The sequence below is a fragment of the Dermochelys coriacea genome, chromosome 1 (genome assembly GCF_009764565.3).
Source record: "Dermochelys coriacea isolate rDerCor1 chromosome 1, rDerCor1.pri.v4, whole genome shotgun sequence".
NCBI classification, from domain to species: domain Eukaryota; kingdom Metazoa; phylum Chordata; order Testudines; family Dermochelyidae; genus Dermochelys; species Dermochelys coriacea.
The window spans coordinates 44,406,547-44,694,904 of NC_050068.2; the positions used below are offsets into that span (position 1 = coordinate 44,406,547).

Sequence of the window (288,358 nt, forward strand, 5' to 3'; positions counted from 1 at the left end):
AGCATAAGCTTTCGTGAGCTATAGCTCATTTCATCTGCTTATGCTCAAATAAATTCGTTAGTCTCTAAGGTGCCACAAGTACTCCTTTTCTTTTTGTGAATACAGACTAACTCGGCTGCTACTCTGAAACCTGTCCTTATAACATCTGTGTATGACTGAAAGAGTCCAGCCACTGGCAAAAGTTTTGCCCTTTTCCACCCTATCAAATATTGTGCTTCACATTTTCTTTCTCCATGAAATGAACATAATGAGTCAATGCCCCAACTTTGTGAACATGTTGGGTTTTCTACTAGTCAAAACTAGTATATGGGAGTTAGGTGCCTATCTACATCTTTAGGCACTTAAATACCTTAAAAAATCTGGCCCTTCTAGCACAAGTACAGTTTTATCTGTATCAACTATTGGTATTATTGCTGTTCAAGAGGCCAGCATTTGACCTCTGTTGGCTGTTTCGCCATTGGATAAGAATTAGTTTCAATATCTTACTCTCTACCTGGCAGGTTTATTATTAGTTATTAATTATTATTATTCTTTATTTTATTGTTGTTTATTTATTGCATATTCGTATAATAATGATTATAATACTTTGCAGAGCTATAGTGCCTTTCATCCAAAGAATGCAGAGGACTTCATAAATAGGAATTATGCACACATTATTAATATGTTATACATTATATATATTTGGTGGGCAGTTATGTTGACTGAATGTATTATGCTCTTTCCACAATTCTGTTCACCCACATCAGGTATCCCACAGCACTTTGCAAAGCTGAAGTCAGCTTTGGCATTAGAAAACAGGAAACTTGTCAAAAACAAGATATGTGAAAGGAGTGGCCTAGCACAGGTCGGGATATATCTATACGCCCAACTGGTTTGGAATGTAGTATCCAAAAAGAGAGATAAGGAGAGGTACACCATGGCAGCAGAAAAACATGTTAAAAGGCTGACTGGTAAATTTTGGTCTTGGGTGATGTTCAGAGTGATTTCAGGTTTCAGAGTAGCAGCCGTGTTAGTCTGTATTTGCAAAAATGAAACGGAGTACTTGTGGCACCTTAGAGACTAACAAATTTATTAGAGCATAAGCTTTCGTGAGCTACAGCTCACTTCATCGGATGCATTTGGTGGAAAAAACAGAGGAGAGATTTATATACACACACACAGAGAACATGAAACAATGGTTTATCATACACACTGTAAGGAGAGTGATCACTTAAGATAAGCCATCACCAACAGCAGGGGGGGGGGGAGGAGGAAAACCTTTCATGGTGACAAGCAGGTAGGCTAATTCCAGCAGTTAACAAGAATATCAGAGGAACAGTGGGGGGTGGGGTGGGAGGGAGAAATACCATGGGGAAATAGTTTTACGTTGTGTAATGACTCATCCATTCCCAGTCTCTATTCAAGCCTAAGTTAATTGTATCCAGTTTGCAAATTAATTCCAATCAGCAGTCTCTCGTTGGAGTCTGTTTTTGAAGCTTTTTTGTTGAAGTATAGCCACTCTTAGGTCTGTGATCGAGTGACCAGAGAGATTGAAGTGTTCTCCAACTGGTTTTTGAATGTTATAATTCTTGACGTCTGATTTGTGTCCATTCATTCTTTTACGTAGAGACTGTCCAGTTTGGCCAATGTACATGGCAGAGGGGCATTGCTGGCACATGATGGCATATATCACATTGGTAGATGTGCAGGTGAACGAGCCTCTGATAGTGTGGCTGATGTGATTAGGCCCTATGATGGTATCCCCTGAATAGATATGTGGACAGAGTTGGCAACGGGCTTTGTTGCAGGATAGGTTCCTGGGTTAGTGGTTCTGTTGTGTGGTGTGTGGTTGCTGGTGAGTATTGCTTCAGATTGGGGGGCTGTCTGTAAGCAAGGACTGGTCTGTCTCCCAAGATCTGAGAGAGCGATGGCTCGTCCTTCAGGATAGGTTCTAGATCCTTGATGATGCGTTGGAGGGTTTTAGTTGGGGGCTGAAGGTGATGGCTAGTGGCGTTCTGTTGTTTCTTTGTTGGGCCTGTCCTGTAGTAGGTGACTTCTGGGTACTCTTCGGGCTCTGTCAATCTGTTTCTTCACTTCAGCAGGTGGGTACTGTAGTTGTAGGAATGCATGATAGAGATCTTGTAGGTGTTTGTCTCTGTCTGAGGGGTTGGAGCAAATGCGGTTATATCGTAGCGCTTGGCTGTAGACAATGGATCGAGTGGTATGATCTGGATGAAAGCTAGAGGCATGTAGGTAGGAATAGCAGTCAGTAGGTTTCCGATATAGGGTGGTGTTTATGTGACATCGCTTATTCGCACCGTAGTGTCCAGGAAGTGGATCTCTTGTGTGGACTGGTCCAGGCTGAGGTTGATGGTGGGATGGAAATTGTTGAAATCATGGTGGAATTCCTCAAGAGCTTCTTTTCCATGGGTCCAGATGATGAAGATGTCATCAATGTAGCGCAAGTAGAGTAGGGGCATTAGGGAACGAGAGCTGAGGAAGCGTTGTTCTAAGTCAGCCATAACAATGTTGGCATACTGTGGGGCCATGCGGGTACCCATCGCAGTGCCGCTGATTTGAAGGTATACATTGTCACCAAATGTGAAATAGTTATGGGTCAGGACAAAGTCACAAAGTTCTGCCACCAGGTTAGCCGTGACAGTATCGGGGATACTGTTCCTGACGGCTTGTAGTCCATCTTTGTGTGGAATGTTGGTGTAGAGGGCTTCTACATCCATAGTGGCTAGGATGGTGTTGTTAGGAAGATCACCAATGGACTGTAGTTTCCTCAGGAAATCGGTGGTGTCTCGAAGATAGCTGGGAGTGCTGGTAACGAAGGGCCTGAGGAGGGAGTCTACATAGCCAGACAATCCGCTAACGGGTGCCAATGCCTGAGATGATGGGGCGTCCAGGATTTCCAGGTTTATGGATCTTGGGTAGCAGATAGAATACCCCAGGTCCTGGCTCCAGGGGTGTGTCTGTGCGGATTTGTTCTTGTGCTTTTTCAGGGAGTTTCTTGAGCAAATGCTGTAGTTCTTTTGGTAACTCTCAGTGGGATCAGAGGGTAATGGCTTGTAGAAAGTGGTGTTGGAGAGCTGCCTAGTAGCCTCTTGTTCATACTCTGACCTATTCATGATGACGACAGCACCTCCTTTGTCAGCCTTTTTGATTATGATGTCAGAGTTGTTTCTGAGGCTGTGGATGGCACTGTGTTCTGCATGGCTGAAGCAAATACTCACCAGCAACCACACACCACACAACAGAACCACTAACCCAGGAACCTATCCTTGCAACAAAGCCCGTTGCCAACTCTGTCCACATATCTATTCAGGGGATACCATCATAGGGCCTAATCACATCAGCCACACTATCAGAGGCTCGTTCACCTGCACATCTACCAATGTGATATATGCCATCATGTGCCAGCAATGCCCCTCTGCCATGTACATTGGCCAAACTGGACAGTCTCTACGTTAAAGAATGAATGGACACAAATCAGACGTCAAGAATTATAACATTCAAAAACCAGTTGGAGAACACTTCAATCTCTCTGGTCACTCGATCACAGACCTAAGAGTGGCTATACTTCAACAAAAAAGCTTCAAAAACAGACTCCAACGAGAGACTGCTGAATTGGAATTAATTTGCAAACTGGATACAATTAACTTAGGCTTGAATAGAGACTGGGAATGGATGAGTCATTACACAAAGTAAAACTATTTCCCCATGGTATTTCTCCCTCCCACCCCACCCCCCACTGTTCCTCTGATATTCTTGTTAACTGCTGGAATTAGCCTACCTGCTTGTCACCATGAAAGGTTTTCCTCCTCCCCCCCCCCTGCTGTTGGTGATGGCTTATCTTAAGTGATCACTCTCCTTACAGTGTGTATGATAAACCCATTGTTTCATGTTCTCTGTGTGTGTGTATATAAATCTCTCCTCTGTTTTTTCCACCAAATGCATCCGATGAAGTGAGCTGTAGCTCACGAAAGCTTATGCTCTAATAAATTTGTTAGTCTCTAAGGTGCCACAAGTACTCCTTTTCTTAGAGTGATTTCAGCTATCGTATAAATGTAGATAGATGTGAGGGTGTATTTCAATGCACACCTTCTCTGTAAAGTGAACATGCTGCAAGATTAATTTCTCCCTAAAGGAAGGGTATGTAGGTCTCCTTTTCATATTATCCTGCTTTGTCTTTAGGCAATAAATTTTGCTAAGCTTGGTTATTTTTAATAATGAACTATAAATGTAGTCAATTTGGCTATATATTGTTAGCAATAATAAAAAAAATTATTAAAGGGAGAGGGAACACAGCATTTATTAGGACACATCAACAATGACTCAAAAGTATGCAGCTAATAAGGAAACCACCCATCCCAAAGTATCGTGAACAGTTTCCCACTTTGCCTCAGTTTCCCACATTGCAGTGTGAAAGTCCAATAGCCAAACATCCCTTCAGTATGCCACTCCCCGTTTCTCTTTTCTGCACCTCATTCAAGGTTTGTTGTCTGAGCCAGGGGTGCATTCAAGTGGGTTCACCTCCAGCCCCTCAGGATAGCGGGAGGAGTAATACCTCCACCACCAACCCACCTCTGCTCTTCTGTATCCTTGGTCCAGTCCTACAATGCCATGACCACTGAGCCCCACTATTAATAATCACAGCTCTAGGATTTGCTGGGTAGGGGGCACCTCTGCTGCTGTCTCATTATGCTGCCTTTAGCCATGATGTCATGTTCTGAAGAATCACGTAGATTAGTTCCTAGTGATTTCAGCTGGAGAGATGTCACTGAATAGTAGGAACTTCACTGTCACTGCTTTCTCATTCACCACTGCATTGTCTTCACTCTGAGTCTAGACCAGTTAATCAGTGATTTCAGCTCTAGTAAAAAGAACGAGGAGGACTTGTGGCACCTTAGAGACTAACAAATTTATTTGAGCATAAGCTTTCGTGAGCTCCAGCTCACTTCATCGGATGCGTGCTGTGGAAAATACAGTAGGGGGATTTTATATATACAGAGAACATGAAACAATGGGTGTTACCATACACACTGTAACGAGAGTGATCAGGTAAGGTGAGCTATTACCAGCAGGTTTTTTTTTCTTTTGTTACAGTGTGTATGGTAACACCCATTGTTTCATGTTCTCTGTATATATAAAATCCCCCTACTGTATTTTCCACTGCACGCATCCGCTGAAGTGAGCTGGAGCTCACGAAAGCTTATGCTCAAATAAATTTGTTAGTCTCTAAGGTGCCACAAGTACTCCTCATTATTTTTGCAGATACAGACTAACATGGCTGTTACTCTGAAACCTGTCATTCAGCTCCAGTGATTACTGAAAAGAGATAAGGCTTCTCTGTTGAGTCTAATCAGTGCTATTTTTAAATATTAGAAGGGAAGGCTATATACCACCTAAGACCCTTAAACAGCATTCTCACCACCAGATAGAAACATCCATCCTATCCTCTGTATTTCATAGCCTTGTATTTTTGTTTACAGTGAACTTAGTGATGTTGTATTTCACCACTGTGGATTCGGCTCTCGTGGTTACAGTCTCAAGCTCAACAGTTACCTCTGCCACTAGTTTCAGATCTAGAACACTTGAAGACCAAGGAAAGTAACACATACAATCACAAGAACAATGTCTAATATCTTTTATCAATTTTATTATAGTTACCAGTAAAGGTATGAATATCCAAGTGTATATAAATCCTAAATATATCCATGCACAAATTTATAGCTACAGTCATACTCACATCCTCCTAAATATGTTAGGGTGGGTCTCTCATGGATTGCTCATCAGTAGAGGGATGGTTCCTGCTGGAGCTGTCCTGTAGGAAGCTCAATTTTGCCAATCTGGACACCTTCTTTTATAATGTGAGTCTGACTGTACCTCATATCCTGCGCATATGCATGAATGTGTCAATCCTCTTTTTCCTTATTTGTATTGTTCCCCAAGAATATTGGTGTATCCCATTTTCTATAGGTTGTGTATAGTTCCTTTTATTCTCATTACCATTCATGCACAATCTGTATCCTGTGGTTAAAACATATGTTAGAAAAAATGTGCTTTAGAGCATTTTTGTAATCAAATTAAAATTAATCGTACAGCTAATATTTCTCAATGCTATCTCTTAGCACATCTTTTCCTGTAATCTTATGGCATCAGGTTATTCTTGATCATTTACTTATGTCAGATATTTCTTAACTCTAAAGCCTAAACTAAAATTTTACAGGCCTTAGCCTAGAGGCCTTGTCTTTCAGCCCTACTTACTTAGATACCTGATACATATTTATCCCTTCCAACTACTGATCAATCTTGTATGTCTATAATCCTAACCTTGCACAATAAATGAATGACAAAATAAAATCATTGGTTACAGCTGTCTAACTTTCACTTGGGTTTCGATCACAACCCCAAGCTTAGCGAGTGAGTTTCATGTTATGGTGACTCCTCAATTTGACACAGTTCTGCTGCCCTCTCAGTACACAATAAGGATGATAGCAACATTTCATTACACCTGCATTGAATATTTAAATGAATTTTAACCAAAAACATCCACAATTGACCACCTTGGCAAAGCAGGTGAATCTATGCAAATAAGATGGGCTCATGAGGTCTTTTCCTCCAGTTGCTCAATAGATGGCAGCAGAGAGTCCATTCAGGCCACTGGCTTATAAGTAAGGCTACGTTTTAGTCAAGGGTATTTTTAGTAAAAGTCATGGACAGGTCACAGGTCATGAATTTTTGTTTGCAGCCCATGACCTATCCATGACTTGTATTATATATTCCTGCCTAAATCTTGTGGGTGGGAAGGCTGCCTGGGGTGCCATGGGTGCTCAGAGGATAGCTTTGGGGAGCACCACGGGTGCTGGGCTTGCAGCCCTGGGACCCCCACTGGTGCTGAGGCGACATATGGCAGTGTGCGGCCTGGGACCCCTGCTGGTGCTGAGGGGGAGGTGGGGCAGGCAGGCTCCCTGCCTGGCTCTGCGCCTCCCCAGAAGTGGTGCCATGTCTCTCCCTCAGCTCCTAGGCAGAGGTGCAACCAAGCAGCTCTGTGCACTGCCTCCACCCCAAGCACTGGCTCCACAGCTCCCATTGGCCAGGAACCACAGCCAATGGGAGCTGCAAGGGCGGTACCTGCAGGTGGAGGCAGCACTCAGAGCTGGGTGGCCATGCCTCCACCTAGGAGCTAAGGGAGGGGGATACCATGGCTTCCAGGGAGCCCCCTGAAGTAAGTGCTGCTCAGATCCCTCACCCCCAAAAGAAGTGGCTTATGGCCACCACACCCAAGAGGAGGAGACATAAGGTGGTAGTGATCAGGGACTCCCTCCTATGGGAGATAGAGGCATCCATCTGTTGACCTGACCTGATGTGCTAGGAGGTGTGGTACCTGCCCAGATCTGAGACACTGTGGAAAGGTTTCCAAGTCTCATCCATCCCCTTGACCACTACCCCCAAACTATTCATCCACATGGGCACTAATGATACTGCCAGGTCTGACCCTGAGCAAATCAGCAGTGACTACAGGACTCTGGGACTGAGGGTGAAGGAGTCAGGAGCACATGTTGTGTTCATGTCCATCCACCCAGTTGAGGGTAAGGGCTCAGGGCAGGGACATATGAATCCTAGAGATAAACGCATGGCAGCACAGATGGTGTTGATGTGAGGCCTTTGGCTTCCGTGACTATGAGATGCTGTTCTGGGAAGGAGGAGTACTGGGAAGAGATGCGAGTCCACCTGACCAAGGAAGGAAAAAGCATCTTTGGACACCAACTTGCCAAACTAGAGAGGAGGGCTTTAAACTAGATTCAAAGGGAGCTGGTGACAAAAAACCACAGGGAGATATAAAAAAAAAAGTGACCTTAGCAGAGGACTAGATATTGAGGTCTGGGGTGAATGGAAAATTACAATAGGGTCACTGAAGCAACAAGAGGGAAAACAGTGAGAGAATCTGGTCAACATTTTAGATGTCTGTACACAAATGCAAGGAGTATGGGAAATAACAGGAAGAACTGGAAGTACATTGACTGACTTGGCGTTACTGAGACTTGGTGGGATACATTTCATTCCTGGAATATTGGGCCAAAGGGGTCTAACTTGCTCAGAAAGGACAGGTGCGGGGTGGGGGGGAAGGGAGGAGATGTTGCATTATAGCACAAACATGAAGGGACAAAATTAAAAAGGCTAGGAACATAACAATAAGAAGAGGTTCTTTAAATACATTAGGAGCAAGAGAAATCTGAAGGAAAATGCAGATCCCCTACTTAGCAAGGAAGAAGAGCTAATAACGGATGACAGTAAAAAGACTGAGGTGTTTAATACATACTTTGCTATGTCTTCTCTAAAAAAGTTAATTGTGACCAGATACATCACACAATTAACATGAACAACAAGGGGGAAGGAATATAAGCCTAGGTTATAGGTTGAAGAATATTTAGATTAGATGTATGCAAGTTGGCAGTATCAGGTGAAATTCATCCTACAGTACTTGAGACTCTAACTGAAGCAATCTGAGAACCATCGGCAATTATTTTCAAGAACCCAGAGAGGACGGGTGAGGTCCTAGAGGACCGGAAAAGTGAAAACATAGTACATATCTTTAAAAGGAGGAACAAAGAGGACCTGAGGAATTATAGCCCTGTCAGACTGACTTTGATACCAAGATAAATACCACAACACATTATTAAACGATCAGTTTGTAAGCATTTAGAAGACAGATGGGGAAGTAATAAGTAATAGCCAGCACTGATATGTCAAGAACAAATCATGCCAAACCAATCTAATTTCCTTCTTTGACAGGTTTTACTACCCTAGTGGCTAGGAGGAGAAGCAGTAGACTTGAGATATTTTGATTTTAGAAAGACTTGATACAGTCCCACAGACATTCTCATAAGCAAACTAGGGAAATGTGTTCTAGATGAAATTACTACAAGGTTGATGAATAACTGGTTGAAAGACTGTACTCAAAGAGTAGTTATCTGGTTTGCTGTCAAACTGGGAGGATGTATCTAGAGGAGTTCCTCAGGGTCTGTACTATTCAATAATTTCATTAATGACTTGAATAATGTAGTGGACTGTATGTTTACAAAATTTGCAATGAAATCAAGCTGGAGTGGGGAGGGCAAACACTTTGGAGGCCACAATTAGAATTCAAAACAACCTTGACAAATTGAGAATTGGCCTGAATTCAACCAGATGAAATTCTATACAGATCAGTGCAAAGGAAGGAAGAAAGGATCAAATGTACTAATGCAAAATGGGGAATAACTAGTTAGATAGTAGTTGTGCTGAAAAAGATCTGGGGGGTTAGAGTAGAATTGAATACGAGTCAGCAATGTGAAGATTGCAAAAAAGGCTAATATAATTCTGGGGTTTATTAACAGGAGTGTCATATGTAGGGCCCTACCAAATTCACGGTCTTTTTTGATCAATTTCACATTCATGGAATTTTTAAAATAATAAATGTAATGATTTCAGATATGTGAAATTTCAGATTTAAAGTGTTGTAACTGTGGGGGTCCTGACCCAAAAGGAGGTTTTGGAGGGGGGGTCAAAAGGTTATTGTAGGGAGGTTGTGATATTGCCACTCTTACATCTGCGCTGCTGCTGGCGGTGGCACCGCCTTCAGAGTTGGGCAGCTGGAAAGCGACAGCTGCTGACCGGGAGCCCAGCTCTGAGGGCAGCGCCACCACCAGCAGCAGTGCCACTTCTGGCAGCAGCACAGAAACAAGGTATTGCCATCCTTACTTCTGCGCTGCTGCCTTCAGAGCTGGGCCCTTGCTGCTTTCTAGCCGCCCAGCTCTGAAAGCAGCAATGCAGAAGGGTGGCATTCTATGGTATTGACAACCTTACTTCTGCACTGCTGCTGCTTGGGTTCTGCCTTCAGAGCTGGATGTCCGTCCACCAGCCACCATTCTCTAGCCACCCAAATCTGAAGGCAGTGCAGAAGTAAGGGTGACAGTACCACAACCCCCCTACAATAACCTTGCAACCCCACTGCAACTCTTTTGGGACCCCAGTTTAAGAAACACTGGTCTCCCCTGTGAAATCTGTATAGTATAGGATAAAAATACACAAAAGATCAGATTTCACAGTCGGTCAATTTGGTATGGCCCTAGTCATATATAAGACAAGGGAGGTAATTACCATGCCCTGCTTGGCACTTGTGAGTTCCCAGGTGGAGTACTGTGTCCAATTCTGGGCACCACACTTTAGGAAAGATATGGTCAGGTGGACAAATTGTAGAGTCCAGAGAAGAGCAAAAAAATGATAAAAGGTTTAGAAAACGTGAAGAAAAGTTAACAAAAACTTTGTATGTTTAGTCTTGATAAAGGAAGACTGAGGGGGGGAACCTGATAATAGTCTTCAAATATGATCATAGAATCATAGAAGATTAGGGTTGGAAGAGACCTCAGGAAGTCATCTAGTCCAACCCCCTGCTCAAAGCAGGACCAGCCCAACTAAATCATCCCAGCCAGGGCTTTGTCTAGCGAGGCCTTAAAAACCTCTAAGGATGGAGATTCTACCGCCTCCCTAGTGCTTCACCATCCTCCTAGTAAAATAGCTTTTCCTAATACCCAACCTAGACCTCCCACACTGCAACTTGAAACCATTGATCCTTGTTCTGTCATCTGCCACCACTGAGAACAGCTGAACTCCATCCTCTTTGGAACCCCCCCCCCCCCTTCAGGTAGTTGACGGCTGCTATCAAATGCCCCCTCACTCTTCTTCTCCTCATAAGTCATGTGCCCAGCCCCCTAATCATTTTTGTTGCCTCTGCTGGACTCTCTCCAATTTTTCCACATCCTTTCTGTAGTGGGGAGGAGGTGGGGGGGTGAGGGAAACTGAATGCAACACAGCAGATATGGCCTCACCAGTGCTGAACAGAAGGGAATAATCACTTCCCTCGATCTGCTGGCAATGCTCCTACTAATGCAGCCCAATATGCCGTTAGTCTTCTTGGCAACAAGGGCACACTGTTGACTCATATCCAGCTTCTCATTCATTGTAATGCCCAGGTCCTTTTCTGCAGATCTGCCGCTTAGCCAGTCAGTCCCCAGCCTGTAGCAGTGCATGGGATTCTTCCATCCTAAGTGCAGGACTCTGCACTTGTCCTTGTTGAATCTCATCAGATTTCTTTTGGCCCAATCTTCCAACTTGTCTAGGTCACTGTGGACCCTATCCCTACCCTCCAGCATATCTACCTCTCCCCCCCAGTTTAGTGTCATCCGCAAACTTGCTGAGGGTGCAATCCATCCCGTCATCTAGATCATTAATGAAGATGTTGAACAAAACCGGCCCTAGGACTGACCCCTAGGGCACTCCACTTGATACCGGCTGCCAACTAGACATTGAGCCATTGATCACTACCTGTTGAGCCAAATGATGTAGCCGGCTTTCTATCCATCTTATAGTCCATTCATCCAATCCATACTTCTTTAACTTGCTGGCAAGAATACTGTAAGAGACCATACCAAAAACTTTGCTAAAGTAAAGGTATATCATGTCCACCCCTTTCCCCATACCCACAGTACCAGTTATCTCATCATAGAAGGCAATCAGGGTGGTCATGCATGGCTTGCCTGTGGTGAATCCATGTTGACTGTTCCGGATCACCTTCCTCTCCTCCAAGTGCTTCAAAATGGATTCCTTGAGGACCTGCTCCATGATTTTTCCAGGGACTGAAGTGAGGCTGACTGGTCTATATTTTCCCAGATTCTCCTTCTTCCCTTTTTTAAAGATGGGCACTATATGTGCCTTTTTCCAGTTGTCCGGGACCTCCCCAGATCGCCACAAGTTTTCAAAGATAATGGCCAATGGCTCTGCAATCACATCAGCCAACTCCCTCAGCACCTTCAGATGCATTGCATCCAGCCCCATGGACTTGTGCATGTTCATCTTTTCTAAACAATCCTTAACCTGTTCTTTCATCACTAAGTGCTGCTCACCTCCTCCCCACACTGTGCTGCCCACTGCAGCAGTCTGGGAGCTGACCTAGTCTGTGGAGACTGAGGCAAAAAAAGCATTAAGTACTTCAGCTTTTTCCACATCTGTAACTAGGTTGCCTTCCCCATTCAGTAAGGATCCTACACTTTCCCTGACCTTCTTGTTGCTAACATACTGTAGAATCCCTTCTTGTTACCCTTCACATCCCTCTGTAGCTGCAACTCCAATTGTGCTTTGGCCTTCCTAATTACACCCCCTACATGCTCAAGCAATATTTTTATACTCCTCCCTAGTCATCTGTCCAAGTTTTCACTTCTTGTAAGCTTCCTTTTTGTGTTTAAGCTCACCAAAGATTTCTCTGTTAAGCCAGGCTGGTCGCCTGCCATATGTGCTATTCTTTCTGCACATCGGGATAGTTTGTTCCTGCGCCCTCAATAAGGCTTCTTTAAAATACAGCCAGCTCTCCTGGACTCTTTTCCCCCTCATATTAGCCTCCCAGGGGATCTTTCCCATCAGTTCCCTGAGGGAGTCAAAGTCTGCTTTTCTGAAGTCCAGGGTCCATATTCTGCTGCTCTCCTTTCTTTCTTTTGTCAGGATCCTGAACTCGACATCTCATGGTCACTGCTGCCCAGGTTGCCACCCACTTCTACTTTCCCTACCAATTCTTCCCTGTTTGTGAGCAGCAGATCAAGAGGAGCACACCCTCTGTTTGGGTCCTCCAGCACTTGGACCAGAGAGTTGTCCCGAAAACTCTCCAAAACTTCCTGGATTGTCTGTGCACTGCTGTATTGTTCTCCCAGCAGATGTCAGGGTGATTTAAGTCCCCCAGAGCCTATAATCTGGAACCAGGGCCTATAATCTGGAAACTTCTGTTAGTTGTCTGAAAAAGCCTCATCTATCTCATCCTCCTGGTCTGGTGGTCTGTAGCAGACACCCACCACGACATCACCCTTGTTGCTCGTGCCTTTAAACTTAACCCAAAGACTCTCAACAGGCTTTTCTCCAGTTTCAAACTGGAGCTCTGAGCAATCATATTGCTCTCTTACTTACAGTGCAACTCCTCCACCTGTTCTCCCCTGCCTGTCCTTCCTGAACAGTTTATACCCATCCATGACAGTGCTCCAGTCATGTGAGTTACCCCACCAAGTCTTCGTTATTCTAGTCACATCATAGTTCCTTCACTGCCAGGACTTCCAGTTCTTCTTGCTTGATTCCCAGGCTTCTTGCATTTTGTATTATATGTTATATTCAAAGAAGAGAGGAAAAAATAACTTCACTGACACACATCATCAGATACTTTGATGATAATAAAGGATCACTAATTGCTTCTAATGTTTACAGTTTAGATTTAACTACTAGCCTTCTCCCTCCCCCACTCAGCCAATGGCAGTGAGCCTACGAATTGTTTGCCGTTTGGTTTGTATTAGTCAGACGTTCACGTGAAAGCTGATGTAAACACAGGGTTACCAAACATGCTGCTGTAGATCATCTCTAGAGGCATCCTCAAAACATGACAAGAAGGAATTTACAACGGGAAATCCCAGCAACTGCCTACCTCAATGAAGCAGACAGTTTGCGAAACTGTGGGTGATAAATATGCAATACCATATGGGAAGGCAGTCATGGGAAGGCAGTCATGGACTCAGTCACAGCATTCTTTCCATTTCTTCATCATCAGCTCATAAAATTAAGTGAGAGCATATTGAACTTTTATACTTGACTGTAGCTGTAATATTTTGTGGGCATTGTGTATATATGCATTTATCTTCAAACCAGGAAATGTGATCTTATATGCTAGATGACTGTCTAACAAACTCCCATCTTAAAATATAGCCACATCTTCAACTGCAGAGAGCTCTGTTCAGCACAACTGAAAAGTGCCTTTAAGCCACCTGCACTCCTTTGCTTCCTAGGGCTGTGAGAGGTTGGTTCAGCCCCCAAATAATAATTTAAGGCAGCCTACAACAGCCCCTATAGACCTGATGCACCAGGTGGGGATAATCAGCCTGGCATGTGCTCCGGCCATGCCTTCTGCACCAGATGGTGAAGAGGGGTTGGCATAGACTCCCCTACACCAGCTTTAAATTACCTGAGGATCACGCTGTGCCGAGGGGATCCCCAGTGGCTTACTTAGGGCAGTTTAAAGACCATTTTGTGCCATCAAGACAGTGCAGAGCAGCCTCATCAGATTGAGGATTTGGTCCATGGTTATCACCTTCACACATATATAGAACATCTCACTAATATTATTGGTGCCTCCTTCTTTTATAACAGTGCACCCCTTTACCCCTGTCTGTTGCAGGGGTCTGTGTCCCGATTTGAGGCCAGGAGCAGGGCCATAGCTCTGGGGAGGGGGGAAATGAGGACAGGGGTAAGGACACTGAGGCTGGTGCCATGGCTGGGGGTGGGAGTGGTGCCTTGGCCGGGGGGCTGAGGCTGGAAGTGGACCTGGGTGGCGCTCCCTCCCCGTCCCCTATGAGGGCTGGACCAGGCCCCAGCCTTCCACCCCCCAACCGTTCCTCTGCACCCCACAAAATGAGGACCACTGGAATAAGACTTTTGGTGCCTTTTAAAAATAGTCTTAAGGCCTCAAAAGCTGGCTGAAGGAAGGACCATAAATAAAAGGTAAAGATAAATGGTGATGTATGAAGTTAGTCCATTGAATTCAGTAGGCGGCTGAAATTACTGATGTTACCAATGGGTCTGGTCCTATTTAATAGCGTCATAAAATGATCTGGAAGATACGGGTAAATACATGATAATGCCACCCACTGATCCAATCTAGTTGGGAGGCACTGGGCACCCCACTGGAGACAAGCAGTTTAAATGTGGGCAGGGAATAAAAGAGGATTCAGCATTTACAAAGTGAGCCCTTGTGTCCAGAGAAAATAGATACTTAATAGAAGGGCCAGCCTTGATGAGCAGTGAGTCTAAGGGCGCGAATGGCAAATTTGGAAATGTTTTGTGATATGAAGCAAAAGACAGTTAAAGTAATTTGGGGCAGTGTACAGCAGGCATTATTGTAGCTGGGCAGGGAGATAGTAACTTATCGATATGACTCCTGGTGAGATTAAGCTAAGATTCTTTTTTTCACTTGTGTTCATATACCAGAAAGATGTAAACTAATTGGCAGAACTTGAGAAGAGCAATAAAAACAATCAAGAGGGTGGAAAGGCTGACTGTATCTTGGTTAATGATTGACAAAAGAGCAACCATAATTGTCCACAAGGCTATGTGAGATGGAAACACCCCGGAGGAAATTTAGAAGCAGAAAACTAGGAGAAACAGGATATGATTAAGAAAAAGGTGTGTTTTCAAAGCTTTTTCAAGGCAAGAGCTAATAGATCATGCGATTATTTTTGCAGAGAGGATACACTATTTGAAGCTTTTAATATCACCCTGGCCAAAGCACTACAAAATACATTACAAGGAATAATCTGTTATTGCTGGGACCAGGACAAATCAGTATTTATCAACCTGTGGGTCACAACCCCTAAAGGGGTCATGAAAGACAACGGGGAGTTGCAAGGCATTGAAAATATTACAATCTAAAGCAAAGGAAAGCTTGCTTGTACACCCTTATCCCTTGAGGTCATGTGTTCTCTGTCACCATCGCTCTCTGTTTATTCTTACTTTTATAGTAAACATAAGATGTTTGCCTTCAAATAAGGGGTCCTCAACCTGAAAAGATTCAGACACCCTGGACTAGATGACTCTGTGGGCCTTTCCCAAGAACATTTATGCCAGTCATCAGTGTGTCCATCATTTATGGGAGTCCCTCCTTCTGTGGTCCTGGTTAGAGAGGAGACTTTTTAGGACCCAGAGGCCAAATCCTCAACTGGTGTGTAATCCCCAGCATAGTTTCATTCAGTTATTTCAGTGGAGTTATAGCATTTATCACAGCTCAAGATCTGATCCAAAATCTCTTTGGGCTGTTCAACTCAGTAGTCTGTTTTGGTTTTTGTTTTGTTTAATTAATGGATTGCAAAGAATATTAGGAAACGCTGCAAGGAAGGCATTATGTAAATGAAGCCTATATTGCCTTATTTCTTTAAATATGCCCTTACGTAAATCTGCTCAATGTGTGGCAATGTCTCATCTGACTTCAATTAAGAGTCATGTAACCAGGACATGAAGCATTACACACATGGAAATGCAAAGAAGCTTTTTTTCTTTCTAGACTCAAAAACCCAATAACATCCTCATACTACCTGCAAGTCAGAAAGCATGCTGTGCTGGTCTCTGTTTAAATTAATACCAGGTAATTAGCACATCCCTACAGTAGTTCTGTACAGGCACCAGCTGGAACGATAAATTACAGCTCATGAGTTGATTTCCCAACCAACCCAGCCGCGTGCAGAATAGGACTGGAATACATCCAACAAGGAAACATGCTTGTGTCATCTACTGTGGGGAAATAATGAGTGTCATTTTTCAGGTTTCAGAGTAGCAGCTGTGTTAGTCTGTATTCGCAAAAAGAAAAGGAGGACTTGTGGCACCTTAGAGATTAACAAATTTATTTGAGCATAAGCTTTCGTGAGCTACAGCTCACTTCATCAGATGCATCATGAAAGCTTACGCTCAAATAAATTTGTTAGTCTCTAAGGTGCCACAAGTACTCCTTTTCTTTTTGTCATTTTTCAGTAACTGTTTGCAAAAACAAAACAAACAACAAAAAAGCCAACAAGAAAAATTTGCTATCAGAGTGAAAGCAGTCTGTCCTGATTTCACCAGAGACTGTGCTTAGCTTTACAATAGGTTAAAACAAATGGACTTTGATGTAATTTTTAATTACAAACTACTGTCATTTTATTTATTTATCAGGGGAAGCTTATCACATTTTGAATGATTCCTTAATTGGAAGTTGCAGGCAAATGCATTAAGATTTTTAGTGCTTAATTAGCAGTGTGCTGTAATTGCTTCTGTTCTCATTACATGTTATTACTACCTCATCTTATTTTGTAGAAAATTAAAACCATGTTTATAAAAAACCTTCTGGACTTTCCCGAGAGTTTGATGCCGAGGGTTTTGCGTTGGTTTCCTTCTCTTCATCACCCACAATTCACCTTCCCAACTCTGGGCTGAGAGCTGACAATTTGTTCCCATGAGGAGTGGGGGTGCAGCTGTCTCCACAGTTAGTGTTCTCTAAGAAGCATTAGTTGCAGTGGGCTAGAGAGGCAGCTGGCTTGTTAGCTGGCAACTATACATCCCTTACTTAAGGCTCAGCTAGGCCTTTCCATCATGCAAACAATCTCCTATCAGGCAGTGATTAGGAAGAATTCCATCGCTCTTCATTAGCAAAACCAACATGTAAAACTGGGTCATTGTCTGGATCTTAACAATTCACTAGCCACAGTAACACAAAAGTGTTGGCTTTCCGGGATCCAGCCTTGAGCAGTTTCATTATTTGCAGTCAGACAAATAGAAATTCCTTGGGTTTGTCATATTCTTTTTATTATGCAAGAGGTGGCACATTAATAAGCACTCTGTATTGTTGGGAAAGGGGCAAGAAGAACAGACAGGCTAGCTTGCTATTAAACCCAGGAACAATACGACATCGATAAATGTCAAGGATATTGTAACTAACGATGTTTGTGTTCTCTCTCCTTTTTCACGTTGACTTGTCTTGCATCTGGCATATTTTACCAGTGGCACTATGAAATAGGAGATGTGAATGTCTCTGCAAGCTGCTCTCATAAACCCTCCTGAATAAAGTAACAGGCTCCTGCTATATGGAACACCTGGAACTTGTCAATTTTTTAAAGCCTGGAAAGGTAACCAGAGGGACCGGTTCAGTGAGCATGGAGGGGTTTGTTTATGAATGCTTTGGGAGTCCCAAGGCTTCTACCAGCATTGCGTAATTACACAAACCAGGAAAACCAGCTTTTAGGTAACAAAGACAAAAAATAAAATGGCAATTGCTTACTCAGCCCTGGTCTACACTACAAGTTTAGGTCGAATTTAGCAGCATTAGATCAATTTAACCCTGCACCTGTCCACACGACGAAGCCATTTTTGTAGACTTAAAGGGCTCTTAAAATTGATTTCCCCAATGAGGGGCTTAGTGCTGAAATCAACATCACTGGGTCAAATTTGGGATAGTGTGGATGCAATTTGACGGTATTGGCCTCTGAGAGCTATCCCAGAGTGCTCCATAAGGTGCCACAAGTACTCCTTTTCTTTTTGCGAATACAGACTAACACAGCTGCTACTCTGAAACACTCTCACCTCAGATGCACTAGTCCGGTAGACAGGAAAAGCCCCAGGAACTTTTGAATTTCATTTCCTGTTTGGCCAGCGTGGCAAGCTCAGGTGACAATGCAGTCCCAGAATTGCAAAAGAGCTCCAGCATGAACCAAACGGGAGGTACTGGATCTGATCGCTGTATGGGGAGACGAATCTGTGCTATAAGAACTCTGTTCCAAAAGACTAAATGCCAATATATTTGCCAAAATCTCCAAGGTCATGATGGACAGAGGCTACATAGGGACCCACAGCAGTGCTGCATGAAAATTAAGGAGCTGAGGCAAGCCTACCAAAAAACCAAAGAGGCAAACGGCCGCTCCGGGTCAGAGCCCCAGATATGCCGCTTCTGTGATGAGCTGCATGCAAGAATTAACTCAGGAGTAGTACCGAATGATTGGAGAATTGCTAATATAGTTCCTATTTTTAAGAAAGGAAAAAAAAGTGATCCGGGTAACTACAGGCCAGTTAGTTTGACATCTGTAGTATGCAAGGTCCTGGAAAGAATTTTGAAGGAAAAATTAGTTAAGGACATTGAAGTCAATGATAAATGGGACAAAATACAACATGGTTTTACAAAAAGTAGATCGTGCCAAACCAACCTAATCTCCTTTTTTGAAAAAGTAACAGATTTTTTAGATAAAGGAAATGCAGTGGATCTAATTTACCTAGATTTCAGAAAGGCATTTGATACCGTGCCACATGGGGAATTATTAGTTAAATTGGAGAAGATGGGGATCAATATGAACATCAAAAAGTGGATAAGGAATTGGTTAAAGGGGAGACTGCAGTGGGTCCTACTGAAAGGCAAACTGTCAGGTTGGAGGGAGGTTACCAGTGGAGTTCCTCAGGGATCGGTTTTGGGACCAATCTTATTTAATCTTTTTATTACTGACCTTGGCACAAAAAGTGGGAGTGTGCTAATAAAGTTTGCAGATGATACAAAGCTGGGAGTTATTGCCAATTCAGAGAAGGATTGGGATATTATACAGGAGGATCTGGATGACCTTGTAAACTGGAGTAATAGTAATAGGATGAAATTTAATAGTGAGAAGTGTAAGGTTATGCATTTAGGGATTAATAACAAGAATTTTAGTTATAAGCTGGGGATGCATCAATTAGAAGTAACGGAAGAGGAGAAGGACCTTGGAGTATTGGTTGATCATAGGATGACTATGAGCTGCCATTGTGATATGGCTGTGAAAAAAGCTAATGCGGTTTTGGGATGCATCAGGAGAGGCATTTCCAGTAGGGATAAGGAGGTTTTAGTACCATTATACAAGGCACTGGTGAGACCTCACCTAGAATACTGTGTCCAGTTCTGGTCTCCCATGTTTAAAAAGGATGAATTCAAACTGGAGCAGGTACAGAGAAGGGCTACTAGGTGGATCTGAGGAATGGAAAACTTGTCTTATGAAAGGAGACTTAAGGAGCTTAGCTTGTTTAGCCTAACTAAAAGAAGGTTGAGGGGAGACATGATTGCTCTCTATAAATATATCAGAGGGATAAATACAGGAGAGGGAGAGGAATTATTTCAGCTCAGCACCAATGTGGACACAAGAAGAAATGGGTATAAACTGGCCACCAGGAAGTTTAGACTTGAAATTAGATGAAGGTTTCTAACCATCAGAGGAGTGAAGTTTTGGAATAGCCTTCCAAGGGAAGCAGTGGGGGCAAAAGATCTATCTGGTTTTAAGATTCTACTCGATAAGTTTATGGAGGAGATGGTATGATGGGATAATGTGATTTTGGTAAGTAATTGATCTTTAAATATTCAGGGTACTTAGGATTAATCCCCTGAGATAGGATATTAGATGGATGGGATCTGAGTTACCCAGGAAAGAATTTTCTGTAGTATCTGGCTGGTGAATCTTGCCCATACGCTCAGGGTTTAGCTGATTGCCATATTTGGGGTCGGGAAGGAATTTTCCTCCAGGGCAGATTGGAGAGGCCCTGGAGGTTTTTCGCCTTCTTCTGTAGCATGGGGCATGGGTGACTTGAGGGAGGCTTCTCTGCTCCTTGAAGTCTTTAAACCATGATTTGAGGACTTCAATAGCTCAGACGTAGGTGAGGTATTTCGTAGGAGTGGGTGGGTGAGATTCTGTGGCCTGCGTTGTGCAGGAGGTCGGACTAGATGATCAGAATGGTCCCTTCTGACCTTAGTATCTATGAATCTATGAATCTAAGTCTAGGGAGCGCCCCTACTACTACCCCACCCCTTTCTGTGGACACCTGCAAGGGGGGGAGTCTCACGCAACAGGCATGAGGATTCTGGGGACGAGGAAGATGAGGAGGAGGAGGAGGATAACACACAGCAGGCAAGCGGAGAAAGCATTCTCCCTGACAGCCAGGAACTGTATATCATCCTGGAGCCAATACCCTCCCAACCCTTCCAAGGGGTCTCCTGGACCATGAAGCTGGAGAAGGCACCTCTGGTAAGTGTACTTGTAAATATAATACATGGTTTAAAAGCAAGCATGTTTAATGATTAATTTGCCCTGAAGACTTAGGATTCATTCGCAGCCAGTACAGCCCCTCCTTTTAAATGGCCAACCCAACAGGTGCTTGGTATGGGAAATGAGGGGGCTGCTGTTTGAAACCATTCCCACATGTTATGAAGGTTGAAGAAGCCGAAAGACTGTGGCTTACCATGGTTGCCTGCAAGTCAAATTCTGTTGCCCAGCCCTATGTGTGTGATCTCTCACACCAAATCAGCAGCCCTCAATATAAGAGGCAAAATGTGACCTTGTACCGAAAGCACACGTGCTATGTAATGTTTACAGCTTGGTTCACCATGAAAGAGTCTACCCATTGTTCTCTAAAAATGTGTCTTTTTAAATACTATTCTCCCTTTTTTTTCCTCCCGCAGCTGCAAATGTTTCAACGCTCCCCCATCATCTCCGTCCCAGAGGCTAGCGCAGATAAGAAGGCGCAAAAAATGCATTCGCGATGAAATGTTCTCTGAGCTCATGCAGTCTTCCCGCACTGAAAGAGCTCAGCAGAATGTGTGGAGGCAAACAATGGCAGAGTCCAGGAAAGCAGAAAATGAACGCGAGGACAGAAGGGACGAGCAAGAGGAGAGGTGGTGGCACCGTGATGAGAGGAGGCAGGATGCAATGGTGAGGTTACTGGAGGATCAAGCTAATATGCTCCGGCGTCTGGTGGAGCTGCAAGAAAGGCAGCAGGAGCACAGATCACCACTGCAGCCCCTGTATAACTTCCTACCCTCCTCCCCAAGTTCCATAGCTTCCTTACCCAGACACCCAAGAATGCAGGAGGAGGGGGTAGGGGAGGAGGGCCCTCTGGGCACCCAACCACTCCACCCCAGAGGACTGCCCAAGCAACAGAAGGCTGGCATTCAATAAGTTTTGAAGTGCAGTGTGGCCTTGTCCTTCCTTCCTCCCCTCATCCACTACCCCACCTGGTGCTTCCCTCCTCCCCCACCCCTCCCAGGCTACCTTGGCAGTTATCCCCCTATTTGTGGGATGAATTAATAAAGAATGCATGAATTTGAAACAACAATGACTTTATTGCCTCTTTTAGAGTAGCAGCCGTGTTAGTCTGTATTCGCAAAAAGAAAAGGAGTACTTGTGGCACCTTAGAGACTAACAAATTTATTAGAGCATAAGCTTTCGTGAGCTACAGCTCACTTCATCGGATGCATTTGGTGGAAAAAACAGAGGAGAGATTTATATACACACACACAGAGAACATGAAACAATGGGTTTATCATACACACTGTAAGGAGAGTGATCACTTAAGATAAGCCATCACCAGCAGCAGGGGGGGAAAGGAGGAAAACCTTTCATGGTGACAAGCAAGGTAGGCTAATTCCAACAGTTAACAAGAATATCAGAGGAACAGTGGGGGGTGGGGTGGGAGGGAGAAATACCATGGGGAAATAGTTTTACTTTGTGTAATGACTCATCCACTCCCAGTCTCTATTCAAGCCTAAATTAATTGTATCCAGTTTGCAAATTAATTCCAATTCAGCAGTCTCTCGTTGGAGTCTGTTTCTGAAGCTTTTTTGTTGAAGTATAGCCACTCTTAGGTCTGTGATCGAGTGACCAGAGAGATTGAAGTGTTCTCCAACTGGTTTTTGAATGTTATAATTCTTGACGTCTGATTTGTGTCCATTCATTCTTTTACGTAGAGACTGTCCAATTTGGCCAATGTACATGGCAGAGGGGCATTGCTGGCACATGATGACATATATCACATTGGTAGATGTGCAGGTGAAAGAGCCTCTGATAGTGTGGCTGATGTGATTAGGCCCTATGATGGTATCCCCTGAATAGATATGTGGACAGAGTTGGCAACGGGCTTTGTTGCAAGGATAGGTTCCTGGGTTAGTGGTTCTGTTGTGTGGTGTGTGGTTGCTGGTGAGTATTTGCTTCAGATTGGGGGGCTGTCTGTAAGCAAGGACTGGTCTGTCTCCCAAGATCTGTGAGAGTGATGGGTCATCCTTCAGGATAGGTTGTAGATCCTTGATGATGCGTTGGAGAGGTTTTAGTTGGGGGCTGAAGGTGATGGCTTGTAGTCCATCTTTGTAGTCCATCAACATTCCACACAAAGATGGACTACAAGCCATCAGGAACAGTATCCCCGATACTGTCACAGCTAACCTGGTGGCTGAACTTTGTGACTTTGTCCTGACCCATAACTATTTCACATTTGGCGACAATGTATACCTTCAAATCAGCGGCACTGCGATGGGTACCCGCATGGCCCCACAGTATGCCAACATTTTTATGGCTGACTTAGAACAACGCTTCCTCAGCTCTCGTCCCCTAATGCCCCTACTCTACTTGTGCTACATTGATGACATCTTCATCATCTGGACCCATGGAAAAGAAGCTCTTGAGCAATTCCACCATGATTTCAACAATTTCCATCCCACCATCAACCTCAGCCTGGACCAGTCCACACAAGAGATCCACTTCCTGGACACTATGGTGCTAATAAGCGATGGTCACATAAACACCACCCTATATCGGAAACCTACTCACCGCTATTCCTACCTACATGCCTCTAGCTTTCATCCAGATCATACCACTCGATCCATTGTCTACAGCCAAGCGCTATGATATAACCGCATTTGCTCCAACCCCTCAGACAGAGACAAACACCTACAAGATCTCTATCATGCATTCCTACAACTACAATACCCACCTGCTGAAGTGAAGAAACAGATTGACAGAGCCAGAAGAGTACCCAGAAGTCACCTACTACAGGACAGGCCCAACAAAGAAAACAACAGAACGCCACTAGCCATTACCTTCAGCCCCCAACTAAAACCTCTCCAACGCATCATCAAGGATCTACAACCTATCCTGAAGGACGACCCATCACTCTCACAGATCTTGGGAGACAGACCAGTCCTTGCTTACAGACAGCCCCCCAATCTGAAGCAAATACTCACCAGCAACCACACACCACACAACAGAACCACTAACCCAGGAACCTATCCTTGCAACAAAGCCCGTTGCCAACTCTGTCCACATATCTATTCAGGGGATACCATCATAGGGCCTAATCACATCAGCCACACTATCAGAGGCTCGTTCACCTGCGCATCTACCAATGTGATATATGTCATCATGTGCCAGCAATGCCCCTCTGCCATGTACATTGGCCAAACTGGACAGTCTCTACGTAAAAGAATGAATGGACACAAATCAGACGTCAAGAATTATAACATTCAAAAACCAGTTGGAGAACACTTCAATCTCTCTGGTCACTCGATCACAGACCTAAGAGTGGCTATACTTCAACAAAAAAGCTTCAGAAACAGACTCCAACGAGAGACTGCTGAATTGGAATTAATTTGCAAACTGGATACAATTAACTTAGGCTTGATAAGAGACTGGAAATGGATGAGTCATTACACAAAGTAAAACTATTTCCCCATGGTATTTCTCCCTCCCACCCCACCCCCCACTGTTCCTCTGATATTCTTGTTAACTGCTGGAATTAGCCTACCTTGCTTGTCACCATGAAAGGTTTTCCTCCTTTCCCCCCCCCTGCTGCTGGTGATGGCTTATCTTAAGTGATCACTCTCCTTACAGTGTGTATGATAAACCCATTGTTTCATGTTCTCTGTGTGTGTGTATATAAATCTCTCCTCTGTTTTTTCCACCAAATGCATCCGATGAAGTGAGCTGTAGCTCACGAAAGCTTATGCTCTAATAAATTTGTTAGTCTCTAAGGTGCCACAAGTACTCCTTTTCTTTTATTGCCTCTGCAAGTGGTGATTGAAGGGGAGGGGGTGGTTGGCTTACAGGGAAGTAGACTGAACCAAGGGGGCGGGTTTTCATCAAGGAGAAACAAACAGAACTGTCACACCATAGCCTGGCCAGTCATGAAACTGGTTTTCAAAACTTCTCTGATGCGCAGTGCGCCTTGCTGTGCTCTTCTAATCGCCCTGGTGTCTGGCTCAAAATTGAACGCCAGGGGATTTGCCTTAACCTCCCACCCCACCATAAATGTCTCCCCCTTATTCTCACAGATATTGTGGAGCATACAGCAAGCAGTAATAACAATGGGAATATTGGTTTTGCTGAGGTCTAATGGAGTCAGTAATCTGTGCAAGGGCACTTTTAAACATCCAAATGCACATTCTATCACCATTCTGTACTTGCTCAGCCTGTCGTTGAACAGCTCCCAACTACTGTCCAGGCTGCCTGTGTACGGCTTCATGAGCCATGGCATTAAGAGGTAGGCTGGGTCCCCAAGGATAACTATAGGTATTTCAAACAGCTATTTTCTGGTCTGGGAAGTAAGTTCCTTCCTGCAGCTGTTCAAACAGACCAGAGTTCCTGAAGATGCGAGCGTCATGTACCTTTCCTGGCCATCCCATGTTAATGTTGGTGAAACGTATCTTGTGATCCACCAGTGCTTGCAGAACCATTGAAAAGTACCTCTTTTGGTTTATGTATTGGCTGCCAAGGTGGTCCTGTCCCAAGATAGGGATATACGATCCGTCTGTCGCCCCACCACAGTTAGGGAATCCCATTGCAGCAAAGTCATCCACTGTGACCTGCACATTTTCCAGAGTCACTACCCTTGATCGCAGCAGCTCAGTGATTGTGTTGGCTATTTGGATCACAGCAGCCCCCACCATAGATTTGCCCACTCCAAACTGATTCCCGACTGACCTGTAGCTGTCTGGCGTTGCAAGCTTCCAGAGGGCTATTGCCACTTGCTTTTGAACTGTGAGGGCTGCTCTCATCTCAGTATTCTTGCACTTCAGGGCAGGGGAAAGCAAGTCACAAAATTCCATGAAAGTGCCCTTACACATGTGAATGTTTTGCAGCCACTGGGAATCATCCCAGACCTGCAACACTATGTGGTCCCACCAGTCTGTGCTTGTTTCCCGGGCCCGGAATCAGCATTCCATTCCATGAGCCTTCCCCATTGCCACCAGGATGTCCAACTTGCCGGGGCCAATACTTTGAGAGAAGTCTGTGTCCATGTCCTCATCACTCTCATCACCACACTGCCGTTGCCTCCTCTCCTGCTTTTGCAGGTTCTGGTTCTGCACATACTGCAGGATAATGCATGAGGTGTTTACAATGCTCATAACTGCCATGGTGATCTGAGCAGTCTCCATGCTTGCCGTGGTATGGTGGCTGCAGGAGAGCAGAGTTGCAGCAGAAGCAGTAGAGGACGATGGTAAGCACCACGCACATTTCCCGAAGACAAACACATGTACCTGGGAGCCCATGACAGACAACATGGAGAAATTCATTATTGATACAATAGCAGCAGAGCAGAGCTTCAATGGAAGCGGTGGATGACGATGGTTAGCAGACCTACTGCACCGTCTGCTGCCAGCAGCACCCAGGACACAACAGTGGCGGTGTTGGTGAGCTGAGCTGAGCAGGCTGCATGCATGCCATGGTATGGCGTCTGCGCAAAAAAAAGGCACAAAACAATTGTCTGCCATTGCTTTCATGGAGGGAGGGGCCACTGACGACATGTACCCAAAACCAGCTGCAACAATGTTTTTGCCCCATCAGGCATTGGGAGCTTAAGCCAAAATTCCAATGGACAGAGGAGACTGCGGGAACTGTGGGATAGCTACCCACAGTGCACCGCCCTTTAAGTCGATGCTAGCCACAGTAGTGAGGACGCACTCCGCTGACTTATGTGCTTATCGTAGACATATGCAATCGACTGTATAAAATTGATTTCTAAAAAGTGACGTCTATAATATTGACCTAATTTCGTAGTGTAGACATACCCATAAAGTCAGGCAATGGGAACCCCAGAGAATAGATAAGACAACCCAACAGCAGAAGGAGGAGAGGAATAAGAGAATATAAAACTAAGTAGAATTAAAAAAAAGGAAAAATTACTATCCCCATCACTCGCAAAAGGATGCACCTTGGAGTCTGGCAACAATTATGAAACCCTGTCACGGCGGCCCCTGTGTGTTGAGTGAGGCCACCCTCATTGTCCCAGTGCGGGGTTGGTACACCCCATCACGCTATCGTCCGGACACCCTGTTGGATCAGGCAATTGTAATAACAAGGGCTCTCAGTCCGTAGCCCCTGGGTGGGACAGGGCAAAGCAAACAGTCTATGGTCCCTCCTGGCTGGGGCAGGCAATATTAATAGGAGGGGGGGTTCTGACCTCTGGGTGGAGCAGAGCAAACACGCAGTCCACAGCACATGGGCAGGGTGGGGCAGGGCAAAGCACACAGTCTATGGCCCTGAGCCTCCTGGCAAAGGACAAGCAAAAGCCATTGGGGGCGTGATGGGTTCGCCCTGGGGCGCCACCTGGAACCCTCTGACCCACCAGCCTGGGCTTCCTCTCACACTGTGCTGCTATGACCAGTTGCAAAGCCCTCCAAACTTGCACTTTCACCAGCATTTACACAGGTAGAGACACACCCAGCTGCAGTCACATGCAGGCTCTCTAACCACCAGCCTCCCAGCCTAGGACCCCAGAGCAGTACCATGCTGCCCTGGTCAAATCTGGCCAGTATATTGGTTTAACACGTGGTCCGCCTCTTCCTTAATGTGAAGAGGACCATGCACACTTGTGGTAACCAAGTTGAGATTTTCCCCAGACACCTTAGTCAAACACACACTGGTTTGGATTAAAACATAAAATAAGTTTATTAATTACAAAAGAATAGATTTTAAGTACTTATAAGTGATAGCGATCAAAGCAGATTATCTAGAAAATACACAAAACCACAATCTAAGTGTAACATACTAGATAGGTAGGATATGAATTAGTAAATTCTCACCCTGAGTGATAAACAAGCTGGCAGATTCTTACGGCACAAGCTGCCTTGGCTTTGCAGCTTGGGTTTCCCAGGTTTTCATACACAGGCTAGAAATCCCATTAGCCTCAGACATTCAAATTCCTCCCACCCCCTCCGTTCAGTCTTTATGCCTCAGGTGTTTCCAGGGGTGTTATTGTTGGGAGAGTGAGATCCCCCTATGATGTCATTTTCTCCCTTTTATAGCTTCTTCCTACTCACTGGAAAGCTTTTGCTGTGACCTGGGTCAAACGGTCCCCATTGTGTAGTGCTATCTCTGAGAGGTTTCTATGGTACATAGTTCCTGGGGTAATCCTTGTGCTTGTGTGCATTTCCTCAATGAGCCATTAAAATTGTTTGGCCTTTTTCCTGTTGTACCTGAAAGGCTGCTTGTGGGTGTTTTCAACGTCACAACATGTTTCAGTAAAAGCATACGTAGCCACACTTCTTCATACACAACAATAACACATACAACCCAATATTAGTGTCTAGCAATCAAGACTTTTAGAATGATACCTCACAAGGCAGACTTTGTACAAAACATACCCTAATTACATGACAGTGGTGAATATTGGGGTGCCAGGGTGTCACAGAGGGCTTCAACTCTCTGGACAGGGAAGAGCAAACAGTCGGTCCTCAGCCCCTGGGCAGGGCAGAGCCAAGAAAACTGTCTATGGGATAAGGATAATTACCAATGGGGGATACAATGAACAAATGTGAGTATACAGGAGAGCAAAAATCAATGTAATAAGCAGCAATCACAGCACACCTGTTTCCTAGATACCGTCAAATGTTTTATGGGCACCACAGCAGAGGTGAGGTTTATGGGGGGATTTGAAAAAGGACAATGAGATCATTTTGCAGACTATTCATTCATTCATTTGAAACAGGGAGCTCCTTCCATACATAAGGGGAGGCATGGAAGAACGATCCATAGCTTTTTGGGTTTTTTTGGGAAAAAATAATGAAGCTGGCATTGTTGTCAGAACAGAAGCAGGGGCTGAAGGTCTGATTGCCCATAAGAGATTAAAGGCAGAGTGCAGCAAGGCCAGGACGTGTCTTAAAAATGAAGACAAGTAGTCTGCATTTGATGCAATGGTGCTATTGTATAGGAGACAGGGGTTTCCAGGGATGAAAATTAGACCAAACTTTAAAATAAGAAATTAGGGCAAGAGACAAGGCCTGATGGAAAGTCTCCTGTGATTTCATTGGACTTTAGATTAGGCCTTTGATTCAGGACAACTCCCCAGCAAGGGCTATACCACAATGTGCAAGTAAGAGAAAAAATAGAGAATGAGCCTGTGAAACTACCGCAGTCTAGCAATGGATGCTAGGGATTTGGGTACTGGAAAAGTTAACACCAGATTAGACACAGTAGTTTTACTCTTCCAAAAGATCTCTCGGTAAATCCTAACACCACATTGCAATCCTCCCATAGCAAAACTGTAGATTCTGTTACAGGTGGGGTCGGCAGCACTGCCTATTATGCTTCCCATTATAAGACCCTGTTGTCCATTGCTTATAGCTTTTTCGAACTTTAGGGAGGGGGCATGGCTGCTGCATGTACCTTTTGCCATCCCTGTGAAAATCTGCCCATTGAGCCCTTGAAAAAAAATCTCAGTTTGCACATGCTCAGTAGAGATGCAGATTTTTAACAGTTAAATTTCCCAAAGATTCTGTCTTGACTTCGTGTGCTCCTGCCCAGAGCAGAGGAAGAGTTTCCCAGCAACTGCAGTTCTGGGTTTCAGTGGGCCACACCAGTCCAGGCACTGACTTGAGAGCTGGGAGACTGTCTTTCCTCAATGACCCTCCTGCTGGGCCCATGCAATATGGAGGAGAAAGCTGACGTATACGAAAGCAGAGAGGACAAAAGTTGGACAAGTGAATGTCAGGGAGTGTAGGTTGGGACAAGGGCTTGGGTCAGGGAGAGATGGAGAGGGGCAGAAACTGGATCTGGAGACTGGGAGTGGAAGAGAATTTGGGACTAGGAGTTTCCGTGGGGATAGAGACTGGGAGTTGAGGGGGGCCTGACTGGGACTGTGAACCAATTGAGTGGTTGAAGAGGGAGAAAAGGAAAGAAGACATGGGGGAGAGATCTGACAAGGTGCCAGGGGAGATATGGGACTGGCTGGGCAAAGAGGCCTAGGTGGGTGGGAGACACTCAAAATGGAGGAGCAGCCTGGGGAGGGAGCTTGGTCCGAAGGGAGAGAGAGAGACAGGTTGGGTGAGGAGATGGGAGTGAAGAGCTGTGACTGGCTGGGTGGAGGCTGGGAGTGGAGGATAAACTAGAACTAGTAGTCCAGGAAAGTAAGACTAGTACTCAGTGGGCAAGGAGATTGGGATTTGGATAAAAAGTGTGAGACGTGAAGAGACAGGGAGGGAAGAAGTCTGGGGCAAAAAGTTGGGGATGGGGACAGACTGAGATTGGATGGGGAACCTGGGGAAGGAGACTGGGAGCCAGTGGGTAGTGGATGGGCAAGGAGAGACAGATTGCATGAGGAGCTGGATGGAGGGCACTAGGTAGACAAGGAGGCTGGGACTGGATGTGGAAATGAGAGGTGACTGGGAAGGGGAGGGAGATTGGGGCTCAGGCAGTTAGCTTGGAGGGGAAGATTAGGACTAGCTGGTCAAGAAGACTGGGGCTGGGATTAAGAGACAGGAGTGGAATGGGGACAAGGCAGAAGAGCCTGCCCATCAGAGCACACTCCCCTCCAGCACTGGAAAGGGAATCTAAGATTCCTGAGTCCCACTATTCCTCTGCTGTCAGCAAATAGCTGTGAAACCCACTAGCAAAGTGTATCTCATCCTCCCCTAATGCTGGTCCACAAGGAGGATGACAACCTACTACTGCTATCAGTTACTCCACTAGGTCCAGTGGGAGGGGCGGGTGTGGTGAATCCAAAGGTTCCAACTCTGCTGATGGCCCATGTAGGCATAGGCACTGGCTCTGTGGGTGGTCTGGGGCTGGAGCACCCACAGGAAAAAAAATGGTCGGTGCTCAACACCCACCAGCAGCCCGGCCGATCAGCTCCTCCCCTACCCCACAGTGCCTCCCACCTGCTGGCAGACCTGCCAATCAATGCCGCCCCCTCCCTCTCCCTCACAGCACCTCCCGCCCTCTGTGTATCAGCTGTTTAGCAGTGTGTGGGAGGCGCTGGGGGAAGGGGGAAAAGCAAGGGTGGGGTACGCTGGGGAGGTAGAATAGGGTGGCAAGAGGTGGGGTGGGGGCTTGGAGGAAGGGGTGGAGTGGGGGCAGGGCCTGGGGCAGAGCAGGGGTCAAGCACCCACCGGGAAAGGACAAAGACAGCGCCTGTGCCAATAGGTGTCAATATGATGCCACATCATGAAATTTCTGCTTTTTTAAAGTTTGTTTTTCTTAATACCTATGCAACTCCATGCAAAAAACTACATTAAAAGAACATTAAGGTTACAAAGTCAAGCACTCAGAAGTCAGGAAATGCCAGAATGTGCAAACTTAATTCAGTACCATTGTCCATGTGCATTATGATACAGACTCATGACTCAATCATGTTACACATCAATCTTCCAGACAGAAGCTGTTGTTTTTTTCTAACTTCTCCATGTGTGTTGTATGTATTAACTCCATGTGAAAGCAGCCCTGTTCCTGGTCTGCAGGGGCCCACACATTTGTGGTGCCTGTGGGGTTGAACAAGTGCTCAACAACTACCTTTTGTTCAACACTTTCACCAGTATCTGGAAATAAATATAAAAGCACCACTGATAAAATTTACAGCTGACGCAAGAATGAGTGGAGTGGTAAATCATAGTGAGGACAGGGCAGTCATACAGAGTGAGCTAGAGCCATTGGTAAGCTGGGCTCATGCTAATAAAATGGGTTTTGCTACAGTTAAATGCAAAATGAGGCATTTAGGAACAAGGCATGCAGGCTGTATCTACAGCAAATGGGACTGTGTCCTAGGAAACCGTGAATCCAAATGAGATTTAGGGGGGTCATAGTGGACAAGTAATTCAACATGAGCTCCCAGTGTGATGCTGCGGCAAAAAAGGTCTAATGAGATCCTTGGGTGAAATGTAATGGCCTATGTTATATGGGAGGCTGGATTAGATGAGCTAATGGTCCCTTCTGGTTTTGGAATCTATGACTATGAAAATGTGGCATGGCGAGCAGCCTCTGTAGCCTGTTTGATCCCCAGAGTCAACAGCAAGTGAGCAAGGTGATAGAGGAAGAGCTGCTCAAACCTCCGAAGGGGCTGGCCAGGACATCAGTCCTCCAGGGGAGAGGTGGGTGTGGCAGTGACTTCACAGAGGTCGTTGGCAAAGACCTCAGCCTATTGGGCAAAGGTGGTGTGGAGGCAGTGACCTCACAGACCTTCTGACATCAGCCATGCAGGGCAGGGGATCCCTGTGGCCTGGTTGCAGCAAGTCTTTATCTCAAGATATCTCTTAGGAGGACTTAAGAGAGGATGTTGTTCACTCACCTGAGCACTAGGGCAGAGCCTCGTTGGAGTTTTTCACCTTTCCTGCTATTGATTTTAGTAGAAAACAGACCTTCCCTGCTTACAGGGTAAGAGCATCACTGAGGTTTGGAACCTGTTCAGTCTGAGCTATCTGTCACTGGCTTCACTCTAGGCACTGAAAACATGAGGTTAAGATGTCAGAAATATTTCCCAGCTGGGACCCCTGTCCTTTAGACTCAGTGGGGCTGTTTGAGGCAGGCAAGCTCAACCTGCCCAGTGGGACAAGTCCCAGGAGCTGCCTTGCAACCCTTTGAATCAGTCTGGCACCCCAAATTTGTGTCCCAACCCATGGATTGAGAAACCCTGATCTAGCAAATAGAGACCTAGCATGAGAGTCAGGAGATCTTGCTTCAGTTCCTAGTAGTATCACTTCCCTGCTGTGTGACCTTGGGCAAGTCCTTTCATTTCTCTTTTTCTGTTTTCCATCCTTGTAGCTGTTTAGAATGGAAGCTCTTCAGTTTGGGGCCTGTCTCGCACAATGGGGCCCTGATCTCAGCTGGGGCCTAGAGGTACCATGTAATATGAATAAGAGATGTAGGCCCTCTTAGCAAAGCAGTGTCCCCTGTTCCAGGCACAAAGGGACAGACCTTGAGTGCATTCTGTTATGGGCTTTGAAGTTCAAGATCAGTTCCTTGGACTCATTCCAATATTTTACAGGAAGCCAGCGTAGAGAGCAATGGGGTAATATGTTTGCAACGACTAGTATTGTTCAGCATGCGGCGGGCCACCTACTAAGCCAGCTGGAACTTCTTCAAAGCTGCTTCTTGCAGTGCTAATGTTTGCCCACGCAAATTGATGGATTTAATTTTTGACACAGAATGACAATGTTTCAAGCAGAATTAGATTTCCTCCTCCCCCAGAGCAGCTTGTATCATCCTATTTTCAAAGCTTAGATCTCTTGCATGAACTTAATTACTTTTCCCCTTTATTGCACTTGCTTCCTCAAACAAAAACAAAATGTCCCTGAAGTAGAAATAACCATTAGTGAGATTTTGACTACTGATCAGATATCTAGTAAGAAATTATATGCAACTCTAAATCACCTCATCTTTCACATCCCAGTCTTCGGAGGACTGGTTTAAATCCTATTTGAATAGTGTGTAATGTAACATATCCAGTCATATATACATATGCAGAAGTCACAAAGACATCCTAAAACTGCAGTTTAGATTGTTTAGTTTTCATTACTTGAAAGTTTTATAATTTGCTCATGGTTTACCTCCTACAGTAAATGGTGCTGTGCCTTTTCATGTAATCATCATTTTAGATTCGTCTGTTTTGTCTCATAAGGGCTTGATTTGCCTCACTTGTTGTGTTATATAGAATGACAACATTCATCATTGTTTCACAGTTTATATAACGGTGAGTACATGCACTGTGGCCAGTGGCAAGCATTTGTCTTCAATTTCCAGTTCTAATCCTGTAACAAATCACTAGGACTGGTCTTTATTCTTGCAGCCGTCTCTGAAAATGAGCAGAGGATCTACAGATTGGAAAAGGAAAATATTTACATACTATACCCAAAGTGTGTGTTACTGTAGAAGTTACTTAACCATTTTATGGCTCAAAACTATACTTTACCAGTCATCACAGTAAATGATTAATATGTTTGATTTTCTCTCTCTCTCTCTCTCTCTCTCTCTCTCACACACACACACACACACACACAGAGTTTCTGAAATTTTTTTTTTTATTTAGGTAAAATGTTGTCATTTACATATAATGGAAAGTGGGACCTTTGTATCTCAGGTACCATATATTTACCAAGGAAAACATAATAAATAATAATAAATAAAGAATAAATAAATAATATCAAAACAGGCACATTTCTCCTAACATTCTTAATTCACTCCTAAAAATATATTCCCAGGAATTTTAAATTATATATCTCACACACACACTTTCTTATATACTATGAGTGTGATTATAATGGATGCACTGGTCACTACTCCACAGTTAAGATTGATTTGACAAAAGCAACCAAAGTTGAAACTTGTTCCCTTGAATTTATAAGGAAAATTAATTTTCCTCAAGACTCCAGAACTCCCAGTCTAATGTAAGTTTTCATGGCAGTTTTATATGATTCCATTGAATGTTAAAAGTTATCAGCATTTTAAACAACTCACTAAGAGAGACATTGAACATCTCTCCCACCTTTTGTATGGTGTTGTTCTTGATCTTCATGTTAGGGTTTTGGATTAATGGAATTAATCATTTTTAGTGCCACACTAATGCAGGTTTGTGTTTGAATAGATGTTATCCTGTTTGGTCAGCTTTCGAACTTTTCTGAATTATGGACATTGCTGGGTTTAGACTGAAAATGACCTGGGTGGTTTTGGAGAGTCTATACAAAGTTAGAAGAGCTCAGAAATTAATTCTCCAAAGCAGCTATTCACAATAATGTAGAAATGTTTACTCTGTTTAAAGCTCCACCTATAGGGTACTGGACTGGAAATCAGGAGCATCACATGGAACTAAATCCTTCCATCCACCACTTCGGTCAGGTTATGACTACACTGCAGCTGGGAGCGAGCCTTTCATCCCAGAGAGATCGATGCACAAGCAGGGCTCAAGCTTGCTTAAAATAAAAATAGGAGGATGGACATTGCAACTCAGGCCTTCTTGAATGCCTTCAGAGCTCCACATAGGCTTTTCTCTTTCAATAATACCCTGATTTAACAACCACCTGCTCTAATCAAAATAAAGTCCTTGGAGTCCAAATTTCATCCTTCCCAGCCCTACCTGGCTGGACTTTTTTTCTTCACTGGAGTCTGCTCTAGCCCTGAGCTCTCCTCCTTGGAGCTGGAGTTGTAATTTAGGCCAGCTAGAGTTGCCAATTTACTAACTGCACAAAACTGAACACACCTGCCCTGCCCCCTGCTCCGCCCCTTCCCTGAGGCCCCACCACTACCCCACCCCTTCTGAGGCCCCACCCCCCACTCACTCCATCCTCCGTTGCTTGCTCTCCCCCACCCTCGCTCACTTTCACCAGACTAGGGCAGAGGTGGGGGAGGGCTCCGGCTGTGGGGTATGAGCTCTGGGGTAGGGCCAGCGGGTTGGGGTGCGGGGGGGGGGGGGGTGGGCTCTGGGTAGGGCCAGAAATGAGGGTTCAGGGCTGGGGCAGGGGTGTGAGGGGAGGGGGTCAGGACTCCAGCTGGGGGTGCAGGCTCTGGGGTGGGACTGGGGATGAGGGGCTCAGGGCTGGGGTTGTGGTGGCGTGGGCTCCAGGAAGGAGTTTGAGTGCGGGAAGGGACTCTGGGCTGGGGCAGGGATTGGGGTGTAGGAGGGAGTTCAGGGTGCAGGGTCCCGGCACCACTTCCCATGGCTCCCAGGAAGCAGCTGCCAGGTACCTGCAGACACATGGGCTGTAAGGGAGGCTCCGCATGCTGCCCTCACACCTGCAGCTCCCATTGGTCGTGGTTCCCAGCCCATGGGAGCTGTGGAGCCAGCACTAGGGGCAGTGGCAGGGGAAGCACGCAGAACCTTCCTGGCCCCCACGGACTTAGGGGCTGCAAGGACCTGGTGGCTGCTTCCCGCTGAGCTCTGGGTTCCCACTGCGCTGCCGACCAGACTTTTAGCAGCCCAGTCGGCGGTGCCAACCAGAGCCACCAGGGTCCCTTTTTGACCAGGTGTTCCAGTCAAAAAAGGGATGCCTGGCAACCCTAAGGCCAGCTCTAAGACAGCTAGCTTTTTCAGCTGGCTCTTTGCCCCAGTTAGCTATTTCACCCTCAGGCTAGGAGCTTCAGCAGACAGACCATCTCCTGCTGCTGTCCCCTTTGTTCTGATGGAAGACACAGAGTTTGTCCCAATTTTCTGAGAGGGGAGCCCTACCCCACCCACTCTACAAGGCTCCTGGGTCCAGGCCCTTAAAGAAACAGGAATCTGGGGTTTCCCCAAGCCTTTAACAGTCCCCTTAGAGCCACCTTCCTCTCTCCCACCACCTAGCTCTGCCTTTCCTAGGTCTTCATCCACTCTTAAGGTTCCCAGGACTCAAAAAGGACATACCACAGAACAGGTGTTGACTAACCCCTGGCCTGTACTAATTTTAAGGGGACAGACTCTCTTACATGTATATATTGCTAGCATTTGATACTTTAAATATGCTTAATGGAGATTGTTCAACCAGGGGCATGGGAAGTGGAGAAGGTTCAGAAGACAGATGAAAAACACAAGTGGAGTTACACCCAGGATAAATTTGGCCTAATGTCTTTAGCCATACACTAATAATGTCCCACATGGGACCCAACTGTTGACACAATTTGCTGCCCTTCCATAGAGATTCAAGAGCTCTGTCCCCCAACCACCACCTGGAGGGGAAAGATGCTGATTCGTGCTTCAGTTCCTTTATTGGGGTTTTAGGCAGAGAGCAGGGATAGGTTCCCAAGCATTCACTTTAGAACACACTTGCCAAAATGGTACTTGCTGTGATTAAAGAGCACTATGTTCCTATTACTTGCTTTTTAGTGCTGAAACTGGCAAGTAAACTTTGGGCACTCATATATTTTTGCCCATTTATTATGAACTGAACATTGGGATGCTAAACAAAATACTTATGTTTTATGTATCAAGCATTTGAATGTTAAAAAAATTAAATTAATTTTCAACACCTCCCCCTCCCCACCCCCAATACCTATATTCTCTAATAGATTTAGGGTGAAATCCCAGCCCATTGGCAGTAGCAAAACTCCCATGGATGTCAGTTGGACCAGGATTTTACCCTGGATCCAAGGGTCCAATCCTGCAAGATGCTGAATGCCATCATCTCCCAAGGAAATGGGGGGGTGAGAATGCTCAGCACTTCACTGGAGGAGGGGCTAAGCACTTTGTAGGATTGAGCACTACGCAGCATTTGTACCATTTTCTTTTATTTTTAGCATAATCCATTAGATAGGGACTGTTTAAACTCCTGCATGTAGAGAACTGCACCGCTCCTGCCATCCACCAGTCTTGAGTGACTGTCTAAACCCTTACTATAGCATACTGAACACTGCCTACGGGTATAAGCTGTTTTCATTCATCAGAGAACAACAAAGTCAACTTCTCCTGGTAGGGCTCCGATGACTCATCCTATATTTGGTGGTATAGCAAGCATAGGTATTGTTCTGTGCCCAACACTGTTGGTGATGATCATATAATTAATTTCGGTGACATGAGAAATTCATTAATAAGAGATTTTTTGACTAAAAGCTTTGGATGACAGCAGTTTTGACATTATAATGCATTTCACAGCAGTATAATGAGAATATGCTATAATTTCCACAGAATGAGCAATTTACTAGAATGTAAAGTTTGTTTTAAAAAAATTTGGCCAAAACTTTCAAATGTGCGTGTCTAAAAAGTTAAGCTTCTAAATCCATGTTGAGGCACCTAAAGTAAAGTGACTGGGTTTCCACAGTTGTTGAAAACCTTTAACTTCCACTGATTTTAGTGGCATCTATGTTTCTCAGCACTTCTGAAAAAACAATCAGGCAACTTTTATCTAAGTGCCTCAATATGGATTTAAAACCTAACTTTAGGTACACAACTTTGAAAATTTTTTACTCTATGTTTTTAAATTGAAAAACATGCTACATGTTTAAACATAACAGTTATGGGTAGGAATACTTCCATTTTTAGAGATATTGAGACTTTGCAAACTGTTTGCGCATCTCCATTCAACATATCTTGCTAGATAATGTCAAAATGGTTTTGTTTTTCTTACCCACATCTTAGAAACACCCAAGACATTTTAGAGCTGTAGAAATTGTACTACAACTACATAGCCTCAAGTTAACTATTATCAGTCAGTGATTTAACCTGTAATCTTCTAGTCATCCACAGTCGACCAATTTGCTAAATAAAACTGTATGCTATTGTCACAGCTGACTTCTAATCTCCAGATCTTCCCCTTACTATAAATACACTTTAAAAATAACAGCAATATCATGGGATCAAGATCAACATAATCAGACTTAGAACTTTAATTCAATTTAGATCTTCATATTCCCCTCTGATCATTTTTTCAGTAATCCATTAAAATAAACAATTCTTGACTTTTCTGAAAAGTAAATATATCCTCTTAAACTGTCACTAAAAAGCCATGTTTTCTGTTTATCTTTGTTGAAAACGCCAGTATGAACCCAATGGATATTGAACCTATCATGTCTTTCTCCTCACTTCCATTTCCTCCCTATACCTTCTGAAGAATTGTCAGGTGTATAACAGAATCTCACTTTTCCAAACCATTCTGGTTCTTCAGCTGGAGTAGTTTTGTTTTGGAATGAAGGGCAGTCACTGCCTCAGCAATTTTATTAACTTTTTTACAGAATGGGGAAAATATTCTATTTGCCACATTACTCTTTATTGATTTGAAGGGTGAAGAGCATATATATTGTAAAAATAACAGAGTAAGCCAGCTGTTCACATGCACTGAATCACCATCCCCAGGATGATGTTCAAGAGGTGCTGTTTCTTAAGGATCCAGTGGGAGCACTTTAAAATATCGTTTGTTCATTCACAAATCAGAACTTGAGGAAATTGTATACTTTCAGTGCTCCCTGGGCCTAAATGAAAGAATTCCAATTTTTGTGAACTATAGATGGCTCTAAGTGTTAGCTCCAGTCAGCCCCTGAAAATCATCATCTGTCCTATGCAGGTCAGCTGGAATGTCACTGGGTTACTAAAAGCAACACGTTGTGCAGGGCAAAGCCATATATGCCCATTTTTTCCTACATCCAAGCTGCCAAAGGAACTTTGTAAAGTGGCACATATCAAAGCTACATTATTGTGCACTGAGATTAGAGAGTTTTCCATAACTTTGTGTTTAAAACCAAAACTTTTTCTATCTGTGAAACAAACAATACAGCAATAGATTATCTATGATATCATCATGTAGGGAGGGAATTTCTTAGACTTTCAAGTTTCAGAGTAGCAGCTGTGTTAGTCTGTATCCGCAAAAAAAACAGGAGTACTTGTGGCACCTTACAGACTAACAAATTTATGAGAGCATAAGCTTTCGTGGGCTACAGCCCACTTCATCGGATGCACTGAATGGAACATATAGTAAGAAGAAATATATATACATATAGATAAGTTGGAAGCTGCCATACAAACTGTGAGAGGCTAATTAGTTACGATGAGCTATTATCAGCAGGAGAAAAAAAACTAATAAAAGTAATAATTAAAAAAATAGCTCATCTTAACTAATTAGCCAATCTCTACAAAAGTTTTTTTCTCCTTATGCTTATGCTCTAATAAATTAGTTAGTCTCTAAGGCGCCACAAGTACTCCTGATTTTTTTTAGACTTTCAAGGGACCAGTGTGGATGAGTGTTTGGTTTTTTGTTTTTGTTTTTTAAATTAGACAAATACTGTTTTTATTGCTAATTATGTCTTGACTAGGCTGTGGAATTAAGGCTGTCTCTCTGTTATGTATCTGGACTTGATACCGTGATGAGAGCCCCAAGAGACATCTCTACCCACCCTAGTGCTTCCACAGCATAGTGCAGCCATTGACTTTAACAGCCTGTGAGCAATTTTCATTACAGTGTTGTTGCTGTAGCAGGGTAGTGTAGAAATGCTATACAAGAATTACTATACTTTTGCACTGTCCTCATTTTTAGGTGGTATATTTGGATCCAGCAGTGAAGGAGATACAACTATGTTTAAATCAGCTCCCCCTTATCTGTGGTGCCTTTGTTCCTGTTTGTTGCCAGAATAACCAACAGAAGTGAGGCTGTGCACTGAACACAGTGTGCTCAACCACTTAGAGGGACAGGACACTACATTAGGGATCTAATGTTGATCCTGGGAGCCCTGCCCAAACCCTGAGAGAACTCATTGGGCAAAGCAGAGGTGTTGTCAGTATTAATATTTATATAAATATTGACTGCATACCAGAAGGTGCTCGCCACCTGTGCCTTGGCATGATATTAGCTCAACCTCTGTGCACCCTGTCCATGAGGTGGAACATAGGTCTGATGTTCATAGATACTAAGGTCAGAAGGGACCATTATGATCATCTAGTCTGACCTCCTGCACAACGCAGGCCCCAGAATCTCACCCACCCACTCCTACGGAAAACCTCACCTATGTCTGAGCTATTGAAGTCCTCAAATCATGGTTTAAAGACTTTAAGGAGCAGAGAATCCTCCCTCAAGTGACCGGTGCCCCATGCTACAGAGGAAGGCGAAAAACCTCCAGGGCCTCTCCAATCTGCCCTGGAGGAAAATTCCTTCCCAACCCCAAATATGGCAATCAGCTAAACCCTGAGCATATGGGCAAGATTCACCAGCCAGATACTACAGAAAATTCTTTCCCGGGTAACTCAGCTCCCACCCATCTAATATCCCATCTCAGGGGATTAGGCCTATTTACCGTGAATATTTAAAGATCAATTAATTACCAAAATCACATTATCCCATCATACCATCTCCTCCATAAACTTATCGAGTAGAATCTTGAAGCCAGATAGATCTTTTGCCCCCATTGCTTCCCCTGGAAGGCTATTCCAAAACTTCACTCCTCTGATGGTTAGAAACCTTCGTCTAATTTCAAGTATAAACTTCCTGGTGGCCAGTTTATACCCATTTCTTCTTGTGTCCACATTGGTGCTGAGCTGAAATAATTCCTTTCCCTCTCCGGGATTTATCCCTCTGATATATTTATAGAGAGCAATCATATCTCTCCTCAACCTTCTTTTAGTTAGGCTAAAGAAGCCAAGATCCTTGAGTCTCCTTTCATAAGACAAGTTTTCCATTCCTCGGATCATCCTAGTAGCCCTTCTCTGTACCTGTTCCGGTTTGAATTCATCCTTTTTAAACATGGGAGACCAGAACTGCACGCAGTATTCCAGGTGAGGTCTGACCAGTGCCTTGTATAATGGTACTAAAACCTCATTATCCCTACTGGAAATACCTCTCCTGATGCATCCCAAAACCGCATTAGCTTTAGCTGCCATATCACATTGGCAGCTCACAGTCATCCTATGATCAACCAATACTCCAAGGTCCTTCTCCTCTTCTGTTACTTCTAATTGATGCATCCCCAGCTTATAACTAAAATTCTTGTTATTAATCCCTAAATGCATAACCTTACACTTCTCACTATTAAATTTCATCCTATTACTATTACTCCAGTTTACAAGGTCATCCAGATCCTCCTGTACAATATCCCGATCCTTCTCTGAATAGGCAATACCTCCCAGCTTTGTATCATCTGCAAACTTGAACACACTCCCACTTTTTGTGCAGAGGTCAGTAATAAAAAGATTAAATAAGATTGGTCCCCAAACTGATTCCTGAGGAACTCCCCTAGTAACCTCCCTCCAGCCTGACAGTTCGCGTTGTAGTCTCCCCTTTAACCAAATCCTTATCCACCTTTCGATGTTCATATTGATCCCCATCTTTTCCAATTTAACTAATAATTCCTCATGTGGCACGGTATCAAACGCCTTACTGAAATCTAGGTAAATTAGATCCACTGCGTTTCCTTTGTCTAAAAAATCTGTTACTTTCTCAAAAAAGGAGATCAGATTGGTTTGGCACGATCTACCTTTTGTAAAACCATGTTGTATTTTGTCCCATTTACCATTGACTTCAATGTCCTTAAATAATTTCTCCTTCAAAATTTTTTCCAGGACCTTGCATACTACAGATGTCAAACTAACTGGCCTATAGTTACCCGGATCACTTTTTTTTCCTTTCTTAAAAATAGGAACCATATTAGCAATTCTCCAATCATTCAGTACAACTCCTGAGTTTACAGATTCATTAAAAATTCTTGCTAATGGTCTTGCAATTTCAGGTGCCAATTCCTTTAATATTCTTGGATGAAGATTATCTGGGCCCCCCGATTTAGTTCCATTAAGCTGTTTCAGTTTCACTTCTACCTCAGATATGGTAATATCTACCTCCAACTCCTCATTCCCATTTGTCATTCTACCATTATCCCTAAGATCCTCTTTAGCCTTATTAAAGACTGAGGCAAAGTATTTGTTTAGATATTAGGCCATGCCTAGATTATTCTTAACCTCCACTTCATCCTCAGTGTTTAGCGGCCCCTCTTCTTCTTTCTTAGTTTTCTTCTTATTTATATGGCTATAGAACCTTTTACTATTGGTTTTAATTCCCTTTGCAAGGTCCAACTCTACTCGACTTTTAACCTGTCTCACTTTATCCCTACATCTTCTGACCTCAATAAGGTAGCTTTCCTCCCATCTTGCTGATCCCTCCCATCTTTCACTCCCTGTATGCTTTCTGCTTCTTCTTAATCACCTCTCTAAGATGCTTGCTTATCCAGCTTGGTCTACAACTCCTGCCTATGAATTTTATCCCCTTTCTTGGGATACAGGCTTCCGATAGCTTCTGCAGCTTTGATTTAAAGTAATCCCAAGCCTCCTCTACCTTTAGATCCGTAAGTGCTTCAGTCCAATCCACTTCCCTACCTAATTTCCTTAATTTTTTTGAAAGTCAGCCCTTTTGAAATCAAAAACCCTAGTTGCAGATTTATTTTTGTTAATCCTTCCATTCAGTTTGAACTGGATTAGCTCATGATCACTTGAACCAAGATTATCCCCTACAACCATTTCTTCTATGAGGTCCTCACTACTCACCAAAACCAAATCTAAAATGGCATCTCCTCTAGTCGGCTGAGCAACTACTTGATGAAGGAATCCACCAGCTATCGCATCTAGAAAAATCTGAGCCCTATTATTATTACTAGCACTGGTCCTCCAGTCTATATCTGGGAAGTTAAAGTCTCCCATGATCACGCAGTTTCCATTAGTATTTACTTTATTAAAAACATTAAAAAGGGCTCTATCCATATCCAAGTTAGATCCCGGTGGTATATAGCACACCCCAAGCACTATCGTTAGGGGAGGCTCTACTAGTTTTCTTCCCCAATGTAATTTGTGCCCAGACAGACTGTCTTATCCATTGCATCGCTTCTTATTTCTTTACATTCTACCTCATCATTGATATACAATGCTACTCCACCACCTTTGCCTTTATTTCTGTCTTTCCTAAACAGCACAGACCCTTCAATACCTGTAGTCCAGTCATGACTACTATTCCACCATGTTTCTGTTATCCCTATAATATCTGGTTTCACTTCCTGCACCAGTAGCTCTAGTTCCTCCATTTTGTTACCTAGGCTCCTCGCATTGGTGTACAAACATCTTAATTTTTGCTGTTTGGCCTCGCTCACATTCTGTACCTGATTAGGCATGGTCATTCTACAGCCAGTATGACGTATTAGACTGGTATCCACACCGCCCTTCCTCCTTATGTCCATTCTCCTACCCACGGCTGTATCCTTTCTTACTTCGTCTTCTTCCCTCTCAATGCTAAAATCCAGCGTAGAGATTACCTGGACATCTCCCAGTTTAAAGCTCTCTTAATCAGTTGTGCCAGCCTCCATCCAAGAAGTCTATTTCCTTCCCTACTCAGATGAAGTCCATTCTGAAAGAACTGTCCTCTGTCCATGAATGCATCCCAGTGGCCATACACATCCCAAAGCCCTCCTTATACCACCACAGCCTAAGCCACCTGATGATAGTCATAATCTTGTCACACCTTTGTTGCCCTTCTCTAGGAAGAGGCAGAATCCCACTAAAGATCACCTGAGCCTCGATTTCCTTAAGTGTCTTCCCCAGCCTAGCATAGTCTCCTTTAATACTTTCCAGCGAGAATCTAGCCGTATCATTTGTTCCCTCATGAAGGATAATTAGGGGATTCTTTCCCGCTCCCTTTAGGATCCTTTTCAACCTCAGGTCTACATCCTGTATCTTAGCACCTGGAAGACAGCATACCCTTTTATTTCTGGATCAGCTCTAGTTACAGGCCTGTCTATTCTTCTCAATAAAGAGTCCCCTATCACATAGACCTGCCTTTTCCTGGTGACGGTGCTATTCTCCAGTCTCTCCCTTGTTCCCTCTGGCTGCAAGTTCTTTCCATTCCTATTTTCCCTTATAATCCTCTTCAAACCATCCTGTATCCTCCTGGGGCTCATATTTGGTCTAGTCTCCCTTGACTCTTCCGCTTTTCCTATAGGACTAGCCTCTCTTCTCTTCTTCCTTACCCTTCCACCTTCAACAAGTACCTGCTGAGCCCCTTCTTCATTTGCCAACTCTGCAAACCTGTTCCTAAGCTCTATTTCTCCTTCACAAGCCCGTCTTTTCCTCTGCCTGGTTCTTTTAGTCACATGCTTCCACTGATCACTTTCCTCACCTAGTCTCCCCTCAAAATTCCCCAGCCATGCTTCCATCTGTAAGTCTGAGCTTTTCCCTTCAGATACCTCATGTCTTTGCTCCATCATCTGCTCAAACCCCTTCCTAAACTCAACCAGACTTTCCACCTGCATCTCCAAACCTCGGATCTTTTCCTCCATCAGCTCTATCAGACGGCATTTCATGCAGAAAAAACTCTTACCAGGTCCCCCCTCCAGGATCATGTACATATCACAGCTTCCACATCCAGTCATCCTCATTGTGTCTTCCACTACATGAGTTACTCCCACTGCTGCCTCCGTATCTGTCACAGCCTTCCCACCTAAGTCCTGTTAATCTTCTCCTCCAACAGGACTCCCACTCAAACTCCCCTGTTTACAGCTCTGTTTGCTAGCTCCTGTGCTGCTGCAGCTGTCTGTTGATGCCACTCTTCTCCTTAAAGAAATTATTCCGACTGATATTTTGAATTGCCATGCATCTATTAGATATGACAAGTCAGGGTGGGGGGGAAGTTGGCCCTTCTAGTAACATTAGGGTTGTGCTTAATGCATTCTTTAAGCCATAGATAGCACCAGCAGCAAGCTATATCTAAAAAAAATTGAAGCTGGTGCTAATAAAGTTTATTGGGTCCCGACAGATAATACTTAGTCCTGCCATGAGTGTAGGGGACTCAACTTGATGACCTCTCAAGGTCCCCAGTTCTATGACTCTATGGTACAGGCACTAAAGTCTAACTGGGGCCATTTCAGTTGATTGCTCTTTGTACCCATAAATTATTGCTTAATATCACCAATCTCTCACTGTGCTTCCCCTATCAGAGTACTAGACTCCAGTGCACTGATACAATGTATTCCAGAAGAGGAGGGAGCTGAGTTAATACGTCTTGACTATCGCATGGCCCCAGCAGGCTCAAAGGGTATGTCTTCATTACCCGCCGGATCGGTGGGCAGCGATCGATGCAGCGGGGATCGATTTATTGCATCTAGTCTAGACACGATAAATCGACCCCCGAGCGCTCTCCTGTCAACTATACTCCAGCGCCATGAGAGGCGCAGTCAGCGTCGATGGGGGAGCAGTCGACTCAGCGCAGTGGAGACACCGCGGTAAGTTGATCTAAGTACACAGACTTCAGCTACGTTATTCATGTAGCTAAAGTTGCGTAACTTAGATCGATTCGCTCCCCTCCATCCCCCCAGTGTAGGCCAGGGTTAAGTAATGACAGCTAAAGCTGTCTCTGTCTCTCCTTTGCCGCCCGTACACAGGAAGGCTGGGCTCTCTGCCTCAGGAAGCATGACATGGAGGTTGCCATGAGGCTACAGTCAGATCCAGACTGGGGAACCAACCTCCCACCCCCCCATATATCAGCCTGAGCAATCTAGGAACATGTGTCCTACTGCAGAGCTCCAGTGTAGGTCTGCTAATACCAGTGCTATGGACCACATGTTGGAGCTTAGCTGTGAGGCTTGGAACTCACTGCCTCTCCATGACTGGAACTCGTGGATGGTGCAGTGTCCTTCTTGGAGGAAGACTTACTGCCATGCTTATGTGCATGCTTCCTTGGTTCCCTGCCCAGATACTGAACCTAGATGTGACGTGTCTTCCCCCCCACAAGCAGTAAAGGCAGTGTTAGTGCTTGTCACTGACCAAGAACTTGTGAGGGCAGGAAATGCAGATCTTGAACCCTGGCATCTTCAGCATAATCCAATATCCAGGCCTGGGTAATGGGAGGGTGGTTGACCGGTGAAAACGGCATCCCAAAGTCCTTAAAATCCTAAAAACTACTACTTACACTAAAACGACTACAAAAACATTAACTGTGTACAGGAAAAAAATATTTCTCAGTCTGTAGACGTGCATCACAAGAGATGAGAGAAATGAAGAGGCCATAAGGTGGTGAGAAGGAACTGAGGGCACAGTTGGTCCGCCCCACTCTTTATCGCCTTGGACAAAACCAGGAGGCAAGACAAGGGGAGCATGCATGGACCAAGGGACGCTACTACTTTCAAAAGCTCTGGCTCTGGATGCATGGCACATGCATATAACCCTTAGTGGAATACAGTAGGGACCATCTAGAAGAATCTAGATATAAATACAGTGACTTGATAATTTTATGCTTCAATGAATAATGTGCTGTCTCCCAAAAGGGCTGAATTTCCAAAATTGAGAATGTGAGTTACCAAAAGACTGGTTTTAGCCAAATGTGGTAAATGTTTATAATCCTCATTTTTCTCATCTAAATGCAATAAATCAATCCCCGAATTGACACCTGTACTCCACCTCGACAGGAGGAGTAAGCAGAGTCGACGGGGGAGCCGCCGTGGTCGACTCACCGCCGTGAGGGCGGCCAGGTAAGTCGAACTAAGATACTTCGACTTCAGCTACGTGAATAGCATAACTGAAGTTGTGTATCTTAGTTTGAAACCCCCCCACTCCCACTAGTGTAGCCCAGGACTCAGCTTTCAATATCCCAGCTAATTTTATTTTTAGAGAGAGAAGACTGCTCAAATCTTCCAGAAATAATGGGAAGCTATCAAATTGAGGAGCCTTTTGTGCTCTCTGGTGTGGGCAATCTGTACTGTTAACTTGTGTTCATGTGCCCAGATGCCCCAGCAATGGACTATCCTAAGTTAATACCACTGCATTAAAAAAAAAAATCACAAATCAAAATGCATCAAAAGAAATTGAATGTTTTTTTCCTCACTGAAGACTTTGGGAGAAAACATGTTCTTGATAACTATCTTTTACAGGATATAGATATTAAGTCACTCTCACCACACAATTCAATCTCAAATTTGGAAATTCTTTCCAGCAAAGGGAAAGTCTCTGAGAAAACAATTGGCTTTCAAAGACCCGTGAAGAACGACAAATTTGGGCTTTACTATAGCAAGGTGGGGAATGATTTCCAGAACAGAGTTCTGAATAACCCAATCCCATGGCACTAGGGTTATTATAAATCTCAGAAGGTAAATCAGTTCCAAAGAAAAGCTGCCATGAACTTAGACAATTGTCTGTCATCCCTGAATGAAGCATGCATGCCAATAGCTCCACTGAAGTCAGATGAGTTGCACTCCTGTTTGAATTTGGCCTAAATATATATGAATGCATATAAAAAGTTGTTGCATTTCTGTCTAGTTGTTTTGATTCCATTATTCATGCTGTAAAGTAGTTTTGTACCATCTAAAGTAGAAATGGTATAGAAGCTTATGCCTGTTTTTTCTTCCATTCCTTTGGTGTGCAGCAGCTGCCACTGATACCACCATTTAATGCATATTCTCCATCAGTGAATATGCCATTCTTTATATTCTTTGCTCTGCTTTGATCCTTAAGGTTTCTTCTTGTGGCATGGTGTTTGTACATTTAGCAATTTTGCCTGGGGGAAGGTTGGTTAATGTTATGAACAGCTCATCCAACAACTCTCTGACTTTCTGGGGTTTTTGAGAGACAAGATAGATGAGGTATTATCTTCTATTGAACCAACTCCTGTTGGTGAAAGAGAGAAGCTGTTTAGCAACTATTACAGCTCCAGAAGACCTGAGGAAGAGGTCTGTGTAGCTCATTATATACTTAATATATAGTTTCTTAATTATAGTAATTATTTGTGCAGTATACTTTGCTAATAGAAGTTGAAATCACCCTTGCATTGCAACACTTCAATACCTTACTGCTGTTCCTCTTAAGAGCCAAACACTTCTATGCAAAAATCCAAGACCCATTTCTCCTTTTCAGCTGGACCATCACCCCTGCCCCAGAAATGTTTTGCTGACAGTATTTGTGCATTAACTGGGACTCCTTTATTATATTAATACTAGTGTTCTCTTATGCATTGATCAACAGGATAACAAATGGAAAGGGACACTGGTTAAAGGACTCTCTGAAATCTAGGTCCTGGGCTTTAGCTGTCATTACTTAACCCTGGTCTACACTGGGGGGATGGAGGGGAGGGAATCGATCTAAGTTACGCAACTTCAGCTACATGAATAACGTAGCTGAAGTCGATGTACTTAGATTGACTTACCGTTGTGTCTCCACTGCGGTGAGTCGACTGCTGATGCTCCCCCATCGACGCTGACTGCGCCTCTCATGGCGCTGGAGTACAGTTGACAGGAGAGCGCTCGGGGGTCGATTTATCGTGTCTAGACTAGATGCAATAAATCGATCCCCGCTGCATCGATCGCTGCCCACCGATCCGGCGGGTAATGAAGACATACCCTTTGAGCCTGCTGGGGCCATGCGATAGTCAAGACGTATTAACTCAGCTCCCTCCTCTTCTGGAATACATTGTATCAGTGCACTGGAGTCTAGTACTCTGATAGGGGAAGCACAGTGAGAGATTGGTGATATTAAGCAATAATTTATGGGTACAAAGAGCAATCAACTGAAATGGCCCCAGTTAGACTTTAGTGCCTGTACCATAGAATCATAGAACTGATTTATTAGAGCATAAGCTTTCGTGAGCTACAGCTCACTTCATTGGATGCATTTGGTGGAAAAAACAGAGGAGAGATTTATGTACACACACAGAGAACATGAAACAATGGGTTTATCATACACACTGTAAGGAGAGTGCTCACTTAAGATAAGCCATCACCAGCAGCAGGGGGGGGAAAGGAGGAAAACCTTTTATGGTGACAAGCAAGGTAGGCTAATTCCAGCAGTTAACAAGAATATCAGAGGAAGAGTGGGGGGTGGGGTGGGGGGGAGAAATACCATGGGGAAATAGTTTTACTTTGTGTAATGACTCATCCATTCCCAGTCCCTATTCAAGCCTAAGTTAATTGTATCCAGTTTGCAAATTAATTCCAATTCAGCAGTCTCTCGTTGGAGTCTGTTTTTGAAGCTTTTTTGTTGAAGGATAGCCACTCTTAGGTCTGTGATCGAGTGACCAGAGAGATTGAAGTGTTCTCCAACTGGTTTTTGAATGTTATAATTCTTGACGTCTGATTTGTGCCCATTCATTCTCTTACGTAGAGACTGTCCAGTTTGGCCAATGTACATGGCAGAGGGGCATTGCTGGCACATGATGGCATATATCACATTGGTAGATGCGCAGGTGAACAAGCCTCTGATAGTGTGGCTGATGTGATTAGGCCCTATGATGGTATCCCCTGAATAGATATGTGGACAGAGCTGGCAATGGGCTTTGTTGCAAGGATAGGTTCCTGGGTTAGTGGTTCTGTTGTGTGGTGTGTGGTTGCTGGTGAGTATTTGCTTCAGATTGGGGGGGTGTCTGTAAACAAGGACTGGCCTGTCTCCCAAGATCTGTGTGAGTGATGGGTCGTCCTTCAGGATAGGTTGTAGATCCTTGAGGATGAATTGGAGAGGTTTTAGTTGGGGGCTGAAGGTGATGGCTAGTGGCGTTCTGTTATTTTCTTTGTTGGGCCTGTCCTGTAGTAGGTGACTTCTGGGTACTCTTCTGGCTCTGTAAATCTGTTTCTTCACTTCAGCAGGTGGGTATTGTAGTTGTAGGAATGCATGATAGAGATCTTGTAGGTGTTTGTCTCTGTCTGAGGGGTTGGAGCAAATGCGGTTATATCGTAGAGCTTGGCTGTAGACAATGGATCGAGTGGTATGATCTGGATGAAAGCTAGAGGCATGTAGGTAGGAATAGCGGTCAGTAGGTTTCCGATATAGGGTGGTGTTTATGTGACCACCACCCAGCAATATTGTTAATCTATCCAACTATACTCTTAGCCCAGCAGAAGAATCTGTCCTATCTCGGGGCCTCTCCTTTTGCCCCTCCACCCCCACGAACATGTTACAGTTCTGTAGTGACCTAGAATCCTATTTTCGACGTCTCAGACTCAAGGAATATTTCCAACACACCTCTGACCAACATATTAACCCACAGAGACCTTCCTGCCAACACTACAAAAAGAAGGATTCTGGGTGGACTCCTCCTGAAGGTCGAAATAGCAGCCTGGATTTCTACATAGAGTGCTTCCGCCGACGTGCACGAGCTGAAATTGTGGAAAAGCTGCATCGCTTACCCCATAACCTCAGCCATGCAGAACACAGTGCCATCCACAGCCTCAGAAACAACTCTGACATCATAATCAAAAAGGCTGACAAAGGAGATGCTGTCGTCATCATGAATAGGTCGGAGTATGAACAAGAGGCTACTAGGCAGCTCTCCAACACCACTTTCTACAAGCCATTACCCTCTGATCCCACTGAGAGTTACCAAAAGAAACTACAGCATTTGCTCAAGAAACTCCCTGAAAAAGCACAAGAACAAATCCGCACAGACACACTCCTAGAACCCCGACCTGGGGTATTCTATCTGCTACCCAAGATCCATAAACCTGGAAATCCTGGACGCCCCATCATCTCAGGCATTGGCACCCTGACAGCAGGATTGTCTGGCTATGTAGACTCCCTCCTCAGGCCCTTCGTTACCAGCACTCCCAGCTATCTTCGAGACACCACTGACTTCTTGAGGAAACTACAGTCCATTGGTGATCTTCCTAAAAACACCATCCTAGCCACTATGGATGTAGAAGCCCTCTACACCAACGTTCCACACAAAGATGGACTACAAGCAGTCAGGAACAGTATCCCCGATACTGTCACGGCTAACCTGGTGGCTGAACTTTGTCCTCACCCATAACTATTTCACATTTGGTGACAATGTATACCTTCAAATCAGCGGCACTGCGATGGGTACCCGCATGGCCCCACAGTATGCCAACATTTTTATGGCTGACTTAGAACAACGCTTCCTCAGCTCTCGTCCCCTAATGCCCCTACTCTACTTGAGCTACATTGATGACATCTTCATCATCTGGACCCATGGAAAAGAAGCTCTTGAGGAATTCCACCATGATTTCAACAATTTCCATCCCACCATCAACCTTAGCCTGGACCAGTCCACACAAGAGATCCACTTCCTGGACACTACGGTGCTAATAAGCGATGGTCACATAAACACCACCCTATATCGGAAACCTACTGACCGCTATTCCTACCTACATGCCTCTAGCTTTCATCCAGATCATACCACTCGATCCATTGTCTACAGCCAAGCTCTACGATATAACCACATTTGCTCCAACCCCTCAGACAGAGACAAACACCTACAAGATCTCTATCATGCATTCTTACAACTACAATACCCACCTGCTGAAGTGAAGAAACAGATTGACAGAGCCAGAAGAGTACCCAGAAGTCACCTACTACAGGACAGGGCCAACGAAGAAAACAACAGAATGCCACTAGCCATCACCTTCAGCCCCCAACTAAAACCTCTCCAACGCCTCATCAAGGATCTACAACCTATCCTGAAGGACGACCCATCACTCTCACAGATCTTGGGAGACAGGCCAGTCCTTGCTTACAGACAGCCCCCCAGTTTGAAGCAAATACTCATCAGCAACCACACACCACACAACAGAACCACTAACCCAGGAACCTATCCTTGCAACAAAGCCCGTTGCCAACTCTGTCCACATATCTATTCAGGGGATACCATCATAGGGCCTAATCACATCAGCCACACTATCAGAGGCTCGTTCACCTGCGCATCTACCAATGTGATATATGCCATCATGTGCCAGCAATGCCCCTCTGCCATGTACATTGGCCAAACTGGACAGTCTCTACGTAAAAGAATGAATGGGCACAAATCAGACATCAAGAATTGTAACATTCAAAAAGCAGTTGGAGAACACTTCAATCTCTCTGGTCACTCGATTACAGACCTAAGAGTGGCTATCCTTCAACAAAAAAGCTTCAAAAACAGACTCCAACGAGAGACTGCTGAATTGGAATTAATTTGCAAACTGGATACAATTAATTTAGGCTTGAATAGAGACTGGGAATGGATGAGTCATTACACAAAGTAAAACTATTTCCCCATGGTATTTCTCCCCCCCCACCCCACCCCGCACTGTTCCTCTGATATTCTTGTTAACTGCTGGAATTAGCCTACCTTGCTTGTCACCATGAAAGGTTTTCCTCCTTTCCCCCCCGCTGCTGGTGATGGCTTATCTTAAGTGAGCACTCTCCTTACAGTGTGTATGATAAACCCATTGTTTCATGTTCTCTGTGTGTGTGTGTGTGTATATAAATCTCTCCTCTGTTTTTTCCACCAAATGCATCCGATGAAGTGAGCTGTAGCTCACGAAAGCTTATGCTCTAATAAATTTGTTAGTCTCTAAGGTGCCACAAGTACTCCTTTTCTTTTTGCGAATACAGACTAACACGGCTGCTACTCTGAAACAGGAACAAAGGCACCACAGATAAGGGGGAGCTGATTTAAACATAGTTGTATCTCCTTCACTGCTGGATCCAAATATACCACCTAAAAATTAGGACAGTGCAAAAGTATAGTAATTCTTGTATAGCATTTCTACACTACCCTGCTACAGCAACAACACTGTAATGGAAATTGCTCACAGGCTGTTAAAGTCAATGGCTGCACTATGCTGTGGAAGCACTAGGGTGGGTAGAGATGTCTCTTGGGGCTCTCATCACAGTACCAAATCCAGATACATCATATCCTCATCATGATGGACAACACTACCACCGTCTACTACATCAACAGGCAGGTGGGCTCAAGGTCGCCCATGCTCTGTGCAGAGATGATTTGCCTTTGGGATTGGTGGATCATCCACAAGATCCTGTTGTCAGCGGTGTACCTTCCCAGAATTCAAATAATCACATAATCACAGACTTCCTCAGCGGAAAGTTTGTGACTGATCACGAAAGGGAACCTCATGGCACTATAGTCACCTTCCAGGCCAACAGCAAGTGCACCCAGTATTACTCCAGGGGTAGTCTTAGCGTCCTTTCCCAGGGTGATGCGCTAGTCCTTCACTGGTGGATCAGTTCAATTATAACTTTCTTCCCCTACTGCTCCTGCCACAAATCCTGCACAAGTTCAGGCAGGCATGAGCAATGGTCATTCTTATTGCCCCCTTCTGGCCTTGAAAGTTTTGATTTCCCCTGCTCCTGCCTCTCCTGGAACTGCTCACACAACATGGTGGACAGATCTGGCATCCCGATCCCCAGACTCTTCACCTCTGAGCTTGATTTTTGGATGGGCATCTTTGTTAAAGTTCATCAACAGTGCAGGGCATTCTCTTGAGTAGCCAGGAGTCCATGAGATGCTCCTATGGGGCCAAGTGGAAGCATTTCACTTCTTGGCCCCAGTGCAGGAGTCTTGCCCCTGAGGATGTGGACATCCCTCTTATTCTGGACTATCTCCTCTCTCTGAAGATGTCTGACCTCGCTCTCAGCTCAATCAAGGTGCACACGGCTGCTATCAGTGTCTTCCACCCTCCAGAGGAGGGGTACTTTGTCTTTACTCATCCACTGACTTCTGGGTTTTTGTATAACCCTCAGTGGAATACAGATAGGGACCACACATCCCAAAGAACTTCTAGTTAAAGATAAGTAACCTCCCCTTCCCAGGCTCTGCTTAATTTTTCATGAACTATTTTTTAGTCAAATGTATATTACTTTCCACAGAGGACCCTACAATGAAGAAAGTGAGTAGGACAGAAGTATGGAAGCTACAATTTTTCATCTAATTTCTCTTCTGTTTGGTGAATTTATGGAAAGCTAAAGTTATGTATACATATACACTGCCTCCACCCCCATTCAATTATTCTTTGTTTCCTGAAATAAAACAGCTTCAAAACAGAGGTATTATACAGCATCCCTTTTGTTAAAAGTAACAGAAAATTACAAAAATGAAAAACATGTGTTACTGACTATGGTCAGTTATTTAGACCTGATTAACCTAAAAAGGGTTACATATAATTTGACTGATATTTGAATAATTTAAGGAGGTTTTGTTCATTTTTTTCCAAGGTGCATTAGACATATTTCCAGTTGACTTTTGTAATTTTGTTAGAGTAAGAAACTGGAAGTCTATTTTTATGTAGATATTTTATTACACTTAGTTTTGTGTATATATATTTTAAATAGCAAAATAAAAAAGCAAAAACCAGACCTGTACAAATATTTTATAAATGCACAATAAACCCCTAGAGTGTTTTGTCCATATTTTATTTCTTTAGAACAGGAAATCTTAATACAAGAGGCTCTTTCAAGCAAGCCCTTAAATGCACATGCCAAACTCCTATAAATCTATATCAAAAGTGCAACATTTTATAATTTAGAACACTGTTTTAATACATCTAATATGTTAACCAATAATTGGCAAATTACTTACCTGTAATTATTCTCTGAAGTTAGTATGCTACACAGATCCCCTCTCTTGGGTTACATGGCCTATAGCATAATATAAGAATGTTACTAAGATCTATATTTTTTTCACCAGGCTCTGTGTTTAAGACTCCCTATTGACATCAATAGTTCTGTGAACAAACAAGATAGATAATGCTCTGAACTTCTTCAGAGTTCTAGGAACCCCTTATGTGGGCAGCAACCACAAGCCATTAGAAGGAAAGTCAGGCTACACTGTGCTGGCACTTAAAAAGTGAGGCCCTCCAGTAATACACAGCAAGTAATCATTCTGCAATCTACTGCAGAGATTTACCTGGAGCACGTTTCAAAACTGTGGGGATGGCTCCAAGCAAACCTGATCATATTTAAGAATTTGGATACAAGTTCTGACATGTTTTGGGGGTGCTGTGGTGGATATGGAGAATACTTACCTGTAACTGGAGGTTCTTCAAAGAATTTGCAAGTAGTGACCAATGGTGCGCACCTGCATCCTCATGCGCCTTGTGCTTAGTACAAAGGGTAGACTGATGTCTCTCCAGTTCCTTCTCTACCACAAATGAGATGTGATCCGAAGCAGAGAGAGGAAGGAGGGCAGGTAGAAGAATACATATAGGGACCACACATCTCAAAGAACCTCCAGTTACAGGTAAGTAACCTCCATTTCTTCCTCAACTGCTGGTCCCTATAGGTATGTCTACACTTATGACAACGTGAATAGACACTGCATTGCCACAACAATTGCCACATTGTATATAACACAGGTATAAACAGAGGTGTAGATTATGAGGCATGGCTTAGGCAATTAGAGAGCCTTTCACCTAAACCATATATGCTCAAGTAGTGCCTCCCAATCTACACTGCTATTTTTAGCAGTGTAGTGTCCTACTGCCTCCCCCCCTGCCAGAGCCTTTCCTTACTGTAGTGAAAGGCTCTGGCACCAATAAAAGACTCTGGCAGCCCCCTGCTACCGGAGCCTTTCACTGCCATGATTCAGTTGGGGTTGGTCCTGCTTTGAGCAGGGGATTGGACAAGATGACCTCTTAAGGTCTCTTCCAACCCTAATCTTCTATGATTCTACAATGTGTAACTACATACCACAGTGAAAAGTGTGGATGCAGCTGCCTTTTACTGCCACAGGTAGCTATGCATAGTGCCTATACTCTACATGCCATTGTAAGTGTAGACAAGGCCTATGTGTATTCCACATATGGGCAACTGATAAAACAGTATTCAAAGAGGAGGAGGGTGTGAGGATGCAGGTAGTGCAGTTGTCTATAACTGCTATTCCAACAGCTGTGTCTATAGAAGAAGCTTGGACAAAAAGTGTAATGCTTCATGAAGGTATGGATGGAACTCCAGGTTGCTGCCCTAAAAATGTTCAGTATAAGTACTTCTTGAAATGAAGATACTGAGCTTGCCTGGGTTCTAGTGGAATTGGCCCACATCCTTTCAAGCAGAGGGAGATGCGCTTACTGATAGCAAAGGGTAATACAGTAGAAGTCCACTTACAGTCTTTGAGCAGATAAATCTTGTCCCAGTGATCACTCTGTTATGGCAACAAATAACCTAGGCATTTTCATAATCGGTTTCATTCTTTTCAAGTAGAACACCAGACCTCATCTGAAGTTGAGGGAATGAAACCTTCTCTCCTTGCTGGAGGCATGAGTTTTTGGAAAGAATACTGATAAGTTCCCTCCAATTTTTTCCACCCATGTGCAGAATGAATTTTATGTGCGCCAACATTGAGGTAACATGCAGACGTGCACCACCAGTAGAAACAAAAAACCTAGATATATATTTTTTAAAAGTTACCATAGGGTATACCAACCAGGACAGGTTAAGCATTTTAGAACTCACTACTCAAAGAATTAAATTTAAACATGAGAAAAATAAAATTATGAAATACATAGACCAAACAACTAAAATAACAGCACTTTAAAAGAATTAAATTACAGAGAATATATGTGCATTGTGGGAAGTACCAAGAAGTTAAAACAACACTAGTATGTCTTAGGAGGTGAGTGTGACACGGAGACCATGTATGTATGTATGACAGAGTGCATGTGTGCTGGCTCCTGGGGAAGTCTGAGAGACTGCACGTTGTCCCTTTAAGCATAGCAGCACTCATCAGAAGGCTCGTTCACACTGCAGCATTTGTCAGCAGCCATCCTGCTCCTGAGCCCTGTCCCACCACCTCCCGCTCCATGGATGGGGTATATTGGTGGGAGAGAGGCAGAGGGAGGGGGACACCCTGACATCATTGCCCCTCCCCTACCGCTCTGCACAGAAAGCGGGAGGGTTCCAGGAGCAGCTGGTCAGGGGCTCCAAGGCAGAGAGCAGGAGCAATGTGGCTGCAGAACAGTGGGGGGAGAGGCACCTGAACACGTTGCTGGATTTGTGCAGCTCTGCTAATCAAGTGAACGGCCCTTGATTGACTCTTGGGTGGCCACACAGCTTAGAGGGAACACAGCTGGTAAGTGAATACATTGATTTTTGTGAAACTCGGAAATTACCTCAGGAATGAGTTTTGAACAGAGATGAAGGAAAAACTTCTCTTTGAGAAATGTGGTGCATGGTGGGTGGCCATGAGTGCTCCAAATTCTGGTTTCTGGCTGATGTGATGGCAATAAGGAAGGAGACCTTCATAGTCAAGTGGGACATTGAGCACATAGGCAGAAGCTCAAAGGAAGGTCTGGTAAGTATTTAAAGTACAAGACTGAGATCCCATTGTGGTGTTGGCTTCATTACTGGTGTGAACATCCTTGTCATACCCTTTAAGACTATGGTAGTTCCTAAGTGAGTAAAAACACAAGAGTCCTCTGTTGGAGGGTGGAATGCACTGATAGCTGCAAAGTGGACTCATGACGAGCTAACAGAAGGGCCTGACATCTTGAGGGTGAGTAGGTAGTCTACAAAGGCAGAAATACCTGCTATTTTGGGGAATACAACTGTTTTCTTTTGTGCCCAGTAGAGAAATGTCTCCATTTAGCTAGATAGCATATTCTGATGGAGTCTTTTCTGCTGTGACTGAGGACAGTTTGAATGGTTTCTGGAGAGGAACATTCTAGATCTGATGTCCATCCAAATGGCAGTCTGTGAGGTAAAGAGGAAACTGGCTGGGATGTCTGATCTCACTGTTCTCCTCAGTTAGCAGATCCAGGAATGGTTGGATGCTGATGGAAGACAAGTTGACATTTGTAGGAGGTCTGAAAAGCAGAACTCTCTGGGCCAGGTGAGTGCAATGAGAATGACTTATGTTTGTTCATGACAAATCTTTTGTAGAACCTGTGGTACTAATAGAATGGGAGGGAAAGCATACCTCAGGTGGTCTGTGCAGGATAGCTGAAGGGTATTGCCCTGGGAGCCCTGACCTAGAGCTGCTCTAGAGTAGTGTAGATTGAACTTCTTGTTCGACAGAGACAAAAAGGTCTCAAGAATACTGAGTGAAGATTTTGTTTGGGATTGAATTGTGCATCTCCCACACAATTTGCTGAGACTGTCCACCAGTGTTTTGTGCACCTGAAATGTATGTTGCCAAGATTGTTGTTCCATATACTCCAGGTCCATATAGAAGATAGTCGTCATGTTGTCCGACGTTACATGGACATGTTGGGACTGTATTAATGTGGGAGGAATGCATTGCAAGCCAGTTGGACTGCCCATAATTTTGAGATTAATGTGCATCCTGGCCTCCCAAAGAGATCGCGTGCTTTGTGCCGTATGACTGCCCAGTAGGCTCTCCAGTCTAAGAAAGATGTATCTGGGATTACGGTTGCATCAGGTGTCAGTGAAATGAAAGGGATTCAAGCACACACCTGTTCCAGATTTGTCCCCCACTGCATGGCAAGCCGTGAAATTGGTGGGAATTGTCACCTTGTCACACAGCTGAACATAACTTGTTGGGGAAGAGTCAACATGGTTTTTGTAAAGGGAAATCATGCCTCACCAATCTACTAGAATTCTCTGAGGAGGGTCAACAAGCACGTGGACAAGGGGGAATCCAGTGGATATAGTGTACTTAGATTTTCAGAAAGCCTTTGACAACATTCCTCACCAAAGGCTCTTAAGCAAAGTAAGCTGTCATGGGATAAGAGGGAAGGTCCTCATGGACTGGTAACTTGTTAAAAGATTGGAAACAAAGGGTAGGAATAAATGGTCAGTATTCAAAATGGAGAGTGGTAAATAGTGGTGTACTAGGGTTACCAACTGTCTAATCCAGGGATTGGCAACCTTTGGCACCCAGCCCATCAGGGAAATCCACTGGCAGGCCAGGACAGTTTGTTTATCTGCAGCATCCGCAAGTTCGGGCAGCACATACCTCGTCCCATGCCGCTTCCCACAGCCCCCATTGGCCTGGAACAGCAAACAGCAGCCAGTGGGAGCTGCAATCAGCTGAACCTGTGGACACTGCAGGTAACAAACTGTCCCGGCCTGCCAGCAGATTTCTCTGATGGGCCGTGTGCCAAAGATTGCTGATCCCTGCTCTAATCACACAAACACAAATGCCCTTGCCTCACCCCTGCCCCTTCTCCGAGGCCCCGCCCCACTCACTCTATCCCTCCGTCACTCATTCTCCCCCACCCTCACTTACTTTCACTGGGCAGGGGGTTGGGATACGGGAGAGGATCTGAGCTCTAGGCTGGGGCCAAGGGGTTTGGTGTGGGAGGGGGCACTGGACTGAACCTGGGGCAGAGGATTGGGGTGCAGGGTGGAGCTTTTACCCAAGATGGCATCCGTCTAAAAATATGTATGACAGCAGGCGAGGAGCTAGAAAGCTAAAAGCAGATTGGCTGAGAGGAGCTGACCTTGAGAGAGCAACTAGTTTATGAGGCTGAGACTATAGTGTATTTTGGGGGTTTTTAGAAGAACAGGAGTAGTGAGACATCTCAGCTACCTTGCCAGCAGCAATGGCCACTAAATCTGCAGCTCAAAGAGACCGCAGCTGTGCAAGCAACACTCCAGAGATCAGACAGACCAAATTAGATGGTACAGAGAGAATATGAACAGAAGTGCAAGTCTGATCTTCTTTTCTACCTATTTAAGAGTTTATGGGTCTCTCTGTAAATAAAGCTGGATGCCTGCATCTTGAGTGAGATCTCCCCTACCCGTTCTGCAACTGCTTGGCCAATGCTTACAGGATGTTAAGTGTTTAGTTTTATGTGTTAATGTTAGTGTTAAAGTAAATGTTTTATATTAGTCCGTGAAAATGATGGTGGTTTCTCATATGTGTATACAGAGACTGCGTATGCCACATTGTATTAAGCATGGGGTTAGATTGTAGCACAGACTAAAAAGCCTTTGTGTACATGGGCTCTTTATATGCATGTTATATTGAAACAACTGCATTTCCTGTATGTATTAGATAGCTTATGCAGTCGGTCTTATTTTGTTGTGCCACTTTAACTATAGGATTCTTTAAATGTAATTCTATTGCATTTTACTATGTTTTATGTATTCTTTTGTGCTTTATTTAATACAATTAACCACTTTTTTAAATAAATAATTCTTTTGTTTTCTAAGAATTACTGCTTGTGCATCTATCCTTGAGCCAAAGACTGTATCCTTTCAGGGGTTAGCAAGACTAACTTGCTCCGGGGAGCCCTCTGTGATTCAGAGACAAGTCTGCGTGTAACACTCTGGCAATTCCTTTAGGGCAGGCCACAACCTTGTTATCCTTTGGTTAAATTAGACAAATTTGTAGGTAACATATTTGACATCCCTATATTGGTGGGCTTGAGGTGCTATTTTAAACCCTGAAGCTTGAAAGCTTTATTTCAAGGTCAAGGAGGGTATAGCACCCCTTATGGGATAAAAGGACGACTGACACCAAGCAGTAATATTTTTTTCCTCTCTCTTCTTTCCCCCCCTTTTCTTTTTTTTTTTTTTTTGACAAATACACATACACTCTCAATACACACAAGCACACACACACACACACACACACACACACACACACACACACAACTTCATTACATACACATACCTGCTTGCATATCTGGCAGCTGTACGCAGGTCTGAACAGCAAGTAGGACCTGTCACTTAAAGCAGGAAATTCTAGACATTTTTACAAGTTTTGAGACCATTACAAAAGCACCAGAGGCCATGTGACTCAACAGTAGGGATATACAAAGAATACAGTACTTACCTTCAGAGAACGTATTTTATTTAATAGACATTTTTGCTCCAATATACAAAATAGGGGACCTGCCATCTCAATCAACATTTACATAGTTACACAGAAATCATTTCCATCATTTACAAGTGAAGATTCTTCTCACACTCAACATTGCAATTACAATCAAGAGATAATCCTCTAATGCTTTTTATATTGGTCAGTTACATTTTGTATTTCTTCTGCCTGTAGTTCCCGGTATCAATTTTACCAAGAATTTACTTACATTTTTCAGTTGCACTAGAAGTGAAATTAAATACATCATTTGCAACCACTATCTCAAAAAACCCTATCCAAAATAAATCACCATTTTATAAAAATATGTTGCAGGAGTAAAGCAAAATATCCTGTGGCTACCAGTGAAACAAAAATGCTTTAAATTTTGTTACTGTATAAAATATGTTTAGCAACTAAGCTTGGCTTTTAACTACATATATTTTTTAAAACTGTAAAATGACTGAGCAAACTTTTATCAGTTAACAAAAACTAATGTGACAATGGTTTTACAAAGCTGTACATTTAATGCAAGGGACTTCATCTTTCTGGCATGTACTATGGTCCAACTGATTCACCGCTCACTCTTCCCTCTGAAACCTGGAAAAACAGATTTAGGTTCTAAAATAATTTGATATAAGCCCTTAAAAATATCCAATCCATTATATTTTTTATGTCTCTCCCAAAGTATTTGTGATGCTTTTCTTTGCAATGCTGGTAGTTTAGCCAAGCTACATAATTTATACAAAAGAATTTTAGCCAAACCAAGGTTTCAGAAACCTTGCATTTATAAAAGCAATATGTTATAATATGACAAGAATTTTCTTTCATATATGTTAAATAGCCCAACTTACTTAGTGACCCTGTTCAAGATTTGTTCAACTGAATGAATAGGTGTAGTCTTTTCCTGAGCTAAAAATACAGGTAAGTAAATATATTAGTTATAGCAGCAGACAGGAGACATTCTTCTTAAAGGTTTCAACAGTATCAATAAAATAACATTAGAAAATTACAATAAAGTAAAAATCACTATCTGAAATGGAATGACAAGGACATCCAAGACCTGATAGCCATAATCTGAAATATGTATTCCATCATTTTCCAGAAATTACATTCAACCACAGTCAGACAACAAACTGATGCATGGAAAAGTATCAAATCACAACATTTCACATATTTCTTATTACATCTATTACTTGGTGGTGCTATTATTTAAATCTTAATGCTGTTTCATAAACCCAAAGCAAAGTAAACTTTAATTTCAGAAAATTCACCTCATAGGACTTGAAAAAAAATCTCAAAACACTGAACTCCTTTTACATTCCTAGGTTATTTCATTTATTATCAACTTCATTTCATATTTAGAGAGTTTTTTGAAAGTCACCCAGGCTCTTGGGAGTCTGAATGGATCAATTTTCAGAGAAGGGAATGATATTCTGAAAACTGTTTATTTTGATCCAGGTTTTTCTAACAAATTATTTAGAGTATGGACCCTTAATGAATAAAGAACAGTAAGGATTGGGGTACACCACCAGCATTTCACTATAGTAAGCATTCTTACAATCATCATTCAGACAGCTACTGGAAACATTTTACGACTTGGCTTTTCCATCAGAGTAAAAACAGATTCATTGTTTAATTATTAAATTAAAATATGAAAGACATTGAGCCAAATACCAGTTCCTCCCGAAAGAGAATACACAAAATTGGTAAAACAGAAGGGGTAAAAGACATTTTATGCATTTTATTTAGAATTTGTCTTTCCTAAAAAAAAAAAATTTAAATGGAACAAGTAAATCTAATTCAAATATATATATAAAATTATGTTCAAGATTTGTTATGCTCAAAGACAATACATAGGACCCTAGTAGTTATAGTAATTCATAAATAAAAATAAACTATTATTAATAACCCCATCTTTCCCCATAGGGAGATTAAAAGTCATAATTTTTACTGATTGTTCCCGACAGCATAGGTATATATTACTATAATGTAAGCTTCTTCAGAGAAGCAAAATATACTTGGCCTCCCTGACACTAGTTTATATTTTCCATTAATCTGTTATGGTCAAGAAGGCAACTGTTTTGTCCCAAGTATATTTCTTATTTATATATGAAAGAACCCAGGGAAAAAAAAAACAACCCCAAAAAACCTGTCCACCATATTCTTTCATAATTGAACACAGGCAAATTACTGCACAAAGAATTCTCTGACTTTTCATACAAGAAATCAGTATAAAATACCAGATTTATATTGCTTCTATTGCACTGCCAGATTGTTGCAATTAGCCTTGAACCAAACCCCAGTGAAGTCAATGGGAGTCTTTCCATTGATTTTAAGGGGCTCTGACTCAGGACTTTAAAAAGAGAAAATGTGTTCACTGTTGGAAGGTTGCTCCTGCAAGAGTGGCGGGTATCTCTCTCTTCTCTTAGCAGTTGTAGAAGAATTGTGTAGTCAGTATGATACCTGAGTAAATAAAATGAACTTGATATGAAGGGTTTAAAAAAAAATCCAAACTTTGCTTTGTTGTGTGCAAACTGCGCTACTGTCCCTGGAGCTCCCTGCATTCCATTTTTTAAATCAGTGCTTGCTCCATTCCAACATAGCCAAAGAAACGAGGCATAAAATCTCTCTTCACCACACTTCCTATTCAATCCCGAGACTGATAGAAGAGAATGTAACCAGACTCAGAGTTCTTTGAAATGTCTGATGTCAACCCATAGAATTCTTCAATAGCTTGTGCATCTATTTTCTACAGAAAACAAAATACAAACATTAATTTTTAAATGAAAAAAAATCTACTATGACAAATGTATATTCTATTAAATTACACTTTGTGAAACAGTGACAAAATATTTTGGTCTCATCTGCTAATTACCTTTCTCCAGATAACCTTCGTTATAGAAAGGTTATAAGGCTTTTAGGTTGGTTTTTTTTGGTGTTTTTTTTACACTTCCAAATCTTCTTTCCTCCACAGCAGCCCATCTTCTAATTTAAGTAACTTGAACAATACTAATACTAATAAATGGACTAACCATGAATACAACTCAATAATCATCTGATAGGTTCCCCGCACAGAAAGGTGATTTATAATGGTAAAGATCTTTTCTGATGAGGGGATATAAAGATCTTTTCTGATGAGGGGCCAAAACTCAGCATGGGCTATGTACATACAAGAACTTACAATCAGCATTGAACTTATAAGTAGGACTAAACAGAATGTAATAAAGTAGACCAACTTAGACAGTGATGGGGGATGAGTATTAAGAGGAGAAAAGGGCACCTGACTCTTTAAAAAATTATGAGCTACTAGGACGATAGACACTTAAATTGCAAGAAGAGCCACTAGTTTGTGATATAGAGCAGGATGCAAAGAGCTGCCAGATGCTACCACCATCATGATGATTTTGGGGAACACAACAGAAACTGAAGCCAAATTAAAGGCAATAAAAGAACTCTTGATTCAGAACAAGCCACAGATATATTTCATACAGCAGGAATGTGGAAATAAGCACTCTTTTCCTCAGATCAATTAGATTTAATCTAATCCTTTGCCTCTACTGCTCTGATGACTAATTAGATCATTTCCATCTTGAAGAATCAAACAGAGCTACTTAAGATCTAGTATCAGCCAGACTTCTTTGCAAACTCTAGTAAATTCCTGAAAAGCATTCTTGCACAGGTTCTAGTGAGATACCTTGATGTCTGAGAGGTTGCAAGGCCTGTCCTAGCACCATCCACTTTACTAGTGGGAGAGTGAACCTTTAACTCTGTGGCAGTATCTTAAAATCCACTGACTATCCTGTCGGGACAACTGACACCACCCATCAATCATCTTTGATCCCCCCCAGGAAGAAGTCTTCAGTAGCCTGATTAGTTCTGGCAACTGAAAGGGAAGACTAACCTCTTGGTACCTCAGGCAAAACGTTCTTTTTTCATTATGCAGTTCTTGCACATTGTAGAGAAAAATATGTACTACTAATACACCTTATAGGTTCTAAATGAACTCTATGAACTCAAGGAAGAGACTTGGGCATCAGTGTAAGCAGTTCAATTAAGACCTCTATTAAGTGTAGCTATGGTTAAAGAAAAAGCAATCAAGATGATAGGGTACATAAGGAGAATAATGAAGTCATGAAACTATATAAATCAACACAATGGCCTCATACGAAATACTATATGCAATACTAGTTATACCATCTCAAAAAAAGGATGTTGTAAAATTAGAGGGAGTTCAGAAGGCTGACAAGAATTATTTAGGTGCACAAGAAAACTCCTACAAGAGACAAAAGACTGGGACAGTTTACCTTAGAAAAGAAAGGAGACAAAATAAGAGGAGACATGATAGAAGCATACAAACATAAGAATGGCCATATTGGGTCAGACCAATGGTCCACCTAGCCCAATATCCTGTCTTCCGATAGTGGCCAGTGCCAATTGCTTCAGAGGGAATGAACAGAACAGGCAATCATGAAGCGATCCATCCCCGGCCATCCACTCCCAGCTTCTGGCAATCAGAGACTAGGGACACCATCCCTGTCCATCCTGGCTAATAGCCATTGATGGACCTATCTCCATGAACATATCTAATTCTTTTTTTGAACCCCATAATAGTTTTGGCCTTCACAACATCCCCTGTGAACAAGTCCCACAGGCTATGTGAAAAAGTACTTCCTTTTGTCATTTAAACCTGCTGTCTAATAATTTAATTGGATGACTCCTGGCGTTTGTGCTATGTGAAGGAGTAAATAACTCTTCCTTATTCACTTTCTCCACACTATTCACAATTTTATAGATTTTTATCACATTCCCCTTTTAGTAGTCTCTTTTCCAAGCTGAAATGTTCCAGTCTTTTTAATTTCTCCTCACACAGAAGTGGATTCATATCCTGAATCATTTTTGTTGTGTGAACAGAATAGAGAACGGACATTAGGAGCTTCTGTTGTCTTTGCCGCACAATGCAAGAATAAGGGACTATCCAATGAAACTAGAAGGTGGCAAAGTCAAAACTGATGACAGAAAATATTTTCCACCCATTTAGAGAGTGTGGAACTCATTTACATAGGATGTTATTGAGGCCAAGGATTTAGCAGGATTTAAAGAGTTTATATGGATAACAATAACATCCAGAATTACTGGAGTTAACACTAACAAAAAGATTATTGGAAAGGAAATAAAACCTCCTACTTCAAAAGTTAAACCAATCTCCAACTATTAGGGATTAGGATTAAACCCTCCTGAGGAGCAAGTGACACTATATCTTCCTATTGTGGGATTTCTTGCACCTTTCTCTGAAGCATCTAATAATGGCCACAGTCAAGGTCAGGGTACTAGACTAGTTGGACCATGGCTCTGATCCAGTATGTCAACTCTTGCATCCCTAAAGGGCTTGGAGTAATGCTTGTCCAAAAAGTTTCTTGCCCTTAAAGAGAGTAGTAGTAAGCATCCATTTTATCTACCTCTCTACCTGCCATGTCTTTTGCCACAGGATCCTCCAGTGCCATTAATGACCAGAAGAGAGAAGGAGGATGACCTTATCCAAAAAGGCATTGTAAAAGAAGTAGGAAAACAAGCAAAGATTCATGCAGGCCTTTATCATCTGCCTGGAACACACTGATACTTCAGCAGCTGAGGGTTTGAAAACAAATGCCCAAGCACTTAAGACTACAAGACTATGGCAGAGTCAGCTGATGACAAGCACATGGTTTTCTAGTCCTCATTGCATCTCAAGTTGGACTCCAGTTTCCTGTCATACTACTATTTCTGGCACATTATGCTAGCCATTGGAAGGGTTTACTTCTTCACTGACAAGAAGAATACTGTCAAAGTGCTTCCTAGCAGAATCAGTGCATTGCACTGGAGACTGCATCGCTTTTGAGAGTGCAGTGTCAGAATCTGGATTCTTCCGTGATTCAGTTGCCTTTGCTTTCCTTGTGGAAAAGGAAACAGAAGGATTCACTTACGACTTAACATCTCTTCCTATGAGCCTTTTGTTTCTAAGAATCACTCCACAGTAAATCCAAGACTGAAGACTCCACTTACACAGTGTATTAAAATCTTGTGGCAAAAAAATTATGCTCTGGTACAGGAGTTTCTCTTTCTTTATATGAACTAGAGAGAGCCCTTTGGTGACATAACAGTACAGAGAGAGATGGTCCCAAAAGCTTCACAAGCTGGTTCCACATAGGGCTTGGGAAAGGGGAAAGCAGCATCCTTCAAAGAACCATCTCCCAAAAGCCTCCAATGAAGAAAGTTGTATGATCTCTATCATAAGTCAAGGTAGGGATTAAAGTGGGGAATCTTAGTCTCCTTAAAGAAAACTTGGACAAGCAGGCCCTACTACTACCTGGCATTAACAACCAGGGTACTGGAGTTTAGATCTAGGGGTGATAGAAGAGAAGGAAAACAAATAATAGAAGGATTGGCTGTCCCACCTGGCCTCATCAAAGGTTTAGTTAAGCAGACTCACTACGGACGGATATATGACCATGCTTTCCAATGTTATGTGACCTCCACTTTGGCTCTGGCATCTCTCATATCGGAAGAGTGGTTTTGTTTTAGAGAGTTTTCCCTCCCTGCCAGGAAAAGGTGAAGGTCACAGGTGGCAAAAGCAGAAAAAGAGATCTGCCATTAATCATCATGCTTGATTCAGAGTTGCAGAGTCTCAGGTACTTCTCTGAAAGACTCTAATCTACCCATAAGGTTGAGAGATATTGCAGAGAAGACTGCCATGGAGGATAGAGTTACCTCTATCTAAGCTATGACTATTAGCAATCTCCCTAGCACAGATTTTTCTTCTTTTGGTAAAAAGCAATTCCTCTGGAAAGTGATCCAAAAAGATATACATTTGGAACAAACAGCTCTACTTTAGCCTCCTCCAATAAATAACTAAACATGACTGCACTCAAAAAACAAGGACTGAACGTCTCTAGTTTAGGAGAGAAAGGAAATGTAGCTGAAGATATTTCTTATCTTCAAAGCATCAGCACACCATTCCTTTTAATCTTTAAGTGATCATAAATGGGGTGTTGGGATGGGGGGAGAAACTTTTGTTTAGAAGGAGTAAAAACACCAGGGTTACAGCAACACTTACCTCTACAATATCATCATCAAAGAGCAACCAAAAATCATGACTCTTCACTATTGCAATATAATGTCCTCGATTAGGACCACTGTATTAAAAAAAAAACAAAAAAACCACAGAACATTAACATTATGCATGTCTATTTTATTAAAGAGCTGTTTTTTTCCACAAGAAAAAACATTTAGTAAAAATTAAGCTGATTATTTGTATATTCATTCTCCTTTATGTTACCAAGGACATTTACATGAAAACAGGACATTAGTCATCACGACACCAAATATTATACTAAACAGAGGATTAAATGAGGAATAAGTAGGACAAGCTATGACAACATAAATGAGAAATTTTCATGCTAAAGGCTTTATTGACAGAACTAGGGACAAAAAATATAGAACATTTTTTATTTTTAAAAAAGGGGGGTGACAATTGAATAGGGGGGGGAAAAAAAAAATCAAACTTTCCACACCAGATTGGATTCTGGGTGAGACCAATACCAAGAAATTTCATACCAAAAACGTAACTTTGAAGAATATTCTAAACCCATGACAATAGGGGGACTTGGAAGAGTCGTTCCATCAGTATTATTGATCTGTCTCTTATGTATAATGCTGTCCCAAATTTTATGTGAGGCAACAGAAGGTCATGGACTTGACCAGCCAGGATGGACAGAGGTTCAACTCAAAATTTGTAACCTCAAGCACTCTAGCACAGCCAGGACCTCAATGAGGCACACAAACTCAAGCAGAGATGATTGTGTGTGCCTGTTCTCATAAGAAATTGCTTTGAAAGCAGACAGAGCATTAAGATGAGTAATTTTATCCACAAAGCAATATGAAAACTCCTCATAGCAACAACTTGACTATACAATACAATGCAGGCCACCTACAACAGTTCCACTATGCAATACCTTGTAGATTAAGGCAGAGACAAAAACATTCTATACCTCCTGAGCAGACACAGCAGAAGATGTTAAAAAAACGTCTCTAAGGTGCCACAAGTACTCCTTTTCTTTTTGCGAATACAGACTAACATGACTGCTACTCTGAAAAAACGTCTTGCATCTCAATCGGTCAGGTTTGGAACTCGATTTGAACTATGAATACTCTAACAGTCTCCTTTCTCATTTGTCTATTGCAAATCATCTGTAAATCACACTGACTCATGAGATGAAAGCTCTGGGGAAGGGGACATCTAGAGGTCACTGAGTTGATGTTTGTAGACAAAAAGGTCCACCCAGGATTTTGTTACATTATTCTATCAGCAAAACAGCACACTCCCTCAGAGCTAGCTGGAAACTGGTAGATCTCATTAACCACTTAAGCAGATTAATAAAGCAGGTGCAGCATTGCCTTTACTGAATAATGGCACCCCACCCTCCAACCACAGGAGGCAATCTTATGGTAGATTTGTGATCGGTGTTCCATTTGGGGCTCCTATGCTTGAAAAGTAAAATTAGAACACAAGTGAACAAACTTTAAGAATAGAATACACTTCTTAAACATCCATCAACTGACATAATACTATGAACTTGAAAGCTTTAGAAGCAGGGAGAAGAGATCAAATCAGCCTATTTAAAAAACTGTACAAAACTGCTCCAGGAAAAATTCTGTTAAAATCTGAAGGTATCTTTTGTTGAAGAACTTACTTAACAAGGGCAAATACATTCTGCAATGTTTCCTTCTGTGCTACATACTTTTTTAAAACACTTTAGAGATTACTTAAATTAAGTGATATTGGATTTCTGTCACAATGTTAATAATGTCATACAAGAACCCCAATGTGACAAACTTCTTATTACCTCCCACAATGCACTACTACAGCAACAAGGTCGTACATTCTGTCAGGATTGGTGGCATCTCCCGAAGTGTTAAAAAGTCTAAGTTCTAAAGGAAACACTACTCTATAAGAGAGTTTTGTATATCGATGTAGCTGATCCATGTATTTAAATCTCTTCAGATGGAGAGCTAGAATCATAGGCAGTTTTTTTACTTTCATCCTGAAATGATAAATGAAATATATATCATATCTCAGATTCCAAGATTTCAAAATTTTAGGTTGACATTGTCAGAAATGAAAAAAAAAACAGTCTTTTGAATACTATTAAAATACACAAGTATTAAAGATGCTCAGCTTGTTAGTTTCCTGAATTTTCTCTATTAAAACCACATGATCAGTCATCTTTTCTTCAGCATGTCTTAATGCTGCAACACCTAAACAATAAAACAAATTATGGACAACTGCAGAAAGTTAAACATGGAGATTAACCCTAAAAGAGAACTGCAAATGTGTGTTTGAAAAACATGTTAAATAAAAGGTTGTGCGCCCTATGCCCCAAATAACACAAGTAAAAGGGACATGCAGCACAGAAGTGAATCTAAATACACTTTCCCTCATCCTTCTTGTTTAGGTCCCTAAAAGCAAAACCCAACTCTTTTGTGATACTTCTACACATAGACCGATTTGTTTTAGAACTAATGTGGAATCCAACTGGAACACAGAGTTATCCTTAAGGTAGAGGGAGTCAAGCTAAATGTTTTCATTGTAAAATATGTGGCTTATTTAAAATATATATATATATATATATATATATATATAAAAATAAAAATTAGTTTTATGTCTGCAAGGGACACAAATGTCAATATACTGCTATTTAACTGATGTAACCCCACCCAAACAAGCCAACATTGTACTCCAGAGAGTGCCATGATAGCATGATCTGCGTGTTACTTTGGAGGACAAAAAACAAGGCAGCAGATGGAAAATACAATCCTAGATTCACCAATGTGTTCAATAACTCCTTTACCCTATTTGAGCCATTCAGGTCAGAATCTCAAATGATTTGCAGTGACTACAAAACTTTATCAGCTGACCACAGAAAGCCTGGTGGTGAGCTAACACTTCCACTTAATGTACAGTAAATTTACTCACTTAACTTATCTCTCCCTCCCCACAAACATCCATTTGTCTATCTCATCCATCAACTGCATCTTGTCATAACCTATGCTATAAACTCTTTAAGGCAGGATTTGTCTTTTTATTGCTTATTAGTAGGACTCAGTGTCTGTCATGGAGGTCGCAGAAGTCACAGATTCCATGACTTTCCGCAACCTCCATGACTTCTGCAGCGGCCAGTGTGGTTGACCTCGGGGCCAGCTGCTTACGTGGCACGGGGACAACCACACTACCCACTGCTGGAGCAGCTCTGCAGCCAGCCACATTGGCTGCTACTGGAGTGGCCCCAGGGCCAGCCGCATTGGCGGCTGCTCAGGCAGCTCTGGGCAGCTGGTCCCGGGGACCGCCCAAACAGTGGCCAGTGCAGCTGGCCCAGAGACTACCTGAGCAGCGGTCCCAGGGTGGCCGGAGCAGCAGCAGGTGGGCAAGCCCTGGGGGTGGACAGAGCAGGCACTGATTGGCGGCCCCTGACAGCTGGTGCTGCTGGCCCCAGGTCCCCACTCCACTCCACTCCTGAGTAGTAGTTCCTTGCCCCGCGGCCCTCCAGCTAAGATTTAGTCAGGGGTATTTATAGTACAAGCCTGGACAGGTCACGGGCCATTAATTTTTGTTTATTGCCAGTGACCTGTCCATGATTTTTACTAAAAATACCTATAACTAAATCATAGCCTTACTTATTAGTACAGCACCAGCACAATGAGTCACACCCCTCGATTGGTGCCTCTTGACATTACTGCAATACAGGTAAATCAATAAAAAACAAAAGCTACCCAGGACTACAAAGAGAAAACTTTAGGAAGACAGCCTTTGTGCACCACAACAGTGGCTTTCAACCTTTCCAGGTTGCTGTACCCCTTTTCAGCAGTCTGATTTGTCTTGTGTACACCCAGGTTTCACCTCAATTAAAAACTACTTGCTTACAAAATCGGACATAAAAATACAAAAAAGTGACAGCACATTATTACTGAATTGTTTACTTTCTCATTTTACTATCAAATTATAAAATAAATCAATTGGAATATAAATATTGTACTTATATTTCAATGTATAGTAGTACATAGAACAGTATAAACAAGTCATTGTCTGTATGAAATTTTAGTTTGTACCAACTTCGCTAGTGCTTTTTAAGTAGCCTGTTGTAAAATTAGGCATATATCTAGATGAGCTCATGTACCCCCTGGAAGACCACTGTGTACCCCCAGGGGTACATGTACCCCTGGTTGAGAACCAGTGCACCACAGTACTAAATTCCTGTTGTGCCAGTACTTAAAAAAAAAATTAATTAAAAGTACCGGAGAAACACCTAATGCTTTCTGCAACCCTACTCAGTGAACATTTTGAATTTAGAATAAAATAAAAGGAAAAATCTGAATCACCTCTAAGTCTCTGATCTATATCAGAACATTAGAATGAAGCTACATTAAAAAAAAGGCATGAATAGTTTAGGAAAACACTCCAAAAGATGTACATCATAGTAAGTAGCATCTCCAAACTTCCATCATTAGTGATATCCTCCCCGAAGTGGAACATTCTACAGCAGCACCACAGCAACTAATATACCACTATCTAAAAGTGCAATTAATACACCACTACATAAAAGTACAACACAAACTCAGTACAACAAAAATATCCTGCCTCCTCTTCTTGTGCACAGACATGAAGGGTCTCAGCTCTCCCTAAAATTCAGCCCATCATAGAATTCAAAAGCAGCACATGGATCAAAAATCAACTGTATAATTTCAAACAACCTCAAAAGTTAATCTAAGGCAAAGATATGGAAAGTGTTGACTGTTGACCCTGACTTGATCTTGGAGGCTTCACAATCTTTGGGCTATGATTCCTTTGGTAAGTATGTTTAATGGAAGTTATGAAAGCTGTAAAAGCAAGTAGGAGAGCACACATAATTGGGTTATTAGGCTAAAATCTGCTGGGCCCAAGAAATAACCCAGATCATAAACTCTGCACTCATTCTGAAAAGACACAGAAGTATCCACAAGAGGAAAGCACACAGCAGTTATGTAAGAATGGAGTTTGCGGGTAGGTTTTAGCGATCTGGCTGCTATATAATAACTAGGCAGTTAAACTGTATTTATGTATAAGAATGATTAAGAAATGTGTGATGCAGTTAATTAATATTAATAATTAGGGGCTTGGCTAGGGACACCCAAAAGGCTACACATGGATAATAGACAGGTATCGATCTTGTTATGGTCACAGAAAGTGGTCTGTGTGGTTAGATATCCAACAGCTTACAAAAAGTGGGATATAAAAGGCTCTGGTTCTAGTTTAAGCTGTGCACTTGTGTGGCCGCCCAGGAGCAACTCAAGTGCCATGCACGTGATTAACACAGCTGCACATAGTGGTATGTGTTCAGGTGCCCCCTCCCCACTGCTCTGCAGCCATGTTGCTCCTGCCCTCTGCCTTGGAGCCCCTGGCCAGCTGCTCCTGGGATCCTCCTGCTTGCTGTGCAGAGCAGCAGGGGAGGGGGACACTGATGTCAGGGTGTCCCCCATCCCCTCTGCCATGTACCCCATCTCCGCAGAGCAGGGAAGAGAGGACAGAGCTCAGGAGCAGGAGAGCTCAGCTGCTGTGGTCTGAGCCTTCTGGTGTGAGTATTCTGGTGACAACGCATTGTCTCTCAGATAGCCCCAGCAGCCAGCACACACTCTCTCTCTCTCTCTCTCTCTCTCTCACACACACACACTCTCTCTGTCTCTCCCCCTCCCCACGTACTCCATCTCCGCAGAGCTGGGGGAGGGGGGACAGGCTTCAGGAGTAGAAGAGAGCTGTTAGCAGCTGCTGCTCTGAGCTTTCTGATAAGTACCTTAAAGACACAGCACATGGTCTCTCAGACTTCCCCAGCAGCCAGCGTGCGCATATGCACACACAGTGTCTCTTTCACACTCACCTCCCAACACATACTTGTGTTATTGTTGTTACTTCTTGGTACTTCCTGCAATGCACATATAAACTCTGTAATTTTATTCTTTCAAAGTGCTGTTATTTTAGTTGTTTGATTGATCTATGCATTTCATAATTTTATTTCTCTCTTATGCTTAAATTTAATTCTTTGAGTAGTGAGTTCTAAAATGCCTATCCTGTCCTGGCTTGTGTAATTACCTCTATGGTAACTTAAAAAAAAATATATACCTAGTTTTTTTTTTTTGTTTCTACTGATGGCGCAAATGCGCACATTACCTCAATATTGGTGCACATAAAATTCATTCCACACATAGATGGAAAAAATTAGAGGGAACATTGCTCTGGTTCCCTATTTTTGGGTTCACTGGGTCCTCAAGATGCCTAAATCAGAATCCCTTCTGATGGGCTCCACTTATTATTCCTTCTATCTTTGTTTCAAATGGCCTCTATAAAGTTCTATGTATGTACAATGCACATCGTACTGGTCTTATACTTCTGTATAATGGTTTTTCTATTATTTCAGTTACAGTTGTCTGTATTAACTAAAGCTAAAGTTTCTGTGTGAGCTTCACTAACTTTCATCTTTTTTTGTAGCTGCCTGAAAAAGAAACTGTGACAAATATATGTTGCACCCCAATAAATAATAATATAATTGTTAAGGCTAAAAGAGTTTTTAGAAGTACGGATCAGGGTGGATGTTTAGCATTTTTGCCAAGTCCATATCAAATTCAGGAAATAAAAATAAAAATTCAGTCTCAACTTTGTGAGCTCAGTCTTCTTCAAATTAAAAACCAGTCAGCATCCTCATGATTCTGCTTCCTAATCTCCATAAAGAAAAGGAGTACTTGTGGCACCTTAGAGACTAACAAATTTATTAGAGCATAAGCTTGCTCTAATAAATTTGTTAGTCTCTAAGGTGCCACAAGTACTCCTTTTCTTTTTGCGAATACAGACTAACACGGCTGCTACTCTGAAACCTAATCTCCATACAATTACAAGTGTCTTTTATGGAGAGTCAAGAAAGGAAACAGTTATTTGACCTCCATAATCTACTCTTAACTTGGCAAGATATTGGATCACTTCAGGAATATCCAAACTCTCAGTTGTCTTAACTTAAACAAGTGCCCTTTTCTTATCTTAACCATGTTCAGATACAGTTAAGACAGATCGTCACACATAATATCTTGAACACAAACTTCTCCGAAGATCTTGCTGTCTTAAGTATTCTATTTCTTACTGAAACATGAACAAATAATTAGGGTAGTTCTTGATACTGCAGCCACAGAAATTATCCTTAAAAGCAATCTTTTGACAACCAAAATATATACAGGACACACAAAACCAGACAGACAAGGTAGCCACAAACTGTCTTTTTCTACAAGGAAAAATGTCAGTTCACCCAAACCAAGCTTCTTTGGGGAAACAAATACTATGAAAGCTCATAATTTTAGGATTATGAGGCCCCACTTTCACGGTCTGTATTCTAAAGAGCTAACTTAATAAACCACATTTTAAAAAAATCAAAACAATTTTTGTGAAACTGACATGCCCACTTTTCAGAAACCCCTCACCGATCTTGACAGCAGTCTCTCTAGCACCCTCTCTCATCTTTATCAGTAGTTATGCTTGATGTTGAAACTCATCCCTGATAAAAGGGAAAAGACACTGGTCGGTTGAGCGAGGAACTAGAAGATATGGCAAGAATATCACTGGTCCCCATAACTGAGGTATGTATCTGCATTTGTTGACTGGGTTCATAAATGTGGGGATCTCATTAGGACTCCCAGCTACTAGTAGAGAAATAGATAGCAGCTATACCTATGTCAACTCTTTTATTCATCTAAAAACAGTTAGGAGGTTGCAACAGTTACTTTCAGATGTGGGCCTTGCAATGGACTGTCACTTTGAGATTAGATTATGAGGCCACCTCTTAAAATTGCAGCAGGTGCGGAATTCGGTGGTCTTTTGATTAAGCAGTATTTCTTTTAAGAAGTGCATTAAACTAGTACTCTATTATCTGCACTGGCCATTAGTTTTCATGTTGATTTTAAGATGTTGGTTTTGACCTATAAAGCCGTAAGTGGTTTGGGTGCTTACCTATCTAAGGGCTTGTCTACACTGCGTGTTGTTGACAAAACTTTTGTCTTTCACAGGTACTTTAAAAAGCCCCCCCGACCCCTACCCCATAAAAGACAAAAGTTTTGCCGACGCAAGTGGCAGCGTGACCATGGCTTTGTCGGCAGGAGTGCTCTTCTGCCGACAAAGCTAACACTGCTTGCGGGGCTGAAAGTATTTTGTCGGCAAAAGTGCCGACAAAATACCACCAGAGAGCATTCACACATGCTGACTTTTAGTGACAAGGCTGTGTCGACATAACCTTGTCGCTAAAAGCAGCGTAGTGTAGACAAGCCCTAAGAGACCACCTCTGTATATGTGACATTCTACCATATTTGTGGTCAGGGAAGATGCCAGCTACAGCCTGTTTGTCATAAGAGATGGGGGAGCTGCCATTAGCATCACAGCTCTTTGAAACTTGTCTCCACCTTTGGTCCATGACGGTCTGAGCTTATTAATCTTTCAGGCATTGTGCAAGGCTGATATTTTCACCTTGACCTGTAAGGAGATGGGAAATGGGCAAAACTGGGAAAACAGAGAGGACTATGGTGATAATTTTTTTGGGTTGGATTTAGTAGATTTTTATTATATTTACACTATTGCTTGATGATGCGGTGATTGCTGGAGTCCATTTTAAAATTCATAATAAACTGTAAAAGGTACTCTGAGCTTGGAATCAGTGCTCTTTTATTTATTGTACCTATTATGAACATTATGGTGAAACCCTTTTTCACAAGTGTTTTATTTTTGGGACGATGCAACTTATGGAAAGTTTTGAAAAATAAACAATTTTACTGTAATTTTGTTGATACTGTATCCACGTCTGAATCTCTCCACTTTTTCTAATCCCCACCCCCCACACACTCTACTAGAAAGAATATTCAGTGTCTTTGTCTATGCATTATTCTCTTTCTGCTTACTCTGCATTTGAATTCACTGTGAAATTAATTGGTTTCTGTGATCGTTTTAATATCACAAAGAAGATCATATCTTTCAAAACCTTTCACCAGAGAATCTCAGCATCCTCTAAATAAACATCAATAAGTATTAGTGAACTTCAGGAATGAGTGGAAGAGACTTGCCCAAAACTACATGTCAGAGCTATGGTACAATCAGAAACCGCAATTTAGGCCATGTCTACTCTACAAACTTTTGTCGTTTTAAGTTATGTTGGCATAAAACTGTTGTAGTATATCGCCTGTGCGCACGCATACTTGTCTTCTTGTGTGGGCAGTGCACATACTCATCAGGAGCACTTGTATCAATGCACAGTACAGTGCACCATGGGTAGATACCCCAGTGTACAACCCACCACCATCTGACACATTGCCTTTTGGAAAGTTTTGGCAATGCACGGTGGTGCAGAAACAAGTCATGCAGGGATGACTGGGAGCAAGGGATGAACTTCTCAGGGTGCAACTATCTCTATCCCATAATGTCATCAATATGCCATCATTTTCGCACCTTTTTTTTCCAAAATCCCACAAACATGAGTGGCATTCCTCGCTGTCCACCATCTCTGACAGAAGTATGGAGCTTGCACAGTTCTCCACTATTTTTATCATCATAGCAAGCACAGGGCACATAATGCTGCAGTAATTGCAGAGCTGCAAGAAGAACCAAAACAGTGGGGAACATGATTTCTTGGAGGACAGATTACTTTGGGACATAAGAACCAATTCACAGTTGTTGGTGGCATTCACAGAGCAGCTGCTGGTGGTGGAACGCTGCTTCTGGGCCCAAGAAATGGGCACTGACTGGAGGAATCGCATCATAAATGCAGGCTTGGGATGATGAACAGTGGCTGCGGAACTTTCAGATGCACAAAGCCACATTCCTGGATCTGTGCGTCAAGCTCACCCCAGCCCTCCAGCACACGGACACCAAAATGAGAGCTGCACTGACAGTGAAAAAGCAAGTGTTGATCATATTGTGGAAACTTGTGATGCCAGATTGCTACCAGTCAGCTGGAAATCAATGTGGAGCTGGAAAAATCCACTGTGGATGCCGTTGTCATGCAAGTGTACAGGGCCATTAATGGTCTCCTGCTATGCAGGACTGTGACTCTTGGCAATGTGCAGGACATTTGCAGCAAAGGGGTTCCCCAATGCAGTCCTGAACTGCAGTAGAGTGACAGACAGCACATATATCCCTATTTTGGCACCAGACCACCTTGCTACAGAGTACATCAACAGAAAGGGCTACTTTTCTGTGGTTATGCAAGCACTAGTGAATCACCGGGAACACTTCACTGACATCAGTGTTGTCTGGTCAGGTAAGGTGCAGGACACCCGTGTCTTTAAGAACACAGGACTTTTCAGAAAGATACAAGTAGGAAAGTCTTTCCCGACAGGTGGATTACCATTGGGAATGTTAAAATGTCAATAGCGATCCCACATGCAGCGTAGTTGTAGCCGTTTCGGTCCCAGGATATTAGAGAGACATGTTGAGTGAGGTAATATCTTTATTGAGCCAACTTCTATTGGTGAGAAAGAGACAAGCTTTCGATAGTGATCCTGTGCAACCCAGTATACCTGTTGCTCCCCTGGCTCATGAAGCTGTACACTGGCCACATCGACAGCACCAAGGAGAGATTCAACTACCAGCTCAGCAGGTGCAGAATGACAGTTGAATATGCTTTTGGTAGATTGAAGGGACGTTGTCATTGTTTACTCACAAAATTAGACCTCAGTGAGAAAAATATCCCAATGGTTAGTTTCCTGCTGTCTCCTGAATAATATCTGTGAAGCAAAGGAAGAAAAGTTTCCACTGGCATGGATGGAAGAGGTGGGCAGCTGTCTCCTGAGTTTGAACAGCCAGACAGAAGGGCTATTAAAAGAACTAAACGTGAGGCTAGATGTGAGGGATCACAGGCTTCAAACCCGGGCCAACAGGTCCCTAGGCAGCGCCAAGGTGACGACCAACAACCAGAAGCTCACCTGGTTAATTAGGAGAGGGTCCAGCGAAGCGTTAGCTTGCAGAGGGCCCTGCCCCCAAAATTCCCAATTGGGAGAAAACACCCAGGCCCCTGTCTGGTTGAGGGGTTCTATATAAACCAGAAAGTAACAGGAAGTTGCCTGAGCAACTAGCTGACTGGCTACTACTACAGACCCTTCTTCCCTACCTGACTCTTGCATTCCTGCTTGCTCCTGGTTTCTGTCCTCCTATTCCAGATTCCGGTCTATTTCCTGTTCCTGCTGTCCTGCCCTACACGCCAGGTCCCTGATCTTCCATCTTATCTCTGGCTCTGTCTCCAGCTCTGACCTCTGACTTGCCACCTGACACTGTCTCTGACTCTAACCTTTGGTTTGGTACCTGACACAGTCTTTGGTTTTGACCCTGGGCTTCAGCCACAAGGTCTGAGTCAGGGTCTGACCACTAGGCCTGACTGCCCACGCTCTGTTCATTGCACTATACAGCTTTGGGAAGCTTTGGAGAAAAAAAATCACCGTAATAGTGAGCCACAGTAATGCATTTTGTCGTTCTGTGCTCTACCTGGATGTGCTGTTTTGTGGCCTATTAAGAATTGTGTGGTGCTTGATCTACATGTATGAATATAACACTGTCAATGGACCTATAAATTTTGTTTGAGAGTGATCCTGTGAGTTGTGTCACACTGTGCAGTAACACGTAATTGGTTGCTTTCAGAACTACTAAGCCCTCGCCCGCATATGTGAATTAATACAGATGAGTTATGTTTCACGTAATGGAATTTTATTTAGTTAAAAAAAAAATCAGTGCAAAAATTTTAAAAAAATAAATAAAACTGTGCATGAGAAACTAATAAAAAGCATTCTGAGCATCTTTCCCAGACCTGATGAAGAGCTCTTTGTTGCTCAAAAGCTTGTCCCTTTCACCAACATAAGTTGGTCCAATAAACATTACCTCACCTTGAGGCGGCTGGATGTCTCCCTAATAAAAAATAATTTTCAGGACAAACGTTCTTAAGGGTGAAAAAAAAAATATTACAAATGTTAGGCAAAGGGCAAGAAATTTTTCTAAACAGAAAAAATGTCAGTCTTCCAAGCAACTGTGTTGCATTTTAGAAGGACTATGTCAGGTAGTAGTTTAATATACTAACTTAAATTTATAAGAAAAGAGAAAAAAGTAAAAATGGTGATATTGTTACAAGATTAATTCTGACTGGATCAAAGAAAAATACAGGTTTATCAACTATTGCTATGAATCTCTCTTATGATAGATGTTAAGAACTATACGGTCAATCTGAAATATTCTGTGTATGTCTGTATGTATGTAACCTTTACTAAGTAATGCCATTAATGTTTTTGATCTTACCATCTTTTTTCAACTTGTATGTATATTTTTTAGATATAATACTAAGTTTGAAAAGTTATGCAAAATGTATGATTGTCATTGTTTTACACACACAGCTTGATTGTCATTTTTTCACCCATCATTTCCAGTTTGTTTTGTTCCTAAAAAACAAGCTGTATTCTTTCCTTGAAATAAATCAAGATGATCAAGAGCCCAAATCAAACACTTATGCACATAAGTAACAGTACTCACATGAATATTTCCATTGAACTCAAAGTAAGTGGAGTACAACTCAGTAAAGTTATTCATAATAAGCATCCACAGAACCAGACCGAGGGGTAGGGAGGGGGGGCGCCACTGCAGGGACTTTTGAAAAAAAAAAATCATTAACAAGTTCCAAAAATGGAAATACATATTTTCTACGTACACTATACCTTTTATGTGCTTCCTGTTTACTGCGACATTCTTCACAGTAATATTTGTATTCGCTGCAGAGAGTTTCTGTATTGCTGAAATCCCTGAATATAACAGAAAGGAAAATGCAAGATGTAGAAGAAACTACTCCTTGAATTTGAAATATGTACTGATTTTTAAACAAAATAAAAATCACACCGTTTTACATCATACGTTTACATGGCTCATTTTAAATAAACAGGGACAATAAGCATGTAAAATAAACATTTAGACTATCAAATTAACCCGAGCTATTCTGCTTTACTTCCTCCATTTTCATCTTCATCAATTTATTATTAGTTAACATGGTGACAGATGAAAGACTAAAACGTATAAGCATTTGTTTGCGCATGTACCTTAAGCAGTGAGTAATTGATGTATTTTGCTCTACATCAACAGAAAGGTCTAAAAAATCTTCATCTTTGCTGCTTATCTGCAGGAAAAAAAAAGACTGATTATTAAAATAAATCTGCAATAAATTATAACCACAATTGATTGTAGTGATTAACCTCACCATTACTGACAATTTCCACTGCTAGATACCAGATCCTATCCTTGAATGAGAAAAAAAAAAAAGAGGATGCATTCACCTCAATCTTCCTGATTTAAAGTACATACTTAAGTCCTTTGGAAATCTAAGGTGTGGTAGACTTTTCCCTTCCTGAGTTAGGATCAGGACAGAAGCTTGGAAAGTGGTACCTTGGTTAGGTGAAAGGGAGACAGGGATTTTGGCAAAAACTAAGATAAGTGTTGAAGATCACCTTGTCACTAGGGAACAGCAAATACGGAGGACTAAGGGGAAGTACAAGAATTCTAATTTTCTTGGCCAACCTGATTGCTATCCAGAACTAATGTCAGAAGGCAGAACCACAAATCACCAAATGGAAAATCTTGAAGGGAAGTTTGCACAACCCTAAGGGGACTAAGTACAGTTGCCACAGAACCAGTGAGGGGCTATCTGAAAGGCAGAGGAGAAGATTCCACTGTACACCACCGCTGCAAGACTGCTGAAGATTCTGAAGTGCAGAGCCTTTAATGTAATGTAAAGGGGTCTTCAATGGAAAATCTTCTGTAGAAAATCTAAGGTGGGGGGGGTTCCAATACTTCTCTTTCTAAAAAAAGGCTCATCCTGTATCATGTGGAAAGTGCCACCTTCACCTCATTGTACCTCTTTCATTTTCTCTTTTTTGTGGGTGCAGCAGAGTAAATAATACTTCCTTATTTACCATTTCTCATAACACAGGAACCAGGGGAAGTTAATTGCAGCAGGTTTAAAACAAACAAAAGGAAGTATTTCTTCATGCAATGCACAGTCAATCTGTGTAACTCTTTGCCAGAGGATATTGCGAAGGCCAAGACTATAACAGGGTTCAAAAAAGAACTAGATAAATTCATGGAGGATAGGTCCATCGATGGCTATTAGCCAGGATTGGCAGGGATGGTGACCCTATCCTCTGTTTGCCAGAAGCTGGGAATAAGCGATAGGGAATGGTTCACTTGATGATTACCTGTTCTGTTCATTCCCTCTGGAGCACCTGGCATTGGCCACCGTCGGAAGACAGGATACTGGGCTAGATGAACCTTTGGTCTGACCCAGTATGGCCGTTCTTATGGTCAGGGCACCTGGAGATGCTTTACCACTTCAGGAGTGCCCTGTTGTGGACCAATTCAAGAGATTTAATACACTTGGGTTCTAGGCATTATTGGGCCCAAGATGGTTTCAGCATGAAGACAGAGGGATTTATACCCCTTGGGAAAGCATCAGCAGGTCTAGGCAACACCTTCCCTTGGCCAGTCTGGGGAAATTAGGATTAAAGGAGTCACAGGATGACTAGTGCTCTTTAAGACAATCAACTGCCTATCATGCTGACCAATACTGTCTCACTGTTTTCTTGTGCTCCCAGATCTGTGTGTCAGTATTCATCTGTTGTCTCTTGTCTTATACTTAGACTGTAATCTCTTTGGGGCAAAAAGAGTTTTTTTGTTCTGTGTTTGTACAACCCTAGCACAATGCTGTGCTGCTCCATAACTAGGGCTCTTAAGTGCTACAGTAATACAAAATAATAATATTATTAATATGACCAGGAAGGGAGGAAATGTATGAGCCAAAGAAAATTCCTTGGAACAGTAAGCATTCCTTTAGCTAGTGTTTCAATGTCCAGATACATTTAAAAAAAGGAGAAAGTTTGTCATGGAAATATATTGCCAACAAGTCAACAATGGAGATACACCATTTCTTAAGGATCTGCTGGAATATCTCTGCCTTTAATGACCACTCCCCTGGAAGAAACTTTATCAGCTCAGCAAGTTCACTGTGCATTTAAAGTGACCCAGATTAAATACGGCCCTACTGAAAGCAGAACTGCAAAAGAGAGACTCCCTAAGCAGGGTGTTTTTTTTCATGTCATACTGCTGATTCAAGTATGTAACTATTGGTGTGTGTGCCTCGCTTTATGAGGGTGTATTTTCCTTGAATTAAGAACACCAAGAAATGCTAACCCAATTACATTAGGTGTTTTGTGCTGTGCTGAGAAGGCATCCTTGTGTGCTCCCTATCCCAAGAAGCTCATGTCCAATGCTATGTGTATTCTGGCTGGGACACGAGGAGGAACAGTATCAGGCTGCCTCATCTCCTGCAGAATCAAGAAACCTTGAAGTATGTGGAGAAGTAGATGAGAACTCTAACCCACACTGAAGCACATGTGAATAACAGTGAAGCAACAAAGGAGTGTGAAGGGAATTATCTAACAAATATATTCCTCCTTCAAATCCATAGGATCGGCCAAGGCATATTGGCCTAGATGTCCATGACTCTAAGGTGGTACACGTTCCATAAGGATAGTTTACTCACCATGTAGTAACTACAGTTCAAGATGTGCTGTCCCTTTGTGTAGTGCACTATAAATAGTGCACTTCTGTATGCTCCATACACCCAGGACTGGACATTTTTCCTTAGCACTGTCTGCCTGATCCATATGCATGTGCCACCACTCTCCTTGCACTCTGCATTTAGGGATAAAGGAGGCTGCGAGACCACCAGCAACTTAGTTTCTTCACTACCATTAGTCCCCGGTAGGGGGAAACCAGGCAGTGGGGAATGAGGGCAGGCAGTGCACTAGTCCATTCGTCTCAAACACGTATGTGGCCCACAGAGTTATTTCCTGCCGCCCGCCATAGCTCCTCTCACCCCGCGTCCCCACACCACCAAGTGCGCCGCATCCCCGCTCCTCTGCCTACCTCCCAGCGCTTCCCGCTGCCAAACAGTTGTTTGGTGGCGCTTGGGGCTTTCTGGGAGGGAAGGGGGAGGAGCAGGACGAGGCATGCTCAGGAGAGGAGGTGGAGAAGATGCGGGGCTGGGGTGGAGATTTTGGGGAAGGGGTTGGAAGAGGCTGGGCTGGGCTGGGGCAGGGCGAGGCTGGGGGCAGAGCTGGGGGCTTTTGTATCTTTTTATGAAAAGGTGTCAGTGATGTGGCCCTCATGGTGATTTGAGTTTAAGATCCCTGATCTATGACATTTGAAGTAATTTCATCCTTTTCAGGTAAAAGATAAGAGCCCTACACACATCCAGTAAGTGCCATGCCACCTCTTCCCTGCTAGAAAGAGGTTTAGTATTAAAAATGGTAGCTGGATACTTTAGTTCATGTGAAAATCTGACACCACCTTAGGAATGAATTTCAGATGTAGTCTTACGGATACCTTGGCCTAGTGGAGAACTGTATGAGGGAGGGGCGGAGGGAGGGGAGAAGAGGGAAGGAGGTATAAGCCATGAGCACTCCCTAGCTCTTAGACTCTGACATGATAGTGACCAAAAATGCTACCTTCATGGAGATATGTAGTAGAGAGCAGGATGCCTGGGGCTTGAACAGTGACTTAGTAAGGATTGCAAAAAGAACGAGGAAGACTTGTGGCACCTTAGAGACTAACAAATTTATTTGAGCATAAGCTTTCGTGAGCTACAGCTCACTTCATCGGATGCATTTAGTGGAAAATACAGTGGGGAGATTTATATACACAGAGAATATGAAACAATGGGTGTTATCATACACACTGTAAGGAGAGTGATCACTTAAGATGAGCTATTATGAGAGGGGGGGAGGGGGGAGAGAAAACCTTTTGATAAAACAAGGTTCAAGTCCCAGGCTGGTACATGTTTTGCCACCGGAGGGAGGTCTAGAATTACACCTTTTGGGAAGTGGGCAGTGACTGGGTGGGAAAATACAGAGTAAGTGTACATCTATGCTGCACACTCTTCACGGCGGCATGTAGAATACATATACTATACCTCCCTAGCATAGGTATAAATAACAATGTAGATGGTACTGCACTACTTTGGCATATAAAAGACAGCCTGAACCCTTAAGGTATGCACCCTTTTACATGCTGAAACAGTGGCTCCCATGTTTACACTGCTATTTTTAGCAGTATAGTTTCCTCCTGCCTCCTCATTGATAGAGCTTTTCCCCATCACAGAGAGCTGCCAAAGCTCATCCCCACTGAAGGGAAACACTCGGGAAGCAAGGAGGCAGTGGGGACGCTGCTGGAGACTTTCCCTGCTACCTCTCCCTTGCCTGAGTCTTTCACCGACGCATGTAGCTATATACTACTATGTGGATGCAGCCTGCTTTTACTTGTGCATGTAGCTACACATATACAGCACGCTGTCAGCAGTATAGCCTACATGTCTACTAGCGGATGACAAGTACAGACGGCCATCAGGTGTATCCTGAGAGACCCAAATGACAGCCCTGAAGATTTTTAAGAAGAAGAGATAGTTCAGTACATGTGGATTTCAAGGAGGAAATTCCTTGTTTATTAAAACAACAAAATGCAAATCTTTTCCGTTTTGATTTGTAACATTTCCCAGTAGAGTCCCTTTCCACTGCTGCTCAGAATAGCCTGTACATCAGCTAAACTGGCCTTTTCTAACACTGACATCCAACCAAATACCATCCCCTCAGGTGAAGCATGGCTGATTTGGGTTGGTAAGTCCGTCCTTTGCCCTGGGTTAATACCCAGGGGGAAGGCAGTGAGGAGGTCAGGAGGACATGCAAAAGAATAAGGTACCAGAAATGATGGCCCCAAACTGACGCTATGAGGGTGACTCGCACCTTGTGCATTCTGATTTTCTTCAACACCTAAAATAATAAGGTAATTTGGAGGGGAACAAGTATTTCAGGGCTCCTGACCATTACATGAGAAAAACATCTCCCAAATCATCTGGCACTTATTCACATGGGACATGGAGATATGTGGATGCAAGATCCTACACCCATAACACCTCCCACAAAGTTGGGTCATGTTGTTCCCATTCAAGTTCTGTGGAGAAATGTCTGCTTATAGAATCTACCAAAATGTTTTGGATTCCTGGCAGGTGGACAGCAGTCAGGGGAATATACATGGGAATGCTATTATTCCAAGGGCAACGGATCCACACAAAAGTGAGGAGTGTGCTCCTCCTTGCTTGTTGATGTAATAGGCTGCCATTACATCCAATAACACCGAAATTAACTGGCCACAGATACGAGGGAGAATTGTTCGTAGGCTAATCCAGCTGCTCTTAGCTCCAACACACTGATGTGAAGCACAGACTCCTGAGAGGACCATACAACTCAACCAACCTGTCCCTACAAGCGTGTTCCCCAACCTAAAAGGTGTGCATCTGTGGTTATAGTCTTTGCTGACAGTGGGGAGTTGAACAGCACTACCACAAATACTTTTCCTCTGTCCTCCCACCAAGTACGGGAGGTTAAGACCCTTTTGGGAATCAGGACTAACAAGTCAAGACTGTGTTTGCCCAGAGTGTAAACAGTCCACAACCAGGCTTGCAGACATCAGAGATAAAGTTTTGCAAACAGGATGAGATAAGTATTTGTTTCCATATGACCCAATAGCACCAAGCAGGACCATATGGATGCCCCGGGACTCGTCTAGCTTCACTGAACTAGTCAGATGATGGAGAGGAAGTGGTTGTGTAGTACATATGTCCTGGTTGTAACAGGCTCCAGCCTTGCTCTGATATATTCTATCGATTGTGAGGTTTACAGGGTAGACATCTCCATGTTCATTTTAAAACCCAACCTATCAAATAATGTAGAAGCTTGCAAAAAGAAAAGGAGTACTTGTGGCACCTTAGAGACTTAAAATTTATTTGAGCATAAGCTTTCGTGAGCTACAGCTCATTTCATAGGATGCATTTGGTGGAAAATACAGTGGGGAGATTTATACACACACACCATGAAACAATGGGTTTTATCATACACACTGTAAGAAGAGTGATCACTTAAGATGAGCTATTACCAGCAAAGGGGGGGGGGAGGAGAAAACCCTTTTATGGTGATAATCAAGGTGGGCCATTTCCAGCAGTTAACAAGAACGTCTGAGGAACAGTGGGGGGTGGGGTGGGGGGGGGGAGAAATAACATGGGGAAATAGTTTTACTTTGTGTAATGACCCATCCATTCCCAGTCTCTATTCAAGCCTAAGTTAATTGTATCCAGTTTGCAAATTAGACTCCAACAAGAGACTGCTGAATTGGAATTGTTTTTGAAGTTTTTTTGTTGAAGGATAGTCACTCAGGTCTGTAATCAAGTGACTGGAGAGACTGAAATGTTCTCCGACTGGTTTTTGAATGTTATAATTCTTGATGTCTGATTTGTGTCCATTTATTCTTTTACATAGAGACTGTCCAGTTTGACCAATGTACATGGCAGAGGGGCATTGCTGACACATGATGGTATATATCACATTGGTAGATGTGCAGGTGAACGAGCCTCTGATAATGTGGCTGATGTGATTAGGCCCTATGATGGTGTCCCCTGAATAGATATGTGGACAGAGTTGGCAACGGGCTTTGTTGCAAGGATAGGTTCCTGGGTTAGTGGTTCTGTTGTGTGGTGTGTGGTTGCTGGTGAGTATTTGCTTCAGGTTGGGGGGCTGTCTGTAAGCAAGGACTGGCCTGTCTCCCAGGATCTGTGAGAGTGATGGGTCATCCTTCAGGATAGGTTGTAGATCCTTGATGATGCGTTGGAGAGGTTTTAGTTGGGGGCTGAAGATGATGACTAGTGGCGTTCTGTTATTTTCTTTGTTGGGCCTGTCCTGTAGTAGGTGACTTCTGGGTACTCTTCTGGTGGTTGCTTCTTGTGTTTCCTGGCAAGACTGTCCCTTTAGGAGCCAAATCATTTAAGTAAGGATCAACTGTCACTCCTTCATTGATGAAAGTGAGCCGCCACCACTGACAGCACTTCGATCAACGCTTTCAGCACTGTCAAGAGTACAAAGATGAGAACACTGTACCACTTTTGGCTGGCCACAAATCTCAGGAATTCCCTGGGTGCCCAATGAATGTCCATGTGAAAGTAGGCATCTTTGAAAATGAGGGCCGTAAAGAGATGGGATAATTGATGGCAGGGTCACCACTCTGAACTTTTGATGGTGTATTAATTTGTCCAATTCCCTGAGAATGGGTTTCCATCCTCCTGCCTTTTGGTGGATGAGGAAGTACCCTATGTAAAACCCCTTTCTCCTTGCTGTCAAAGGCACTAGTTCCAGTGCCCTCAGTTCAAAAAGCAACTCTACCTCTTACAGAAGACTCCTCTCATGAAAAGTGTCCCAGAAAACGGATGGAGGTTGGGGAAGGAAGCAGACTGCTGGTGTATCCTAAGGAGATAACCTCTACTACCCAGCTTTCCATTTTGAATTCTGTCCAGGCAGATAGGTAATGGGAAAGTTAGCTTTCAAAGGTAGGGGTAAAACCAGAGGGGATGTATAGATATGGAGGGACAGTTGGTGTGTGCTTTCGAAGGTCCTGCCAAAACACCAATTTCCAATGGCCATAGTTGTGAAGTAAAGAACAAGTGTTCCTGTGGTAGATGGTAAAATCATACTTGGCCATCAATGCTTGGCAGTTTGACACACAAAACTGCAGGAAAACCAAGGATATGCCTTTTTCCCCCCCAAAGAGGTCAAGACTCTTTACTTCTTTCTTATGTGGCGTAGTCCTGGTTTGTGTCTATCTGTTATGCTTGGTGGCCAATGACACTAACAACAAGTTGGGAGGGGGGAGAAAGAATAGGTACTCTGACCCAGTCACAGGTACAAAATGCATGTTTTCAGCCCACAGGTATACTGGCAGGATCATGGTAAGCATCTGCCAAAGTGTGGTGGTAGGTTAGAGTGTCTTAATAGGGAGCACAACTCAGACTCATGCTATGCAAGATATCTAGCAGTTTGTGTGGTGCTTTCTGGACCTCTTCCATGAGGATTTGTAGCGACTGTCACCCTCTTAAGTAAGTCCTGGAAGGCCTTTGTGTAATCAGGATGTGGTGGTGAAGCTGGAATCACCGCCTTGTCTGGGGAAGAGGAGGGTAAGGTCACTAGCATAGAATCTTCCTGCTCCTGTTGCTCTTCTCTTCTTCCTTATGCAGCTATAATTGCATGTCTTCAGGAGGCTGACAAAGCTCTTCCTTTTCTCTCAGAACCCTGGATCTCCTTTATCCTCTTGTTAGACAAGAGACCTTACTAGGCAGTAGTTTCACAGATCTTCCAGGCCCCAATACTACCATTGTGGGATCTAACCCTCCTTGGTGCAGGGCCTTGGTACAGTACAAGGTACCAGAAGGCATAGTGGGGTACTCTTTCATACAAGAGTAGTGAGATACCTTGGAGACACCTGATGTTTTGTCTGGGCTCAATCCTCTCAAAGGACCCCTCAAGGCACAGTCCAGAGTGGGTGTTTGTCATAGTTCTCTTATGACTCTGAAGTTGTGATGCTCAGATCCACTGTGAGCACCCTATTGTTAACAGTACCATGTTTCAACAACTACTTTTACATGACGATGGAGAGGAATACTATAGGGATACTGATACCAACTGCCATTCTGGCATCACATGTTGGGGTCTGGAAAGGAGTGGAATACGTATTCCGAGAACACTGGAGTCGAGAAGTGAGCCAAAGTCAAAGGAGTAGTTTTCATACCTCAAGCTACCTCAGATCTAGGGGTACCAAAGTGGGTTTTGGTGCCAAAGAACCAGTCCCAGTACTGGAGGCACTGCTGTTTTTTCATTTGAGGAAGTCCCAGACTGGTCCTTCCTGGTACCGGATGGTCCCACCCCAGAGCACAAAGCTCCCAATGACGTGGTATGGGATGGGGACTTCTACCTCTTTTTAGAAGTCTTGGTCAGAGGACCTTCCCTCTTGTCCTTATGGTTGCATTTATGTCTCTTTTCCTTCATCTGTCTTAGCTCTGTTCTCTAATGTCTCTTGGAGTCAGAAGGGAGGTGGAGGTCTTGGAACCACCCAGAACCGAATAAGAGGGGGCATTTCTACCCTTTTTGGGGGGGAAGGGGGCATCTCTCCAGTCAGAAATTGTTTCCATCTTCATGGCCTCCTCCATGAGGAACTTATGGGGTCAAAACTCCTTATACTGCCAAGTCCTACTTGGGAACAACCTGCATAAACTGCAGTCAGAAGGGATGTGGGTTCCTCAAGGAACCTCAGGTAGTAGTCATGAAAGTCTGTGACCAGGACATTTATGTCATTTAATGAAATTTTTGAAAACAGGGATGATCCTTGACACTTGCCCGCAACAGTTGGAAGGTATTTTTGGGGGGGGTGGAGGGGGAGAGCTCAGCAACAGCTCCCTGCCCTGGAGTGGGAGGGGGTGGTGTTCTGAAAGTTAGGAGAGAGTTTCTCAGGTGCGGTTCCTTAACTATCTATCTATTTAAAAGTTTACAGAAAGAAGCTGAAGTCTGTACAGACACTGAAACTCCATCCTAGACCACAAGTGGTAAGAAAGAACTAAGATGGTGACAGTCTGACAGCTCTCTTTATCTCCTTGGTGAGGAGCTTGAGGACAGCAGGGGCACATGTGCAGACCAGATGGAAAATGCTAGGGGAAAAAATCTCCAGCCCTGGGCACGTGTAACTCTGAAGTGCACTACACATAGGAACAGTAACTCAAAAAAGAATCAGCCCTTCAGAGGACTCAGATATTGTCTGATGAATAATGTCACATGGGTACACAAAGCCACAAAAACTAACATTTGTAGAATCACTCCATATTTCTCAAAGGTTTGGAGGTCACAAAGTATATGGTTCATTCCTGTGGCAAGATAGATTTTCCAGTTGTGGGGTCCACAATTTTTTAAAATTTTTTTTAAAAAACCTTTCTGGGAAGAGAGGAACAGGAAATGCCACATTGTTATGTCGTCATCAGCCAGCAAATTACTAATTTCACAGTTCCAGAGACTACCTCAGCTAATGATCTCCTTGAAGCATCCCTACAGAAGCTTTGGTCCCTGCAGATGAGTTTCCCCCATCTTTTAAGGAAGTTGATTGACTTGTTTTGTCTGTTACAACTGCAGAAATTGCTTCAGTCAGTGCCTTGCTCCACTGTGATAGGCAAGGTTTTTCTCAGTTGAAGTAGAAAAAAAAAACCCTTAAAGGTCCTTCAGGAGAGTAGGAAAATCCTGGATGTGACTGGTTTTCATCCTAACTGTCAGAGCAAGTGAGAAGGAGGAATCCAGTGTGTGTAGCATCACAAATTGAACCACAGAATAGGGTGATTTAGCATTTATGTTATTTCAGATATCAAGATAAAACTTGGCATACAAATCATCAGCTAAGTTGAAAACATGTTTCCCATCAGGCAGGGTAAATTGGCTGTTTCTTTGGTGTCACAAGAGAAAAAAGCCCCCATGCTTTCTGATCTTATGTGCCAAATTAAACTGTCCAGAAAAGGATCAACCACTGTTTTGACTAAATAGTAGATCAAACAAGATGCAAGAACCTGAATAATTAACTGAGTTAATGAACAAACTTTTGTCTTAATTTTGAATTTCTTAGTTGTTTTAAGTGATAACTATTTAAGCATTTTTGTTACAATTGCCAACCAAGATTGTGGCCCGCACTGTGCTAGGCACTGTACACACAAGTGACTGCCCCTCCCTAAAGAACTAACAGTTCAAACAAACACCACAGTGCTGGAGAACAGACGTATTTTGCACATGGGGAAGCGAGGCACAGAGAAATCAAGTAACTTGCCCCAAGTCACACAGCAATTCAGTGGCAAAGCCAAGAACTGAAGCCAAGTATCAAAAGACTCAGTCCACTACCTTAACCACAAGACCATCCTTTCTCTCAAAACAACCTTTTATTGTTTAACTGAAAAAAATCTACTTTTAGAAACAGAAGGTTATTTATAGCACTCAAACTCAGACAAGAAAAAACTAGCAAAAATGTAATATCTATCTCAAACAAAAAAGGAAGACAAAAGCTGTATCAAAAGCTGTGTGAAAGAGAAAGATGTGCATTGCTCCTTTCAGTATGCTGACCCCTCTCTAAGTACATTGCCTTTTTAAGTTCATCAGCAAACAGATGGTAGCTGCTGCCAGGAAGCTCCCTCTGTCCTGAGCTCTATCATGTGTCCCCCCTGCTCTATGGAAGATTGGGTAAGCGGAACACCCTGACATTAGCCTCCCTCTTTCCCCCCCCCCCCCAACAAAAAGGAGGCTCTGGAGAGCAGCTCCAAGGCAGAGGGCAGGAGCAGCACATGGCAGTACGGGGAGGGACAGCTGAACTGCCGGCAATTGATAGCCTGCTAGGCAGCTGCCGCACAGGGAACTTAGTGGAACGGGGAGCTGATGGGCGGCTGCCGGTCCACCCTGGTTCCAAGCCCCCACCAGCTAGTTGCAATGGGCTGCTCTTCCTGCAAGCAGTGGACAAAGCAGGCGACTGCCAAACGATGTTATAAGGGAGCACTGCACAACTTTAAATGAGCATGTACCCTAACTGATCAGCAACGTTGCAACGAAACAACATTAACCGGGATGACTAAGTGAGGAGTTACTGTAAGTGAACAGCTGGCCATGGGTTAGAAGGGAGATCTGGTCAGACCTTTCAGTACCAGGTTTAGGTCCCATGAAGGGGTGGGGAATCAGGGCTCTGAGGAGGCAATCGTCCAGAGAGGGGTAAATCATGATCCCTTGGGAGAGTTAAGTGGACAGCCACTACTGAGAGAACCTTGGAGAATACTCTCAGGGCAGATGATAGTCTGAAGGGGAGTAACCTGTATTGGTAGTGGTCTTGTCCCATGAACACCCACGGGGAAAAAGTGGTGGGTGCTGAACACCCACCGGCAACTTATCAGCTCCCCTCTTCCCCCGCAGCGTCTCCCGTCCACTGCGATCAGCTCTATCGCGGTATGTGGGAGGCTTTGGGGGAGGAGCGAGGGTGCAGCATGCTCAAGGGAGGGGGCGGAACAAGGCGGGAAGAGGCGGGCGGGGACGGCACTTGGGATAAGGGGTGGAGTGGGGGCGGGATCTGGGGCAAAGCCAGGGATTGAGCACCCCACAGCACATTGCAACGTTGGTGCCTGTGTCTTGTCCTAGGATGAATCTGATAAATCATCTATGAGATGGTAGGATTGAGATATGAAAGTAGGAATCTTGAAGAGTCAAAAACAAGTCTCCCAGTTTCAATGCTGGAATGATCATTGCATCATGAATTTGAGCTTTGACAAACTTGTTGAGAGCTCTGAGGTCTAGTATGGGTCTCCAACCACCCTTCCTGATGGCTATTAGGAAATAGTGAGAGTAGAATCCTTTGCCTCATAGATGGTGAAGTACTGGTTCTATGGCTCCTAACTGGAGGAGATGATCTACCTCTTGTCGTAGTAAACTCTTGTGAGAAGGATCCCTAAAGAGGCATGGGGAAGGCTGTTGTGGAAGGGTCAGGGAGGTAAAATGAATAGAGTACCCATTGCAAATGATCTCTAAGCCCCATTGATCCCAATGTTATGCATTCCCAGGTGCTGCAGAACATTGCTAGATGGCGGCCAAATGGGTGGATAGCAGTGGTCACCTGTAGCAGTAGGGGGGAGTGGTCTATCGACGCCTCGACCAACACCTCAAAATTGGTGTTTGAAATTGACAGCTGGAATGCGGAAGACTGCGGGCCAGATGGTTTACACCTTAAGAACTTATTTTTCCTTTCTCTGTGGCTCGTAGTAGCACTGAGCTGGGTATTGGGAGGTGTGGTTTGAGCTGAGGCTGCAGACTAAATTTCCTCTTTTGTCCTGGCATGTAGATGTCCAACGAACAAAGAGTGTGAAGAGAGGCATCCATCAAAAGGGAAGATCTTCAACGCGCGACTGTACTTCCTTCGGGAAAACTGACAGATGTAGCCATGATTGACATCACATAACCACCACTGTGGAGATGGACCTTGTGCTGTGTCCAGGGCAGACTGTAGTGTTATCTTGACTACTCTCTCTCTCGGATAATGGCTTTAAATTGGTCGCAGTGAGACTCGGGCAACTGTTAAATAAAACTGTTGTTCTGAATAGTTTACATAGTTGTAGTTGGCCATCTGGGCTTGGTAACTGGCAATATAAAACTGAACCATGGCCGAGGAGTATGCTTTCCTCCCAAAAAGGGACTGGGAGCGTTTGGACCTATTGAAGGGAATAGACCTCATCTGTGTTGGTGGCCATGGGAATTAACTGCATCCACCATGGTGGAAATGGGTGGAGGGTGGGAGAAGAGGAATTCAGTCTCTCTCACTAGGACATAATATTTTTTGTCCACCTACTTGCAGGTAGGTGCCACCGATGCTGGGGTCGGCCAAATGTTTTTTGTGGGGTCCAGAATAGTCTAATTAATTTTTGAGGATGAATGGAATAGGTTAGAATCGATGATGGGTGTCCTTGACTTCTTCTAGTGGTATCTGGAGAGTATTTGTCACTCTCTTTGCTAGGTCCTAGAAGAGGTGAAAATCATCAGCCAGAGATGGTGGGGGAGGCATGACAGCCTCATCCGGGGAGGAGAAGGATATGGTCCTTGTCAGGGTTCCTTCCCCATTCTGAACTCTGGGGTACAGATGTGGGGATCCACATGAAAGACCCCCTAAGTTTATTTTTACCAGCTTAGGTTAAAAACTTTCCCAAGGCACAAATTCCGCTTTGTCCTTGAACAGCATCCTGCCACCACCAAGTGATTTAGACAAAGAACCAGGAAAAAGACCACTTGGAGTCCTATTCCCCCAAAATATTCCCCAAAACCTACATCTCCTTTCCCGGGGAAGGCTTGAGAATAATATCCTCACCAATTGGTACAGGTGAACAAAGACCCAAACCCTTGGATCTTAAGAACAATGAAAAATCAATCAGTTTCTTAAAAGAAGAATTTTATTTAAAGAAAAGGTAAAAGAATCACCGCTGTAAAATCAGGATGGTAAATACTTTACAAGGTAATCAGATTCAAAACACAGGATTCCCTTCTAGGCAAAACTTTAAAGTTACAAAAAACCGGGATAAACCTCCCTCTAGCAAAGGGAAAATTCACAAGTTGAAAACAAAAGGTAATCTAACGCGCCTTGCCTTATTTACTTACTCTTTTTGTAATATCAGAGACTTGTACAGGATGGTTTATAGGAGAAATTTTTTGACCTGATGCTTCTCTGCTTTCCCCATAAAACACACCAACAAAATCTTCGCTTCCCCCCCCCCCCGCCAGCCTCCGCCGATTTCAAAGTATCTTCTTTCACCATTGGTCCTTTTGGTCAGGTGCCAAACAGGTTATTTGAGCTTCTTAACCCCTTACAGGTAAGGAGGAATTCTAGGCTACCCGTAGCTGTATGGTTATGACAGTACTCAAGATCACCTCTTCCTCAACATCGCCTTACGGTTCCTTCCCGATTTCTTCTGGAAGTTATGAAGCTCTGGACACCGCAGCGAAAGGGGTGCATCTCAAGGATTCTTGGGTGGGGCTTAAAGCCTGAGAAGCATGGCGGTGATATGCAGTCCGAGGGTCTCAGTATGGCTGCAGTGATTGTCGTGGTGCCCTTGGTTGGCTATACCATGATGGCGGTGGTGGGGCCAGCTGAGGGTATGCTCAATGGCCCTCTTGATATTGGGCACCATAGGGAGTTTGAGAGGAGTATTGTGATACCGCCTCCTCTGGTTCACTATCCAAGCCCGCACTAGAGATTGGGGGAGCGTGACAGGGCAGCGGGGAAAATTCCCATGCCAAATGAAGACTCGGTATGGAAATCCTGGTACCGAGAAGAGGAGACTCTGATCTGTCTGATACACGGAGGTCCCTTGAGTGCCGGAATGCTGGCAGTACTGACCAACTAGGTGCCACTGTCAGTACCAGGGAGGACAGAGATCTTGCCTGCAACGATCGTTCTGGTGTGGGATGGGGCGGCGACGATGGTACTGATGGAGAATCGCACACCGGCAGTGCCTTCTTAGTGGAGTGCTTACTCCCGTCCTTGTCCCTCAGTGCCGTTGACTTGATGCCCAAGTCCATTGAATCCATAGGCTTGCCAACAGTACCTACCGCCGTTGAAATCTGTGAGCAGTGGGTACTGGGCTGGGATTTTCTTGGTACTGATGGTACCAAGGATACTGAGCATATCAGAGATTGTTTGCAGCTATTTCAGGGCTCACTGTGGGGACTTCCTGCTCTCTTTTTTGATGATTTATGAGAGGGTTCAGCACCTGGTTTCTTCAATCAACAGTCTTTAGATGTTGAAGATTGTAGGGAAGACTCATGTCTACCAGGTGACTTGTTGCATGGGTCCAGAGAGGACTGGAGGGCTGCCTCCATTAAAATTATCTTCTGTCTCAGCTCCCTATCCTTGCGAGACCTGGGTCTAGGCTGGTACAAACCACACTTTTGTTGAATGTGACCTTCCTCAAGGCAGCATATGCTCTCAGAGTGTTTGGAAAGAGGCTATCCCTGTTGCATACAAGAAAGGCACTTCTTGAACTCCAGTGAACTGGACATACCCTGTTGGGGGAAGGGTCCCCAAAGAAAAAAGGTGGGAATTTTTTATTTTTTTTTTCAGGCAGAAAAAGATAAGATAAAAATGAAAGAACTACAATTAAGTACTAGAAGACCAACTAACTACAGAAATGCAAAACAAAAGCAACAGTCGTAGTGCACTGTGAATAGCTCAGTCTCCAGCCAGGAACAATTGAGAAGGAACTGAAGGCAGTTAGCCTGTGTGCTGGTTAGTCTCTTGGCAGGGCACGAGGACAGACAGCACATGTGGGCCTACCGGACACTGCTACCAAAGCTCTTCAGCAGGGAAGCACGGTACCTACAATGGAGCACCCATAGGGACACTACTCAAAGAAGAATATTTTCATCCTCAACACCCTTGTGACCTAAGAAAATACTTGTATCCCTATTTTAGGGATGGGAAATTGAGGAATGGAAACACTAAGTGACTTGCCCAATGTCAAGCAGAAAGTCTGTGATGCAGCATGGATTTGAATTTCGTCCTCCCCAGTCCCAGCCTAGCACACTAATAACTGGACCATACTTCTTCTCATTCTGCCCTCATCACCATAGTGTCCAAATACTTTAAAAACATTAATGAATTTATTCTTATAATACTCCTTCTGAGGAAGGAAAGTATTATCCCCATTTTACAGAAGTGGAACCAAGGCACAGAAGAGATAAAGGACTTGCCAAAGGTCACACTGGGAATTTGTGGAAGATCCAGGAATTGAAACCTAAACTCTGGAACATTAGCCTAATGTCTTAATCACAAGACCATTCTTCTTCCTTTACCTGAAATTTTTTCCACATCTTTTAACTATTTCAAGTATTAATCAGAAAACTTTAAACTATCTTCACTCAACCATATTCATTGAATTGAGACTATTTGCTGGTTTGCCATCACCCTTCCCTTATATCTTATGGGAAATTCTGTATGATCCAAGAATCATTTAATATTACTTTTATTTTCAAATAGCAGCAAATTCGTAACATGAGTACATACTACCAACATCCCCATCTTCCAAGCCAAAATCCTGATAAAATCTCTATTGAAGGAAATATACAGATAATGGTTCTGTTACAGTGTAGCTGGTTCCAGAAAACTAATCTTTGCTTAAGAGCAGCCATTCCACTTCCTCACAATCACCTTCCATTTGTACTACACAAAAGCCAATAAATAACTCAACATCTTCCTGAATGGACACACTCTGGCCCAACCAAAGTGTGTGTCTAGGACAGCAGTTTTCAAACTGTGGGTGGGGACTAGTAGACGCTCAGCTTAATGAAGTCAGGCACATAACAGGTACCAAGTAGGGATGCAATTAATCGCAGTTAACTCACACAATTAACTCACAAAAAATTAATCGCAACTAATCGCAATTTTAATTGCGCTGTTAAATAGATACCAATTGAAAATTAATTAAATATTTTGGATGTTTTTCTACATTTTCATATTATATATATTATATATATATTTTGTAGTCTGCGTTGTAACTGAAATCAAAGTATTATTTTTATTATAAAAATTTGCACTATAAAAATGATAAACCCCATACAAGTACTGTAGTGCAATCTCGGTTGTGAAAGTGCAATTTACAAATGTAGTTTTTGTTACATAACTGCGTTCAAAAACAAAACAATGTAAAATTTCAGAGCCTACAAAACCACTCAGTCCTACTTCCTGTGCAGCCAATCGCTAAGACAAACAAGTTTGTTTACATTTACAGGAGATAATGCTGTCCTCTGTCTTATTCACAATGTCATCAAAAAGTGAGAACAGGCAATTTGCATGGCACTTTTGTTGCTGGCATTGCAAGGTCTTTACATGTCAGATATATTAAATATTCATATGCCCCTTTCGTGCTTTGGCCACCATTCCAAAGGACATGCTTCCATGCCGATGACACTCGTTTAAAAAATAATGTGTTAATTAAATTTGTGACTGAACTCCTCAGGGGAGAATTGTATGACCTTTGCTCTATTTTACCTACGTTCTGCCATATATTTCATGTAATAGCAGTCTCAGATGATGACCCAGCACATGTTATTCATTTTAAGAACACTTTCACTTGCAGATCTGACAAAACACAAAGAAGGTACCAATGTGAGATTTCTAAAGATAGCTAGAACACTTGACCCAAGATTTAAGAATCTGAAGAGCCTTCCAAAATCTGAGAGGGATGAGGTGTGGTGCATGCTTTCAAAAGTCTTAAAAGAACAACACTCCCATGTGGAAACTACAGAACCCGAACCACCAAAAAGAAAATTAACCTTTTGCTGGTGGCATCTGACGCAGATAATGAAAATGAACATGCATCAGTCCTCACTGCTTTGCATTGTTATCGAGCAGAACCCGTCATCAGCAAGGACACATGTCTTCTGGAATGGTGGCTGAAGCATGAAGGGACATATGAATCTTTAGCGCATCTGGCACGTAAATATCTTGCGACGCCGGCTACAACAGTGCCATGAGAATGCTTGTTCTCACTTTCAGGTGACATTGTAAATAAGAAGCGGACAACATTATCTCCTGTAAATGTAAACAAATTTGTTTGAGTGGACTTGCAGGTTCTAAAATTTTACATTGTTTTACTTTTGAATGCATTATTTTGTACATAATTCTACATTTGTAAGTTCCACTTTCATGATTAAGAGATTACACTACAGTACTTGTATTAGGTGAATTGAAAAATACTATTTATTTTGGTTTTTTACAGGGCAAATACTTTAATAAAAATAATTATTAATTTGTATTCTGTGTTGTAATTAAAATCAATATATTTGAAAATGTAGAAAACATCCAAAAATATTTAAATAAATGGTAGTCTATTATTACTTAATTGTAAGATTAATTTTTGTAATTGCTTGGCAGCCCTAGTACCAAGAGAATGATCAGCCTGGCCTGGTTGCTGATCCTGTGCAACATCGTCACCTTGCAGAATCTGCTCCTTAAAGCCACATCTACTCCTGCTTACAAATTAGTTTAATCCATTGAGCCATCATCTCAGCTCAGTTCCCCTAAGGTCACACTGTAGCTGGCAAAAGCAAGCTTCCAACATTGATAATGCCTATCTTGTGACAGATCCAACAGTCCAGCCCCTAGTTTTGACATTCCATGCCATTTTTGGGTAAAGCTCAAACACTTATAGAATGATCAGATGTGCTGACCATGACTATAAGTGGTCTGACCTTAAGAGCCTCTCCATGCCAACTGGCAGAGACCCACTATTTTGTAACTCCTATCAGACCTGACAAATTCACTCCACCTAACATATTGCTATCATTTTTCTGTAAAGAGTACTGTGTGAAGTATCAAATGAAAGCTGAAAGCTGGTGACACATCTGTCATTAATATCACTGCATGATGTATGTACACATGGCGTGTAAAGAGTTGTACGTGTGCCAGAAATATATTCCTAAAATGTGTTTTGAGGGCAGAGTTGATAAACAAATTTGTCCTAGACAAAGGAATATTGATTTACCTATTTACATGTGTGTCTAATGTAAATTGAGCATGGGGATGCCACAGACATTGCGCAGTTCCTTTACATCAGAGGTTAAATGTCCGTTATCAGGAGGATAAGTCGTCAGCACACCAGAAGATACATCACAGGTCATCCTGACTCTTGAGACAAAGACAATGAACTCTGGGAAATGTAAGGAGAAGCAAAAGGGCACTTTGTTTTCATCACTGGGGGAGGAGAGGAGGAAAGAAGTCAGTGTTCTTTACATTCCATGAACGGTGGATCCCCAATTACATAGGGTTGGTGATTTTAAAAAGTGGCTGTAGGTGAGAAAACTGCCTTGAACAAGGATTGTAATCTGTTGAGTTAAGTTTTAGTCACTAGAAAGCATGATCATATTTTTGTTATATTTGTAACCATTTTCTGTTATCTCTGCTTAGAATCATTTTAATCTGTTTTTTATTAATAAAATTTACTCGTTTTTACTACAAATTCACCTCAGTGCTGTTAAGTGAGGTGTGGATCCTCAGCTAAGCCAACTGGCTGGTATATATTCTGTCTCTTTAGAGACACGGGCATCCAGTGGCTGGATGCTGCACAGAGATGCTTCTGGACAATTAGGGAGAAAAGTTAAGACTTATAGAGTGAGAAGGAGTTTGTTTAGCTAGCTAACAGACTGGGGTGGCAGAGAGCACTAAAAATGTGTACACAGAGTGTAGTACCAAAAATTTATCTTTTGCTAAAGCAGAAGGGTGACAGTGACTTACAGTTCCGGATGCCCTAAAAAAAGGGTCAAAATGGGGCCTTTGTAACTCCCTCCCTTTGTTGCTGTGGCCAGTTAGAAGACGTAGGCCACATATTAGTAGGCTGCATGAATCAGCAAGGGCTGCCTGGTTCCATCATGGTCTGGCATAATGTCCTCCCATCAGCTATTGAATGGTTAAGACATTTAAACTAACGCACCTGACTTGATAATCTATCCAGATGCAATGTTTAAGTTTAAGTTTTACAGTCATCATCCTAATATCTTATTTTAAGTAGGGACTTATTTTAGACTTGAGCTGGAATAGTAAGCACTTGATAGTATCCTGGGGAGAAACATCTAAATAAATGAGGAAAAATCGGCCAATTTTGACAACTAAAGGCACAATGGAATTCTGCGATACTGATTTTAGCACTGTTAAGCAAATCTGACAAATTAAAAACTGATCAAGCTCACCTGGGAAGATTATTTAATTATAGAACATAAATGTGTATGTTGAATTATAGCAATGTTTTTAATCTAAATCTGAAGTAGCTTAGATTTAATAGTAGCTTAGATTTAATAGTTTACTATTAGAAGAAAAAGGATTAACAATGAAAACAAAAAAGGTTGATTTACATATAACTATCTAAAGTCAAGCCCTTCCAAACTTTTAATCCTTATTTTTAAAAAACATTATCTAAATTCTCAAGATGATTATGGAGGGCACAATTCAAAAATCCAAATACAGATTTTTCATGCAACAGTTTGCTCAGTACTCTTTCACTGACGAATAACTCATTCAGTGATCACTCATTTAAAAAAAAAAAAATTTAATCACTCACTAATATTTAGTGGAACATACAGATAGTCACATTTAAAGCTTACAAAAATAAACCAATTAGTCTAATACACTTACCATCTGCATGAATCTTGAAACTGAGTAAAAAAAATTAAAATAATTTGAACTGCATATTTAATTTACAAAGAAAAATGGATTCCTGAAAGTATGAAATAAGAATTTCTTCTATATAACAAATACAGACTTACAGTTTCACAAGTAAGACATCTGGTTTCATTAGTTAATGTTCCCTGAAAGATCTCATGAACCCAGGTTGGGTCTGGTGTACTGTTATTGTTTTCGTTGTCGATACTGCCATTAGGTAGACAGCCATTTTGTTTTTCCTGTTTTCTCTCTTCTTGTAAGATATCAGCAATTGTGTTTAAAAGATAGTTTAAGAACTCATGCGCATCCTGCTGCATGTAGTTATCAAAGAGCTCTAAAACATGAAGATAAAATAACCAATTAATTAAAATTTAGAATAAAAAGTCCAATGAATATAAAACTTTCAAAATATAAGTAAAAAATATGGCATTAGCAGAACTTATTTCATAGACATACACAATCAATTTTAACCTTAAAAAAACAGTGAAAGCAATCAAATTAAACTTTGGCAGAACAAGGTATATATATTTGGATAAATAATACAGATAAGAAGGGATTCTAAGTAGAATTTTATGATGTAAACATGTATGGGAAAGATAAAAGTGTACTTATGGAAAAGGCATTAAGTCCAATACAATGCCTTTAAATACAGGAAAATATTGATTAGGATGCTCTCTCAAAATTTCCACCTCCCACCCGTATGTACTTGTTACAAACGCAAATAAGGTAAAATTACATTAAATAATTGCAGAGCACAATCTAAAGGACACCATATAACAGTGGCTCTCAAATTTTTTTTTTAAACTGTTGACCCTTTTCACATAGCAAGTCTGAGTGTGATTCCCCCTTACTGTATAAACAAGCGTTTTTAATTTATAACTCCTCACTTAACTTTGTAGTTATGTTACTGAAAAATGCAACTTTAAGTGAAATGATGTTAAACAAATCCAATTTTCCCATAAGATTTAATGTAAATGCAGAGGGTTAGGTTCCAAGGAAATTTTTGGGGGGAGGGGGGGCAGACAAAAAGGCATTATATATATATATATATATTGTACAGTACCGTACTGTGATTGGGAAGTGCTCCTGGCTTACCCTACTTAGGTACAGCCCGCTGCAGGCAAGGACACTAGGAAGCACCTTCGCAGCAGCAGTGGCAGCTTACCCGGAGAAGAACAGGCACTGACTTTGCTGGGGGATGCTCCAGGCCCACCTCTTCCCACCCCCACTCCACCTCCTCTCCGGAGCACACCGCATTCCCACTCCTTCCCCACCCCCAGAAAGTCCTAAGCGCAGCCAAACAGCTGTTTGGCAGCGCTTAGGACTTTCTGGGAGGGAGGGGGAGGAGTGGAGACTTCCTCGCTCCTCCCCCTCCCTCCCAGAAAGTCCTAAGAATCGCCAAACAGCTGGTGGGGGAAGAGCTGGTAGGGAGCGGGAGGCGGAGGAGAAAAGGAACTTGTTCAATGTTCCCTTGTAAAGTCGCTGATTTTCCACAAAATCTTACATGCAGTGTACAGAGCAGGCAGCCAAACAACATTATAAGGGACCACTGCACAACTTTAAACGTTAAGCAGGAGGACATTAAGTCAGGAGTTACTGTACATTTAACACCATTATAAATGCTGGAGGCAAAGCAGGGTTTGGGGTGGAGGTTGACAGCTCGCGACCCCCCCATGTAATAACCTCAGGACCTCCTGAAGGGTCCCGATCCCCCAGTTTGAGAACCCCTGCCATATAATATAGTTCAATGCCACCATTTACATTCATACAAGTGCTAAGACGTTAGACAAAAGTCGACATTGGTCTATGTCAAGAATCATGCACGACTGTAAGTACTTCTATAACATTACCCATAAAACCTATATTCCACAAACTAAGTCTGGGGATGAGAAAGTGCAGTGGTATATAAGAACAGTCTTTTTATCCCATGTGCTTCGAAACTACTTATAGAGTGAACCGGCTCAAAAGAAAGCCTTAAACAACAGGCTTATGCATGGGTTGGTTCAGTAAAAGCAGACACACAGTTTTGAACAGAGAAACCTTTCCTGACTCTACCTTCATCAGAGGAAGAATATGACCACTATGGCCTCAAAGGCCAAGTCCACAAAAGTGCAAGATTTTTGTTTTTAATTACTTTCACAAGTGCTATTCCATAAATGCTAGCAATAATGAAAACACTATAATAAACAAGGCCCCTACAGATGTCACTATTTTTAATGAATATCATCTAACTGTTAAAAGCCATTTTAAAAATGGTGGTAGCCGCAGATCCCTTGTCTACATATGGCTAAAAGGACTTAGCCCAAGACTCAAAGTGGACAGGAGCAGTGACAGGCAATCACCAAACTTGTTCTCCCTTTTTGAGCAGTAGTTGACTCAAAGGAATTGCACAGTCTCCTTAATTACCAAATCAAAAATATTCTATGCCTGCATAACCAATCATGCAATTCCTCCAATGGGGCGCTATATATTGGTTACATAGATAGAAACACAATTTCTGCTAACAAATTACAAATTGCAACTTGTTCTTAGTCCAAGAATATAGAGCAAATGTTAGCCCATAAGTGAAGGAATGGTACCATAAATAGAAAGACGAACAAAAATGTGTCATCAGTTTAATATGGTGCTACTAAAAGGATATTCAATCAAGCCTACATCTTAGGAGAGCATATTTGAAGCTACATGGAAATTTGACTAGCCTATTTTAGGGAGTCTGAAAAGAAAAACAAACAACATCTGGAATAGGGAAAAATTACTAGTTTGATTCTAGATCACTAAGGTGGTCTAAAGTAAAAAGTGTCACAGATCTACAAACCAAGCAGCTTCCAGGACAAGACAACTATACTTTTGAGAGTTGACAATTAACTAGATCCCAGATAAAACCAGCCAAAATGTCTCTATTTAATTGAATATTTTAATTGAGATGGCATAACAAGTACTGAAAGTCCTCTGAAGGTAAAAGGCTTGTCTCAGAGGTTCTTAGCAGTATTGCATCCAGATTCCAGTGTGGTGCATGTCCAGTCAACAGTCTGATATTAAGCACAGTGGATCTAATCCCACAGATGATCCTGCCATTATTTAATTCAAGGATTAGGAGTGATTGGAACAAAAGGAAATAAAACACTTCCACTTGGTTAATGAGAAACTGAAAACTTGAAGCATGTCAGGTTTTAAACTCTTCTCATTACCATATACTGTATAGTATGTATTTTAATGCAATAGAGCCTAGAAATGATATAGACCTAAGAGATTCTGAGCACAGAAAGAGTCTTGATATGAAAGCTGTGAGGATATAAAACTCCTCATGAGTGATTGGTCTTACTTGATGAGAGTAGAATCCAGACTGTTTTTTTCTTTGTGTGTATCCTCTTTCATGCATTGTATATCAATCCAAACATACATCTACTATTCCTAGGAGACATATTTTTATAAAGAATTCTCCATTGTAGCTATCAAGAAAGTTATTCATGGATGTACTTTTTTAAAAAGTTAATTCATTAGAGTAGTTAATACTTCAGTGTACATAATCAGCCACCTGGCAATTCAGCAATTGTCTCCTATAAGTCTATACCAGGGATGGCCAAACTTACTGAACCTCTGAGCTGCATAGAACAATCTTCAGAAGTTCGAGAACCAGGGCGTGCCTGCCGGGGCTTCCTCAGGAGCTGGGCTGAAGCCCCGAGCTCCAGCAGGCACCTCCCATGAAATATATAGAGTCTTTTTTACTTCTAAATCCCCATTTGAATAAATCCCAAAGTCAGCAGTGATTAAAGTTGATGTGTTTGATGAGTGAGATGATCGTGTTTTGTGATATGTACACTTAAAATATCATTATAGTTATCACCTTTGATGGCAGTCTCAGTCAAAGTACCAAGAGCTAAATGGCATGGAGATTGAACTATTCTCTCATCTCTAAAAACAGTCACTCTTCATCAGATTTAAGAGTCATTGGTGTGAGAAAGCTTGCACAACACTACTACCTCTGCTATAACTGCTCTCTTGATAAACAGATCATCTTCCAGGTCTGAAAAATCTAGCATCTTTCATGAGCAGTAAATTCACTCAAGGCTAGAAATAAATTGTTATGCTATCCTAGAGTAGTTTGTCTTTATTATGCATCTTCATAATATTTGAATACATGAAAAAGATTTGGAAATATGACCCAGGATGGATTATACAGGACTGAAAATTTCTACTATATGAAAGTGTTGCCATATTTAGCTTGTGTAAACCAAGCACGGAAGTTTTTACTGGAAGATGACCTGCAATTAATTTAAATAAAATGTACAATTTACAAGCATTATTTTATATTTCCTCCAAAGCAGATCTATTAAAGGATTTAATTATATTTTACTACACAGAATTATTTCATGAACCATCCTAATCAACAAGCATTACAAATACCAAATAGGAAGTGTTAGATATCTGAAATTAGGCATGTCCACGGCACTAGGATAATTACTGGAAGTCTTACTAATTTTTAAAGAAGAAGAGTATATTAATCCTAAATAGAAATGTTAAGTCCTAAGCGTTATATAAACATGAACTGAACTAAATTTAAGCTATAATTTTCCAGTCAAAGCCTTAACATGGAAAGACAGACCTTCAGGGCTCATTTCACACTTTAATTAATAATATTCTTACTAATAAGCACTAACATTCTGGAACAACAAAAGGTTTCAAATTATTTGATTTTAACATATGAACTAAGACATAAGAACGGCAATTCTGGGTCCGACCAAAGGTCCATCTAGCCCAGTATCCTGTCTTCCGACAGTGACCAACGCCAGATGCTTCAGAGGGAATGAACAGAACAGGTAATCATCAAGTGATCCATCCTGTCACCCATTCCCAGCTTCTGGCAAAAGAAACTGTGCCTCTGCCAGTTTCGAAGAAGGGCCCTTTTGCGTGTTAGCCAAACATGAAAACCACCTTACTACAGAAACAAACACAGATATGAGACAAATAACAAGAACAAAACCTTTAAAACAGCGATTTTTGACAAAAATCTACAAATTCCACACTGGCAAAACTGCCTCCAATATTTGCTAAGCACTGCCTGGGCTCAGTTCTGTATGAGACGGGGGAGAGAAGGGGGAAAAAAAAAAAAACAAAAACAAAAAAACCAGACTGCCTCAGGAAGGCCAAAGTATTTCTCCAATGTGGCCACCGGGGCTTTTCTTGTGGCCACAGGCTTCTGGGCAGTGATGGGGAGAGGGGCAAAGCAGCAGCCCCTCCTCTGGGGCTGCCAGGAGGGGTTGGGCCCTGACCCTCTCAGGATCCACAACTGCTGGAGGAGCAGACAGACATTGAGAGTTCTCCACCTTCTTGGGGGTGGTGGGGCTCAGGCTTCCAGCTTTAGCCCTGGGTTGGCGGGGGCAGGCTTCATCCCCTGATCGCAGGGCTTCAGGCTCACCACTCCCCCGCTGCACCCCCTGGCTTGAAGGGTTTCCATCATATACAGGATTTCAATGGTTCTCAGCACCCCCACTATAAAAATTGTTCCAGTGCCCCCGCACACTGCCTCCCTTCCCACCTCACCATCCAAGGTTTAATTTGTCCCCTGGCTTGACAGGGTTGAGTAAGTCTGCTGTGAAAAGCGGTATCTGTATGTTTGCTAATATAATATTCACTGCCTCCCAGCTAGCTAACCAGTCTGCTGCTGTGAAAAATGATATTAACAAGCATACAAATATCTCTTTTCACAGAAGCAGATTTATAAGCTATCAAATCTAAAAAACAAAAACAACCAAAACAGCAAAACAAAACAACAACAACAGGCAAAACACCTTATTTGTGTTTTTATTCTGTTTAGGTCCAGTAAAGAATAGAGACAACTATACATTATTTTTATTATTGAGTCTGCAAAAAAAAAAAAACCTACATAAATAAATTACCATATATACTCGTTCCTTAGCCCGTTCGTTTATAAGCCGACCCCCCAAGATGGAGAGGTAAAAACAGTAAAAACTGTATGACCCTTTCATAAGCCGACCCTATATGTCAGGGGTTGGCAAACTTTGGTTCCCGGCCCGTCAGGGTAAGCTACTGGACGGTCGAGACGTTTTGTTTACGTGGAGTGTTCACAGGCATGGAGCTCCTCAGCTCCCAGTGGCCGCGGTTTGCCGTTCCCAGCCAATGGGAGCTGAAGAAAGTGATGCCACTTCCCAAAAATATTCGGCTTATGAAGGAGTATATACGGTACTATGATTTGGACATGTATATGTGCATATTTATTTGTTTTTCCTAAAGTTAAGTAAGTATTTTAGGGAAAAAATGTCAGTGGCCACCAGCAAGAGTTGGTGGCCGCACTCTGACACCACCAAAAAATGTGTTGTGAGAACTTCAGCATATGTGTCATCTTTTCTGTCTTTTACAGCACCAAGCATGCCTGTTGTACTTAGCAAATATATTTTACATATAAAAAAAATTTCAACCTTTCAATTTCAGTATTAAATCACAATTGATGTAATAAGTATACACAGAATAAAAGAAAAATTAAGAAGGTACCATTTTCTTTTCGTAATCTTGTTATAAACTTCTTCGGAGGTATTACTCCAACTTTTTTCTTCTGTGTAGCTATGCTGTGGAAGAGATCAGCTAAGCATGTAAGGAGGGTCTCTTTTTTTCTGGGTTGACTCTTGTATGCTAGGACTTTTTCTCGAAATGGTTGACAAAAATAAAGTGCCTGAAGAACTGAATTGCAGTAGCACGTGTTCCCAAACTATAAAATAAGAAAAAAAATTATTACCTTGTACTTTATTTCTACAGTGATGCAAGGTTAAAAAAAAAAAAACCTAAATATAAACACACAAGCAAGGGCAAATTTTCTAGAACGCATTTCTTGTTGATTTTCAGATAGTAAAGAATCTCAGGTGGCAACATAAATAATGGGGAGCACTCCAGATAATTTTAACTGATACTAGATTGTGTTTTCCTGTTTGTAATAACTGGGGTATGTATGTGTTATCAATGCTTTACAGTGCTGTGGAATTGTAAAGTATTCAGTAAGTGCTCAGTATTTACCTAGTGCCAAAAATGTATACAACACAGTATAAAGAGTAAACTGAAAAAATGAGATTCTCTGCCACATACGTCAGTCAAAACATCACTCAATACAATAAAGAAGAAAGTGTAATGTAGTGTTTAACTTAAATTCTTCATGGTACAGGTAGGTGGGTCTTCAAGAAAAATGCATGGTCCTCCCCATCTGTAAAAAGGGAACATCATATATCTGCCACACATGGATGCTGTGAAATGTAGTCAATATTTGTACAGCATTTTAAAAACGCAAAATACTATTTTCATCATATAAATTGTAGAATCATAGAAATGTAGGGCTGGAAGGGTCCTCAAGTTCATCCTCCTGAGCTGAAGAAGACCATGAATATCTAAGCCCTGGTCTACACTAGGAGTTGAGGTCGAATTTAGCAGCGTTAAATCAATTTAATCCTGCACCCGTCCACACGATGAAGCCCCCCCCCCTTTTTTTTTTTTAAACTTAAAAGGGCTTTTAAAATCGATTTCCTTACTCCACCCCCGACAAGGGGATTAGTGCTGAAATCGGCCTTGCCAGGTCAAATTCGGGGTACTGTGGACGCAATTAGACAGTATTGGCCTCCGGGAGCTATCCCAGAGTGCTCCATTGTGACCGCTCTGGACAGCACTCTCAACTCAGATGCACTGGCCAGGTAGACAGGAAAAGGCCCGCCAACTTTTCAATTTCAATTTCCTGTTTGGCCAGCGTGGCAAACTGCAGGTGAGTGCAGAGGTGACCATGCAGAGCTCATCAGCAGAGTGACCATGATGGAGTCCCAGAATCACAAAAAAGCTCCAGCATGGACCGAACGGGAGGTACGGGATCTGATCGCTGTATGGGAGAGGAATCCGTGCTATCAGAACTCTGTTCCAGTTTTCGAAATGCCAAAACATTTGTCAATCTCCCAGGGCATGAAGGACAGAGGACATAACAGGGACCCGAAGCAGTGCCGCGTGAAACTTAAGGAGCTGAGGCAAGCCTACCAGAAAACAAGAGAGGCGAACGGCCGCTCCGGCTCAGAGCCCCAAACATGCCGCTTCTATGATGAGCTGCATGCCATTTTAGGGGGTTCAGCCACCACAACCCCAGCCGTGTTGTTTGACTCCTTCAATGGAGATGTCCTCAAAACCTGCTTCTGTGTTGCCTCCAAGGAAGATGATGATGAAGTTGTAAATAGCTCATAGCAAGCAAGTGGAGAAACCGGTTTTCCCAACAGCCAGGAACTGTTTCTCACCCTGGACCTGGAGCCAGTACCCCCCAAACCCACCCAAAGCTGCCTCCTGGACCTGCCAGGTGGAGAAGGGACCTCTGGTGAGTGTACCTTTTAAAATAGTATACATGGTTTAAAAGCAAGCATGTTTAATGATTAATTTGCCCTGGCATTTGCAGCTTTCCTGGATGTACTCCCAAAGCCATTGCAAAAGGTTTCTGGGGAGGGCAGCCTTATTCCGTTCACCATGATAGGACACTTTACCACACCAGACCAATAGCACGTACTCGGGAATCATTGTAGAACTGAGCATTGCCGTGTATGTTTGCTGGCATTCAAACAACATCCATTCTTTATCTCTCTGTGTTATCCTCAGGAGAGTGAGATCATTCATGGTCACCTGGTTGAAATAGGGTGCTTTTCTTAAGGGGACATTCAGAAGTGCCTGTTCCTGCTGGGCTGTTTGCCTGTGGGTGAACAGAAATGTTCCCCACTGTTAGCCACGGGGAGGGGGAAGGGGCTAGCCACGTGGCGTGGGGAGGCAAAATGTGACCTTGGAACGAAAGCACATGTGCTATGGCTGTTAACATTACATAAAGGTCCCTTTTTTTTTTCCCTCCACCAGCTGCATGTATTTCAAGGATCACAGGATCTTCTTCCCAGAGGCTAGTGAAGATTAGAAGGCAAAAAAAAAAAAAAACACACTCATGATTAAATGTTCTCTGAGCTCATGCTGTCCTCCCACATTGACAGAGCACAGACTAATGCATGGAGGCAGACAATGTCAGAGTGCAGGAAAGCACAAAATGACAGGGAGGAGAGGTGGTGGGCTGACGAGAGTAAGTGGTGGGCTGAAGACAGGGCTGAAGCTGAAAGGCGGCGGCAGCATGATGAGAGGAGGCAGGATTCAATGCTGAAGCTGCTGAAGGATCTAACTAATATGCTCCAGCGTATGGTTGAGCTCAGGAAAGGCAGCTGGAGCACAGACCGCCGCTACAGCCCCTGTGTAACCAACTGCCCTCCTCCCCAAGTTCCATAGCCTCCTCACCCAGACGCCAAAGAACGCAGTGGGGGGGGGCCTCCGGCTGCCCAGCCACTCCACCCCAGAGGATTGCCCAAGCAACAGAAAGCTGGCATTCAATAAGTTTTAAAGTTTTAAACTTTTAAAGTGCTGTGTGGCCTTGTCCTTCCCTCCTCCACCACCCCTCATGGTGCTTCTCTCCTCCACCACCCCTCCCGGGCTACCTTGACAGTTATCCCCCTGTTTCTGTGATGAATTAATAAAGAATGCATGAATGTGAAGCAACGATGACTTTATTGCCTCTGCAAGCAGTGATCGAAGGGAGGAGGGGAGGGTGATTAGCTTACAGGGAAGTAGAGTGAGCCAAGGGGCGGGGAGTTTCGTTAAGGAGAAACAAACAGAACTCTCACACTGTAGCCTGGCCAGTCATGAAACTGGTTTTCAAAGCTTCTCTGATGTGCACCGCGCCCTCCTGTGCTCTTCTAACCGCCCTGGAGTCTGGCTGCATGTAACCAGCGGCCAGACGATTTGTCTCAACCTCCCACCCTGCCATAAACCTCTCCCCCTTACTCTCTCAGATATTGTGGAGCTCACAGCAAGCAGTAATAACAGTGGGAATATTGGTTTCGCTGAGGTCTAATGGAATCAGTAAACTGCGCCAGTGCGCTTTTAAACGTCCAAATGCACATTCTACAACCATTTTGCACTTGCTCAGCCTGTCGTTGAACAGCTCCTGACTACTGTCCAGGCTGCCTGTGTATGGCTTCATGAGCCATGGCATTAAGGGATAGGCTGGGTCCCCAAGGATAACTATAGGCATTTCAACATCCCCAACGGTTATTTTCTGGTCTGGGAAGAAAGTCCCTTCCTGCAGCTTTTGAAACAGACCAGAGGTCCTGAAGATACGAGCGTCATGTACCTTTTCTGGCCATCCCACGTTGATGTTGGTGAAACGTCCCTTGTGATCCACCAGTGCTTGCAGCACTATCGAAAAGTACCCCTTGTGGTTTATGTACTCGCCGGCTTGGTGCTCCAGTGCCAAGATAGGGATATGGGTTCCGTCTATCACCACACCACAGTTAGGGAATCCCATTGCAGCAAAGCCATCCACTATGACCTGCACATTTCCCAGGGTCACTACCCTTGATATCAGCAGATCTTTGATTGTGTTGGCTACTTGCATCACAGCAGCCCCCACAGTAGATTTGCCCACTCCAAATTGATTCCCAACTGACCGGTAGCTGTCGGGCGTTGCAAGCTTCCACAGGGCTATTGCCACTCGCTTCTCAACTGTGAGGGCTGCTCTCATCTTGGTATTCATATGCCTGGGAAAGCAAGTCACAAATTTCCATAAAAGTGCCCTTATGCATGTGAAAGTTTCACAGCCACTGGGAATCGTCCCAGACCTGCAACACTATGTGGTCCCACCAGTTTGTGCTTGTTTCCTGGGCCCAGAAACGGAGTTCCACGGCATGAACCTGCCCCATTAGCACCATAATGCCTACATTGCCAGGACTCGTGCTTTGAGAGAAGTCTGCGGCCATGTCCTCATCACTCTCGTCACCACGCTGCCATCACCTACTCGTCCGGTTTCGCTTTGCCAGGTTCTGATGCTGCATATACAGCTGGATAATGTGCATGGTGTTTAATGTGCTCCTAATTGCCAAAGTGATCTGAGCAGGCTCCATGTTTGCTGTGGTATGGCATCTGCACAGAAAAAAGGTGCGGAACGATTGTCTGCCATTGCTCTGACGGAGGGAGGGGTGACTGACAACATGGTTTACAGGGTTGGCTTGCAAGGAATTAAAATCAACAAAGGGAGTGGCTTTACATCAAGGAGAAACAAAAACTGTCACACAGAATGGCCCCCTCAAGGATTGAACTCAAAACCCTGGGTTTAGCAGGCTAATGCTCAACCCACTAAGCTATCCCTCCCTCTGGTATTTCAGGCAGGACCTCACGGAGGGAGGGAGGGAGGGAAAGGGGAGCAAATGAATACAAAACAAATCTGGTCTATTTCTTGTTTTGATCCACTCCATCTATCTTTTACATCTTTGGCTGGGATCAGACGGTGCAGAAGGACTGCAAGCCATCCACATCTCCTGGCTGCTCACCATAAGACAATAAGAATGCCTGCAGGACTAAAGAGAATAACCTGGTCAAGTCACTCCTAATTTAGTCCCTGCACCCATATCTGCCCAGGCGCTCCTGACCGACCTTAGCGAGGCGGCAAGGAGCATGTTGGACATGATGAGGATGGCTTTCAGGCCTATTGCACTGTCTGCTGCCACAAGGCAATGGGTTGCTGCTGCTCCTGTGTAGCAATGCAGTACTGCGTCTGCCAGCACCCAGGAAACATACGGTGACAGTGAGCTGAGCGGGCTCCATGCTTGCCGTGGTATGGCTTCTGCACAGGTACCTCATGAAAAAAGGCACAAAACGATTGTCTGCCATTGCTTTCACTGAGGGAGGGCCTGATGACAAGTACCCAGAACCACTCGCGACAATGTTTTTTGCCCCATCAGGCATTGGGATCTCAACCCAGAATTACAATGGGCAGTGGAGACTGCGGGATAGCTACCCACAGTGCAACACTCCGGAAGTCGACGCTAACCTTGGTACTGTGGAAGCACTCCACCGAGTTAATACACTTACAGCATTTTGTGTGGGGACACACACAATCGACTATATAAAAACGATTTCTAAAAAACCAACTTCTATAAATTCGACCTAATTTCGTAGTGCAGACATACCCTAAGACTACAGCTGATAGGTGTTGTCTAACATGCTCTTAAAAACCTCAAGTGAGAAGGATTCCACAAACTGTCTCAGCAACCTATTCCAGTACTTAACTATCCTTATCATTAGAAAGGCTTTTCTAATATCTAACCTAAACCTCCTTTGCTGCACATTAAGCCAGAAACTTCTTGTCCTACCTTCTGTGGACATAGAGAACAATTGATCATCATTATAACAGCCATTACCATAACTGAAGACTTTCAGCAACCCCCACCTACCTCCTTTTTCCTAAAGAATAAATATACTCTTTTTTTTTAATCTTTTCTCATAGGTCATGCTTTCTAAACCTTTTATCTCTGTTGCTCTCCTCTGGACTCTCTTCAGTTAATTCACCTCTTTCCTAAAGTGTGGTACCCAAAACTGGATAAACTATTCCAGCTGAGGTCTTACCAGTGCCAAGTACAGCACAACAATTACCTCCCATGTCTTACATGCAATACTCCTGCTAATACATCACAGAATATTAGCCTTTTTTTTTTTTTGCAATGCATCATATTGCCATTCTATTTGTGATCCACTATAACCCCTAGACCCTTTTCTGCAGTGCTACTGCCTAGCCAGCTATTCCCCATTTTATATTTGTGCATTTGAATACTTTGCACGTTTTTATTGAATTTCATCTTATTTCAGACAAATTCTTCAATTTATAAAGGTTCTTTGGAATTCTAATCCTATTCTCTGATGTGCTTGTGATCCCTCTCAGCTTCATATCATCTACAAATTTTATAAACATATTCTCCACTCCATTATTGAAGTAATTCATGAAAATGTTATGTATTAGTGCGTGTTGGTAGCTCGTTTCAAACTATAGGGATGTACTATATGATAAAGCCACTAATACAAACAGTTGTCTAGGGACAAGTTGAGACCATGTTCTCAACCCAGAATGGTCTAAAAGTTCCTTAGTCATTGCTTTGGGAGTATGGGGAAAGTGACTGCCTTTGGCAGCTCTCCTTTGGGACTGCATGACCAACAAAACTACCATATACAATGCAGTCAGAAAATTGGAGACCAAATACAGACATCTGGTTTCCAGATTTCAGTTGATTTCAAGTACAATTATTAGTAGAATACATATCTATTGCTAAATGCTTTAAAAAGTCACGGCTCCTACAATTTAGAATATAGGTAATCAGGATGAACACAGACCATTTAAAAAAAAAAGAAAAACAAAATCAAACTCAATTTCCGCCCCCGCAAAAAAGTCCTGTCCCCACCCCCAAGATTTTTCTCCAGGAAAGGCTGCTTGCAATAGCTCAAAGTTTTTAATATTACATGAAATATACCGATCACATTATAATAAAGAATATCCAAGACAACTGAATTTTTGTTTAAATATAAAATTAACATTTTTAATTAATCAGTGAATTTCAAATATGCCTTTCAAAATTTCCTACTGAAATCAGGGCAACAAAGTTGTAGATAAAAGGTTTCACAATTTTCAGATTGTGAAAGCATACAGACTGGTGACATATTAATTGGGAGAGTAAAACACATACAAGGACAGAGAACCAAAATGCAGAGTGACATTAAAGCTCTGGGCCAAACTGAAAGAGATGAAATTCAATATAAATTAATGTAAAATTATACATTTATGGAAGGAAATAAAAGCAGATTGATTCTCAGCTTTTCAGAGTCTCTCCAATCCATTTTGAGAGACAAGGAAACAACTGTAAGTAGCAAGCTAAATGTTAATTTATATTATTATTTGTATTATCATAGCACCTAGGAATGCCAGTTATGAACTAGGACCCCACAATGCAGCTGTATTGTTTACAAAGAACACCACATTTGGGGAACCACATGTACAAGTAGAGAAGACAGACAATGAGACCATACCTATGCTACTGGCTATAAGTTTGACCTCTCATTTTTGGGAGATGCTAAGAAACTATAAATAGGATAACAAAGTGATATATGGATTAGATTGCTCACTTGGTAAAGCAACTCCCATCTTTTCATGTACTGTGTATGTATATCGGCCTACTGTATTTTCCACTCCATGCATCCGATGAAGTGGGTTTAGCCCACGAAAGCTTATGTCCAAATAAATTTGTTAGTCTCTAAGGTGCCACAAGTATTCCTCGTTGTTTTTGCCGATACAGACTAACACAGCTACCACTCTGAAACAGAGCACACTAAGTTTATCTAGTCTGAAAAAGACCAGCATATGCTAGTAATACCTTCCAAGTAACAATTTAAATGAAGGTATGGAACTGTTTCATCTAAGGCCAGATATACACTAAAGAGTTAAGTCATACAGCTACGTCCCTCAGGGGTATGAAAAATCCACACCCCTGAGCAACACAGTTAAGATGACCTAAGTCCCCATGTAGACAGAGCTAGGTTGATACAATAATTCTTCCGTTGCCCTAGCTACTGCCTTTCAGTGAGGTGGATTACTTATGTCAAAGAAAGAACCCCTCCTATCAGCATAGTAGCATCTACACTGAAGCACTACAGCGGTGCAGCTGTGCCACTGTAGAGTTCCAAAAGTAGACAAGCCCTCAGATGATATCAGGAATCTGAAACTAAGAAAAAGTTTAGCCAAGATATTATGAAAAACTTTACTGGACAAATCAAGATTTCCTCAGGCAGAATCATGAAAATTAGAGTTTTATTTGTTCATCACAGAGTTCTGAATATCAGCAATGAAACTAACTGGTCTTAGGCCAGGTCTATGCTTAAAAATTTGATCATTCTAGCTACATTGCTCAGGGCTGTGAAAAGTTTCATGCCTTGTGCGACATAGTTAGGTTGACCTAACCCCCTGTGCAGATCAATGGAAGAATTCTTCCATTGACCTTGCTACTGCCTCTTGGAGACGTGAATTAACTACATTGATAGAAAACTCCCTTCTGTTGATGTAGGAAATAGCTATGCTACAGCACCATAGTTGTGTCACGGTAGCAACTGTAGTGTAGTCATACCATTAGTCTCAACTTGCTCGTATTTGGCAAACCTATGAGTAGCAGCAGAAGCACTAAGGCTATGTCTACAATACAGCTTATGTCAGCATAACTTATGTTGCATAGGGGTGTGAATAAACCATCCCCCTCCTGAGCAACGTAAGTTACACTAACAAAAGTGCAAGTGTGGACAGGACTATGTTGGCGGAAAAGTTTCTCCCACCGACATAGCTTCTGCTGCTCACAGAAGTGGTTTTATTATGCCACAGGAGAGCTCTCCTGTTGGCATAGAGCCAGCTTTTTTGTTCTGTGGTAGGACGCAGCCTGGGGTTGCTGTGAGATACTTTCCCCCTGAACTGGTCAAAACATCTGCTGTATGCCTTCCCTCCAGTTCTGCTCCTGCTCAAGGTCTTGTCCAAGATCAAACAAGATGGTGCTCACATCATACTAAAAGCCCCAGAATCGTCTCACCAACATTGGATTTTGTCTTCTCTAGTCCTATCAGTCAGAATCCCTATAATGCTCCTGAGAAATGCGAAAGTGGTCTCCCAGGACAACAGCTGCTCCTTCATCTGACAGCATGGATGCTACGTGGCTAACTTCCTTGGAAAGTCTTTGTTTAAAGAAGAATGCCATACAAGCCAAATGGATGGGCCCAGACTTCTTTGAAATTTATATGGAGAGTGAGGTCCTATGATGACCAAAGCCTCCGAGTCTGATGGGGGTCTAAATGAGCCACAAACACTCGTGGGTTGTTGCGAGACAACGTCAGAAGAGAAAAAGGCCCATGTACACCACAGTGCAAAAGAACTATGGCCGGTTTAATCAGAAACACTCGAGAGAGAGAGGAAAGAGTTGTTTGGGAAAACCTGATTGAGACAGGACCCACTGAAGTCAGGCCTGCCTAGGTTACCATCAGAGGCAGTATGCCTTCAGTATGCATGTAGACTGTCATTTTAAAATCTTTTTTCTCTAGATCCTTTGCTCCCATTGCAAAATAAACAATATTTTTGTTTTAAGAGGACTGTTTTATCACCAGATACCACTGGTCACAGACTCCTGAAATGAAGAACCACAGGTTTCCAAATTCACTCAGACCTGCTGGGTAAGATTAGTTGGTACACACAGAATCATAGAAATATACATCTGAAAGGGACCTCAAAAGGTCATCTAGTTCATCCCCCATATGCTAAAGCAGGACCAAGTATAACTAGACCATCCTTAGATATTATACTATATAGCCCAGGTCTCGGTCTAAGAGTGGGAGAACTGCAGAATTCCACCCCAAAATAGGTAAAGGTAGAAAAGCCATTAGTCAAAAGCCCACTTGACGGACTGCATTCAGAGAGACAAGAAAGGGGACAGAGGTGCAGCTGGCCCTGTAATCATGACATATTAACTAAAACTTCTGGACACAAGTTAAGGTTATTGAGTGTTGCATGTATGAAAAATAACTGGGTCATCACAACACAATCAATTTTGAGCTATTGGTAAACAAGCAATGACATAACAAACCCTCTGTGCAGAGAAGCAGAATAAAGACTATGAAACAGTTCTATTTGTCAATACAATGGTACCCCTGAGATAAAGATGAGAATATTTTTGAAAACTTTGAAGGAAAGAAGTTTACAAATGTAAGATTGTGTTGTCAGTTCTACAAGCTAGCACCAATACTTCACTATAATTGTGTTTCATTATTTCCCAACTAAACTAATACCAAGCTGAAAGGAAACTGTTTCATCCTTCTACATGAAATAGGAAAAATGGTGATTTAAACTTATGCATGGTCTGCCCACAACTAGATTACATTTAATCAGCAGGCATTCTTGTTGGCCTATGAATAGGGCCCTACTAAACTCATGGCCATAAAAAACCATGTCACAGACCATGAAATCAGACCTCCCTCATAAAATGTAGCTATTGGAGGGACGAGAAAGGGGCAGGGAGAGGGGTGTGCCAGCCAGGGGCTCCTACCATTCAGTGGGCTCCAACTGCTAGTCCACTAGGCTGGAAAAGAACAGGACTTCCTCTTCTTCTGCACAGCCCCTCATGAGGGGGAGATCAGACCCACCTCCAGGTACCTCTCCTGGCTGCAGAAAGCTCCATGCCTGGCGCTGCCCTCAGAGCTGGGCTCTGAAGGTAGCAGCCACAGCGCTTCCTGCAGCTTGGGAAGATTACTGGAGGTGGAGGCTTCTTCCCCTGCACAGCCACTCTCGGTGGTGGTGGGGGGAAGGGGGGGAAAGAGATCAGACCACCTCCAGGTACCTTCTCCACTTGCAGGAAGCGCTGCAGCTGAATAAGCCCAGCTCTGAAGGCAGCGCAGCTGTGGAGCTTCCTGCAGTCAGGGGAGGTACCCAGAAGTGGGTATGATTTCCTTTCCAAGCAGCCATGCAGGGGAAGAGGAAGTCCTGGCCCTCTCCAGCTTGGCCCAGACTAGCAGCTAAGAGCCCCCAGTTGGGGCACGCCCAGCAGCACAGGGGAGATCAGACCCATCTCCACCTCCAGGAAACTTCCTCAGCCACAAGAAGCTCCACAACTGCTGCTTTCAGAGTCTACCTCTGAAGGCGGCACAGAGGTGAGGGTGGCAGTCCCCCAACAACAGCTTTGCAACCCCCATGACCCTCTTTTGGGTCAGGACAATGCCGTGAAATTTCAGACGTAAACATGGGAAAAATGTGAAATTGAACAATTTTAAAACCCTGAGGCTGTGAAATTGAACAAAAAGGACTGTGAATTTGGTAGGGCCCTACTGTCAGACTCACTTTCTTAAAGTGTAGCATATCTGTGGAACATATCCTAACAAGAGGCAGAAAATTACACTACAGTAGCAATTCCTATTAACAGCAATTAAAAATAAACTTATTTAAGAAACAAAGCATTGTGGCCTATGTTTATTCATCTTTTTTTACTACTGTATATTCTGAAACCCACAACCGTTTTAAAATATCTCTAATCTGTTCAGTTGCAACTAGAGAACTAAAAATACCCGCTATGTTTTCAGATCTGTGTGATTTAAATGCTTTCCCCCAAATCTCTCTCACCTACCCCATTGTCAGACCAACAGTTTTAAAACTGCAACAACACTTAGTCTCACACAGAATGTTTCCAAGATGGTAGCAATTCCATTTGGAACGATCAGAAGCATTTCAATGTATTATTTTTTCCCCCTTTGCTTTTTTGGAGGGCATATATTTAAACATAATCCATTGTGCTTTCATTTAAATATGCTTCTTTTCCAATCTGAGATTCTGCCACCATCTTAGAACAGCTGTGTGGTGGATTCCCGCAGCTCATGCAGAAATGAGCAGCATTTGGTGCTCTGGTCCATCCAAAGTGAAGATGCTATATTATATTACTGTTTGTCTTTACAATACCCTCATCACCAAGAAAGAAAATTTAAAAACTCTTATATCACTTCAGGCAGTGCTACAGAAGTTCTTCTAATGAGATGCAGTTTTCACAATTTGCCAACTGTCAGTTATGTAATTACATTTTATTATTGAATAGACTATGCTAAAATTTTCCAGTCTTGCTCTCTTTTTTGGGCTGAACATATTTTGAAAGTTTCAACAAAAACTGCAACCTTTATTCTGGCATTTCCACACTTCTGAGTGCTTTAACACTGCAACCACATGTTAAGGTTTTTTGTATGTAATTATTTATATAGACTGTGATAACCACCACAACATGCTATGTACTTTTCTGCTTTAGAGTTTAGTAATCTGAAGAAGTAAAAGTTTACAGATGAGTAAAATGCAAGAAACATGAGAAATAGTTCTATATTTATTCTAACATATATACATACTGTACTTTTATGAGATGTTTTACTTTTAACATTAAGTTTACAGCAAGTCAGATTTCAATAATTTCTTTCCATTGACATTATATTAGTGTTGTACACAATTTGCTCCACCTCAGTTCTATCACTTAGTATTTCAAAGCAATCAAATTATTAATTGAAACTTACGTTAACTAAACCAAAATAGTGCTCATTGACTGGAAACTGTTCCGGACCAATCTCTTTCTCTAAAGCTGAGGCATTGGCGCCCTGGAAAATAAAACAATGCAATTTTAATATTCACAGGTTCTATGGTTCCTTCTATCTATTTATAGTTCTATCTACGTCCACAGTGTAGACATGTAGCATAACTAAAGAAGGAAAAAATTAATTAAATAGCAGTTTCTAGCAGGATACAAGGCCAGCTCTGCAATGGTCAATGTGAATAAGTGCACACACAATTGGCCAGTTACACATTTAACTGATAGTGTATGCACAAATGAGGCATGCAAATACATACCCACCGTTCTGAAAATCTGTCCCAAATGCCCAATATGAACAACAGTAACTTGTTTAAAAACAAAAACAGGTGCTCAATTGCTTTTTGAAGTAGCATGTATTAATGTGGAGAACTATATGCTTGGAATTAGCTGCCTATATTCCACAGTGCACATTTATTCTACCAAAATTAAGTAACTGTTTAAGGCAACTTTAAACCAAACAAATTGAAAATACCAGAAAAGCATGTCTGTCTGAGTTTGAATTTTCTGATCCATCAAAATAAATAAAACCACCAACAGGTTTGGTCAGGATTTGGTACTTATTCCTAGGCACTCCATAACATGGGGCTGATCCAGCCAAAACAAGCATGTACAGCTTTCAGGACATAAATGCTCTGGATTTCCTAGACTCTGTAACAACAGTTGCACCCTAGTCAGGTGAAGAAAGGCAAAGATATGCAAAAAAATTAATCTGACTGTAAATCTGCAGAACAATGGATTAGGCGTCTGTCCTGCCTCTTTCCCAGGGGGTGGTTTTTATGACCCAGCCCAGTCATTATACATGGCAATTAAAATCTTGGCAATGATTAGAGAAACTGAGTATGCTTAGCTAGTCCTAATTAGTCAGCAATACAAAAAATGTAGCCATTTTAATTGTTGGTGTTTTTCTGGCTGACACCTTCAGAATGGAACTTCTTTTTTTTCCTATACAGCTCTTAAAGAAGGCAGAACATCGAGCAAGTGTTCCTCACACTACACCCCATTCATATTTTTAAAGCTTCCAAAATATTGCCTCACCTAACCTCTCTTGCACCAAAACAGATAGTTAACGTAAGTTGTTATATACAAATGCACAAAGCCTTGGAAACAAGCAGGGAGAACTGGAGGTCCTGGTGATGTCAAGGAATTATGACGTGATTGGAATAACAGAGACTTGGTGGGATAACTCACATGACTGGAGTACAGTCATGGATGGTTATAAACTGTTCAGGAAGGACAGGCAGGGCAGAAAAGGTGGGGGAGTAGCACTGTATGTAAGGGAGCAGTATGGCTGCTCAGAGCTCCTGTACGAAACTGTGGAAAAACCTGAGTGTCTCTGGATTAAGTTTAGAAGTGTGTGCAACAAGAGTGATCTCATGGTGGGAGTCTGCTATAGACCACCGGACCAGGGGGATGAGGTGGATGAGGCTTTCTTCCGGCAACTCACGGAAGCTACTAGATCGCATGCCCTGATTCTCATGGGTGACTTTAATTTTCCTGATATCTGCTGGGAGAGCAATACAGCGGTGCATAGACAATCCAGGAAGTTTTTGGAAAGCGTAGGGGACAATTTCCTGGTGCAAGTGCTAGGGGAGCCAACTAGGGGGAGCGCTTTTCTTGACCTGCTGCTCACAAACCGGGTAGAATTAGTGGGGGAAGCAAAAGTGGATGGGAATCTGGGAGGCAGTGACCATGAGTTGGTTGAGTTCAGGATCCTGACGCAGGGAAGAAAGGTAAGCAGCAGGATACGGACCCTGGACTTCAGGAAAGCAGACTTTGACTCCCTCAGGGAACAGATGGCCAGGATCCCCTGGGGGACTAACATGAAAGGGAAGGGAGTCCAGGAGTGCTGGCTGTATTTCAAGGAATCCCTGTTGAGGTTACAGGGACAAACCATCCCGATGAGTCGAAAGAATAGTAAATATGGCAGGCGACCAGCTTGGCTTAATGGTGAAATCCTAGCGGATCTTAAACATAAAAAAGAAGCTTACAAGAAGTGGAAGGTTGGACATATGACCAGGGAAGAGTATAAAAATATTGCTCGGGCATGTAGGAAAGATATCAGGAGGGCCAAATCGCACCTGGAGCTGCAGCTAGCAAGAGATGTCAAGAGTAACAAGAAGGGTTTCTTCAGGTATGTTGGCAACAAGAAGAAAGCCAAGGAAAGTGTGGGCCCCTTACTGAATGAGGGAGGCAAGCTAGTGACAGAGGATGTGGAAAAAGCTAATGTACTCAATGCTTTTTTTGCCTCTGTTTTCACTAACAAGGTCAGCTCCCAGACTGCTGTGCTGGGCAACACAAAATGGGGAAGAGATGGCCAGCCCTCTGTAGAGATAGAGGTGGTTAGGGACTATTTAGAAAAGCTGGACGTGCACAAGTCCATGGGGCCGGACGAATTGCATCCGAGAGTGCTGAAGGAATTGGCGGCTGTGATTGCAGAGCCCTTGGCCATTATCTTTGAAAACTCGTGGCGAACGGGGGAAGTCCCGGATGACTGGAAAAAGGCTAATGTAGTGCCCATCTTTAAAAAAGGGAAGAAGGAGGATCCTGGGAACTACAGGCCGGTCAGCCTCACCTCAGTCCCTGGAAAAATCATGGAGCAGGTCCTCAAAGAATCAATCCTGAAGCACTTAGAGGAGAGGAAAGTGATCAGGAACAGTCAGCATGGATTCACCAAGGGAAGGTCATGCCTGACTAATCTAATCGCCTTTTATGATGAGATTACTGGTTCTGTGGATGAAGGGAAAGCAGTGGATGTATTGTTTCTTGACTTTAGCAAAGCTTTTGACACGGTCTCCCACAGCATTCTTGTCAGCAAGTTAAGGAAGTATGGGCTGGATGAATGCACTATAAGGTGGGTAGAAAGCTGGCTAGATTGTCGGGCTCAACGGGTAGTGATCAATGGCTCCATGTCTAGTTGGCAGCCGGTGTCAAGTGGAGTGCCCCAGGGGTCGGTCCTGGGGCCCGTTTTGTTCAATATCTTCATAAATGATCTGGAGGATGGTGTGGATTGCACTCTCAGCAAATTTGCGGATGATACTAAACTGGGAGGAGTGGTAGATACGCTGGAGGGGAGGGATAGGATACAGAAGGACCTAGACAAATTGGAGGATTGGGCCAAAAGAAATCTAATGAGGTTCAATAAGGATAAGTGCAGGGTCCTGCACTTAGGATGGAAGAATCCAATGCACCGCTACAGACTAGGGACCGAATGGCTCGGCAGCAGTTCTGCGGAAAAGGACCTAGGGGTGACAGTGGACGAGAAGCTGGATATGAGTCAGCAGTGTGCCCTTGTTGCCAAGAAGGCCAATGGCATTTTGGGATGTATAAGTAGGGGCATAGCGAGCAGATCGAGGGACGTGATCGTTCCCCTCTATTCGACACTGGTGAGGCCTCATCTGGAGTACTGTGTCCAGTTTTGGGCCCCACACTACAGGAAGGATGTGGATAAATTGGAAAGAGTACAACGAAGGGCAACGAAAATGATTAGGGGTCTAGAGCACATGACTTATGAGGAGAGGCTGAGGGAGCTGGGATTGTTTAGTCTGCAGAAGAGAAGAATGAGGGGGGATTTGATAGCTGCTTTCAACTACCTGAAAGGGGGTTTCAAAGAGGATGGCTCTAGACTGTTCTCAATGGTAGCAGATGACAGAACGAGGAGTAATGGTCTCAAGTTGCAATGGGGGAGGTTTAGATTGGATATTAGGAAAAACTTTTTCACTAAGAGGGTGGTGAAACACTGGAATGCGTTACCTAGGGAGGTGGTAGAATCTCCTTCCTTAGAGGTTTTTAAGGTCAGGCTTGACAAAGCCCTGGCTGGGATGATTTAACTGGGACTTGGTCCTGCTTTGAGCAGGGGGTTGGACTAGATGACCTTCTGGGGTCCCTTCCAACCCTGATATTCTATGATTCTATGAAAACAGACAGGATTATGTTAAATCATTTTACAATCCCCTAAAAGATGTTTTTATTTCTGTGTATGTTCTGGTTACTTCACCTTTAGTATGATATTTACTGACCTGGAAAAGTTACAAGTATTTTTGCATAACTATAAATAAAGCACACCAAAACAATAAAACATTAGTTCTTTTCTGAGCAACATTTGCATGCGCATCTAGCATTGCAAAGCAACGGACCTCAGGCCACATGATTTTTAACCATTTCAGAAACAACGATCTCCAGGAATGAAATGCCTGGAATGTACTATTATACCAGGATTACATTTTACAGAAGTTAGGGAATGGAGATCATCTACAAGGAGCAGAGAGGCTTGTTTGTTTTATTAATATTAACACTAGAATTTTGCAATCTTCAAGTTGGTTTTCTATACAGTTATATCATCTTGGCCTAATGATAGCCATCTCAGCACTAACATGTGGGAGACGTTATGGTACAATATGAAGCAGTAAAGGCTGGAACTGCTGCAAACTTTGTAAAATAAGGACAGAATATAATGATGTTGCTTATTTTGATGTTTTGGTGATGTTTTTATCTGGCACACTTTACTATTGGACTGTCACCCTACTGCTTCCCTCACCTCCAATACACCACTTCCCCTGTCAACAAAGGAAGTTAGGTTTGTTAAGCATGATTTGTTCTTAAAGCCATTTTGGCTATTACTTATCACTGTATCCTCTAGGTCAGTGGTTCTCAAACTTTTGTACTGGTGACCCCTTTCACATAGCAAGCCTCTGAGTGCAACCCCCTTACAAATTAAAAACACTTTTTTATATATTTAAATCCATTATAAATACTGGATGCAAAGCACGGTTTGGGGTGGAGGCTGACAGCTCACGGTCCCCCATGTAATAACCTCACGACCCCCAAGAGGTCCCGACTGCCAGTTTGAGAATCTCTGCTCTAGGTGCTTACAATTTAATAATTTGTTTCAGTATCTTTCTGGGTAATGAAGTTATGAGGCCTGTGCTTTAATGGCCTGAGTCTTCCTTTTTTCCTGCTTTAAAGATTATAGCAGAGCTCTGCTATACTTAGGGTGACCAGATGTCCTTATTTTATAGGGACAGTCCTGATTTTTGGGTCTTTTTCTTATATAGGCTCCTATTACCCCCCACCCCCGTCCCAATTTTTCACACTTGCTGTCTGGTCACCCTAGCTTTACTTAAGGTTAAGACCAGCTTCCTGTTTAAAGCTTGACTGTTCCAAGTGCTCTAAAATCCTTACAGTTACTCTGATTGCCTTGAAATCTGTGCACCTCATGTGGGTTCAGTGTAGGGTCAGTGATCCAAATTTGGGGCCACTTGGATAAACTCTCTTTTTGGGACAGTTGTTTCTTAAAGTTGACCTATTCTGGCACACAGAGATCAAACCAGTACTCAGATCATCACATCAGGATCTCTGAAGCTCAAGGGTTACCCCCAACAGAGTGCATGGCACCCACCAGCCCTTCAGGGGAAATCTAATTGGAATGTGATTTAAAAAAAGAAAAAGTTTGCTTCTCCAGATGGGCCCACTCCAAGCAGTTCTACTGCTCACACATCAAATGGATTACACTTTGCACAGTTAGAGAGAGCAGCTAACAATCTGAAAAACTCTCTCTACATCACAGAACCTGTGTGGCTCTGATGTTATGTTACAGTCATCAAATCTGAATACCACCAGAGGCACAGAGTATGAATCCAAAATAGGGCAGAAATCTGAAACTGAAAGAAGGGATAATGTTGCTGTGATCTGGCTCTGTAGAAGTTTTTTTTTTTTTTTTCCTCTCCATTCTGGGGAAATGTAATCAAAGTACAACAAAAATTTCAGAAGGCAGTGAAACTACTTTTTGAAAAGAAAAACTACACAAGCAAATACTTGCTCAGAGGGCAGGATGACTAGGGTGAAAGTAGGTGGGAATAAGGGGAGAGGACCTGGGGGAGGGAGGCTAGGGGATGGAGGCTAGTGGGGGGAGCGGGGGAGGGATGCACTGGGAAGGGAATATGGGGGTGACTGACAGGAGACTGGGAAAGAATAGGGATAGGAGTGCTTGTCAGCTCTACATTCCTCACCTGAGTGTGCTAGAATACAGGAGCCCCCAGCCCATCTACAGGGATGTAATCCCCCCTTCTCCAAGTGATCTGGAAAGGCTTGCCTTTCTGGGGAGGGTCTGAGCCTCTCTCCCCACCCCTTCATGTGAGCTGGGATTTGGGGGTCCCTGCCCTCCAAATGTATCTGAGCCTCACTCCCTGCCCTGCTGGGTGAGGTACAGAAACTCAGGGGTTCGATTTCTCCCCACCCCCTTCCTGCCACCACTCATGTAAGCTGGGATGTCTTGTCCCTCTAAGGGCTTCAGGACCCATCTCACTACCCCCTCACATACAAGTCAGGATGTGGGAAAGCCCTGCCCCTCTGGGTGAGGAGCTTAGAACAGGCATGCTCGGAGCATACACCAAGAACACATTGCTGACGCTGGGGTGAGAGGTTGAGAACAGACATACTTGACACATATCACAGCCTCTCTAGTATTGGGTAGAGAGGATGGGAACACTCACGGATATAAATGGAGCAGTTCATATGTTTAGAGCTATTATTACAGGCCACACTCATCTCACTGAGATGTTCTCACCTCTCCAAGCCTCTTTCACCTGCCTTGTTAGCAACTACACATTGCAAACATTTCAAAGCATGACCATTATCCCCATTCCACTATAACAAAATGTACAGGACATAGGAGAAGCACTCAGAAATCATATAGCAAGTGTAGCTTAGTGGAAATACTACTAAACTAGCCTAGATGATTTTGGGCAAGCCATATCACCTCTCTGTGCCTCAGTTTTCTGTATGTAAAATGGAGATAAGAAGAACATAAGAATGGCCACACTAGGTCAGACCAAAGGTCCATCTAGCCCTGTATCCTGTCTTCCGACAATGGCCAACGCCAGGTGCCCCAGAGGGAATGAATAGAACAGTAATCATCAAGTGAGCCATTCCCTGTTGCTCATTCCCAGCTTCTGGCAAACAGAGGCTGCCCTGTCCCTGCCCATCCTGCCTAATAGCCATTGATGGACCTATCCTCCATTAACTTATTTAGTTCTTTTTTGAACCCTGTTATACTCTTGGCCTTCAAAACATCCTCTGACAAAGACTTCCACAGACTAGAAGTTGTGTGAAGAAATACTTCCTTTTATTTGTTTTAAACTTGCGGATTATTAATTTCATTTGGTGATCCCTAGTTCTTGTGTTACAAGAAGGAGTAAACAACACTTCCTTATTCACTTTCTCCACACCTGTCATGATTTTATAGACCTCTATCATATCCCCCCTTAGTTGGCTCTCTTCCAAGTTGAAAAGTCCCAGTCTTATTATTCTCTCCTCATAAGGAAGGCCTTCCATACCCCTAATCATTTTTGTTGCCCTTTTCTGAACCTTTTCCAATTCCAATATTTTTTGAGATGGGGCGACCACATCTGCATGCAGTATTCAAGATTTGGGTGTACCATGGATTTATATAGAGGCAATATGACACTTTTGTCTTACTATCTATCCCTTTCTTAATGATGCCCAACATTCTGTTGGCTTTTTTGTCTGCTGCTGTACATTGAGTGGATGTTTTCAGGGAACTATCCACAGTGACTCCAAGATCTCTTTCATGAGTGGTAACAGCTAATTTAGACCCCATCATTTTATATGTACAGTTGGAATTGTGTTTTCCAATATGTATTACTTTGCATTTATCAACATTGAATTTCATCTGCCATTTTGTTTCCCAGTCACCTAGTTTTGAGAGATACTTTTGTATCTCCTCGCAGTCTGCCTGGGACTTAACTATTTGAGTAGTTCTGTATCTGCAAATTTTGCCACCTCCCTGTTTACCCCTTTTTCCATATCATTTATGAATAGGTTGAATTCAGACCCCTGGGGAACACCACTATTTACCTCTCTCCAGTCTGAAAACTGACCATTTATTCCTACCCTTTGTTTCCGATCTTTTAACAAGTTACCAATCCACGAGAGGACCTTCCCTCTTATCTGATGACAGCTTACTTCACTTAAGAGTCTTTGGTGGAGGGACCTTGTCAAAGCCTTTTGGAAAATCTAAGTACACTATATCTACTAAAAAGAAAAGGAATACTTGTGGCACCTTAGAGACTAAACAAATTTATTTGAGCATAAGCTTTCATGAGCTACAGCTCACTTCATCGGATGCAGTCAGTGCTACAAGTACTCCTTTTCTTTTTGTGAATACAGACTAACACGGCTGCTACTCTGAAAACTATATCTACTGGATCACCCTTGTCCACATGCTTGTTGACCACATCAAAGAATTCTAGTAGATTAGTGAGGCATGATTTCCCTTTACAAAAACCATGTTGAATCTTCCCTAACAAATTGTGTTCATCTATGTGTATGACAATTTTGTTCTTTACTATAGTTTCAACCAGTTTGCCCGAAGTCAGGCTTACCGGCCTGTAATTGCTGGGAGCCCTTTTTAAAAATTAGCATCACATTAGCTATCCTCCTGTCATTTGGTACAGAAGCTGATTTAAATGATAGGTTACAGTTAGTAGTTCTGCAATTTCACATTAGAGTTCCTTCAGAGCTCTTGGGTGAGTACCATCTGGTCCTGGTGACTTATTACTTCTAAAACCTCCTCTAATGACACCTCAATCTGGGACAGTTCCTCAGATTTGTCACCTAAAAAGACTAGCTCAGGTTTGGGAATCTCCCTCACATCCTCAGCCATGAAGACCGAGGCAAAGAATTCATTTAGTTTCTCTGCAATGACCTTATCGTCCTGGAGTGCTCCTTCGGCATCTCCACTGGTTGTTTAGCAAGCTTTCTGCTTCTGATGTACTAAAAAAAAAAAATCTTTGGCTAGCTGTTCTTCAAATTTTTTTGGCCTTCCTAATTATATTTTTATACTTTATTTGCCAGAGTTTCTGCTTCTTTCTATTTTCCTCGCTAGGATTTAATTTCTTTTTAAAGGATGCCTTTTTGCCTCTCACTGCTTCTTTTACTTTGTTGTTTAGCCACAGTAGCACTTCTTTGGATCTCTCTGTTTTTTAATTTGGGATATACATTTAAGTTGAGCCTCTATTATGAGGTCTTTAAAAAGTTTCCATGCAGCTTGCATGGATTTCACTTTTTGAGCTGTACCTTTTAATTTCTGTTTCACTATCTTCCTCATTTTTGTGTAGTCCCCCTTTCTGAAATTAAATGCTATAATGTTGGGCTGTTGAGATGTTTTCCACACCACAGGGATGGTAAATTTAATTATATTATGGTTAGTATTACCAAGTTGTCCAGCTATATTCACCTCTTGGAGCAGATCTTGTGCTCCACTTAGGACTAAATCAAGAATTGCCTCTCCTCTTGTGGGTTCCAGGACTAGCCGCTCCAAGAAGCGGCCGTTTAAGATGTCAGGAAACTTTGTCTCTGCTTCCCATCCTGAGGTGACATATACCCAGTCAATATGGGGGTAGCTGAAATCCCCCATTATTATTGAGTTTTTTATTTTAATAGCCTCCTTAGTTTCCTTGAGCATTTCACAGACACTATCACCATCCTAGTCAGGTGGTTGGTAATATATCCCTACTGCTATATTCTTATTATTAGAGCTTGGAATTACTATCCATATAGATTCTATGGTACAGTTTGGTTCATTTAAGATTTTTTAAGTATTTATTTGATTCTATGCTTTCTTTCACATACAGTGCCACTCCCCCATCAGCATGACCTGTTCTGTCCTTCCGATATATTTTGTACCCTGGTATTACTGTGTCCCATTGATTATCTTCATTCCACCAAGTTTCTGTGATGCCTATTATATCAATATCCTCATTTAATAAGAGATACTCTAGTTCACCCATCTTATTATTTAGACTTCTAGCATTGGTATATAAGCACTTTAAAAACTTGGCAGACTGCTAAAAAGTGACATTACATGATGTAATTGAATGGGACTTTTTTTCATTTGACTGTTTCTCATCAGATCCTACCTGTATTTTATCATATACCATCCTCTCCTCACTAGGACATAGAGAATCGCCATTAATAGATCCTCCCCTAAGAGACGTCTCTGTACGAATGATATGCCCACATCTTGAATACAGCATGCAAAATGTGGTCTCCCTGTCTCAAAAAAGATATAATGGAATTGGAAAAGAGTCAGAAAAGGGCAACAAAAATTATCAGGGGTATGGAACGGCTTCTGCATGAGGAGAAATAAATAAAAGACTGGGACTTTTCAGCTTGGAAAAGAGCTGACTAAGGGGGGATATGATAGAGGTCTATAAAATCATGCTTGGTGTGGAGCAAATAAATAAGCAAATGTCATTTACTCCTTGTGATAATACACAAACTAGGGGTCACCAAATGAAATTAATAGGCAGCAGGTTTAAAACAAATAAACGGAAGTATTTAGTCACACAACGAACAGTCAACCTGTGGAACTCTTTGCCAGAGGATGTTGTGAAGGCCAAGAGTATAACAGGGTTCAAAAAGGAACTAGACAAGTTATGGAGGATAGGTCCATCAATGGCTATTAGGCAGGATGGGTAGGGATGGTGTCCCTAGCCTCTGTTTGGCAGAAGCTGGGAATGAGTGACAGGGAATGGATCACTTGATGATTACCTGTTCTGTTCATTCCCTCTGGGGCACCTGGCATTGGCCATTGTCGGAAGACACGATATTGGGCTAGATGGACCTTTGGTCTGACCTAGTATGGCCGTTCTTATGAGCTAGTCTTTTGCTTATTACCTAGCCACAGTTACATATCAACTACAAATCTAGATGAGAACTACAACTACCTAAATGGCCAATAACTGCTACCAACATTTATCTTCCTGTTTAAAAAAAAAAAGAAGAAATTAAGCTTTATTAATGCAGAGTTAAGTAATGGACAGATGCTACCTACATCTGCCCTACACTCAAACACTGTGTCTGGGAAGTAGGCTGAGTACTACGCCTGTACATTTAACAACCATTTCATACCCTTTTACAAACCCTTCAATACTTACACACAGGATACCGCCTAAACCTATACTTTCCCCCTACCCATATTAAATCCACAGGGTGCCCTCATATTGCACCTCACTACTGACAACATTCATAGCAAGAAGACTCCAGTGCCCTGCTATTGACACAACCTATACAATTATGTATCAAAATGATCCAGACTGGAACTTCAAGATACACATGCACCTCTTTCCTTTGATCACACACAGGAATTCCGACCAAGATGTCCTCGTATTGCAAAATACACACACTACCAACCTGCCCCACCTACTGATTCCATGATTCAGTAAATCTACCGTAAAATCCTGAAAGCAGCTAGAGCACATGCAGATAATTTCCAGTGGCTACTGTCAGCTCCAGGAAGCAGAATTAAGATTGTGTGTGTGTATACACCTCAACTCTGTACTCCTGGTTTTCAGAAATTTGAGTTTTGCTGAACACACTGTTCTGGAAGGGCATGAGCTACCACCAGGTAACCTTAACTCTCTGTTAATGTTTTTTGCCATTTATAGGTACGTTTGCCCTTCTCCAGTCCTCTGAGATGTCACCATGCTTCTATGAGTTCTCAAAGATAATCGCTATTGGTTCCCCAAGTCCTCTGGTGCGACTTCATCAAGCCCTGCTGATTTGAATACACCCCAGGGTACGTCTACACTGCAATGTAAGCTGAGGCTCAGACTCAGTTTAAGCCCAAATCCCCCTTCTGTCCACACAAAAAATCGGCCTGATTCAGATCAGTAAGCCCTCACCACCCAGGCTCTAGAATCCAAACAGGTTGGGTCCAAGCCTGAGAGCCACTCTGACTTAGGTAAAAACTCTACTGTTTTGCAGCGGGGGTGCAGCTTGGGTTTGGATCCCTAGACTCGTGTCCTGAAAATTCACGAATGTTATCCCACAAACCTATGGGCCGGTGTTTCTTGACCTTTCTATCCCAAGACTAGTTAATCAACTCCCAGGTAAAGGAAGCAATGCTCCTGGTTCAAGTACAGCTATTTAGTACTTAACCTTTCCAGTTTATTCTGACTGCTAAACTGGAAACAGAGTGAACGGTCTCCTGCATTAGATATAGCCAGAGAGTAGTTGCCCTTTGCCAAGAGCACTGCTACCTGGTCACAAGACAGAGTCAGATACTGTTAAATCTCTAGTGCGAGGTGAGCAAGATGTTTGACTTCAGTAAGAGTGCCAGAAATGACAATGTGCACTGTCATAAATATAAAGGGACGGGTAAACACCTTTGAAATCCCTCCTGGCCAGAGGAAAAACCCTTTCACCCGTAAAGGGTTAAGAAGCTAGGATAACCTCGCTGGCACCTGACCACAATGACCAATGAGGAGATAAGATACTTTCAAAGCTGGAGGGCGGAGGGAGAAATAAAGGGTCTGGGTCTGTCTGTCTATGTGAGGCTTTTGCCGGATACAGAACAGGAATGGAGTCTTAGAACTTAGTAAGTAATCTAGCTAGATATGCGTTAGATTATGATTTCTTTAAATGGCTGAGAAAATAAACTGTGCTGAATAGAATGGATATTCCTGTTTTTGTCTTTTTGTAACTTAACGTTTTGCCTAGAGGGATTCTCTAGGTTTTGAATCGAATTACCCCGTAAGGTATTTACCATCCTGATTTTACAGAGGTGATTCTTTTTACCTTTTCTTCTATTAAAATTCTTCTTTTAAGAAACTGAATGTTTTTTTCACTGTTCTTAAGATCCAAGGGTTTGGTTGGGTCTGTGGTCACCTTTGCAAATTGGTGAGGTTTTTTTTTTTTTAACCAAACCTTCCCCAGGAAGGGGGGTGCAAGGTTTTGGTGAGGATTTTGGGGGGAAAGACGTTTCCAAATGGCTCTTTCCTAATAAAAAACCTGGTTAGCCATTTGGTGGTGGCAGCGAAAGTCCAAGGGCAAAAGGTAAAATAGTTTGTACCTTGGGGAAGTTTTAACCTAAGCTGGTAAAAGTAAGCTTAGATGGTTTTCATGCAGGTCCCCACACCTGTACCCTAGAGTTCAGAGTGGGGAAGGAACCTTGACATGGTGGCAGAGCGGTGGGATTAACTTGAAATCATTTTGAGATCAATTTGAGATTTTTTGAACCAGAAACAGATTTTAAAAGGGAATTTTTTTTTTCCTTTGGGCTGCTGAAAAACAGGGTTTTGGCTTAAAGCAGCTAGTTTTTTTTCTGCTTTGGGGCCAGAGCAGAGACAAAAGGGAATTGTCTTTTGTGAGCTGGAGTTTTCTCTACCTAAAGGCAGGGTAGTTAACCTCCTGCAGGGAAATTCACCAGTCTTCACAGACTGAAGAAGATTTTTTTTAAAATTTTTTTTAACCTAAGAACAACTAGAGGGATTTTCTGCCTATTTGCCTGGAGACAAAGATGTTAGGGTGGTGGGGGGTTTTTGAATTTGTTTTTGTTTTTGGTTTTTTGTTGGTGTTTTTTTTTCGATTTTTCCGTAGGCTGACAATCACTATCAGAGAATATAGGCATATTACAGCACAGCAAAATTTTACAAGCCAAGTTTTTTTTTTGTTTGTTTTATTTCTAACTCTCGGGTGTAAAGTTAGTTAAAAACAGAGAGGTAAAGATGACAGAAACCAAGACACAACACAAATTGGAGTTAGCCAGACTGGAGGCAGCGAAAGAGGCAGAAAAAGCCCTAGAAGCTGCCCACAGAAGAGAAATGGAGGCAAAGGACAAAGAAATGGAGGCAGCGAAAGAGGCAGAAAAAGCCCTAGAAGTTGCCCACAGAAGAGAAATGGAGGCAAAGGACAAAGAAATGGAGGCAGCGAAAGAGGCAGAAAAAAAACCAAGAGGCTGCCCACAGAAGAGCAATGGAGGCAAAGGAAAAAAGAAATGGAGGCAAGGGCCAAAGAACTGGAGGAAAATGAAAGAGAGAGGAAGCATGCACTGGAGATGGAGAAGGCAAAGGCTCAGCAGAATATACCAACAAACTCTAGCAATCCTTCTCCAGGTACCACTTTCCATCCCAGAAAGTTCCCCACCTACAAGGTAGGCAATGATACCGAGGCCTTCTTAGAAAACTTCGAAAGGGCCTGCCTTGGGTACAGCATCTCTACAGACCAATACATGGTAGAGCTGAGGCCGCAGCTCACTGGATCCTTAGCTGAGGTGGCGGCTGAAATGCCTAAGGAACACATGAACCAGTATGAACGGTTTAAAGCCAAGGCAAGAGTCAGAACGGGGCTAACACCCAAGCATTCCCATCAGCGATTCAGAGCCCTAAGATGGAAACCAGACGTGTCATTTACCCGACATGCCTACCACATTGTGAAACATTGGGATGCCTGGATATCAGGAGCAAGTGTTAAATCTCCAGAAGATTTGCACTTCCTAATGCAAATGGAGCAATTCTTAGAGGGTGTTACTGAAGAAATAGAAAGATGCATCCTAGATGGGAAGCCCAAAACTGTAATTGTGGCGGGGGAGATTGGAGCCAAATGGGTGGAGGTGGCAGAAAAGAAAAAAACTGGTTGCAGTTGGAGCAGATACCAGAAGGGACAACCTCAGACCATCCCCTACTACCGGGGGCTGCCCAAGGCCCCAACTACCTCCCAAGGAACCCTCCAGCCACCTTATCGTCCCGCCACACCGTTCTCCAGTAACCCACCTCGCCCCAGTGACCCGTCAGCTGGACGATGTTTTAAATGTAACGAGCCGGGGCATGTAAAGGCCAACTGCCCCAACAGATTACAGTTCATTGCATCGGAATCACACTAGAGGTCCTCAGGCCCAGATACCTCCCAGATACCCTTGGAGCGGAGGGAAACTTTGAGTGTGGGCAGGAAGAAGGTCACCGTGTGGAGGGACACCGGAGCACAAGTGTCAGCTATCCATGTTTCCTTAGTGGACCCCAATTTAATCAACCCAGAGATCCAAGTGAAGATTCAACCCTTCAAGTCCAACTCTTTCAATTTGCCTACAGGCAAGTTGCCTGTCCAGTACAAGGGCTGGTCAGAAACGTGGACTTTTGCAGTCTATGATGATTATCCCATCCCCATGCTGTTGGGGAAAGACTTGGCCAGTCATGTGAAGCGAGCCAAGAGGGTGGGAATGGTCACCCGCAGCCAGGCTAAACAAGCAGTCATGCCTAGCTCTATTCAGGAAACTTCTACCAGGACCCGGTCAGAGGTGATGGATACGAACCCCAGGCCAAATGTCTGCAACAGCAGTAGTGGATCCAGTCACAGAGACCCAGACAGAGTCAGTCCCAGAACCGGAACCGGCGGAACAACCAGCACCAGACCCATTGCCAGCACTGAATCCAGTACTTGCAACCCCAACACCAGAGGGCCCCACCAAACCTGAACCGGCAGCAGCCAATAATCCTACACAAGAGGCTCAGTCGGAGCCTGAACCCCAACATAGTGCACCAGCGGAGAGCAGTTCACGGTCAACGGAAACAGCCCCATCCCCTACATTGTTTCCAGAGGGACCAAGCATAGGTCCACAGTCCAATGAGGAACTGATGTCTCCAGCATCAAGGGAACAGTTCCAGACTGAACAGGAAATAGATGAAAGCCTCCAGAGAGCTTGGACGGCAGCACGGAGCAACCCACTGCCTCTCAGCTCTTCTAATCCATCCAAGTTTGTTGTAGAAAGAGGACTTTTATACAAGGAAACTTTTTCTGGTGGACACCACGAAGACTGGCATCCTCAGAGACAGTTGGTAGTTCCAACTAAGTACCGGGTTCAGCTCTTGAGTTTAGCCCACGATCATCCTAGTGGCCATGCTGGGATGAACAGGACCAAAGACCGGTTGGGGAGGTCATTCCACTGGGAGGGAACGGGCAAGGATGTTTCTACCCTTGTCCGGTCTTGTGAGGTATGCCAAAAAGTGGGAAAACTCCAAGACCAGGTCAAAGCCCCTCTCCAGCCACTCCCCATCATTGAAGTTCCATTTCAGCGAGTAGCTGTGGATATTCTGGGTCATTTTCCGAAAAAGACACCCAGAGGAAAGCAGTACATACTGACGTTCATGGATTTTGCCACCCGATGGCTGGAAGCAGTAGCTCTAAGCAACACCAGGGCTAAAAGTGTGTGCCAGGCACTAGCAGATATTTTTGCCAGGGGAGGTTGGCCTTCCGACATCCTCACAGATGCAGGTACTAATTTCCTGGCAGGAACTATGGAAAGCCTCTGGGAAGCTCATGGGGTAAATTATTTGGTTGCCACTCCTTACCACCATCAAACAAATGGCATGGTGGAGAAGTTTAATGGAACTTTGGGGGCCATGATACGTAAATTCTTAAATGAGCATTCCAATGGGACTTAGTGTTGCAGCAGTTGCTCTTTGCCTCAGAGCTGTACCACATCCTAATTTAGGGTTTTCACCATTTGAACTTGTATATGGCCATGAGGTAAAGGGGCCGTTACAGTTGGTGAAGCAGCAATGGAGGCATTTACACCTTCTCCAGGAACTAACATTCTGGACTTTGTAACCAACCTACAAAACACCCTCCGAACCTCTCTAGCCCTTGCTAAAGAAAACCTACAGGATGCTCAAAAAGAGCAAAAAGCCTGGTATGATAAACATGCCAGACAGCGTTCCTTCAAAGCAGGAGACCAGATCACGGTCTTACAGGCGCTCCAGGCCCATAAAATGGAAGCGTCGTGGAAAGGGCTATTCATGGTCCAGGAGTGCCTGGGAGCTGTTCATTATCTCATAGCATTCCCCACCTCCAACTGAAAGCTTAAGGTATACCATATTAATTCTCTAAAGCCCTTTTATTCCAGAGAATTAAAGGTTTGTCAGTTTATAGCCCAGGGAGGAGATGACGCTGAGTGGCCTGAAGGTGTCTGCTATGAAGGGAAAAGTGCTGGTGGCGTGGAAGAGGTGAACCTCTCCATGACCCTTAGGCATATGCAGCGACAGCAGATCCAAGAGCTGTGCACTAGCTATGCGCCAACGTTCTCAGCCACCCCAGGACTGACTGAATGGGCATACCACTCCATTGACACAGGTAATGCTCACCCAATTAAAGTCCAACCTTACCAGGTGTCTTCTCAAGCTAAAAGTGCTATAGAACGGGAGATCCAGGATATGTTACAGATGGGTGTAATTTGCCCCTCTGGCAGTGCATGGGCATCTCCAGTGGTTCTAGTTCCCAAACCAGATGGGGGAATACGTTTTTGCATGGACTACCGTAAGCTAAATGCTGTAACTCACCCAGACAACTATCCAATGCCACGCACAGATGAACTATTAGAGAAACTGAGACTGGCCCAGTTCATCTCTACCTTAGACTTAACCAAGGGGTACTGGCAGGTACCGCTAGATGAATCCGCCAAGGAAAGGTCAGCCTTCACCACACGTCGGGCTGTATGAATTCAATGTGCTCCCTTTCGGGCTGCAGAATGCACCTGCCACCTTCCAAAGACTTGTAGATGGTCTCTTAGCGGGATTAGGAGAATATGAAGTTGCCTACCTTGACGATGTGGCCATATTTTCAGATTCCTGGGCAGAACACCTAGAACATCTACAAAAAGGCTTTGAGAGCATAAGGGAGGCAGGACTAACTGTTAAGGCTAAGAAGTGTCAAATAGGCCTAAACAGAGTGACTTACCTTGGACACCAGGTGGGTCAAGGAACTATCAACCCCCTATAGGCCAAAGTGGATGCTATCCAAAAGTGGCCTGTCCCAAAGTCAAAGAAACAGGTTCAATCCTTCTTAGGCTTGGTCGGTTATTACAGGCGATTTGTACTGCGATACAGCTAAATACCCACGGACAGACCTAACCAAAAAGAAAAAGCCAAATGCCGTCCAGTGGACCGAAGAGTGTCAGAAGGCCTTTAACCAGCTTAAAGCGACACTCATGTCTGACCCTGTACTAAGGGCCCCAGACTTTGACAAACCGTTCCTAGTAACCACAGATGCGTCCAAGCTTGGTGTGGGAGCAGTTTTAATGCAGGAAGGACCGGATCAAGAATTCCACCCTGTAGTGTTTCTCAGAAAAAAACTGTCTGGGAGGGAAAGCAACTGGTCAGTCAGTGAAAAAGAATGTTACACCATTGTCTATGCTCTGGAAAAGCTACGCCCATATGATTGTGGACGGCGTTTCCACCTGCAAGCCGACCATGCTGCGCTACAGTGGCTTCATACCGCCACGGGAAATAAAAAAAAAAAAAAAAAAAAAAAAAAAAACTTATTCAATGGAGTTTAACTCTTCAAGATTTTGATTTCGACATCCAACACAACTCAGGAGCTTCTAACAAAGTGGCTGATGCACTCTCCGTGAAAGTTTCCCAGAATCAACTGGTTAAAATCGTCCTTGAGATGTGGAAAATATTGTTAGTCTTTATATTCTTAGTAGTATATTTAGAGGTGCATGCGTCTTATTAACTCTATTTTTTCCTAGAGCTCCAGGAAGAAATCCCAGTCAGCGTTTCACCCTAGCTGTGATTTGGGGGCCGTGTCATAAATATAAAGGGAAGAGTAAACACCTTTAAAATCACTCCTGGCCAGAGGAAAAATCCTTTCAAAGGATTTTTAAAGGGTTTTTGTAAAGGGTTAAGAAGCTAGGATAACCTTGCTGGCACCTGACCACAATGACCAATGAGGAGATAAGATACTTTCAAAGCTGGAGAGAGGGAGAAACAAAGGATCTGTCTGTCTGTGTGATGCTTTTGCCGAGGACAGAACAGGAATGGAGTCTTAGAACTTAGTAAGTAATCTAGCTAGATATGCGTTAGATTATGATTTCTTTAAATGGCTGAGAAAATAAACTGTGCTGAATAGAATGGATATTCCTGTTTTTGTCTTTTTGTAACTTAACGTTTTGCCTAGAGGGATTCTCTAGGTTTTGAATCGAATTACCCCGTAAGGTATTTACCATCCTGATTTTACAGAGGTGATTCTTTTTACCTTTTCTTCTATTAAAATTCTTCTTTTAAGAAACTGAATGTTTTTTTCACTGTTCTTAAGATCCAAGGGTTTGGTTGGGTCTGTGGTCACCTTTGCAAATTGGTGAGGTTTTTTACCAAACCTTCCCCAGGAAGGGGGGGTGCAAGGTTTTGGTGAGGACTTTGTGGGGGGGGGGGGGAGGAAGATGTTTCCAAACAGCTCTTTCCTAATTAAAAAAACCCAGTTAGCCGTTTGGTGGTGGCAGCAAAAGTCCAAGGGCAAAAGGTAAAATAGTTTGTACCTTGGGGAAGTTTTAACTAAGCTAGTAAAAGTAAGCTTAGGAGGTTTTCATCCAGGTCTCCACATCTGTACCCTAGAGTTCACAGTGGGGAAGGAACCCTGACATGCACCAAGAAATAATTAAAGAAGCTGTTAGTGTTGGGGATTCAACAGACTAATGACCAATGCAGAGAGTGGATCAAGCAGCTCAAGATGGACTATCAGAAACCCAGAGATGAGAACCACACCTCTGGGAACTCCTCATTATCCTGTCTCTTTTAAGAGGATTTTGACCAAGTGCCGGGAACCGTGACAAGCACTGGGCCACCAGTGGTTTATAATACAATATAAAATTTATAAGAAGGGATGGCAACCTTCTAACTTCTAATGTAAGACAGCACTGGGGTGGGGGGAAGAGGGTAGGGGACCAGCAATTGCCAAAACTTGCTTGTGAAGTGACTCTGGTGATCACGACAGTCCCTGAGGAGGCTTTGCCACCAGATCACCTACAAGCACTTCCTGCATCCATACTCAGAAGAGCTGTTTGATGACCCCCCAGAGGAGTAGCCCACTACAAAACCAGAAACAGAAGAAAGTAGCAGCACTGGAGTCTGACAAGTTTTCACTTTCATGTCTATTACTGATATAGGAAAAAGAGGGATTTCCAGCTGATGATCCAATGCAATTATTGGATTGCAATGCAAGCCACGGGCAGCAGTGTTTATCCACTAATAAACTAATGCATGCCAGCACCTCAGCATCTCCCATTCCCACCACATGGAATTCAAAATGGATACCAGGAAGTGCTAACAACAGTTAAATGAACATACTCTCACACTATTACAAAGATGTGTTGTGCTAAAAGAAAGACTTTACATTGCCTTCCCTGACAGTACGTCGCACTATACAAAAGCAGCCATGCCAGAGGGTACCGAATTGCCTGTAAATGGATTTGGAGGGAGGGAACCGGGGGGGAAAGAGAGGAGGGAATAATCCGTAGGTGATGAATTAACTGTTCAAATACACCAGGGGGTTGTATGAAGTCCAGAAACGTGGTGGGGATAGGGAAGTGCTTTTCGGTTCTTTGTTACAGAAATATGCCCGGGGGGGGCGGGGGGGGAGATTAGGTGATACATGCCATATTATGAGTCCTAGCAATCACTGTGTTGCGTATACAGTCCACATATTGCCAGATTAGCCGTTTGTATTGTCAGAGGCCGTTTGCACGTCATCCATAAACAAATGTAGTCCATGCAGTTTATATTGTAAACCACAGCTGCATAAAGGTAACACATGAATGCAGAGAGCTTTCAGCAGCCTATAGGGAGACAATAATCCCTGTGGAAACTAGCGCTGCATCCTGCTGATTTCCCCAGGTGCCGATAGCTGCAAACTTTTCCAGTAGTAAGAACAGGAGTACCTGTGGCACCTTAGAGACTAACAAATTTATTAGAGCATAAGCTTTCATGGGCTACAGCCCACTTCATCGGATGCATAGAATGGAACATATAGTAAGAAGATATACAGATACACATACAGGTAAGTTAGAAGTTGCCATACAAACTATGAGAGGCTAATTAGTTAAGATGAGCTATTATCTGCAGGAGGAAAAAAAACTTTTGTAGTGATAATCAAGATGGCCCATTTAGACAGTTGACAAGAAGGTGTAAGGATACTTAACTTAGGGAAACAGATTCAATATGTGTAATGACCCAGCCACTCCCAGTCTCTATTCAAACCAAAGTTAATGGTATCTAATTTGCATATTAATCCAAGCTCAGGAGTTTCTCATTGAAGTCTATTTTTGAAGCTTTTCTATTTCAAAATTGCCACCCTTAAATCTTTTACTGAGTGGCCAAAGGGGTTGAAGTGTTCTCCTACCAGTTTTTGAATGTTATGATTCCTGTCAGATTTGTGTCCATTTATTCTTTTGCGTAGAGACTGTCCGGTTTGGCCAATGTACATGGCAGAGGGGCATTGCTGGCACATGATGGCATATATCACATTGGTAGATGTGCAGGTGAGCGAGCCCCTGATGGCATGGCTAATGTGATTAAGTCCTATGATGATATGATAGTAGGAACTCAACACATCTGGCTTGCCACCAGTAACTTGGAACAGAATATCCCTTTGCCATTCAGGAATCTCCCGAAATGTTATGTCCTCCTAAACGCCTAAAAGGATAAAAAAAAACCATAGGTAGCAAACTATGGAAAATGGCACTCGCCCCCCCAAGGTTAAAGTGGACTGCAATTTTTAACAAAAATTCACTAAATGAATTTTGTAAATTTCACCTTACCATTATGTGTGAAGGTTTTACGCTCTAAAGTGGTGCTTAACTCTACGTGGTGTACAAACAGCATTTGGAAACTAAAAAACTGTTGGTCTCAGATACACTGAAGCACAAAATATCATGTTTTGGCCTTGAGATCCTAAAGAAATTTCTGCTGATGATACAATAAAACTTTTCTGAAATACTGAGACAGTGTACTGTTTCATTTCTATTTTCAGGCCCTTCTACCTCTGCAGGCCAACCACAATCAAGCAGGAGCCTGGCAGGGCGGAATCGCGCTGTCATGATGCAGTAAAACATTGTGAAGAGCACAGCAAGCCACAATAATGCAGACAGCATTGTAACACTTACATCCAAACGGTTCTGTAAACAGCACCAGCAAGATTTTAATTGGCCAAATGCACATTCAGCCACCATTCTGTACCTATTGAGAGTGTAATTAAACCTTCCTTTGCCAGGGCTTCTGAAATCAGGTACAATCTCCTAACACAAGGGTGGGGTCTCCTAGAATAAAAGTGGGGACAGTTACTCCATTTATGACAATGTCATTTGATGAGAATAGCATCCCAGTATGTCCATGCTATGTCCCAGTATGTCCATGAAGGAAAACTACCAATCAGCTGAAAAGTCTGTCATCATGCACTTTTCTAGCAGTCCATGTTGGCATCCATGAACCCCATTCTCTCAAAACCAGAAATTACGGCAAGGATATTTTTTATGCTTGCCAGGTTTGAGTAAATCACAGGCCTCGTTGCCTCTGAAACCACCACCACCACCACAACCATCCCACTCAAATTGCCAACACTAATCTAGTTGGCAGTGGACTTGTAGAAGTCAGAAGTACCCAGCTTCCAGATGGTTATACAACCAGCTTCTGGACCAGCATGGCCACCCTCTCTCACATTGGAGGTTCATGAAAAGCTGCTCACAAACCTCCAGAAACATCACTTTCTTCATGCAAAACTTCTGGAGCCACAGCTGATCATCCCAGGTCCACATGACGATACAATCCCACCAGTCTGTACTTGTGATCCTGCTCAGGAAGCACTGATCTACACAGAGGACATCAGCAGCTATACTGAGAGTTGTGAGCAGCATTAGCCAGTTAGCATTTCATTCTTCTCCGCTGAGAGGTGCCTTCAGTAGGTCAGAAAATGCCATGAAAACATCCACCAGCATCTCACTGATGCTCTGCCCGTTTCCTGAAATGGGAACGAAAGAACAAGCAGAACAAGTTCTTCAAATGGTGCCTCATCTATGTTGTTGGCTCTGGTTGCTGAGAGCATGAAGACCCAAAAGGTGGCTTGGCTGGATGTGTTGGTGGGCTGAAACAACTTCCAGTATGGTTCTGAAGGATGGATAGTCAAGTTTTCCCACAATGCACAAGGAACCAAGGACTAGAGCAGCTACAGCTATGGAGAGAACTAGGAAGCCTGAGATATAGGCTGGTTTGACTCAAATCTGCATAGTGCAGAGTGGATGCGGGAGAGCAGGTGTGAGACCCAGGCCCAAAAATTGTAAACCCAGGGTCATTAATCAGTGTGGATACTCAAGTGCAGACTTATGAATACCAAATCTCCGGACTCAAATCCAAAAGACCCTTGGCTTACATTGCAGCGTAGACATCCCCTAACTTAGCTAAATATTCTTTAACCTGTTCTTTCCCTATTCTAGCCTATGTTCCTTCCCCCTTGTTGCTAATATTATACGTGTTAAGAATCTGGTCACACACAACCCTTTTAGTTAAGACCAACAAAAAAGGCATTAACAATTTAATCTCCTAGCCTCAAAATAAAGCATAAGGCATCCCTGACCATCTAGCCTTAACCATTTATTGCAGTGTTCAGAGGCAGCCGCTCTGGCTGTTCACAATGTTCTGAAAGTCTCTGCACCTCTGCCAATCAGTGAGGTTCTCTCCCATTGAAAAAGTTATCCCATTAGGCAGATATTGCTCAGCAGACTCCAGCCTTGTTATCAGACACCAGCATATCCCTTTCAGCCTTCTGAATACACATTCCACTGTTATTCTCCAGCTACTCAGGGTATAGTTGAACAGCCCCTTTCTCTATCCAAATGTGCAGTTAAAGGCTTCATACACGAGGGAAGCCAAGGGTAATCTAGGTCTCCCAGAAGGACCCTGGGAATCATACCACCATTAACATCCAAAGTAGTTCTGGGAGGACACATGTTTTCATTAAAGAAAACAGTTCTGAGTTTCTAAAGATCCTAGCAACATGGATCTTTCCAGACCACCTCACATCAATATTGGCAAACCTTCCACGGTGATCAACCAGTCATCAACCATATCTGAAGCACCATTCAGATATACCCATTTCTGTTTATGAACTCTAGTGTGGGAGGCAAAAGAATATGCACAAGGGTCTCATCAATGGCCCCAATATAATTCAGGAACCCCAACCATGCAAATCCATCAACAATCTTCTGTGCACTACCAAGAGTTATCACCTGGGGGATCAGCACTTTAATGCACTGAACATCTCCATGACAACAGCTGTAACAGCACCAAACTGATTAGCTACTGACCAACTGGGAGATAGTTAGCTTCGAGATGGTGATGGCCACACACATATCCAAGATAAGAGGAACTCTCATGTTCATACTCTACTGCAGCAGCTCAGGGGTCAGTACCATTCTGGGAAAGTGCCTATATCCTGAAATTCTATCACAACTATTGGTCATCCCAGGTCTGCAGCACTATCTTTTCACACCACTCAATTTGTTTCTCAAGCCCAGACATGGTGCTCCTCCAAGTGAAGCTGCCCCAGGAAAAGTTCATCCACAGGTAATTGCTCAGTTTCCTCCTCCTCCTCTACCCAAATTGGCTCAGCAGCGCAGTAGCTGACTCCCAAAACCATTTGGCTGCACGACTACAAATACAGCATTATTTACTGTGACAGATATAACAATATCCTGCAATACCTTACACAAACCTTATGGAATTAAGTTAAATCTAATTGAACTAAGGATTTCAGGAGTCAATTGAATTAAAAATGTCATTGTTTATGTGCTATTGTGGAACTGTATGTAATTTCTCTAGGAGATGTGACTAATGCAATCTCTGGGAAGCATTAGGAACTTCAAAAGGACTTTTTCGGAAAATACATGTGAAATGGAATCCCTTGGGTTCACCAAAAGGGGTCATGTAAGGTCTCTTATGATATGCAAGTATGGAAAATGTGCAAGAAGTTCTAAATATATGCTGAAAATTATATTCTGTAGGCTTTGTAAAGACAGGGTATGCTACTTTTGGATGACTTGAGACAAACTTGTCCGGACAGAAAGTGGAAGACACTTATCTCCCCGGTGGACCATTGTGTATTGTGTTTCTTATTATAGAAATCTATTAGCATACTAACTCAAATGCTATTGAAGAGCTTGTGGAGACTTCAAAAGGAAACTAACAGGAAGAGGTAAACAGCAGGGGGCGGCGGGGAGAGACCCTGTTTTCATGTGAAGATAAAAGATCTGGACTATCTGGGATGCAGAGAGATACCCTGGCATCCTTCAATCTATGAAGACAAGTGCCAGCAGGCTTCATCTTATGAAAGGGGGATCTCAGCCATCCAGGTTGAAAATGCTGAGGAGAGGACTTAAAATAAGCTATCTTGCTGGAGACAGGAATATTTTGAGAGTTAAATTTCAGCTCTAGAAAGAATGTTATGATTTTGTTTTATATGTAATCATTTGTTTCCAATATTCTTACTTTTTATCATCTAAATCTCTGTTCTTTGGTAATAGATATATTTATAGTGAAAACAAGAATAAGTTTAAGTGTTTGTTAAGAAAAATGGCAATCCTGAATTAAAACTAGTAAACTTGTGTGTACTATTCCTCTGAGAGTAGCAAATCTGAGATTTCTGTGAGTGTTCGGTGGACCAGGGGCTGGGTGCTCAAGAGGGATGCTTGGTGTGCCTATCGTTAACCTTCACAGACAAAGCAAGGCCTGCCGAGGCCTGGAAGTTAGTGCTCATGTCGCTAGAGGATGTTGGAGTCAGGGAGCTGATCCACAGCAGTCACAGACAAGACTTCCTCGTGCTAAGGGCAGATGGAAATGAGGTGCCTCACAACTCTGGATGCCTTTGAGAAGCATCACAGTACAACACACAGGGCTGACCCCTGTTGGAGTTCATTAGATAAGCCCTCCCAGTTAGACAACGAATCATTGATAACTACTCTGAGTACTATCTTTCAACCAGTTGTGCACCCACCTTCTAGTAATGTCATCTAAACCAGATTTCCCTAGTCTGCTTATGAGAATGTCATGTGGAACTGTGTCAAAAGCCTTACTAAAATCTAGATATCATGTCTATTGCTTTCCCCCATCCACTAGGTTTGTGACCCTGTTCTTGACAAATCCATATTGACTATTCCTTATAATCCTATTATCCTCTAGGTACTTACAAATTGATTAATATTTATTCTGGTATCTTTCCAGGTACTGAAGTTAAGTTGACTGATTTATGATTGTGCAGGTCCTCTTTGTCCCCCTTTTTAAAAAAAGGTAGTAGGTTTGCCCTTTTCCTGTCCTCTGGGATCTCACCTATCCTCTGAGTTCTCAAAGATAATCACTATCAGTTCCAAGATTGCTTTGGCTAGCTCCTTAAGTACTCTAGAGTGAATTTCATCAGGCCCTGCTGACTTGAATATACCTAACTTATCTAAACATTCTTTAAACTAGTTTTTCCCTATTTTGGAATGTGCTCCTTTTCCCTTGTTAATATTGTGCCGAGTATCCAGTCACCATTAATTTTCTAGCGAAGATTACTGAGCTTGGCAAAATAGGCATTAAACACCTCAGCCTTCTTGCTGTCATAGTTATTAGTAAAAAGAAAAGGAGTACTTGTGGCACCTTAGAGACTAACAAATTTATTAGAGCATAAGGTTTCGTGAGCTACAGCTCACTTCATCGGATGCATTTGGTGGAAAACTAACAGACTAATACGGCTGCTACTCTGAAACCTGTCACTTATTAGTGTGTCTTCTCCAGGAAGTAGAGTACCTACACTTTCCTTTGTCTTTCTTTCAATCCTAATGTATTTAAGGAACCTCTTACAGCCTTTTATGCCCTTTGCTAGGTGTAATTCATTTTGTACCCTTACATTTTTGGATTTTGTCCCTACATGCTTGTGCTAATGTTTTGTACTCCTGAACAATTTGTCCACATTTCCACTTTTTGTAGGATTTCTTTTTGATTTTCAGGTCATTAAAGAGCTCCTGAGAGAGCCTTCCTATCTTACCTCCGCATCAGAACAGTTTGAAGTTATGCCTTCACTACTGTCCCATTGAGAAACAGCCAGCTCTCCTTAACTCCTTTATCCCTTATTCTCTCTGTACCAACCCCATTTTCATCAAGCCACCATGAGAGAGTCAAATTGTAAATGTAAATTTTGAATACTTATTTTATTTTATTTTTAACAAAACAAAGATTTAAAACACCACCTAAACTAAGAACTTTTCATCTCAGCATGAAAACTATACTGTTGGGACCAGCTTCAGCATAATGTGTGCATTAATTTACACTATGATTGTAAATAAGATCCTAGATTACCTATTAAATTTAAACAGCAGCTTTAAAACAGGTATCTTCATCTAGCTGTCCTATCCCAAGATCCTAGTAAAGCACAGACATTTTGAAATTCATTTTAAATTTTATAATGGCTTTATCCCAGAGCACATCATGAGTTAATAAACCATAAGACTGACCATAATATGTACCTGATGTAAAAATGTCTCGGTTATATATAGACATATTTTAGTTCATCACATGAGATTTAACTGAAAGAAAATGGCTTAGGTGATAACACAGATTGTAGAGTCCTCTCCTAAGTCACTTGTTCAAATCCAACCCATACCTGACGACTATTCAGTGGCTTACCTGAAAGCACTTTGAGTGCTCTCTCATACCACAAACTTGTCACTACAGTAGACTAGCAACGTTACTGGCAATTTTAGCTGACTTAGCTATAGAAAGTTATTCATTTAGAAGTGTTTGGGCCTCCTTTGAAACTTTTGCTTGATATATACAGAAATTCCTAAAAACTGCAGAACAGTCTCCCATGGAAAGTGGAGGAAGCCCCACTGCTTGAGAAGTTTATAACTAGACAGAGAAAAAAGCCTAGAGAAAGTACTGTAGGGAATGATCCAATAGGTCTCTCCCCACTTCTGCAGTCTCTAAATTCACATTTTTGTGCTCTCAAAAGATGTGTAGATAGCTCCTTCATTCATAGTACAAAAAGAAAAGGAGTACTTGTGGCACCTTAGAGACTAACATTCATTTGAGCATAAGCTTTCGTGAGCTACAGCTCACTTCAGCATCCGATGAAGTGAGCTGTAGCTCACGAAAGCTTATGCTCAAATAAATGTGTTAGTCTCTAAGGTGCCACAAGTCCTCCTTTTCTTTTTGCGAATACAGACTAAAACGGCTGCTACTCTGAAACCATTGATAGTACAGTTTTACAGAAAAGTGGAATGCAAGATTCCCTACAATAGTCTGCCAATGTGCCTCATCTGTGAGGAGAGGCAATTTCTACAGGTTAGAGGATAGCTTTGTCTCAAAGTTCAGCACTCTCAAAGAGCACTGAATTCCCAATTTTTTTAAATTAGAGACAGAAAAGTTCTATTACACCAATTAGTGTGGTCATAACTTTCTTCACAAATAATTAAAGGATGAAGTTCAATTAAAAATAAACACTGAAAGGTGTGTTCCAATCAGGATTTGGACTGATACAAACCTTTCAGACTACATACTAGTATGTGTACCATACTGCACAAGACTAATTACACTGGCTGCGAATGCAGCTTTTAAGGGTAACCAAGAGTGCACCAGTGTGCACTGTGACATGACAACCATGCCCACATCACATTAGTGAGGCATTATGTACTAATTACTACTGACAAAAAATGATGTGGAGTTAGGGGGGGAAAAAATCACGATCTCTAGAAATCCTATACTCAGTAAAAACCAGCTTGAGCAAATATTTTAAAGCATCTGCAAGATTTCCAGTACAATTTTGATAAAGACTTTACTGGTTAACTAATGATTCCTAGTTTCAGAGTAGCAGCCGTGTTAGTCTGTATTCGCAAAAAGAAAAGGAGTACTTGTGGCACCTTAGAGACTAACAAATTTATTAGAGCATAAGCTTTCGTGAGCCAAATGCATCCGATGAAGTGAGCTGTAGCTCACGAAAGCTTATGCTCTAATAAATTTGTCAGTCTCTAAGGTGCCACAAGTCCTCCTTTTCTAGTTTCCTGTGTTATTTAAATCAAGTTTCACCTTATGTCCATATTACGCTTCCCCACTGCCATGAGCGCTTGCCTCAGTGCTGCATTCCTTAAAGCCGATTAACTACAGCCAGTTTTTGATTCCCACCCTCGCTCCCTCCCACGGCGAGCGGCACGCTCTTCTACAGGGGCCGCACAAAACCCAGGCAGAGAGGAAGCTCCGCTCCGAGGAGCTTGGCTTTCAAACCCAACATAACCCGTGCCACCTGCTTGCAAGGGAAGGAAGCGGCCCCCCTCCCCACGCGCGCTGCTGCAGGCCGCGCAAGCGCCGCCTTCCGTCCCCATTCCAAACCCACCCCCGACTCAGAGCCTGGCTCACGCCCCAACCCCCGCAGCATGCACAGCCGCCCCGCCAGGAGGCTTCCCCTCACACCCGGCCCCCTTAGATCACCTCCCTCCCGCACAGGCCCCGCGCGTGCCCGGCCGCCCCCACTCACCATGGTACAGATAGAGGCGATTTTGGAGACCGTCGTTAGGATTTCCATCCGCCCAGCGCCATCTTCCGCCCACTCACAGCGCCGAGCCGGGGAGGGGGCAGCCCCCACCAGTCGCTGCAGCGGGACACGCGCCGGGCGCGCGGCTCCGAGAGGCAGAGTCTAGAGCGCGGACCCCTCTCTCCCCCCCGGCCCCGCGCGCGGACACAGACCGCGAGCCCACCCCGCCTGACGCCGGCTCCCTCTGCGCCCTAGCGCCGCCCAACACCTGCCCTCTGCTTCCTCTCGGGCCTTTGCGCCGCCCACTCTAAGCGTCTCCCAGCGCCGGGCTCTAGCGCCGCCTCACATTGGCTCTCTCCGGGCGCTAGCTCTACTGTGCCATTCAGCCCCCTCCCCACCTGCAGGGGTGGCGGCGCAGCACATGGCGGCAGTAACCTGCCGCACCTGGCCGAAACCAGGCCCCCCGGCGGCCAGAAAGCACGTGCCTGGCGGACAAAGCAGGGGCCCCTGGAGCCTGACCCGTGGCGGGCTCTGGCTGTTTGCCGCCTCTTCCCGTTGCTGGGGGGGCTCAGAAACTTAGTTCTCCTCAGAGGGGAGAGCGGTGGGCAAACCCCAGAGTCCAGGGGCCCGGGCGTTGAGAAGAACACCCCAGCGCGCGTGCAGCACGTGGGGCAGCGGGAAATAAATCTTGCCGCTGAAGACGGAAGCCGAAAGCCGTCAGCGCCTGAAGGGCCCGCCGCCGAACACCCGCACGGGCCGGGTCAGCGTAACAATGGAAGGGGCGCGCCCCCTGCCCGTCATCGCCCCCTGAGGGCGGGGGAAAGAGAAAACACGCGCTCGAAACGAAGTATCGGGACAGATTCGGTCGGGAGGCGGGACAATCTCGGGACAGTCCCGCTTTTAACGGGAGGTCTGGTCACCCTAGATTGGCCACTGTTTTACTGCAGCTTTAAACAGCTGCAACACCATTGACATGGACGGGGTTACACCAGCAAAGTGTAACTAGGGTAACCAGATGCCCGGATTTTATAGCGGCAGTCCCGATTTTGGGGTCTTTTTCTTATATAGGCTCCTATTCCCCCCACCCACCCATCCCGATGTTTCACACTTACTCTCTGGTCACCATAAGTGTAACACACACGCCTCCTGAGTGTGGTGCTCTGTCCCATCTAGTGGCACTGAGACCCCTTAGCGAGAGAGAGAAAATGAGTCTGCTCTACAGCCTTAGCTAACAGCCAGTTATGCACTAAGCTCCAGAGGGCCCCGGTTTGATCCTGCCCGCCTAGCGGTGTTACAAGTGGGGGCTTGCATGGGATTTCAACTAGGAAGACTGAAGCTTGGGACACACTTCCTCATCTAGGGGAAGTATGTAACCCACACACCTCCTTGGTGTGGTGTTCTGTTCCTTCTAGTGGCACCAAGACCACTTAGAGAGAGTTAAATGAGTCTGTTCTCCAGCCTTAGCTAACAGCTAGTTGGCTTTTAGCTCATGCGGTAGAGCAGGGGTGGCTAACCTGTGGCTCTTCAGAAGTTAATATGTGGCTCCGACTCGGGCTGGAGCTACAGCACCAACTTTCCAATGTGCCGGGGGGTGCTCAATGCTCTGCCACAGGCCCTGCCCTTCCTGCTCCCTCCCCTGAGCCTGCAGTATCCTTTCCCTGAGCCTCCTGCAAGCCATGAAACAGCTGATTGGGAGGTGTGGGGAGGAAGGGGGAGGCACTGATCGGTGGGGCTGCTGGTGGGTGGGAGGTACAGGGAGCTGGGTGGGGGAGATGATGGGGTGCTGCTGACATATTACTGTGGCTCTTTGCAAATGTACATTGGTAAATTCTGGCTCCTTCTCAGGCTCAGGTTAGCCACCCCTGCGGTAGAGGTTTATGCACTAAGCTCCAGAGGTCCCTGGTTTGATCCTGCCCGCCAATGACCAGGGTCTGTCAACATTACAATAGCACTAGTTTTCAACCTTTTTACATTTGCAGACCCCTAAAAAATTTCAAATGGAGGTGCAGACCCTTTTGGAAATCCCAGGCATAGTCTGCAGGCCCCCTGGGGTCCCTGGACCACTGGTTGAAAATCACTACACTGGAGTAACACAGGGTGGATCAGCCCCCCCTTGTATTCATTCACAGACATGTATATCTATGAATTTTGAAACCACCACCACCACCTCTCCTGGAGATAGGGTTGCCAATTTTGGTTGGCTGTATTCCTGGAGATTTCATCACATGACAATCTTTAATTCCTGGAGACTCCAGGCCAATCCTGGACAGTTGGCCTCCCTAGCTGGAGGGGGAGTCTGCATCTGCAGGGCAAAGAGCCTGAGGCAGATGATGTTGCCACAAGCCTCAAGGCCCGATCCTGACACTGACACTGGTTTCAGCATTAAAAGAGTCATTTATCAGGTCACAGGAATTACAATACTGTTTCAGACCACAGGACCATGTAGTCCAATATCAGATGTTTCAGAGGAGGTGCAAGACATCCTGCAATAGGCAATTATGGGATATTTTATCCCTAGGGAAGAATGCCTCCTAACAATTCAAGAGTTAGGAATTGACTTAAGCCCTGAAGCATGAGGCTTTCTCTCCCTTGTAAAACTCTTTTTTCATATATATACACACATACCTACACACATACACTCCAATAATTCTGGATATTCATTTAAATGGATAATCCCTTAATAAATCCTTCTAAACTCTTCAATATCTTGTATCAATGAGTTCCACGGGCTAATTGTACATTATGTGAAAAAGTATTTCCTTTAATCAGTTTTGAATTTGCCATTCATGTTGAGGGAATGGATTGATTGTTGGGATGCTGAAAAGACAAGGGGAGAAGGGATTTTTAAATCAGATTTTTTTATTATGTTTTTTAAAGTGGGGAGGCATACTCCTGACTCAACGGCAGAGCCTGTTCCAGGAAGAGACAGGCTAAACCTTCAACTGCTGAAGAGATAGGGATTATCAGAGTGGACAGTTTATACATATATATTTTTCAAACAACAAATCTAGAACTAGAACTAATAAGACCTGTGTCCATTCATCTTAATCACTTTATATGAGACTCCCTTTCCTCCATCCTTTGTCCTTTTAGATTACAATATCTTTGAGGCAGTGACTGTCTCTTCCTACACATATGGAAAGTGCTGAGCACATTTTAATAAATAATAATAAATACATAAATAAACAGAGTTTAGAAACAAGTGGCCAAAACTCATAAGGGCTTTTTTTTTTCCACTGTGAAAACCATAGATTTTTGAGTCTTTATTATATAAACAATTGTGATTCTTCACTTCTGAAGGTCATTAGAAAAATCCTATTTAACACTAACATTAGATCCAGAAAAACGCAGCTCAAGAGCTCTTTCAACTAAAATATTGGGGGGCAGAAGTGTATGTTCAAAATGAGCATTATAATAGAACTATTTGTTGCAACCCTCTATTTTGGAGTTGCGAGCACTCCATAATATTAACTACTTGATGGATCATTTGATGATTACCTGTTCTGTTCATTCCCTCTGAAGCACCTGGCATTAGCCACTGTCAGAAGAGAGAATACTGGTCTAGATGGATCTGTGGTCTGACCCAGTATGGCTGTTCTTATGTTCTCCTCCCTGCTCTATAGATCATACAGGTCCTCACCCCTTTCTGTCAAGAGCATATTTTTCGCACTGATGGTAATTCACATTAAGACCTCTTAGGCCTTGCTCAGTATTATCCCTCCATCTTCTCCTTGGTCAACCACAAGGTCAAGCATCATAAGGATGTCTGTCCAAAAGACACTTAGCTCGTCTGTCTTTCATCATTCTAACAACATGCCGTGCCCACTGAAGACAAGTTTTGACCACTAGGCAAGGTCAACACTATACCTTCCAACTGTGGTTGACCTCATCTACCCACATTAGAGTAAAATATAGAGAGCCTTGTCTCCACTAGGATTTTACGGCAAGATAACTAATGTGTATTAGTATCTCACTGTAAAAACACACCTCCTTTGGCAGTGAAGACATAGGCAGAGGTCGAGATTCATTTGTGTTGTAAGCTCATTGTGCTATTAGTCAGGTGTGTGTCCTTGGGTGGAGGAATAGATGGTATATACTGTTGGTTTCCTTAAATTTTAATTTCTTTGCTTTTTAGGTTCTGTGTTAAGTATATTATAGGTAAATCTACTTTAACTGACACCAAGTTTAGTGTTTTTACGTTATTATTTTATATATAGTACATTGGGATTAATCTAAAGGCAGCAACTCTGTACCTAGCTGCTAATTTATTAGGAGTCATTCAAGTACAATTCTAAATCAGTTTTATCTCCATAATCTCAACACCTGAAGGAGAAGAAAATTAAAATAGTTTATAAATATTTACAGTAGTTATAGGAGCAGGGGGAAAATAACCAGATCCTTTGCCAAATAAAGAAAAACTAGATGAGATTTTAGCAGAGATTTTTTTAGTGTAGTCTCTGTGTTTAGAGGATAAGAGCCTTCTTTCTTTCCTATATTTTGGAATCTATAAGAGTCCCATTGTTAAAAACTTGTTACTCCATCTCTTGTTTAAGAGTTCTCAGTTGGCATTTAAGAAATGTCATCTCACTATCCTCAATAACCCTCTCTGAATCCTGTAATTGCTCTACTTTATCTTATCCCATTGTGAACCAGGGTATACATAGATTATTTGTAAAAAGAAAAGGAGTACTTGTTGCATCTTAGAGACTAACAAATTTATTAGTGCATAAGCTTTCGTGAGCTACAGCTGAAGTGAGCTGTAGCTCACGAAAGCTTATGCTCTAATAAATTTGCTCATCTCTAAGATGCCACAAGTACTCCTTTTCTTTTTACGGATACAGACTAACGCAGCTGCTACTCTGAAACCTTAGGTTATTTGATGATTGAACGAAATGATATCAGTTAAATGGCTTTTTACAGACTCTCTTATACTACCTGAAGCGTTTATTTAAGGTAATTCTCAAACGATAAACAGTTAATAAGGAACTTCCCTTTTTCTCTGTCCTCATGTGATTGATTGGCGATCCCTCAATTCAAGGATGATCTCTACCACTGATTTACATATGGGTCCTGAGATGACTCAGGAGTCCCATCCTGGAACTCCAAATCCACCCGCAGTAGATACTGACATTTTGTGCCTGCTGGGAGAAAGTTATAGCTTTTTCCTTCCTCCTCCCTCTTTTCAGCTTTGAGGGAAAGGCACTTCTTCTCGAAGCGCACTACTGCCTGACAGAGGATATGGCACCATTGGGGTTAGTTGGTGGCTTGTTCTTCCCAGTTTGTGATGTTCACATCAGTTTTCTTAAGATACACTTTCATTGTGTCTTTGTAGCCTTTCCTCTTACCACCACGGGATCTCTGACTGGGGTGAGCTGAGAGTAGAGGACTTGTTTTGGGAGGCAAGAGTCTGGCATCTGCACACAATGTCCGGCCCAGCAAGGCTGATGCATGAGGATCATTGCTTCAATGCTGGTGACATTGGCTACAGCAAGGATGCTCGTATTAGTGAGGTGATCTTACCACTTGATGCAAAGGAGCTTCCGGAGGCATTGTTGGTGATACCTCTCCAAACTTTTGAGGTGCTGTCAATAGATCACCCAGGTTTCACATCCATAGAGGCGTGTAGGAAAAACAATTGTCTTTTAGACCTGTATCTTGGTGTCCTGCCATAGATCACGATCTGTGAAAATGCATCAGAGCAATTTCCCAAAGGAAGCATTTGTGCACTGGATCCTGTGCTGGATCTCACAGTCGATTTTTGCATTTTGAGAAAGTTGGCTACCGAGGTAGCAAAAGTGCTCAACTGTCTCCAAAGTCGGACCCTCAATGGTGATTTGTGGTGGGTCATGTGCAAGGCCTGAAGCAGGTTGTCCTCATGTAAGCAGGGTCTAAATGAACTCTCCTATGACAGCCAGTTGGGGAGGGGGAGAGACTTCAGGAGCAAATTGTATTTACATGAACACACTTACTCTGCCAAGATATCCAGCAGATAGAGCTGTGTTGCTCAAAGTGATCAACTTTAGCTGGTGTTCGGTTACAAATCACTTTAGTACTGAATGCAGGGTAGTGAAATGTTATCATCAATGTTGTCTTTACTGTATGAATAAAGGGGAGCAGAACTGTGCTTACCCTGTCCCAAATAAGGGGGTCACCCTCAGCTGAAAGGACCTTGTTAAGCCAAGGGCTTGAATGCCAGACCCCTGTGAAAGTAAGAGAGGTGGGGATAGGTGTCCCAGTTAGGAGGTGTGGACTGTCCCTAAAGGTCCCTGGTCCGCTTTAACCTGTTCCAACTTTTCAAAGATAGAGCTAAATAGGCTTCATTAGGAGTCTTATGTTATTTCAAGTACTCAGTAAAAGCTGAAATCACTTGTGGTGGGGCAGTGTTTCAGGCCAGCCTGCTGAGAGCTTAAAAATCACTAAAACACTGATCTGCAGAGGTTACAGAAGAGAGGCAGGTGGTAGCCAAAGGTAACTGACGGATAGCCGGCTGGCAAAAGTGGCAAGGAGTCAGCTGGCGGGGCGGCCAGGTGGCGAGGAACAGTGGCTGGCGGGGTGGCCAGCAGAGAGGAACCACGGCTGGCGGCGTGGCCAACCAAAGAAACTGCTCGGATGGCAGAGCAAGCAAGGTGCCTTCTTCACCAGATGGGAGGTAAACTCACATAGATGCACCTCTGAACCCTGGGTCCTCACTGACCAAGGACAGCCACTGTGAGTTGGGTGTGATGAGGGAGCAGAGGGGGGCATAGTAAAGGAATTTTTGGTTGTAGAACTCAAGAACATGAGGCAGAAGGTACTGCCCCACGCACTCTGGGGTGGGTGACCTGCTCACAGTTTTATGATTATGAATCCTGCTTGTGGCATTTTCCCTAATTAATATTGGGTGATTTCTCTCCTTTCATTAAAAGTTTCTTTTCTACACTCAGACTGCTTGCAAGTGGGGAAGTATTGCCTCTCAGAGGTGCCCAGGGGCGGTGTGTAATTTTCCCAGGTTACTGGGTTGGGGCTTGGGACGGTTCTGTGTTGTATTGTTGAAAAGGAACTCCTACATATTAAATCAGGCCCTGGTTGCTGCTGGCTCCACCTGGCACGAGGGTTACACTCACATATATTTTCCTAATTATTTTAACTATACATTCTCAGGCACTAATTTGTTTGAGATCTGACAACTGTTGCATCAAACATGATGCTTTTCTGAAATACCATAATGAAGAGATATTGAGTCAAATTATACTCTCAGTTACAACCACATAACCCCATTGACACTTATTAAGTGAACAGGACCATTTCAGAGAGTATAGAAGCAGATGCTGTGCTTACAAATAAAGTGATAGGGGTCCTATAAAGGTAGTCAGCCAGTCAGGCAGCGGCACAGACAGCTGCAGTGGCACAGGAGCTAGCAAACAGAGCTCTAAACAGGGGAGTTTGTATTGTGGTGCCTGTTTGGGGTTTGCTTTTGCTGGGGGGGTGGTCTTTTTGGTGCGGCTTGTGTTTCCCAGATTAACAGGATTTAGGTGGGAAGGCGATGACAGATACAGAGGCAGCTGTGGGAGTGACTCCTGTAGGGGAAGATACAATGAGGATGACTGGATGTGGAAGCTGTGGTATGTACATGATCCTGGAGGGGGGAACCGGTAAGAGTTTTTTCTGCATGAAATGCCGTCTGATAGAGCTGATGGAGGAAAAGATCCAAGGTTTGGAGATGCAGGTGGAAAGTCTCGTTGAGTTTAGGAAGGAGTTTGAGCAGATGATGGAGCAAAGATATGAGGTATCTGAAGGGAAAAGCTCAGACTCACGGATGGAAGCAGGGCTGGGGAATTTTGAGGGAGACTGGGTGAGGAAAGTGGTCAGTGGAAACATGTGACTAAAAGAACCAGGCAGAGGAAAAGACGGGCTAGTGAAGGAGAAATAGAGCTTAGGAATAGGTTTGCAGAGTTGGAAAATGAAGAAGGAGCTCAGCAGGTACTTGTTGAAGGTGGAAGGGTAAGGAAGAAGAGAAGAGAGGCTAGTCCTATAGGAAAAGCAGAAGAGTCAAGGGAGACTAGACCAAATATGAGCCCCAGGAGGATACAGGATGGGTTGAAGAAGATTATAAGGGAAAATAGGAATGGAAAGAACTTGCAGCCAGAGGGAACAAGGGAGAGACTGGAGAATAGCACCGTCACCAGGAAAAGGCAGGTCTATGTGATAGGGGACTCTTTATTGAGAAGAATAGACAGGCCTGTAACTAGAGCTGATCCAGAGAATAGAAGGGTGTGCTGTCTTCCGGGTGATAAGATACGGGATGTAGACCTGAGGTTGAAAAGAATCCTAAAGGGAGTGGGAAAGAATCCCCCAATTATCCTTCATGTGGGAACAAATGATACGGCTAGATTCTCGCTGGAAAGTATTAAGGGAGACTATGCTAGGCTGGGGAAGACGCTTAAGGAAATTGAGGCTCAGGTGATCTTTAGCGGGATCCTTCCTGTTCCTAGAGAAGGGCAACAAAGGTGTGACAAGATTATGACTGTCAACAGATGGCTTAGCCAGTGGTGCTATAAGGAGGGCTTTGGGATGTATGGCCACTGGAAGGCATTCACGGACAGAGGACAGTTCTCTCGGGATGGACTTCATCTGAGTAGGGAAGGAAATAGACTTCTAGGATCGAGGCTGGCACAACTGATAAAGAGAGCTTTAAACTAGGAATCTATGAATCTATGATAGGGTCTGTCTGTTTGTTTGTTTCCATCTGGCTGGGGGTTTGGGCCACTATACAAGCCAGGCAAAGAGATCTTTTTGTTCATGTTTCCATGTGGTGGGCATAGGCGCCAACTCTGTGGGTGGTCCAAGGCTCAAGCACCCATGAAAAAAAAATAGGGGGTGCTTAAAACCCACAGCCACAGTAGTTCCAAGTTCCAGGGCTGGCCACTAATCAGCTGTTCTGTGCGCCCCGGGATGGACACTGATCAGAAAATGGCTAGCAAGAGGTGCTGTGGGTGGGCAGAGGGGTCTTGGGGGAGGGGATGCAGAGGAGCAAGCGGTGGGGCCTTGTGAGAGAGGGTGGAGCATTGGGCTGGTTGGGGGGGCCCTGAAGGGAGGGGCCAGAGCAAAGGCAGGAAGAGGCAGAGTGAGGGCAGGGCTCCAGGGAAAGAGACTGAGTGGGAGCTGGGCCTTGGGGTGGAGCATCCACCGGGAAAAACAAAAGGCAGTGTCTGTGGCTGGGGGTTTGAGCCGCTAAATAGGGCAGGCAACGTCTGCTTGTTCATGTCTCTGTGACGAACGCGTGGCTTTAACCCAGCGTTTCAAGTCTGAGTGATTAATCCCTCTTTGTTAGTGAAGGGGTGGATCTGAACACTGAGATTTAGGGTACGTCTACAGTACGAAATTATTTTGAAATTATTCTATTTGAATTTTCAGAAGCTATTTTATACATTCGGTCTTCTGTGTCCCCACGAAAGCGCGTGAATTCGGCGGATTGCGTCCACAGCACCAAGGCTAGCATTGAATGTCGGAGTGGTGCACTGTTGGTAGCTATCCCACAGTTTCCGCAGTCCCCACCGCCCATGGAATTCTGGGTTAAGCTCCCAGTGCATGATGGGGCAAAAACATTCTTCCGGGTGTTTGTGTGTGTGTGTCATCAGAAAGCTAAGGCAGATAAGATAAGGAAGTGACATCAGCGCGATTACTATATGGATGAGGACATGGACACAGACAGCATGGCATGTGGCAACTGGGAGATCATGGTGCTGTTGGGCCAGGTTCATGCCATGGAATGCCGATTTTTGGCCCGGGAAACAAGCACAGACTGGTGGGACCGCATAGTGTTGCGGGTATGGGATGATTCCCAGTGCCTGAGAAACTTTCGTATGCGTAGGGCCAGTTTCATGGAACTTTGTGACTTGCTGTCCCCTGCCCTGAAGCGCAAAGATACCAAAATGAGAGCAGCCATCACAGTTGAGAAGCGAGTGGCCACAGCTTGTGGAAGCCCAACAGCTACCGGTCAGTCGGGAATCAGTTTGGAGTGGGCAAATCTATGGTGGGGGCTACTGTGCTACAAGTAGCCAATGCAATTATTGACCAGCTGCTATCAAGGGTAGTGACTTTGGGAAACGTGCAGATCATTGTGGAAGGCTTTAATGCACTGGAGTTTTCTAACTGCGGTGGGGCAATAGACAGAATGCATATCCCTATCTTGGCCCCGGAACACCAGGGCAGCCAGTACATAAACTGCAAGGGGTACTTTTCCATAGTGCTGCAAGCACTGGTGGATCCCAAGGGACGTTTCACCGACATCAACGTGGGATGGCCGGGAAAGGTGCATGATGCTCGCATCTTCAGGAACTCTAGTCTGTTTGAACAGCATGAATGCAGAATGGTGGTAGAATGTGCATTTGGAAGTTTGAAAGCACGCTAGTGCAGTTTACTGACTCGGTTACATCTCAGCACAACCAATATTCCAATTGTAATTGCTGCTTGTTGTGTGCTCCACAATATCTGTGAGAGTAAGGGGGAGACATTTATGGCGGGGTGGGAGGTTGAGGCAACTCGCCTGGAGGCCAGTTTTGCACAGCCAGACAACAGGGTGATTAGAAGAACACAGCAGGGCACTCTGCACATCAGAGAAGCTTTGAAAGCCAGTTTCATGACTGGCCAGGGTATGGTGTGAGAGTTGTGTTTGTTTCTCTTAAAGTTACCTGCACCCTATATATATATATATCCATATGTATATATCCATATATATATCCATATCCATGTATATGAAAGGAAATAAAGTCACAATTATTTAAAAACCATTCTTTATTATTTGTTGCACAAAACATTGATAGAAATCAGAAGCTAAACGGGGGTGGGGGGCGTTATTGGGTTATGGGGGTGGAGGAGGAGGGAAGGACAAGTCCAGGAACCAAATCAAAATTTAGGATATGCCAGCTTTCTGCTGCTTGTGCAATCCTCAGGGATTGACTGTGTGGGTCCCCATAGCCTTCCCACTTTCCCCCCGACCCCTCGTGTTCTTGGGCGTCTGGGTGAGGAGGCTATGGAACTTGGGGAGGAGGGATGGTGGTTATTTAGAGGCTGCAGCGGCAGTCTGTGGTCTTGCTGCCTTTCCCGCATTAGATCCACCATACAGCAGAGCATGTCAGTTTGCTCCCCCATGAGCTTGACCATAGCATCCTCCCTGCTCTCATCGTGCACGTCCCTCCTCTCTTTGTATTCATGTAACGCTTTATGCAACTCCACAATTGTTTGCCTCCACGCATTCAACTGGGCCCTATCGGTGCAGGAGGACTGCATGAGCTCAGCAAATTTGTCATCCCGAGTTCGTTTTTTCTGCCTTCTAATCTGGACCAGCCTCTGGGACGGAGTAGATAGAGGCCGCATTGAAACATTTGCACCTGCTGCAGGAGGAGAAAAAGGGAGGGTAGTATTTTAAAAGATACATTTTAGATAACAAAGGGGACACTGTTTCTCAGTGAAATAGGCAGTTCATAGTACATAGCACAAGTTCTTTCTGTACAAGGTCTCATTTTGCCTCTTATACTGAAGTGCCTGCCACTTTGGTGTGAGTAAGCCATCACATGCAGCCAGGCAACAGAATTAAGCTTGCAGGCAGTCTGCGGGCTCTCTGGGATGATCGCTTCACACACCTCCACCCCCACCACACGGCTCCGATGAGGCTCTGAGCAGGGATGAGCCCTTTAAATTAAAAGCGAACAGCCCAGCGCGGCTGGATTTCCCCCCACCGCTGGCTCCGATCATGCTCTCACTCACCACAAGTGCCTTCTCCAGGGTCATGGTCTGGGAGCATGGTTTCCGAGTAGGGGAAGGCTATTGGCTCCAGCGTTAAGAATAGTTCCTGGCTGGGGGGGAAACAGATTCCCCACTTGCCGCCTGTGCACTGTCCTCCTCCTCCTCTTTGTCCTCCAAAAACTCATCCTCCTCACTCTGGGCTACTCCCCCCTTGCAGGAGTCCATGGACAGTAGTGGGGTAGTGGTGTCGTCACACCCTATAATTGCATGCAGCTCCTGGTAGAAGCGGCATATATGGGGCTGTGACCCAGAGCTCCCGTTCGCCTCCCTGGCTTTTTGGTATGCTTGCCTGAGCTCCTTGATTTTTGTACAATACTGTTCTGTGTCCCTGGAGTAGCCTCTTTCCATCATGGCCCTGGAGACTTTAGCGTATGTATTTGCGTTCCTTTTTTTGGAACGCAGTTCTGCCATAACAGATTCATTTCCCCAACATGCAGTGAGATCCAGTACCTCCTGTTCAGACCATGCTGGAGCTCATCTGCAAATCCAGGACTGCGTGGTCTCTTGAGATGGTGGACTCTGCAGGGTCGCCTTTTATGGTGGACTGCGCTGATGGTCACCTGTGCTGATGGTGACCAAACAGAAAATTCAAAAATTCCCAGGGCTTTTACCTCCTACCTGGCTAGTGCATCAGAGTTCAGAGTGTTGTCCAGAGCAGTCACAAGGGAGCATTCGTCGAATTGCGTCCACAGTACCTGTAATCCAGAACTGCAATCTTGATTTTAGCGCTACTCCACTTGCCGAGGTGGCGTACAGAAATCGGAGTAAAGAGCCCTTTAAATCGAAAAAACTGGTTTGGTCGTGTGGACGGAACTAGTTTTATTTCGAGGTAACTCGGCTAATTCCGAAATAACTGCATACTGTAGACCAAGCCTAAGTATATAAATCAGTTGCCAAGTGATCTGAGCAGGCAAACTGGGGAGTTTCAGATGAAGCTTGTAGAGAGAATGTGGTTCTTTTAATTTAGGTATGGCTCTACGCCACATAGCAGATATGAAAGGATCAACCTCTGTTACCTGCCTTGGAAGTGGTATATTTTCCTTTCTGGAGAAGGGGGGAAAAAAGAAAATCCCTGATGCTTGAAGTGCAAGCTGGTGGACATAATGGAGAAGATAGATGGTTTGGAAGTGCAAATTTCCGCTCTGCATAGCATCTAAGAAAGTGAAGTCTTCTTGGATGACCAGATTCCAAAATGCATTGCCACATACTCTACAAGGGGAAGGATCTGCAGTAAGAGAACTGGAGAGCATAGAAACCAAAGAAGCAAACTGGTGATTTGTGACTCAGAGGGGAAGAGAACCAGGAGCCATCCAACCAGAATAGACATAATGGTTGGGATGTTAATATTTGAACTTGCTGTTCAGATGTAGAGAAGGCACAGGGGAATATGTTGATCGTTTTACTTTTAGAGCATAAGTGATGCTGTGCATCTTGTCATGTATGCAACTGGTAAAGAATAAAACTTATTTATCCCAATATCAAAAAAAATAAAAATTAGGGGAGAAAAAGGTTACTGAATATTGAACTGCAAAGAGTATTTCAGCTAACATTTTTTTATCAAATATATCAGTAGCAGACAAAAGACTAAAGAGAAAATATGTCCAATAAAAATGAAAATAGGAATTTGGAGTTGAGAATAACAGAACAATAGATTTTTAAATCATTACTGTTTTTTGTCTTTAGACATCTAAAAGAAGATGGAGAGCTGGATGTGAAGGAGATCATATTTCTTGAGGGAGTCAATGTATGCATATAAGAATGTATATCATTATGAAAAGATAGGTTTCAGAGTAACAAGCATGTTAGTCTGTATCTGCAAAAAGAACAGGAGTACTTGTGGCACCTTAGAGACTAACAAATGTATTAGAGCATAAGCTTTCATGGGCTACAGCCCACTTCACTGGATGCACAGAATGGAACATATAAGAAAAAGATATATATATTCACATACAGAGAAGGTAGAAGTTGCCATACAAACTGTAGAGGCTAATTAGTTTAAGATGAGCTATTATCAGCAGGAGAAAAAAAACTTTTGTAGTGATAATCAAGATGGCCCAGTTGTCAGCTGTCTAAAGTCACCCAAAGGTCTCTGTCCCTGGTTGGTGCAGCCCCATATTTCAAAAGTTTATCTGCAGAGTTTTACTCTCAACCTGGGTGGAAATGGGGCAGGGGGCGGGTTAAGGACCACCTTACATGGTCCAAAGCCGACTACCCAACTGCTCCGTGAGGCTCCCCTCTGCTCCACTCCACCAGCTGCCCTACGAATTGCTCTCCTCTGCCAGCTGCTCTGCTCCACCAGGTGTTCCACAAACTGCTCCACAATATATCTTCAGGCCCACCCACTACTTAACACAACACTCAGTGATTTCAGCTCTTCATAATTTCAGCCCTTTAGTGATTTCAGCTTGTAGTAGGGGAGCCTCAGTGCTGGAACACCATTGGCCCAAAGTGAATTCAGCTCAGCAGCCTGTAACTAGACTCGTAGTGGAATCAAAACTAGCTCTGATATTCCACCGTGGAGAAAGTGCAATTGGCATGTAGAGCCCTTATCAGGGACCCATACCACCACATATTAACACCTACCCACAACCTTTCTCAATTCACTGGATTTTGGAACCCATGACTTTTACCTAGCGAGTGCTGCTTAGTTGATAGTGAGTCCCTCCATCATAACAAAAGGCCAAGTACAGTTCCACTGTCCTTAATTCACATAATCAGGATAACAACAGTTTATTCTTCCTGCCTCAAAAACAGAGTAACCGGGGCTCCTACAGCAGCCAAAGTGACCATCTAGGCGGGGTAGGTGTGCCTATGCAAATGAGATCAGCCCCTAAAGTGCTTTTCCATAACCTACCATGACTCACCACCAGATGTCAGGATAGAGCTCATCCTGATTCTGCTTACACAAGTAAAGTAATTAAAGAATGCTTACAATTGATTTCTGATATGTCTCACATGGTGCTAATATTTGGTTTATTACTTTTGCTGTGATTGAAACATATGTCACTGTTAGCCATATTTTGTTCTTTTGCTGATTGTAAAGCTATTGTTCATGTGCAGGTGGCAATCAGTTCTTAAACACTGCTGTCTTTGTTGTCAACAAAAAAGTAAAATCGTTTTGATTCACTCTCTTGAAAAAAGAAAAGGAGTACTTGTGGCACCTAAGAGACTAACAAATTTATTTGAGCATAAGCTTTCGTCTGATGAAGTGAGCTGTAGCTCATGAAAGCTTATGCTCAAATAAATTTGTTAGTCTCTAAGGTGCCACAAGTACTCCTTTTCTTTTTGCGAATACAGACTAATATGGCTGCTACTCTGAAACTCTCTTGAAAGATTTCTACCTTGGAAAATTAGTAGCCTCCCCGATGACCTTGCAGATGGCCAGCTAGTTTAATAGCCCCATCTGGTTATACTTATAATTTTGTTTTTTTAAAAAGCCACATACATGTCTGATAATAACTGAACTTATCACTAAGGAGTAAATTCACTGAGAACAGTATTGCTGACACTCAGGGCTCATGTGTGAGAGAAGGGGCAAATCTTGAAATTCTTGCTTAGGTTTTATTGAGTCCTTATTTAGACCTAAGTCATGATGCCAGCTCTCATGATTTTCTTGCCAGTCTCAATGTTTGTTGCTTTTCTTCAAGCCTCCAGTTTAATTCTTAGAATTATTTGAGAATCTCCACTTTAATTAAAAAAAACAAATATGCTTCTAGCCCTCCTGGTTGCTGAGAAAAGCTTGAAAATGTGAACCCTGAAGGCAATGACACTAGAAAGCAAATAAAAAGAACCCACATATTATTTAAAAAAAAAAAATCACACGATTTTTAAGCCAATCTCATGGTTTCTAGTGACCAGACTCTTGATTTTTAAAGGCCTGCAATTGGCAACACTGTTAATGAGAATATGGTGTAAGGACTTCAGGATTTGGGACAGAAATGTCATAGTATTAACATTTACATTACTTAGAATGCCTTCCATTAAAGGATTTCACAGCACTTTGTAAGCACTGATGAATTAATCAATTACAACTGCCATTGAGGTATGCGAGCATTATCATCCCCATTTCACAGATAGAAAAACTGAGGCACAAAGGGATCAAGGGACAGATCACTGTCCTTTATTAATTTTCACTTTTACTTCTTTTTAATCCACCATTATTACATTCTCTCTCTCTCTCTCAGCCCTACATCTTTGTGTAGAGCAACTGTTGTAGTGAAAAGAAGTGGCATGTGACAGTGCGGCCAATTCTCACTGTTTTATCGCAAGTCTTCTGATAACTGATGTTTTACTTAAGGCCCCAGTTATTAGATACAAGTGATTATTATTTGAGAATTTAATCTTTCATTTATTTTTAAAAACAAGTTTCTAGATCACATTGTTGCAGTCCAAAGCTTGAAAACGTAGTTTGAGCACACCCTAAAGTTTAAAAAAACTAGAAGACAAAAAAAAAAGAAAACAACTCAATGTATTTTTAGATATAAGCATTGTAAAGCCAATCTTAAGATATTTTGAAATCTGGTTTATGACCTTTTAATAATTCAAGTTATCAATACTGGGTATAGCTTCAGAGACCAAAAGTCACCCTTCATTTTGGAAGGTGAGACTCTGGACTGCAAGGGTATGTCTGCATAGCACATTAAGCCCAGGCTCTGATTCAGGTTTAAGTCCAAGCCCTCCCAGCTGTCCATACAGAAGTTAATTTGATTTGGTCAGGAATCCCTCTGGACTCAGGTCTGCAAACCCTGGTAGGGGTGTGCGTCAGAGCCACTGTGACTGCAGAGTAATGCACACTGGAAAACATAATCACAACTACACATACAAAATAATGGGGCCTAATTAGTTGTTATCACTCAAGAAAGAGATATTGGAGTCATTGTGGATAGTTCTCTGAAAACATCTGCTCAATGTGCAGTGACAGTTAAAAAAGCTAACAGAATGTTAGGAACCATTAGGAAAGGGATAGATAAAACAGAAAATACCATAATGCCGCTATATAAATCCATGATACACTCACATCTTGAATACTGTGTGCAGTTCAGGTCACCCCATCTCAAAAAAGATACATTAGAATTGGAAAAGGTACAGAGAAGGGCAACAAAAATAATTAAGGATATGGAACAGTGTCCATATGAGGAGAGTTTAAAAAGACTGGGACTTTTCAGCTTGGAAAAGAGACGACTAAAAGGGGATATGATAGAGGTATATAAAATCGTGACCGATGTGGAGAGAGTGAATAAGGGAGCGTTATTTATTCCTTAACATAACACAAGAACCAGGGGTTACCCCATGAAATTAATAGGTAGCAGGTTTAAAACAAACAAAAGGAAGTACTTTTTTACACAATGCACAGTCAACCTGTGGAACTCATTGCCTGGGGATGTTGTGAAGGCCAAAAGTATAACGGGGTTCAAAAAAGAACTAGATAAATTCACGCAGGATAGGTCTATCAATGATTGTTAGCCAAGATGGTCAAGGATGTAACCCGATGCTCTGGGTGTCCTTAGCCTCTGACTGCCAAGAAGCTGGGAGTGGATAATAGGGGATGGATCACTCAATGATTGCCTGTTCTGTTCATTCCCTGTGAAGCACCTGACATTAGCCACTGTTGGAAGACAGGATATTGGGCTAGATGGACCATTGGTCTGACCCAGTATGGCCATTCTTATGTTTACATTCTTATATGATGCAGGTGAAAGCCCAGGCATTTTGCAACATGGCCACAGTTCAAGTTTGGGTTGCCAGATTCAGGACTGGCAAGTGCAGCAACATTATATCACAATTTCCTGGGATTTGGTTCCCAGTCCTTCCATCCCAAAACTTCCCACTCACTTCCCAGGAACCAGAAGCAACTTCCTGGTTCAAATGCAGCTGCTTAGCATTTACCCCTTCATGTCCATAGAGACTGCTCAACTGGAATCACAGTTAACCCTCAAATGTATTAATATGGCCAGCACTAAGAAGTCATCCTGGATCCAGAGGAACACAACAGAATTCTGATTAACCTCTGGTGCAAGGTGAACAAGACATTCAACTTCAGCAAGAGCACCTAGGAGGTACTTGGGAGGCCTTTTGAAGTTATATCCTGGGAAGAGACCCATTGTCTCCTAATTACCTGCTCCTGGAAATTCCTGAACCCCTGAACTATATAAAGGGTGGACTAAACATGCCATGTGTATGCTTGTTCTGAGAGGAAGCTGTAATGATCCTGAAACCACAAGCAGACCTACAGGGTGGGGTTATGAAGGACTGCTCCTACCAGACCCCATGTTAGGGCTGAGTGATCTCTGGTATGCTTATTAGCATGTGTGTAGATTCTTTTGTTGTTTTAAATGTTTTCTCTGTAGTGCTTTTTCCTTTTTCCTTCAGACTAAAATAGGATTGTATAGGAAGTGGTGCTTGGTAACTTACAACTGTTGACAATCACTCTGTTGTTAGTATCTGAAGAGAAAGCAAGAGAAGCTTGCTTAGGTAGCCTGTCTTTTGCTGAGAATAACACAGTGAAGGCAAGGAACTGTTTAGCCTGGAGATACCCTGGCCAGGAGAGAGAGACACATGGGTCTCCACCCAAGAAACTGCTAGGGAGCTAGAATCCTGAAAGTGGGTGTCACGCTGTTTGGAGTGGTTTACAAACAAGAGTGCCAATCTCAGGGCAGACTGTCAAAAAGCAAGGGAGAAACCCCAAACCAGATCTATAATTAGATTTTACCAAACCAGTAACAAGTGTGAACTGCTAAAGCTCTAGAACAATCTTACCATGGAGTCACAGACAGCCCCCTTGGACATTTGGATCTATCTTGCTCCCCACGCAAGCTTGATTCTGTGATTGCAAAATAAGCTCTCACAGGATAAGAGGAAAGGTCCTCTCATGGATTGGTAACTGGTTAAAAGATTGAAAACAAAGGGTAGGAATAAATGGTCAGTGTGACAGAGTCTGCTTACCTCACACTAGCCCAGACAGTGTTAAGCCCATATTATTGACAGCGGAAGTCCTGCCTCCCCGGTGGGACTGGCCATGCTCCAGATGCTCTAGCAGTATAAAAGAAGTAAGCCCAGCTCATTCTGGGCTAGAGGCTGTAGGGGATGGACCTGTTTGAGAAGTGCCTGTGGAGGGCTAGCTACAGCCCCTGACTATGCCAGGGATCAGAACCTTCCTAGGCCTGCTTAATCTCCAGTGACTGGAGGAGCCACAGGAGGTGACTGGCCCAGCTGACCATGGAGATTCTGAAGTCTCATGGGAGACCCCAACTCAGACTGTGGTAGAAAGTGACCCAGGAAAGGTGACCAAGTGGTACCTCCCACCTGGGAAACCTCAGTGTGTTCTGGTAGGGCCCCCCTGCTGAGTCAGTGGCTAGTTGTTAAGCCACTGCTAGGGCCCTGATTTGGGGCCTGGTGGAGTTGGGAGGGCCTGAGCCTCTGTACTGTGGCTGCCCCACCCGCATAGGCTCTGGCTGCTAGGCCATGCTGCCCTGCACCTAAGGGTGGCTCTATGGACTCTAGCTGCTAGGCTGTGCTGCCCTGACCCTACAGGTGTAAATGTCACAGTCCATTTACAGAATGGAGAGAGGTAAATAGTGGTGTCCCTCATAGGTCTGTACTGGGACCAGTATTATTCAACGTATTCATAAATGATTTGGAAAAAGGGGTAAACAGTGAGGTGGCCAAATTTTGCTGCTGATACAAAACTACTCAAGATAGTTAAGCCCAAAGCAGACTGAAAAGAGCTACAAAGGGATCTCCCAAACTGGGTGACTGGGCTACAAAATGACAGATGAAATTCAATGTCGATTAATGCACATTAGAAAACATAATCCCAACTATACATATAAAATGATGCGGTCTAAATTAGCTGTTACCACTTAAGAAAGAGATCTTGGAGTCATTGTGGATAGTTCTCTGAAAACATCCACTCAATGTGCAGCAACAGTCAAAAAAGGTAACAATGTTGGGAATAATTAAAAAGGGATAGATAATAAGACAGAAAATATCATATTGCCTCTGTATAAATCTATGGCATGTCACCCCATCTCATCTCCCATCTAACCCCCCTCCACTGCAGGAGCCCAGAGAAGCCCCACCTTGGCCCCCAGCCCTAGCGCTGGGTGGCACAGCTGCAGCATCCACAGTGGTGCAGTCACAGCACCCCCAATACACCAGGTGACCAGCCCCAGAGTGCTGGGCGGCCAGGCAGCATGGGCGCATTGCTCCGAGCCCCAGTGCGCCAGGCAGCCACCCAGGGCATTACTTATGAACGTCAAAATGTTTGTGATCAAAATATAACTAGTGTATTATTTTGTTGTGAGTATTTATCAATTAAATTTTTACTGTTAAAAGGAGTACTTGTGACACCTTAGAGACTAACAAACAAATTTATTGCCACAAGTACTCCTTTTCTTTTTGCGAATACAGACTAACACGGCTGCTACTCTGAAACCTGTCATTTTTACTGTTGGACTTCTGAATATTTTTTATTGCAATCAGCCAGGGCCAGGGCAGAGCACTGGGAACTGCAAGACTCTGAGTGGGCCTCGGGACAGAGTGTGGGCGGGCATGCCAGACTGTTTGGGCTCCCCTGAGCCTACAATACCTGCCGTCCATGATTAGGGGTGTATGGAACAGCTTCCATATGAAGAGAGATTAACAAGACAGTGATAAATGAAAGGTGGGAGGGTAGCTCCCTTTTATGGACATTCAGTTAGCTTTTAAATCCATTAGTAGCTGATCTCTAATTGCTTTACCTGTAAAAGGTTAAAAAGTCCATAGGTAAAAGGAAGGGAGTGGGCACCTGACCAAAAGAGCCAATGGGAAGGCTAGAATTTTATAAAGGGGGGGGGCTTTCCCTTTGTCTGTCTGGTGTCTTCCCAGAGAGCAGGGACAGGGTTGAAACTATGCTGTAAAAGCTTGTCAGGTATAAAAATCATCAGATCATACCTAGAAACTACTCATTTGAAACTCCAGATATGTAAGTAGATCAGGAAATATCTAGGAAGACGCAATTAGGTTTCTCTCATTTCTTTATGGCTTGTGGACTCCTCTGTGCTAACCCCAGGTGCTTTTGTTTTGCTTGTAACCTTTAAGATGAACCTCGAGAGCTATCTCGATGCTTAATTTTTGTAATTATTTTTTTTTTAAATCTAGGAAAAAGCCTAAGTTCCAAATGTATTTCCTTTCTTTTTGTTCTTAAAAAAAAATTATTAAAAACAAGAGTGGATTTTTGTGTGTCCTAAGAGGTTTGCGCATATGTTTAATTAGCGGGTGGTAACAGCTGATTTACTTTGTTTTCTTTCTCAGCTCTTCTCTAGGGGAGGTGGAGGGGTGAAAGGGCTTGAGGGTACGCTACAGGAAGGAATTCCCAAGTGCGCCTTCCTGGGTTCTAAAAAGGGTTTCTTGTACTTGGGTGGTGGCAGCATCTCTACTCATCCAAGGTCAGAGAAAAGCTGTAACCTTGGGAGTTTAATAAAAGCCTGGAATGGCTAGTATTAATTTTTAGAATCTTTGCGGGCCTCCACCTTCTGTACTCAAAGTGCCAGAGTGGGGAAATCAGCCTTGACGGACTGGGACTTTTCAGCTTGGAAAACAGATGGCTAAGGGGGGATATGATAGAGGTCTATAAAATCATGACTGATGTAGAGAAAGTAAATAAGGAAGTGTTATTTACTCCTTATCATAACACACGAATTAGGGGTCACCAAATGAAATTAAGAGGCATCTGATTTAAAACAAACAAAAGGAAGTATTTCTTCACACAATCTACAGTCAACCTGTGGAATTCTTGGCCTTCACAACATCCTCTGGCAAAGACTACAACAGAGTTCAAAAAAGAACTAGATAAATTCATGGAGGATAGGTCCATCAGTGGCTATTAGCCAAGATGGGCAGGGATGGTATCCCTAGCCTCTGTTTGCCAGAAGCTGGGATGGGCCGCAGGGCATGGATAACTTGATTACTTGTTCTGTTCAATCCCTTGGAAGCAACTGGCACTGGTCACTGTTGGAAGACAGGATCCTGGGCTAAACGGACCTTTAGTCTGATCCAGTATGGCTGTTCTTATTGATTTGTTATAAGGCAACCATCTCAGTAATATTCAGGTTACTTCTAATCCCAAAGGATCAGTCACGTACTGAGGGCAATTTGTACCTTAGATCTCACACCAAAACAATGCTTGTAGCCAATCCAATAACTAAAAATGGCTAATTAATTTGGAGTTGCAAAGTCAACCGTGTGGGTTGTTGTGACAGAGGTTTGTGAAGCAATCACGACTGTGATGTACCCAAAAGTGGAAGAAAGTATAGTCACTAAAGATTATATCAAGGTTCTAAATGTAGAAACTTTAGGGTGAAAGCAGTGATATGGTGACTCATATCCCCATTGATAATTGGCCCCACTTCAATCCCCTCCTTTCCTTCCCTTATTATGAGCACTCCTAGTTTTGTTTCACTTGGGAGGGTAAGGAATTCAGAATTTGTCAAGGTTTATAAATATGGCAGAATAGGACATTTTACTGTATTAAGGGCTTGATTCTGTGGAGGACCCAAGGGTTGTGCGACTGATAGAGAGGCCACCCATCCCTTATTTTATTGATTTGTCCCTCAGAGTGACCACCTGTCTGTCATTTTAAGATGTATTGACATGTATTAAGACTGATAAAAGCATTTAAACATAAGTATCAAACTTCCATTTAATACTTGAGGGCAGTAGAAATGTACACTGGAGAGGAAATACATGATATGCTAAGGGAAATGGTGTTTCCCTTAAAATAAAGCATTGTCCCTTATTTTTCATGTGGTTTTCCCTTACTTCCATCTAACAAAGGTGGTCACCCCTAGCTACTGGAAGCAACAGACTGGCAAAGTCATCATAGGCATTGGGACCTGGCCTCTGACTCCAAGAAACAGCATCACATCTCATCAGGATCACCCACTGAGCCACCTGGGAAGTCTCATACTCCTATTTTTATAACTTCTCCCTACCTGAGCTTTGATTGGCTCAGTTCTCAAATTATGAATATTTTTGGCTCCAGCCACCATGGAAACTTACTGTACAGATCAGTATTTTTCTATGATCTGGGAGAGTATCTACCAGCCCTTGCTTCCGGGAACTTAAAGTAAATGGTCTTGCTCTGTCTCCTTGTGTGTGCAGGGATAAACACAAATAGAAATCCATTAATTCCTCAGCTGCCTCCCTTTGTCTCCAAACAAATAAACTACTGCAATGCAAAAGTCATGTGGGTGACATGACCAGAAGTCTTGGACTGTTTGTTTTTGTTTTTCTGAGACTAGCCGGGACAGTCATGTAACAAGGGAGAAGGAGTGTGCAACCAGAAAGGAGCAACTCTGATGTCAAAACAGGACACTGTGGGAAGAAGAGAACACTTTTCAGAGTTTAGTCTCTAATGTTGATTTCAACACCTGGGAATTGTGGCCTGGGGGGGGGGGGGGGGGGAGAAGAGAGCCAGGCTACAGGTTTTAAGAAAAACCCTATTTGGGAATGTTTTCAAGAAACTCCTATATCTATGGGTAAAAATAGGAACATATGCCAAATGTGAACAGTGCAACAAAGAGATGCAAGGCATAGCTGTCATTATGAAGCAGCATTATGACAAATGCTCCTCCAAAAGCAATGAATTTGAAGATTATGTGGCCATGTTTAAACAATTTGAATCAACTGGTTAGTAAACTTATTTTTGCACCTTTCTTATGGACTACCTATCATGTTTTACTATGCTACTAAATGACAACAGATTATTGTCATACATTTGTGTTTTGGGTGGATTACTTATGACAAAATGTTTGTGATCAAAATATAATTGGTGTATTTTGTTAGATAAATACTCAGATTATTTTTTATTGCTAAATATTATCAAACATACGAGGTGAAGATTTCCTGTGTAAAACTAAAAATTAGGCATTTATGAACTTGTACATTTAAAAAGTGATTTTGTTTACAATCTGTTTGGTATGACACTACAGACAAGGGTTTAAATAGATAATCCTTATAATTATTTTTTCCTATAAAACTAGGTTTAGAATAAGTCATTTAAATAGTGGTAAAAACAGCTGCAACAGGAGGAATATTTCATTAACAATTTTTTTTAAAGCAGTATACTGAGTAACTGTCAGTGACTTTTTTTAACCATTTTGTTTGAGTCCAGCTTAGACATAAGGAGTTCTGAACAGCCATCATCTACAATGTCTACAACTTCAGAGCTATCTGTTGGTACAACAGGCACCGCTGCAACTAACATACATCAGTGTTTGTTTTTCGATACAGGTAATTTTCTAACAGACTTTCTTCTTTATCCAGTAAAACCACAGATGAGTATCAGGACCAGCAAATTCCTACAAGACTCTAAAGATGAAAAGATTGCTTGGATCATTTATGCAACAAATTTCCCATTTCATCTTGTTCAGAACAAACATTTCATTGACACAGGCTACACTCCACCCAGCAGAGTGGACACTGCTGGAAGGTTGCTAGATACCATGTAAGAGAAGGAAATTGAACAGTGTGCGCAAAAAAAAAAGCCATTGACAGGAAATCCATTAATCTGTGTCTTGATACGTAGTGCAATGTACACTATGATCCAGTAATATCTGCTTCTGTGACAACAGAAGATTGGGTTGTTTATCTTACAGAAAATTGATACATCAGAAAATGCTCATACTTTTAAGTATTCTTTTATACTACTTTTAAGAAGTAGCAGTAAAAGCTATAACAAAACACGAACAAAAATTCAAGTGTCAAGTACATAGCTTTGTCACAGGCAAAGCTGCAAATGTAGTAAAAATGAGAAGAACTCTAGGAGATAATGAAGGGGAACCTGAAACTTGCAACATATGGGTAAGTGCTCATTTGATGAATGTTTTAACCAAAGACTTAAGTGCAACCCCAGGGATAAAGGAAAAATGTTGAAATTGTAAAATGCCGCCATAACAATCACTTTGCTTCAGCTTCCCTGAAGACAGCAGGAGGATCCAGACTAATTCTTCCTCAAGATGTACAATGGAATTCAGCAGTTGACTGGCCTGATCTGATAAAATACAGGCAGTCCTCAAACTTACAATACAATTGGTTCTGCAAAATTGCACTGTAAGTCGTAATTCAGAACCGCAATCCACTCCATTGTGGGACCAAGCATTGTAAAGTCTAAACCAACTGTCATAAGTCAAATCAGTGTGTCAATTCAGAAATGTCATAAGTGCCGTTCCTCATAAGTCAAACATTGTAAAATCAAGGACAGCCTGTAGATGGAACTATTGTAGCCAAAGCAGAGACACAGACCTTCTGGTTTCCCTCGGGTGCTCAACCCCTGCTTCACTTCCAGCCTCACTCCCACTCCACCCCTTCCCCCAAAGCCCAGCCCTGCCTCTTCCCATATCTGCTCCGTCCCCTCCCCTGAGCACCCTTCCCTTGCTATGCCTCTTCCTCCCCCTCCCCGCCCATGCCTCCTGCACACCACTGAACAGCTGATTACTGGCGGGTAGGAGGGAGGAGGAGGAACTGATCAGCAGGGCTGCCAGTGGATGCCAAGCACCCACTATTTCCCCCCCCCCATGGGTGCTCAAGCCACGGAATCAGTGCCTATGAGCCAAAGTATTCAACATTGGACTAAAGAGAAACATAGAAGATATGCTAAATATAACGAAACCTCTTTTTATAGCCTTAGACAAACTTTGGAGAGATTGCTACTGTATTGCTGATGCTGTTTAAATCTGGAAAGCACTTCAAGAGACACTGAAGAAAGAATGCTTTCCTGCCTACAAAGTTAAATTTGTACACAGGTACACAGGAAAAGCCCCGGGAACTTTTGAATTTCATTTCCTGTTGGTCAGCATGGCAAGCTCAGCAGCACAGGTGATCATGCAGTCCCCCCCCAGAATTGCAAACAAGCTCCAGCATGGAGCAAACGGGAGACACTAGATCTGATTGCTGTATGGGGAGAAGAATCTGTGCAGGCAGAACTCTGATCAAAAAGAAGAAATGCTAATATATGTCAATCTCACAGGGCATGATGGAGAGAGGCTACAGCAGGGACACACAGCAGTGCCGTGTGAAACTCAAGGAGCTCAGGCAAGCCTACCAAAAGACAAAGGAGGCAAATGGTCACTCTGGGTCAGAGCCCCACACATGCCACTTCTATGATCAGCTACATGGCATTCTGGGGGGGGCCCCTACTACTACCCCCCACTGTCCATGGACACCTGCAAGGGGGGAGTCTCCTGCAACATGGAGGAGGATTTTGTGGATGAGGAGGAGGAGAATGCATAGCCTGTAAGCAGTGAAGCTGTTCTCCCCGGCAGCCAGGACCTTTTCATCACGCTGGAGCCAATACCCTCCCAAGGCAGGATCCCCGAACCTGAAGACAGAGAAGGCACCTCTAGTGAGTGCACATTTGTAACTACAGTACAGGGTTTAAAAGCAACAGTGTTTAATGTTCGCAGGGAGGGATAGCTCAGTGGTTTGAGCATGGGTCTGCTAAACCTAGGATTGTGAGCTCAATGCTTGAGGGGGCCATTTAGGGATCTAGGGCAAACATTGGGGATTGGCCCTGCTTTGAGCAGGGGGTTGGACTAGATGATCTCCTGAGGTCCCTTCCAACCCTGATATTCTATGACTTGCCCTGAAGACTTGGGATGCATTCACAGCCAGTACAGCTACTGGAAAAGACTGTTAATGTATCTGGGGATGGAGTGGGAATCCTCCAGGGACATCTCCATAATGCTCTACTGGAGGTACTCAAAGCCTTTGCAGAAGGTTTCTGGGGAGGGCTGTCTTATTTCATCCTCCACTTTACCACATCTAGCAAGTAGTCTGGAATCATTGCAGCACAAAGCATAGCAGCAGATAGTCCTGGGTTTTCGTTGCATTCAAGCAACATTTGATCTTTATCTTTCTGTGTTAGCCTCAGAAGAGTGATATCATTCATGGTCACCTGCTTGAAATAGGGGAATTTTTGCAAGGGAACAGTAAAAGGACTCCATTCATGCTGGGTTGTTTGTGCTTGGCTAAAGGGGATCATCCCATAGCCACGCAGCAGAGGGAGGAGTGAAGGAATTATCCCAAATAGCCACGCAGATTGGGGGGTGGGAGGTGTATGCTGCACATCCACCCGAAAACCACAGCCTCTCCTTTTAAATGGCAAACCCAGACAGCATTGCTTACTATGAGAAAGAAGGATGCTGCAGTTTGAAAACATTCCCACCTGTTATTAGAAGGCATTAGAAGCCAAACCAGTGTACCCCTTTGGCTTACCATGGCTGCTTGGAAACTGAATTCTGTTGACCAGCTGTGTGTGATGTGTCACCATACCAGCAGGCGCTCAATATAAAAGGCAAAATGCAATCTTGTACCTAAAGCACATGGGCTGTCCGCTGTGAATTGCTTGATTCATTGAAAGTCTCCCTTTTGTTCTCAAATGTATCATCTTAAATTTTACTCTCCTTTTTTATCCCCCTGCAGGTGCAAATGTTTCTATACTCCCCCTATCCTCTGTCCCTGAGGTTATTGCACATTAGAAAGCCAAAAAAACCACACTCATGATGACATGTTTTCTGAGCTCATGCAGTCCTCCTGCACTGATAGGGCACAGCTGAATGCCAAAAACATCTTCCCCCCTACTCTCTCATATTATGGAGCACACAGCAGCAGCAGTAATAACAATGGGAATATTGGTTGTGCTGAGGTCTAACCTAGTCGGCAAACAGCGCAAGCGAGCTTTTAAACATCCAAAGGCACATTCTCTCACCCTTCTGCACTTGCTCAGCCTATAGTTCAACTGCTCCTTACTGCTGTCCAGGGTGCCTGTGTAAGGCTTCATGAGCCACAGGAGCAAGGGGTAGGCTGGGTCCCCAAGGATAACTACTGGCATTTCAACATCCCCAATGGTAATTTTCTGGTCAAGGAAGTAAGTCCCTTCTTGCAGCTGCTCAAACAGCCCAGAGTTCCTAAAGATGTAAGCATCATGCACCTTTCCCAGCCATCCCATGTTGATAGTGGTGAAACATCCCTTGTGATCCACCAGTGCTTGCAGCACCATTGAGAAGTACCCCTTGTGATTTATGTACAGGTTGGCAAGGTGGTCCGGTGCAAAGATAGGGATATGGGTTCCATCTATCATCCCACCACAGTTAAGAAAACCCATTGCAGCAAAGCCAATCACTATGACCTGCACACTTCCCAGAGTCGCTACCCTTGATACAGAACATCAATGATTGCATTGGCTACTTGAAACAGCAATCCCCACAGTAGATTTGCCCACTCCAAATTGATTCCTGACTGACTGGTAGCAGTCAGGTGTTGCAAGGTTCCACAGGGCTATTACCACTCGCTTCTCAACTGTCAGGGCAGCTCTCATCTTGATATTTCTGCGCTTCAGGGCAGGGGAAAGCAACTCAGAGTTTCTTTGTACAAAGAAAGAAAGAAAGAAAGAAAGAAAGCTACAAAGTAGCTTTGCACATGCAAAAGTTTCACAGACACTGGGAATCATCCCATACCCGCAAGACTATGCGGTCCCACCAGTCTGTGCTTGTTTACGGGTCCCAGAATCAGCGTTCCACTATATCAACCAGCCCTACTACCACCATGATGTCCCAATTGCCCCATCCTATGCTTACAGGAACATCTGTGTCTATGTCTTCCTCACAATCTTCCTCGTGTTGCCGTCTCTTAGCCAGGTACTGCACATATTGCAGTATAATGCATGAGGTGTTTACACTGCTAGCAACAGCAGCGGTGAGCTGAGCGGGTTCCATGCTATGGCATCTGCACAGGTAACCCAGGAAAAAAGGCACAAAATGATAGTGAAAGCAACTGCAGACTGAGGGAGGAAGGGAGGGGAGACTGCCAACAGGTACCCAAAACCACCTGTGAATGTTTTTGTCCCATCAGGCATTGGGAGCTTAACCCAGAATTCCAATGGGCAGCAGAGACTGGAGGAACTGTGGAATAGAGCATTGCACTGTAGAAAGCTAAGAGTCGACGCTAGCCATGGTATTGAGGACGCACTCCACCAACTTAATGCACTTAGTGGGGACATACACAATAGACTGCATAAAATAGATTTCTAAAAATTGACTTCTATAAGATCAACCTAATTTCATAGTGTAGACATTCCCTTACTCTTCTAGTCTATGATAAAAACACAGTTAGAGGGGATGAAATCTACTAGTTTTTAAAGTTTGAAGAACAGCTTAATAATTTAGCAGACTGTCTCATTTGCAAGATTTAGGCCAGGATCTACATTCACAAGTTAAATCAACCCAGCTATGTTGCTCAGAAGTTGAAAAATACACAACATAGTTAAACTGATCTCATTTCTGGTGTAGATAGCATGAGGTTGACAAAATTCTTCTGCTGACCTACTTATTACCTCTTGGACCCATTGTTTCATGTTCTCTGTGTGTGTATATAAATCTCTCCTCTGTTTTTTCCACCAAATGCATCCGATGAAGTGAGCTGTAGCTCACGAAAGCTTATGCTCTAATAAATTTGTTAGTCTCTAAGGTGCCACCGGTACTCCTTTTCTTTTTACCTCTTGGAGAGGTAGATTAGTTACTGATTGGAGAACCCCTCCCATTGCTATTGTGAATGTCTACACTGAAGCAAGAAGCAGGGCAATAGCATAGACAAGCCCATAGGCAAGTGCAAACTTAAATTCCAGTCACTTTCACTTTGGCATATTTGAAAATTTTCCCAGGCTAACCTGAAATAATCCTTCTGACTACAGTTAATCCCTCTGTTTAATAAGTCTTTTACCTGTAAATATGAAACATGTCTCGATAAGAGAAAACTTTATCCAAAACATTTAAGGTTGTTTTTTTTTTTTAAAAAAAAGGCACATGAGTTTTACATGCTGTTTTGTGTATTTAATTAAATTCAGTTACCATCCTAATGCAGCTTGACACAACTCCTGAGCAAAAAGTTAATTATCTAGTAACTAAGCAATATCATTTACCATTCTCTAACATATTAAAAAAAAATACAATGAATAACAATCTGCAACTAGAAAAGGAGTACTTGTGGCACCTTAGAGACTAACAAATTTATTAGAGCATAAGCTTTCGTGAGCTACAGCTCGCTTCATCGGATGCATTTGGTGGAAAAAACAGAGGGTGAAGTGAGCTGTCGCTCACGAAAGCTTATCCTCTAATAAATGTGTTAGTCTCTAAGGTGCCACAAGTCCTCCTTTTCTTTTTGCGAATACAGACTAACACGGCTGCTACTCTGAAACCTGTCAATCTGCAACTATTAAGCTCTACAATTACTTAAGTAAATGCATCGAGTGTACCCTTCTCGCTAACAAAACGACATACCAGACCTCATGTAAAGGCGCTATTGAGTTGTAAATCAATACATTTGCACGGTTATATCAACTAACGAGAACACACTTTAAAGATCCGAAAGAGATAAAATGGAAAAGTTGATTAAATTGGATTATTTACATCGAGGCTTTCCCGCGGGGTGACAGAACTCACAGGAGCCCCCCCCCGACAAGGTGAACAGGGCGCAACGCCTGCCCTGACTCTCAAACACACGCTAATAACGAACCACCCGCACGGGGCGGCGCCAGGCCGCTGCTTTCTCCCGCGCCGGCTAGAACGGCCAGAGTCCAACGGCAACGCAACAAGCTCGCCCCGCCCGCGGGACAAACGACGGACGGAGACTAGCCCCCCCCCCACCGTTCCGCCACGTCACGTCACGTGGCCCTCCAAAGCCCACTTCCTGGGCTGTCTACACATGTGCCCGTTAGCAATCGATGGCGCGGCCCGCAGTCGGGCGCTGCAAGGCCAGTATGTCACACAGTGAATTCCTAGCCGTTGTTGTTTTCCCGGCCCCCCGCCCTCGACTGCTTTATAGTCAGGCAATTCGCGGCCAGCCCCTGAGGTCCCGCTTTAAGAAAGCCCGGGAGGCCCCGCCTCCTTCCTTTCGGCCTGAGCCGCCATTTTGTAGGTATGTGTGAGAGGTAGTGCTCTTGTCACGCTGCTATAACGCCGGGCAGGGAACTCCGCGGCTGCGGTACCGCTGGGTGGTGGGGAGGGCAGCGGGCGGAGGCGGCGGCGCGGGGAGGGGAGGGGAGGCGAGGCCAGGCCAGGCCAGGCCGGCGGCACGGGCCGGGGAGGCCGCTGCACGTGCCAGCCCGAGCCGGGACAGAGAAGGGAGGCGGCTGCACAGGCCCAGGGGGGAGTTGGTGGGGGACAGGGGAGGCCGCTGGACAGGTCTGAAAGGGGGCCGGGGGTGGCTGCACGGGGAAGGGGGCACGCGGGCCCCCAGGTTGGTGTGGGGGAGCTGCCTGCGGCGCTGGGCTGGGGCCAGGGAGCGAGCACTGCCTCCTCCAGTGGCGGCCGTTCAGGCGCCCCGCTCTCGTTCGGGGGGCGCGCAGGCCTCCAGCCTGGGTCCTGGTAGGTCTGCCGAGGGGCTACGTACCTGTACGTTCACTTCATCCAGCTGTTAATGTGACGCCAGGGCAAGCTGCCTCTCTGTACTGCGTGAAGTGTCCCTAAATGGTCGGATACCGAATATACCTCTCCCTCTGCTACCATTGTGCTTAGTTTTAAAATAATTTTTTCTGACCTAGTTCATCTAGGCAAAGCTGTTACTTTTTTCTCTAGTAACTTTTATGAAGCTCTTATTGGACGTATTAAGCAACACGCAGGATTTTGTCAGGGGTTTCAGTAATTTGGAGTATAGTCTGAAAACAACACTAGATCTAAGCATGCTGCAAGACCTGAATAGCGCTGGGGGGCAAATACAGGTGGATGATCTGAGTTGTCTCTTTTTTTTAATAGCTGTTTGCGAAAATGACAAACACAAAGGGGAAAAGGAGAGGGACACGTTATATGTTCTCGAGGCCATTTCGCAAACATGGTAAGTACAGCTTGTGTTGGATACCTGCATTCGTAGCAATAATGAGTTTAGCCAATCCTAAAAAGACAGACATTCAAGCATTGTGTTAACCATTTCCCATCAACATTGTACTAAGAATAACGTATTTAAGGAGACAACTAAAAATGCAGAAAAAAATACTGTCATAGCCACTGCTTTTATTTGATACATTTTTTTCCATGGGGTAGCTGCCTTTTTATCTTGTACTTCAAATTTTGATTACCTTATCTTTTGATTGCTTGAAAATAGGTTACAATACTTGTCATTTTTAGTAAAGATAGGATAAGAACTGCTTTGAAGGGGGGAGTGAAATCGTTATATGTATTGGGAGTACTGGCTTAAAACTATAGAATTAAATCAACAAGTTCTAACTGCTCTTACCAGAAGGCAATGGCAACACCAATTACCCAGCTAACAATGGGGGGCAAAATCTTAGTGTAATATCTTTTAACTTCTACACTGATCAGGTTAAAACCAAACTTGAATTAGCTGTAGTGTCTTAAAGTGCACTTTTTTAAATGTGAAAAGATGGCTGGCTTTTCCATTTCTAGTCACTTAAGCTTTTTCAGAGGAGTTTGAGAAATGCCACTTTTTAGTAAAAATAATTCTCTTATGAAACAACTTTTTATTTCCCCTCCCAGGAGTTGTCCCTTTGGCCACCTATATGCGAATCTACAAGAAGGGTGATATTGTGGACATCAAGGTATCTTCTAACAGTATAACATAATTCAAAGATGAAATACAGTAGTCTAAAACAAATTCAGTGCCAAAACAGTAATGTAGTATATATTTTAAAAACATGGCTGAGAATGTAAACATTAATTAAGGAACAGTTTTGGTTGCTGTAACAGCTGTCTCTTCCATCCTGCCTGTTCATTGGGAATTGATGTCTGGAAGCTGGACATCTTCAGGGGAAGACTTTACTCTTTTGTACAGTGCCTGACACAGTGGACCTAGGTTCATGTTTGCTGGCTCCCCCTGGATGTTATTGATATACAAATAGCAGTAATAACTTGGTCTGCATCTCTCTATTGGCCTAACAGAGCCAAAATTTTACTTCTAGAGTATGGTGCAAAGCAGATCTGTTTTAGCTCTTGCCTACAGTCCTAGATACAGGTAGAGTTGCTTGGAGAGTCTATATATTAAAACAATATGCACAGATGGAAGCAGTGAACATGTTTTAAAATCTGGGAAATAAACTAAGGGATGTACTTGATTGCATATATAATAGGTGTAGTGTGACAATTTCAGTTCTGAAATTGTGCTCCAAAAAACAGTAGTGTTATTTTAAATTAGCTTTTGCATTGGATATTGAATTTCTTCATAGAAGAATTCTACTTTTATCTTCCAGTATGCATCCTTAGCTTTCTCAAAAAGGCAAATCTTAAAAGTTTGCAAAGTCTAAGCTTCTTGACCTTCTGGAGCTTGATGATGACTGACTTGTGTGATTGCTTTGGTAATAACAAAATGAGCAAATCATTTCACCGGCTCTGAAAGCAAGCCAGGATTGTCAGAGAAGTTTAATAGATTTAAGATGTCCTGTGATGATTTCAGTAGCTCAAAGCAAATCTGTAAACATCTTCCAAGATACCCATAAAATTAAGAGTGTCAGATTTATACTCTATTCTCCACATTAAAGCTGAGAGTAAAATGGCTTCCTTTATTTTAATGGTCGGTCTTTTGTATGTTTAACAGGGCATGGGTACTGTTCAACAAGGTATGCCCCACAAGTGTTACCATGGCAAGACTGGAAGGGTATTTAACATTACTCAGCATGCTGTTGGCATTATTGTAAACAAGCAGGTTAAGTAAGTGTTTTTTAAACTTTCCCCTGTGTGAAACTTGATTTTGAAAATAACTGTAGTGACAACCCCCTCTTTCACTTTGCCAAGTAGACATTTCTTGTCATCTTGGTCATTCAGTTGGGGTAAAATAAGTCCTTTTAAAACCCAAGCAAACAATGATTGTTTGGCTTGGATCCTGTCAGGGGAAACACTGGACTCTTAAACATTATGAAGTTCAGCAAGTTAGCATCTTCATACTAAATTTGTTTTAAAGGTCATTATGGTTGTCTTAATTTTACTCAACTGGGCATAATATAGCATAGTCACTAAAATAAGTTACATAGCCTACTTATTCCTGGACCTACCAACTGTGTAGATTGAATGACAACAGTGGTAGATGATACAACTGTTTGTCCCTGTATTACAGAGGAGAGAATCAGTCTTCAAGAGTACTTGTGGCACCTTAGAGACTAACAAAGTCTTCAAGAGTGTTAGTCTTGAGGTATTAGCACCTGGTTAAGAGTTATTCATGTTAAGTATCCTCACACCTTGTCAACTGTCTAATTGGGCCATCTTGATCACTACAAAAGTTTTTTTCCTCCTGCTGATAATAGCTCATCTTAATTAGCCTCTTCCTTCATCTTTTCATATTCTCTGTCTGTCTTACTATGTTCCATTCTATGCATCCAATGAAGTGGGCTGTAGCCCATGAAAGCTTATGTTCAAATTAGTCTAAGCTGCCACAAGTACTCCTGTTATTGTGGATACAGACTAACAGAGCTGCTACTCTGACACCCTATTGTAGAAACTGATAAAAATCTGACTACAGTTCCATGTGTTTTAAGCAACAGCTCTTAAGAAAAATGCTACATAGTCATGCTTCTGGGACTTTTTTAAATGAGCTTCAGTATTTGTCTTGCACATTTTTATAAGTACAATAGATTCAAAATAAGCTTCTTCCCTCAGGGGCAAGATTCTTGCCAAGAGAATTAATGTGCGAATAGAGCATATTAAGCATTCTAAGAGCAGAGACAGCTTCCTGCAGCGTGTGACAGAAAATGAAAGGAAGAAAAAGGAAGCAAAGGAAAAAGGCACTTGGTTTGAACTGAAACGCCAGGTATTTATTAACTGAACTAATCATACACCCATGACATTTAAGACTCAAACTGCTTGACCATGTAAATGAGCGTTGATGTTCCTCGGACACTAGAAGGAGGGGGACAAACTACTAATGGTTTCTGTGCCTATACTAGACAGGCCTAAGTGGGAGAAATATTGAGTAGATAAACACTGAATATTTGTTTAAGGTAGGTCTGTACTGGAAAAAAATTAGGCTAACCTAGCTGCATTGCTCTGAGGCAGTGGTCAACCTTTGTTGCAATAGCCTATTCATGTTCCCAGAAGAGTATGGCAGGCACTGGACGACCAGCTGCAGAAATGCTGCTGAGAAGCGGCAGCATTTCAGTGGCTGGTGGTTTGGCAGCAGGTTGTCCAGTGGAAGTGCTCCCTTGTCAGTAGGTGGGCACACAAATGCCCCAGCGGGCACCATGGTTCCCACGGGCACAGTGTTGGGCCATTGCTCTGAGGTATGAAAAATCCATAACCCCCTGAGTGATGTAGTTAAGGTGACCTAATGCCCAGTGTACACACCAGTAGGTTGACAGAAGAATTATTCTGTTGACTTGGCTACTCCCTCTCACTACAAGGGGGGGGAGCCCCTTCCATAACTACTCAGCACTGAAAATAGTTTTGTTAAAGCAGTCAGATTGGAAATACATTTAGCTTAATAGAATCATATGAAAAGACACTTTACATTACACATGATAGAATTGGTTTACACATTGCTAATGTAACTGCAAACTAAACATTTAAAAAAAATGTAAGTCAGGTTTACTTTGAGTTTGTCATTTTAATGGTTATTGCTTTTTTTGCTTACAGCCTGCTCCACCCAGGGAGGCACACTTTGTGAGAACCAATGGCAAAGAGCCAGAGCTGCTGGAGCCAATTCCCTATGAATTCATGGCATAGTGTAACTTAAAAAAAAATAAAGCTGTCTCTTTAGGACAAAATGCGAGTGATGGTTGATTGCTTCCAGAACATATGCTTTGGATGATTGATCTTCCTTCATTAAATTACACTTTTTGGATTATAGATCAGTTTTGGGTAACAAAGGAAAAATTCTGTACATCACTTGTACTGTTAAACAGGTGTACCTTAACCCCACTATGCTTTGCTTATGCCAATGATTAAGGTTAAGATTGTCACAGGTATTTTTAATAAGTTGGGTTGCAAGTAACACACAAATTCCTGGAAGCCCATGACATGTCCTGACTTTTACTAAAAATAGAGGAGGCAGGGGGAGAGGAGAAATAAATATCAGGTGCTCTGGCAGAGGCTGAAGCCAACAGTCAGAGGTCTGTTAGTCTGAATTAGTGACCGCTGTATCCTTACCAATGATTATTCTCCTTTGATGGCATTTTTATGTTGCCTTATTAGGCACTGTCAAACAGCAAGCAGTATTTAATGTCACACTACAATTTTTAGTTTTTAATTAAGACGGCTTCAGGTCTTATTTACTTGATATCTTAAAGTGACTCTCAGCTATACGAGTCCTAGTAGATAGAAACCAGTTTAGGTGTAGTTACCTGACAGTTATGGACATCTTCATCTGTTGAGTTGTGTGTAAATTGTTAAGTGTTTCAACATTAATTCTCAGAACAAGGTTTGTAAAACAAAGCTGTATGCATACACAAAAGGTGAGATGCTCTCCAAGAGCAGATCCCTCCTGTAAATCTTAAGTTCTGTGAGGTCTGCCTTAGTTCAAACTTAAGTTTTCCAGAGTCCTTGCTTTAGTAGACCTCACAATGTTCAAGGAAGATAGTATATGGTATTCAGATACACTAAAGGATAGGAATAGAATTTCCTGTGCTCCACAGCACTGAAGATTCCTACCATACATCAGGTCCCAGGAGCTAGTGAAATTGAAATGGAGTTTGTATAGGAAATAGGCCTTGCACCAAAAAAAAAAATCTTCCAAAGTAACCAGCTGCCAGCTTTCAATTTTGATACCTAAAATCAGCTACCTTATACTTCCCCTTTTCCTTGTGCTCTTACATACCTTACAAGTGTGATAACAGTTCTATTACTTGCAGCCTAATTCACCCATTACTAAAGCTTCCCTTGAGTCAAATATTTGTACTCATAAGGTCTGGTCTACACTTTTTGATCTAGCTATATCATTTGGTAGTGAAAGATTCCATGCTGTGTGAGGTAGTTAGATCAGCTGGTCACACTAACCACTCACGTGGACAGTTGGGTTGATAGAAGAATTCTTTTAGTTAGAGAAGTGGATTAATTACTTTGATAGCATTGATGTAGGAAGCATCTATCCTATGGTGCTACACCTGCAGTGCCACAGCTGTGCTGCTCTTAAATACAACTAAAAATAGCACCTTTAGCCATCTGCTTCCTGTGGGATCAGCAGTGACATTAGATCTATACTGCTTCAAGGGAAATGCTGGAGGAATTCTATCCTGAAGCTCTCTGGTTGTCAGGCAATATACCTCCACCCCTCCAGGGGAAATAGCATATTTCCTGATGAGGTAAATGGTGATGGCCCTCCTTTCTTCCACACCATCTTCGATTTGCACTGTAGGAGTTGCACAGGGGAATCACAATTGTACAACTAGTGTCATGTCATATCCCCACTCTGAAGCAGTGCCTAATAGGCAAAATGTTGGAGAAACAGGAAGTTTCTAAAGAATTGAATTGGCCTCTGGAACAGCTCACCTTCAATTCTTTTGTCTCCCCACACCCAAATTTCATCTGCTTGCATCCTTCCATATCTTGTCAGTGCCTTTACACACCATTCACAGCCTTGCTTCCCCATATTCGTATGGTACTCTTCCTCTGGCCCCCAACAGCTCAGCTTCTGCCTTTGTTTCACTTTGTTCAAATTCCCATTTCTATCTCTTCCATCTCCTTTTCATCCACCATTCTTTTTATCCTTACGCCTCCATTTCTACCATTCATCCACCATTGCCCCCCAACCCATCTGCCCTCCTACCTAATTCTGCCTATCCATGCATATTTTCCTCTCAATCATTCTTCCTTTTTTTCTCTGCCACATTTGTGTCCATCCACTGAGTACAAGTCACTTGGCTCAAAATACAGAGCTAGTCCTAGTGCAGCAGTTATCAAACGGTGGGTCCAGACCCCATTTTAATGGGGGCACCAGGGCTGGCTTAGACTTGTTGTAGCCTAGGGCCAAAGCCTGAGGGTTTCAGCCCTGCATGTTGGGACTCTGGTTACAGGCCTGCTGCCTGGGTCTGAAGCCCTTGGGCTTCAGCTTTATCCCCCATTCTGGGGTCATGTAATAATTTGTCAGAAGGGGATCACAGTGCAATGAAGTTTGAGAGCCCCTATCCCAGTGTATTCTACAATTGGGAATTGCATATGTTAATTCCATCCAGCCCAGCCCCACACACAGCACTTACAGATTTCAAAGTGCAAGGCTGACATGGGCTTCTTTTAAGTCATGCTTCTACTTTCTGGTCTCCAGTTGTCTGGAGACATTACCTCACTTTCAATTAAAGAAAAGTATGATGCACATTTGCACTGGTAGAAATACACAAATACTAAAATATCAATGCATGCCAGCATAAGTAAAGTGTTTTCATTACAAATGTAACTATAAAAAGTCACTTCCATGTCAGTGGAGTATGACTTGATTATATTGGTCTGCATGTGTCAGTAGGTGTAATAGTCATTGGCCTAGTTTCTCTCCTCCTTTGTACCTATAGCATTAAAAAAAGAAACAGGTAAATAAATAGAATTTGGCCCATTAAAGGGAAGGCTGATCACTGACCTTTTTCTTTGTAATTAGGATTATATATATATATATATACACAAAAAAATTTTATTTGTCAGCTAAATATCAAGACAGTGCTGTTCCAGAGTTATTTAGGTATCAAAGACCATAGAAAAGTGCTAGTACTCCATTTGAAAGAATGAAAAAAATATATACATACTGTGACAAAGCTCTGTCCTTGCCTTCTTGGGTCCTCCATTTCCTGGCAGATTTCGCTAGCCTCAGAGGCTTACTGTGACCCTCCATGTAACCCTTTTCTCTACAGAAAAGGGTCACAGTCTACTGAGCCATTATAATCCAGCGAGGGGGGTGAGGAGAAGTTATCCTTCCTTGCACAGTCTGTTGTCTCCCAGTCTCAGTGATTAAATGGGGCAAAGGTGGGTGGGGAAGAGGGAGCCCAGGCCCACCCTCTACTCTGGGCTCCAGCCCAGGGACCCTAATAGTATCAGCTATGGTAGCTGACCTTGTAGAAACATGACCTGTACAATTCCCTGGGCTACTTCCCCCACAGTAGCCCTCACTTCCTCAAGCTCCGCTTCACCCTTACCTCAGGGCCTTCTTCCTGGTGCCTGATATGGTGTGTACTACTCAGCCTCTCCAACAGCGCAACTTCCTCCTACAGCTCCTGACATGCACAGACACCTGACTGACTGGGAGGCTTTTAACTAGTTTCAGCCAGCCCCTGATTGGCTTCAGGTGTCCCAATCAACATAGCCTTCTCCCTGCCTTCTGGAAAGTTCTTAATTGGCCCCAGGTGTCTTAATAGACCTGGAGCAGCTTCCATTTTACTTAACCTGGTACCAGGGATTTGTTTAACCTGGAGTGAATCTCTCTCTCTCCCAGGACTCTCCCATAGCCTTCTAGCTTGGAGGGAGGTGGGAAGCTGCTACTCCTGCTGCTGGGCTCTAAGCTCCCCTTGCTACTCCAGCTGCTCCCCCGGCTGGGCCAGACACCACCCCACCCCATTCTCTGCTACCTGGTTGCTGGACCCCCACTTTCGGGTGCTGCTACTGCCCCAACAGAGGAGGAGTGAGGGACCCCAGCCACTGCATTTGTGGACACCACCACCACCTGAGAGGGGTCCTTTCTGCCTGCCTGGACCACCACCTGAAGTTCCTGGAGCAGCTGCTGCTGCTGCTATGGAGTCTGCTGGCTGGAGCTGCTGAAGCCTGAGGAGGAGAAGAAGAGGACCATCTACCAGTAGGGAGCACCTAGAGACTTTGCAGACCACCGTGGAGGGGGCCCTCAGTCTGAGTAATTTTCATACTGTGCTCTTGTGGTGGGGGTCTTGACTGTGTTGCCAGGGACACAGGGGGTGTGGTGTGGAGCTGCCCCCGATCCATCTGTGTGTACCCCCCAACCCGCCCCCCACTGCTACCACCACCGCTGCTCCCTCCACCACCCCCACTGGCTGTATACCACCTGCCTCAGCTCCTGCCTCTGGACTCAGCTGCTTGCTTGGCTTACCATGCCCTATTTCCACCCTGTGGGCCAGAAGCAGCAGCCAGCCTAAAAAGACTTGTGCAAGCACATGTGGGTGCATGTGCCCCCCCCAGACTGCCCACCCCCCAGCTTTGCCCTTTACTACCTGCCCCATTTGCCACTTGTAGCTTTGCCCCCCTCTTTTGCCCCAGCCCCCTTACTAGCTTCAGTTTGTTTGCCTGCCCCACCCATTTCCTTCTGCAGCCTTTGTTTGTTTGCCCCGCCCCAGCCTCTGAAGCTAGCCCCTTAGTTTCCCTGTTCTACCTCCAGACCGCTTAGCCCCTTGCTCCGTGTGCCCATGCCCCCTCCCATGCGCTTGTGCAATTCCCCATTTTAGTTTCAACCCTTTTCACTGCACCCCGAATGTTGTTGTATCCCCTCCTCTCCTAGTGCACCAAGAGGAGCTGGAATTCCACATTGTGTCGGTGACTGACCCCAACCTCTGATTGCCCCCTGTCCAGCCCACCCCTTTTAGCGCCCTCCTCCCTTGCCTGCAGCCTAGCGGGGAGGAGTGGTCAACCTGCTTCCCCTCTCCCCTCCTCCTTCTGGTGTCTCCCCTTCCCTCCCTACTCATGATGGCGGGGGATGAGATGGGTGGAGCCCTCCAGCAGCCCGAACTGCCCCTCCCCTGCCTGCCCCTCCGTCACCCCCCCAAGCTTCTACCTCTGCTGCCGAACCATCTGCCACCATCCCCACTGGGGCACTAGCAGCGACGGGCACCGGGGTGACCTCCACTGCTGCCACATCTCTCACCTCTTCAGATTTGGGGGGAGCCCCCCCAGCAGGCTGGAAGGGCCAGGGGAAGAAGAAGGGGAAGGGCCCTGCTAAAAAGACCAGGCCCTCCATGGCAGGGGCTGCCCCCAATGCCCCGGCCCCACCGCCGGCTGGGGCGTCCCTCCCCGCTGTTTCCTCCACCAGCTCTGCGGGGGTCCCTCCCCCGACCCCCAGGGCGTACGCCCAGGTGGCAGCAGCTCCCCCGCCTGCCGCTACGTCATTTCTCCAGCCCACCGCCTCCACTACCATCTATAGCGGCTGGGGCCCCTTTCCCACCATGACCAGGAAGCACGGCGTCCGTTGCCTCCTGGTGCCCGCCTCGCCCCACGTGGAGACCTACATGTGGGCATTGGCGAGGGTGGTGGGGCCCACGGCCATTGTGGAGGCCTCCAAAATGTATGGCAAGGTCGTCTTCCTCTTAACATCAGAGGCTACTGCCCGGGAGGCGGTGGAGAAGGGCCTGGCAGTAGGGGGCGTGTTTGTCCCCTTAGAGCCGCTAGAGGACCTGGGCATCCGCCTGGTCCTGACCTCCGTCCCTCCCTTTCTCCCCAATGCCGCCCTGTTACCCGCCCTCTCTACCTTGGGGAAGCCCATCTCTGTCATCAGCCCTCTCTTGTTGGGCTGCAAAGACCCCGCCCTCCGTCACGTCCTCTCGTTCCGCCGGCAAGTGCAGCTTCAACTGCCGCCGGCGGCGCGTGACGGAGAGGCGCTGGAGGGGTCTTTCCTAGTCCCCTACCAGGGGGCCCATTACCGGGTGCATTATTCCACGGGGGAAGCCCAGTGCTACCTCTGCCAGGCGATGGTGCACGTCCGGAGGGACTGTCCCTTGGCCCGGCAAGGAGGGGCATCCGGGACCCCCAAGCCCCTGCAGGGCACCGGCCCTGTCATCGCCGGTGCCCCTGGCTGCCCGGCGCCTGAAACCACCCCTCCTCCTTCCCAGTCCACCATTGCTCCCACTCGGGGCCAAGGGGCACCTTCCCAACTATGCCCAGACGAGCGGGAGAGCCCCGCCCCCGCTGCTTCCAATCTGGCGCGGCCTGTGGAGGAGGGTGAGGCAGGGACCCCGCCGGGCATGGGAGAGGGCCTGCCCCAAGGGGAATGTGCTGCCCCACCATTATCCCCTCGAGTCCTTGAGCCATCACCTCTGCCCCCTGACACAACCCCTGCTAACCAGCCCCCAGATGATGCCATGGAGGGCTGGGCCCTAGTCCAGGGGAAGCAGGGCAAGCAGAAGGTTCGAGCTCCGCTCCTTCCATCTGATGCGGAGGCCCCCCGGAAGACCAGGAAGGGGGGCACCGCTGCCGAGCCTTCCGCTCTACCCAAGGGTGTGTTCCATCCACCAGTGCCGGCTGGGGATGATGTGGCAGCACTGGAAGGCAGTATCTCCCCTCCATGGGAGTCCCTCCCCTCTGAGGCCCCCAAGGCGCCATCTGGAACCTCAGTGTGCCCCGAGGCAACCGTCGCGTCAGGTGCGACTGCGGAGCATCCCGGGGTGGCAGAAAAGGATTTCCCGTCCATATATGAGGAGATCGAGGCCCTGGGTCTGACCCCGGTTACCCAGGGGGAGGACGACCCTATGCCAGTGGGCCTCGATCTGGGCGATTTCACTACACCCCTCTTTCCCCATGTTCCCTCCCCCTAACCGTTGTTTCCGCCCCCACCTTCGAGGAGCCCCTGGACTCCTCCATCAACCCGGCTGCAGATGTCACCCCGCTGAGAGCCGCCGAGCCAGTTGAGGCGACGGCCAGTGCCACGCGGCTGGAACCTGAGCCACCAGGGGCACCCCTCGTTGGTGAGGAGCATTCGACCTCCTTCCCAGGAGAGGGCCCTAAAGAAGAGAGTCCATCTCCTGATGCCGTGGCTGCCAAATCCACAAGAGAGCTTGCGCCCGGCATCACTGAGAGCCCTCTCCCCACCCAGAATCTCACTTCTAACTCTGCCCCTACCCCTGTCCCTATCCCGGCCACCTCTCGAGATGTTATTGCCACCCCTGGGGCTGTCTCCTTCCCTTTTCCAACAGATGACTCCCAGGGAGCGGCCTTTGTGTTTACCTGTCCCGACCCACCAGGGGCTGCTATTCTCCCTCCGCCGCCCCCTATCGCTAGCCGACAGAGGGATGCGGTGATAGAGCAGTTGGAACGGAAGGTCTTAGAGCTGGAGAGGCCTCTGGCCACCAGCCCCGAGGATCCACCCCTCTGCGGAGCGTGCCGGGAGGAGCTCCGGACCATCGATGACCATCGGGCCCGGGGTGCCTTTGTTCGATCCCACATCCGTCTCCTTTGGGAGATGGATCGCGGCTCCCGCTTCTTCTACTCCCTGGAGAAAGAGTGAAGCTAAGAAACATATCATCTGCCTACTGGCAGAAGAAGGCACCCCCCTCACGGATCCGGTGGATATGTGCGGGAGGGTGAGAGCCTTCTACACAAGCCTTTTCTCCCCGGATCTGACCGATCCTAACGCTTGCAGAGTGCTCTTGGAGGAGCTCCCGACGGTCAGCGGGGGCAACTGAGATCGGCTAGTGCTGCCTCTCACTCTGGCCGAGTTCTCGGAAGCCCTCCGTCGCATGCCCACCAATAAATCTCCGGGCATGGACGGGCTGACCGTGGAGTTCTACCTCATGTTCTGGGACGTCCTGGGCCCAGACGTAGTCACCGTCTGGGCCGAGTCTTTGCAGAGCGGGGTCCTCCCTCTTTCGTGTAGGCGAGCCGTGCTGGCCTTATTGCCAGAAGGGGGGACCTCTGCGATTTATGAAATTGGTGTCCCATCTCGCTCCTCAGCACGGACTACAAAGTCGTGGCAAAAGCCATCTCCCTGCAGCTAGGGTCCGTGCTGGCGGACGTGGTCCACCCAGACTAGACCTACACCGTCCTGGGCCGCAGCATCTTCGACAACTTATATCTGGTCTGGGACCCTTTGGAACTCAGGTGTAGGGATGGTCTGTCGTTCACCCTCCTGTCCTTAGATCAGGAGAAGGCGTTCGACAGGGTGGATCACGGGTATCTCCTGAGCACTCTGCAAGCGTTTGGCTTCGGACCCCAGTTTGTGGGTTTTCTCTGGGCGCTGTATGCCTCCGCAGAGTGTTTGGTCAGGCTCAACTGGACCCTAACCGAACCGGTCAGCTTCGGGCGAGGAGTACGGCAGGGGTGCCCCCTCTCGGGCCAGCTGTACGCTCTGGCGATCGAGCCCTTCCTCTGTCTCCCTCCGAAGGAGGTTGACAGGGTTGGTGCTGCGGGAGCCGGAGCTGCGGCTGGTCCTGTCGGCGCCGATGACATTCTCCTTGTGGTCCAGGACCCGGGCGACTTGGCGCGGGTGGAGGCTTGCCAGGCCATCTATTCGGCAGCCTCCTCCGCGTGGGTCAACTGGGTCAAGAGCTCTGGCTTGGTGGTAGGGGAGTGGCGGCAGGCGAGCTCCCTCCCACCCACGCTTCAGGCCATCTGGTGGAGCACGGGTCCGCTGCTCTATCTCGGCGTTTACCTTTCTGCCACACATCCCTCTCCACCGGAGAACTGGCAGAATTTAGAGGGCAGGGTGATAGAGCGGCTCCGGAAATGGACAGGACTACTCCGGTGCCTCTCCCTTCAAGGGAGAGCGCTGGTGCTTAATCAACTAGTCCTGTCCATGCTCTGGTACCGGCTCAACACCCTTGTTCCGGCCCTGGGTTTCCTGGCCAACCTCCGGACATCGATTCTGGAGTTCTTTTGGTCAGGACTGCACTGGGTCCCTGCAGGGGTTCTCCATCTACTTCTGGAGGAGGGAGGGCAGGGCCTGAAATGTCTGCTTACTCAGGTCCATGTCTTCCGCCTCCAGGCCCTGCAGAGGCTCCTTTATGGTTCAAGTAGTTCGGCGTGGAGCATACTGGCGCACGCCTTCCTTCCGAGGGCTCCGATACAACCGGCAGCTCCTTTATCTCCATCCGAGAGGTCTTCCGCGAGACCTCTCCGGGCTGCCGGTCTTCTACCAGGACCTTCTCCGGACCTGGAAACTTTTTAACGACCAGGTCCGTGGCGGCCACCGAGGGGGCAGATCTCCTCGCGGAGCCCATGGTACACAACCCCCAGCTCTGTGTGCAGGTGGCGGAGTCCTGCTCGGTGCGCCAGAGGTTGGTCCTGGCAGAGGTCACAAAGGTCTGAGACCTCCTGGACTATGACCGGGGAGACTGGCTGGATCCCCTGACGCTCGCTCAGCGCATGGGGCTTTCCAGACCTTGTACTCCTTGGCGCATACTTCAGGAGGTGAAGGCCACTTTGCCGCCCGCTGCTCGGGTTTATCTCGACCGGGTTTTGCATGAGGCCATGCCCCGGCAACCTGCTACCCCAGGCCCGCCGGACCTTTTAATTGGACCCCTGCCCTGTGGACCCAGCCGACCCCTTCACTGGAAGCCGGCTGCACGAGATGCAGCCGGTCTGCTTTCAAACCGCGCCAAGAAAACATCTCTACACGCTCGTGCTCCACACCCTTCATGCCCTCACCCTTGTGTCCCGCCCCGATACAAAATGGCGGGACCTCCTGCCACCTTTGGAGGGTGAGGAACCCCGGTGGGCCAGCCTATATTCCAACTTAGTCACGAGGCCCGCCGGGGATGTCAGTTGGCGGCTCCTTCATGGAGCCGTGAGCACGGGCATGTACTTGGCGCGGTTCAGCTCAATCCCAGACACTTGCCCCTTTTGTGGTGTGAGGGAAACCCTGGCGCATATATAGCTGGAGTGTGCCAGGCTGCAGCCCCTATTCCGGCTCCTCACCAATATTTTATTACATTTTTGGTTGTACTTTTCCCCTTCCCTTCTTATTTATGCACTCTCTATCTGTGGCCCCACAAAGTCACGGCATCTCGGGGTCAGCCTCCTCCTGCCCCTAGCTAAAATGGCCATCTATAAAACCAGATTGAGGAAGTTGGCCGATGGAGTCTCCTGTGACTGTGGGGCCTATTTCCGATCCTCGGTCTCTTCACATATCCGGGCAGAGTTCCTCTGGGCGGCGTCCTCTGACTCCCTTGACGCCTTTGAGGAGCAGTGGGCACTGTCCGGGGTTCTCTGCTCAGTGTCCCCTTCCGGTTCCCTTCGTTTGACACTTTGACCACACTCCTGTCCCTGTTATTTCATTAGTTGTCCTCTGAAATTAATTGGAATCTAGGTCCTATGGATCCCCCTTTTAGGCTGGGGGGGATCCTTTAGCAGTGGATGGGCTTCGCCCGCCCACTTCCCGGATCCCAAAAGGACTACTCTTCTATAGCCATCTGGCCTTGCCCCATCACATATCCCTCCCCCCCCCCACTCAATACCATAGAGTTGTGCAGCTTGGGATGCCAGGCAGTATGCTTGTGACAGACCATCAGCGTTGCCATGGTGGCATCCAGCCCTGTACCGTATGTTGAACTGGAATGATTGGAGGGATAAGAACCGCCTGGTGACCCTTGCATTCTTTTTCTTATTCCGCTGTATCTACTGGAGGGGTGCATGATCCGTCACAAGAGTAAATTGCCGGCCTAAGAGGTAATAACGCAGTGTCTCCATAGCCCATTTGACAGCAAGGCATTCTCTCTCAACTACTGCATATTTCTTTTCTCTTGGGGAAAAACTTTCTGCTTAGGTAGAGGATTGGGTGTTCCTCTTCTCCCACCATTTGCGACAGAACTGCTCCCAACCCCACCTCGGAAGCGTCTGTTTGTAAAACAAATTCCCTGTTAAAGTCTGGGGCTATGAGTACAGGGTCATTACAGAGGGCCGTCCAAAGGTCTGTAAATGCCCCCTCTGCTGCATCGGTCCACTTTACCATGTCTGGACGTCAGGCCTTCACCAGGTCCATTAGGGGACTTGCCCTAGTGGCGAAGTGGGAAATAAACAGTCGGTAGAAGCCTACCACGCCTAGGAACGCACGGACCTGTTTCTTTCGGGTTGGCCGGGGCCAGTTTTGAATTGTCTCTAGCTTATTCGTTTGTTGTTTCACTATGCCCCTTCCCACAATATATCCCAGGTACCTAGCCTCTGCTAGCCTTATGGCGCATTTAGTGGGATTAGCAGTGAGGCCAGCCCGTCTTAAGGTGCGCAGTACTGCTTCAACTTTCTCCAAGTGGGTTCCCCAGTCTGGCGTACGGATGATGACATCATCTAGGTATGCAGCTGCATAACTAGTATGGGGGTGCAGCAGCTTATCCATGAGGTGCTGGAATGTGGCTGGGGCCCCATGTAGCCCAAAAGGGAGGATGGTGTACTGGAATAGCCCATCTGGGGTGGAGAATGCTATCTTTTCTTTAGCTTCTTTGGTCAGAGAAATCTGCCAGTACCCTTTTGTCAGATCCAGTGTAATCAAGAATCGGGCACTACCCAGTCAGTCAACCAGTTCGTCGATGCGTAGTATGGCGTATGCATCAAACTGGGATATTTCAGTCGGCGAAAGTCATTACAGAATGTCATGGTACCGTCAGGTTTAGGCACTAGAACAATTGGACTGGACCACTGGCTGTAAGATTCTTCAATAACCCCCAATTCTAACATTTTCTTCGGCCTTGATTTCCTCTCTTTTGGCTGCTGGGATTCAGTAGGGTTTCAATGTTACTTTGGCTCCGGGGATCATGCGGATATGGTGATAGGTCTCAGTCATCCGCCCTGGTTTTGTAGAGAACACATCTCTGTTGCGATTAATCATGTCGGTTGCCTTGATCTTTTGGATCGGTGTCAAGTCGGATGATATCCTCACTTGCTCGTGTAAGTTATCCTCCTGGGGAAGGATCTCCTGCAGGACTAAGCATGTCTCTCGATCGTACCAAGGTTTTAGAAGATTGATGTGGTAAATTTGCTCCGATTTCCGGCAGTCTGGCTGCTGCACCTTATAGTTCATCTCTCCCCTGGCTTCAATTATTTCGTAGGGTCCCTGCCACTGGGCCAACAGTTTACTTTCTGCTGTGGTCACCAGTACCATCACCCGATCCCCTGGTTGGAACCGTCAAAGCTTCGCTTGGTGGTTATAATGGGTTCATTGGGTCTCCTGTGCTCTCTCCAAGTGTTCCTGTACAATGGGCATAACTTGGGCTATCCTATCTCTCATCTGCAGTACGTGCTCAACTATGTTCCTTCTGGGATTTGGCTCCTCTTCCCAGGCTTCTCTGGCTATATCCAATATGCCCTGAGGGTGGCGCCCATATAGTAGTTCGAATGGAGAGAAACCTGTGTAGGCTTGCGGAACCTCCTGGATGGCGAACATGAGGAAAGGCAATAGGGTATCCCAATCTTTCCCATCCCAGCTCACCACTTTCCTGATCATGGCCTTGAGGGTCCTATTGAACCTTTCCACAAGGCAATCTGTTTGTGGGTGGTATACAGAGGACCATAGGGCTTGTACATAGAATCATAGAATATCAGGGTTGGAAGGGACCCCAGAAGGTCATCTAGTCCAACCCCCTGCTCAAAGCAGGACCAAGTCCCAGTTAAATCATCCCAGCCAGGGCTTTGTCAAGCCTGACCTTAAAAACCTCTAAGGAAGGAGATTCTACCACCTCCCTAGGTAACGCATTCCAGTGTTTCACCACCCTCTTAGTGAAAAAGTTTTTCCTAATATCCAATCTAAACCTCCCCCATTGCAACTTGAGACCATGGAGCAATGAACAGAGATCTTTCATCAACTTGGACATGAAAGGTGTCCCTTGATCAGTCAATATCTCCTTGGGTAGCCCAACCCAGGAAAAGATCTGTACTAGCTTCCAAGACAATAGCTAAGGAGCTGTGTTGCGCAGGGGAGCAGCTTCCGGGTACCAGGTTGCATAGTCCAGTACAACAAGCACATGTTGGTGGCCTGAGCTGTCTTCTCTAGGGGCCCTACCAGATCCATGGCTATCTGTTCGAAAGGAACCTCTATTATTGGAAGACGTACCAAAGGAGCCTGCAAGTGTGGGTAACTGACACTCCGGACAAGAGATGCAGTATCACCGGAGATCTTCATGTACTCCTGGCCAGAAGAACCTCCGCAGGATCCATGCCTGGGTTTTCTCTACCCCTAGGTGTCCTCCAAACAGGTGACTGTGGGCAAGACTCAATATGGCTTTTTGATGTTTTCGTGGCACCAGAAGTTGTATCTCTTGCTCTTGCATTTGCACCACGCAGTACAGGAGATCTTTTTTCACTATAAAGTAAGGTCCGGGACCCTGGACCTTCCCATCCACAGGTATCCCATCAATCTCTGCCACCTCTTTCCTGGCGTTATCATATCTGGGGTCCTCTGCCTGGTCCTGCCCAAAAGTCTCTCTCCCGGGACTAACCTGCCCAAGCTCACAGAGGCCGGCTTCTGCTTCTGCACCGTCATGGCTGGGGGCAGCTTTTGGCTCACCTTCCGTGGTGAAAGTTTCTCTGTTGGCTGCTCGCGTCCATCTGCCTACTAGGAGGGAGGTCTTCTGGCCCTGGGTCAGGATCCCGGGTTCCCAAGGCCTTCCTCTCCTTTTTTGTCTTCCGGGTCTTTCGGGGGAGGAGAGGGGGGCTGAGAACAGATCCTGAGAAATCTCAGCGAACATCGGAGGTTGACATTCCCCCGGTGAAAAGTCGCTGTCCTCAGGGTCCCCACCTCCCTCCATTCCTTGGGTAGTTGGGTCAGTTCCCTGGCTGTCATCTGTCTTTCTACCAGTGTGATCATCTCGTCGTACGTGGACGGATCATTCTGGCCTACCCATTTGCAGAGATCTGGTGGCAGTCCCCGCATGTAATGGTCTATGACCAGGGTCTCCAAAAATCTCCCCCAGCCTGCACACCTCGGGCTGTAACCACTTCCGTGCGAGGTGTATGAGGTTGACTAGCTGGGACCTCGGGGGTTTGTTCTCCTGGTATTTCCACTCATAGAACCTCTGGGCCCTTACCGCTGCTGTTACCCCTGATCGTGCTAAGATCTCTGCCTTCAGACGGCTATAGTCAGTGGCATCCATGGCAGGCAAGTCAAAGTAGGCCTTCTGGGCCTCTCCACACAAAAAAGGGGCGAGAATGCTGGCCCACTGCTCCTGGGGCCATGCCTCACGCTGAGTAGTCCTTTCGAATGAGAGGAGATACGCCTCTACGTCATCTCCTGATGTCATCTTTGGCAAACAACCAGTGGCCCTCAGGGTTCGTGTCCTGTCGAACCCCCGGGCCTGGGTGGTGAGGATCTTCAGCTGGTCCACCACCTCTCTCAAGAGGGCACGATCTTGGGTTGCCTGGCTCATCAATAATTGATTGGTTTCCTGCTGTAGCTGCATAGACTCCTGTTGTGCCATTGCCTGAACCCGGGTGGCCTCCTGCTGGGCTGCCATGGCTTGTACCAGAGCTCTTACCACCTCCTCCATTGTGGTATAAAGCAAATAAACAAAAACAAAAAAAAATCCAAAACCCCAGTGCACTTTTTTTTTTTTTTAAACCTCTTTCTTCCGCCACACTGTGAACAAAATCCCACTCCTGACACCAGTTGGGACAAAGCTCTGTCCTTGCCTCTGTAGGTCCCGCATTTCCTGGCAGATTTCACTAGTCTCAGAGGCTCACTGTTACCCTCCATGTAACCCTTCTTTCTCTAGAGACAAGGGTCACAGTCTACTGAGCCATTTTCATCATAAGCCAGCAAGGGAAATGAGAAGAAGTTATCCTTCCTTGCACAGTCTGTTGTCTCCCAGTCTCAGTGATTAAACAGGGGGCAAAGGTGGAGGGAAGGGGGAGCCCGGTCCCACCCTCTACTCTGGGCTGCAGCCCAGGGACCCTAATAGTATCAGCTATGGTAGAAACATGACACTTACTACTTGGGCTACTTCCCGCCACAGCAGCCCTCACTTCCTCAAGCTCCCCTTCACCCTTACCTCAGGGCCTCCTTCCTTGTGCCTGATATGGTGTGGACTACTCAGCCTCCCCAACAGCACAACTTTTTCTCACAACTCCTGACATGCACTCCCACCTGACTAACTGGAGCAGCTGCCATTTCACTTATCCTGGTTCCAGGGATTTGTTTAACCTGGAGCTAATATATCCATCTCCCACTACTCTTCCATAGCCATCTAGCCTTGCCCCGTCACAATACCTTTAAGCTTTTGCTAATAGGTTACATAGCTTTAGCAGTATAATGGACAACTTGTTAGATATACTTTATAGGTTAATATTTGGCTATCATATGCCTATGTAGTTTTCTCTGTGATAGAGTTAGGGACCAGCACTAATAGGACTAACCAAACGTACAAATCTGAATATCCCCAACCCAAGAAGTTTGGCTATTACCCAAGCTGCAATGATCAGAAGATTGTGTTTTCTACATGTGCCAAATTTCTATTTATGATCAGGTTGATCATCCTTTTCCACTGTGTGCCCTTCAGTCTTGTGAGATATATCCTAATATTGCTACAGAACCGGCTTATTGTACCTGTGGTACTAGTAGTAATTAGCTTTCCAGACCAATGCCAACTCCAGTTTGCCTCTGATAGGTCCCAAAAGCATTGTATCCGTCAGTAAATGAAACAGACAAAATAAAATAAATCAGTAAGGTGGAGTAAAGCCCTTCTTTTAAATAAATAAATAAATAGTGCAGATCACACGTCTCCCCATTCTCATTTGCACAGAGTCCATCATCTTTTGAGGTCCAAATAGTCCCAAGGCAACTGCAGTGATTGCATTAATAAAAAAAAAAAGACAGCTGCTAAATACTATGTGAAATACTTTCACAATTTACTTTTCCATGTAAGCAGTTTAATAGATGGAGACAAGGAAGGGAAACCAAGCATCTGGAATAGTGGAACCACAGTTTGGGAATCATTGCCCTCTGAAAATTGATTAGGGATATCAGGTTATTGTTTTCATTTTAGCATAAGGGAAACAATTCTTAAGCAGCATATTGTACCTGTTCATTTGGTACAAAATAGTACAGTGTTCACTAAACAATGTGAAGAGAACACAACTTACTTAAATCATTTTGACATCTATAAACACTATTAAAGTAAATTTTGTTATTTAAAAAGTATTAAGAGTCAGGACGCCAGCAGATTTAAGATATTGTCCCATGACTTGGGAGAAGGCCAATTGGCAGGGTTTTGTAGTCACTGCAGAGGTGGAACACAAGGAAGAATACATTTTGAAAGGAAGAAAATAAATACTAACAATTATCTTCACTTACAATCACAAGAGTAATAGATTGTTTTGATAGATTCTGAACTTAATGTGAAAAGTTGTCCTTAAAATTCAGACCCAGTACCCCCCAGAATATACTCAGATCTATGTAGATGCAGAGCCTTAAAAGCTAAGATTGTAAACAGACCATTTCTGCTAAGTCAAAAGGGGCTAAGGTTTGTGCGAGAGCTCTCTTTTTCTATATAGAAAAATACCTTGAGCATGCTGTTGTGCTTTAAGTAGAGTCCGTTAAAAGCAGCGACATACTTCAGGAAGTATGCAATCTTGTGTCTCTGTTCATGTCAGTCTTGCTATGTGTATGGAATTTTCTTCTCTATAATGAAGATATGTTTGTGACCAATGGGAGTTGAATTCAGGTAATGGTGTAGTTGTGTGAACCTAAAATATGGGCAAAAGGAAAGATGGCGTTTTTGCCTGTAGGAATCCACTATAACATGAAGTTTAAAGAAATATATGAACTAAAGTGATAAGCAGGACAGTGGAGGACAACCTGATTTTGCATAGAGTGTGCTGCAATGTGGCCATAAAGTTAGTGCAGGCTAATAGTAGGAGTACAGCTGTTACCCAGCACTTTACTGGTTTGCCAAAGTCTTCCCGTACACAGCCAGTGATGGGAATGCCCAACTAAAAACCTCATTTGCAATCTGAGAATAGCATTTAAACCCATAACCGCTCACTGATTTGACAATTCCCCCATATTCTGCTCCTTTTTTGCCTCACGATATTGAGAAGGGAAAAGACACATAATGGAGTTAACACATTTTTGCTCAGTGAAGACTACTATGTCTAAGGTTTAACCTTGCCTCCCCCCACAGCCTGTGCTTACCCTTGTGCTGGAGTGCAGCAACCTTGCTCATCCTGACACAGCTTCTAATACTTGCAAGATTAAGGCTTGAGTGACAGACTCAACCATTGCAACAATTGTATCCTTCCTACACATGCTTCCCTACTTCTTGTTTTCCTTCTCTCCTTCCTGGATATACTGCTCCCTTGTATATGCTGCCAGACTGCCTCATGCCTCCTGAGAGGCAAGGGGACTGGGACTGACACAGCTACAACTACATTCCATTGCTCTTCTGCAGGTGGCTGGCAGCTCCAGTCCCAATGACTCCAGTCACTGTGGGGACTTCGGTTTCCTCTATTCTTAAGTGACAGCAGTCCGTAATAAAAGATTCAACATTCAACTGCCTCACTTTCACCTTCTTAAACCTCCGGGTCTGGAGACAAAAGTCCACGCAATCTAATCAGCTGTCTTTCTATGGACCTCAGGTGGGCCACAATCCACAGTTCGGGAACTATTGCTGTATCATTTAACAGCCATGACAGGCATTTAGAGCTCAGTGTTTCCTGTTCAGGCTAGGTGAAGCGATCTCTAAGAGATCAGCGTTACTTCTCTTTCACAGATTGCCTCTGTAGATAGAAACTGAGACAGGATGACTAGCTCAACACAGCAATACAAACTCCCCCAGTTGGTATAAAACAAGGGGACGCGAAGTCCGGGGGCTGCAATTTGTTAACTCTCTTATTTATCAGGCATGGAATGGACACGTTTTGATAATGTTCTGTCAAGGGGCACTTTGAATGAACACCCTTAAATAGGTTTCAGAGTAGCAGTCTCTAAGGTGCCATAAGTACTCCTACCCTTAAATAGCACACTTCAAAAAGGTTATAGAAAAATAGTGCAAACAAATGCTATGTGCAAGGCCAAAGACAAGATGTAATATGACAATAAAAGTGGATGACAACAACATGAATTACTGGAAAAAAAACCTCAAAAGCTTTAGCAATAGAACAGAAATCTTGGTACAAAAGTAAAAGGTCTGCTTGGGTGATGGTAAAGCTTTGATGACATTTCAAATTAAAAATAGAGACATCATTCTGCTACTTTGGAAATAGCTGATAGTTGAAATGCCTGATTCCCTATTGTATTTCTTAGGCAGCCTAATTTAACTTTGTGCCAATTTGTGCAATGTTAATTACAATGGACTGGATTATACCTTGAGGCAGCAGTAATCAATAGGTGGACCACAGGCCAAATCTGAACCGCCAGATACTTTTGAATGGTCTTATTTACATATCATTGTTATTTTTCTCTGGAGTTGGGACCTTGACTATACCTTGACCAAGAAATTTGGACCTTGACCAAAAATAATTGACCACCACTGCCTTGAGGAAATGGCTCTGCACTGGGGGCAGTGTGGAACAATGGACGCAACCTGACAGCCACACAAAGCCTCCCAGAGCTGTCAGGGTACAGGAGGAACACAAACAGATACTCTTGAAGGGGTGCAGAATCCTCATCAGTGTGCAGCAGACACATTCTGCTGGCTGGTGCATGGATATCTAGCTAGAGATCTGCCAACTCTCTTCCCCACCCTGCCCCTTTGGGGTACCATGCATCCCTTGGGTAGTAGTTAGAGAACAGCCCCTAGGTGCAACAGCAGCAATGCTGCCCAGCCCTGACCCTACAGTGCTTGAGCATTCTCCTACACAGGGGGAATCTTCCACTGCTTTGGTAATTGATTGTGGGACAACTTTCCACTGGTTGAATGGTATTAAGTTTCCCCACCACTCCTGAGGAGTGTGGCCATGGCCCCTCTGAAGCCTCCTCTACACCTGTGCATTTGACCTCTAAGATGGAGAGAAAGGGCAGAGAGCAAACATTAGTTCATGCACCCTTCATGCTCTGGCATTCTCCGAGAATCTCCATGCAACTCAGTTGACACTGATCAGACTTCCCCACTAGTTTAAATTTAAAATTACTTCTATTCGGGATCCATCCAGTTGGGTACTTTGGCATATTTTAATTAGATTAAAAGGCAGTTTGTCTACTCACTGTTGGGAGTCAAACAACCCTTTGTTCGAGAACTGCAATCTTAATCTTGTCTGACTGCTACTGCATTTGTAACATTGTCATCACTGCAACCTCTAGGTCTATTATTGGTATATTGTATTTTTGTTAAGTGGCAACAGTATGCTTGGCATTGTACAAAACAGAATTATACAGTGCTACCCTCCTCTTACCCCAAGAAATTTATAATCTAAATAGACAGTGCAAATTAGAAGCAAAATTAACTGAGAGCATCTGCTTTTTCTGATGTAATGGGGGTGACTGAATTTTTATATGTATTAGCTTTATCGCCAATTGACTTTCCACACCACATTGTGGGTCATTAGCCTGGCTTAGTCAGGGTCTGACTTTTTGCAAACCCTTAGTTGCATGCAAAGTCATTACCCATTCAAGTAATATTATTGACTTCAAAGAGGAATAACTAGGGGTAACGGGATGTTAAGAAAGGGAAAAATTAGTCCTGAATAAAGATAACCTTCCCAACAGTGAAACAGACTGTGAAAGTCTCCCAAGCAAAGTAATAAAAGCCCCATTACTTAAGACATTTAAAACTAGCCCAGGTAAAGGATGAGAACATCTAGTGTGTAGAAAATAATCCTGCCCTAGCAGAGGGAAGGACTAGATGAGTTAATAGGATTCTCTCTCAACTTCTATAAGTGCCATTCAATGTGGGAGTCTTGTTGGGTATCACTTCACCTGTCTTTATAGACCTCCTTGTCATTCCTCCAGTCCCCTTTCCTACAAAACAGATGGACATATTTTCTGCAGCCAGCAAGGGGAAGAGAACTCAAAGATATGGTATTGGCAAGAGAGAAATACACAATTTTTTTTTAAATCTCATTCTGCAACAAAATGTAAATTGGTTATGCAGTGCGGTGTTTCTGTAATGTGATTATTTCAACAAAGCAAAACAGTTCAATATACTTCCATAATGTATCTCATTCAAAAGTATCAAGGAATGAGTCAATGATTAATTACATAGCTTGTATTTTTTTATACATATATATGCAATACAGCATATACTTATATGGCCATGAGTGGAAGGCTAAAGATAAAATAATAATGGAGACAGGAGCATGAAACAAAACCTTGCATCTCAACACTCCTGAACTCTGGGAACGTATACATCCCAATTAGATCTTAGACCAATCTCCAATTTTATAATAAAATAATAGTATTCATAAATACTTTGCCTTGAGATAGCATTTCATCTGTTTGCCTTGACCTGACATTTGAACAGAGAAGAAAGATTTACACTGTGTGACAAGGCTATACGGTTGTGACAGATCTGGCAATTTCCTGACATAGACAAACCTTGAATTAAGTTTAAGTATCTTAGGAGTTCATTGTACTAACAATGCAAATGTCTATGTATTCTTGTCGGATCGTATTTAACATTTAAAACCATGGGAAGTGTCATGAGCTTCAAAGGACTATTTGAAGCAGTGGGTCAAGACAATGAACTTTAAGTTAAGAAGGTGTCACAGATCCACAGGATCTGTACTATGCTTCAGCTTTTAAATAGTCCCTTAGAGGAACACCTTTGTGTGGCATCCCTCCTTCCCAAGTGGTTTCACTCTTTCTTAAGGATAGGCCATTTGGTCTCAATACTGAGACTGAGGGCTGGTCTACACTACAGAGGGAAGGGGGGGAAGAAATCGATCCAAGTTACGCATCTTCAGCTACATTATTCACAGAGCTGAAGTCGACGTATTTAGATCTACTTACTGCAGTGTCTTCACTGCAGGGTGTCAACAGGAGACGCTCTCCCATCAATTCCCCTTGCGCTTCTCATTGAGATGGAATACTGGAGTCAACGCTAGAGTGATAGGCGGTCGATTTATCGCATCTATACTAGACACGATAAAACAACCCACACTGGATCGATGGCTGGCAGTTAATCCGGCCAGTAGTGTAGACAAGCCTCTCAACTCTAGCCCTCCTGCTTCACATGGTGACTCTTCTCAGCCAGTCCAGCTAAGCTAGGCTCCTGGTCAGAGACTTCTACAATCTTCAGGGACCAAAAATGCTCCTCAGCAAGTATTTTCAGTGACACCAGGATGCCTTTTCAAAGTAGAGTAGGATGTGTGTGTCAATTGGGACACAGCATCAGGAAGTCTTTAGGTAAACAGAGACAAAGGCTAACACATACAGTATTTTATTCTGGCCAAGCCAGTGCAATTAGCCAGCCAAGTTGCTCTGGAATCTATTTCTGGCTCTGGCTCTTCATCTCTATCAGTCCCATGTGAGATCTGCTCTTCCAAAAGCCACTCCTTTCTCTAGCCACCTGACACCTTTCCCCTTTGTTCTTGAGTTGGAGCCCTTGCTCTGCTTCCCTGCCTTTCTCAGCTATTGTTGGTTGCCAGGTATGAACGTCCTGGTTACTGGGGTTCCCATTGTCTTTGCAGATTCTCCATTGATATGGGTCGGTTTCAGCCAGTCCTTTAATGATCCATTCATTCCACCCCAGACAGCTATGTGACCCAACTTATGTCTCTTGTTGTGCCCTAAAAGCAGATTTTGCATTGTTACTCAGTGATTGGAAAATGGCTAAGTAGAGCAGGAAGCTGAAGCACACATACAAATAAAAGATATTACAGAAAATCCACCCTTCATCACAGTACGTTTCCCAGGAAATCTGGGGCGCATTATGCAAACACACTTACTCCGGTTATCCAAGAACTCAGCCTTTTAAAGCTTCACCATGAGAGGGGGACCTATTGTAACAAGTGACCAGCAGGCAGGAGGACAGAAAAAAAAAAGTCTAATGAAGGGACTCTCAGAGTCATGCAGGAAGAGGGGCTTGTTCTGAGCCAAGACAGTTATGAACCTGTGACCACAGGAAACCCTTTGTGTGGGGTCTGAAGGGCCATTCACCAGCCAGAGCCTTTACTGGAGTCAGGGTGATCTCCAGTAAACAATAAAGAATCTATAAGCTAATACGTTCTCTCTTTAATGCTTTCATCCATAGGTAATGGAACAAGGGGTGCTGCGGGTGCTGCCACCCCCTGGCTTGAAGTGGTTTCCATCATATACAGAGTTAACAGTTAGGTTCAGTGGCTCTCCTCACACCCATTATACAAATTCTTCCAGCTTCCCTGCTTTCACCTTAAGAATAAAGGTGCTTGCTTAGAAAGAGCTGTGTAGTTCCTTGACTGTGGGTAATTACACTGTTTATGGTCTCTGAAGAGAAAGCAAAGCACAGATGCTGGCCTGTTTAGGCACTCTCATTTTCTTGGGATATCAGTGTAGGCAGGGAGCTGTGCAACCTGGAATACCCTGGTCAGGAGGAAGAGAAACATGTCTCCACCCAGGAGACACTACAGCTGGGGAGCAGGCAGCCTGACAGTGGATCATAGAGGGGGAGTGCAGATGCTGTTGCCCTGAACTTTGTCACCGTCACAAATGAAACTGGGGGAGGGGGCTGATAAGTTTTACTTTGATCCTTCTCTTGTATTGTAATAGTTGCATCAAACACAACCTATAGGTGGTGAACAGAGACACAAACTTAAAAGGATACTATCAACTTGATTTTTTAAATTTACTACTTTAAAAAAAACCAAACATGTTCTGACAGAGAACCTTCTAGCATTTTAGTTCTACATGTCAGCTTTTGCTGGTTTGTGTCATACCCCTTAATGGTAATACACACACATCCTTTTATGAATTCTTTATGGCTTGGATCAGCAAACTCTTACCTGCTGGCAGATACGAACATGCATAAGGAATTTAATTGAAGCCAGTGCAACTCCTCACATGAATAAAAATGAGAATGTGCACAATTGCTTGCAGGATTGGGGCTTGAGTGCTCCAGTAATTGTGTTATCTATTTCTAGAAATGAAGCATTTCATTTTTAATATTTGCCTCACTTTTTAAAAAGGTCTATTTTAAACCCCTGATTGAAATGAATTATGTTTATAACTTTATATGAAAAATGAAAAAATAAAGTATATGATTTACTCCCAATTACTAAAATAAAAAAAATTTATTGCAATAGATTAAGGCTTTTGACACTGTTCTACATTACATTCTTATAAGCAAGCTAGGGAAATATGGTCTAGATTAGCAGTTCTCAACTGGGGGGGGGTCTGTGAGCCCTTTCAGGGGGGCCACAAGGCCCCAACGCTGAAACCCCAAACTTCAGCATCCCACTGTGGGGTTGAAGCTGGGAGTGGCACAGGGCTGAAACCCCGAGCGCCCCTCTTCTCTCCCCTCCACCCACTCACCCAGCAGCACAGGGCTGAAACCCTGAGCTCCCCCTCCCCACCACTTGCTGAAGCCAGGAGTGGCAGCACTGAAGCCCCAGCAGAATCCCTAGTCCACAGGCAGAATTGAGAGGGCACAAGGGGGTTGCCCCCCAAACTGCAGTGCCTTACCCAGAGTGGGGCAGCTCCACTCTTCTCCCACCTCCTCCTCTCCCTCAGCCCCCACCCTAGGCAGGAACAGGAAGCGAGGGGCAGCTGCTCCTCTGGCTGGTGGTGCCATGTAGTGGGCAGCCATGATATTCCCCCATCTGCTGCTCGTGGCCAGGGTTGCAATTGCTCCTCAGCTCCCAGCCCTCTCTGACTGCTCACGCAGCTGATCAGAGCTGCCCGGGTGGGGACCCAGGCCAGAGCTGGCAGAGCCCTCAGAAAGTAGCCACCAGCACACAACCCCAGACAGGCTGGGTGGCCCTGCTGAGGTGAGCCAGGGGTGGAGATGGCACTTCCTCCCTGGACCCTACTGTGTGGAGCTGGCCTGAGCCCCCCCAAAAATAGAAGTCAAACTATGCCAATACCCAAGGGTTCCCCCCCCAGCCCTGCACCCAGCGTTTTTACAGCATGTTGAGGGGGGGCCCCTTAGGGGAAAAAAAAAGTTGAGAACCCCTGATATACATACAATTACTATAAGGTGGGTGCATAACTGCATTCAAAGAGTAATCATCAACGGTTCACTGTTAAAATGGGAGGGTGTATCTATTGGGATTCCCCCAGGGGTCAGTACTATTCAGTATTTTCAATAGTAATTTGGATAATGGAGTCAAGAGTGTGCTTATAAAACTGGCAGAGGACACAAAGCTGGGAGGAGTTGCAAGCACTTCGGAGGACAGGATTAGAATTCAACATGACCTTGACAAATTGGAGACTTGGTCTGAATTCAACAAAATTAAATTCGATAAAGGATAAATATAAAGTACTTCACTTAGGAAACAAAAAATCAAGTGCACAAAATAAAATGGGGAATAACTGGCTTGGTGGTAGTACTGCTGAAAAGGTTCAGAGGGTTATAGTAGATCTCACTGAACAGAAGTCAACAATGTGATACAGTTGTGAAAAAGGCTAAAATCATTCTGAGGGGTTGTAAAGACTGGGGTCTCCTTCAACACTCTCTTTCAGCTAGACCCAGACTAGTGCCTGCAGAGCCAGCTGCACCCCTGGGGCTCTCTCACAGAATCCAGGGAAGGTAGTTTCCAGTCAGATTAATTGCTGTGGGTTTTATTTCAAACCTTCATAACAGAAGCCAGAATCAACACTTCACAACCTCACCACAGTCTGTATAGGTTAAGTCTCTTTCTCCCAAGTCTGTCCCTCACCCACAAGCTCATCAACCCACCTCAGAGCCTTTTTTGTGATAACAGGACTTTCCTCAGTTTCCCTTCTGTTTCTTGGAGCTGCTCCTCCCAGAATTTGCTCCAGGCTCTAGCAAGTATTAAGTCCCTTCTTCTATATTCTGCTCCTCCTTTTATGAGGATCAGCCAGTTAAGTTGCAGGTCTGTTCCCAGGCGCAGTGGGTGACGCTAATTAGCCAGCCAGCCAGCCAGCTGCAGGCCTCTGACCCCAGAGAAACAGATTTAAAATTGTTATTAAAGCTAATGTTAAAAAAAATTATATAATACATAGGTTGAGAAAAGAGTGTCTGTACATCTGGGTATAGTGCTTAGATTACCCACAACGTTTGTTTTTAAAGTCATAAGATACACATAATGCATAATCAGCAATAACCCAAATTTGGGTGAATGAATTTAATAATAACAGTTTAGATATCTAGCTTCCATGCATTCAGGTACATTACTCATGAAAAAAGTTATACACAGAGTTGGTGGTGGAAAGCAAAATATATCAATGAGTGAAGATTGTGCCTCAGAAATTGAGAATTTAGGATAGGCTGTCCATTTAGAGAAAAAAGACAGTCCATCAGGAAAGTATTTGAGTTATTTTCCTGACAATGTTTCTCATCAGCACCCCAGCTCATCCCTCCTGGTATTGCCAATGGCCGGTGACGTGTATGACGGTGCACCCCATAAGGCTATATGGAAATATGCTTATGAATGTATATATGACATGACTGGAATATGTTTTATGCTACATATGGCATGTAACATATCTCTGTAAAGGTTATGGTCTACTGAATTTATTCATCCTATTTGTATGCATGTGTCATTATTGTATTTGAAGTTATGAATATTGGCTGCATACATGTTTTATTTTAAATAGCCTTAGTAAGGCATTTAGTCAACTTCTTTAGAAAGGAATTTGCAAGTTAAGTGCCCAGTCAAGAAGCACTTTACAGACAATGGATCCTGAAAGGCTCCAATCCACGCAAGTCTACATGAGGACATTCAAGGTAGCATGAGAACAATGGCTGCTGCCTGTAAAAACTGAGTCATGCATGCCCGTGGGAGACCTCTCCATTTTGTCTTCAGCTGGCTCAAGAGATAGCCTCTCCACTCCCAAGGATACCTGAAAGAAACTGGAACAAAGGACAGTAACTATAGGGGGTATGAGTGATTGCTGGACCCAGACTAGAAGGAGACTAGTCTGTAAAAGGAAGCTTACTGGAATTCCTCTGAGAGTGAGGTTTTTATCTGCATTCAGTTTTCTTACTGTATTAGACATAGACTTGCATGTTCTATTTTATTTTGCTTGGTAATTCACTTTGTTCTGTCTGTTACTACTTGGAACCACTTAAATCCTACTTTCTGTATTTAATAAAATCACTTTTTACTTATTAATTAACCCAGAGTATGTATTAATACTGGAGGAGGGGGAAAACAGCTGTGCATACCTCTCTATCAGTGTTATAGAGGGCAAACAATGTATGAATTTACCCTTTATAAGCTTTATACAGGGTAAAACGGATTTATTTGGGGTTTGGACCCTATTGGGAGTTGAGCATCTGAGTGTTAAAGATAGGAACACTTCTTAAGCTGCTTTCAATTAAGCCTACAGCTCTTAGGGGACCTGGTTCAGACCTGGGTCTGAGTTTGCAGCAGGCTAGCGGGTCTGGCTCAAACCAGGCAGGACACTGAAGTCCCAAGCTGGGAGGGCAGGGAAAGCAGGGTCAGAAGTAGTCTAGGCACATCAGTTGGCAGCCCCAAGGGGGTTTCTGTGATCCAACCTGTCACAATGTGTTCTATGTAGATGTCCCTCGACCACTTGATGGCGTCTGACACCATGAGTTGCCACATTAGCCGAGCGTAGCATTGACCGACTCCACATTCTGTCAGCACTCGCTCATTACCGGGGTCCCATGCACCCAGGGCTCCGATAATCACCGCATGAGTTTGGACTTCATAGCCCCTAACTCTCAGGGTGTCGGCCAGAGGGGCATATTTCTCCAGCTTTCGAGATCGGGCATCGTGGAAAGCCAGAGTCCTGTTTTCGAAGGGCACTGTGATGTCCACCATGATGATCTTCTTCTGGTCCTCGTTGGTGATGATGATGTCCGGTCACAGTTGGCTGTTGGTTCTGGGGATGGCGGAGTTAATGGCTATCTTCCCCATAGATGGCAGGATGTCTCTACTCAGACGATCTTGGATGGTGTTGTGTCACAGCTGCCAGGCTCTGGAATGGGGCTTGCAGCTACACAAGACGTGGGGTAGTGTCTTGTTGGCATAGCTGCACTTCCTGCATCGCTTGTCCTGATTCCCGTGGGAATGTGGAGTGTGGTAGGTAAGGTGCACGGGAGGTAATTGTCTAGCTCTACCTGGCACTGGTGAGGCCTCAGGTGGAATATGGAGTCCAGTTCCAGGTGCCACCCTTTAGGAAAAATGTGTACAAATTAGGGAGTGTCCACAGAAGAGCAACAAAAATGATTGGTTAAGAAAACCTGACCCACCAGGAAAGATTTAAAAAATGGGCATGTTTAGTCTTGAGAAAAGAAGATAGGGGGATCTGATAGCCTTCAAATAAGTTCAGGGCTGTTAGAGGAGGTGATCAATTATTCTTCATAGCCCCTGAAGGCAGGACAAGATGGAACTGGCTTAGTACGCAGCAAGGGAGACTTAGGGTGGAGGAAAAAAATTCTAATTAATAGTGTAGTTAAGCTCTGCAATAGGCTTCCAAGGGAGGTTATGGAGTCCCCAGCATCTGAGTTTTTTTAAGAACAGGTTGGACAAACACCCGTCAGGGATGATCTCTAGGTTTACTTGGTCCTGCCACAGCACAGGGGGCTGGACTTGAGCGCCATGGCACCAGGCCCAGAATCAGCAAGGGCCCTGGCCAGACTGATCCCCGGCTGGCTGAGCCGGCCAGGAAAGCTGCCCCCAGCCCTGCTCCGCCCAGCCTCTTCCCCAAAGCCCCTGCCCCACCTCTTCCTACCCCTGTTCCGTCCCAGGCCCACCTCCACTCCACCCCTTCCCCTGAACAAGGTCCCAGGGGACTGCAGCAGGGGTTGGGCGCGCCCTGCAGTCACCGCTCCATGCCACCAGTGAGTGCTCGGGGGCGGTTCCCCTTTGCCCCCCAGTCCCAAGGCTGGGAGTCAGAGAAGCAGAGCGGTGCGGGCTGGGGCCGGGTCGCTCCACTTCCCGTCGCCCTGTGAGTGCAGGGTCGGGCTTGCCCTGCAATCACCAGGTGGCAGGAAATGGAGCAACCCGGCCCCAGCCTGCTCTGCAGGCTCATGCTGGGGGGCAGTTTTCCCCCTGCCCCCCAAGCCTAGGGAGGAGATGGAGCAGTGGAGAAGGGGCATGGGATGGGGAAGAGAAGGGGATGGGGAAGCGGGGGCGGGGGGAAGAGGCAGGGGGGAAGGAATTGGGTGGGATGGAGAGGAGATGGAATGGTGGGAAGGGGCATGGGATGGGGAAGAGAAGAGGATAGGGGAAGCGGGTTCCCAGCATGTGGATCCCATTGGCAGCAGCTGGGGCTCCTCTGTTAAGCAGGCCCATCAAACCCTCACCCTGACAACCCCCACCTCCCCTGCATCTGTACCACCCCAATGAGCCCCCCCAGACACCCTCCCCACTGAGCCCCAACAACCTACACCTAGATCCCCCCCAATGAATCCCACCTCCCCTGTACCCCGACCACGCCCCACTGAGCTCCAACCACTTTCACTTGGTCCTCCCTGCATACTCCCATTGCCCCAGCACCTGGAACCTCCCTGTGCATCCAGATCCCCCGCTGAGCTGCCTGCACCCAGACTGCCCCACACAGAACTCTCTGACCCGCATCTGGATCCCCCCACAGTAAGTCTCTCTGCACTTGGATCCTGCTGCCAGGCTGAGCCTTCCTGCCCACATCTGGTGTGCCTGGTGCAAAAGGGCCCCAAGGTGTTTCTGTGGCTCGCATAGCCCTTGTGCTGTGTCAGGGTCATGTTCAGCCTAACTGCCAAGTCCCTGTCCCAAGGGGGCGGGGGAGGCTGCAGGGTGGCTCCCACCTCCACGCAGCCAGTGGCCTGTGCTCCCCACTGCCATGGTGGAGCTTCCACATTTATTTATTGTGTTAAAAAAAAATTGCAGAATTTTAAAATATTATGCACAGAATTTGATGCAGAATTCCCTCAGGAATATGGGGTGCTGTACAGCTGTGATAGTGGGACTGTGAAGGGACAATAGGGGATCTGTGGGTGGGGGAGCGGGGCAGGGGGTATGGTGTGCAGGGTGCTGTGCAGTTGTGGTGGGAGGTCAGCGGGAGGGGTCTCTGGGCGCGGGGGCGCCGGGCAGCGGGGTCTGCGGGGGAGGCGTCGGGGCGCGGGGGCGCCGGGCAGGGGGGTCTGCGGGAGGGGTCTCTGGGCGCGGGGGCGCCGGGCAGGGGGGTCTGTGGGGGAGGCGTCGGGGCGCGGGGGTGCCGGGCAGGGGGGTCAGCGGGAGGGGTCTCTGGGCGCGGGGGCGCCGGGGTCTGCGGGAGGGGTCTCTGGGCGCGGGGGTGCCGGGCAGGGGGGTCTGCGGGGGAGGCGTCGGGGCGCGGGGGCGCCGGGCAGGGGGGTCTGCGGGGGAGGCGTCGGGGCGCGGGGGCGCCGGGCAGGGGGGTCTGCGGGAGGGGTCTCTGGGCGCGGGGGCGCCGGGCAGGGGGGTCTGCAGGAGGGGTCTCTGGGCGCGGGGGCGCTGGGCAGCGGGGTCTGCGGGGGAGGCGTCGGGGCGCGGGGGCGCCGGGCAGGGGGGTCTGCGGGGGAGGCGTCGGGGCGCGGGGGCGCCGGGCAGGGGGGTCTGCAGGAGGGGTCTCTGGGCGCGGGGGCGCCGGGCAGGGGGGTCTGCGGGGGAGGCGTCGGGGCGCGGGGGCGCCGGGCAGGGGGGTCTGCGGGGGAGGCGTCGGGGCGCGGGGGCGCCGGGCAGGGGGGTCTGCGGGAGGGGTCTCTGGGCGCGGGGGCGCTGGGCAGGGGGGTCAGCGGGGGAGGCGTCGGGGCGCGGGGGCGCCGGGCAGGGGGGTCTGCGGGAGGGGTCTCTGGGCGCGGGGGCGCCGGGCAGGGGGGTCAGCGGGGGAGGTCTCTGGTGAGGGGTGCTGGGCATAAGGGCAGGGCGCCGGGCAGCGTGGAAGGGGCAGGCTGGCAGCACAGGGCTGGGTGGGCCAGCGTGGGTCTAGCAGTTGTGGGTCTGTAAGCAGTGCCCTTGTGCTGGGCTGAGGGCGGCCACTCCCGCTGCGCCTCATTGCCCCCCACCAGCCCCTCGCTCTGCGGAGCGCCCCCCATCACATGCCCTATTTCCCCAGTTGGGGGCCCACAAACGTGTTTGACGCCGGGCCCACAAAAAGTTAACCCGGCCCGGGACTGGAGGACCTGCCCGGTCATTTGCAGCCCCCCGCCGAGGGCTCGAAGCGCCCCTGGGTGTCTTTTTAGCGGTCCAAGCAAAGGGGCATTCACACCCCCCGCCGGCAAAGTCGCCCAGGGGCAGCCCCCGGCCGCCAGGGGGCGGCGGAGCTGCCAGACGAGTTTGCCGGAGCGGGGCGTTCCCTGGCTCGCCTCCCGCTGCCGCGCTTGCCCCGGTGGGGCCCGTGGGTCGCCCCCAGCCCCCGGCCCAGCGGCGCCGGCAGGAGGCGCCCGAGCCCGAAGGCGCGCGCGCGCTCGGCGCGCACCCCCCGCCGTGCGCGTACGTCGCGGCGGCCGCCGGGGCTCAGCCTCCCCCGCGCCGGGGCCGGGCTGCGAGCGGAGGAGGCGGCGCCTAGCGGTCGCCGGGCTTCCCTTTAAAAGCTCGGGGCGGCCGCGGCAGCTCGGGTAGCGGCGACAGCTGCAGCGCCTGGTCCTTCGCCGCCGCGTCGGTCTTGGAGCGGGGGGGGCACACGCGGCTGTTCCCAGCCCGGATCGGCCCCTCCCTTTCCATGCGCCCGCCGGCCATGTCCACGAACTTCCTGCTCGCGCCCATCCTGGAGTGCCCCCCGGACTTCTTCCAGCGCCGGGACATCAAACTGGCGGTGCTGGGGGCCGGCAGCGTGGGCAAAAGCGGTGAGTTCCGCTGGGCGAGCCACTGCCGCGGGGGGGCGGCGTAGCTGGGGCTGGGGAGCGAGAGACAGCCGGGCTCGGTCGCACGTAGAGATCCCGGGGGGTGAGGGAAGGAATGGCCCTGAAAACAGAGGGATGTTGGCCGAGTCTCTCTGGGTTTCAGAGGAGCAGCCGTGTTAGTCTGTATCCCCAAAAAGGAAAGGAGGACTTGTGGCCCCTTAGAGACTAACACATTTATTAGAGCATAAGCTTGCGTGAGCTACAGCTCACTTCATCGGATGCATTTGGCTCCCGCAAGCTTATGCTCCAATAAATGTGTTAGTCTCTAAGGGGCCACAAGTCCTCCTTTTCTCTCTGGGTTGTTTGTGGACGCGGCCCTTGGTCAGGAGAGAAGCGCCGAAGTCAGGGATGCTTCTTCCTGCCTTAGCTGGAGAATTCCTTCGCAGCCACGGAGTTTTTCCAGTAGCCAGGCAGGCCAAAACTATTGTCCCCTTCTTGTTCCTTTGACTGGCTTTGATCTAGCTGCACGTCCCTCCGATCCAAATATGACAATTATTTTAAAAAAAGAAAAGGAGGACTTGTGGCACCTTGGAAACTAACAAATTTATTAGAGCATAAGCTTTCGTGAGCTACAGCTCACTTCATCGGATGCATTTGGTGGAAAAAACAGAGGGGAGATTGCTATACACACAGCTGCTACTCTGAAATCTGTCATTATGCAGGGCACTGAATTTAGCCCTATAGAGTGGAAATCTGTCAACTTCACGAAAAAACTCGTACAAATATAGACAGACATCATCTTCCTCTCCAAATGCAAACAGAAGGTGTGTACATCAATCTCCCCTGTTTTTTCCACCAAATGCATCCGAAGAAGTGAGCTGTAGCTCACGAAAGCTTATGCTCTAATAAATTTGTTAGTCTCTAAGGTGCCACAAGTCCTCCTTTTCTTTTTGCGAATACAGACTAACACTGCTGCTACTCTGAAACCTGTAATTATTTTAAAGCTTTCTATGCATTAACCTCCACTGATAAACCTGTAGATGTACACGCAAGGGGAGCTGGAGCGGGATTGTAGTGTGTTTTGCCATGCGGCTATTAATAAAAGCATCTGGTTCTTTTCAGCTATGATTGTTAGATTCCTAACGAAGAGGTTTATTGGAGACTATGAACCCAATACAGGTGAGGATTTTTTTTAATGTCTGTTTGCAGAATCTATATGCTAGCTCCCATGTTGCTTTAGCGTTTATTCCCCTTGCCCCAAAGTAACAGTTTTCATTACTTTTATTTATTTCTCAGGAAACTTGTATTCAAGACTTGTTCATGTAGAAGGAGACCAAGTTTCCATACAGATCCAAGACACACCAGGATGTATTCAGGTACAGAAATGCTTCTGAACTAGCAAGGGGGGACTTGATCCAAACTCTACTGAAAATCAGTAGAAATGCAGTATTTCTTTCCTACAATTATTATCATTCATGCATCACTACCTACAGTTATTTTATGACTAATAGCTGTGATTAATGATTCATAGAATGGATTTAAGCCTGTACAAAATAATCTGTAATGGGTGTTTTGGAATACAATTATATCAAACTTATTTATGTTGAAAGTTTATTAACAGACTTTTTTAAATTTTTTATTTAAAATACTAAACTTAAGATGTACTATAATGTGCATGATGATGATCTACTCAGGCTGCTAGTAGAACATGACTAAAACCAGACTTTTTTTCCCTTGCAGATTTATTGAATATGCTAGAGTAGCTTGCTTGAAAATGTTGTGTGCTATAGTGATCTATATTGTCTTGGACTAAGCTAAATGTACAGTAACTAAATCATTTGATTTATCTTAAAATGATTCAAGATGAAACATTAGTTTTCACAATTATGTTCTTTAAGTCTGCATTAAGCAGTTGAGCTCCATCAGTTAGTAAAGACTCAAAAATTGAACCATTCCTTAAATAGCCAGACCTGCCTCCTAATAAATAGGAATAAAGTTCATTAGATGTCTTGTTGCTTTATAAATCTGTTTGAAAATAGTACAATTTAAGCTTCATCTTTCCATCATCTAACTTCCAATCATTCCTTTACAGGTGCAAGAAGGCTTTATACAGGTGTTGGATTCTCTTTCCAGATGTGTGAAGTGGGCAGAGGGCTTTCTCTTGGTCTATTCTATCACAGACTACAGTAGCTATCAGTCTATTCGTCCTCTCTATCAGCACATACGCAAAGTCCATCCAGACTCTAAAATACCCATCTTTATTGTGGGAAACAAAGGGGATCTTCTCCATGCGAGGCAGGTACAGACCAATGAGGGGATGCAGCTGGCTAATGAACTGGGCAGTGTGTTTTTAGAAATCTCCACTAGTGAAAACTACCACGGGGTCTGTGATGTTTTTCAGTATCTTTGCAGGGAAGTTAGCAAACTACACCACAGCAGCTTTGGAGACAAAAGGAGATCGTCCATCATCCCTCGACCCAAGTCTCCTAACATGCAAGATCTAAAGAGACGTTTCAAACAGGCACTAACTTCCAAAGTCAAGTAAACCAACACTGAGTCATGTGCAACTAAATGAACTTTTTTTTATAAACTGTAAATTTAAAAAAAATATTTATTTTTGTACTCGTGCCACTGATGTGCAGGTGGGTGGAAGTAGGCAATTTTTTGTTTAGTTTTGTAAGAACTACTGTGCTGTAACAAACTGGATTTTGCTAGTGGTTAGAGAAAGGATTGAGCCAGGAGCTGTGGTTTCTGGGCCCGTTTTGGACAGTGACTTGCAGTTTAACCTAGGCTATGGTGCTGTGTCTGTGCCTCCGATCTGTAAAATGGGGATGATGATGTAACACCTTTTGTCAAATGCTGTGAGATCCTTGGCTGACTAGCTTTACATATGGAGAAAGTATTATTAAAGGTGAAATGAGAACTCTTCAGTTGCAATAGTCCTGTTTTAACAGAACACTTAGCAGGCCTTCCCTCCTTTATGGCCGACAAGTTGGTACCTGAGTGTGTGCAAGGATTTGAGTTATTTTGCCAGCATCTGTAGAGTGGCAACAAGTCCTTTTGGCAACTTGGCATTTTTGTTGTACTGTGCTGTTCACAATATGCATTTATATTATATAAACCTTACCACATACCTTGCTCTATGAGATGACTGGTATATGTCGTCTGCCCTAAAGTAATCATTTTGTGTAGATCCATTGGCTTCCATGTATTTTCAGCAGGGATGAATCTTTCCTTGAAAGACACTGGGCCAAAGTGCTGGTTTTGGAGGCTCTGTGAAGGTCACAAGTGGGAGGCATTGCTGTCCTATTGCTCTTTGAGTAGTATAGCAGTAGATCTGAGAATAGGATTGATTTGACATGCATTCTATTTATATAGAGAAGTGGTTGTATTTAAAGGAATGACTTGTTTTTCTCAAGGCTTTTTTCACAGGTATGCAAAGGCAAGGCAGTGAATTTATGTGACTGCTTATCTAGTGTAAACTATGCTATATCAGAATGGTTGTAATAACTCTTTTTTAAGAGGCACTATAACAAGAAATATGGTCTTTGTTAATGGCACATGCTGCTTTGGCAAGCTACAGCTTTGCTCTCCCAGCCATTTATATAAAATGCTTACTCGGGCCTAACTCCTAGTAGGCTTCAATAGAAGTTGTTATAGCTAGCAGTGTTTGGGACCAAAGATTGTTATGCAGGTGGTGGTTTGTTTCCCTCCCCACCTCCATCTTCTCCTTGCTATTTTTACAAATATTTTACTTTCACAACCTATCCTGGGGGTGCTACAATGAAATCCATAATTCTGTCTATATCAGCCACTGCTGTGGCATCGGACTTATCACAATTTTAACAATATGCTTCCTTCCCCTCCACCCCCCCACACTAGCCTTGATCTATAGATGGAAATCCTATTGACATCAGTGGGAATTGCACATGTAGATCTGGGGTAGTATAGACTGCAGCATCAAGTAAGAGGAGATGCTCTGCAAAGAAATACCATATTTAAAATCCCACAGGGCCCAAATCCTGCAGCCTTTACGCAGGGCTGAATTCATCATAGAATCATAGAATATCAGGGTTGGAAGGGACCCCAGAAGGTCATCTAGTCCAACCCCCTGCTCAAAGCAGGACCAAGTCCCAGTTAAATCATCCCAGCTAGGGCTTTGTCAAGCCTGACCTTAAAAACCTCTAAGGAAGGAGATTCTACCACCTCCCTAGGTAACGCATTCCAGTGTTTCACCACCCTCTTAGTGAAAAAGTTTTTCCTAATATCCAATCTAAACCTCCCCCATTGCAACTTGAGACCATTACTCCTCGTTCTGTCATCTGCTACCATTGAGAACAGTCTAGAGCCATCCTCTTTGAAACCCCCTTTCAGGTAGTTGAAAGCAGCTATCAAATCCCCCCTCATTCTTCTCTTCTGCAGACTAAACAATCCCAGCTCCCTCAGCCTCTCCTCATAAGTCATGTGCTCTAGACCCCTAATCATTTTCGTTGCCCTTCGTTGTACTCTTTCCAATTTATCCACATCCTTCCTGTAGTGTGGGGCCCAAAACTGGACACAGTACTCCAGATGAGGCCTCACCAGTGTCGAATAGAGGGGAACGATCACGTCCCTCGATCTGCTCGCTATGCCCCTACTTATACAACCCAAATGCCATTGGCCTTCTTGGCAACAAGGGCACACTGCTGACTCATATCCAGCTTCTCGTCCACTGTCACCCCTAGGTCCTTTTCCGCAGAACTGCTGCCGAGCCATTCGGTCCCTAGTCTGTAGCGGTGCATTGGATTCTTCCATCCTAAGTGCAGGACCCTGCATTTATCCTTATTGAACCTCATTAGATTTCTTTTGGCCCAATCCTCCAATTTGTCTAGGTCCTTCTGTATCCTATCCCTCCCCTCCAGCGTATCTACCACTCCTCCCAGTTTAGTATCATCCGCAAATTTGCTGAGAGTGCAATCCACACCATCCTCCAGATCATTTATGAAGATATTGAACAAAACGGGCCCCAGGACCGACCCCTGGGGCACTCCACTTGACACCGGCTGCCAACTAGACATGGAGCCATTGATCACTACCCGTTGAGCCCGACAATCTAGCCAGCTTTCTACCCACCTTATAGTGCATTCATCCAGCCCATACTTCCTTAACTTGCTGACAAGAATGCTGTGGGAGACCGTGTCAAAAGCTTTGCTAAAGTCAAGAAACAATACATCCACTGCTTTCCCTTCATCCACAGAACCAGTAATCTCATCATAAAAGGCGATTAGATTAGTCAGGCATGACCTTCCCTTGGTGAATCCATGCTGACTGTTCCTGATCACTTTCCTCTCCTCTAAGTGCTTCAGGATTGATTCTTTGAGGACCTGCTCCATGATTTTTCCAGGGACTGAGGTGAGGCTGACCGGCCTGTAGTTCCCAGGATCCTCCTTCTTCCCTTTTTTAAAGATGGGCACTACATTAGCCTTTTTCCAGTCATCCGGGACTTCCCCCGTTCGCCACGAGTTTTCAAAGATAATGTCCAAGGGCTCTGCAATCACAGCCGCCAATTCCTTCAGCACTCTCGGATGCAATTCGTCCGGCCCCATGGACTTGTGCACGTCCAGCTTTTCTAAATAGTCCCTAACCACCTCTATCTCTACAGAGGGCTGGCCATCTCTTCCCCATTTTGTGTTGCCCAGCACAGCAGTCTGGGAGCTGACCTTGTTAGTGAAAACAGAGGCAAAAAAAGCATTGAGTACATTAGCTTTTTCCACATCCTCTGTCACTAGCTTGCCTCCCTCATTCAGTAAGGGGCCCACACTTTCCTTGGCTTTCTTCTTGTTGCCAACATACCTGAAGAAACCCTTCTTGTTACTCTTGACATCTCTTGCTAGCTGCAGCTCCAGGTGCGATTTGGCCCTCCTGATATCTTTCCTACATGCCCGAGCAATATTTTTATACTCTTCCCTGGTCATATGTCCAAGCTTCCAAGCTTCCACTTCTTGTAAGCTTCTTTTTTATGTTTAAGATCCGCTAGGATTTCACCATTAAGCCAAGCTGGTCGCCTGCCATATTTACTATTCTTTCGACTCATCGGGATGGTTTGTCCCTGTAACCTCAACAGGGATTCCTTGAAATACAGCCAGCTCTCCTGGACTCCCTTCCCTTTCATGTTAGTCCCCCAGGGGATCCTGGCCATCTGTTCCCTGAGGGAGTCAAAGTCTGCTTTCCTGAAGTCCAGGGTCCGTATCCTGCTGCTTACCTTTCTTCCCTGCGTCATCCAACATATACTCCTCGCAACCCCTTTAGCAACTGCACCACTGTTCTTCTATTGCCTACCAAAGGCACCCTCTCCCAGGCTTCTGGTTCTCCAGCCATCAGCTCTCTTAGGCAGAGACATGCATTTCTGTCCCCTTCTGATGGGGGTATTTTCAGGCTGCACAGTTCCCTGTCTACACTGTATGAATTCCCCAGCAAGTCAGACTACCTAAACAGGTCTGCTTTGCTTTTTTTCCCCCCTCAGAGGCTATGAACAGTGTAACTGCCTACAGTTATAAAGGTACTGCACAGCTTTTCCTAAGCAAGCACATTTATTCCTAAGGTGCAAACATTATAGAGAAACCATATTAAAGCAAGAACCATGCATGCTAATGAGCTTACCTGAAATCACTCCAGCTCCAGCAAGGGTTCTGGTAGGAGTCTGTCCTTCAAAACCCTGCAAGGGGTTTTGTGTGGTTACAAGTTCATAACTACCTTGTCTGAGAACAAGCACACCTGTGAGTCACCCCTTTACACAGTTGGGGCTTCTGATCTTGTCCTCATGTAACAAGCAACCAACAGACAATGGCTCCCTCCTCAGGATGAGGCTTTAAAAAGCAGAGCTCTTGCATAACGGAGGCAGTATGTTTGCATACGCCTTCCCCCAAGCTTGTTCCCAGGAAACCCCCTTAACTACAGTATGAGAGGGGTAGCCGTGTTCGTCTGTATCCACAAAAACATTGAGGAGTTTGGTGGCACCTTAAAGACTAACAGATTTATTTGGGCATAAGCTTTTGGGGGTAAAAAACCCACTTCTCAGATGCATGGAGTGACTGAAGAAGTGGGTTTTTTACCCCCAAAAGCTTAGGCCCAAATAAATTGGCTAGTCTTTAAGATGCCACCAGGCTCCTTGCCACTTAACTACATTCATTATTGTCTGGTACATTGTTTCAAATAACCCACTGAAGCTCATAACACGTCCTAGAGTTTACTTTAGTCATGTCTCCACCCCTTCGCTCCCACCTCCCAGAGACATTATATACAATAGTACATAAACATTTGCATTTTTAATACAATGAACTCCTAATAAGCCTAATTCAATGAGTTTGTCCAGGAAATTGTCATACCTATCACAGGGGCATTCAGAGAACATTAAAAAAATCAAGGCTGGCTTTGGCCTCAGTACTTGCTAAATATTTATTCCTGCTCCCACTGAAGCAAATGAAATAGTTTCAATTGAGTTGAAAAGAAGCAGGAGCAGGTCCTATAGCAGTCTGCCTCCCCCAAACACTTCATTGAAATCCTGAACTAGGATTGCAAATTGGGAACATATACCTTTGGTTAATTAGCAGCTATGAAAAGGCCCTATAAAAAACCTGACAAAAATAAATGCCACTTGATGATATGCATATGAAAGACTTCCCCAAATGGACATCCCTTATTAAGGTATATTATAAGCATCTACTGCTAGTAGAACTTTAAGTGTCTACTGTTGTGTGTTTGTATATAGTTTTAGTGCAATGAAAGACAAACTACAAGTATAGATATAGTTCAGAGGAAAAGGCTGTAGTAATAGTTTTGTTGTTGTTGAAGACCTTTGACTTTTTGGAAACACAGCTGAACCTCACTGTTGTATATTACATTTGATTTGTGAAATTCTTTCCCTACCCACACCTCACAAAGTTTAACTAAACAGGTTACTTCTTGTGGCACCTTAGAGACTAACAAATTTATTTGGGCATAAGCATTTGTGGGCTAAAACCCACTTTATATTGGAAGAAGGCACACTTGTCTCTCATTCCCACCCACCACTATGACTAAGCCAAACCAAGGCAATTTTAAAGGATAAGATGAGTGGATTTTCAGCAACAGCACTTTGTGCAGCATCACACACTATTATGACTGTTATTACATTATGATCTCTCCCCTGTTGAGCTATTTTGCTTAGTTATCTCCCAGTATTGAAATCATCCCATTATGCTTTTTAAGACTCTGAATTTTAAAATACCAGTTGTCATAAGCTTGTTCTAAGTATTTCCGTTCAAGGCTTCCAGTATCCTAAATATATGCCAGGAGCTTTTTTGAGAAAAAGTTCCATTTACGTAGGGATCCAATCCTTGTCCAGCGCTTGCTTCTGCACTGCCTTAAATCATGTGTCATCATTCACACTTGTGCAAATTGCTAAAAAATCAGAATAGTAATGATGCATGCCCAAGAGGCACAAGGCAGTGGGAAACTAGTCCTTCAGTCTTTATTCACACAAAACTCCTATTGAGTTAAAAATGCATTTTATTGCAGTAACAATCTCAAGACAAGGACCATAAATAAGGCCAGAACCTTATTAGAAAAGCATCAGTACTAAAATATTATTAACCTAAATAGCATATTAGAACCTAAATAGAAAGGCATCAGTACTAAAATACCTGGATCTAATTCTTTTGTAATTTAAGCCAGTTTTACATGTGTAACTCCATTGACTTTTGATGGAGTCACTCCTTATTTAAAGGTTTCAGAGTAGCAGCCGTGATAGTTTGTATTCGCAAAAAGAAAAGGAGTACTTGTGGCACCTTAGAGACTAACAAATTTATTTGAGCATAAGCTTTCGTGAGCTACAGCTCACTTCATCGGATGCATTCAGTGGAAAATAAAGTGGGGAGATTTATATACACAGAGAACATGAAACAATGGGTGTTATCATACACACTGTAAGGAGAGGTTTCAGAGTAGCAGCCGTGTTAGTCTGTATTCGCAAAAAGAAAAGGAGTACTTGTGGCACCTTAGAGACTAACAAATTTATTAGAGCACTTAAGATGAGCTATTACCAGCGGGGTGGGGCGGGGGAAGAGGAAGAAAACCTTTTGTAGTGATAATCAAGGTGGGCCATTTCCAGCAGTTGACAAGAATGTCTGAGGAACAGTGGGGGGATGAGGGGGGTCAAACTGGCCAGTCTTTACATAAAAGAATAAATGGACATAAATCAGACGTCAAGAATTATAACATTCAAAAACCAGTTGGAGAACACTTCAATCTGGGTCACTCGATTACAGACCTCAGAGTGGCTATTCTTCAACAAAAAAACTTCAAAAACAGACTCCGAGAGATTGCTGAATTGGAATTAATTTGCAAACTGGATACAATTAACTTAGGCTTGAATAGAGACGGAGTGGATGGGTCATTACACAAAGTAAAACTATTTCCCCATGTTATTCCCCCCCTCACCCCCCCCCCCACTGTTCCTCAGACGTTCTTGTCAACTGCTGGAAATGGCCCACCTTGATTATCATTACAAAAGGTTTTCTTCCTTTCCCCCCCTCTCCCGCTGGTAATAGCTCATCTTAAGTGATCACTCTCCTTACAGTGTGTATGGTAACACCCATTGTTTCATGTTCTCTGTGTATATAAATCTCCTCACTGTATTTTCCACTGAATGCATCCAATGAAATGAGCTGTAGCTCATGAAAGCTTATGCTCAAATAAATTTGTTAGTCTCTAAGGTGCCACAAGTTCTCCTTTTCTTTTTCCTTATTTAAAGTTAGTGCAAGCATATTTGGAATCAAGTCCCGGTGTTACTCCGGATTTACACCAGTGTAAGGGCAGGACCAGGTTTACATCCAGTTACTACTACTACTCCCAAGGGTTTGAAGTCATTTCCACATTTGTCACTTCTAGAGAACAATACTTTGGGGAATGACTATACAAAGATAGTGATTTAACTGTGCTGCTGACGTACTTCTACAAAGTAACATTTTCTGGAGGTAGCAGTTCAGAATGACACACTGATAAACCTGATGCGGGGTAGAACAGAGTTCACAAAATACTACCTCATCCTGTTTTTCTGATAAGCTAGTTACAATTCTGTGCTAACGCCACCATCACCACCCACCCAGTAATTAAAAAAAGCAAAAACAAAACAGTTTTTTGATTGGAAAAGGTTTCTACGTAATTAATTTACTTGGCTTCCCACGATTTGGTGCTGTTGTCCAAGAAAAAATTGGATCAGATATCTAAACCCAGATTCTGACTTGTTATGCCAGTGGGTATTTGGAATAAATCCATTATATTCTCTTATTACATTCATAAAAGGCCAATCAGGGTGCAGTCAGAAATGAAGCACACATTTCCTTGGACATCTGCAAAGCTTCATAATGAAATTTGCATGTTATACAGCTCAATAGATGGTTCATTTGTGATTTTTAAAAAACCTATTTGTTTGTTTGCCATTCAGAGTTTGATTTCTTGACAGCAAGTGGCAATTCATATGAGAACGCCTCAGATACAAAGACCCAAACCTGCAAGCTGTTCTGTGGGGCAGACACTCCGAGGCAGAGCCCCATTGACTTTGGTGACCTCTGAATGGACAGAAGGGTCTGTCTGCATGCAGCAGCTTGCAGAATTGGGACCCTGAAAGCCATATCATGCTCTAGATCTGTGCCCAGAACTTCCATTAAAATTATATGCATATTTACCAGGAAACTGTCCCATGCTGTTTGTTTAATAGTTTTAGTCCTCATTGTTGATAAATGGTAATTTATTCTTAGTAGCAGAAATATTTCCCTCACAGGCTAATTGTAGCTTTTCCCGTTATTAAAATTGATTCCTTTCCCCATGTTTCAAATGGAGTGTGAAATGGTTTCTCTCTCCCCCTGCTTCCCCCCCCCCCCGTGGTTGTGAGCCAATACCATCAAGTACAGGTAATCAGCACAGCTCTGGGAAGGGGGGACTAAATTCTCCCCTCCCATAGTAGGAAATGAAGTGATTCAAACATTCCCTGGGCTACTTTCTGTCAAGAAAACAAAATCTGATTCAAACTGATACTTACCCCTCATTCAGGCAAAGACTCCCACTGAGGGCAAGTCACTGGGATTTTTGCTTGAGAAATGATTGCATGATTGGGCCCAAAGGTAACTGAAAGCTCTGTAGAAACATTTTAAGGAAAATGCTATTGGCCTATGGGTAGCTTGACAGGAGCCTGCTTATTTGGTATACTTCAGAACAGATATTAGTTCATTTCAAAATTAATACTTGCTAAGCACAATGGGATGACTTCAATGCTGGGAGATAACTAGGCAAAAGCACACAATAAGCGAGAGATCATCAGGCACTAACAGCAATAACAGGTGTGTTATGTTGCTGAAAACCCCCTCATCTTCCTAGGATTTGAAATTGCTGTATAGCAATTCGCTGCTGTTGGTGCAAGGGAAGGAAAGGTTTTGCAGACAGACAAAGATGTAACCTTGCAACAGTTTGGAGCCTGAGGATGTTGAGACATCAGTTTCCAACACTATAACCATTGGGGAAGCTGCCTAGAGAGCTTATCTCTCTGCATACCCTCATCAAATCAGCCTGGCTCACACAATAATCAGACTGCAGTGCCATCTGTTCCCTCACTGAGGCTGCTCAGTCTCTCTGAGGCAATGTGCACTACAAACTTTTACCAATGCAGGTTACACTGGTGTCCAGCCACCACAGTTAGTGCATTGCTTGTGGTTGTGCATACTTAGCTCTTTGCATTGGTGCTGTGCGTACTCACCGAGAGTGCTTGCGTCAGTGCACAGTGGGACGCACCATGGGTAGGTATGCCACTGTGCAACTCACCACTGTCCACCACGTAGGGTGACCAGACAGCAAATGTGAAAAATCGGGATGGGGTGGGGGAGGGTAATAGGAGCCTATATAAGAAAAAGACCCAAAAATTGGGACTGTTCCTATAAAATCGGGACATTTGGTCACCCTACCAGCACACTATCTTTTGGCAATGCATGGTAGGGCAGAAACGAGTCATGCAGGGGTCAAGTTCTATCATGCAACTTTATCCACCCCATAATGCTATCTCTATCCCATAATTTTCATGCCTATTTTGAAAAACCCATGAACCCACATGGGACTTGTTGCTGTCCAAATCCCCTGACAGATGCAAGGAGCGTTCCAGCGCTGCTCTATTGTTCTGAGCATTGCAAGCACAGGACCCACGATTCTCCAGTATTTGCAGAGCCACAAGAAGAGCTGCAGGGGACATGATGATTTCCTGGAGGGCAGATTGCTGTGGGACATAGCAAGAACAATTCAAGGTTGTTGGTGGCATTCACAGAGCAGCTGCAAATGGTAGTGTGACACTGCTGGGCCTGAGAAACGAGCACTGACTGGTGGGATCACATCATAATGCAGGTGTGGGATTGGGGTGCTGGAATTAGTGGTGCTGGGGGGGGTGGCAGCATCCACAGCTTGAAGTGGTTTCCATCATATAGAGCGTTTACAGTTTGGTTCAATGGCTTTCAGCACCGCACACTGTACAAACTGTTCCAATGCCACTGCTTGGTAGGATGAGCAGTTCCTGCAGAAGTTTCGGATGTGCAAGGCCATATCCCTGGATTTGTGTGCTGTGTTCACGAAACTGTCCAGTGCAGGGACACCTGAATGAGAGCTGCACTGAGAGTGGAAAAGCAAGTGGTGATTTCACTGTGGAAATGTTCAGTGTTGGATTTCTGCCAGTCAGTGGGAAATCATTTTGGAGTTGGAAAATCCACTGCGGGTGCTGTCGTCATGCAATTGTGCAGGGCCATTAATGGTCTCCTGCTATGCAGGATGGACTCAGCAATGTGCACAACATAGTGGATGGATTTGCAGCAATGGGGTTCCCAAACTGAGGTGGAGCAATAGACAGCACACATATCTCTATTTTGGCACCAGACCATCTTGCCACAGAGTACATCAACAAAAAGAGCTACTTTTCTATGATACTGCAAGCGCTGGTCAGAGGTGGATTAAGGTCTCCTGGGGCCCTGGGCTGGAGCAAGCGGGGATGCCCCGGCATGGGAACTGTAGCTCCACCCCATGCCTTCCGCCTGTGGCCCCCCCCATTCTACCCCTTCCCACGTGGCCCTGCCCCTCTTCCGCCCATGGCCCCATCCCTATTCCGCCCACCCCCCTGCTGTGGCCCTGAGACTGGAGAAGGTCTGTGCCCCTGCCATGACCCCGAGGCTGCAGCGGGGAGCGAGAGCTCTTCCAGCCTTGGGGCTGCAGCAAGGGGAGATTTTTCCAAGGGCCCCAAATTGGCTGTGGCCCCTGGACACAAGCCCCATGGGCCAGTGTGGTAATCTGCCACTGGTGCTTGTGGATTACTGGAGATGCTTCATCAACGTCAGTGTTGAGTGGTCAGGGAAGGTGCCTGTCACTTGCACTTTTAAGAACACAGGACTGTTCAGAAAACTACAAGCAGGGACTTTCTTTCACAACCAGTGGATTACTGTTTGTGATGTTGAAATGCCAACAGTGATCCTGAGGGATCTAGCCTTCCCCTTTGTCCCCTGGCTCAGGAAGCTGAAGGGATGTTGGCATTGTTTTCTCACAAAATTAGACCTCAGTGAGAGAAATATCCCAATGGTTATAGCTGCCTGCTGTGTCCTACATAATATCTGAGAAGCAAAGGGGTAAAAGTTTCCGCTGGAGTGCCTATCTGCTGAGTTTGAACAACGAGACACAGGAGCTATCAGAAGAGTTCAATGTGGAGCTACATAGCTCAGGGAGACTTTGAAAGAGCCTTTAACAGCAAGCCACAGTAATGCATTGTAATGTACTGTGCTCTGCCTGGTCCTGCAGTTTGGGGGCCTGTTCGGAGTTGGTGCACATCTATGAATATGTTTCAGAGTAGCAGCTGTGTTAGTCTGTATTCGCAAAAAGAAAATAGTGGCACCTTAGAGACTAACAAATTTATTTGAGCATAAGCTTTTGTGAGCTACATCAGATGCATTCAGTGGAAAATACAGTGGGGAGATTTATAACACTGACAATGCACCTAGTAACACTGTGGTGCTTGCTGTACATTTATGATTATTACACTGTGTTTGTCACTGATCCTACGAGTTGTGTCACAGAGTACAATATCAAGCAAGTGGGTGCTTTCACTACCGCCAGGCATTATGCAGGATGGGAGCTATTATTTTCCAAACCACAGTTTTGACTAACAAAAACACATCAAAAAACTCTGTGGAACTTAAAAGCAAACTGAATGGAACAGAGTGTAAAGAAGAGGAAGGAACATTCATATCCATTTTAGATACATTGCCCTATGAGAGCCATGGTTGATGGGTATGTAGGTGAAGCTGTGTTTGTCTTTAATGTCCCGCATTATGGAGGGGTAGGGATAGGGATATAGCCCCTGGTGCCACATGGAAAGTTGAGGAGATGAGTGCTATACTGGAGTTCCCTGTGGACTGCAAGGGAAGGTGAATTTGCGATTGTTGAACTGTAGGTCCACAAGAGTCTGCAGTATCTATGTTTGCTGCCAGAAAAGCCCCATTATGTCCTGGTGCATTTTCCTCTCTCCTTTTCCTAATGGGACTTTCTCCTGTCTGCTCTTTCCCTCTCTATACAGGCCTCCTCTTCATCCTCCAGGTCCTTTGCTCATGATCTGATACAGCACTGGCTTGCAGGATCTGAATGAACATATCATCCCGAGTCCTCTTCTTTCTCTTCCTCTGGCATCTGCATCCGGCGGTTGTGGAGGGGGAACCGCTCAAGTCTTCAATGGCAGCAGCTGCAGATAAAACCCACAGAGGTACCATTGTCAGTACAGTCACAATGGAAAGTGAAAGTTAAGATTCAGAACTCCTTTTCCTTGCTTCCCTAAAGTTTTAAACAAGACAGGCTTATTGACTTTTCTGCTTGGAATTGCTTGTGCACAGCACCACACTCAGCACCAGCCATTGTGAGCGTGGCCCGGCGAGGGTGAGGGAAATGAGGATGGAAAGTGCTTGGTTGCATGAATCTCTGAGTAGAGAGCAATGGCACTGAATACTGGCACCATTTTCCACAGGCGGTGGTGATTTTAGCTGATAGCCCACTCCCGAGGGTAACCAAGCCACAGAGAGCACAACTGGTGCTGGTGTCCTGAAGCCACTCAGGCATGTATGCTGCTACCCTGTGGGGCCTGCCGAAATTATCACTGACTAGTGTGGGAAAATGTCCTATCGTGGAGGAAGAAATAAGGCTGCCATCCCTAGAAACATTCAGGTGAGGATTGCAGATTATCTCCATGGAAGTTTCATCAAGATCTCTCAGGAGGATTCAACAGACATCCTTGCGGCTTGGCATTGGATCGACTGTTGGCCTTCCTGGCCTCCTAATATGCCTGACACAGTTCCTTGGCTTTCACGTGGCACTGCTGCTGGTCCCTATCATACCCCTTCTCCTGCATTCCCTGAGCAATCTGCTCTTAGATGTCCACGCTTCTATGGCTGTTCCATAGCTGTGCCTGCACAGTCTCTTCTCCCCACAGGCCCAGGAGATCCAATATCTCCTGTCTACTCCAAGCCAGAGCGCGTCTGGAGCATGTAGCTGACATGATCTGCTGGGTGGTTGCACATAACAATGGAGAGCTGCTGGGTGGGCTCACCATGCTGGAGAATCAGGAAAAGGCATTTCAAAAATTTGCTGAGTTTTTAAGGGCAGGGGACTTCCAGTCTCCATGACCTTGGGCAGTGGAGTTCACAATTCTGACCAGAGTGGTCAATGTCAGGCAGTGTGGGACAGCTGGTGGAGGACTGTCAAGAGATGGAGGACTAGCAAGAGATGTCAAGAGTAACAAGAAGGGTTTCTTCAGGTATGTTGGCAACAAGAAGAAAGCCAAGGAAAGTGTGGGCCCCTTACTGAATGAGGGAGGCAAGCTAGTGACAGAGGATGTGGAAAAAGCTAATGTACTCAATGCTTTTTTTGCCTCTGTTTTCACTAACAAGGTCAGCTCCCAGACTGCTGTGCTGGGCAACACAAAATGGGGAAGAGATGGCCAGCCCTCTGTAGAGATAGAGGTGGTTAGGGACTATTTAGAAAAGCTGGACGTGCACAAGTCCATGGGGCCGGACGAATTGCATCCGAGAGTGCTGAAGGAATTGGCGGCTGTGATTGCAGAGCCCTTGCCATTATCTTTGAAAACTCGTGGCGAACGGGGGAAGTCCCGGATGACTGGAAAAAGGCTAATGTAGTGCCCATCTTTAAAAAAGGGAAGAAGGAGGATCCTGGGAACTACAGGCCGGTCAGCCTCACCTCAGTCCCTGGAAAAATCATGGAGCAGGTCCTCAAAGAATCAATCCTGAAGCACTTAGAGGAGAGGAAAGTGATCAGGAACAGTCAGCATGGATTCACCAAGGGAAGGTCATGCCTGACTAATCTAATCGCCTTTTATGATGAGATTACTGGTTCTGTGGATGAAGGGAAAGCAGTGGATGTATTGTTTCTTGACTTTAGCAAAGCTTTTGACACGGTCTCCCACAGCATTCTTGTCAGCAAGTTAAGGAAGTATGGGCTGGATGAATGCACTATAAGGTGGGTAGAAAGCTGGCTAGATTGTCGGGCTCAACGGGTAGTGATCAATGGCTCCATGTCTAGTTGGCAGCCGGTGTCAAGTGGAGTGCCCCAGGGGTCGGTCCTGGGGCCCATTTTGTTCAATATCTTCATAAATGATCTGGAGGATGGTGTGGATTGCACTCTCAGCAAATTTGCGGATGATACTAAACTGGGAGGAGTGGTAGATACGCTGGAGGGGAGGGATAGGATACAGAAGGACCTAGACAAATTGGAGGATTGGGCCAAAAGAAATCTAATGAGGTTCAATAAGGATAAATGCAGGGTCCTGCACTTAGGATGGAAGAATCCAATGCACCGCTACAGACTAGGGACCGAATGGCTCGGCAGCAGTTCTGCGGAAAAGGACCTAGGGGTGACAGTGGACGAGAAGCTGGATATGAGTCAGCAGTGTGCCCTTGTTGCCAAGAAGGCCAATGGCATTTTGGGTTGTATAAGTAGGGGCATAGCGAGCAGATCGAGGGACGTGATCGTTCCCCTCTATTCGACACTGGTGAGGCCTCATCTGGAGTACTGTGTCCAGTTTTGGGCCCCACACTACAGGAAGGATGTGGATAAATTGGAAAGAGTACAACGAAGGGCAACGAAAATGATTAGGGGTCTAGAGCACATGACTCATGAGGAGAGGCTGAGGGAGCTGGGATTGTTTAGTCTGCAGAAGAGAAGAATGAGGGGGGATTTGATAGCTGCTTTCAACTACCTGAAAGGGGGTTTCAAAGAGGATGGCTCTAGACTGTTCTCAATGGTAGCAGATGACAGAACGAGGAGTAATGGTCTCAAGTTGCAATGGGGGAGGTTTAGATTGGATATTAGGAAAAACTTTTTCACTAAGAGGGTGGTGAAACACTGGAATGCGTTACCTAGGGAGGTGGTAGAATCTCCTTCCTTAGAGGTTTTTAAGGTCAGGCTTGACAAAGCCCTAGCTGGGATGATTTAACTGGGACTTGGTCCTGCTTTGAGCAGGGGGTTGGACTAGATGACCTTCTGGGGTCCCTTCCAACCCTGAGATTCTATGATTCTATGATTCTATGACTGTTAAGATTGATATAGGTAACGCAGCGTCTACATTCACTCTGTGTCGACCTCGGTACATCAACGGTGGCTGGACATCGCTTGGGGAGGTGCTGTTACATAATGGAGAGTTCACATCGGTGGGAAACAAGCTTAAGTGTAGACACATGCGCTATAGGTTGACACAAGGCGGCTTACGTTGACCTAACTTTGTAGTGCAGGCCAGGCCTGAGAAGCAAGGGTTAGTATTAACTTCCTGCTTGGAAATATACAGGCCCCCGAAGGAAGCATACAGCATGCCTCAGCTCCTGTTATACCTAACAGGTATCTCTCAGGTCTTCAGCACTTCAACTCCGGGGGTGAGGAGGAAGTTTCCAGTCAATGGGCAGGACAGAAGCTTGCAGCATGTTCACTTCTCTTCCTCCTTTGTAGAACCTGTACCCTTTCAGGCGCAATTTCTATTCCTTTGAACCTCTCTGCATTGGGAGCATCTGGCTCAGTCTTTGTAGATCAAATGATTTTCTCTCAGCACAGTATCAGAGGTGCAGGTTGGACACTTTATATCAGAGCCCAGATCTCTTGCTATAAAAACATCATTTCTCAGCTGGTGCTTGTATAGAAAGTTTCAAACCCACAAGAATTATTTTAATTAGGTCAACTTCTGCAAATCACTGAGTGCCTTCCAGGAACTGTATGGTTCCCCCAAGTTAAGGGAGCTCAGCACCTTGTAGGATTTGGCCGAGAGATAACTCAGGTATCTATCAAAGTGCTGTTCTCATACGAGTCTAGAAAGATAGTGCATCTGATGGGCCAGATGGTGGCTGTTGCCTGCTAGATACGCAAGAAGCCTTCCCTTTTATCTCAAGAGCAAGGACCAGCTACAGCACCTGCTCAATGCTAGCACCCCCTGCAGCATTAGCACTCTGAAGGGAGAACAGAGGATGTGGTGAAAAGCCATGGCATAGGAGAGAAAAGGCTGCAGCCTTTTAAGGAGGCCTTGAGAGCTTCTGGAGAGCTCCCACATCTACCAAACCAGAATGCGTTATTTTGTTGCTGTTGCCCTTTGAACATGTAGCAATGAGTGTAACGTTTGCTTTCCCATTAAAGGGCATATATTAAGCATCAGATTCTTGTGTTGATGTATTTTCACGCAGCAGCAAAATGATTCAGATGCAGGATGATCTCTGAAGTCATAGTAACATTTAAGCAGGAAAGGACATGCATAAGAATTTGAGTGTAGCTTGACAATCTCATGTTGTCAATATTCTCAGCACAGCACACCTGAGCTGAAAGGCTACAGAAATAAAGCAGATGCCTGTGCAAATTCAAGCATGTCCCTTGAAGATTTTTTTTTTTTAAATCTGGTAGTCTACTGATAAGCAAGTCTTATCAACATTTGTAATGAATAATTGAGTATCAAGCTTTGTCTGAAGTCAAGTTGTGCACATTTCGTATGCAAAAGTTGCTGGTTTCATAGTGAAACTCAAGCTCTTTTTGATTTTTTCTAGGTATAATAGAACAGCAGACAATACATATGTATGTAATTAGGCTAATTTGATTGAGCAAAGGTAGGTTTTGCTTAATATAGCTGAAATTCCCAGAAGTTGTGTTCTGGACATAATGAATTGCTCCCCCTCCGCAGACACTCAATTGTTTCAGAAATCTCAGAACCAGCTTGGAGAAATGGGGTGGTAATGATTAATTGTATTTATTAATTGTTCAGATGTGACAGTGTTAAATATAAGCAAGGCAGAAAGCAGAATTAAATTATTTAGCTTTTGCAATCAGCTATCCCTGACTGCCACCTGTGTTTCCCTCTGATGTCATGAAGCAGTGGAAAGGGAACTTATATCTTACATGGTGCTTGGATCAGAAGATCAGCATTTTCAGTGCAATAGCTACTCCTCCACGTTGAGTCAACAGAAGGTAAGTAAGGATAGAATTGACCAAATATCTGCAAGAGTTTCTAGTCTCAGGCCTGTGGAGCCCTGTCCTGAGGTAAAAAGAGGCACCTTGGTAAATGCCTCTGAGTCGCCATCCGGTGTCAGAGTAGGGACATAGGAGAGAGAATAGGTGACGCTGTTATATATGTTGGGCCCATTCAGGGTGGAGTAGCATGGTAGGAGGATGCAGTCTATCCTTGAGCTGTTCAGGTTCTGCCTGCACTTATAAATACCTCCTTTGGGGAGCCGAGTTGGAGGCATGTTTCCCCAGATTTTTCTAGCAAAAGTCTCTGAGATTGTGTTCTAGTGGATAAAACACTACACTTGGGAGACAGAGGTTATATTCTCAGCTCTGGTCTGCAGGCTGACCTTAGGCAAGTCACTTTCCCAGCTGTAAAATGGGGATAACCCAACAAAGGAGTTCTAGCTACCCAAGCAATAAGAGAACTCTGAGCTGCTAGCAGGCTCCTGTCTCCATCTCAAATCTGGCTACATGGGTTTGAAAAAAAATCACATTGACTCATTACCTGGCTTATTCGTCCTCTAGCTTGTTCCAAGAAGAAAGCCACTCTGATCAAGATGAAGCAATCCACACAGGGATGGAGGTTTCCATGGGCCACAAACCATGTTAAAGAGGAGAGTGTCTACAATCTGCTCTTTTATATATGGCTGTAATGATCCAGGTAAACTGTCAATGCAGCCCTTTGTTAGGCAACATTGGGGTTTTCTTAATCTTTAATATAAATGACTTTGGCTAAATATGAGGGGAGCTAATCACAGTTACTTCAAGTGATCAGTTCTGCGATCATTGTGGAAAAAAATAAACTAAAACCAAGATGGACCACACACCACATTAATGCCTCTTCCTGCACCTCCTGTAACAAAGAGATACCACACAGGAGCTCTAGTAATAGACCTCTCTATTTCCTGCTGCCCCCAGTCACAGCCCATGGTAATAGTAGCCTTGCCTGGCCCAGCCCACTAAACTGAAGACAGCAGTGATACAGAACCTCTCATTATGAAAATAATACATTCCTTGGTGATGTTTAGTTACTTACTATTTTTAGAGATCGTCGAAGGTGAAAAGTAGTTTATAAAAACACTGTTGCATTTTCCAAGCACTCTCATGTGTTGTTTTGTTTTGTTTTTTTTAAAAAAAAAAAAAAGCTCAGAGCTTGCTGCAGATCCCTAGCAAAGTGACAGATTCTGGTTTTGAATCAGTGTTTTGAATACCACATTCTGCTTCCAAACAAGGATAGAATAAAAGGAAGATTGTAGTAATTGCTAGCAGCTTTTGGATAGAGCACTTCCTGTAGTGAGGTGAATTTTATAAATATAATAAAAGCATGCACTCAAGATGGCAAGTTACTGACGCTACGAAGAATTAAAGTAATAGTTTACTTACGTAGTGGTTAACAATTGCTGGAGGTCAGGAGACCTCCTGGGGATTGAACAGATAGGTTTTTTTAATAAAAAGATGATTAACAGCAGCAAACTCCTTAATGAAAGATTTCCCGGAAGGAAAGAGAAAAGGTAGAGATTTATGTAAACTCCTCTCTGCTACTCACCATAAGAGATCAAGATAAGATTTTGTTTTTGCTGACAAAAATTGAACAATATAGCTCCTGTGATGATGATAAAGGTATATTTGTGTAGCCATTGCTGACTGCTCAAGAAAACACAGGGCTCCTAAACTAACAGAGACCTCTCAGAAAGGGAAGTATGGCTTCCTCAATATTCTTTTTTCTAGAATACTCCTAATGATGAACATTCTAGGAGTGTTGCCAACTTACAATGCTATTTCAAGTCTTATGAAAACCTCAGCTTTCATTTAAAATGTAGTTTCTAACCCTTACGGTCACAAAGAGAAGCTTGAAAAAGTGAAAGGCTCAAAAACCAGAAACAAATAAAAACCCAAAGTTTAATTTAAAGTCTCACGATTATTAAGCTAATCTTGTGATTTTTAAGACCTGACATGATTTTTGAACCTTTGGGGATAGCTATATAATGGTAAGATGATTGCATCTCTGCAGTGATGTTAATTGCTTTTAATACAAATACCAAAATAAGGCCTGTCAAGTTTCCTTCCCCACTCTGAACTTTAGGGTACAGATGTGGGGACCTGCATGAAAGACCCCCTAAGCTTATTCTTACCAGGTTAGGTTAAAAACTTCCTCAAGGTACAAACTTTGCCTTGTCCTTGAACCCTATGCTGCCACCACCAAGCGTGTTAAACAAAGAACAGGAAAAGAGCCCACTTGGAGACATCTTCCCTCCAAATATCCCACCCCCAGCCCTACACCCCCTTTCCTGGGGAAGGCTTGATAAAAATCCTCACCAATTTGTACAGGTGAACACAGACCCAAACCCTTGGATCTTAAGAACAATGAAAAAACAATCAGGTTCTTAAAAGAAGAATTTTAATTAAAGAAAAGATAAAAAAGAATCACCTCTGTAAAATCAGGATGGTAAATACCTTACAGGGTAATCAGATTCAAAACATCAAGAATCCCTCTAGGCAAAACCTTAAGTTACAAAAAGACACAAAAAAAGGAATAAACATTCCATTCAGCACCGCTATTTTACCAACCATTAAACAAAAGGAAATCTAATGCATTTCTAGCTAGATTTCTAGCTAGATTACTTACTAACTTTTTATAGGAGTTCTGAGCTGCATTACTGATCTGTTTCTGGCAAAAGCATCACACAGACAGACAGACCCTTTGCTCCCCCCCGTTCAGCTTTGAAAGTATTTTGTCTCCTCATTGGTCATTTTGGTCAGGTGCCAGCGAGGTTATCTTAGCTTTTTTAGAGGTGAGGGTTTTGCCTCTGGCCAGGAGGGATTTTATAGCACTGTGGACAGAAAGATGGTTACCCTTCCCTTTATAATTATGACAAGGCCTGTTTCATCATTCTTTCTGCAGCCAAAATTCCCGAGGTTTGATCCTGTACTCTTTATTCATGCAAGACTCCCATTAGCATTAGTGTGAGCTTTGTCTGTGTAAATATGAAACTGGGGGTCTTTTATGGCTGCCAACAGTAGTAAGAGATGAGACCTCCCATCTAGCAAATACTCATGCACATGCTTGACTTTAACTATGAGAGTAGTCCCTTTGACATCAATGGGAATGTACACACCCATGCAGTTAAGCATGTGTGCAAGTGATTGCAGGGTTAGTGCCTAAGATAGTAACAAATCCATGGACAACTTCACATCTTGGTTGCAAATTTTTTGCATATTTGGGAGAAAAAAAGTCCCAAGCAGCACTGATAGAATTTAGATCTGCCCTCTGGGGAACAGGTAACAAGGGCTGGTAGCAAACCCTCCCCCACCTTTTATTATAAAAAATTCTTGAGATCTTTTCTTTGCAAAAAGGCACGGGGGGGGTTCTTACAGGTGAACATTTAAATTTTTTTTTTGGCCAAGCTTGCAAAGGCCTTACACTCAGCTTCACAGCATGTCTCTGTGTTCTTAGGGTTGCCAGGCGTCCAGTTTTTGACTGGGACGGCTGGTCGAAAAGGGACCCTAGCGGCTCCGATCAGCACTGCTGACCAGGCCATTAAAAGTCCAGTTGGCAGCAGTACAGCAGGGCTAAGGCAGGCTCCCTGCCTGCCCTGGCTCTGCACAGCTCCCAGAAGTGGGCAGCATGTTCCTGTGGCTCCTAGGTGAAGGGGCAATCAGGGAAGCTCCATGTGCTGGAGCACCGGCTCTGCAGCTCCCATTTGCCAGGAACCATGGCCAATGGGAGTTGTGGGGGCAGTGCCTGTGGGTGCGGAGCTGCTTGGCCGCCCTTGCACCTAGGAGCCAGATATGGCAGTCACTTCCAGGAGCGCACGAGTCAAGAGAAGGCAGGGAGTCTGCCTTAGCCCCACTTTGCTGCCAACTGGAAGCCACCTGAGGTAAGCGCTGCCCAGCCACCCCGAACCCCCTCCTGCACTCCAAGCCCTGGCTGGAACCCCCTCCCGCACACTAACTCCCTCCCAGAGCCCACACCCCAACCCCCTGCCCCAGCCCTGAGCCCCCTCCTGCACTCAAACTCTCAACCCTTAGCCCACTCCTGCACCCCAATTCCCTGCCTCAGCCCTGAGCCCACTCCCACACTCTGAACTTCTTGGCTCCAGCCCAGAGCCCCCCCATACCCCATCCCTATCCCAGAGCCTGCACCTCCCACCAGAGCCCTCCCTCCCAAACCCCGGACCCAGCCTGGAGCCCTCTCCTGTACTCTGAACCCCTCATTTCTGGCCCCACCCTGGAGTCTGCTTCCCCAGCCGGAGCCCTCCCTCCCTCCCACACCCCAATCCCCTGCACCAGCCCAGTGAAAGTGAGTGAGGGTGGGGGAGAGTGAGTGATACCGGGAGGGGGGATGGAGTGAGCGGGGTGGGGCCTCAGAGATGGGGTGGGGCCTCTGGGCAGGGGGTGGGACAAGGGTGTTCAGTTTTGTGCCATTAGAAAGTTGGCAACCCTAGTGTGTCTGCCTGTATGATGAGAACTTTTGAACACTGTATCTGAGAAATTCCAAAAGTTCAGGAAACGTTCTAGGTATCAGCAGCCAGAACTATCTTCATTTTGGGATACATAGACCCCCCTGGTGGTTCTTTAACACACCTATAGCCTCAAGCACCTATAGACAATTGCAGAGATCACACAACAGGTTGATGGCACCCATTAACACCTTCCAGCATAACAATACCCCAACTCATCTGGGGCCATGCTCCTAATAGAGTTTGAGGCCTGGTATACATCAGAAAATTAGGTCAGTTTAACTATGTTGGTTAAGAGTGTGAAAAATCCACATCCCTGAGCAGCGTTGTTAAAATTACCTAAAGTCCCTGTGAAGACAGCACTAGAGTAATGGAGGAATTCTTCCATCGACCTACCTACTGCCTCTCAGGGAGGCAGATTACCTACGTCCATGGGAGAACCCCTCTTGTCAGTGTAGGTAGTGTCTATGCTGAAGTATGCTGAAGTCTATGCTGGTGTTGTGGCAGTGGCACCACTGTAGCATTTTAAATGTAAACAAGCACAGTGCCAGATTAAAGTATAAACTAATGAAGCTACAGGTTAGGGCCTCACAGGATGAGGGGCCTCTAAAAAAGAAAAAACTGGCTCCATTTCAAATTTTATCAAAATCGGTTGATAAATAAAGGAGATATGGGAGAAAGAAGATTTTCTAAATATAGACATTTTTGTTCTAATATGACAAAAAAATACACGTCTGGCTACACAAATACCCTTAACCAACCTTTACCCTTCACTAATTGTTCGTTATTGACAGGCGGGAGGCCAGGGCTGAGAAAAAAATGATTATTGCACTTGTAAAATTAGTATTTCTATGAGTAAATCTGCTATCAGTCTCCTAAGGCAGGGTTTTGTTGGCCAGGTGCTGCTGGTAAAATTCTGACCATGCCTTCATAACTTATTTAGATAATAATCTCACTGCTGATAAAATCAGGAAAAACGTGAGGTTGGAGATGGCAGTGTCGTGAAGCAGTCCTGCCAAGCTCATACTCGTATGTTAGTGTTTTCTGTCTTCTTTCGATCTGTACATATGTACAATTGTGTATTTTAGTGCGCTTGCTGCTTCTGCTTCAAGCGCTATCTATGCTTCACATGATTGAATCTGCTGGTGATTTTCTTATGGGCTTGGGTTGAATGGCTCTTGAGGAGGATACATTTGTGTTGGTTTCCCTCCATCAGTTTCGGGAACCTTCACAGTAAATATCAGAGAGTGCTGATGAAAGGGTAAATAGAGGGTTTTGAGAGAAGTGAAGGAAGATACACATATATATCAAAATATTCTGGGTACTTGGTGAGCAAGTTATTTCAAACTATGTGCATATATGATTTATGGGCTACTAATATATAATATAATAATATAATATTCATTATATTTGCTTAAATATAGGCTAGTTTTTCTCACTTTCTCAGTGCCTGTCTAGAGATTACCACTCTTTTTTTCTGGTAAACATTTCTTTCTCTTTCACGCATACAGCTTGTTGTCACTGTGTGTCAGAGGTGTTTACTCGAGATTAATTAGTGGTCCTGGGGGAGACAGAGGATAGAGAAGTGAACACAAACAGAGATGTCTGCTTAGACCGGGATTTTCTGCTCACCAGGTTTGGAGCACGCAAGATAATATTTTATTATAGGTAGTATAGACTTGTATAGCACATATCATATGCATAATACATTGTATTTTTATAGTATGGCAAAAGAAAAATCCCAACAATTCATTGTTTTGTAGTGAAAATTAAATTGGAATAAACATTTGTAAATATATTTTATATATAGTCTGGATAAACTTTGTACTTCCCTATCAAAATTAATCAAATGTTTTTTTCATTTATTCATATGAAAAGAAGGATAATTTTCCTTATTCGTGGTATAAAAAAAAATGATATATTCTCTCTTGTTTTCCTGTGAGAACAGAGATAAAATAGCACTAACTTTCACAGAAATATCCTGGTAAAATAACACAGGTTTTTGGTATATATATATAATATTATTTGTTGTATAGTTATATAAATCTCAATATTTATAATATAAAATTAAATGTTTTACTTGCTTCAATAAAATTTTTCTGCTACTAATTTTAGTACCAATATTAGGTAATTCAGCATAACCTTCTATAAAAAAAAATAAATCAATTTATTGGAAAAACACAACCCCCATACAATTTTCTGATGGTTTGCTTATTACCTGGGTGTAATTCATATCAATACAACTAAGAGTTGCGCTTTAAGCTTGTGGGTTATTTTCATTCTATATCCTCTGTTGTCTCTTGTATCCTCTATTGCCATCTGATATCCTCTAAGAGTCTTACTGCGTATTCAGACAAGGAATTCCACAATTTAAATACCCCTAACAGAGATGAAAAATGTCCTGAGAACTCTTATAGTAAATTCGTTTAGTTACTGTATTTTGTATTTTTATATTGTATCGTTTACTTCTACTTTTCTTATATATGCAATTTGTTCAAAGAATTTGTCTAAAATTTATTTCTGTCATGATGTCATCGTTACAGAGAGGGCTGCTGAAAATGAAGATTATTATTCTATTTTTACAACTTCACCTTTGTATATATGCAAATATAAAGCTTTTGTATTTATATATTCAACGTCCTTTCTGTAAAAATAATACATTCATTTTTTATGGTATGGGGCCTCTTACACTTGACATAGTTTAGGGCCTCAGAATGTCATAATCCGGCCCTGCATAAGCCCTAACATGTTGATGCCCTGAATGATTTATCACCCAGGCAGAAGGAATAGAGTGGGGGTGGGAGAGAGGAAGGCGGACGGAATGAGTGGGCAAGGGGGTGGGAAAATAGGGGAATGGGGCATGCACACAGCCCCTAGTATGGATGGGATAATGTGGGACCCTGCTATGGGAGAGAGGGGGAAATGGGGCAAACAGAACTCTTGGTGGGGGAGGGGATTGGGGGACCCTGGCATGGGGAAGGGGGAAATGGGGCACACAGAACCCCTAGTTTTGGGACCATCAGAGTCAGAGCCCCTAGCCTGGTGAGAAAGGGGAAAATGGTAGATTACATATAGCCCCTACCATAGGGGAAAGAATGATGGGCCCTGGAATGGATGGGGCACACAGAATTCCTGCTAGGGGGAGAATGCAGGACCACAAAACCCCCTACCATGGGGGGGGGAGTAGTGCCCCAGGAATGGATGGAGTAGGGCACACAGAGCTCCTGCCATGGAGGAGGGGAAATGGCGCACATAGAACTTTCGCTGGGGGGAAATTGTGGGAACCTAGTGTGGAATGGGGTACCCAGAGCCCCTGCCATGGAAGGCATAGGGAACTGGGAATGGAGGTGCCTTCAGAGCCCCCGTTTTGGGTGGAGAATGGGGGCCTCTGCTATGGGAGGAGCAGGCATGGGGGGCACACAAAGGCTGTAAGAAAGGAGAGATAGGTGGTGTTGTAGGGAATCTCTGAAATGAGTGGCATGGGAAGGTGGCACAGAGGGAGTTTGTCGGAGGACTGGAGGGATGCAAGGCGCTGCTGGTGTGCATGAGGAACTCAGCCCACACAAGCAATGAATTGTGCAGCCACCTCATGTTAAAAGAAAAAAACGGGAAGTTGCATTTTAAAAGCATTCTGCATTCAAAGAACATTTAGGTCACTGCAGCAGGGGCTCATCTTGTTTGCATCAGGCCCATCCACTGCCTCAATTCACCTCCTGCCCCAGGAAAACCACCATACCTAGTGTTTTTATATTGCTCTCCCCTTCTGGGGTCCTGTTAATTAACATAACAGTTTAACTTGAAGCTAGAGACACCCAGTCTTCTTCTAGAGTAATGGTTCCCAAACTTGGGAGGCCACTTGTTCGGGGAAAGCCCCTGCTGGGCTGGGCCGGTTTGTTTACCTGCCGCGTCTGCAGGTTTGGCCGATAGTGGTCCCACTGGCCGTGGTTCACTGCTCCAGGCCAAGGGAGCTGCGGGAAGCGGTGCGGGCCGAGGGAGCTGCGGGAAGCGGCACGGGCCAAGGGACATACTGGCCACAGCTTCCTGCAGCAGCAAACTGAATCGGCTGAACCTGCGGATGCGGCAGGTAAACAAACCGGCCCGGCCCGCCAGGGCCTTTCCCTGCACAAGCGGCGCCCCAAGTTTGGGAACCACTGGTCTAGAGGCTCACCAGTTCTTGGCAGCCCATCCCAGGGCTCAGTAGTCCTTACCAAGACTTCTCAGTCCTTTATTGCCTTTCCCAGCTAATGATCCCCCACAGCAGCCTTTTTTCCCCAGGTCCTCTGCCTGGGAACTATAGAGAATCATTCCCTCCCCCGATTGCTCTTACTATAAGAAGAAGCCAATAGCTTAATTCTGTCACCTGACCCCCTGGGCTCATTCCCATCAGCTGGGAAGCAGCTCCCTTGAAGGGAGTGTCTTGGAACAGGTGCACTGGGACTCACATATGGTCCAGGCTCAGTGCCCTGTTACACTTGTGAAGTGGAAATGCTAGATTTAAGGTTGCCTCTGCAACCTTAACTCTACCCCCTTATGCAAGCTTTAGGATTAGAGCTGGGTGAACTATTTTCAGCAAATAGAAATTTGGCCCCAAAAATGCATTTTTCAGGGTGCAAAAGCTATTTGTGAATTTGACGAATAACGTCAGCTGAATTTTTTTTTTTGGAAATGTCAAATGTTTCATGTTTTAACCTGTTTCATTTTGACATTTGCACAATGAACTATTTTGGCATTTTCTTCTGAAAGTATCAACATGTCATTTGGAGTAACGTTAGGGTTAGGCTAACCCTAACCCTAACCCTGTGAGGGTAACCCGAACCCTAACCCTGTGCCACCTCCCCACCATAAGACAGTTTTGGTTTGAAATTAGCTAAGCTTTTTTCTTTTGGTCCGCCAGAGAACCAAAAAAATCAACCATTTGCTCAGCTCTAATTATGAGCCAGTCTTTGAGTATGTTTGCACATTTCTCCCCCCAACACATGAGACCCCCATCTTATTCAATGCACAGGATGGATGCACAAGTTGGGCAAATTTGTGCAGGCAACTGTCAATCTGGCCCTTCCTAATATCCAAATGCTTGACTTTGTAACCTAAGCAATCACATTAAAAGAATGTTATTTGTGTAATGGATTCATTGTGTGTGATTTTAAAGCTGTATAACAGATTCTTATTCTATCAGTATAGATATGCATGTGCACACACACACGTTGGGCTGCTACTTCTTGTCTTAAGAAGCTCCATGAGGTAAGATAATTAGAGAATTTTGGGTTTAGCCTAAAACTTCTTGAGATTCATTAGTTAAAAAACAACAACAACAAAACCAGCCAGGCATATTGCAACTGTTTCACAGCTCCTTTTGGAATTATCAGGGCTGCTCAGTGTTGTGGTACACCAAACCCCTAAGGTAACAGTAGTGTGCTACAACTGAAGGCACTTCAGTGGCTAGACCTTGTAGTGCTAGCCCTGGTGGGTCCCAACAACCCCTCAGACACTTGACAAAAGTGAAGGTGAATTTTACTAGACCGTCAGGAAAAGGAAAGGTTGCAAATATCCTAGCTACAGAGGCTTCAACAATTACAGGTCACTAATAGGTTTCAGAATTCAGAGTAGCAGCCGTGTTAGTCTGTATTCGCAAAAAGAAAAGGAGTACTTGTGGCACCTTAGAGACTAACAAATTTATTAGAATGGTAGCTGTGTTAATCTGTATCAGCAAAAATAACAAGGAGTCCTTGTGGCACCTTAGAGGGTCACTAATAGTTCTTATCTGGGCCCCCAGAGGCAGTCCAATTGAAGGTTAGGGTTCTTAATGCCTAATGCCTGGGATTCCCCCTCCCATGAAATCTTCTGTTAAAGGCAAATAGAAGCTTGCAGGTTTCCAGGCCAAGGTTAGTTAGGGAGACATCTTCACTGGCTCTTTATCCAACTTGTGCTACTTCACCACAGTTCTGCATAGACCTGAACCTGGCCGCATTGACTGACAGTCACACCCAGTTCCACACATGGTTTCCCAGCTCCTAGGGTAATCTGCTCTGTGCGCTGGTGCTGTGCCCTGCAGGAGAGCTGGATGATTGCTATGCCTGCCACTATTGCTTTCTCCAAGTGCCTGGTTACTTCGTGGGTCAGAGTCTTTCCATAGAGTTTTTGCCCCCACCCCCACCCCAACCTGGCCAGAGGAAGGAGACGTAGTGGAGAGGGAGTTGATGAAAATGGTAGCTCCCTGCTTAGCAGGTTCATCACACTTTACTACTGAAAGTTTGCAAAATTTCTGTAAAATGAAGTAAGTCACAACTGCCATGCACTTAGAGTTGCCACCTCTGAAGTACAAAAACCTGGGGCATCCAGGATGATCCTGAGCCCATGAAATTGGACAGCTGGCAGCATGAACTGCACACCCTTACAGATTTCCTGGGACAGCTACCTCAAAAAAGAAACAATCTTGGGATCATCTGGTGAGGTAGCAACCCTACAAGCACTAGAGTTGAACTAGTGGCCTGGAGCTTTAAGGCTATATAATATATCCTTTTACCAGTCCTCTGAAGGTATCCACTCACTCCAAGAGCCATTCTAGTGTGGTTTGTATGACCAGTCATATATGAAACGTATTATATAAGGCTTGAGAAGGTGTTTCTTCAGCCTGAATTTCGCTCTACTTTCCTCTACTGACTAAAATACTATCAAGGGCAATTATGCATTTGATCATGGAATAATTGTTGCTTGATCTGTGAGAGTGATGGGTTGGCCTTCAGCATAGGTTGTAGATCCTTGATGATGCGCTGGAGAGGTTTTAGTTGGGGGCTGAAGGTGATGGCAAGTGGTGTTTGTTATTTTCTTAGTTGGGCCTGTCCTTTAGTAGGTAACTTCTGAGTACTCTTCTGGCTCTGTCAATCTGTTTCTTCACCTCACCGATGTTGGGAGACAGGCCAGTCCTTGCTTACAGACAGCCCCCCAACCTGAAGCAAATACTCACCAGCAACCACGCACCACACGACAAAAACACTAACCCAGGATCCTATCCTTGTCCAACTATGTCCACATATCTATTCATAGGGCCTAATCACATCAGCCACACTATCAGAGGCTCATTCACCTGCACATCTACCAATGTGATATGTGCCAGCAATGCCCCTCTGCCATGTACATTGGCCAAACTGGACAGTCTCTATGTAAAAGAATAAATGGACACAAATCAGACGTCAAGAATTATAATATTCAAAAACCAGTCGGAGAACACTTCAATCTCTCTGGTCACTCGATTACAGACCTAAAAGTCACAATATTACAACAAAAAAACTTCAAAAACAGACTCCAACGAGAGACTGCTGAATTGGAATTAATTTGCAAACTGGATACAATTAATTTAGGCTTGAATAGAGACTGGGAGTGGATGTGTCATTACACAAAATAAAACTATTTTCCCATGTTTATCCCCCCTCCCTTACTGTTCCTCACACATTCTTGTCAACTGCTGGAAATGGCCCACCTTGATTATCACTGCAAAAGGTTTTTTTTCTCTCTTGCTGGTAATAGCTCACCTTACCTGATCACTCTTGTTACAGTGTGTATGTATGAAACATTGTTTCATGTTCTCTCTGTATATAAAATCCCCCTACTGTATTTTCCACTGCATGCATCCCATGAAGTGAGCTGTAGCTCACGAAAGCTTATGCTCAAATAAATTTGTTAGTCTCTACTGTGAGTTAGGGGATCTGGCCCTTAGAGCGCAGAATATTGGATGGAAGTCAAGATCCACCATGAAGATCCAACAGCCAAAATGTGGCTGCAGCTTTTTTCTATACAAAGATGTATATAATACAAATATGTTGCTGTACAAAGGTGAACACAAACAAATTTCTGTCTGAGCTTCATGTGCACTCTCTTCTTTGATCATCCTCAAACTACTCCCACACACCTTGTGATAGCCAGTGACTGGAAGAGAACATGACAGAGATCACTGCATCATTGACACTTCTGCGACATTCAGTGCCGAAGCTTTGGAGTGAATAGACAAGCAGAGGCTGGCATGAAGAGAATGAGAAACAGAATGTCAGAGTACTGTTGTTTTAGGTGAGTTGATTATTTGTTAAAGAGAACCTTCATTTCCCCCTAAGGTCAGAAGAGCCGTAAAGATTTTTTGTTAGCAACATCAACAATTTCACCAATTATGGTAGAAAGTGCTTGCTCAGTAGGACATTGTTTGTGACAACTGAGCAGGAGAAAATTTTCCGTTGTCTCAGTGCAGATTATGTACCTTAAACATTTAGCTGTATTTTTAGAAAACAACTAAGTCTTTATTGATCTTTCTGGAGAGCAAAGCTGCATATATAACTGAAAAGAATGGCAACAGAAGTAGCAGAAAGAGGAAGTGCATCACACTTAACAGTGATTTGACAATTACATTGTATGGCACAAATGGAATACAGAAACATCTTTTATGTAGTCATTTCCAAGATGACCTTGATATTTGCAAGTAGTATTAAAGGCTCTTATTCAAAAATTTAGCCTTTAAGTGTAGCAAGAAGTGGTAGCATTCTACCTTCCCTGTAATCCATTTTTTAGAAAACGTAATACTTAGCGTGTCCATGTACAGTGCTTTTCATCTATCCAAACCATGTTACAGAGGGTAAAGCATTACCACCTCACATTTAGTGCACTAGATCACAACTGACTTCATACAACTGCTAAAAGTCTGTGAGTGAACAAAAACAAGATGTTCCATAGGCCCAAGGCAAGTTGTTCACTGAGTTTAGGGAAAACAGACACCTCCAAAGTAGTTCTTGTCCTGCTCTGAGCCTCATCTAGGTTGGAAGATCACAGTTGCCTTAGACCCTACAAGGACATAGTTGTCTGGGTGCGGAGAAGAGAGAGGCACACACATTGTGAGGTTGTTCAAATGACTAGAAGTTTTAAATAAGAGATGTGTTCACTGGAGCTGCTTTTGCTTTCTATCTACTTGCTTGTTTATCCACCAACATCACCTGAGCCCACAGCCCTGATAAACCATCCTCTGAGCTGTTTCAGAGTAGCAGCCATGTTAGTCTGTATTCGCAAAAAGAAAAGGAGGACTTGTGGCACCTTAGAGACTAACAAATTTATTTAAGCATAAGCTTTCGTGAGCTACAGCTCACTTCATTGGATGCATTCGGTGGAAAATACAGTGGGGAGATTTATATACACACACAGAGAACATGAAACAACTGTGATGCTATTAATTACCATGTGCTCCCTCTGCTGGAGGTCAGGCCCTGCAGCAGGGAAGCAATAACGTGGTTATGCATACAGCAGCCACTAGTGTTCTGCAAGTGGAGTTTAGGATATGATCATTAAAACAATGTTGAGAGGAGCTCTGGCAGCCTGTGAAATTTCATACCTAATTCTGCACAGACATCAATAACATGATTCTCATTGCATTATACGGGTACGAGAGTTACAGCATGTAGTGTTAGCACCTATGTAGGTGAGGTCCTTTCCAATGTAGCCCCTTCTATATGTAGCACAGATATGCATTAGTATAGCTACAGAGGAATATTGTTCTGCATTGTAGCTCCAGGAACCCTGGCAGCATTTTAAGAAGTGGTGCTAGATTTCCCACATTTTCTTGGTTATATCATGCAACTTATTACTCATTTAGTATTGGAAGGCCAGAGTTGCCGATAGAAGCAATTAAAAAAAAATCTACAGGTTTGTTTGTTTTTTTTTGGTGGGGTGGCAGATTGATTTGGTATAGCTCATGAACTATGTACCATGAATGGTGGGGTTCATTCCTGCCATTGAAATAGTGCTGTTGTCTTCAGGAATGCATCATTGGGACTGAATTTAACAGCGACAGGTAGTGGGCTAGATTCTCAACTTGAAGTTAATGGTGAAACAGAGCAGAATCTGGTCCACAGTCTGTACAAAATAAGCACATAACTCTGAGTCTCGAGGTAACACCCCCATTCAAAGGCAAAATCAACTTTTTGCCTCCATGGAGGAAAGAGTCCTTATACGAACTAATAGCATTGAGAAATCTTTTACAGTAAATCCTTTGTAAACATTTAACTGTTTCACAAGTTTTACTGTAGAATCCTTTACGCAAAGCTATGAGTCATGAGCTCGAGTATGGAATTGTTGGCAGAGTGAATGAATTTTCTGCATGACAATAAGACCAGTAACTTGCATGCATTACAGTAGATTTCTAATTGCTTTAAAACCAAATTATGTGTGATTACAATTAGGATAGGAGCAGTTAAGATTGAGAACAAAGAATGAAGCCACTGGGTAGAAAATCTGAAGCTATTTACTGATGTTTCTGCTACAGCTCTTTTTCTTGTATAGTAATAAATTATATTCTGACTCACAATAAGGAAGGACTATTTAAATAGTCAATGACCTTCAAGTCAGTTTTATGTTGGTCTGTTCAGCAGTAAGTCCAGCAAGAACGTCTATGAAATGTAATATTTGACCTGTGGTGTATGTCACAGGTGTTCTATATAAGGGAAACAAACCGACCTTTCTTGACAGAGATGAGTCTTGCAGGGGTTCTAGTATAGAACAATGGTCTGGTCCACAGATCAAAATGCCAGAGCTCTTGTTTATTGCTCTAATACTTTCTGTGCATTTCTTGTGCCTTCAGCCGATATTAACATAGGCTTTTCTCCTCAGTACTTTGTACGCAGTACCCACGAGGACAGCTTTCTGCACATAAAGAGGAACTGGCAATGGAGCAAGGATGCAAAGGAAAGATGTCTGCTCACCCCTCAAAGGGATGATTACCAAGCAGCAGTAGACTGCAATGGAACTCTTGGGGCAACTAAATAACTGAAAAACTGAAGTAACAACTACTTTAAAATGCCCAAACATTATGGAACTACAAAATACCCCAACAAAACTGAGGAGAGGTATCAAATTACTAGTAATGGAGTGTCTACATAGATTAGATAATGGCACTGTTGATATGAGAATGGACTTCCAATGCAATGCTAAATCTCTGAGCATGCTCAGTGTAAACTAGAGATTACCAAAAAGAAAAAGGAGTACTTGTGGCACCTTAGAGACTAACAAATTTATTAGAGCATAAGCTTTCGTGAGCTACAGCTCACTTCATCGGATGCATTTGGTGGAAAAAACAGAGGAGAGATTTATATACACACACACAGAGAACATGAAACAATGGGTTTATCATACACACTGTAAGGAGAGTGATCACTTAAGATAAGCCATCACCAGCAGCAGGGGGGGGAAAGGAGGAAAACCTTTCATCGTGACAAGCAAGGTAGGCTAATTCCAGCAGTTAACAAGAATATCAGAGGAACAGTGGGGGGTGGGGTTGGAGGGAGAAATACCATGGGGAAATAGTTTTACTTTGTGTAATGACTCATCCATTCCCAGTCTCTATTCAAGCCTAAGTTAATTGTATCCAGTTTGCAAATTAATTCCAATTCAGCAGTCTCTCGTTGGAGTCTCTTTTTGAAGCTTTTTTGTTGAAGGATAGCCACTCTTAGGTCTGTGATCGAGTGACCAGAGAGATTGAAGTGTTCTCCAACTGCTTTTTGAATGTTATAATTCTTGACGTCTGATTTGTGCCCATTCATTCTTTTACATAGAGACTGTCCAGTTTGGCCAATGTACATGGCAGAGGGGCGTTGCTGGCACATGATGGCATATATCACATTGGTAGATGCGCAGGTGAAAGAGCCTCTGATAGTGTGGCTGATGTGATTAGGCCCTATGATGGTATCCCCTGAATAGATATGTGGACAGAGTTGGCAATGGGCTTTGTTGCAAGGATAGGTTCCTGGGTTAGTGGTTCTGTTGTGTGGTGTGTGGTTGCTGGTGAGTATTTGCTTCAGATTGGGGGGCTGTCTGTAAGCAAGGACTGGTCTGTCTCCCAAGATCTGTGAGAGTGATGGGTCGTCCTTCAGGATAGGTTGTAGATCCTTGATGATGCGTTGGAGAGGTTTTAGTTGGGGGCTGAAGGTGATGGCTAGTGGCGTTCCGTTGTTTTCTTTGTTGGGCCTGTCCTGTAGTAGGTGACTTCTGGGTACTCTTCTGGCTCTGTCAATCTGTTTCTTCACTTCAGCAGGTGGGTATTGTAGTTGTAGGAATGCATGATAGAGATCTTGTAGGTGTTTGTCTCTGTCTGAGGGGTTGGAGCAAATGCGGTTATATCGTAGCGCTTGGCTGTAGACAATGGATCGAGTGGTATGATCTGGATGAAAGCTAGAGGCATGTAGGTAGGAATAGCGGTCAGTAGGTTTCCGATATAGGGTGGTGTTTATGTGACCATCGCTTATTAGCACCGTAGTGTCCAGGAAGTGGATCTCTTGTGTGGACTGGTCCAGGCTGAGGTTGACGGTGGGATGGAAATTGTTGAAATCATGGTGGAATTCCTCAAGAGCTTCTTTTCCATGGGTCCAGATGATGAAGATGTCATCAATGTAGCGCAAGTAGAGTAGGGGCATTAGGGGACGAGAGCTGAGGAAGCGTTGTTCTAAGTCAGCCATAAAAATGTTGGCATACTGTGGGGCCATGTGGGCCCCACCCATCGCAGTGCCGCTGATTTGAAGGTATACATTGTCACCAAATGTGAAATAGTTATGGGTCAGGACAAAGTCACAAAGTTCAGCCACCAGGTTAGCCGTGACAGTATCGGGGATACTGTTCCTGACGGCTTGTAGTCCATCTTTGTGTGGAATGTTGGTGTAGAGGGCTTCTACATCCATAGTGGCTAGGATGGTGTTTTTAGGAAGATCACCAATGGACTGTAGTTTCCTCAGGAAGTCAGTGGTGTCTCGAAGATAGCTGGGAGTGCTGGTAACGAAGGGCCTGAGGAGGGAGTCTACATAGCCAGACAATCCTGCTGTCAGGGTGCCAATGCCTGAGATGATGGGGCGTCCAGGATTTCCAGGTTTATGGATCTTGGGTAGCAGATAGAATACCCCAGGTCGGGGTTCTAGGGGTGTGTCTGTGCGGATTTGTTCTTGTGCTTTTTCAGGGAGTTTCTTGAGCAAATGCTGTAGTTTCTTTTGGTAACTCTCAGTGGGATCAGAGGATCATGGCTTGTAGAAAGTGGTGTTGGAGAGCTGCCTAGTAGCCTCTTGTTCATACTCCGACCTATTCATGATGACGACAGCACCTCCTTTGTCAGCCTTTTTGATTATGATGTCAGAGTTGTTTCTGAGGCTGTGGATGGCACTGTGTTCTGCATGGCTGAGGTTATGGGGTAAGCGATGCTGCTTTTCCACAATTTCAGCTCGTGCATGTCGGCGGAAGCACTCTATGTAGAAATCCAGGCTGCTGTTTCGACCTTCAGGAGGAGTCCACCCAGAATCCTTCTTTTTGTAGTGTTAGTAGGAAGGTCTCTGTGGGTTAATATGTTGGTCAGAGGTGTGTTGGAAATATTCCTTGAGTCTGAGACGTCTAAAATAGGATTCTAGGTCACCACAGAACTGTATCATGTTCGTGGGGGTGGAGGGGCAAAAGGAGAGGCCCTGAGATAGGACAGATTCTTCTGCTGGGCTAAGAGTATAGTTGGATAGATTAACAATATTGCTGGGTGGGTTACGGGAACCATTGTTGTGGCCCCTTGTGGCATATAGTAGTTTAGATAGCTTAGTGTCCTTTTTCTTTTGTAGAGAAGCAAAGTGTGTTTTGTAAATGGCTTGTCTAGTTTTTGTAAAGTCCAGCCACGAGGAAGTTTGTGTGGAAGGTTGGTTCTTTATGAGAGTATCCAGTTTTGAGAGCTCATTCTTAATCTTTCCCTGTTTGCTGTAGAGGATGTTGATCAGGTGGTTCCGCAGTTTCTTTGAGAGTGTGTGGCATACGCTGTCAGCATAGTCTGTGTGGTATGTAGATTGTAATGGATTGTAGAGATGTAGATTGTAGAGATTACCAGAAGTCTGAGCACATTTAGACTGAGCTGAGTGCTAGTGCAGTAAGTAATGCCATTTCTTTTCTTCTGACAAGCCCAGTTCCCTCCTGAGTGATTATGAAACCGTATGAAGAGACCTGAGCAGTAGTGGAGGATGGCGACCTCTGAGAGTGCAAAGGCATAACTGACTTAGGGAGGTGAATTCAGAGTCAGAGGAAGGTATCTGACTTGAGTCCAGCAACCCAAAAGTCACCCCACCCATAGTTTCTGTTCCAGGTCAATGCTGGCCCTCAAGAGTTCAAAAGTTCATTTGCAGAGTTTACCTCCCAACCTAGGTGGAAGGGGGGCAGGGGAGGAGGTATGGGGCACCTTACATGCTCCACTGCTCATATCAATGTCCGATTGCCACGCCTCTCTGTGGGGTTCTGCTGCAGTCTCCACCATGAGCTGCTCTACGCTGCCAGCCATCCTACTAACCGCTCACCAATATGTCTTCAGCCCCCCACACTTAACACAGCTCTCAGTGTTTTCAGCTCTTAGTAACTTTAGCTCTTTAGTGATTTCAGCTGTTGATAGGGAAAGCATCAGTACTGGTTCACCACTAGCCCAAAGTAAGTATAATGCTTAGACCTAGGCATCAGTGATTTCTGTTCTGCAGCATGTAACAAGACCCCAAATAGAATAAAAATGATCTCTGTTATTACATCATGGAGAGGAGGAGGAGGAGGAGGAGGAGGAGACAGCATCAAAAGGGTGTCTAGTGGTCTCAGAAGGGCTCACACTACCAAGTACAAATACCTATACCCCCCCCCCCCCCCTTTTTTTTTTTCCATTCACTGGCTTTTGGAACCCATGTCCCTTGCCTAGTGAGTGCTACTTAGTTGAGGGCAAGTCTCTCCATCACAAAATGCCAAGTACAGTTCTACTGTCCTTGATCCACATAATCAGAATACCAACATTTTACTACTCCTGCCCCAATAACAAAGAGACTGGGGATCCCACAGTAGCCAAAGTGACCATTTGGGCAAGCAGTCCCATCATGCTAGGCAGGGTGGGTGAGCCTATGCAAATGAGATCAGCCCCTGAAGTCTTCTTCCCCAGCTCACCACCAGATGTCAGGGTAGAGCCCATTCTGACTCAGCTTACACAGCATTGCAGGGATGATCTAGTGGCTAGGCCTCCAGCCTGGCACTCAGGAGAGATGCATTCAATTCCTTGCTTAGCAAGGACTCCCTGTATGAGCACAATTCGCCAGAGGTAAATAGGGATCATACTTTCCTGCTTTGTGTAAGGTGTTGATAAGCTCTCAAAAGAGCGTGAGCTAAATTTATAGGGGCCTCTATAGCCTTCCAGACAGTTGATGCATACACTACTGTTAGCGGCAAGCACCTAAACACAGGTGCCTACTGCTCTGCTTTATAGGGCCCCAGATGTACTCTGAGCATGTCCCTTCCAGCCTGCCTTGATAGTGGTGTAACAAGGCCCTGGTGCAAGAATAGGTTAAGAGCCTGATTCTGAAATCCAGCCCCATTGCTCCCCCATAGCCCCAGTCCAGCCCTAGCTTCCCTCCTGTGGAACCCTTTGCTCTCCTCAAGTTCTGATACAGCTCCCTGACCCAATCATCCCTCCAGGCCCTCCTCCTTAGCTTAGCTTCCCTCCTTCTCCCACTTCCCTCATCCATCCCCTCAGTCCTGTTTCAGACTCCCACATGACCTACCCCAATCCCCTCCAGCTCTGCTCCAATCTCCCCTTCCCCCCCTGCTCCATTCCAACTCCCTTCCGTAACCCCCAGTCTAACCCCCTCCATTCCCTTGCCCCAAGCAAAGGGGCCAGTGCTTTCACCCTGCACTCTGTCTCTAAGGGGAGACTGCATTTCCCATCTCTTGGGCCTTCCCCCATATCCCACGCATCCCCTGGTGCTGCATTCCATTCCTGCTCATACCTAGGCTCATCCTAGCTGGAGGGCCCCCGCAATCCCAGCCACTCTCCTCCTCTTCACTGCAGCAGAGCTCAACTTCTGTCAGGTTGGTGGTGCCACGAATGGGGATACAAGTCTGCAGGTAGATCTGAGTTCCCTCCACAACTAGCAACCCTCTGCAGGACCATCATAGACAGCCCCCTGCCCTGATCACCTGTTGCCTGCATTCTATCCCCTGGGGGGTTATCCATATATACAATCTGATTACATCGCCAGGCCGAGGGTACACTGGTGGATCCTATCTACTGTACTGGTTGAGTGGGCAATCCCCTTATAGCTCCAGACAGGGGATGGCAGCCTTTGCTCCTCCCACCCTGGTATCTCTGGACTCCTAGGTGCTACATCAAAATTCGGCTTTGGTTAGGCCCTAGTGTGGGCCCTAGTGTGCCTGCACCACTTGCACCATTGTAGTTATACTACTGTGCCTTGACAAATCCTAACTTGAGTGGCAGGATTCCTGAAGCAGAGGACCATTTCCCTTTGTCGTGCTCAGCACAGGACCTATAGGAGGAGGACTTAATCCCTGGAGAAAAGCAATGCTCCTGTAAATGCTCCCCTTCTTCCTGCCATGCACCCTACACTGGGAGGGCTGCAAGGGGATGGGATCAGGGATTGAGAGGAACCCTCAGCTGGTGGGCAGGACAATTTAACAACCTCTCAGTGGCACCAGCAGGGCAGAGAGGGTTCACAGAGGGGCAGAGTCTAGATCAGCAGCTGTCCAGATGCAAAATGTAATAAAAATGATCAAACTACGAGTAATACATTGTGGTCAGATTCTGATTTCCATTTCACAGGTAGAGATCTGGAGTAACACCACAGAAGTCAGTGGAGTTGCATGGCCATAAATCCAGCGTGAGAAGAGAATCTGACCTGACTTGTTTTCTGGCAACAGCAACCCAAATTGTTTCCTTCCTCCTTATCCTGCTGCAAGCTCCCACAATGCTCCTTGAAATGTCATTACTCACTTCTGTTTCCAGGGTGAGAAGTGCTTGAATTGGTACCCAGATGTCAAGGTGGTTCTGTTCTGCCATGCCTGAGAGAGGTGGCTGCACACAGCACAGTCTGTACAAGCAAATGCAGTTGATTTGATCACCACGGAAACCAGACCACTTATGAAGAGCTATGTTTACTCCTGTTTGTTAGTATGAATATTTTATCGTTTATTTCCCTAACTAAATGGAGAAACATTATGAAATTGGCAATTTGCCCTCTGTGTGCGGGTCCAATCCTGCAGGGCCTCGATGCATGGTGTTCTAGTTAAGAGAGGTTTCAGAGTAGCAGCTGTGTTAGTCTGTATTCACAAAAAGAAAAGGAGTACTTGTGGCACCTTAGAGACTAACAAATTTATTAGAGCATAAGCTTTTGTGAGCTACAGCTCTCTTCATCGGATGCATCCGATGAAGTGAGCTGTAGCTCACGAAAGCTTATGCTCTAATAAATTTGTTAGTCTCTAAGGTGCCACAAGTACTCCTTTTCTTCTAGTTAAGAGAGTTTCACCTGCAGATACCTGGAGGATTAGGTCCTCTTTATATTGGTTCAAGAGCACAAAATGTTGTGTAGGGACAACACTCTTTGCTATATCTAGTTATGCACTCAGAAGATCCTCATTCTGGTTGGTTTTAAGACCAATCCCCCCTCCCCACAAAGAATCAGTGTTATTTGGATGCTTTTTCATATTTGGGATAACTCGATTGCCATGCATGACAAGGGACTTGGCTCAAAATGCTCTTGCCATTATTATAGTCATCTTGTACAGTCCACTATGTAAATATGAAGTTAGTGGCTGTATTATGGCTTTGTTTTCTTTGTATTGTACCTTTACATTTCTTTAGTGTGCAGAGACAGCTGCCATTTTGTAAGACAACGTTAGTGCAGCATGTTCCAGTGAAGTCACACACACAGTGCTCTCTCATGGAGACCAATATTCTTCTCATGGTTTTCCCCATTTAAATGACTGGTGCATAAGAAGTGATACTATAGAATGACTTCAAACCCAGAGCACATCATAACAGACAAAACATCACTGAAGCAGAAGTCAATGACCAACTGGGGAAAACAGGAGAAGTGTTATCTAGTGGTTACTATACAAGGCTAGAAGTCAGGCACTCCACAATTCTAATCGTAATACTGACACCAATTCCCTCTGTGGCCTTTAGCAAGTCCCTTAGCCTTAGTTTCCCCTTGTGAAAAGTGAGATACTTGTTACTATAAGTAAGCAAATGTCTCACAACAAATAACTTATTTAGCAGATGTTGACAGTGATTCTCTTCAGACTGTATGTTAAGAAATTCCCCAAACATATTCACTACTCAAAGTTATACATGTAATGTGGCTGTTACGGTATTGAACCACTCCAGACATTGTGCATGCCAGCCTCAGGGCAGACTGTCAAAAAGCAGGGCAGACATCCCAAACTGGTTGTATGATCTATAATTATATTTCACCACTAACAAGTGTGAGCTCCTAAAGCACTATAACAGTCTTACCATGGAGACACAGACAGTGCCCTTGGGCATTCCTGTCTATCTTGCCAGTCAGGGAAGCTAGACTATGTGACAGATAGTCATTTTACACCAAAAATCACAACAATATTCAGGTTACTCCCAGTTCCAAAGGACCTGTCACTTACCCTAGGTAATTTGTACTCAGATCTCAAACTAAAGACAATGCCTGTAGCCAATCCTGTAATAAACTAACTAAAGATTTATTAACTAAAGAATGAGTTATTTACAAGGTGAAAACAGGAAACATACACACACAAATGAGTTACAGTCTTAGAAATAAAAAGTAAAATAAGCTTCTATAATAAACAGCTCTATATGTCCTTTTAGGGCTGACCCATGCCAAGCAACATGAAGATCTCTTGATTATGTTTAGGAATCTTTGCCCCTCAGAGTCCAGACAGCATAAAGATCCCAGTTGCTGCTTGTCAGGGATTTTTATTGGCTTCACCCCAGAATCCAAGCTGATGGGATGAGTTCATGCCCAGGTCTCCCCTTCCTGGAATGCAATCAACAAAGTCTGGGTTCTCTGATGTTACATGATGCCTTATTTGCCTTCAGTGGGACATCCTGTGTGAAGGATGAGCACTTTATCTTAATTAATGCTTCTTTTCCTGTTTGGTAAGTTACACAATTACAGAGGTTTACAGTGCAAACACTCAATATAACTTTACACCATGGGCTATAGATGTTATAAGTGAAATCAATACATGCAGCATCATACACTGTTTATAAGGTTTAGACACCAAACACATTCTTATAACTCTAATATTTATCTTACCAATACTAACATATAGCTAAGCCAGACTGGTTTCCAGCTGTGTATTTGTCAATGTTCAATGAGATCTTGGGATCAGCTGGCAACTGGTCTCCCAGCCTCACAATGGCATATAAAGACCTAGGTAAGGGATACATAGATATATCCTGATCTCAGGAAAAAACATAATACCCCAGACACTTGGTAGATGCCATCAGGTGCATTTCAGAGGGTTTGATTTTTTTTGTTATTTTAAAATTGGAGTGAGTGCTGGGGGCAAGTGATCTATGGAATGGATGATTTAGTCAAGCCCTGAAATGGGGCAATTCCATAAGAGACAGGGAACTCATCCCGCACCATCACCACCTTCCATTTGGGACAAAATTTTAACAAGAGGCACCTGTCCAATGCCCTACTAGTTGTGGGGAGTAGTAATGGTACAGCAAGGGTAGATTTTATGCACTAGGAACCAAGTCAGAAAAAGCATTTTAATGGAACAAGTAGTGTTTTCTGTAACACAATGAAATATCAGTTTGTGCTATCTGGATTCACAGACAACTTTTCTGCCTCACACAAATCAGTTTTCCAGTCTTAACACACGGACAGAGTTTATGTTCAGAATGGATTTATTGCAGTTTTTCTGAGACAGAGGCTCCACCATCTCAAATGTTTTAGCCTCAGGCTTTTTCTTTGATATAAAAAGCTGTTGTAAAGTCACACGTTCCACGTCCTGCAGAACATTTTGGCAGTTGCTAGGAACTAGATACAGATCCCAAGCTGTCCTGGCCTTACATAAATGGTTTAGAAGAAATATGTGGCATCTGGCTTTGAGACAAAGCCAGCATCTCACAAAAGGTCTTAACACCAGTTTGTTTTAAGAACTGGGTTAAATCAACTCTACTGTGAAATTAGTAACAATGAGTAGAGCGTAAAATGAATGCAGCTCTTTAGACACTGATTGTTGGAACTCTATCGGGTTTCATTTTCTTTGTAATACAATAATAGCTTATTAAAAGCCAGAAGATTACCTTGTAGTGTTTCTCCAGCATTTTTCCTGGAGAAAACCTCCAGTGGCAAGGTCTTAATATATATGGTGTACGGCATGGTGTCCACACCTATGAAGAAAGGCTGTATATATTTTCCAAATTCCACTGTCTGCATTCTCCTACTAATGCTCACTTACTGACACGTGTAGTACTGAGTGTGGCTTATGTCTCCAGCATCTGGAGACCATCACGCCTCGGTTTTCCTGTCGCTAGTTGGATCTTCCCAAGGCTTATAGGACACGTTGGGACCTTCAGCCAAAACAAGAGTGTACCTGAACAAAACATTTTTAGCCCCTTTGGGCTCAGTTCTTCTCTGGGCTCTTCAATTCGCTAGTCCTGCTTCTGCTTCTGGCAGGGGTAACAACTCGTCCCTCCTGGTAGTGCCCTCCCCCTATTCCAGGCTTTAGCTCATAAAGCTGTAATCTTTACACAAACTCACCCTGCTTTGTTCTTCCTCAGGCTACTTATTACACAGCTGTCTCCTCTTAGGCTTCCTTCCGGCCTCATTAGCTAAGCCCCTTTCAGGCTCCATCCCTACCTTCTTCTCCACAGGGAAGCACCTGGCAAATACCCCCAGCTCAGCACTCTCCTAGTACAGGACTCTCTCTGGCTCCTTCCCAGCAGGGACTAACCACTACTAGTCCTTCCCAGACCCTGTTCCTTGGCTAGCCAGCACACTGCAACTCCTGTCAACTCTATTCCATAGTGAGAACCGGTTGCTTCTTAAATATTCTCCAGCAAGCCTGTTCTTGGACACATGCTGAATCACATGATACTGACATTACCCTTCCTACTTCGGTCCCATAAGGAGGATCACAGGAAAGAATCTAGACAAGCACTCCTCTTGAAAGCCCAGCCTATCCCATGACAGTAGCAAGAAAAACAACCCCATCACTCCCCTCTTCATACGCCACCCATGGATTTCAGGATCAAGTTCAAAACTACCCAATTTATTTGTAAAACTCCACATAGACTTACCATTAACTACCTTTGGGACATTCTCTGTCTCTCTTATCCTTACACTTCTAGCATCTGCCCGCTTTCTGTGCAGATCTCGCTATAAATGAATTGCCACTTGAGAATTTTCTAGGTAAAAATATGGCAAACACAACAGCTGCCAGTATTTTCTCTTGGGCCTGAAATAAACTATTATTGTTCTCCCCCACCATCTCGCCACAGCCTTTGCCTTTTCAGCTCCTGACCTTTGGAACAGCTTCCAGCATCCCTCTGCCTTATCCGTGCAGTATGATGAATGGAATTGGAGAAGGTTAGTTCTTCAGCTCATTTCATGTCTCATTTGGCAACAAGGTCAAAATGTTTATACCTAGGTGCATAGAGTTAGGCTCTTGAATCCACATTTAAGCAACCAACTAAAAGTGACCTCATTTTCAGAGGTGCTCACCTTTTGCAGCTCTCCTTGACTTTAGTGGAGGTTGCCAGACTATAAATGAGAACAAATTGTCATAAAAAAAGTTTAAAATGTAAGTATTTTCATAACTCACTGATTATCTTAGTATAATTCAGGGGTCTCAAACTCAAATGACCACGAGGGCCACATGAGGACTAGTACATTGGCCCGAGGGTCTCATCACTGAACCCCGCACCGCTGCCCCAGACCTGCCCCCACTCCTCCCCTTCCATGAGGCCCTGGCCCGCCCTACCTCTTCCCACCATTTCCCTGCCCCCATTCCAACCCCTTTCCTGAAATCCCCACCCCAACTCCGCCCCTTCCCTGCCCACAGGGGGTGCAGGAGGGATGCAGCAGGGGTTCGGCTGCAGGAAGGATTAGGGGGGCGGGTCCGGCCCAGCACGCACCGGGGGCAGGGAAGGCTCCCTGCCTGTCTGCCTGCCCTGCCCCTGCGTTGCTCTGGGAAATGTCCGGAACCTGGGGGGGGGCCATAGGAGTCTGTGTGTTGCCCTGGCCACGCCTCCAGGCACCGCCCCCCACAACTCCCATTGGCTGGGAATGGGGTACTGCGGCCAACGGGAGCTTCAGGGGAGGTATCTGGAGGCGCAGCCAGGGCAACACACAAGCCCCTGTGCCCCCCCTCCCACAGGTCCCGGCTGCTTCCCGGAGTGGCGTGGGGGCAGGGCAGGGCAGGCAGGTAGGGAGCCTGCCCTGCCCCCAGCTCAGGCCGGGCTGGGCCGGGCTGGGCCAGAGCTGCTCTAGGTAAATGCTAGAGGGGCTGCGGGGAGCTGGTGGGCTGCAGAAAATAACCCTGCGGGCCGCGTGTTTGAGACCTCTGGTATAATTGCTCAACCGAAAGGTTTAAGAGTATCTGGTTTGCTGATCACCCACAAAAGTTCTTGGATTAATCAGAGAGAATCTTTTCCCCTTTCATTAATTAGGGGGAAATTTGCCCTTGTGCAAAGGCCTCCAGTCTCACTCAAGTCTCACTCAAGCCCCCATTAGCACTAAGTGGTTCTTTTGTAGGTGCTCTGAACAGGATGGAAAATGACAAAATGAGATTCAGACTGGAGAAAGACAAGCTAATTCTTGAGGGAAAGTAATCAAAACAAACATAATGGAAAGGAGAAACCTAGGAAGCAAGGATGCTGAGAGAGACCTAGAGGTGAGAGTGGATTGCAAATTGGACATGAATTTTCAATGTAATATGTCAGCAAAATAAGCCAGTGCAATTTTGGGTTGCATATGCAGACACATCTTGTCATGGATGAGGGAAGTAGTAGTTCTTTTCTATGCGCTTGATCCTGTGACATTCTGGGCCTGATCCAGCTAAGCACTTGAGTACATGCTTAACTCTAAGTGCCTGAGAAGTCCCATTGAAGTAAATAGGACTGATTATGTCCTTAAAGTTAAGCATGTGTGCTGGATTGGGGTTAGACTGCTCAGCACCCTGCAAGATCAAGCCCTACATAGCTCTGGTGCAGCTGCTCCTGGAAGTCTGACAACACCACTAGAAGAATAGTGATATGTAACTTGGAGGAAGTTCAAAAAAAATCAACAAAATTATCAGATAGCTGGAGGGATTGACTTATAAGGAAAAATTTAAAAAGCTAAGTAAGTACAGCTTGTCTAAAAGATAATGAAATATGTGGGCAGATATGAAAAACAGTCTACAAATATCTGAAGAGGGTAAACTCTACAGCTAGAGAAATATTGCTTAGAATACTACATGGGAGGTGTAACTGGGGTGAATGGGATACAATTAATAAAAGGAAAATTTAGGCTGAATATTGGAAAAATCCTTTAATCAGTGAGATATTTTAGATTGGCTTCCAGTGCCAATTGTCTACAAGTTTTAAAACTGGATTGGACAAAAATCTAGAAAGTGTACTGGATGGGACAATCCTGCATTTGCAGTGGGTGGATTGGATAATCTAACAGATTTCTTGAAGCACTAACTTCTGTGATTCTATCAAGCATAAAAATCTTGATCTGAATTGGGGAAATAGCTTTAATTTTGTGGTTCTTATACTTGCATTTTTAAAATTAAAATGTCCTTGTATGTTTCAATATATTTCTATTGCAAATCAGTGCTGTTTAATTGCCTTGTATGCTACAGGAAGTTATTGGGCCGAATTTTGATCTCAGCAATGCCAGTGTCAATCCTGATTTCATTGGAATAACTCCAGATTGACACCATTGCAACTGAGATCAGAATCCATCCTAGGGTGTTTAGATCTAGGTGGTGTAATATATTTAAGATTTCTTCATATTTTCACCTCTGGCTGTCAAAGAGATCGTTACATTTTAATTACCGTTATAATCTAAAAATACTTCACATTTAATGAAAATATTTAAACAGCTCTCTTTGTTGAAGAAGAAAACCATACAGTAGATTACAACTGATTGGCATGCAGTGAGATCTAAATCTGAACAAGGAAATAGTCTGTCTGGACTCTGTATTCTATGGGGGAAACACAGGTATATAGGCCCAGACCCACAAAGGTATTTAGGCTCCTAACTTCCACTGAAATCAATGGAAGCTGGAAGCTGAAATACCTTGGTGGATCTGAGCCTTAGATCTAGAGATTCAGGTTAAGAAAACCCAGGGCCCTATCATCTCCTAGACTAGTTGGGCTGGTCCCACAGACCATACAGCAAATGGTGTGAGTTTCCACTCATAGTTTTCTTCTGTTTTTTTCTTTCTGGAAATGAGGGGGGATAGGAGCATGTTCCTGTGTGGAAGAAGCAAGTGGTTCTGCACCTTAAAAACATATGTCTCCCCAAAATCAGTGTAGGCCATGGATTCCATGGAAGTCAGGGCCATATGCATATATCGTTGTCTGGAGAGCCATACACAAACTCTTGGTTCCCCAAGCCATTTCCTGAAACCTGACAGTACATCTAGTGTAAAAGCTGCCCTGCTGGGGAAGGGGTGGTGGTTCAGACTGCAGAGAGGAAAAGCGGGTATGACCACTCAAAGTTGTCAAAATCAGCACTGAGGGAGGGAGGAAGGGAGGAGACACTGATGACATGTACCCAAAATCACCTGCAACAAGGTTTTTGCCCCATCAGGCGTTGGGAGCTTAACCCAGAATTCCAATGGGCAGCGGGATTGTGGGATAGCTACTCACAGTGCACTACTCTATGAGTCGATGCTAGCCACGGTATTGAGGACGCACTCCGCCGACATAATGCGCTTAGTGGGGACATGCATGATCGACTGTATAAAATTGGTTGCTAAAGATCAACGTCTATAAAATTGACCTAATTTTGTAGTGTAGACATGCCCTTATCCACAAAAGTCCTGCAGGTGTCTCGAGTGATGGTGTAGGTTGGGTTATAATTTCACAGAAAAAAAGCTGTCTGCAAGTACTCTCACCTCTGGCCCACTCCCGGCTGTACTGCACAACCCAAAACTCCCAGAGCCCATCCCCAGGGGAAGCAGAAGGGTTGGGATCAATTGTGGGGAGTGGAGATGACAATCTCCTGCACTCCCCCTATCCAAATATGCAGGGTTCTTGCCACCCACACCTATGGAGGCAGAAGAACAATAGGACCCCCACTCTTTTTTCTTCTAGCCAGGGATGTAAAGGGGCAGAATGCATTTGGGTACTTTGCTGGCATGTCTCTTCCTCCAGCTGCATTTTAAAAGAGTAACTTTTATTTTAAAAACCAGAAAGTACATTTTTCAGAGCAATTAATTTTGGGAAGTAATTCAGTCTGTAACTTTTATCTTTGGGTTTACTGCCATTAAAGCAAGATCAGTGGCTTTGTTTTTCTTCCCTTGTAATTCCTTTCCTGGCAAAACTGTGCCACATCTACATAAGCATCTGGCAGTTTTGCAAATAAATGAAGCTCAGTTCAGCTTCAGAGGAAGGATTCCATGTGCCCCTTACTGTAACACTTCATAAACATTTGTGTAACTGGAAGAATAGGTCCCAGTTACGCCCATATTTCATGATAAACACAGATGGTGTTTATATTTAAGTATGCCAAAAGTGGTAATGATTGCAAATTTTGGAAGGATTTATTTTTATGTTGTTTCCATTCTAGCCTCTAGTAGTTCAGGCTGCTATGACCTGACTTTCAGATAAAGGAAACATATTTGTATGATGCTATTCAGTTTTCTAAAATAACTTCACAAGATTTTGTTTGCCTGCTACAGAAGGACATTGAGCTTTTGTTTCCCAGGAGGCTTTTATCCTCTAGCGTTGGAAGCTGAAGACTGAGGCCTGCAGAGATCACTTAATATGACTAATTATTGGTTTACATATGCTCCTTAATTGCTCAATACCCCTTCTCCTTTCAGAAAATAAGATAAATGTAAGTCACAACAGTGTTAATCTGTTTAAGTTTTTATACCACTCTCAGCATGGCTCATCACTGATGAGCAATTTCCAGCAGTACATTAAGCAACATGACTAGGTATTTGTCATGTGTTTCTTTTCTCAGCCTGTCCCCGGGGGAGAGGTGCGTGCAGGAGAATGTTGGGGATTGTTTACATTATATACATATCTGTATATACACGCACTCACATTATTATGTGTTTATGATAGAGAAGACAGGTCAAAGAAATGCTCCTTGCACCCAGGGCAGAAAGTGGTGATGTTAGTGATGGGCCTTAGTTCCTGGAGGAGCTCATTCCACAGTCTTGGGCTGGTCCCTGAGAAAACTCTCTCTCCGACACAGATGAGCTTTACAGTCTGGGATTGTTATGGACCGTTGTAACATATCTTGGGGGAGCACCCTGTAACCCCCTCATATTCCTCATCTGTATATAACTGTGATCTTACATATAAAACAGGCCTTTGTAAGGTGTCAGGGGAAAGGTTATGATCTGCTGAAAGTCATTTCTCTATCCATGTATGTGTATCATTAATGCATGTGAAGTTATGAGAATTGTGTTGTATGGTGGTCACTAAAACATGCTGTAAGTTGGGGAATTAGCCAGATATTAGCTCCTCAGAGGCAACAGCAAGGAAAGTAACCAACACCCGGGGAAGGGTGTCAAACAACCCATCAACAGCTATTGTCCAGCAAGGGAGCTACAATTCAATGACTCACCTGCATGAGGTCACACCAGGGGAATTGCTCAGCCATGCCTGGGGACTCAGAAATGCCCACCAGGCATGCCTGGACTTGTGCTCCCCAAGCACACGGACTGAGGGTATAAAACAGACACGGTGGCCACATGCTGCACCTTTCCCCTTCACCCACTTATGCTGCAAGCAACAAGGACACTCTGAAGACTCCAACTGAGGGGACTGGCCCAAATTTCAAGGGTGAAATCTGAATATTAAGGACTGCAATATCCGATGGGGTGAGAAAAGCTGCTTGTCTAGTTGCTGCCCAGTCTAATAGGGTTGAGAGTTTAGACTGCATGCTTATATTTTATTTCTTTTGGTAACTAACTCTGACTTTTTGCCTATCACTTAATATCATTTAAAATCTATCTTTTGTAGTCAATAAACATCTTTTATTGTTTATCTTTACCAGTGAGTTTGTATGAAGTGTGTGGCAAATCTGCTCAGGTTTGCAAAAGTTAGTGTATGTCCACTTTCCATTGATGAAATAGTGAACCAATTAATACATTTGTACTGCCAGTCTTGAGCAGTGCAAGACGGTATATTCCTGAGGTACAGTGCTGGAAGCTGGGGGGATTTGACTGGTGCCTTTCTCTGTGTGATTCATGAGTGGCTTTGGGACCATTCATGCAACCTAGCTGGCTGTGGGGCTCCACATGCGGTTGTACTGAGAGATAACAGCTCCTGGAGGGGTTAGCTGCTGGTCACTAGCAAGGCACTGTGAGAGACAGTCCATGCTGGAGAGAGTTAAGGAGGCACAGTGGTCCCACAGTCCCAGGCTGCACCCTGGGGACCCCGTCTCAACCATAAACAGCTCTCAAGTGCATACATGCTTTTTTGAGTCACAAATGCTAGAACTTTGGCCCAGAAGCTGCTCGCCAGTACACCAGTAAATTTGGAGTAAGCCCATTTAAATCAATGTGGTTATACCAATGTAGCTGAGAGCAGAATTTGGTTCTCTGACATTAAAAATGGCAGAGGCCACTTTCTAATAAATTAAAGGGGCAGCCTCCACCACCTCATTTAGCAGAGGAAGAGTCCACTATTTCCCTCTATTCTGGGCTAAGCAAACCACTGCTGACACAAAAGAGGGTTTTCACAATGGATGCAGCTTTGTGGCATTGGCATTCACACCAGAGTAAATGGATGCTTACATGTGCAGCATGTAGACTGGGACCTGGCATCAGCAGGAGAGGCAGGCCAGCATGGGAGATCAAGCAAGAGAGAATAGAAAATTCCAGGCGTGTCTTTCCAATTGTAATGGCTCATCACAAGATTCCTTCACCAGCCAGGCTGCATGTGGGGATTTGGGATCTCGAGGCATTGATTCTGAGACAAAACCCTAGCTCAGAGGGACTCATCATGCAGCCCATCACATTTCTGGTAATAGGCAATGGTACCCAGACTCCAACCTCATCATCAAAATATAAAAGTGAGTGGAAACTCTCACGTTAGGTTCCTAAATGGCTAGTGATCCAACTGTTATTTTTCAATAAGGTGACTGGAGACCTGTATGCTCAGAAATACCATCTAGGTGCTGATATACCACGGGGAGAATCAGGGTAGATATAAGCAGGGTCTGAATGAACTCTCTCCCCTGACAGCTAGGTGGGAGGGGAGGGAGACTTCAGGAGCAAACTGTATTTGAACACACCTATTCTGCGTAGATATCCAGCAGATAGACCAGTATGGCTCCAAGTGATCAACTTTGGCAGGTGTGGGGTTCCAAATCACTTTAGTACTGAATGCAGGGGTAGTGAAATGTTGTTATCAGTGTTGTTGTCTTTATTGTATGAATAAAGGGGAGCAGAACTGTATTTAATCTGTCCCAAATGAGGGGATCACCCTCAGCTGAAAGGACCTCGTTAAGGCAGGGGCTCGAATGCCAGATCCCTGTGAAAGTAAGAGGGGAGGGAACAGATATCCCAGCCAGGGGATGTGGACTCTCCCTAGTCTGGTTTAACCTATTCCTTCACACTGTTCAAAGATGGACTAAATAGGCTCTATTAGGAGCCTTTTTTTATTTTAAGTGCTTAAATGAGAGCTGCAATCACTTGTGGTGAGTCAGTGTTTCTGCCTAGTCTGCTAAAAGCTGAAAAATCACTAAGAGACTGACCTACAGCGGTCACAGCAGAGAGGAAGGTGGCAGCAGATGGTAACTGACAGTCGGCCAGCGGGAGTGGTGAGCAGTCGGCTGCAGGAGCAGAATGAGCAGCTGGCAGGGAGGCCTGTGGAGAGGTACCATGGCTAGCGGGGCGATCAATGGAAAGGAATCGCGGCTGGCAGGGCGGCTAGTCAGAGCAAGTACCCAGATGGAGGCGCACGCAAGGTGCCTTCTTCCCTGGGTGGGAAGTGAACTCACACAGATGCACCTCTGAATCCTGGGTCCTCACTGACACAGGACAACCACTGTGAGGGAGCAGAGAGGGCCCCAGAAAAGGAACTTTTGGTTGTAGAACTCAAGAACATGAGGCAGAAGACACAGCCCCACATACTCTGGGGTGGGTGTCCTTCTCACAGTTTTATGATTATGAATCCTGCTTGTAGCATTTTCCCTAATTAATGTTGGGTGACTTCTCTCCTTTCATTAAAAGTTTCTTTTCTACACTCACACTCTGTGCTTGTGAGTGGGGAAGTATTGCCTCTTAGAGGCACCCAGGGGTGGCGTGTAATTTTCTCAGGTTACTGGGGGCTTGAGCTGGTTCTGTGTTGTATTGTTGAAAAGGAATCCCTATATATTGAACCAGGCCCTGGTTGCTGACAGCTCCACCTGGCAGAAGGGTTACTCTTAGTAGACTAATGGAAAAAGCCCTGGAATCCATTTTGCAGTTAATACAGAATAAGAAATGCTTCTTGCCAGGTGAACTTTCAGGGAGCTGTGCCAAGCACAGTGAGCATAACTGTTTTTGAGTCGGTGTGTATTTTGTTTAGGAAAGATTTAAAATAGTTGCCCTTTCTTTCTGTGATTTGTTGAGCCTGGACAGGAGGGAGACAGCTATGCTGGGTCATTTATTATGTAGCTACTACCTTCCCAGTCTCGTCCTGCATGGCCTGAGTTATGGTACAGTAGAGACCTGTCAGGGACAGGTCATGCTGGAGACTATGGTGCCTGTTCTCTGATCTACCTGAGCTCACTACGTGCTCTGACTTTCTGAACCTCTGTTTCCTCTCACAGCAGCTGATCTGACCAAAGTGGAGCCACGTGCTCTACACACAATCAACAGCTCTGTCCTTTCGGTCAGAAATGAGGAGAGGCAGAAGGGCCGCGCACTTGGTGACCAAGTCCCATGGCCAGTCACATCTGTCTTGGATGAGAGAGTCTAACCACAAGCTCTTGCACAGGAATGACACCCTGGAGCTTTCTAGTCCCTCACACCCTTTCTGATAGCTCACGTTGGCCTCTTTCTCTTCAGCTGATCTTCCTGCTGTAGGCCTGTTGTCACACAAAGCCTTTTATTTTAGTGCAAATGCCAATGCCAAAAAGCTGCATTACACGAGAGAATTCTTTTGGGGTTTTTGTCAACAAGTACGTGCTCACGAAGGACAGAAAAGGATGTTTGCTTTGGAGAATGCTATTGGGGAACGCTTAGCCTTTCATTTCTTCAAATTGCTGTACAGACATTCTCTAACCCTTGCCACTCATGTGTGAGGTGGGTATGGAAAAGTATTATCCCCATTTTAAAGTTTTGCACTTCCCATATTTAGACACTTAAGTAGGAGGCCTGATTGCCTCTGGTGCTGAGCACTGGCAGCTCCCATCTTTGAAAGTTAAGTCACTTATTTAGGTGCCTAATGACGGAATTAGGTGCCAAACTTTTGACACCCAGGTTTGAAAAGAGAGGCCTTGTTGGTGTGTTCAAGATCCCAGCGTTAGTCAGCAGGAGGGCTGGGCATAGAATGAAGGCTTTCCTGGCTTCAGACACTATGATCAGTCTAGACCACATTGCCTCTCTTTTGGGGTGTTACAGATGTTCTCCTGGATGCCACACATGTATGGATCATCATTTATTTAAGGGTTGATCCAACAGAACAAATTGATCTTTTAGGGGCAAAGAGTAAAGTTATTGTTGAGATAATGGTTAATTTATTCAAGAGAAATTAGAGTGGGCATGTGGCGTTTATGCACACTGGGATGATGACATAACACTAAGGCACTCAGAGATGCCTGGAAATGGGTTCACATATTCTACAGAAACTGATAAAAAGGGATATAAAACAATATTTTTTAGCATATGTTTTGTGTGCAATAACCATTCTAGGTGGGATTTTCAAAGCCAGCTACAGGATTGGAATGGAAGGAATTAGAGGAGAAGGATAATCCAGTGAGTAGAGCACTAACCTGGTACTCCAGAAACCTGGGTTTGGTTCCCTGTTCTGCCACAGACTTCCTGTGTGCCTTAGGGCTAGACTTTTAAACATATTTAGGCTCCTAAAGACATAGATAGCTGCCTAGTGGGATTTTCAAAAGTGCCTCAGCACCTAACTCCTTAATTGTGTTTAAAAATCTGGCCCTTAGTGTTTCTGTGCATAAATTCCCCATCTGTGAAGTGGAGATAACAGCCCTTCCCTACCTCACAGGGCATTGTGAGGATGAACACATTAGAGACTGTGATGTGCTCAGACATTATGCCAATCTAGTACCTTCAAGACATTAAGTAACTTAGATAGATTCCCAATTCCATTTAATTTTAAGAGGAAATGGGAGTCCAAATCCATTCAGCAGCTTTCAAAATCTCAGGCTGTGAACTGACAGCAGGGCCTGGTGAAAGAAGGTATCAGTAGTTGGTGTGAATACAAAGGTTCTGGCTTTTAGGTAATTAAGACCTGGTCTACACTTAAAAATGAGATTGACCTAAATATGCAGCTCTGTGCTATGAAAAATTTGGCACCCTGTGCAACACAGTGAGGTCGACCTAACCGCTGGTGCATAGGTGTTGGAACTAGGGTGCGGGGGGGGGGCTGCCGCACCCCCTGGCTTGAAGTAGTTTGACCAACCGCTAATGCGGTTTTGGGATGCATCAGGAGAGGCATTTCCAGTAGGGATAAGGAGGTTTTAGTACCATTATACAAGGCACTGGTGAGACCTCACCTAGAATACTGTGTGCAGTTCTGGTCTCCCATGTTTAAAAAGGATGAATTCAAACTGGAGCAGGTACAGAGAAGGGCTACTAGGATGATCCGAGGAATGGAAAACTTGTCTTATGAAAGGAGACTTAAGGAGCTTGGCTTGTTTAGCCTAACTAAAAGAAGGTTGAGGGGAGATATGATTGCTCTCTATAAATATATCAGAGGGATAAATATAGGAGAGGGAGAGGAATTATTTCAGCTCAGCACCAATGTGGACACAAGAACAAATGGGTATAAACTGGCCACCAGGAAGTTTAGACTTGAAATCAGACGAAGGTTTTTAACCATCAGAGGAGTGAAGTTTTGGAATAAACTTCCAAGGGAAGCAGTGGGGGCAAAAGATCTATCTGGTTTTAAGATTCTACTCGATAAGTTTATGGAGGAGATGGTATGATGGGATAATGGGATTTTGGTAAGTAATTGATCTTTAAATATTCAGGGTAAATAGGCCAAATCCCCTGAGATGGGATATTAGATGGATGGGATCTGATTTACTATAGAAAACTCTTTCCTGGGTATCTGGCTGGTGAATCTTGCCCATGTGCTCAGGGTTTGGCTGATTGCCATGTTTGGGGTCGGGAGGGAGTTTTCCTCCAGGGCAGATTGGAGAGGCCCTGGAGGTTTTTTTGCCTTCCTCTGTAGCATGGGGCATGGTTGACTGGAGGGAGGCTTCTCTGCTCCTTGAAGTTTTGAACCATGATTTGAGGACTTCAATAGCTCAGACATGGGTGAGGTTTTTCATAGGAGTGGTGGGTGACATTCTGTGGCCTGCGCTGTGCAGGAGGTCGGACTAGATGATCAGAGTGGTCCCTTCTGACCTTAGTATCTATGAATCTATGAATCTATGAAGTGGTTTCCATTTTATACAGGGTTTACAGTTTGGTTTCATGGCTTTCAGCACCTCCACTATACAAATTGTTCCAGCACCCCTGCCCCAGTGTAGATGGTGTTAGGTCAATGGAAGAATTCTTCTGCAGCCTGAAGAGGTGGTTAACTACATTGATGGAAAACCCCATTCAGTCATTGTAGAAAGTGTCTTCACACGGCGTTAGGACAGCACAGCTGCAGCATCATAACTGTGCTGCTGTAGTGTAGACGTACTCTAACACTACTGGGGAGAGGAGAAGAGCAGCAGAGGAAGATAAGAAATTGGCTGCGTATTAATTGTACCTCAGGGAAAAAGGTTGTTTAATTACAGATAAAGTTGGTCAAATGCAAACCCTGCCAACGCAGTCATTAACAATCAAGGAAATCACCAACCGCAGAAACTTTCATTCATACGTTTACCACCCACACACCATACTGTCCAAACACATGGGGGAGGGACAGGGGGGAATCTTCCCTTCCACTATAAACACCTGGCACTTTCACCATATAATCACAATGCACACACAAAATTACTGCAAGTCACACTCTGCCTTAACTCCGAACACAGCTAGATTTTGATTTTTTCTCCGCAGATGTGTGCATCTTGGTGAAGTCTTCAGTGTGTTATTAGTACATGAACCAATAGGAGATTGGTATTTAGATTGTGCACAGAATAGAATGATCTTGGCACTGGAACTCGAGTCCTTGCCAAAATTGCTAATGGCATTTTTAATGACCATATACAGTCTGGACTTGATTTTACATCCACTCCAAAAGGCACAGGAAAGGTCTGGACAAATGCTATGCTGGGGCTTTGATCTGCTACCCATTCAGAGCAAAGATGGGTCACCAGCACCATTTTCTACAACACCCAGATTCTCCATGAAAGGCTTACTTGGTGACTGTGCAAAAACTCAGGTAAAGAACATATTTTAGACACAACACAAGATTTGGATTTTGTAGTTTACTGAATAGTCACAGGCCCAAGACATTAATCCCAACACAATGAAGCAAGTAGGATTAAGCCATCAAAAATATAATGATCTCATTGTCATTTGGGTTGAAATAGCCCCAAGAAACTAGAGGAAATGCTACAACTGCTTTTGTCTTTTTGTGAAAACAAAATGTGGGGGAATGCCAAATGCCCTAAGGCTCCGACTCCTAAAATAGGTTAGCAAGTACAGTGCAGAAAAATGGAAACTATTTAAGGAACAGTTGGGAGACACTTTCATTAAAATCCTTCACTCCAAGCAGAGAAAAGGGCTCATGAGACACCAGGATGGTTCAGCAGTGATGTACTGAGTAGTGTGAGCAGTAAGCAGGAGATTGTAATGATGCAATCAGATAAGGAAGAAGGTTGGGGCAGGGGAAAAAATGAAAAGCAAAAGCAAATTAAAAAGATAATTATAACAAATGGAAATTTGTGTCAGCAAATCAGATTGCTGCACCATTATTTACAGAATGGGAAAAATGACCCTCAGCCAGTAAGAACACAAGCTATTCATTCAGTGCACTGGTAAAATATTGGCCTTGTATGGGCAAGGTTGTTTCAAATCATAACACTTAGCTTTTATGTGCCATGGTGCTTTTCATCTTTTACATGCTGTGCAAGTATTAACTAACCCTCCCAATATGGCAGGAGAAAGAACTACCCCGCGTCAAGCTGTCATGCAGTGGCTCAAGAGCGTGACTGCCAACTTCTAGGCAGACTGTGAAGAAGAAGGGCAACAACCCCAAATTGGTTGTGAGTGCTATACTTAGATTTCACCAGCCAAGTGTAAACTCCTGATGTATTACACCAGCCTAAACATGGAGTCACTGACAGTTCCCTCCAGTACACCGATTTGTCTTGCCACCAAGGCAAGCTTACCTTTGTCCCTTACACAAAGGATCACAGCAATATTCTGGTTACACCTAGTCTCAAAGGACCAGTCACTTACCCCAGGTCAGTTGCACTTTAGATCTCATACCAAAGACAATGCTTGGAGCCTATCCTATAGTAAACTATCTAAAGATTTATTATATAGGAAAAGGAAACAAGAGAGTTATTGTCAAGGTTAAAGCAGGTGAACACACAAATGAGGTTCCAATCTTAAGTTTCAAAAGGTAACAGAAGCTCTAGCTGTCCTTTAGGGCAAACTCAGGCTTAGCACTGGGGTTTTCTTGCTTATGCCTGGAAAATGCTGCCCCTCAGAGTCCAAGCAGCATAGAGATCCCATTCCTCCTTGATAGGGGTTTTTATTCCCTTCCCGCTTCTGCTCTGAGCTGCAAACTCAACTGATGGGAGGAATTCACTTGTATGATTCATCTTTATGTGTGGGGAGGAGAGTAAACAACAAAGTCTATGGTCCTCTTTAATGTTCCATGCTAGTCCATCTGACAACTCATGCCTCCCCATACTGGAGGGGGTCACAATCTAAAGGGGAGACACGTGACCACCCCACATGTCTCTTCTGCCCAGTGACATCCCCCACCCTGTGCTCCCGGGCTCTCCCCACCCCATGTTACCTGTCCTTCTCCCTGCGCCTTCCCCACAGCCCATTCACAACTCTCCCAGGCAGCCAAGCAGGGAGCAGGATGGAGCCGCTTCTGCCTGAGAGCTTGGCTGGGAGGCAGTGGCGGTCCACTCCCTGCCTAGGCTTGACTGCTGGGGACAGGGGCCGAGCATTCGGGGGAGGGGGAAAGGGGGGGCTCCAGCTCACTTGGCCCCCATCCCCAGCATCAGGGCCTGGGTGCAGAGCGGCCCACTGCCAACCCAGCGGCCGAGGACAGGGGCTGGGTGCGCTGGAGCCCCCTCTCCCCCAGCATGTTTCTGGCTTGCTCGGCCCCTGTCCCCGGCAGCTGAGCCCAGGCAGAGAGGGGGCCACTGCTACCTCCCAGCTAGGCTCTCTCAGGCAGAAGTGACTCCGTCCCGCTCCCCGCCCAGCTGCCAGGGAGAGTGGCAAACGTGCCGGGGGGGAGGCATGGGAAGAGAAGGATAGAGCCTCTTTCCCTCCTGCCCCCAGCGTCCTCCAATATCTAGATTTCTTTTAATTTTAATCTTCACCAGTAATTTTAACAGCCAAATTCTGCCCTCAAATGCAAAATTCTTCTCTGACCTGTCTGCTCCAGCTGTTCAAGATCACTCCTTCCACTCTGCTATCCCCACCAAACAAACCTTCTGTATCAGAGCACTCCTCCTTCCAGCTGAGTAAGGGTGGATGCCACTCCTCCAGAACACTTTGACAAAGCTCCACAAGTCAGTTACTGGAGTTCCTCTTATTAAAGAGCAACCCAAGATGCCCCTTCTCTTTCAGGGGCTGAGAGTGCTGCTTCCATAAACCTTCCAGCCCTGCTAGCCCAGAAGTTATTTACTTGGCATATGCAATCTGGTCAAACCAAGCCACAGCATTCTTATCAATGATGTTCAAAGTATGAAGACCTCCAGGAAGTTGAGTCATTTTGCAGTCCTTAATGTGTCATGGTTTGTGGCTACCCACATTGACATAGTGAACTGCCTCTAAAACATTACCAAAATGCTGCTGCAGCATAAAGTCTACATCTGGTATGAAACCGATTCTGAAGGCTCCATTGCCTTTGCAGTAAATCAAACCCAGGTTGATGTTGAGTGGGGTCTGAGACAAGATAATTATTTGTCACTTTCTCTGTGGACCATGAAGCTCGCGATACATCCTCTACCATAAATCCCTCACCTGGTAAACTTATCCACAATGGGTGCCATGAGGGCAAACGACCATGTGGTGGATTAAACAAGTCTTTAATTAAAGATAGGTGTGGCATATCAAACAATTTCTTCATGAGCTTTGCTACACATTCCTCTCTGCAAACACTGGTTGGAGCAATATTGCAAAGAACCAGTACCTTAGTAGAGGAGTAAATTTAAGTGTGCCTGAAATAATATGCATGGTGGAATTAATTTGTACGTTGATCATCTATCTTTATGTGAGACGAACAAGCCCATACTGAAGTGCAGTACTCTGCCGCCAAATAACAGATTGCCAAGGCTGAAGTGCGTAATGTTTGTGTTTTGGTGCCCCATGTCATTCAAGCCAGTTTTCTGGGCAGGTTCTTATGCATTTTGACCGTAATCATTGTCTTTGTAAGATGATCATGATATTTGAGAGTTCTATTCAACTTGACATCTAGATAGACTGGATGTGAAACATGCTTTATTCACTGACCATTGAGAACTATATTCAGCTGTCTGCCCACTTGTACATGATGTAAGTGGAAGACACTTGACAGTCTTACTTACACTTGGTATCAGGAGCTATCCATGACAGTAATCGGCCGCCATATCTACATTCAGAACATTCTCAAGTATGTCAGAGGAGTGTGACTGAGTGCCAAGGCATATGACGGCTGTATAAACAAACCTGTGAGACGTGGTATATGGTAGGTAATTGGAATATCAGTTGAATAATATTTTAAGCAATACTGATCCTTGCGGGAAGCCATTCTTCTGGTGCCTCCAAGCACTTGTTCTATCACCAATATGCACACAGAAATGGTGCTTTCTCAAAAACAGAGCCATTGCACATACTAACCAACTTGGCATAGTTCTAGACAATTTCATCAAAAGGCCTGTGTGCCAAACCATATCATATGCTGTGGTCAGGCGCAGGAAAACTGAACCAGTCTTTGGCTTATGTGGGAATCCATTTTCTATGAAAGTTGTAAGTGCCGGCACTTGATCACATGTACCATGACTGCAGCAAAACCCAGCTTGCTCTGGTGCCAAAAGTGAGGGATGGAGCTCATGTCCTGAATCTGGATGCTCTGGGGGGCAGCATGTGGACTGGCTACTGGCTCAGCTGGCTTGTTTCTTTCTGAGGTACATGCCTGCATCTTTCAGAGGTACATGCCTGCATCATAGGTACATCTTTGCAATTATACTCACCAGTATTGGACTCATACGAAAGCATCTGTTTGGATCAGTAACATTTGCTGCACCATTGCTCCCTGAGACATAAGCGCTTGAAACATCACAGCTTTTAAAACTTTCTGCAGGAGCAGCCACATGTTTTGGACATGAGGTCATCACAGGGATTATAGTGTGAGGTTCTGCTTTGAAATAGTCCCTGTTGCTATCTCTCGGAGCCTCTCCCACAATCACACTGTGCCAGCTGAGGTGGACTTTTGTCTTGCTCAGCCGTTCTAGGCAGACAGTTCTCAAATACTGGGAAGCTGGCTCTCTTTTCCAAAATTTGATAAAATGGTGGATGTCCTGCTGAATGCATGTTTGTAAATGATAGAACTCTCCAGGGAGTAGCCAGACATTTTGGCACTCTCCCCAGGAAACCAGTTCAGACCCTTTGACAACCTTAGGTCCAAGTTTGAGTGCCTCTCATCTAGGTCTTTCACCCTCTGCTTGTAGGGGCAAAGATATTATTATCGCTTAGTACTGGGCCCATCTCCAGTGTCTGTACTTATTCATTTGTGGTCACAACAGGCACAAATGGAAGCAGGTGACTGCACTGTTCAGTTGTGAGGTTGCACCATAGCTATTCAGACAGGTCAGCCCTACTGGGGTGATGCACAGGAAAGGCCCAGTTAGCATCCAGATTTGCTACCCCCTGCCCTAAGGAGTGGGTGGCACCTTGTCCAGCCCTGCTTCATGCACCAGCCCTTAGAGACAATCCTTATCCCAAAGTTATGGATCCAGCTTGCCGACTTTCCTTACCTACATTGTTCTAACTATCAGAGGCTGTTCACCTTGGAGACCTGCTGAGCATGGCAGCACATATAAGAGGCTAGGGGTGGCTAAACCTCCCCAAAAAAGGACAGCCATGCTGGGGGGAAATGCCGAGGGTGTGGCACGGGTCATCCCTCGGTAGGTGCACTGGAGCACAAGAAGTAAAGCTCCTTAGAAGTTGGGGGGCACACCGGTGCCTGGACCATGGCCCTACCCACACTCCACCTCACCCCTATTCATCCTCTTCCCCCAAGACCCTGCCCTCACTCCCCCTCTTCCCACCCCCACACTGCCTCTTCCCCCATGGCCTCACTTCACCTGCTGCCCGCTCCTCTCCATCTCCTCCCCAAGCCCCCCCCCATGCCTGCCACTCATTCCTCTGCATTGCTCTATGGGGAGATTGTCCTGATGAGACCCAACTGTCAGGCCTGCCTTGTGCACATGGGGGCGCATGTTGCACCAGGCTGGCACAGATGGGTTCTCCTGCACACCAACCTGGCTTGGTGATCTTCCTTCCACCTTGTTAGTGTCTAGCTCCCTCAGGGAGTTGAAGCAAGTAGTTGCTGCACTGTCCAGAAGACACAGTCTCCTATTGTAGGAGGGCCTTGTACAGCCACACAAGGTGGGAAAGCTTCTTCTGCATCCCTACTTGCTTGCAATCAGGCCCTAAAGCAGTGCACCCTACATAAGCAGCATGGGCCTTCACCTCAGGAGCCAGACTGCTACACCACAGGGGCTGCATGTGGCTCAAAAGCTGCAGTTTAGCCATCCCTGACCTACTGTCTTGAGGAAGCTTTCCATGTTGCTAGGCAGCATATTCTGCCATACCACAGAGTTCTTTAATTAATCTCTTCTTCACCACAACTACTTTCCATCCAAATCCAACTTTAGATTTTAAGCAATCGCAAAACATGGGGATGTAATTCTCTAACAGGAAAGCATTTATGCTGTAAAGGTCCCTGTAAGAGATCTTGGGAAAGAGTCTGATGTAAAATTCTAATTATCAATGACAGTAACTCCTTGCTATTTCCTTTGACTGTTAGCTCCATCTTGTGGCTTCTAAATCACACTATGTGTAGTTTATTTTTAAAAAAACATCAAGAGCTAAGGTAAACTAGATTGACATCAAATGTTACTTGTCTATTTGAAAGTCCCCTAACACTCAGTAGAAAGACATCTTCTCTTCAGAATGTAATGATATTTGAAGCACTAATATTGCCTCCCTTATGAGAAAACAGTATACTTTGAAGGAATGCACAAATCAAATATAGAGCAACCTTGATCACCCGAACATCACTACACCCAAACCTAAAATTAGGTCACGTCCCCCAGTTACCTTATGGTTGTGGTGTCCCCCAAAGGCTTTCAGATAATTGGTCTTCTATTGTAATATAGCAGTCATTTATTTACTGCATTTAATTCCAAAAAGCTTTAAAAGCAATATACATACAGTGCTACTAAAGTACAGCCACTTCTGAGATGGAGAGGGTCAGTCAGACAGGCCCATTGCACATGACTGAACAACTGGGAGAGGGAAGGTTTTGGTAGAGAAGATCTGGGTTAATTCCTGTTCTAAAAAGCCCTATAGGATCTTTAACATCCAAGGAAGGCATACTGCAACTCATTGCTTAAGGTCTTACCCACAAGACCTTCACACAGTAAACTGGATGGGATTTCAAAAAGTCTAAGTGTTCAAAACCAGATGGTAAAGTCACTCAACTATCCTCTCTTGGAGGATAAACAGTTTGCTCAAATAATGATACTATCACATGCTTTCTCTAGTTACATCCCTGCAAGGAACTTGCTTATATTTTGCAATCCTAAGCAATCTAACAGCTCAGTAGAATGGAACGAATACTTGATTTTTCAGTTCAGGGATCAAACTGAAAAACCTGAAAAAAAGTTGCAGGTGGGTTTGAACCCAAACTGAACGTTTTCAGCTTTTCATTTAATTTTGGGTCTGGTATTCTCCGCCCTTTTTAAAAAATAGCTACATTTCAAAATGTAATGCTATTTCAAAACAAAAAGTCAAACCATTTTGTTTTGGCATGACTGAAATGAACGGTTTCAACTTTTTCAAAAACACCCAACTATTTCCATATTCCCCAGTCAAAACTATTAGCCAATTCTGACCCAAATTCACATCATTTCAGTGCCTAGGAAAACACATTTTTGGTGTAAAATTTTTGCCTAGCTCTACAGCTCAGATGGAAGAAAACCAACACACTGTGTGTGTATTAATTTGAAATATACCATGCCTGGTACATGTTAAGTTTACAGTACTAATAGTTTACTGTTAAGGACAAGCAAGTAGGCAGATGTTCTTATTTGTATTTGGAGGCCTTATTATTCACCAGGGAATATTCAGCTGTAGGAACATTTATAATGGAAATTGTAAGGGCAAAATAAACTGATGGGGAGGGAAGTGATGGAAACTGCCACATAGATGTTCAGCTCCTCGGCTGATGTAAACTGGCACAGCTCCACTGAAGACTTCAGTGATGCTCTTCCAATTGACACCGTGTATCACCAACCCTAAGTGTTCCCAAACAAGTCAGACCCCACCAAAATCATGAGATTGGCTTAAAATTCAGAAGGTTTCAAAACGTTTTCTTTTTATTTGTCTTCTGGTCTTGAGCCTTTAGGGTTCACATTTTCAAGCTTTTTTTCTGCAACCATGAGGGCTAGAAATGTAGGCTGCGCTGACTGTAAGTTGACCTAACATAGGTCGACTTAAGTCTGTAGTGTAGACATGCCCTTTCTTTAAAAAAAAAGAAGGCTGAAGTTCTCATGTACCAACATGATTCCAGGAGCTGGGGCTTTAAGTAAAATCCTAATATTGTGGGACTTCCAGCAGGTCTCTGATTGGGTATCTGCATCCACATGTTCACTCAAAATGTTCCCCACTACAAGTTGCTCAGGAAATGAAGCACTATTTTCTGTGACAGTTACACTTACCGCAGCATTCTCTCCCTATATCTTCATGATTTTCAAATTAATATATAAAAACTAGTTCTAGATCTTTTCTTGGAGAGAAGGGCAATAGTCCACTCTGCATCCCTCTAATAGTCCACAACCCTACCCGTCTCTGTGGCAGTGTAAATGCTACCCATTTCAAAGAGCAATTAAAAAAAAACAAAGAGAGTGAGTTTGTTGAGGATTTATCCAAGCCGTATTCTGCAAAGCCTGATTATAGGAATACAGTAGTCCATCACAACAGCAAAAGCCTTCCTCTTACAAAGAACCCAAACATTTCCTTCTTGCTTATTATTGCTTGGATCCATTTATATTCTGTTCTATAAAGCCAGTTAAGATTTGTAACCTAGTGCTAGGCTTTCATTAGGCATCATCATATGTTCTGCAAAAGGCAATGAAGCCTCTTAGAGAAATGACCATTTATATGTTAATTTTAAAAAACACAGAAAAACTGCAACTAAGATCTGCAGGTGTATGCTGACGAAAGCTTTCAGTTCTCATTTCATTTGTTAGATTGCTTTGGCTTGGATGTGAATGTTCTGGTAAAGCAAATGGAGCCAGAGTCTGATATTAGTTACAGCAATGTAAATCTGGAGTTCTAAACTCCATTCAGCTCAAAGAAGCAACTCTACATTTACATCACTGTGTCTTAACTCAACACCTTGACCACAGTCAAAGGCTAGAAAAGAATCTTGACAGAGTTAATAAATTCTCTTAATGATTACAGACATTTACATGTACTAATTTAATGACAATTACCTAAAAATAATTAAATGAGAAGTAAACTCTGTTAGTGTTTTGTTGGCACAGTTTTATTTGGGAGCCATAGAAAAATAAAAGGAAACAGAAGATAACTGTTGCAGGGTTTGACTCTGCAGACAAATGCTGTATTTTTGAAACTATTGGTTTGGGGTGATTTTACAAGGTGTTTCAGAATTTTTGACTACTACTAAGGAAATTAAATTGCTGTGCTTTTCTCTATAGAATCTCATGAAAGGCATATAAACCCTCAGGTCTTGCAGTGGTTTGAAGTCTCTATTTATTTTTTCCTGTAGAACATCTGAATAGTTTTGCATACAAATAATAAAATCAACCAGTAGAAGTCACTTCTGCACCAGGTTTTGCATACAAACAATAAAATCGACCAGCAGATGTCACTTCTGCGCCAGATACAAAACGTCCAGAACATTCAAAAAAAGGTTCAACATTTTGACTACATTTGAACGAACATTTAAAAATGTGATGAAAATGGAAAAATGGAGAAAGTAAATAAGGAAGTGTTATTTACTCCTTCTCATAACACAAGAACTAGGGGTCACCAAATGAAATTAATAGGCAGCAGATTTAAAACAAACAAAAGGAAGTATTTCTTCACACAACACATAGTCAAACTGTGGAACTCCTTGCCAGAGGCTTTTGTGAAGGCCAAGACTATAACAGGGTTCAAAAAAGAACTAGATAAGTTCATGGAGGATAAGTCCATCAATGGCTATTAGCCAGGATGTATAGGGATGGTGTCCCTAGCCTCTGTTTGCCAGAAGCTGGGAATGGGCGACAGGGGATGGATGACTTAATGATTGCCCTGGATCACTTAATGATTGCCCTCTAGGGCATCTGGCATTGGCCATTGTCGGAAGACAGGATACTAGGCTAGATGGACCTTTTGTCTGACCCAGTATGGTTGTTCTTATGTTCTTATGATTAGCAATGAGGTTTTATTTTTAAAAAAGGGAACAGGTTAACTGGGAAGCACTGAAATGCCCCACTAAGGAACAGATATTTATTGTCAGTGTGAAATGAAGGATGATCCCCCTGAGAGGTTACAAGACCATTTTAGCTCTTCCTGAAACCCATTCTCTTTGTGGCCTTGTAGAAGTCACTTAACCTCTCATAAGGGCCTGCTCCTGCTCCCATTTAAGTCAGTAGGAATTCTGAGCTCAGTGGGAGCAGGTCTGGGCCCTGAAATGGTGACAATGACACAGATGTTATAAAGGGGAGTGAGTGTTTTAAAGCATTATGAATCTCTGAACATAGCTACATATGAATAAATAATTTAATATTTATTTCTAGAGCTTCAACAAGGGGCTAGATCGAGAGCTGTGGGAGTGACATTCTCTATTCACTCCTCAACAGGCACAACCAACACAGCAGCCCTTCAACCTGCCCCCACCATCCTACCCACTGAGCCTGAGCAATCATTTGGAGGGCCCAGCTCTCTGCCTCTGCGTGGAAGCGTAGTTAATTCAGTCTCCATCCCTCTTCTGTCTTTAGCCTCTCTACCACCGTGGTCAATGAGAGTGCCAGTTGTGGAGGCGTTTATTAGTGAGGGGGAACACATACCTAATAGGAAGAGAACATCAACTCCTCTCACGTAGGTTGCCGAGCAGCCATCAATTGACCATGATTCCTGTTCTCTACCAACGTGTGAAGATTTGAGCTACATATCCCAGTATCAACCCTCCAAAATTATGTATCTTGCATTAATGAAACTTTCTGCTATTTTTTCCTTTAAAAATCAATTGAAAGCTGCTCAACATTGTCCGGCTTAATTATTAATGAGCACAGAGCTGGCTAATAGTATTTGCCCAGCCTTTCTGTAAACCATTTAAAAAAAAAAAGAGCCCCTGAGAGTCTAGTATTGATTTGAAATATCAACACACCTCTTGCCCCCTACGTCTTACCGCAACAAATTTGGAGATAGCCAAGATTACGCCCAGCTCAATTTATCATGAGATTATTCTGGTTTCATCCATGCTCTTGATGCAGTTGAGGTATGGCAAAATGCCAGTTCTTTTGGCTAAACCTTTCCCATTGAGGGGTAAAATTATACTCTCCCGGGGAGACCCATATGGGAGGGATTTAGAGGGACTAGAAAACTCCACAAGGTTCATTTCCTGGAATTTCCTTACAACTGCCCCCTTATGTAAGAAGGCTTGGAGCTGAGTATAGAAGAGACAGGGAAGGACCTCTCCTCTCACAGACAGCTGTCTGCTCTGCATTCCCCCTCCATCCTTGTCCTGCAATTCCTGCAGGAGCTGCTGCTGACATTCGCCAAGCACTCTAGATTTAGGAAACTCCTTCTCATAGCCTGATCCACTGCCCATTGAAGTCAATAGGCATCTTTCCATGGACTTCAATCTGCTTTGGGTCAGGCCCTTGGAGAGGGTCCCCATGTGGAACATCACTGAGCACTCTTAAGGAGCATTAACCGGGCTGGACAGCCACGTGTCAAGGGAGGTAGATGTGCTGGGGAAACCCTCCCCTGAAAACCTGCAGAACAACCAGCTCATGGTGCATTTGTGAAGGGCAAAAGACAAGATGTTGCAGAGATGGGACTCCTGCCTCTTCCATCCACCCCCATGCCAGAGCCACTAGAGCTGAGTCCCCTCTGTTTGCAGAGCAGAGGGGATGATTTGACCCTAGATTTCCAATCCCTGGGAATTAAACACCTGCATCTCTATTGGGGGCCAGAATGTCTGGACTGAGAGCTGAGCTCATTCAGGTTCATTATTTGTGAAAAATTGGCAGCCCACATGACAAACTAGCTGGGTTGCAGCTTCAGCCTAAACTTTAGAAGCAACTGTTCTTCACAGCTCTGTAAGCCGACTCTACCTCTGCCTGCCCATGATGGGAGATAGAGGCTGAGCACATGAACTGCTTTCAGATGGACATTTTTGACATTCCTTAGACATCTGTCCCTGTTCTGGAGAGGGCTACTCATGAGAGGGCTACTCTGCTCTCTCCCTCCCTCCCTCACTTCCCTGAGCCGTAGGAGTTCTAAAAGCTGATGTTATAATTCTTCCGCATGAGTGGCGTTAGCTGGCATCTGCAAAAGAAAGAGTCAGTTAGTTAAATACGCGTGGAAGTTTTGCACTCTGCCCAGGTGGTCAGCACCGTCTGCTGTTCCTCCTTCATAAACAGGAGTCTTCAGGTGAAATGGTGCTCGCTTACTTTTGAAGTAAGACCACACTGCAGCTTTAGTTTAACACTGTAAGACACATCCTCCTTCTACTTTGTAAAAACAGGAGCCTTTTGACCTGGCCCTGTAGGTTTTAGATGTTTACTTTGCCTGGGGAAACAATATGAAACAATTAAAGAAACAAGAAAAGAATAAGAGGTGTACTTGTCCCTGGTTTACATCAATCACAAAATGCCATCAATGTTTCTAACAATTCATATGGCAACACTATCGAGGAATAAGATTTTCAGGGCATTTTCCACTCTACCGATGCCTGGTAAGTAAATTGATGACAACACAAAATCTCAAACCTCCAGGAGTTTTGATGTCATGTGCTGGAGGTGGGGGGGAGAGAAAGGGAGCAACCATCATTATGTCTTAATAACACTGTGGGATGTATTGTTATTTTGATGTTGTATTTAAAAAATAAAGACAAAGTAAAAACAATCAGAGCATTCATTGTTCTCAGACCTGTACAGCAGATCCAGCCTTCGTTTCCAAATTGCATGCCCCAGGCTGAGCTGAGTTCCCTTTGGTTATTTCTACCACATAGAATAGATAATAGACAATACTCAAATGAACCTGATCCTACAGATGGCATTTAAATCCCATCATTGCTGAGTAATGACTCGGCCCTCCACCTTGCTGCAGAGTTCCTTTGCTCTGCCAGAAGCAAAGAAGAGGAGGATGCAGGGCTGGGCCTCATCAGCCCTCCTGACTGCTGCGGTGCTGGGGGGACTCAGACCCCTGCAGAGGGTGACCACTCTCCCAAAAGCTGTGAGGAGGGGGAAAGGGAGGAGCACACCGTCTTCCAGCAATCATGATAATTTTTCTCTGATCATTCTATTTCGTGGGGTGTAGCTTGCTGGGAGGGGTTTGGCCCAGTAAAAGAGGGCAAGCTGAGACATGAATATGATTTTATGATTTGTTTAGCAGAGTGTGCTCAGTGCTGTATGAGAGACAAAGATAAAGACTGTCCCAGTCCCACAGAAAAGGTTGAGTGCGCTGAGAAATCCAGCGGCACGAATAAAGCAAGTTGCTGTTTCTGTTGTTATGTTACTTAATTATCAGCCTGAGACTTTTCCAACAGCTCAGCCAAGCTCTCTCATGCTTCATCTGCTTTCTGTCTGCTTTGATAAATGCAACGCCACTGGCAGGCTCCTCACTTGCCTCCACATGGTGGTGCTGTCTCACCAGGCTTTGCAATGGTTACATTCTGCCTTCCAGCAAGGAAAACCAGGGACCTACACAGCTGGCTGCTCACTGTGGGTCAGATCCTGTGGGGTGCTGGGTGCTCTCTGCCAAAATTGATGTCAAGCACCTGAGCACCTCTCTGATGCCACTTGGGACTCAATTTTCAAGAGTGACTAGTGATCTGAGGCGTCTCAATTTTTTCATGCCCAGTTTGAAACGCACTTGAGAGCCCCGATTTTCAGAAAGCGCTGAGCACCCATCCCTGAGAATCAGGCCCATTTAAGAGGCCCCACGTTTGGCTTCCAAAGTCACTTTTGAAAAAGCTAGGCACCAAACTCATCATAGGATCAGGCCCATAAAGCTGGATTCTGCAAAGTGCTGAGCATCTTCAACTTCTGGGTGCTGGGGTTCTTTTCTGTCAAGAATCACCATTTCTGTTCTATAGCAACGCCGGAAGTGCTGCCTCAGGGAGCTGGTCTCAGAGGCAGGCATTTCTCTATACTCGATACCAGTCATGTTAACATCCCGGTAAACATGTTTTCTTTTCCAGGTACAGCTTGTAGCAGTATTTGCCCAAATTAGAGTGAGTTTGCTCTGCAAACTGCACTTACCTTTACCAGATACAGAGCAGCTGTTCCCTTTAGGTTCTCGCAAAGGCTCTTGTTTGCATAGACTTTTGTCAGCAAATATACCACCCTAAACAAGCCACTCACTCGTACTTTCCAGTGCTGATAGGGGAGTCATGAGCCCTGGCAAGACACCTTCCTCCTTGTCTTTTCATTTCATTAACAGGCAGCTGCCCCCGCACCGGCGCCACCAATGATTTACTCACACCATCAATCATGTCGCAGGAGTTGACCGAGTCTTACAGAAATATAAAAGCAGCAGAGGTTATTAATTCTTCCCTCAGTGAAAGCATTTTGATCATGGATAGCTGACCCTCTCTTCAGTCTCTAAATCTCCTTCTGGGAATAAACACCTAGTTCATCACAATGTTAGCCAATACCTGATGTGACAGAACCCCACATCCAGCACCGGGAGAGCTTACTATGTGGTAGCCGGAGACAAGACTCCTGAAAAATGTCCAGATAGTGATGTTCCCCTTTGATCATTCAGTGATGGTAAAGCAAACGGACCTGCATGTGGGCTTTGCTTCTGCTCCCACTGAGTGGGACTGAGCTCATAATGTATGGCTTTGGCCTTCTCCCTCAGTCACGGCTCTACCGCTCCCCCACCCCACCCGGACACACATTCTGAGTCCAAGGTGTGTGCCATTTCTGGAACAGGGGAAAGTGAATTTTAGCAGCCATTTCCTGAGAAACATCCTTAGAAGAATCAAGGAAACTAGCCCAGGGATATTTCATGACTGAATCGTGCTCATCAACCCAAGTTTAATCCTGTCATGCAATTACAGAAAATACTTCCTTAGAATGGCATTTGGTTTGTCACAGAATCGCAGGACAAGATTCTGCAGCTCTTCTGCACCTTGAGTAATATTTTACTCTCCAAGTATGCTGCTTATTTATTATTTGTATTACAGTAGCACCTAGAAGCCTTAACTGAGACCATGGCCTCATTGCAAAAGGCACTGTACTTACACATGACAAGAGACCTGGCCTGAAGAGCTGACAGTCTAAATCAGAAGTGGGCAAACTACAGCCCGCGGCCCACATCCGGCCTGTGGGACTGTCCTGCCTGGCCCCTGAGCTCCTGGCCGGGGAGGCTCACCCCCGGCCCCTCCCCCGCTGTTCTCCCTCCCCCACAGCTATGCGGGCAGCACGGCTTGCACCTGCCCACCTCCCAGGCTTTCCAATAAGCCTGTCCTGCCACTCTGAACGGCATGGTAAGGGGGAGGGGGAGCAGGGGTTGGATAAGGGGCAGAAGGTCCTGGAGCAGGGGGCGGTTGGATGGGGTGGAGGTTCGGGGGGTGGTGGTCAGGAGACAGGGAGCAGGGGGGTTGGATGGGGGGTGAGGTGCTAGGGAGTTGGGGGTCCCGGGAGGGGGGAGACAGGGAGCGGGGATGTTGGATGGGGGTGGGGTCCTGGGGGGGCAGTTAGGGATGGAGGTCCTGCGAGGGGATGATCAGGGGCAAGGGGGGGGTTGGATTTATCGGGGAGCCTGTCATGGGGTGGCGGTGTGGATGGGATCAGGACAGTCAGGGGACATGGAGCAGGGGGGGTTGGATAGGGCGTGGGGTCCTGGGGGGATGGTTAGGGGCAGGGAGTCCTGGGAGGGGGCGGTCAGGAGACAAGGAGCGGGGTGGGGTTGGATGGGTTGGGGGTTCTGAGGGGGGCAGTCAGGGGGCGGGAAGTGGGAGGGGGCAGATGTGGTGGAGGCCAGGCT

The 288,358-nt window shown here is 44.4% G+C and overlaps 3 protein-coding genes, 1 long non-coding RNA gene and 2 other non-coding genes across 16 annotated transcripts; 5 read left to right on the forward strand and 1 right to left on the reverse strand.

Annotated features, from left to right (window-relative positions):
- Positions 1–60,483: 60,483 nt before the first annotated feature.
- USP12 (ubiquitin specific peptidase 12) lies at positions 60,484–179,819 on the reverse strand. 8 transcript variants are annotated; one of them, XM_043504325.1, is made up of 11 exons: positions 149,384–149,824; positions 141,996–142,846; positions 120,195–120,275; positions 107,760–107,973; positions 101,354–101,583; positions 80,666–80,742; positions 80,291–80,374; positions 73,453–73,497; positions 69,427–69,588; positions 67,602–67,680; positions 60,484–63,260 (listed from the first exon to the last, which is right to left on the reverse strand). In XM_043504325.1, exons 2-11 carry the CDS (start codon positions 142,059–142,061, stop codon positions 63,159–63,161), a joined length of 1,140 nt encoding a protein of 379 aa, XP_043360260.1. In that variant the 5' UTR covers positions 142,062–142,846; positions 149,384–149,824; the 3' UTR covers positions 60,484–63,158. The 8 variants fall into 8 exon arrangements, with proteins under 8 accessions (XP_043360260.1, XP_043360259.1, XP_043360261.1 ...); XM_043504324.1 differs by lacking the exon at positions 141,996–142,846 and having other exon boundaries at positions 69,391–69,588; positions 149,384–149,622; XM_043504326.1 differs by lacking the exon at positions 73,453–73,497 and having other exon boundaries at positions 69,391–69,588; positions 149,384–149,617.
- Positions 179,820–180,000: 181 nt separating this feature from the next.
- Positions 180,001–184,898, forward strand: RPL21 (ribosomal protein L21). Of its 2 annotated transcripts, none has more exons than XM_038387839.2 (6): positions 180,001–180,112; positions 180,949–181,027; positions 181,687–181,748; positions 182,741–182,853; positions 183,796–183,946; positions 184,768–184,898. In XM_038387839.2, exons 2-6 carry the CDS (start codon positions 180,961–180,963, stop codon positions 184,855–184,857), a joined length of 483 nt encoding a protein of 160 aa, XP_038243767.1. In that variant the 5' UTR covers positions 180,001–180,112; positions 180,949–180,960; the 3' UTR covers positions 184,858–184,898. The 2 variants fall into 2 exon arrangements, with proteins under 2 accessions (XP_038243767.1, XP_043360267.1); XM_043504332.1 differs by having other exon boundaries at positions 180,082–180,157.
- Positions 182,468–182,544, forward strand: LOC119850283. The gene has a single exon (XR_005290808.1). It is a non-coding gene; the product is annotated as a small nucleolar RNA SNORD102 (small nucleolar RNA).
- LOC119850235 lies at positions 182,915–183,043 on the forward strand. The gene has a single exon (XR_005290773.1). It is a non-coding gene; the product is annotated as a small nucleolar RNA SNORA27 (small nucleolar RNA).
- A 15,080-nt stretch (positions 184,899–199,978) lies between the features above and the next one.
- On the forward strand, positions 199,979–203,171 carry LOC122457910. The gene is made up of 2 exons (XR_006277635.1): positions 199,979–202,665; positions 202,718–203,171. It is a non-coding gene; the product is annotated as an uncharacterized LOC122457910 (long non-coding RNA).
- A 12,034-nt stretch (positions 203,172–215,205) lies between these two features.
- Positions 215,206–230,238, forward strand: RASL11A (RAS like family 11 member A). 3 transcript variants are annotated; one of them, XM_038414830.2, is made up of 5 exons: positions 215,206–215,549; positions 216,669–216,725; positions 216,843–216,922; positions 217,639–217,845; positions 230,155–230,238. In XM_038414830.2, exons 1-5 carry the CDS (start codon positions 215,426–215,428, stop codon positions 230,221–230,223), a joined length of 537 nt encoding a protein of 178 aa, XP_038270758.1. In that variant the 5' UTR covers positions 215,206–215,425; the 3' UTR covers positions 230,224–230,238. The 3 variants fall into 3 exon arrangements, with proteins under 3 accessions (XP_038270758.1, XP_038270750.1, XP_038270740.1); XM_038414822.2 differs by lacking the exon at positions 230,155–230,238 and adding an exon at positions 217,948–218,472 and having other exon boundaries at positions 215,210–215,549; XM_038414812.2 differs by lacking the exon at positions 230,155–230,238 and having other exon boundaries at positions 215,218–215,549; positions 217,639–218,472.
- The last annotated feature ends 58,120 nt before the right edge of the window (positions 230,239–288,358 follow it).

What these genes read in the sequence shown, in the direction of transcription:
- USP12 (XM_043504324.1), bottom strand. Translation starts at nt 149,431, where the DNA reads ATGGAAATCCTAACGACGGTCTCCAAAATCGCCTCTATCTGTACCATG. An exon ending in TCGCCTCTATCTGTACCATG is followed by an intron (nt 120,276 to 149,383) that starts GTGAGTGGGGGC and finishes TTTATTTTCCAG; the next exon opens with GGCGCCAATGCCTCAGCTTT. An exon ending in AAGATTACGAAAAGAAAATG is followed by an intron (nt 101,584 to 107,759) that starts GTACCTTCTTAA and finishes TTCATGTTTTAG; the next exon opens with AGCTCTTTGATAACTACATG.
- RPL21 (XM_038387839.2), top strand. Translation starts at nt 180,961, where the DNA reads ATGACAAACACAAAGGGGAAAAGGAGAGGGACACGTTATATGTTCTCG. An exon ending in GAGGCCATTTCGCAAACATG is followed by an intron (nt 181,028 to 181,686) that starts GTAAGTACAGCT and finishes TTCCCCTCCCAG; the next exon opens with GAGTTGTCCCTTTGGCCACC. An exon ending in GGTTTGAACTGAAACGCCAG is followed by an intron (nt 183,947 to 184,767) that starts GTATTTATTAAC and finishes TTTTGCTTACAG; the next exon opens with CCTGCTCCACCCAGGGAGGC.
- RASL11A (XM_038414812.2), top strand. Translation starts at nt 215,426, where the DNA reads ATGCGCCCGCCGGCCATGTCCACGAACTTCCTGCTCGCGCCCATCCTG. An exon ending in CGGCAGCGTGGGCAAAAGCG is followed by an intron (nt 215,550 to 216,668) that starts GTGAGTTCCGCT and finishes GGTTCTTTTCAG; the next exon opens with CTATGATTGTTAGATTCCTA. An exon ending in ACACACCAGGATGTATTCAG is followed by an intron (nt 216,923 to 217,638) that starts GTACAGAAATGC and finishes ATTCCTTTACAG; the next exon opens with GTGCAAGAAGGCTTTATACA.